Genomic DNA, 278,300 nt, shown 5'->3' with positions numbered 1-278,300 from the left:
ATGGTAATAATCCTGGATTTAATGAACCTTTTGAATTGTAAGCCCGACTGAAATATTTCTAGGATCACAGTTTCCAGAGCTGTGCTTCATGGGAAGAAAGGAGGGCAGGTGATGTTTGTATGATTTTTTTCCCTCATCACCTCCCTCATCTTCTTAATCGATATTTACTTGCCTCAGTAGACCTGGCTTGTATGTGAGAAATAAAGAGAAGCCCCTACCCAAGCTATCATTTTTTCTTTTCTGCTGGTAGATCTTTTGTTCACTGAGTCTTTCCCAGGTTTTTATTTAAAAAAAAACAAAACAACAACATCTGGAGTCTTTCCTTTTTTTTTCTTTCTATTGGTAATTTCTGCCAGGTTTTCATTTTGACACTTCCTGTTACTTTTCTTTGATTTCCGTTCTCTATTTTTGATTTATGATCCTTGTCTCTGGTGAGCCAGTGAACAGAAACTGGAACCCAAGTGCATCCTGTTCTGTATATCTTGTAATATTGTTACACAGTTGTTTTCCTGTAAGTCAGTGATTTATGCCTTAAGACTTCACTCCTTGTAAAATACACTGCAAACCAGATAAGTTAAAAATGCTCAAAACTCTCAGCCAAAATTTGTCAGAAAAGTACTGTGACTTTATGTAGCTGCAAGGAAATTTTTATCTGTGGTTGCAATTTCCAGATTCCGTGTGTCTCAAGGGTGATTTAGTCATAAAAACCATGTCAACACCGGATAATCAGACTGTGGGTAATTAAACCTGTGTTATCTGTGCATCAGCTGCATAGTATGCCTGTGCTCATCATGTTGAATCAGGTGTAGGTTACAGCACACATCTGCTCTTACTGCAGTTGCTGCACGTTGGTTAACTACCCCAGAGCATCTGGATCAGCTCCTGTGGGCTGTAATGCGTGAGCATTTTTGGGAACCTAGGAAGCTCTGGCCTGGTGAAAGCAGCTCTCACAAGCTCTCAGGTTCCCATGCTATCCTCCAGATAACTTTCTCAAAATGGATGCCAGGACAGACCCTTAGCTCTTGTTCTGTGCTTGGCAAGAGCTTTTGGAAGCTGAAATGAAGCACAGAAGGCAATTTTGGCATTCTTTGTAGCACAGTGAGGAGGTTGAATGGTAACACACGGCTCCTGTAGCTCTTTTTGTGGCTCCCTCAGAGCAGCTGTGGAAATGCTGCATTTGACTCACCTGGTGAGGGGTCTTTTCCCAGGCTGAACCACAACTTCCATGGCAGTTGCCTGCTCTGCTGACAGGTGCAGTGACTAATGGACCTACCAAGCTGAGGGCCTCCAAGACACACATTCTTTACCATCTCAAATCCAGAAAATGAGGTTGCAGAGGAGATGGTGATTACTCTGTGGGATGAAGTGAGGTGGGACTGGGGCCAGATTGTTGTGTGTTTGTTAAAGATGTTCAGGGCAATCTGTTTAGCAGCCTGTAGGTAATGGGAGAAGTTACCTGGCAGAAAGGCAGCTGGGGTTGCTGAAACAAATCTGGGAAAATAATTGACAGGGTGTTAGACTGCTTGATGGAGATAGAAGCCTTGGGGGATCATGGCATATGCAGACAAAGAGCTGTCAAATTCAGCATGACATTTTTCTTTCAGTGCTCTAAATCTGGAAGAGCCAGATATGTCAAACCTGATGGATTCTCATGTCCATGTGAGGTAGGTAGTAGGAACAGAGCCCGGGGGAGTAAACCACCAAAGGCCAATTTCTGAAGCACTAAGACTGAGAAAAGCAGAAGAGCAATTGCATTAAGTTTTCCAAGAAATCAACATACAGAAAATCCCAACCCAAAATCCCATGCTTCTAAATGATATTCACAGAGGTCAGCAATGTAAACAGCACCCACAAATTACCTTGTGCAAATTCAACTCAGCTGTACTACAGTTCTTTGCACCACTGGTCTCATCAAATTCCTTCAAGAGCAAGTAAAATTTTCTGGAGTAATGAGAACTTAGAAAGGATAGGGGATATGGCCTGAAACCATTTTGTGCCAGCTTTGAAAGTCAGAGCCAGTTTGACATTGGTCAAAAGAATGAGTTCAAGGTAGTTTGCAAAGTAGGTGGAATGACAAAAGACAAAGCACAGTTTTTATTTATTGCATTGGGTCTCTTCTTAAAGAAATTCAGTTTTTTCTACAGTAGCAATATGCCTGCACAGGATGATTTTTAAAAGCATTTTTAGACACTCTGAGTGTAACATCTACCAGCATCAGCTTGCTTGATCCATTCTAGTTGTCTTTTCATCATGGGCTTACAGCAGTGCTGCTATTCTGACTAGCTAAGTCCAGTTCTTAAGAAATAAAATCAAAAAGACATTCAGGACACAACAAGAGTAAAGCAGAGAATGAAAAAGCAGTCTGAAAGAAGAGAGTAACTCAAATTTTATTATCCAAATATGTGAGGATTTTCTGCAACTTTCCAGAAAGGATGGTGCAATTCAGTATTTCATTTCATCTCAAGATCAAATAAGTAGCCAGGATGAGAAAGCTGTTTCAGCTCAGTCCTTCTCTCAGCATCCTGTTCTTAGCCCAGAAACTGTGTTTTTTTATAGAAGACCAAAATGATTGTGGTGGATGGGAGAGCTCAAGCACCTCAAAATCCGTGTCCATCAAAGCTCGCTCACATCACTTCTCTTCTGGCTTTGCTCTCTTTTTTCATATTAGGTAATATTAAAGGCTTTTTTTTTTTTTTGTCTCTAACAAAAGAATGAAATAAAAACAAACTTGGACAGGCAAAACCTGAGTTATCTAGAGCTTTATTACTCAGAAATGACTTTAAATGCCACCTCAGGAGTGAGCCCCTTCTACCCATGGAGACATCCCAGTTTTTTGACTGTGGCTCTAGTGATGAATCCTATGTGCCTACAGTTGTAATTATTTATAAATATCATATTTCTCAAACTCTTACCTGGGTTGTATCAGGTGTCATCCAAGAAAGCTTTGACCCAGAGGCAAAGCCAATTGCTCAGAATGAATAGGGTTGTGTGGGAAAGACGGGTCATCCACATCAAAGTCTGTTACTGTTCCTCAGCACTGAAAAAAATCCACTGTGCATGCAGAGAAAAACAGTAAATCTGCAATTAAAAATGCACTTTTCAGATGGGCAGCTGCTTAATGTAGTGATTTTTGATTTTTTTTTTTTTAAGATGCATGTGGAAGTAGTTTTGGTACAGCCCAGCAGGGATTAAAGGGTTAAAAATAGATAATTTATTTTCATGTAGAACAGTGTGTCTTACAGGAATCAATTGCATCCAGGTTTTCTGAATATTTTTGCAATGCAATAATTCTTTTAAATTAGTTGGCAAATACATGAAGGGGGTTCCAAATGAAGGCACAAAAATTTATGAAATTGGTTGAGAACTGTAACCAGTTGTTTTTGTTTTTCAAAGAGAAGCAGATGAAAATGAGCATTAGTACATAGTAGTTGGAGGAATGTCTTAAAAAAGAATTAATTGTAGTTTCCCTTAGTCCTTTTAGGGCTTTCACTGAGCTACTGTATTTTGAGGCATTAATTATTTGTATTCATAAGAGTTAATTATTGAAAAAAATAGATGTAATTTGTATTGGCGTCTTTAAGAACTTTTATGCCAATAGGCGGCACACAATGGCCCAACTTCTAAAATGGCAACCCCAAACTACAGATTTCTGTGTCCCCTGAAGTCTCCTCACACCTGATGCTGGGGCAGAGGAGGTTTATGGGGTGTTGCAGGTGTCCAGCAGCACCCAGTGGGACACACACTGGAGCCTGAGGAAACAACTTCAGTGGAAGCTGCTCTTGGAGCAGTGTGACAGCACCCTGTGTCAAAAGCTGTGGAGGCCAATCCTTCCTATGCAAAGCTCTGGAGTCGTTCCATGCTGGAGAAGGAAGGGTAAGAAAGGTAAGCTCAGAGATCCTGATCCTGCCATTCTGTGTTAATTTGCGGCGGGAATAAAAAAAAATGTCTAAACTTTCCTTTTTTAGGTTAGAAGACATGTAGAAGAATAGTTTTACTCCTTTTTGGATTATCCAACAAAAGCAGCAATATCCAGAAAAGAGCAATTCCTTCTTTGCCTGAAGGCCTGTTTGTGGTGTTCTAGGCAACCACCCCCTTTTTGTGGTGCAGCACGCTGGTGTGAGGCCAGAGCTCACTGGTTTTACGAGGTGTGGTTGTGCAAGGCTTTGCGTGTGTGCAAATACACAACATGCAAGGTAAGGGCCTTCCTAATGAACAGACTTTCAAATCTCTGCTTCCCTTAGGGCAAATAATTCTTTTGATTGCCTGAGCAGCAGAAGAGGCTTCAACATCTTTAAGATCATAGGAACATAGAGTGGTTTGGGTTGGAAGGGACCTTAAAGATTGCCTAGCTCCAACCCCCCTGCCATGGGCAAGGACACCTCCCAAGAGACCAGGTTGCTCAAAGCCCTATCCAGCCTGGCTCCCACCATGAGTTCATACCCTGTGTCCTCATCATTGGTGTGGAATGGTTCATGGTTTGACAGCTTCCCTGTAGAAGTGTAAAGACCACGGCAGAGGGAATGGCTACATCTATTCACAGAATTTACAGAATCACAAGGTTGGAAGAGACCTTAAAGATCATTGAGTCCAATCCAGCCCCAACTCCTCAACTAAACCATGGCACCAAGTGCCACATCCAGGGAGGGTGACTCCACAGCCTCCCTGGGCAGACCATTCCAGAACTTTGTCACTCTTTCTGTGAAAAACTTTCTATGCTGTATATGTATTTTAAATTCTGCTTTGATCCTATTCTGAGTAAATCTTGACCTTTATTTTGAAACCCTATTTTTTAATTCAGATTTCCTTCTGTAAAAGACCATCAAAAGCTGAAAGATTACTGTCCCACAGTACAAGAGGAGGGATGCTGTTAGGTTTGCCAAACAACTATCACAAATATGCAGGAAATACAACATAAATTCATTTTTCTTCAAATGTTTTCTGCAGTCAAGATTCCAGGCTATTAGATTAACTCCAGGGACTATAAAACAATAACTTGAACTACAAGTCCCAGGACAGTAGCCAGGTTTCATGTGGTCTTCAGGGATGGGAACAAATAAACCCCACCAAAAATAATAACTTCCTTTCACCATTGAACATAGCGAACTCCACATGTCAGCTGGATTTCAGAGTCTATTAAGCAGTAAGAGAGGTCAATTCTTCTATCTAGAAGGTCATGAAATTGATGACCATTAAAACTTGATTCTTATCCAAATCCATTTGTAAAATTAATTTGCATACTTTCAAGGACATAAATTACTCTATAGGGACCTAGACTTGGAGGAAAACGTACGTTTCCTCCTTTCAGTCCTCAAAATGCTAAGACCACTGAGTATTGAAAAATATTAAAAGCTTCAGCCAATCTCCTGACTGAAGCTTGAGTCTACTTCTCAAACAGGAGCCAAACAGGGTTTCTGATGTTATAGACAGGATATACCTTTATTCCATACCATCGAATTGTATGAAAACCTAAAAGATTGTCCTTTGAACTTTGACTTCTGTCATTAAAATTTTCTTTGGTGTAACACCTGTCTTCTTTCACAGCCTGCTGTAGGCATACTTCTATTAACTGAGCCTTCTGCTGTATGTACCTATATTTTTTGTCATGATAAATTTTTTTCAAGTGGAAAATACTATGGAAAAGAATGAAAAGCAGATACTTTTTCTTAGCCTTTAGACATCCAGGTATTTTTTCCTAAATATGAAGCAATATATCTTACAGGAGACTCCATAGGGTATGGGTTTTCCAATAAGTTAAGATAGTCATTAAAATAAAAAACAAATATTTTAGTAAGTGTTCTGTTTCCACTTTCAGTTCCTGAAAAAGACTTGGATAAATTGGCAGGGCATTTTTCTTCCCCAAGTCTCTTTTGTGCTCCAGCATGCACTCAGAATTAGTTCCTTTCCTCTAAAGAATAAAACCATCAATCTCTATGTCCTGCCACTTCAAATTCAAGCTGAATACTGAAGAGAAAAAAAAATAGTGATTGGCAGAGCTTGGAGAGGGAGCCAGGAGTGCCAGCTCATCCAGCAGAAAATTTCATGTGAAACTATTCCTAGTCCAAGAAAACCAGACCAAAACTCTCACTTTAACATCCATCATTGATGGAAACAAAAGCTGTCATGTATCTGAGTATGTTCCAACTTAATGAAGGGACAAGGAAAAAAAGAGGAACCCCCAGCTGTGACAGCACATATGAACAACATCTCTTCATGAGGGAAATAAAGCACCAAATTAAAATTTATGGCTTCCCAGTAGCATTACATACCCTGGGAACAGTGAATGTTTTGTTCCTTCCCAAAATGACAAGTGTTAAGATCATAAAATCAAACTCAACTGGAGTAGCAAATTGATTCTAGACAATCTAGTTCTTGCAGGCTATGTCATGCCGAGTGGAGTTGATTTTTGGTTGCCTAGGGTAGCAAAATATTAGGAATAACAGTATTTAGTGGCTGTTCCTCATGAGCATGCCTCCAAGAGGGGAGGAGGTGTGTTCATGTGTTACTGTGCTTAGCACAGCAGAAACCCTAGAACTGAGTCAGTCCTTAGTGTTGCCTTTCTAGCCAACTTTCCAAACAGCAATGAACTAATAGCATTTCCAAAGGTTAACATTTCTGTAACTTTGCCAAATGGTAGGGTCATGCCCTGTTTTTCTGCTTAATACAACTTCCCTCACTTTTTTTCTCATGACCTTTTCCCCACTATTTGCCACCATCCATTTTGGCCCTTTCCCATATTGCTACAGACCTCTAACATACTTCAATATTTGTGTTTTGCTCTGTCTGCAAGGAAGGGCTGCAGAGCTGCTCTAGCAGTAACTACTCTGCCTAAGCTGTAGCTGCTAACCATGCAACAAACAAGGCAAGGCTTTTCACAAGTATGGTGGTTTAATCTTTTTCCCTTGGATGTTATACACTATTTCTGATACAGCTGATGTGATTTCTCTGAGGCCCTAAAGAGATTTTGGCTTCTGTGCCTCTGTGCCATCTCCTGTCACAATAAAGCTGTTCAGTAGCACAAAATGCACTGAGGACAGATCAGGTATTTACTAAGTAGAGATGCCACTTTTAACAAAAAAAAAAAAAAAACCAAAATAACAAAACAAACAAACAAAAAAGACAGAAGACATGATCCCTGCACAAAGATGTCACTCTTCTGTGAAGGACTCAGAAGAGATTGCCAATATTTACTGTACCCTTGTGTGGTTTGTTGGGCTCTATTATTCCCCAGTTCTCAAAGAAACTGATCTTCAGAACTAAATCCACTGTGACCATATTGTCTAGTTAGATGTCCAACTTGTTTGCATTTTTTAGAGCAAGGTGCATTTTTGTAGCCCAACAGCCTCTGCAGGTGGCACAGCAGAACTCACACAGTGAGCAGGGGATGGCCCACAAGCTTTATCCAGACTCTCATCTGCAGCCAGCAAACAGCTAAACATGCAGGGCTGAGGCTTACAGAGGAGACCTCTACTAACAGTTTTGTCATAGCAAGAGCTCACCCTGGGCAAGGGCTTTGTCCTCTCCAGACCCTTGGCTATCTCACACTGTTTATTTCATGACATGATGGTCCTGCACGTGGTGTTTGCTGCACAGAAATGTACCAGGTGCAGGATTAATGAGTGACTGAGACAGTAACACCCAATCTCACATGCTCCTTAGGTGACATCCAAATTCCTGTAACTATCCAATTAACAACAGAAATTTCCTCCAGGACCCTGGCCCTGTGTTGCATTCCATGGACATACTTCCATAGCAAATGTATGCCAGTACTGCCTGAAACTGCCTTCTGCTTGAAGTCCTGCTTGGACTGTTGGGGAAGGCAGGGAAAGGTCTGAGTAGTTTTTTCAATGAGGAGAGGGGTTTTTTCCTCCACTTCTTGCTCATGCAGTAATGACTGAACTTTACTTCCTTTATTCTTGTGAATAAAATGTTTCAAAATACATAATCCCACCAAATTGCAGGCAACTGAAACACTAGAAAATCTGGAATCAGGAGGTGGCAGCTTCTTCAGGTTAGGGATTGAAAGTGAGGTTTCAACCTAAGCCTTTTCACCATGCTGGTCTCTGTTCTCACCCTAGGTTTTAATGTAAATCATTGCCTAAATCAGTTGCACGAAGCCAACATGAAGTGATGCAATAGGAGAAGGATATGTTGGCAAAGAAAAGGGTATTTTGGCTATCCCAATGGTAGGGTTGTCCACAGAAAATGCAGGAGAGGCAAAGTAATAGTACAGCATGATCATCTATAGATGCTAATGGGTGGAGGGATCAAAAGGGAGAAACAAACTGAGAGGCTCAAGGTGCTGGGTGTGGTGTGAGGAGGGACTGTGACACAGCTGGCAGAGGATGTGCCTCCAAGACCAGGGGGATGTGTCAGAGGAAGGAGGTCCCTGCCCAGCTCCTCCAGGGCCATCCCAGCTGACCTGCTGGCCCCAATCCCACCTGGTGATGCTCCCAGCTCAGCCCCCCTGCCCCTCTCTGCGCATCAGCTCCTCACCAAGGACAACAATCTTCCAGTTGCTTTTCAAACTCAGACTTGGGACTTGTATTTTAGCTTGAAGATAAACATTTTGAAAGCTGTCTTCTTTTCTCACAGTGCCGGCACAAGTTGTTTTTATTATCTTAGGAAAGCTTTTCTTGCCCAGGCCAATTTGTTCACTGTTTGTCTTGTGGAGCTGGCCTATAAACCAGCTTTTAGGGATTTATTTTATGACATTATCAAGAAAGCAATCTTTGAAAAAAACTAAATCACTTACAACAACACATTTTTCTTCTTTGCAAATGGCTTCATAGAAGCCAAATTATCCAAGCTGACCACCCAAACCTACTGGGCAATGCTTACTCCAGATGAAAATGTTTAAGTTTAGTAATGTTTTAATCCTAAAATGTTTTAAGTGATGATTTAGGCAAGAAAAGAAAGTTCTTCCTGTAGGGGAGAAACAAGACTGTTGCTCAGAATTGCAAGTTTTGGAGTCAGCAAAGCATGGTAAATGCAGGGATATATAAGTCCTGCTCTTTGATAGACTTGTGTTGTTTTACAAACACACACACACACACAAGCATGTACTCTTATTTAAAGAAAGAAAGCAATGGGCAGACAGAAAAGCAGAGAACATTCAACCCCCACATTTTATGACTGTTTTTTTCTGTACAGACTGAACCATGTGAGTGTTGATTGTTGACTTTTTTAAGAGATTACTTTTGAAAATTTTGACATTTACAATAAATGTGCTACTCATTTAGATTAATTCCGTTATCTTGAACTGTAACAAATATTTAATTTTCTTTTTTTTTCTCTGACATGTTTCTGTGTAATCCTTTTTTGACCTATTGCCAGTATTTTTCAGATGACTGTAATTTTACTGCTTTCCTACAGACAAAGGAAAAAGGCATGTCTTTCCCAAGTGCTCCTCAAAAAGTAAAGCAGGACTGTTGTAAGTAGAGAGGACTTCAATATTTACATTTTATCACTATTTGAAAGGAAATTTGATGGAGGAGAGAGTTCTGCTTTTAGTCAGAACATCCTTAAATGTCTCATTTCTGAAGCACCTCTTCTGCACTAAGAAAATGCTGCCAGACTCTTAAAATACTACTCCTCAATCCAGAAAATTAAAGAAACCCATCAGAAATCTGGCTCTTTTCAGGGATCCATACATTTACTGTCATTATCATCTAGAGCCCCCCACCCTTTTTCCTTGAGATAGTCTTACATTTGTGACTGCTGATGCAACTGCCCTTAAAATCTCCACTCCCTCTCAGTTCCTGCATGTTTTGATCATCACTGATGATCACAGTCAGAAAGTATAAGGCATTGACTGTATCAGCTCTGATTTTATATTCCACACCATGGGAATACCCAGGAGAACCTTGATCTCAGACTGTCCACAAATGCTTACAGCACACCAGCATGGGTTGTACTTGCACTGAGTTTAAACATTTCCTTCCCTAGGACAACAATTATACTGCTATTTCCCATTCTGTTGTAAGTTAAAGCTGTGAATAACAATAGAGAGGTCTAACCACCCCCCTGCTGTCCAAGCAATCCTTGACCAACCTGGCAGCTTTAGGGAACAATGCAATTCTGCTCTCAGATGTTCTTGTGTCCCTGCCCTGGGAGAGCATTTCTCCACCTCTGCTCTGGGGACTACTCCTTTCTGCAAGACTTCAGAGAATGGTTTCTGAGATAATTCTAAAACAAAGCAACTCCCCACTACCTCCCCCATCCCAAAACTGCCCAAACTCTCACACCATGCTGTCACTACTTTCAAAGGGCAGCCTAATCTTCAGTTGGTTATTCATGAAAATTGCTACATTAAGATTGCTCAAACAGTCTGCAGCTTAATCCTCAAAAAAGCTAGTGGAACTTTGGATTAAGGAGCATGGGTAAACATTTCTTTGGAAGAGTCTGTCCACTATTTCATTTATTTGTGAAGACACAAAATACCTGCCTAATGTGTTGTCTGTACTCTTTAGAGTCAATGACAGATTGCAGTATCAGGCTTCCATCTTCCACCAGGTGCTTAATACTCATGAATGAAGCATACTAGATGCTACTGCTACTACTAATAAAACCAGCAGTTTAATATTAATTTACTGCACTCTTTTTGTCTAGTGGATGCCACCTCAGATGTTGCTGAAGCCCTTCCTACCACTGTTGCAGTAGGCCAGGTTGGCCTTTCCGACATAAATATCACATCTGGAATATCTCAGCTACCATGTAGCCTCCAGTCAAATGCAAGTCTTCTGCTTTCCTCACAGCTCCCCTTTAAAGAGAAGAGGTGGTTGTTGCTATGGACAGAAGTTCACATTACAGCTTTGTGGCTGCAGAAAGCCAAGACTGCACCTAACAGCTCCATCAGCCTGTGAAATTGCTGTGCTGCTCCCAGTTAGTCTAGTCTGAGCACACTGTGGTGGATTTTGAATAAGGGGTAGGGTGAAAGAGAAGAGGGAGAGAAAGAGACTAAAGTGAGGGAGAGGAAAGAAGGAAAAGAGGGAGGGAATGAGGGTTGTCCAGGGTCCTGGGGGTGCCTTTTTATAGACAATATTTTCCCGCCATGAACCTAAATTTATTGCATTTAATGCAAATTAGTTATTGTGAGCAATCTGTTCTTTCTGACCTTTTTGGAAATGAGCCAGAGTGCTCTGGGGGGCAGATGTGTTCTTGATCCACTTCTACTGGATCTACCTTTGGTTGACAGTCCATGCCTACTTCTCAGTCTCATTCTCTTGCTTGCACTCCACTGTGCTGTGCTTGTTTCCAAGAGCCAGAACAAGAGCATTTGTCCCAGCAGAGTGCTGCCCTTCCTCTGTATGGCACCCTTGTCCAGACACATCCTGTTTTTTCTCACAGGCATGGTTATTACCAACAATCCTTGGCTGGCTCCATAACTATCTGGCTATCAGTGTTTGAGACATACAGATTGGCCCCTTATCTTCTAGCTTCCACAGCTGCCTTTTATCTAAGTGAATTATTTGCACTGCAGACACACCCAGCTGCCTCTGAGCACTCAAAAACGCTGCATATGAGGCTGGCCCAGAAGGATTCAGGACAGCACTGTAAGCAGAAGATGTCAAACACAAATGTGTGCAGAGGACTCAAACTGGTGCCCTGACTGCTGACAGCTCTGGTGCGTCTTTCATCACCAGGGACACAGCACTACCCCAAAGCCCTGCTGTGAAAGGCAAATGGAGGGCATGGGGAAGAGGCAACAGGGAGTTGTTGCTCCAGAAAGGAGGAGGCCAGGTTTTAGAGCTTAAGATAGATAGATAGATAGATAGATAGATAGATAGATAGATAGATAGATAGATAGATAGATAGATAGATAGATAGACAGACAGACAGACAGATAGATAGATAGATAGATAGATAGATAGATAGATAGATAGATAGATAGATACTTATTAGATACTTAATCTGATTTCAATTTTTTGGAAAAGAGAACCGGAAGACTGCCCTACCCACAAGCAGTGAGGGATTCAGGAGAGTCTCTTACCTGTACTAGGACACAATATTTTGTAACTGCAGGCCCATGCAAGAGTCTGAATGCCTCTCAGTAACCCCCCAGCTAACCCCAGCAGTTTGGTTATTAGGTATTAAACAGCTGGAGTTAAACACAGGGGCCCTGGTATCTGCTGTGGCTTCTGCACTCTGTGAGCACCAACATTTGCTGAAACAGAGTTAGGGCCATTCCTGTAATTTTTTTGGACTCTATTCTTGTAGTTCGATGTTGAGATAACCAGTGCTTTAGTGAAGTGAATGTTGCACATTTTACCCTGTTCCATGCAGCCCAGCTGCCACCTCACTCTGCCAGTGGCTTGGTGGTTTAAAGCCACCATTTAGCATAACAAAATGAATTAACATAGGCTTGAGTTTTGGCCAGATAAACATGATGCATTTTTAAGGTATGATTTTGTTTTGGCCAATGGTTAATGACATGTTTAAAAATGTGATATTATTTTGCACTAGAAAACGTTTTTATGCATCATAAACAACTAATTTAACTGAGTTTTAATTATATTTACTGCATGCTGCACAACTTTGGTTCTAAGAAAGAAATAATAAAAAGGTGCACTCTGAACACTGAGAGGCATGGAACCTGGCACTCTAACAACCACATGACAGGGAGAGTAAAATTAAATGTTAATCAGTGCCACCTAAGTATGCAGTTAACCACACATACCCATGAACATTTTTTTCTCCAATAACACATATATCAAGAAGAAAAATGTCCTAGTCTTGGGCACAGCTGGCAGCACTGCTTTGTTCTCTGCTGTAAAGATCACATTTTGAGCTGATCATAAAAGTGCCAAATTTTTCCCATCTGAGAGGAAATTTTTCATATGAGGACTTTACCTCAGGGTGCTACTGATGGTTGTTTATAGTCAATGAATTTAAGAGTATGGTTTAAGTTCAGTGAAGGAGGTAGTGAAAACTGTTTGTTTCTTAGCAAAACAACAGCACTGGATTTAATTTCTTTTTAAAACAGAAGGAAAGAAGCATCTTGTCCTGATGGCAATATGAAGTGCTGCCACAGCACCCTCCAGACTGTTGCAGCAGAGTCAAGGCTGAGCAGAAGTGCTCTTTTCCCAATAGTCTGGCTCTTCCAGTTCCTGAAGACACTGCTAATAGTCTCCAGCTCAGACTGGGAAAGGATTTCAACTTGTACTTTTTATATTAATGTTTTGACCACTAAGAGGTACCTGGAGCAGTGAGGACCCTGACCTCACTTAGGCCATAGAAAGCCATTTGTTTTGTAAAGTGCTGCATCCTTTGAAGCTGTGCCCACCTCTTGGGCCCAGGGCAGCAGGGCACCCTGCCCATGCAGCTGGTGGATGGGTGATGCATCCTTCATCTGCTTTGAGCAGTAGCCAAGGTGAGCAGAGGTTTCCCTTCATGGACAGTGATGGTCATGAGAGGATGCTCAGCATGTGCAGTGTAATGGTGCTGGCAGAGCTCTGCAGCATGATGGCAAGCAGCTTGGGGGAAATGCCATTTTTTACTCAGCATATTCTTTGCAAAATTACAGTTTGTCTGTGCTATAAGTGTTTAGGAAATGTGTCTGGGAAGTACATGTGAGGGATGCTTCTGGAATTAAAGTGAGTACTTGTTTGACATAAGTGGGAAACATGAAAGGCTCAGCTCAGTCAAACGTGCAGCATCAGACCTTGGATCAGGGAGGAAGGGCTGATGTTCTGGTTGCTCCTTGACAAAATTACCCCAAGACTTCTCTCCTTTCCCTGCCCTTTCATGGGTGCCCTTTTGGGCTCCCAGCTGAAGACTTTGCTGACTGCAGCTGGAGATTGAGGAAACGCAATAGGCAGGAAAGTAAGAGTCTATTTATCCCTGGCAAAGCCTGCCTTTTTCTAGTTTCGATGGAAAAGAAGACGAAAGTCTACGGAGCACTTGAGTGAACAACAAATGGCACAAGAACAAATGCAGTGAAAGGGAATGCCAAGGTTGTCATCCCATCAGCAGTTTGGATGGGTTTCCTGCTCGGAGCAGCACGGGGGAGGCTGTGGGCCCTGGTGCAGGAAGCAGGTGGTTTGCTTTACCCAGAGCCATGCGTAATGGCCAGCGAGCTGCGCCGCACGCCAGCCAAGCTACAGCAGATGGGCTGCAGTTTGCTCCTCTCAAGGATATTTTTCATGTTATGTGTGGAAAAGAGCAGTAACCCTTGTTTGTTATATGAGGCCTTGTAGGATTTTATTTGGAAGAAAGCCATTTTTGAGATTAAAAAAAAAGCCATTAAAAATGTGAGTCACTGTAATCACTTTTAAAGTGCTCTGACAGGGCCTTTTGCAAAGACTTCACTATTAAAGGACACTTTTTTTAAATGAAAAACTCTACCACAAATTATCTCAGGCTAATTGAGGTGATATTAGGGATCTTTTCATTTGAAAATTCAAAGAAAAACCACCCCAAACACCTCAGAGCACTGGATCCAAGCTATTTGCTGTGTAAAGCTGCCAGCAAAATAGCTGCATCTGTTCTGTGGCTTAACATGACATCTTGGGCTGTAAAAGCACTACAATATTCCCTCCACTGCAAAGGTATTTCAACTCCTATATCCCCCAAAGGGCTGGGGGACACTCATTCCTTGTTCAGAGGAGGCAGGACCTGAAGCACAGGGTCCACCCAGGAGCTGGACCCTGTGGGGTGCCCTGGGAACCTCAGTGTGGGGAGATCCACAGCCTGAGTAAATTAATGGCTGATCACCTGAATGGTGATCCAAAGATGCCAGGGCTGGTATGCACATCCCACTACTCTTTGGGGTTTGGACGTCCCAGTCAGCATTGCCAGATGCTTGTGTCCTCTTGGAGGGAAGATGCCCAAAATGCTGCTTTCAGAACACAGGCTCACTGTGAGGCTGTGAGCAGTGAGGGACAGAGAGAGCAGAAACCTTTTTGTCATATATTAGCATCTGTCAAATATCAGCATCTTTTCTCTCTGGTGCACCCTCACCATCCTTGAGAAGAGACCAGCTGACCTGGGCAGGGTCTCCCCACATTGAGGCACTCCTCCCAGTGTGGTATTTACTTACCACACCTCAAACAGTCACTGAATTAGTCACCCTCCTCCCACATCTGGACTGAGCTCTCAAATCTCTCAGGTGAAGAAAGGGCAGCTCTGTGATGTTGCTTGTTACCACTGCCAGGTACCACCATACCTGTGTCAGACCCTGGGCCAGGGTCTGACACAGGTATGGTGGTACCTGGCAGATCTTTCAAAGCCTCTTGCTGTGCTGGACTTCCTGGAGACCTCTGGGCAGGGGCACCTACTCTTTGGACCACCACCAAACTCAGCAATGAGGCAGAAATCAAATCACTGAAAAGAAGTGAGGCGGCTGCATCTCTGGGCATGCAAAACAGCCAACAATAAATTACAGTGTCAAAACAAAGCATAGGCACCTCCCTGGAGAGGTGGCAGGGCTGCAGCTGTGGGAAGTGGGGAAGCCAGGCATCCAACCATGGCATGCTGGGTCTCATCCTGTTCTGTGCTACTTCTTCAGTGCTGCTATGATCTGATTTTTACTTTGTGTTTGGCCAAATGCAGACACTGGAAAAATGGAGAGAAAGCAGAGAACAACCACAGAAAATAATTTGAGGGCTGACAGAAATATCTGATGGTGAGAGACTTAGAAGGCTTGTCTCTAGCTTAGTGAAAAATCCATCATACTGTATTTTGCTAGAGGGACTTACCGAGTGCTTTAAACCACTGGCAAAAGGCAAATAGCTGCAAGCTAAACAAGTTAAAATAGACATAAGGCAGAGTTTAAAAGCAAACAATGACTCATCACTAGTAAAAATTACTAATGGCATTGGTGGTTCCTCTACTTTGACTAGTAGGAGAGGATGGGCTGTTTTCTTCTGTAGATGGGTCAAAGGGTTCACACAAGTGCTTGGAGGAGGTTGCCTGACTTGAACTGTAAAGGAGGCCAGGCCAGATGACATAAAGCTGCCTTCTTATATCAACAACCTTTGTTATTTCCAGTGCTGAATCAAGTCCTTCATCCACGCACCCGGAATCCCAGCAGCATCGTCGGGACGTGCTGTTTGTTCACTGTTAAATATTGTCAGCAAAAATAAACACATGGGTAACTGCAATGCTTGGTCATAGTAAATGATATTCCTCAGCCCTTTTGCATTGTAAAGCACAGAACAGCAGTTCTTGAAAAATCAATAGAAGGTCCAGTAGTTGTTGTATTCTATTGCTGTACAAGGTGTTACCAGCCACGACCTTCAGTGACAGGTAAAAGCTCCCTAATTGGCAGCCTCTGTGCCATGCAAGCATTCTCTCCTACTCTTGGCTGAGGGCATTGGAGAGCATTAAACAGCATAAGGCTCTGCACCTGGTACACATGCTATTGAAACTCAAGAAAAACTTTAATTTTTTTTTTTCAAATGGAGAGAAAACTCCTGATCTTGTGCTCATGTTGCTCTGGATTTATGCCCACAAGCTATCAGATGGAAGACAAATGACAGTGCTGTTATTTCAAGCAGTTTAATGATTCTGGCAAAAGACCTGGCAGCAGACTCCAAAGATTTCATCTAGGCAAGGCAATGCCTATTCCAAGAGTGGAAATCTTCAACTGGAGAGCTGGCAAGTGCATGTTTGTGCTGGAGGCTTAAATCAATCATTTCTATTTTTCCCAAAGTGATTTAGCAAAGTACAGAAATTGGCTCCTTCATCAATGGCCACAGGCCACCTTTCACATTTAAGGTATTAGTGCCATGGACTAGAGTGATATATTGACTCCATGTAAAGCAGTCAGTGTTAGCACCACCTGTTTAATCATTCCTTTACAGTAGCTGTAGTTTGAAAACTGTCAACAAGTGCCCTGTTGACACTGTCAAAAAGGAGCCCAGGAGACCACTGTACATTACTGGTCCCCTGGAGTAATTGCTCTGTGTTCATGCAAAACTTTCCTGCCACCACAACACATTTCTAAGTCTGCTGCCCAACAGCATCCCTCTCATTGCTACCTTGGGAACTGACAGATTCATCTGGGACTGATGCCTGAGTCCATTAGCAAGCAAAATACTGTTGGAGATTTGTACTATGAAATGCACTTTGAAAGTCTTGGACAAGCTTTAGGGGCCTAACTGCAAAACTGGGATTTAGATTAAATAAAAAACCTACTCAGCAGCCACCTAATCCTTTACTTAGGTCTGGAGATTCTTGAGATTCTGTGGATACCAAAACTGTCCATGCTTACTCTGTGGTAAGCAGGAAGCAAAGGGAATGCAATCTAAGACTGCAGGTTTACACAACTTCCTTGCTGAGCACTCTCTAGAAACACTTCCCAGGTGATGGGAATATTCTGGCAGTACTGTATCTTCTCATCTGAGCAATCCTGTGTTGTATGGACATCACACAGTCTAATTTCCCTAAAGGGAAGACCCAACAAGAGCTCTGCATGAAAGACAGTACATGCCCAAGAGGCATTGATATGATGCTCAAGGCATCCCATTTAGCATGTCTCAAAAATATGTTTATGTGCAGCCTCAGGGGCCAGATTGGCTACATGTGCTCTGAACAGATTTAGCACATGGCAAGAGGACAAGGATCCTTCCTACATGGTCAGGAGTGCTTAATATGTAGTGATGTATTTGCCAGTGCTGCCTCCTTTTATGTCATAACTAAATAGTTACATCAGCCAGGTGCTCGGGTGGTGCCTGTACAAATTCCCCAGCTTCAAAAGGCTGAAGCATCTCCCATCTGCCAAGGGAATTTTGTATTTCCTCCCTGCTTCTCTAGGCAGAGAACAATCATCCTTCACTCCTAAACTGGTGGGAAATAGATAAAAAAGCAAAACCCAAACTAAAACCACAACAAAATTATATGAAATCACTATTTATTCACTGATGTCCCTGACTCTATCCCAGAACCCAAAAACTCAGGATTTCTCAAACTCCTGAGAATGGAGACCACTAAACATTTCTCTGTATTTTGCTCCTGAAATGGCCTTGGTTTGTAAATCTTCCAGCTTGGCTCTCCAGTAATAATTATGGTCCTTAGCCTCTATCTCCTTTCAGCTAGTTGCTAACACAGTCCAGCTGATTTCTGCAGAAGGAATGAACAAACAAATTTGAACGAGAAAAATGTCAAGCCTCAGAGGACACTAACAAAAGGGCACACTGACAGACAGGTCAGTCTAATCATCTGCACCCCAGTGTCAAAAAAAGGGAGATTTTTCTCTGCAAGCAACCATTGATCCTGCATAAAGAGGCCTGGAAGGAGATATTGCATGGCTGAGAACAGTTTGAGTATAGAAGACCTTTCAGTCCATCCTTCCAGCATTGTTTACACACCTTATTGCAAACAGTCACTGAAAATAAAAAAAATAACCCTCAGAATCCTTTATAGTCAGACACGTGTCCGGGCTTTTAGCTGACCTTGGGACACTGCTGGTTGCCACAAGCTGCTATCCTAGCCCCACCTGGGGCCATTCATCACTCCATATACACAAGCCAATGAGTCTGGCACTTAAGAGACTTTCAGGAAGCTCTTAGCTGCTTTTGGGGCATGGTGATATAAGAAGAGTGATCTTAGCAGAATGCTTGGCATATAGAGAATCTCCTCAGAAAGAGAGAAATAATATTATGGCTCCCCCGAAGCAAGAGAGGTCTCACTCCCTCTCCCCCTTTTCACATCTGTCCCATCACATGTTCCAGTCTGGTTGGGTCAGCTCAGAGAGCCACCCCAGCAAGGAGAAGGGTGCAGATGCTTTCTACAGGATGGGTGAGCTGAACTGGCCCCAGGAAGCCACAGGACCTCACAGCTGGGAAAAAGAGGATGAGCCTTTTGGCAGTGCTGATCCATTCAAGCAGCTTGCCAGGTGCATGAAACCACAGATTCAAAGCACAGAAACTCAACCCTTATAAAGTTTGTCCTCTTTCCTTTGGTTTTAGGTGACCAGTGCCCTTTCATGCAAAATGTGAGTCTGCCAAAAGCTGGGCTGGAGTGAGTAGCAGGCAACCAGCCTACCAGGTGAACACCAGGCCTCTCCCAGGGGCAAACAGACAAATCCAGTCCAAACTTAGTTTATTGTTTGCCAGCTGAAACTGTTGGTAAATGAATCCTGATATTTTACAGTAAAAATTAAACAGTCTTGCTCTGCTCCAGAGCTCCCATTTCCAGGCCCCTGGCCAGTTAATACTTCATCTCTTGCTGCAGCATGACCAGCAGTGGAACAAGCACTAAATGACTCCTGCTGGTCCTGGTCTGTCACAAATCCCAAGCTGGAGCCTGAGGCACCACGTGAGACACTTCCTGCCTACCACACCTTCTCCTGGTTTGATTTCTGCAGATCCCATGGAGAATCTGTTCAGGAAAATTCAGACTGCAGGCACAAGTTTTGCAGCTTATCTGGCCCACATTTTTGATGTCAGGAAAAGCACTGCAAGAAAAGAACTCGTTATTAAGGAGAAGGGCCCCAGAGATGTTGTTTTATTCCAGTGCAAAGGCTTTTCTTTTAGCAGGCATTTGTCTGTGGTGTTTGCAACCTAAGTATGGCAAGCAGAATCTGAAAATAACATTGGTTAGAAACTGATTCTTGAAACAAGTCATGTCCGTTTCTTGGCAGAGCAGTAACGAATTCTCATAACTGAGTTTTTCCAATCCTGTAATACATTAATTAGTTGGAATATGTTAACATCTCAAGGTTCATATCAAATCACAACTTTCAATTGCACATAATTTCTACCAGTGTTTTGGTCCACAAATTATTTTGAAATACACTAGAGATAAAATAAAACACTTTAACTCTTAAAATTTTTTAATAAACCCATAGGAAGAAAAAAAAACATTGTTCGAGAAGAAATCCAGTAATTTAAAATAAATAACTTTTGCCCCAGATTTTTACATTTGATTTATTGCTTTAAAGAGAAAATCCTACACCTGGTAACCTCTATTACCTCCTGCAGCCCTCCTGAGCCATGAAAACAGATTTCAGAAAGATGCCCAAGGCCATTAATTTAAAAAAAAGCAACAATACCAAATCCTTTCACCCATTTGTTTCCCAGGTCACAGAATGAAAACCTGTAGGCCTCTTATTTCTATCTTTAGCACATACTCTCACTTGAGACTTAGAAAGCAGCTTAAATTTGACTTGCAAAAGAAAGACAGGCATGTCCTTACTCCCTGGAGAAAGCATGTAAAAGTCATGTGCTTTTTTTATTTTAATCTTTAGAAACTTGAACTCAAGATGCTAGGCAGGAAAGGAAGGCCAAGCCAAGCAGGTGGTACCATAAGGTGCAGACACAGAGTCTTGTCCTGTGTCAGCTGGAAAAGCCCCATATTGAAAAACAGCTTCACAAGTCCCCAAGTGCCATAGTTCCTGGGACACTGCTGCACACGAAATACTGCAGCTCTGTGTGTGCTTTGCAGCATTTGGAATGAAACTGCCTTATGGATCTTCAGTTTAAAATTAAATAAACAATTACTTGGGGAAAAAAAATAGACCTGAAACAAAGTACACGCAGTCTACGGCCCCTACCCATTACTGCCCCTACCCATAACTGCAGCTTAATTCAATCCTATAACAAGACATGAACATTTTTCAAGAGCACTTTCATTTGTTTATGCAGGGGATGTGACCAAAACCCCTGTGCTGGCTGAGGTGGATCAATGGTACCACGCAGGGATAAGTGCACCCATGAGGAATTCCTTGAAGAAGCTTTTTTGATGGGACACTGGGACAGAGAGACACCAAGATGTTCCAAATCTGAACACAAAGCCTGTACTGTCATTGTTCCCATCACTGCTGGCTTTTCAAATCAGTGTGGAGACACAACCATTTAATGAAGAGAAAATTGCACAATTATGTTGACTCTTTGTGGTCCTGGTTTTTTACAGCCTTTCCTCATGCAGAATTACCAGTGGTAACGGGAGTTGCCCTACTTTTTTAGAGGTATTTTTCCAAGACATACCAAGAGAGGGAGCCTGGCTACCCCACTTCCTCTGAAGAACCATGCATTTTCTTCGCTAAAACCTTCTTGTGCTGAAAACAAAAGCTAAAACTCAGGCCAGACTATATTAAAAGATCATAGAGCCCAGCCCAGTGCAGCCCAGTGCACAGGACTCCTCTGGGAGGATGTAAAATGTCAAGTACAGTACCCTAATCCTGCCTGGGCTGGGCACCTCAAATGTGTCCCTGTGCCCATGTGCCCGTGTTCATGGCAAACACTATCCTCCCACTGCTCACAAAAGTACTGATTTCCTTGGAGGGTAAGAGAATTTATCTGATGGTAGGAGATAATCAGGATTGTTCTACACCCAATACAAAATTATTTTTGTTTTTTAGTAGACACAATTCTGTTTGTGTCTACTGCATATATACTTACAGTTTTGACTCCTGAACAGGAAGGAAAGGGTTTAAAAGGGATTATATATATAACAGAATACTTGGAAGTCACTTACAAAAATTCTAATTTCTCACATTTGTCTTTAAACATTTACACAGATCTGAGGAGTACCAAAGGGGAATTTTTATAATCCTGTTCTGTGCTCATTGCATTTAAAAGCAATTAAAACTCTAAAAATGTCCTCAAGAGGCATTGATACTAGGAGAATATTCCATTTCATTAATGGTGATTTGGTTTTTGTTAAGGCTTCCTTTATCTTTAGGACACATTTGGTACAATCATGGGATAAATTAATTAGGATTAAATAATACTATGTCTCATCAACATACAGGACTTCAATGTACACTTGAATATGTTCAATAAAAAGGTGCTACTGATCCTTGTTCCAGTGGTGTTCCTCCTGTTAACTGGCATGTAAAGTGCTTTCTTCTTTCAGCTTTGACTTTTCACCAAGTCATCTTCCTTATTCAGTGTGCCATAGCATGAACAATGAGAATCTGGTTGTATTTTGCCTGTCAGATTTTCTCCTAAGGAAATGTGGTGAGAGAAGGAAAAACAACAACTTTGTGAAGAATTTTAATAAAACAAATTCCCCACCAATCCATCATTTAAACATTCTTTGCTCCACTAATCATTGTTTTCATTTGACTGGTTGTAACAATAGCTTGGAAAAATCCTGAAAAATTCTTTGAAAAATCTGTTGGGAACAGGAATAGAAATCAAGTGAACAGTATATTTATTAAATATGACTAGAGCATATTTGTGACTCAATTCTCCTAGGTCATCCCATTATCTGAAACCTCATTTAAACAGAGACAGAAAAAAAGCCCTACTTACCAGGAATATGTCCACAGTCAATAAAAGGGATTTGTAAATGCTCCTCTTTTTTATTTCTTGCAATTATAATCACACCAAGGAAAGACAGGAGACACCTGCAAAATAACAGTGGCATAGTATCATTAGAAACAGTTCACTGTATCTGAGATGAGAATTTCTTTCCATGTTTCTTTTTCAAGGACTTCCAAACCCAAGTCGCTGAGTTTATAAAGAAACGCTTCTTCCTGCCAGCTCTGTAAATTTATTTTGGGCTTCTTTCAGTCTAGTTTTGCCTCCTGAAGCTTTATTATCAGTTCCAAAGACTCCACAGCCAAAATTACACTTCCAGCAATATTTACCTAATCAGATGCCTGTGGGTGTGAGACCTCAACATTTGAATCCCTGAGCAAATCTTCCCAGAGCATCCAAGTTAGCGCTCTAGCATGTGCAGTTTCATTAACAACTCAGTCTGGCTGCGGACAGTCAACATCTCTGTTGTTTTTCTTGTTTGATTGCATGTCTCAGGGGCAGGCTGTGAGCCAGGAGCTGTGAAAAACTGCTATGGCTGGACACATCTTCTCTCTGCTGTGTGTTGGACACACAACCCCTAACTCCTCGCTGCCAAATACATGGTTGCTCTTTTCCATTTTTTGTGTCCTTTCCAGCAGTCAGACAAGATAGTGGCTGTGTGCACCTACTCCAGCCCAACTGCAGAAGATGAAGATGTTTGTAGCTATCAGCCCCATTTATTTGGCAGCACTGTGTGCAAGACACCTCCAGCAGTTCTAGGAGATCTTTTAAACATTTTGTGCCCATTATTATAACAGTCACCTTTCCCAAAAGTTTTTGTGGTGCTGATACCCAGGTTTCTGCTCTCACAACACCTAGGCCATTCTTCAAAAATACATTTAGCATGCTCTGAATTTTTCTGCAGGCACACTGTGTCTTTCTTGATATAGGCAGATAGAGTTAGAGAGAGTTATTACAGTACTGCCTTGTAGGCAAGCAGCTCATATAATTGCCCATGCCTAGGGGCAGGAAAAAACAGCCAGACACACCAGGGGAAGGTAACATAGGAGGAGATGTCTCACAGCTGTAAAAGCACCCCCTGTAATTTGATATTTGGTGGAGAGCAGTAACTTCTTCCTGCTGAAGGAACAGATGATGCTGGTTTTTCATTCCATCATGAGATTAGTAGTTCACAAGTGTCTCACATTTTTACATATTTGGATTCAAAGCCAGGCCTCCAAACTCCCAAAGCACAGACATCAATCTTTTCTTTAATGTTTTTTTTTATCCTACTATAATGGCTATTCCATAATACTTTAATAACAAGGCGGTTTCTGCTTACTGAGAAAAGAAGAGATTGCAGAAGGCAAAGCTGTTTCAGTACAAACCTTAGTGCAGATTTTAGGCTGATACACTCACCCGAACAGAAACATGAACACGCTCAGTAAAGCTGCACTTTGGAATTCCCGATAAAATATGACCCCTGGAATGTGACAGAAACAAGAATTGCAGATCTTGACTGGCTTCCAAGTGATATGAATTACAGCTGGGAGGGTCAGGAGAAGTGTCATGCTTAAACGGAGCAAAAAAAATCCCAAATAAGGTATTAATACACATTGTGATGGGTTCACTTTGTGTCCTATATTCCATAAGCTAGGCTTTCTCAAGATACTGCATAGGACTGGAGAAGATTTAGTCAATCAGGCTGGAACACATGCTGGGTTAGTAATTGCACAGATGCATGTATCTTTTGCATTGTCAGCAACAATTTCTGTGCAGGTCAAACTCGAGGTCTTACTCACAAGCAGTGACATACCAATACAGCTGAGAGGTTCTTCATGGACTTCGTTAAGCTACTCCAGCAGAGCATGTGGACATCTTAACTCCAATTGGGAACAGATTTTCAATAACTAGCTGTGTCCCTGAGGTTTACTCCAAGTGAAGGGCTCCAGCAGCCAAGTTTGCCAAATCTTTCTGGCTGAAGGGATCGCTAGCTCTTTCTGCTCGCCCCGCTTCCAGGAATTAGTACCTCTGTAGTGGAGGTGACAGAACCAGATGTGTATCTGGATCTCAGCTGCCCCTATTAACAGCCAAGTATATTAGCTTAAAACCACTGATGAGCAGAGCTTTGCTTAGAAATGCCAGTGGGACCCAGTGCAGCTGCAGTGTGACTGTGTCTTCAAAGGCTGTAACTAGGGATGGGGGAATCATGACAGCGGGTACCTTCTACAAGCACCCCAGCAAGATTCAGCAGAGGTTGCTTTTCTAAGCCCTACACTGGTTTAACTAACCTGGTGCAAATGCATGTGTATCCACTCTCAAAGCTATTAAGCCATTCCTGAATAGGTACTTGATCTTATAAGGAGGCACCTGGCCAAATTCCCCATATGGTCACAGGAACACAACCCCCTTTTGGCACAAGTTTCTTCTCGGTCACAAAGTGTAGGTCTCTTCTAACACAGGTGTTGAGGCAATCTGTGCGTGAAGCTAACTCCCCTTCTCATTAATGGCAGCTCTGCATGAGAAACTCCTGCACAGCAATGACAGGAAAGCCCCCAGCGTGTGTTAAAATGAGTCATAAATGTTCTAACAACATGATCATTTTGGCTCATTGCTGATACAGCATCTTAGTTGTCCTCCCAGCTCATGTTCTTGCACTGCACACCATTTCCAAGATTTGCAGTCCCTCTTTAACAATGCTGAGTTCAAAGTTCTCACCCAGAATAAAATGTTAAATGCTTAAAAAGTTTTTGTAGTCATTTTATTTCCTTCACTTAACCCAGAATTCCACCTTCTGAAACAGAATATACGCTAACTACTATGAAGCACAGCTGGTTGTCATTTGAGTAGTTTGCCAGGCTGTTAAAATTACTCTACCAGTTCGTATAGGGAGAGACTGGTGTGCACATGGTAAATGCATTTACTGGATGTCAGTATGAGGCTAGGATAAATGCAGGTACTTCTAGTAAGCCAGCAAGGTACAGTGAATCACACATAATCTATTTTGGAAAGGTTAGAATTTGATTATTTTTATAGAATTATAGAATGATTTGGGTTGGGATGAACCTTAAAAGATGATCCAGCTCTAACACTCTAAACACCTATGACTTAGGAAAAAATTATTTCTGTGAGGATAAATATGACGGGTTTGGGTTTCTATTCACAGGGTTCCTGTTCTTGAAAACCTGATGTTTAAAAAATCTTTCTGTAGAGGAAGAAGGTCAGAAACAAACCTGAAATGATGGCACTGGTGGTGAAGAACACAAAATTAATGGGGACAACTGCTGTTGCTTCATACAGATGCATTGCTTGATTCAAGAACCTGAAAGATAAGCATTATTGTATCTCATGCCTACAGGAGATCCCTTGCATTTTAAGTCAGGTTAGGCCACTTCTTGTCAGTTTAACAATAAGTGTGACCATTTCTTACCACAATAGCAAGTAGCCCTGGACAGCATACACATACTGAATTTACTTTCTGGTTTTGACTCTGCAGAGTAAAAATGAATAGGTGAAAGCAATAAGGTTGGCATGGATTCTTCTAGCCACAGGCTTTCAATGGACATATTTTTGAAGCATTGCTGGAAAAATTTTTTCTGCCACAGATAAGGGAGGAATGCTGGGGTATTATTGCTTATGATCTGCATTGGTTCTTGGAAGCAGTGCTGCCTGCAAGCAGCCAGGGACAAGTTGCTCTACTTCAAACAGGTTGTGTAAGGGTACATTGGCATCATGGACATGAACATGTGAGTTCTTGTAGGAACTGTTTCACTTTGCTGAAGTCCACATTGCTGCTACTGCTCACTCCAGCTTGACAGAAACACCTATTTGTATGTTTATCCATGCAATCACACCCAGAAACACTCTGTCCTGCAGGGAAAGTCCAGGAAGGTGGCTTCAAGCCCCTTGGGTTGGAAACTCTCTGCCCTGCTCTTCGGAAAAGCAACATGACCTCTCACCAGAACCATGAGCAAGAGTGTGCAGGACCACAGGAGCATGCATTGCACAGAGACCTGCAGGACTGAGACACTGGCCAGGGAGCAGCCTGCACAGTCTGCAAAAAGGCAAAGTCATTAACCCACTTGTACAGAGACCACAGCTATCACCATTCACCCATAGAGTGATGAATCATGAGCTGACATCGTGGATGCACCTGTAGATATTCTGCTATGTGAATGGTCATTTCAGAGAGAAAAATCAGGAGTCTGCAGACTATATTCAAGCCTGTAAAAAGAACCACACTTGAACATTTCTCTGGTGCAATATATGCGCACAGTAAAAATCCAAGCTTGGATCTGTTTTAGCCATTAAAATAATTGCGTGGTTATTTTAGCAACTGTTGAACAGTCTCCATGGTGCTTTAAAAATAAAGAAATCCTACATATCCACAGGATAGTCAGGATTTTGAAGTCATTGAAAACACCTCATTATTTTCTCCCATTTGCAACAAACTTGGTCACAGGGACTAAATCAGTGATAGCAAGGCCCGGTGTTGGATCCAGGAGATTGTTGGAGCACAGGCTGTTCTCAGCTAATGAATGACAGTCATATAAAATAAGAGAGCAAACAAATAAAATGAAAAATTTAGACTGACAGCACTGTCCCTGTTAGAAAATCCAAAAGAGTAGAGAGAAAGGGATGCTGAGCCCAGGGAATGAAATGGGCATGTTTCACTTCTGCTTTAATTTTGGCCAGCAAAAGAAAGAAAGAAAAAAAAAAAAAGATGGAGAGGTTAATTCAGCAGCTTCTTATTTACCAAGCTCTTATTTCCTATTGTAAATGCCCTGAGCTGTTCTCCCAGAGAAGACAAGCTGGATGTAAATCACTTTATAATCAGTTACCAGGGAGTTCCTGAGTCAGCCATGGAGAGTCAGTGCATAATAATGCATGGACTTTCTGATTCCACATGGGAATGGTATGTTCTGCCATGAAAAAGTTGGGCTGGCTTTTCTACTGGAAAATAATCATGCAAGGAACTACTCAGGCTCACACTGGAACAGTCTAGATGAGATTACTGAAGGCTGCTATCAGCACCAGAAGCAGAGGGACAGGCAGAAAGGGAACAGCCTCTGTTCAGCTGCAAGACACATCTTACTGTGCTGCCACCCCCAGCAATCTGCACAGGCAGCATAAACCAATCACTTCACAGAGCAGGGGCCTGCAGGGGGATCTTGAAAGGTACAGTCAGGCAGGATAGCAAAGTGCAACATGCAGATTTAACAGAGGCAGGGAGAAAGTTGGGGTACACTCCCTTCTCCAGTCTGACTAGGGCCATAAAGCTGGGGAACAGACATGGATAATGAGGATAATCATGCTTATTTGATTATTCAGCAATAAAGATTTCTAAAAGTAACCCCCAAACGACTACATAAGCATAAATTTCACTTAGTGTGTTAAGACCTGTGCCAAAACTAGACAAGTAAATTTGGGAAGACCTTGTTGAAGGTGATAATGAGAGGAGGTGGTGTCCATAACAATCAATTACAAACTAAGAAATAAAGTTTAAATAAACAATTCAACCAGCTGGAGGCAATTTTTGCATCTGTCAGGGTTCTGCCAAAATTTGTTGTCTTAATTTGCAACTTGTATCTGGAATCATTATCAGTACCAAATAAAACTGTCATATAAAACATGAAGGTTAGTAGGTAAATAGAGTCTCACTTACTTGATTTGGAAAGCACAAGAAGTTGCCATTAAAACACTCATGATATAGAAAATGGAGTAGGTTAGCTGCATTTCCCCCTTCACAGAAAGTGCTATCATGCTGGACACAGCCTTAACAGCAATGACAGTCAGGGATGCTGGAAGGGAAGGGAAGAGATTAGCAGGGCAGGACTCAGATTAGTACTTCAGTGCATCACTGAGGGAGGACAAGGATCCAGGTCAGAGCCACAGGACTGATCACTTAAAATAAGACTGAGGAAGGACTTGGGCACCTAAAACAAGTGTATGATTTGATAAATGCTTGCTAAGCTACTGGCTAAGCTCAGTGGCCTTAGATCTAAGTACACTTTGTGTTTTGCCTTTAAGTCTTTTTAGCTCACTGAACTCCCAGTTGAAGGTGGTACAACAGCCTCCACATCTTCCACACATACTTTATTTAGCTCCACATAGTTTATGTAGCTAATTTGGAGCCCATATTACAGTATTCAGGAGACATCTGAGAGGTCTGGCTATCTGTTCAAAGCTGTTAGGATGCCTCTTTATAGCAGCCTGCATGTGTCACTGGGAGCCTCAAATAACTCATCATCCTCAGGATTTCTCCTCTGAAACAGGAGCTGGACAAAGTTGACTTCTGGGAACACATCCCAAAGCACCTAACTCCCCCCATGCATTACATATATGAAGAGCAGACAAACAACACAGGGGTCTGCACTTCATTTCAAGAGCCAGGCTCTTGAGACCATTTACTGGATTTATCCCACAGAAAGAGTATTTCAGCAGTGTATTGTCAATCCATTTAATCACTATCATTGTATCACCACAAACAAATTTCAGACAGCAAGCAATGGGTTTTATACATGTCAGCAGTTCAGAGAGGTTTTGCAAGAGAAATCATTCAGAAAAGGGGCTGAGAGTTTAGCTAAGAGTTACTTTAGATTTCCTTTTGGAGCTCTTGGTTTGTGGAAGCTAACCCAAGAAGTCTGAGATTCCTGCAAATAAAATGTAACAAATTCAAAAAACCCTGAAAAATTCAAGAGTCAGGCTGCAGAGATGACCTTTGAAGAAAGGTAATTAATTGTCAGGAGCAGCATCCCCCAGCTGAGATCCAGTTCCACCCTGGTGCAGAGCTGAGGAGTGTTGGATTTCAGTGGTCTGATTCATCCTCCTGTAACATTCAGATTGGCAAGAAGACCTGTGCTGTGCAAAAGGTTCAGGCCAAAGGTTGGGAGAAAAGGAGGGGGAAGAAGAATGAATGCAGGTTTGAGGGTTTGATTGCAAGCATTTTTCTTATAGAAAGTCCAAAAGTTCAGAGGGAGTTTAAGAGTTGCATACATCCTGTGATGATCCTGTTCACCACCATGAAATTCACTGTTTTCATGACAACCTTTCCCCCCAGCACTTCACTTCTCTCTCTGTAATGGAAACAGGTGAAGTGCTTTAACAAACACAGCTGTAAAACTGAGCAGAGGTCAAACACTGGCCTGCAGTAGTGCAAATGCTGTGATACAAAGTCAAGAAATACACTCAAGCCCCAACAAGACATCAACATAAAACTGAGATTTGAACTCTAACATGGGAAAGTAATTATTTTAAAAGAACATTTACAGGAAAAAAATTAGTATTTTGAATTGTCATGCTAAGGGTAAAGATTGCTAATTTTTTTTTTTCTGATGAAAGACCAGTTTCCACACCTTAAAATATTAACAAGACAGAAATGAAAGCACCAGGAGGTTTCGTTGGTTGGTTGGTTTCTATTCTTTGAGAAGTGAAATTATCTTTTTCGTTAAAGTAACTCCCAAACAAGTTTCAAACCCAGGAGTTGTTTTCTCTGTCAGAATGATCTCCCCTCAAAGCTAGTGTGACAAATGATGTCACTTTCCAGCTGAAATCCCACTATAATCTGAAATGTTTTCCCCAAACTTATGATAACTGAGTGTATACATGAGGTAAAATGATTCTCACCAAATGAATTTGCAGAATTGTACTAAGCAAAACTTCATCAGATTTTGTGATCACCACTGTATTTTCTTGATGGTGAAAGTAGCTTGCATATGCAGTGAAACACAAGGCTGCCCTCTCTGTAAAGAAACCTTTCCACATTTAATTTACATCATGGAGTATGAACACTCCACCAGGACTGTATCACCTTCCATGAGCACTCACCCCCTCAGCAGGCAGGACCTTGCAAGGGCAGTGCCTGTGTCACACAGCTGGCAGCAAAGTAATGGACAATTTTTCAGTCTCTCCATCACTTCACTCAGCAGAAAGGTCAGAGACCAACCAGAGTGGTCCAAGTGTAGATTTGTGGGGACTGCCAGGCTCCAGGACAGCTGCAGGAACCAGAGTCAGATGCAGTTCTGAGTCTCATGCTCAAGGGAAATGTCAGTATTTCAGAAGGTCCCGTGAGCCAGGATTTGCTTGTTTGTGTCTTTTTTAACAGAGCAGAAACAATGACACATTTTCCTCAGGTTGCATAAGCTCGCAAAAACTTCAGCAGCCCCCAGCTGAAAATGTATTTTTGGTTGGTTGCAGGCAGAGCAGCAGACTCTGCAGTTGGTGCCTGCCAGGGCACAGGTTTGCAGCCCTGCTGCCGCTCTGCGTGTCCCTCGTGTCCCTTTGCCACCAGGGCTGGCAGGACACAGGGCAGAGGCAGCAGGGCTGGCCAGACCCACTGCCCAGCTCCCCCAGGGCGTGCTCGGGGCAGCATCATGGTGGGCCAGCCCACAACTGCAGCAGTGATGTGGAGGAACACATCTGGAAATCTTCAGGCTTCCAGTTATGCAGGAGGAGGAGCTGGACCCAGTCCAGGACTGGCTGGACCTTTGCTCAGGAGTGCACAGTGCTCCACACTCCTCACAGCCATGCTGGGAGCTGCAGAGCAGCTCAGGAGAGCTTTGCCAAAGCTCCAAGGCTCTGTGCTAGGAGCTGGTGGATAGCCACACTCATCTGTGCTGGGAGCTGGGGATAGCCACACTCATCTGTGCCAGGAGCTGGGGATAGCCACACTCATCTGTGCCAGGAGCTGGGGATAGCCACACTCATCTGTGCTAGGAGCTGGTGGATAGCTACACTCATCTGTGCTAGGAGCTGGTGGATAGCCACTCTCAGCTGTGCTAGGAGCTGGGGATAGCCACACTCATCTGTGCTAGGAGCTGGGGATAGCTACACTCATCTGTGCTAGGAGCTGGTGGATAGCTACACTCATCTGTGCTAGGAGCTGGGGATAGCCACACTCATCTGTGCTAGGAGCTGGGGGTAGCCACACTCATCTCTGCTAGGAGCTGGGGGTAGCCACACTCATCTGTGCTAGGAGCTGGGGGTAGCCACACTCATCTCTGCTAGGAGCTGGGGGTAGCCACACTCATCTGTGCTAGGAGCTGGGGATAGCCACACTCAGCTGTGCCTGGAGCTGGGGATAGCCACACTCAGCTGTGCCTGGAGCTGGGGATAGCCACACTCATCTTTGCCTGGAGCTGGAGATAGCCACACTCACACTTCCCTCCTCCAAACCAACAGCAGTTAGACCTAAGCCTCTGGGGGCTCTTCCATCTCTGCCTCATGCAGGGAGCAAGGAAATCCTGCAATGCTTCTGCAGAGCTACAGATCCTAATACTCCTAGGGGCTGGGAAACCAACATAGGAAGACTGTCCCCAAAAAGTTGTTCTGGAAGTCTGAGTTTTTAGCTGAGTAAGAAACCACTCAGGGTTTTTACCCTGAAGGAATGGAGTTAATAAATCTGTGAGGGTTTTTACATTCAGTTAAATCCAAATTTTGTACCTGGCAAACTTTAGTGAAATTCTATTTTATCAAAAACCCTCATGGTCATCTCCATTAGAAATGCAAGTCTTTGCAGACTGCAAGTCTTTGCACGCACTGAAATCAGAGAAAAAATAATTTGACTTCAATGGCACCTTTCACTTCAGCCAAAGACTTGTGTCCCATGAGGGTTTCATGGAGAAATGACAAGACAAGGACAGGAGAATTTGTCACATGGAGAGGTGAAAATTCTAGATATAACCCTACAAGCATAGGAGATTTAGAGATGAACTCCTGACATGTCTCAAAATGGATTCAAGTTTAACTTTATCGAAAGATGCCAATAAAATTATCTCCTCTGTTTTCCCTGGTTATTGATTGTGGTGACAATGATAGAAAACAAACTTCAGTAGTCCACTGGGTTCTTGTTCTTCTTCAGGAAAGGTTGTAAAATATGAAATGTTGCATATGCAAATAGTCATAGATAATTAGAAGTTGTAGTACAGTCACAGCATATCACTGCACTTGTTTACAGAGCACTTAGAAGGTCTTCAGCTGCTCTGTTTTAGAGAACTGATTTTCACAGCCTGCTCTCCAAAGCAAAGTTTTGAGTAGTTCACTTTCCCAGGATATAAAAAACCTAAAGTTTTATTTAAAACAAGTTTCAGAATATCATTACACATAGCATATTAATATGAGGGTATCTGTGAAAAGAAATAGTCCCAGCAATAAGCGTAGAAACCATGTTTAAAAATCAGCTTTTCTCTTCAGAAAGAGACCACAGTAAAAATCATGTGAAATCATTTCAATGACTCTTCTTCAAGCACACTGCTTTGAATCTTAAGTGTCTGGAGAGATGGAGTGACAAGGAATTATCAAGTAACAGACAGGAACATTAAAGTGAATAATATGTTCTTACCCAGTAGAGCTACCATCATTAACAAAACCATGATGTGTTTCACAGCCTTTCTTTTGTAAAAATAGAGGAGAATGCAGAATATTAGAATTTCTAAAATCTGAAAATAAAAGAAAAGAAAGTTAGAGCTGTGAAACTATGTAACGAATGCTTCATTCAAAGTCTTTGAGATGTCACACTCATTTGTGCTGCTCTGTATGTTCAAAGCAAAGAATGCCTTTATAAAATATCTTCTGCTAAAAAAACCAATTGACAGTTCCCTGAGCTATCAAACAACTGTTGTCATTTATCTTTCCTGCTATAGCAAAAGTTAAACTTTGAGCATTTTTTGTATCTTCAGTTTTTTGTTACCTCAGTCCAACTCCCTGGTAGTTGCAGGTAGTGGCAGGTAGTGCCAAGCAGCACCAGCTTTGACTGAACCAAGTCATCACAGCTGGCTCTGTCCATCACCCTTCTCTTGGTCCTCATCATTTCATCATCTCTTCTCTTGCTAAAGCTACAATAAAGCTCCACTGTCATCTCCTCCTGCTTAAAAGCAAACCAACCCACCAAGAAGACACATCTGAAAGGAAACAGCCAAGCAAAATGATCAAAAGGACACTGGAGTCCCTGATGACAGCTCTGGAAAGGGTGCACAGGTCTGTGTGCATGGCCACCCCTACCTCCTGGGGAAACCCCAAGAGCAGCCATGGTGTAGGGCCAGAGATGGCAGTCCCGTGGCCAAACCCAGGGAGATAAATGATGTTTGCTTTTCAGGGCTGCTGTTTAAGTTTACTCAGCTCTGTCAAGTCTCACATGCTAAGCTGGAAATCCAAACAATTAGTTCTCAGTGCTGCCCAGCAGCCTAACTATTCTTCTGTGGTTCTCTGCCACTTGGTGACCGACCTACAGGTCATCTTTAATCAGAAGACAAGGGAGAGTCTGTGACAATTAAGTTACACTGCAAGCAGAGTCCATGGCTCCTAACAGGGGCTCACACAGCTGGGTGCCCCAGCTGCTGATTAAAATTGTTTTCTGAGAACTACCCAAAACAGACCTTAGGTTCATCCCTGATAGTGTGATGTGGTAGTGATAAATATGCAGTCCAGGAATGGGAAGGACATAGATTATATCAGCTTCACATACTCTGTTTAGAGGAAATGAAGGAACTTTACCTGCTTACAATCATCTTTGTTATTGCAACTAATCTCTACTGAGGTCTCCTCAAGCCCACATTTCATCAACATTTTTTAATAATCATGTTTTCCATGTTTCTAAGCTCTACCAGAAGGCAACAAAACAAAATACCATGTTGGCTGCCTCAAATGCTTTTCTGGCATATAGAGGATGGTCTTCTAGGCACTTCAAAAGAAAAGCAGAAGTGTTTTGAACATGATTTTGCAGAGATTAAATATTAACAACCCAATTCTTACTATGCTTCTGTTTAGGGAAACCTAAGAGCTTCATCTATGATTTATGCCTTCTGTAGAGATTCCAAGTGCACATAAGCAAAAGAGAAAAAAACAAGCTAGGGTAGTCATTCTTGCTCAGACATAATTATGCTACTGCAGAGTCTCAGAAGGTGACTCAAAGTTGTCTTGTGGGAATTAGAGGCTACTTCTGCAGAATATACCAGTGGAGTGCCACATGGGGATGGTTTACCACCCACAGAGAGCATTTGGTACCATTGGAGCTTTGTATTTCTCAGCAGACCACACTTTGGGGCTACTTTTAGAAAGATCATTGGACTGTGTTATACTTCTGTACTGTCTCCTCATTGTATATTTAGACTGGAAATTCTGCAGCTTCTGCTGCACTTTTTTATATCTCAACAGCCAACCTGTGCTAGGCATTTTACAACCAATTTTGAAGAGCTTGTTCCCTGCCCAAAGAGGATGTTTACAGCAGGGTTTGCTTGATCTTCCAGGAGCATACCAGGGTAATCAGGCTGATATCTCAGTCTCTTGTGGAGCCTTTTGCTTGTCCCCTTTCTTTGGTCAGAGGAAGCTCAACACAGATGAATGCACGGAACAGAAGGAACACATAAAGTTTTAAACATTATTGAGTCAAGATTTGCTGTGTATTTGCTCTGTTCTTCCCTACAATCTATGCTATACATGCAGATTTAGATGCTGGCTGAGGTAGGGAAAAGAAATAAAAGAGAAACAAAGTTCAGAGGTTTCTGAACCTACTATCTCCTCACAATGTCTCCTAAGAAGAATATAGCACAGTCTTCCTACACATTCAATTGTATTCTTGAAAACTTGTCCTGAAATTAAGTTCAAAAAGTCCTCAGGTGGGGAAAAGCCCTCTTCCAGGAACCTGTTGTTTTCAAGAAAATGTGAATGGTATATCACACAGAAATTTCTGGTGTCACTCAGTGTAGATAGGGAGTTTTCTCTCTCCACCATTTCTACATAAACGGGTGAATCAACAATTTAAAATCAGTCTCTAAAATGTCAGGCTACTTTATCATCTGTAAGTGGAACTGCATGGTAGAGGGTGATATTCAGTAGAAAAGAAAGAGCATTGATATCCCTATTTTGAATCTCCTCCTCTTACTCTGCTGATTGCATGGACTTCTTGAAGCTCTAGTAGATGCTGAAGCTATCCTTACCGAGTACCCCAAAACTCTTGGGTATTGCCTTCAAAAGCCTCTCTACTGCCTGATTAAAAGTACATGTTGTGAGTTATACAGCATGAATATTAATTTTTTGCACTGAGCTGAATCAGCATCTTCCAGGATCTTTTAAAGGGCACAAAAAATTGAAAGAGAGTTTAAAATGCACAGCAAATTAAAAGAGAGAATCAATGTGTTTTATGGTAGCATGTGATTTGTGCTTAATCAGTAGTTAATGGATAGTTAGATGCATGTAAAGTCTGCAAGTTGGCTAAAAGATTAAGGTCAAACTGCCTACTCAGTGGCTTCCTAACTGAGATTCCTACTAAGAAAAGCCTGGGCACTAAGACTCTAACTTGAATGGTCCTTATTCTGGGAAATAGTAACTGCTTCTGAAGCTCCTATATTGCATTTTTACATTCAGCTGGAGGAAAACATTTTCAGCTTTCCAGAGAAAAGAGGGACAGAAATGCATCCTATTCACTCTGGTCTTGTTCCTGATGGTAATTAAATACATCAAAGTAGATATATGGTGTTTGAAGTTTGTTGAAAGATACTTTAACCAAAATGGTATTTTTGTATTTGAATTCTATCTCATTTCAGATTAACCTAAGTGGCAGTGAAGTAGGGCATCCCTTCATATCTCAGCTCCATACAAAACTCCTTTCAGCCATACTTAACAACATGGGAATAAAACAGAGTAATATGAAAGACAAAACGTAGAACCAAGAATATAGATAGCCTAATTTTTAAAAGCACAATTCCACCACATTCCAGAAAAGCCCTGAAACTTATATGTACAGGCAGACAAGGTGGCATGAACACATATACAGGAAATTTAAACAGTACCAATATTCAGGTTTTCCCTGAAGTTCCCCAAATATCAAAATCTTTCCACTCTTGTTAATCCTGCACAATTGTGACTTTCCCCTGACATGAAGTTAAAAGTTATCTTTTGTTGCTGCATGTTTTCAGTTTGGATTCAGTAGGATGATGAGGGACTTTCTCTCCTTTGAAAGTCACACAATTTATCTTCAGGAGCAGTTTTTCTACCACTAATTCATATTGCTATAAAAAGCCCAGTAACTCCAGTTTTTCTGAGTAAGGGAGTAGCATGAACCAGATACTCACTGAATATACCAAAAAAGGCCAGCTCACTAAGTAATTCTGCACTTGTCTTGCTGTGAGCTCTTGCGGTACATTTGGAGCAAATGTGACCAACAGATATATCCCTGTTATTGTCAGCGTTCCTCCTTTAAAGAAAAGGACACGTTACTTTGGCAACACAGTGCTTGGTAATCATGGTTATACTTGACTTCCATCTGATTAGGAAATAGTTTCTAGAAGAAAATTTAAGTAAATTTAAACAGATCTATACTTAGTCAATTGGATTGCCTTGCATTTGTGGTCTTATCTAATCTAATTTTTACTAAAGGCTCAAAGAATTTTGGAAATGTGAAAAAAAGTTGTCAGTAAAGCCATGTGAATTAGGGTTCCAACTCAACAATGCAATTTCAAGTGTATCACAAAGGAGAATTAATCCTTTGTATTTCCCCAAGGCACAAAGTTCATCACACAAACTTAGCCTAAACTGAAAGGACAAGTTTCCTACTAGTGCAGTCAGCTAGATGACTAACCAGTGTAAATAAACATGACTGTGCCAGTCACTGTGGCCACAGAGATCTGCACAAGCCACCAACCTGCCCTTGAAGCATCAGATGCAACACACATGTGCCACTCCAGTGCTCAAGTGAAGCTGTCATAGGGCCAAGATTCTGGCTGCTCCCTGTTGCATTTGCAGATCTATGAACTGTTTTATAAAAGGATGATTTGCAATAGACTGTTCAGCCACTAGGCTGCCAGGGCCCCATTTCAAGGTCGAACTTGCATTATTATGCTTTTAATAAAAATCTGCAAGTTCTGCCTTGTGGACATCTGCCTGTGACAAACACAGATGTTCACTGAAGTATCAAGATAGAAGTGAGATAATCCTAAGACCATAAACTGTATTGGATTAAGGAAGATATTAGCTAATCAATTTTTTTTCAAGTAATCTTTAAAATTCTTGGTAAACCTATAAATCGGTAAGGAATGCAGGGCTCAGGAATACAAAACAAAGCACATCCGGAGGGTTTTGTTGGCACTGCTATCTCAAACAGCTCCCTTGGAAAAGCAGAACTGTGTTATATTTATGTGCTTGCAAAACCATCACCATATTTCCCATCATACAGCTCATTCTTATGGAATGTAGCAACATTGTTAAATCCATCTTGCAAAGTCAAACTCACAGAAATAAAATAAATCAGCTGAACACCAGTTAAAGCAACACACAGTGCTTAAGGCCATAAGGGAAACATGATCAGTGAAGGGAGGGGGGATTTTGAATTTAGCAGCTGAGCTGGCAAACTTGGATTCCAAACCTAAATAAATCGTATATAGTATTCCTGGAACGATACTGAACAGATCTCTCCAACACATTCATGAGAACAGCTGTCCTCACTACAGTTTGGACAATCAAGCCTAGATTTTAGGAACCCACAGAAATATCAGGTGCCCTGCATCAGGTGCACTGTCCCAGTTGAGGTGGCTTGGTGTAGAGCCCAAACCCTGAAACCTCTTTTCTCTCACTATCGCTGCCTTCAAGGGAGCAGTCTTGATATGCAAAAAAATCTTGGACACAGGCAAAAAGTTGACAGATTTTAACAGTGAAGACCACATTTCCCAGCTGAACACTTGAGAATATGATTATTTGTTTTTTGAAGTGATAAAACTAAAACCAAAGGGAAGTTATCACTTTAAATTGAGCTTGAATTTTTGTGCAATAGCTATGCAGTAGGAAAAAATATCTTATATTTGAATAAGTAACTCAATAACTTCCTTGATTTTATTAATTCTGTGTTGAACTCATAAAGATAATACTAAAGACAACCTCAGAGGCAAAACTAGAAAATGAAAATAAATTTGAGCAATAAGGGCACATAAGGAATGAGTTATGGTTGTAAGAGGATTTGGGAATACAGTCTTTTCCTCATGCATTGAAGATTCTCTTCCTTTTTATCACTTTTTCCCAATTTTGAAAGTATCTGCCTTGAAACACTTGCTTGGGAAGTGGGAGTGTGAAGGTGGGGGGCTGTGTGAGAGTTACAGCTTGCTAAGCATATGGCAGCACACATGTCTAAATTAGCAAATGCTTACTTACCCAATATATCAGCAGTCTTCATGGTCTTCTTTAGGAAAAAGACAGAAATAAATGCACTACCTAGAATAGATATATAAAGACTTTTCTATATATACATATATTTGTTAGAATATCAAGTGCTATAGCAAAAACCTGCCTTGGGACAAATTTAAATATATCTCATGGGCATTGTTGTTGCACCATACCATGATATAAACAGCCAGCAGTCCATTCCTGCAAGCCACCAAAACTCACTTTCTGTAAGATTTCAGATGTATCCAGCAGGCTCTTACGTGGTTGAAAAGATGCAATGCCCTTCTTATTTCCCACACAGGGACACTGCTTAAACTGGTCTGATTCAGTCATATGTGGAAATGTCAGGAAAACTGGGCACTGATCAACCTTACTGTTTCACTGCCCATTTGGCTACCAAGTGTACTGTATGGACTTGCTCAAGGCAAATTGCATCATAGAGCAATAAAATTCTGCTTCTTTAGTCTTCAATGTATTAGAAGCTTATAAGCAAAGTAACAGCAGTACAATTGAGAAGAGGAAAGCCACTGCAAGAACTTAGTTCACTTAGTATGAACTAAGTGATCACGATGGCTGCAGACAGAGAGGGAGAAAACCCCACACATGTATTGGAGCACTCTCCATGGTCTTTCACAGTGACTTGCACTGAGGAAGGAGAAAACTGTGAGTCCTAGAAATGATTTCTTGTTTTCTGAGAAACACTTTCTCTCTTTTCTCCTAGTCCTGCCTCCTCAGGATGGGCAGCAGTGGGGGATGAGCAGCAGCAGTGGTTAGGGCACGTTTTGTGGTTAGCAGCTCAGTGTGGACATGTGCTGGAGAGGAAAGAAGGGCTTTGAACTTAGGTGGATGAGACTGGGGAGACATGGCTCTATCCCAGCATACAACATCTACCTCTAAAAAGAAGAAAAAGAGGCTGGATAAAAGAGATGAGTAAAGTCCTCTGTGAGAGGTGCATCAGCAATGTTAGATTCATTCAGAAACCTCAAAGGAAGGCTGCTCAGGAGGAACAGTGAAGGAACACATTTAAAAATTCATGGAATGCTGCTACTACTGTCTACTTCTCTACAGCTTGGTTTATTCTTGAAATAACAGTTCAACATTTTTACAACTATCTTTGCCTCTTTATCTCTATTGTTCTCATGGAAAACTTAATTCGTGGTTAGCTAGTAGATGTACTCTAGAAAAATCTAGAGAGGTTCATACCAAGAGGTAAACAGAGAACTGGAATTCAGCATCAGGCCTCTGTTTTCCAGTCAGCAGAAAATCAGAGAGAGCAGAAGTCATAAAATTAAACTGTAGCAAGAGTGATGGGGATCTGTGCACACAGAATAAGCACAATAAAAGGATCTTCAACTGAAAATGCCTCACTGAAATTAGGTTGCCTGATATGGTTTTCTTTATTCAATTTTACAGGGATGACTTTGCTGGAGTGAAGACACTGATGGTATCCAGGCAACACTGGCAATAGAAGAGCTACCTAGGTTTAGAAAAAAGGGACAAAAACTGGTAAAGAAGCAGCAGCATCCAAGATAGTGCAGGAATTAATTACTGCTCTCTCTCCCTGCTCTCACAGCTTTTACAAATCCCACCTCAAACCACTCACCTAGATAGTCTCTGTCACAGCAAAGAGCTGCTGCTTAAAGCACAGATACCTCAGTGATTTTTTTGCTGTTCTTTTTGTTTGTTTGTTTGTTTTGAGTACTCCATGTCTGGACTCTCTGCCTTCAGCAGAGGTCTAGTAAATGCAATTCCACTGTTGGCATCCAATTTGGGGTAAGATGAGTTATGCCCAAATGTCAGCTTACAGGGATCACAGCCTCTGAGGCTGGCAGTGGGCACAAGGAGTTGCTGGAATGCAGCCAGGTAATGAAACTTGTCCCTCTGCTTTAATAATGCATTCAAATGCAGCAAGCCCTGTCTCCAGAGATAGCTGGTACCGCACCAGAGATCATGAGCTTAACAGAATCTATGTATAATTAATACTCTATGAGGTAGAGCAATATGTAGAGGAATCTAAAAATAGGAGAGGGTTTAAGAACACATATTAGACCATCTGGGAGTAGAGAAAAAGCTGCAGCAGGAAGGGAGGCACAACACCAAGGTGAATGAGACCCAGGAGATACTCTGAACACACAACACAGCTGTCTCTGGGGTAAGCTGCCAATGCTCCAGTTGCACTCAAGTGAAGAAGAAAAGGAAATGGGGTAAATAAAAGAGAATAAGCAGAGAACAGTTGCACAGACCTGATGAGATGCTAGAAGACATACATGACTGATCAGAAGCCTCACAAACTCTGGCTGTTACCTCCAGAACTAAACTTTAGGTAAGTTATGGTAGCATGGCCAAGAGACTGTGATATTTTAATTTGACTTTTGTTAGTTTTCTGGGGCCTAAGCTCCCAGGTTTGACCTGGGGATAGTCTTCCACATATATATCCTTCGAGGTAGGCTTGAATCAGATTAAAGCAAAGAATCCCAGAGCTGACTGTCTTGTTGCAGATGGGTCAAGAAGGAGGAGTACAAAAGGAGCCCCGGGAATGCAGGCTGGTGTTTGCCAGTTTTGCCTTCTGCTGGCTTTGCAGCCTTTTCTGGCTGGCAGGACAAATGACAGACATCAAAGTGCTCCCCAGGAGGCCAGTGAGAAATCCACAGCCCTCCCAGCTGCTCTGCTCCTCCTCCTGAGCTCCTTTGTGCTCCCACTCACAACCCTGGGTGCACTCAGTAGCTCAGGACATGAATTCCTCCCAAAGAGGCAGTTTAAGGCCAACACACACTCTCTGCTCTCCTCTCTGCAGGGTGGCCTCCAAGCTGATCCTGCTTTGAGCAGGAGCTTGGGTTAGGCACTTCCTGGGGTTCCTTCCAACCTGAGTTCTCCTAGGACTTGTGGACTCTTTGCAAGAGAGCAAGTGGGCATCCAGAGGCTAATAACCAGGCCTACCAGATATATGAATATAAGCCCTTACTGTATCCCAAATCCAGTTCTTAAATGCAGACCTACTGAAACTCCCCAGACTCTCTTCTCCTTTCCTACCCTCCCTCAGACCACATGTGAGGTGTCTTGCATCTTCCCACCTCTCCTCCTCTCTACCAGTGATGTTCTACCCCCACACTTTCCTCCTAGCCCACTTCCCCTTGATTTCACCCCATCACCACAGTGTAACTTTAATTCCCTACCACTCAGCCCAAATTTTTCCTTTCCCATGTCAGAGTTCTTTTGCTCTTCCTTCACAGAAACTGTGCTTCCTCCTCCTCCATCACATTATACTGATGTGAGAAATAAATTATTGAACATTTTGTTTAAGTCTGTGAGTGAAGAGACTGGGGAACTTGGGCAATTGCTGTGCTGCAAAGTATGAATACATCTTTGCAATGTTTTTTCTTTTTTGTTGTTTGCTTTCTTTTTTAAAAAAGAAACATAGAGACTGAGATCTGTGTCAAAGTGAGGAATAGTTTTCTTCTTGTTGTTTTTTCTTTGTTTTTTTTTTTTTTTTTAATTGGTTAGCAATAAAATACAACAATACAGAAACCCAGACAAAAGAATCGTGTCAAAGCTGGCAGTAGCTTGGGAACAAAACAAGCAATTTATCATTGTTCTGAAGCCTTGCTGGTTTTGAACCACTGGCTTTGGGAATGCAACACATGGACAGCCTCAGGCCTGGATTATCAGCCTTCAAGACATCAAAGCAAAGCCTGGTCATCTGAGAAGACTTGTGTACTTTCAGGTGAATTAGAATAATTTTTTAGCTTTTTCACTAGTTATTAAGGTAAAACTTCCAAAAGTAGGCAGAGATCCAGCTCCCATTCCCAGTGACAATGGTAGCCTGCTACATGAAGAGAAGGGCAGAAAATCTGTGAGATGATCTGTTAAGGATTAAAATCAGAGAACCAGCACATCCTAAGGTAATCCTTGAGTTTGTTTTATGCCTTGAATGCATGCTTGTATTAATATCCATAATTTGAGAAATAAATAGGTACTGTAAAATGCTTGTATCTATACAAGAAAGCCTTTCTTAATGCTCATGAAACTCAACTGGAAAATATGATTTGACACTACATCAAAATCATCATGATAAATAAAAACTGTTGGTTGGAAAAGGGGGGAAAGGGTTTGTTCAGGAACTTAATTGTTATCTAAAAATCTTCATCTTCTTACGCATCAGCATAAACCAGGCTGGTTTACATTGATTATTGAATGAATATATTAATTATATATTGAATGATTGTATATTCACATATATTGAATAAATGTGTATTCATTGCAGCATGTGAACTTCAGTGTAAATTGAAAAAAATGATTAAAAAATTGAGGTTTTTTATGATATGCAATTAAGTGACTTGAGAAAGGGCTGTAATGGTGCTACACATAGCTCAGTCAGCTGCTCATTCTCTTAGGAGAGTGATCATTCACAATTATCTCCATATGTAGGTTTTCTCCAGCACAAATAGAAATAAAGAGCAGTGTGATGTGTGGGTTCTGCCACTAGCAGACAATGAATGGTGAGAATCCAGCTCACAAAATAACTCCTGTGTTTCCTAGACATGAAAGCTGCAGTTATGATTGGGTTGTGTTTGTTCTTTAAGAAAGGGATAATACACAACAGAAATAAAAGATAGAAAACACACCCTGATTCATGGTATGTATTCTATGTATTTTGTCCAATCCAGCCATAAAAAACTCAAGTGTGTGTGCATGATTTATTTTTCCTATGCAAAACTATTTCACTATAATTGACTATTGAGCTGTTTTCCTAATAGTCAAGCCATTTATGAATATGATCTTTTTACCTCTTGTTGTTACTGTCTAATTCTACACTAAATAGTTTTTGTAACAACTGTTCATAACAGTTATATACATATATAACTGTTTATAACAGCTAATAACAATATTATTATATTCTTTCTTTTCCTCTTTTCAATTCCCAGATGAGCTTTATGCACTATTAAAAAGATTAGTGCTCTCCTTATAAATGCAAAGACTGCTTGCACTACTGTCTTCTCCAACAGTTTTCAAAAAAAATCACAAAATTTCGTATTTGCTTTAAATGTTAATTCTCTTAAGCTTAACAGATTCAGTCAGGCAAAGGCATTTAAATTCACCCATGCAGAAGAACACTTCACCAGTGGTCTGGATGGAATACCAAGAGAAGAGAACTAGATACAATTCAAAGATTATTGCACCTCTCTCAGTTTGTACAACAATATTTCACTTTGAGACCAAGCACTTTGTATTATGCAACCTAAGGGTGTGCTTCCATCTAATCAAGCAGTTTAAGTTCACCCAGTTGATTTTGCCCTAAATCATTTGAGCAGTGCTCAAGTTATGAGGATGCAGTTGCTGGCAGTCACATTCCAAGATGTGACCTCAGAATATGCTTTTTATGAACAGACCCTCAGCCTGTCTTCCAAGCTGAAGTGGTTCAGGACCCTCCCAGTACTGAGAACTTGAAGATGCTTCAATCCATCCCCAAACAGAAGCTATTGTGGTCTGCCCAGAGTCAGGAAAATCTGGAGAGACAATGAGTTACATAGTGCAATTCATTGCTGCAGCTCAAATGACACCTGGGAACAAATTCATCACATCTAACTGACTTCTAAAACCCATTCTTAGTTTATATGATGGAGATTAATGCTCCACTGAATACAAAGAAAGACATTACAGATACCTCTTGACAGCTGTCTTGCACACTGAACCTGTAACATTTCTAACATGATCAAAGATTAGTACTGGAAAAGTGGTGAACAAAACATGAAACATTTTTCCCCATCTGAGAAACTGCTCAAAAGAGAGACCATTAAAGTGAGCTTAATTCTGGAACCTGGATTATAGGACATACACATTGCAGAGAGAAGGAAAAACTCTGAATATCCTTTTTCTTGCTTTTTCTAGACAAGTACAAATCAAGTATTTTAAAGAAGAGTTTAGTGAATGTTTCCTAGATATCATTAGTAACAGAGTCCTCAGAATTCCAAGTTCTTGGGCCACAAAGATGTTACATTACAGTGAGTGGGAAAAATCCATTTCTACAAGAGTATCTGAGAATCTTCCCAAACTATCTCTTTCCTAGGACTGAAGCTCTCATTGCTGTTTACAAGGAGCATATAAAAATGCAAAGGGATCTTAACAATGTCAGCCTGGGTGGAGCAAGTGTAAAACAACTCCCCACAGAACGGTGAACACTGCAGAAGAAATGGTCTCCAATGCCAATGACTTTTCCTCACCTTTCCCATCCCCAAGTCATTTCTGCAGGCAAAAGCAAGATGATGAGCTAAAAACCACTGCAACCTAAAATTACCCAAGCTACGTGAAAAACATGAGTTTTACTTTTTAAGTATAGAAAGTTTCTTAATGATCACATCAAACATATATTACTCCTCCACTTTTAAATTAAAAATTTACTAATTTCTCCTCTTGAAGAAAACAACTGCTGTCTTCTCAAACTATTTAAAACCCTGAACAGATGTAGAGCTTGCATCATTGCAACCACACACAGAAATACTTCCACTGTGTAAGAAGAAAAATATATTTTTTTTCTATCTCAATTCTAAAAAAATATATATTTAAATCTCTTGGCACCATGCCAATTCATGATCTTTGGTGCTCTATTCTTTTTAAAATATGACACTGGAACAATCCAGCTCAATAGAACGAGGCACAAAGTTTTCAGTATTTAATTGATACCGGGTTAAGTGCAAAATCCAGTTGGATGTAGTTAAATGTGGTGGCAGAGCATAATAGATGTTGGCTCCATCTATTTTAAGATGCTTCCCGTCTCAGAAGTCTGGAGATATATGATGGGTACAGCCCAAATCCATTCTGGGCAGAGACTCCAGTCTGCCTTCTCCTCCTCCAAACCCTGGTTTCCAAGCAAAGGAAACCCCCTGCAAACCCAGAGACCTGCAGAGAATCCCCTGGATGCCTGGACATACTGCAAAGGACATTTCTCCTCAGCACACCATATGTCCTGCATTTCCAATGGCACTGAGAGTCAGCCCTTACCATATGGGACATGTTGACACTGAATTTGGGAACAAAATGCTTCTCAGAAGGTTGGACTTGGGGTTCAGGTATGCACTTGGAGTTTGTTATTAAGTACTTTAATTTGTTCATTTAAAAATAATTAATTTATGAAAGACATTCAACAATACCTCAAAAAAAACTGTGAGGTAGACTCTACAAAGGCCACTCCCACCACTTAAAAGTGGTCACAACTTAATGAGAAAACTATTTCTTGATCTTTTAAACTGGAAAACCTGCTGCCTAAACTACCCTTGGCCCAGTTGCTAGCAGATGATGCACACATGACTTGGGCAGTTCGTCATTGCCCTAAATGATGAACTCTTTTAAAATTGAAAGGATGCTCTCTCTCTCTGGCTTTAATTTCAGAAGACAGGAAAGTATCTTGTAGTAGGAAGTGTTACTGGGAAGTTATTGCTGTAATTGGCTGTCTGCACGATTTTTGCTTGCTCTTCTTTAAGGGAGTGTTTGCTAGACTAAATAAAATTTCAGATATTTCTATTGTTTGGGCTGTGAAATGGACACTGCCAGCTGATTTATGGGAATGGAATATAAGATATTAAAGTGCTTTCTAGAATCTTACAGAATAAGCGTTCTGGGACAGTTTAAAAAAATAAAATGGGTGAGAATTTTGGTAAGACATAACAGTTAGGAAAATAGTTTCTTGGTATTTATTGTAAGTGAGGGAAGTGTAGAATGAAGGAATCACCAGATGCAACACTTCTTCACTTTTTGCAAAAGCAAAGAAGGAATCAGCTCGGATAAAAATCAACCCTAAATGTGATCTCACCTTTTTCAGTTTAATAAATATTGGGATTTTTCTTCCTACTCACTGCTTTTTGCTCTTTCTTTCTAATTTTCTATAATTTTATTCAGCTTGGACAACAAATGAGATCAGCCAACGTTCTTTGATGTTCAGAGAAGTTCTGACAATGCCTACAATTGTTACAGATAACTACTGCCACCAAAATCACACTGGGATACATCATATTAAGTTACACTTTCATCTCAGGTAATATGTCATTCCTTTCTTTGAGAACTCTTTCCTACTATGATGAACTAACATGGCTTTATATCTGAAATTCTGCAATAGAATTTAGCATTGAAGGTTGCAGTAAATTGCCTGCAGTTTCCTTTTCCCTCTCTCTCTCTGCTAAATTGCACCTACATATTGTGAGCTGCTTCATTCCCCTACAGCTAAGCAGTCCACTGGGAAGGTATTTCATCTTTTCTACCTTCCCATGGAGAGTCACTCACTGCAGTGTCACTTCCAAGCATGTAACTGGTAGCTGGAGACCATGCAATGTAATCACTTGCCAATAGCAAGTAAATGAGCATATCCAGAACTGTTGAGATCTCTCAGTCCTGGATGATTCAGCTGTGGATGTGAAGTGACCAGGTTAAGGGATGTAGCTGCACCCTCTATTCCTGTTTTTACAGCTTCTGTGCAATATTGCCCTGTCTACCCTGCTTTACACTAGCACAACATAAGGACATTTTCAAATGTGTGTTACTTTGTCAAAGAAACAGACATCTCATACCTGAGCACCTTAGTAACAAAAACCCCTACATGAAGTAAAGAGTGAGACCCTGTCACTTCAGCTAAAGTCCAATTAATCTGTACATAAAGGAACAAATGAACATGTTTAATAATGTCCATAAATGTACTAAACATTTCTGGAAATTTCTAGGCCCTTTTTGTCACACACTGAAGAGTGTCAAGCAAGTTTGCCCACATCAACATGAATCATGGTGAACAGGCAGCAGAAACTACTTGGTGTGATGGTAACACAGAAAATGTGCTGTAGGTACTCAGGATCAGAGCACAGCTCTGAGCACGCAGCAGGATGCCAGTTCCCCTCTTTGGGAGCTTGCAGAACTGGCAACCCTTACAGCACTGGGCAGGAGCTAGCAGAGCACAATGACACAAAAGACAAAACCATGGAAAAAGAAATATATTAGAAGAGTCTTTGATTTAATTAGACAGTTTTTGTCAAACTGTCAGCTCATGTAATTATATGAATAATTTCTTTTCAAACCATGACATTAACGTTTTCCTCTTGTGTTCCTGCTGCAGTTTCTGTGGTATCATTCCTCTAGCCAGAAGCAAGCGGCTAGAGTGAAGCACATACCTGAGCAAGAAATGGCAAATGGTCTCACCTATAACAGAAACAGATCCCAGTGGAGCCACCAGAGCGATGGGGGCGAGGGCATAGGCTGTGAAAGTGCCCAGCTCTGCCAGCCCCAGGAGGGCAATGCCACAGCACCACAGCTTGCTCCTGTAGCACGGCTTCGGCTCTGCCTGGCAAACCAGCCGGAGGTGAGCGCATTTCTAGAAAAGGAATTATCAGGAACAGGCATGAAGAGAAAAACTTCCATTGTGTTCTTATGTCTGACAAAAGTGGCATAATTAGGGGGCTGTCAACTTCAAGTTCCAGGTGCATCAAGGTTTTCTTTTTAAACGTGACTTTGAGCTTGTTGCTGCAGAGCTTTGTGTTAACTCGGTGCTGCTTCAGATGCGCTTTCTTAGCCGTGGTGGAAAGGGCTGAAAAATTAGGCCTCTGAATAAACCTGAAAAATGCTAAGTGAATACTAGCTAGTGCTTCCTAGGTATCACTGCACACATCTGCTCCTGTCTCAAAGCAAAGCTCAGCAGTTGTGCTCTGAATCTGGAAACACTCAAAGGCAGGAGACAGGGCAGAATCAGAACTGTGGCAACAAACTGGGACAGCAGGAACAGACAACAGGGTGTTCCTGTCTGTGAAACCTATCCTCACCACAAATATACTTTCAAAATGAAAAAGGTGGCACTTAGTCACACCTTCTGTAGGGAGGACTCTAAATTAATTAAATAGAATTTATGATTTGGCTACAGTCTCCTGTTTGACCTTAGAAGGAGATCAGAAGTAAAACATTATTTTCTAAAGAAAAAACAGTTGGCACAGGTATAACATATACTCAAGTAATACTTCATCAACACTTCCTGTTACATGACGAAGGTATCATTGGCACAAGTTGTAATTGTTTTTTCTCTGGCTGTACAGCAAGAACATGTATATAGCAAGACAATTTGTCTTTGATCACACTGATCCTCTGAAACAGAGTCCACGCAGTCTCCATCAAGAAAGTGTCATAACTGGGAATGATGCAATGTTTACCAAATTAATTCTGCAGATTATACTTTCCTTTTTCAAATTACTCTCCACCCTTTTTGCACATGGATCAAAAAAGGTGGAAATCAAATGATACAGTTATTACAGTACAAATGGTGGTAAAAGAATTTTTTTTTTCTCCATCACTTGATATTTGATTTTAGAAGTCTCCCTGCAGAGCCCGGAGAGGATGTAAAGGATTTTCCTCATACTCCCATCCTTCTCTGTAGGCTACTTGACAGAGCATGGGACAAAGAGCAATGTCTGTAATAGCCCATAGTCTTCGTCAGTGCTCTTGTTGAGAAGATGTAGCACATTGTTGCAGCTTTGTGCTGTGTAACATATTCAGGGGATGAAATTCTAGGAGAAAGTTTAGCCTTCCAAGAAGAAAAAGAGCAAAAGGAAATCAAATTTGTGCCACCCATCCAAAATGGATTTTCCATTTTTATAAACAAAGAAACAAAAAAAAACCAATAAAGATACAAAATAAATTAATAGTAAACAATACTAAATTATTATTCAAGAATCCGAGTTTCTGCCAAAATTAAATAGACAAATTCTTAACTGAATCCTGAGGGGTATTTTCACCCCAGATTCTTGTAGGATTAACTTTTGAAGACACAGTGAGATTGAAAAGGTGTGCAGCAAACACAGGAAGGTGAGCTCAGCAACTCCCCTACAGCCTTCTTTCCCCAGATGTCTGTCTTCTTTGCACAGTGATGTGTGCAAATGGTATTTAGGTGGAGGCTGTTTATAACTCAGCTGAAATTGCAAATGATGAGCTGTTCTTTAATAGACAACCTGCTAGACGGAAGAAAAACAGGATAATGGTCTACATGGTCAGAAAGGGACAGAACAAAAAAATTTGGCCTGTCCAGTTAATAGGATGTGAAAAGAAATGTTGAGATCTAGGGAAAGTCGTTATTCATATTTAGAAGATATTGTTACTAAATGGAGAAAAACCCAATTTAAAGGATAAAAATAATCAGTTTAATTTTTCTGTCATATGGCAATGAGAACCATTGGGTTTCCCTAATCAACATTTAAAAAGATGATCGTTCAAATCCAGTAAGGGCTGTTATGATTACAAGTCAATGGAAGTGTGCTTGTATGCCTTGGTACATCCCCTTGCAAAGCATCTACTTTGGCACCCAGTACCCTCAGCAGACAAAAGATATGAACTCTGAACAACCTCATTATTATGGCCAGACTTAATTTCCACTTCACCTTCACTTTTCTTCACTTCACCTTTACCTTTCCACTTCAACTTCAGAGGTTTTCCTAGAGCCTGTCCTAGCACTGTCACCACCTGTAGGTTGGAATTCCTGTTGGAAAGGCAGCAGTCATCTCAACTTGCCTACCTCCTCTGGCTAAACAGGTTTCTTTCTGTGGGATTCTCTAGCTAATGATGTTTAAATAGAAAGCAATCACTGAAGAACTGTGGTGGTTTGACAGGAAATATATTTTCTGGGATGCTGTGGTCAGGCCAATGGGTGCTCAGATTTTAATATTGGCACCTAATGTGGCCATTGGGACATTGGATGCGCCTCTGAGAACACGGGGTTAAAGCAGGGCTCTCCCCTGGGAGGCTCTCTTGGGTTCCGGTCAGGGAAAGGTTCAGAGCTGCCCTGCCCGGCTGCGGGCTGGGCGGGGCAGGGGCAGCCATGCAGCCGGGTGAGGTAGGCCCAGGGGCAGCCATGGGGCCGGGTGAGGTAGGCCCAGGGGCAGCCATGGGGCCGGGTGAGGTAGGCCGGGCCCTGGACAGAAGGGAGGGGAAGGCCCCTGCAGGATGGAAGGGTGGAGGAGCACTGAGAGGCATCGGGCAGCCACCCCCTCCCTCCAGGAGAGACAGAGAGAGAGCCTGTGCCTGTGCTTGTGCCACCTTGAAATTTAATAGTGGCCGGCCAAGAAGGAGAAGGGAGGGCGGCGAGAAGGTGCCTGGCTTGGCAGCCATGGGAGTTCTGGACAGACAGAGCCTCAGATTTTTAACCCTTTTCTTGGATGATGGAAACATTACAAATGCTAATCCTCCTGGAGCTGAATGAGAAGAGAGATAGAGATAAGAGGAAATGGGGCATGAGAGAAATAGAGAAGAACTCAGGTGGAAGAGATGATGGAGTAGCTTATGCTGGACTCTTTGTGTGTAGCCATGGACAGAGCCATGTTTCCTTGTGATACAGGGACTGCATTCTAGGGGGAGGCAATGCCTCAGGACCAAGAGGGTTCGGTGTGGGTACCCCTCGGCCCCAGGGGGTGAAAAATATGGGGGGGACAGATGTCCCAAAGTTGAGACAGTGCCTTTTTGGAGTGGGACAAAGCATCCTTAAAAGTCGACCCTAGAAGCAGCTCTGGTCTGTGTTCAGTGGTGAGAGCGCTGGACATGAAAGGAAGAGGTCACCATTGGCACAAGAAGGACTCCTCCTCTTGATGAACTGAGGATTGAGTGTTCTGAGGGGTGGTGCCTGGACCTGAGAGTCGATGATTTGGGGGATGTATTGGGAATTTGGTGGAGAGGAGGAGGAGATGTATTTGTGAAGTTTTAATTTTCCTTGTGTGTTTCTTTTTTTTTTTTCCCTTTCACTTGTAGTTTAGTTAACAATTTTTTTTTTCCTAAGTGGGAGCCTGCTTTGCTTATTCCTGATCGCATCTCACAGCAGAAACCAGGGAGAGGGTATTCTCATAGGGGCACTGGCATTGTGCCAGTGTCAAACCATGACAAGAACCTTCTAGCTTTAATAAATCGGGTTACTATGAACAGAAACTTTCATATTCCACAACTTTCTGTTTCATTCTTTACAGAAAAAGCAAGAAGTAGCTTTATATGAGACCAGCACAACTTCTAAAATACTAGCTAGCAAAAATACTTCTTCTGAACAATTTACACAACAATGTCTTCTGTGCTTTAACAACTTCTGTTAGAAGACCTCAAAATGCAACTAAGCCGACAAGATACAGACTATAATGAAAAATGTAACTTTCTACTGAGTATGTATTCTAATTATTAAAACAGAAAGTATTTTATAATTGACATCCTACAATGTTTTACCACAGTTGTAAGGACAACACCTTCCTTTACTTTTATGATTTAAATAGTGTTTACTCAGATTATTTTATCTTAATTGCAGAAGAAGAACTAAATTGGCCAAAGTTGTTTTGGGGTCCAATATTGTAAAAACCTGTATGTCTGTATGCATTTATGGAACAAGTCCTGAAGGAGGTGACTCAGAAAGGTGCCCTCCTTGATCTGCTGCCTGTCAGCTCTCATGAGTGACACGGTGACTGGTGCCGTCTTGGCCACAGAGACCACGAAATAATCAAGCTTAAAATCCTTGTTGACAGGAGGAAAAGTACAGCAAAACCTCAGCTCTGGACATGAGGAGAGCAGACTTCAGGCTGTTCAGGGACCTAGTTAGAAAAGTCCCCTGGGATAGGTTTCAGTAGTGCTGGGGTCTGCCAGTGCTGGTCACTTTTTAAACATCACCTCCTAAGGGCACAGGAGCAGCAATTCCCCAGTGTCAGAAGTCAAGCAGAAGACTAGTTTGGTGAACAGGGATCTTCTTTTGGATCTAAGGCAAAAAAGGAAGGTGTGTGCCCTGTGGAAGCAAGGTCAGGTGACCTGGAAGAATAAGAGATGCAGCTTGCCACTTTAGGGAAAAACTTCTTGTGGCCAAAGCTCAACTTGAAGACAGACAGAAATGTGGAGGACAATAAAAATAGATTTTTCAGATATTTAATAGCAAAAGGCAGCATAGAAATAATATCAGCCTGTTACAGGATGTGGATGGGCACCTCACAAACAGGGACATGGACAAGGCAGAGGTGTTTAATGCATCCTTTGCCTCTGTCTTCAACACAGATGATGGACCAAGGGGGTCTCAGTGCTCTGAGCTGGAGGACCATGGCTATGAGAATGATCAAATTCCAGGTGGTTCTGAACTTGTACTGCTCCAGCTGGATCCCTACAAATCTATAGGGCCTGATGGGATTAATCCAAGAATCCTCAAAGAACTAGCTGATGTCATTGCAAAATCTCTCTTGATTTTGATCTCTCAGCTGACTGGAAGGTGGTGAACATTGTCCCAGTTTTCAAGAAGGGCAAGAAGGAGAACCCTGAAAAATTCCTGTCAGTCAGACAGGAATCAGAAATGAGACCTGTCAGTCTCAATTAAGTGCCACTAAAATATTGGAAAAGTTTATTTTGGGAGGTATTGAGAAACACCTTGACATCAACACAGTCATTGGTCACAGCCAGCACAGCTTCATGAGGAGAAAGTTCTGCTTATCAAACCTGACTTCCTTCTGTAACAGGGTAACCCACCTCACTGATCTAGGAAAGCCAGTTAATGTAATCTTTTTGGACTTCAGCAAAACTTTTGATACTGTCTCTTATAGTACACTTCCTTAATCCCAGGTTCAGTGGGACCACAAGTGACTCACAACTGGTGTTTCTTTCTGGCACATTGAAAGGAGGAGGACTTATGAATATTTCTTCTATTCCTGTATGACAATCACAGGACAGAACAGGCTGAGAGCTCCCAACAACTCCCATCTCCCAGCAATTATAGCAGGGCACTAGATTATAGTTAATGAAAGAGAGAAGGTTTAATAAATGCTACAAAAGTTGCACTTTGAACTTCATCAAAACCAAATGCGATGTAAGTACTTGCTAAACATAAACAACTCTGAATAAAGAGAAACCATATCATACCTGTATATTCAAAGAGACACTGATGAGAAAATTTGAAGCAGCAGCAAGTAAAACTCCAAACAGCTGAGTCTGCAAATCACAAGGCAAAGAAATACAAAAATACTTATTAGTTTAAGAAGAACAATATAATGGTGGTTTTCTGATAGCACATTATGGCCCAATCAAAACCAAATTATTGTACTTCTCAGTCACTGAGTTCATGCTGCAGTGAGTAAAGTGGTAAGGAATACCTCTGCATAGTTGACTAGGGCTTAAGTAATAAACAAGTGGGAATGGAAAGGCATGCTGGTTTTGCTGTCCTTCAGTAGAAAACCTTCTTAAATCTCATGAAAGACAAAACTACACAGTTGAAAACCACAAAGAGGGTTTTTCCCCCAAAAAAGGACCTAGTTTTCCTACATTATCCAGAAGGAAAACCATCAGCAATCAAACCATTCCTACCAGAACACAATTATCTTACATGTTAACATATCCACTATTTGACAGGGCAGCCAGGAACGTAGGTATCCTGAAAGTGTCTTTAATGTATTGTGTTACTTCATTAAAAAATTTCCTAATCAGACTGTCTAAATTTCACTAAGATTTGCAAGCTTTCTATGAAGCCAAGAAATTAAAAACACTCAAGCAGGATTCATTATTTTGGAAAGAAGTTGTTTAAAGATGCCATTTCAGCAAGGTCAAACAACATGTACTTGACAGAGCTTCCTGTCCACTGTCAAAATGTTCCAACACATTGCAAGCCATCCTAAGTGTATTAAAAACCCATTCAAGGTCACTTCTATAGTGCTGTGAGGATCCCCATTAGCTGGTAGAGAAGACAAACATAACCATCAGTTTTTATAAACAAGGTCATGGTAATATAACCCAGCATAACAACTGTTTCCAGGCTGTAAAGCAGCATCCAACTCTGTGCTTACAGCCTCATGTTTCATGATACTTACCCAAAAGGTCCCTGGGCAGCTCTGAACAGGCAGCCCCAGAGACTGCTACCCTTCAACATTTATAAAGAGCAACATGATCTTCCAAAAGCACTTGGAGGGGGAATTGTTGTTGTGGTTAGATAGTTCCCAGACTAAGCAAAAGCATCCCCAAAAGTGTGAAGAAACAACAGCCTTATTACAAATCAAATATAATATTTAAGCCAAGCAGCAGAACCCAACTGTTTCCAGCCCCTCTGTTTCTGTAGTGGCTTGGAGCTGGCAGGAGAAGCCGACAACAGAACTGCTCTGAGAGAAGTGCTTGGCTGCCTGCCAGGTGTCACCAAGACATGACTGATGGGTCCAAAGGGATTCAGGGACAAGAAAGCAGCAAGGCAGTGCTGCTAACTATTACAGCATCAGTGCCATAGCTTGCATACAAGAAGCATCCAGTGAGAAGCATTACTCAAGATTTTAGCCCATAGCCTCTGATGCGTGGCCACTGGAGGTCCTTCCCCTCTTGCATCCTCTCCCTAGGATCCTCCAGTGGGATCCAGCAGCATGTTCTGGGCTCTTACACACACACTGTGTTCTTCATGCTCTGGGAACACCCCTCCCTGGAGCCTGGGACACCTCAGCACAGAGGTCCCTGCAGAGATCAGCACCCACTGTTACAGGGACACACAGCCTCCTTCCACTCTGGGGAAATGCTGCCACATGGACACCACCCTCTGCAGAAGCACAGGGGATGGGTTTTCCTTCCTTATGCCTTAATGCTGTAGCATCAGATCCTGAGCACTGATCTTGCCCAAAGTTTGACCACTTCATCCTGCCCACACAGCAGCTTCAAAAAACAGCAACTAAATCAAAACTGTTTTCTTGCTACCGAAGATTTGTACTTTTTAAATGACAACATGCTCCCTTGTGAGGAGGTGGAGAAGTGGCCTTGTCAGCCTTGTCATGAAGTGTTTAAGAAAAAGGAGACAGAAGGGAATAGAAAACAGAATCTGCCCCCTCATTTACCCCATCATTTTACTGCACTTACATTAGTAATTGTAACAAATCCCCACTACTCCCAGCTGAGAACTCAGTCTCTCTGTGGCTCTTGTTGTTCCAGAGGCTGATCCTATCGTTATGGCTGCATCTCTGGATGCAACCCCTTGCAGCTCCTTCCTCCCAGTATTCAGCTGGGGGTCACAAACCTTGCACAGGACTCAGTAGGCAACCAACACACCACAGAGAAAACACCATTGATGTGAAGCCAGACCACAAGAGGGTCTCCATCCAGCTCTTGAATGCAGCTGGTGAGCAGAGGATGAGGTCATGTGTTCCATTGGTCATCTAAAATAATGTGCTAAATCAGATCCATGTGTGGGTACTGATGATGACCTGAGTGTGTGCCTCTAGAGGCTGTGAATCAAATCTCCAGCAGTGGGTTTTCCAATGCCCTGCATCCTGGGTGTCCTCCCCAGAACAGCAACTGCTTTTGCACCACAGTGGTTGCTTCACCAGGTACCAGTGAGCTTGGCTCAGATATCACTGTGGGACGCGTAAGATTTCTATCACAATGACCTGCCTGTGTCTGAACAGAAACAATCTTACAAAGGTCAATTCTCTTCTTGGAAAAACACAGAATGATTTGGGTTGGAAGGGATCTTAAATATAATTTAATTCCAACCTCTCTGCCACGGGCAAGGACACCTTCTACCATGCTGGTCAAAGCCCCATCCAGCCTTGAACATTTCCAGGAATGGAGCATCCACAATTTCTCTGTGCAAACTGTTCCAGTGCCTCACCACCTCATTGTGAAAAGCTTCTTCCTTGTATCTAGTCTAAATCTACCAACTTTCAGCTTAAAATCCTTATCCTGTGACACTCCTCTGTGCCTAACTTAAGCAACCTCCTGGTCTGCACCCAAGGAAAAGCAGTGCACGTGTACAGGCAGCAGGCTGGGTTCAAACCTCACCCCCATGGCTCAGGTCACCTTATGGCAATGACCACATGTTTCACCTGAGCGTTGCTGTTGGCATATATACTGCAGTGCCTGCTCCAGGCTGACAGGGGCTCCTGAGCTCTGCTCAGCATGGGGATAGCACCATGCTTCCAAAGGCAGGGCTGGACACACCCCTGAAGATTGAGAGCAGAGCACAATGCCCTAAGGAGGTCAAACATCACATGGATCCATTCAGGGAGATGAGATGAAAGCACAGCAACACCCTGCAGCTACAGCATGGCAAAACTGTCTCATGTGGGTTCATACCCACATGTGCTTATATTAAATTAAAAAATGCGGGGAAATGCAGTAAAGAGGAAAATTACATTGCAAACATCTCAAATCAGAGTGAATCAAATCAGCAGGCAATTTTTAATGAACCAGGGTTACCACATACAGCAGCACTCAGAGGAGAAAAAGCATATCTCAGGCTAGGAAAACCATTCATGAAAGACAACCTGCAACTGAAGACAGATCACAAAATTGCTGTACTGCCCTGAAAGCCACCAGAGCCCTTCTGTTCCCATCTTATCATGTGAAAGGCTTCATTATTTGTGCAGTGTCTGCCATTTAATGTCCTTCAGAGGCTAAAGGACTGGTGGAACAGCCAGTTTAATAAGTAATAAACATGATATTCTCTGAGTTTCCAGTTGTGATATCCAGTTGTGATATCATCCACAGCACTGCAGAGCTTCCCACACATAAGTCTCAAGACAAACCTCAGTTGGGGAATTCAGTTGCAGACACAACTTCAGAGCCATGGTACTGCTTCAGTCAACTAAGGACTTCTACAGGAAAGAGCTTTAAATATTCAAAACTGTTGGCATAAAATGTAAGTTTCTTCATCACTGAAACATCTGTCTGAGCATACAGGCCACTTTGTCAGACCCCAGATTTCAAACTGTTGACATATTCTTCCAGTGCTTCCAAATGCATGAGGCTTGTCAGAGAAACAACCTTAAGTTTTCCAGAAAGTAAAAAACAATACAGAAATTTATTTTACTTCACTTTAATATGTTTTGGAACAAGCCATTAAAGCCACCTACCCACTTTGAAGTCCTTCCTAGATAGCCCCTGAGCACACAGACCATGGACTGAGATTGTGGATCTGCCAGCATTTTACTTGGTAGCAAAGAGGCTTGAGGAATGCTTTCCTCGGGCCTGCTGCTCCCTCACTGCCCTGCTCGAGTTCCTGAAATAATGCATCTGTCACAATCCGTCCTTACGAACGGGTGTCGTGGTGGTTCGTAGGGGTGACCTCAGGGTGCAAAAGAACCGGCACGGTACAAGGGGGTTTGCAGTAATAATCAAAACAAATGCACCTTTATTGAATGACCACAGCAAAATGCGATAGAGGGATTAAGGGAGAGAAAAAGATAGAGAAAGAGAGAGAAGAGAGAGAGAGAGAGGGATATAGCTACCAACAGAGAGACAAAGTCCTTTGGTCCAGTCCAGTCGAGGATCCGCCTGTTACGCTGGGAGATCCCAAAATCTCTAGCTAACTCAGAGGTTTTTATTATTGAAAATTGTGAGGCGGGGGGAAACAGATGTACTAGGGAATAGCTGTAACAGGTAGTCTATGTTCTCAGCAGTAAATGAGAGCCACTGTTTTCTTGGTCCAGTGGTCACAACCTGCAGGCAAACATCTCGGTTTGGCCAGCTTGCCTCCCCCACACACCTCCCCCGGGCTGAGGGTTTCAGTCCCAGTCCTTGGAAGGAGGAGAGGGGCCTTTTCACACAGGAGTTTCATGTCTCAGTCCTTGATGGAAAGGCTTCTTACATCTCAGTCTGTCTGTCACGGTGGTTGTAAAACAGGTGAGGGTCTTCTGTGGGAGACCACCTGAACTCAGGAGAAGTCCAGCCAAGCCGAGAGGTGGGACCAAAGCTATTGTTGCAAAAAGGGCACAGGTGCCCCTTCTTCTTCTCAGTGTAGCATACAGCAAACACACCTGTGAAAACAAGTAACTTAACCCTGTGCTTTCAGGTCTCAGGGCCTTCGGCGTGTGACTTTCTCCTTTAGAGCCAGAGATTCTAGACAGAGGAGTCTTCTCTTCAGTGGTCCCCAAATGACGATCGTGAGGCAGATGAGGGAAAATTCAGACAGACTCTCACACCATCCAAAACATACCCCATTACCATTATGTTCTTTATCAGCCACATGCCAATGTTTAACACTAAAGGAGGGTCAAAATTCACAATTCACAGCAAGGGTTTTAAACTGGTGACCCTGTGCAATTTGTCAGGAGTGACACTCCCCTGTACAGGGGGTGCTGGGGTAAATGAGCTCAAGAAATGGCAAATTTGCCTCAAGCAAGGCACCGTCAGCACTCCCTGGCATTCCCATCCCAGCCACGTGAGACTCCTGCACAAGCTGAGGTGTGGGGGAGGGAGGGTTGAACCATCAGCCAGGAGAAATCCATTTGTCACGTGGAGTGGCAGCACTATTTTGCTATTCCAAATAAGTGAGCAGCAGTGTGGCACTGGCTGGGTATGGTCCTGCTCCCAGCGCTCAGGCAGGATCTGATGCTTGTTTACCAGAGAACCTTTTCACATCATTCTGACAGTATTTTAAAGTGACATTTTACATGCAAAGTCTCTATTTATTGTCAAAGTAAAATAAGGGGTTTATGGCAAATGAAAGCCAGGCTGAAATCTTTGGCAATAATTCCACTAAGTTTATCACTTGCAGACTAAAATCTGCATTGGAGACTCAGTTATATGGTGAAATGCAATTTATCCATATTACATGTGTGTTTTCCTTCCTAGAGCACATTAAACTGCAGTTGCCAGGTCTGTGAAATGAAAACTTAGAAAAAGGAACATAATTTGCATTGACTAAAAGGTATATGCCATTATTTATGGAAACTTGCTATGCCTATAAATTGAACTGATGAGCAGAAAAAACCCCAAACACTTTAAATGTCTGTTGCCTGCTCACTCATCAAGGCTAGTTAAAGTGTTGCTCCTTTTTTATTGTTGATTCCTCTACGTATTTGTGATCTAAAGGTGTTCCCAACAAATTTAATGGTGTGTACTGTTTCAAAAGCTATGCACCATTTCCAATAACTGGGATTTTGTCAGACCTCAATGGATCTTATTAAAAAAAAGAAGAGAAAGGGGTGGAACATGTTCTAAACTTCCAATTATGAGTTAACTCTGAAGCAAGAGGAATTCAGAGTCCTTAACAAAAACCATATTTTTCAAAGAGCTACCATGTGGAATTGGGAGAGGCTTATCATTTAGCTATTATTATTCACAGAGCTCTGGCTGTACTCAGTACTTCACAGATGTATAAATAAAACAAGGCCCTTGTTCCAATGGTTTTCATAGTGCAATTCATATACTCAGATATCAGTTAAGGTCCATATGAAGTACTGAAGGACAGCTGAAATAAGAGTAAAAGGGCAATTACCAGTGTGGGAACCTGAAATGAAAACGCATTTGATTTTTTCATTGTGACATAAAAGAAAAGGGGCATTGTTCAACATTTGAGAAGGAGAGAGTTAAAACATTTGGCATCATCATTGTTAGGAATAGAGAGAGGAGACTTGGTAACTACATTACCTCACAAATTTAAAATTTATCTTTTTTCAGGAAAGTAACAAATTGCAAAGGCTGGAATGAGAGCATGGTAAGTTATGAAAAGGTGGGGGAACTTCAGAGGATACAGCAGCTGCAGAAATGGGACTCTTTTATTTATCTCTGGGTTTTAATCTCTTTCCTGAGATCCTAATTATATTCATCACTCTGATTATTTTAATTCATATACATAGCAGGTAGCAAACCAAGGTGGAGAATATGAACTGCGAAATAAAGTAACTAAAGTAACTTTTTATGTGCTTACTAAAGTTATATACAAACATATCCACCCACTGTATTGTTAACAAGCCTAGAATCATGGAGTTATTTAAGTTGAAAAAGACCTGTAAGATAATTCAGTCCAGCCATTAACCCAGTGCTGCCAAGTCCATCACCTAAACCCCTAAGCACCACATCTACATGTCTTTTAAGCACCTTCAGGGATGGTGACTCAACCTCCTTCCTGGGCAGACTGTTCCAGTGTTTCAGAACCTTTTCTGGGAAGAAATTTTTCCTATTGTACTATTCAAACCTTCCCTGACACAACCTGAGGCCATTTCTTCTTGTTTTATCACTTGTTACTAGGGAGACAAGAATCACCCACCTCACCACAACCTACTTTCAGGTACTTCTAAGAGACCACTATGAGTAGCAATTTTTTTTTCCTTTTTGAAGAGTTAAAACTAAACCTGTCACTTCTACATTACAATTTCTTATTCTCAGGAATGAAATCTTAAAACTAGAAATAAATGGGAGAATGGAGAAGGGGCAGAATAGATTTTTACACTGTTTCCACGAGCAGCCTGTGATACTTTGGGACATTTTAGTTCCTAGGATATTTTGCTGCATAATCAAAGACCATTTCATGTTCTTAATAATGCCTGCTAGATTGAAAATATAAACCCCTCCCATGACTGTATAAAAACATCAATCATAGCTGAAAACATCTTAATACAAGATTTTCTCAAGTACCATCACATATCATCTCCATGGCAACTACAGAAATTAAATACCAGGAAAAGCAAGAATAGGATTGTAAACTTTTGCCAGTTTCCAGGTGACACAGGAGAAACAGGGAGGCCAACTAGCACTGCCTGACCAGCTTCTCCCCCAAAATGGCCAGTTGGCTTGGGGATATGCTTCTATTGCTGCCTAGGAGCAGGCTTTCTGGATATCCCTGTCTGACCCAGGCTAATTCCTGGTCTACAAGGTAAGGTCCAAGCCTAGGAATATGAATCCCCAGAAGCTACAGTCTGGCTCACATTGAGAGGCTGTGCTGTTCCTACCACATGCTTAATGTGGCTCCATGGACCCCTAAACTGAGAGCTAAGGAGGTGACACAAGGCTTATGGCAAGCTGGAGGCAAGCTCAAAAGGGAGCTACCTGAACAATGAGTAAACAGAGCTGTTCAGTGTCACAGCAGGCAGGGCAAGGCACAAGGAGTACTCTCAGAGAGATGTCTCACTCTGCATGCACACACAAACCTTGCTTGTACACACAAATGGGCCTCCAAGCCAAGCGCAGAGAGCTCGTTCCCTCCTGTTATTGTAGTACAAGTCTTGCTAAAGTACAAATGAGCTATTTCTGACTCCACCTCAATCAGAAACAGAAAACCCTGAGAGAAATGTAACCAGCTTAATACATTATTTAGCAAATCCTCAAAAGAATTTTTATGTAAGAATCTCCCTTTACCAGTTGAGAGGAATGGCATGCCTCTTCCAACATGCACCTCTCCAGCATCCCTTTCAAACAAAGGCAGGCTTGTCTCCCATCCTAACTCAAATAATCTTCTGTTAGCTGCAACTAACCCTTCCTTTGATCTTCACAGAAAATGCTTCTCCATGTCACAACCTGAGTGCACATGCTCAGTTATTGAAACACAGTCACCCATGTCAGACAGGGGTAAACACAGGCAGGAAATCACGATGCTCCCAAGCCAGTGGCACTTCAGAAATATTCTAACAGGAATAACAACAGGGCAGGGAAAAAAGAAAAGACTTGAATGAAGTTGGATCCATCTGTTAAAAGAATTACTTGATTTTATGTCAGGGGAAGGAGCTGCCCTTCCAGTCTGCTGTTCCTGCAGAGGAGGGTTGCTCTTGCTTTCCTTCCTGCACCTCTTGCACTTGGCTCTCCTAGTTTGATTTCCAGAGTGTTAATCATTTACAGATAGTTCCTAATGCAAAAAAAATGAGTGGACTCCAGAAGGCAGAACCTTCTGCTTAGCAGCATTATTCATTTAAATATAAACAACTGCTAGATTATCAGCGGTGACCTAAAACAAGAGGTCCTGCACTGCCTGAAATATTCACACGTATATAGATGGGTGCATACACATAAACACACAGCTGGATGCTTTTCATTTGCAGATACTTATGATAAAAAACTGTAAGATGAAAATCTTGGAATGAAAAAATAAACTCGAAAGAAATGGCCTCACATGCAAGTTTCTTGCAAGGGCCTGAGATATAGGTAGCAGGCTCATGTTTGCTCCACTGTCTCCCTGTGACACATTGCAGTTGTACATTTTGACATTTTACTGCAAACCAGTTTACTGGCAGTTTACAGGTTTAAAATATAAAAAGTATTATTAGCATTTTGTAACTCATAGTGAATGCTGACATAAAGAGTAGGTGTTTAGTTCACAAAAATCCAAAGCATATAGTTCATATCTGCCTTCTGCAAGAGGAAACTAAGACCAGTGTAGCTGAATGATCCCTTCTATGTACCTTTAACACCTTTTTATATACTCTGTTGTACTTACAGAGATAACAAGGTGGTGATGCTTTTCCCCTAGTTTTGAGCATTGTTGGTGTTTCAGCAACTGTATCTTATGTGGATTCTCCAATATATAACTTGTTGTCTCTTTTCTCTGCTATTTTAGCATTAGTATAGGATTTAATGATTATAGAGCTTCTTCTTGACAGGGATTACTATGGAAATGGGGTGAGGAAGATAAATTCCTTTTCAGGAATTGAAGAGATGAAGGAGAACTGAGTATCCTTTTCATGAGCCAGATGCTATTATCTCTCACATGCATGCTTTTTAAACCATGCACTGCTCTTCAGTTTGTCCTGGCAGCCTCAGATGTGTGGTTATCACAGCAGCCAGCAGCTCAGCCTCACACAGCTGGAGCCACTCTTCCAGCAAGATGGGGGAGAAAATTGGAAGAGTAAAAGTGCAAAAACTTGTGGGTTGAGATAGAGACAGTTTAATAAATAAAGCAAATGCTGCATGAGAAGCAAAGCAATGTCAGGAATTCATTCACTGCTTCCCATTGGTGTATAAGTGTTTAACCATTCCTACAGAAGCAAGGCTCTATCTTGAGTAATGGTTACCTAGGAGCACCAATGCCAAATGTCCCCTTTTTCCCTTCTTCCCCCTGCTTTATATGCTGAGGACAACCCCATATGGTATGGAATACTCCTTTGGTAACTTGGGGTCAACTGTCCCAGCTGTGTCCCCTTTCCTGCTTCTTGTGTCCCCTTCCCCTTCCTGCTTCCCAGCCTACACATTGATGGGGCAGTATGAGGAACAAAGCCCACCTCAATGCTGTGCCAGCACTGCTCAGCAGTAACTAAACATCCTGATTGCTAGCAGTACTTTCTCATCATAACTCCAAAACACAGACCACACAAATTACTATGAAGAACATTAACTCTGGTGAAAAAAAGTACAATAGTCAAGAGATGGAGCTAGAGACTTGATCAGGTGAAAGCTGCTGTTATTTGTTTGACAGAAGCTTCTGCAGACAGAGGAGCTTTGCTCTTGGTCATCTTGACATGATGACTGAGTCATTGCTGCATGATAACACAAACACAATGAAAACGTTCATGGTGCTTTAGTCACTGCTGAGAGCAAAAGACTGTTACTGAAAGAGAAACAAAGGAAAGAAAATAATGTGATAAGAAGTCAATAAATAAAAGAACCTTGAGACAATTACAAAGCAGAAAAAATCCCCAAACCCACAACAATACCCCCAATAAAAATGGAAAAGAAACATTAAGAAATAGTAGGTTAGAATCATAAAGCAAAGTAAATGGAGTCACGATCTATTTACTCCCAAGCTGGAGCCCAAAAAATTAAACTAGGCTTTAACTGAGAGTTAACTGTGTGGGTACAAGTCTGTTATGCACACAAACCCCATATTTTGGTTGTTTTTCACAGGAACATATTTACAGTGGAGATACCCTTGGCTGTTGAAGAAAAGGCCTTCAAGTACAATCTGTATCAGCTGGCAACATTACTTTGTTTCCATTAGGATGACAGTCAAATCATCGAACATGTTAGCTAGGACTCTAGTGGAGGTTTCAGCTCCCATGAGGCTGATTTGGTTCTAGGGAATTAAATGGCAGCAAGAGGTAGACTTGTCCACAGAGGGACATGCACTTCTATGTTACTACCTCACCTCACCACCATGAAGTCCTGTCCAAGGAGCCAGTATGTGCTTTGCTCTGAGTCATTGTTTTCGTGTGTGGAGGGACTTCCTCCAAACCTTGCACTTCACCATAGACCTCTACATTACAGGTGGTTCTGCAAACCACAGCAGGATACAAAGGAAATATAGCCAGAGAGTGGCTGTGTGCCTCATCCAAGAGTTTAACAACTCTGTGACTTCTCACTATCATAGCTCCATAACCTCTCTTCATTTCCCCATTATGGGCAAAACAGTTCATATCACCAAATGGGGCCAAAGTTTCTAGCCTAGATGATGTAAATCAGCCATGAACGTCATCGAGGAGAGTGGAGCTCTACCAGTATAACCTCAGTCCAAGCAGCACACACCTGTTCAGTTTGATGGTCACTATTTACTTTTGAGCACACTGCAAATATCCCTTCCTTAAGAGCTCTGCTCCAGGCCTGGTGTTGATTCGCACGCCACCTGGCTGTTCTTTGAAGCTGCTGGCTGCTTGTTTCAAAGTTCGTATTAGTCAAAGCATGGGAAGCATATCTCCCCACTGCTCACATTAGTGAATGCCATTTTTCTGGGACAATCCATGGTGACATTATAAACATGAGCATAACAGTTTATACATGTCACCAAAACTCCAAATGAAATAATCACAGTCTTCAGTTGCCAGGTTAGTAAAAGGTCCCCACCTCCCTTATCACTGAAGTGCACAGTTATTGTTTGTTCATCTTTCTAAAGCCTTTTTTGGGTTTTTTTGATTCCTTCAAAGAGGACTTAATCAGATATGGCAGACTATTGGAGACAAGCAAGGATAAGATTCAGACATATTTGTTATCAATGCCCAAAGCAGACTTCAAGACCATAGTAAAAGGATCATACTTAAGCTCTGAAGAGCAATGCAGTCTTTGGATCACAAAATCGTAAGGGGCTGGTGTTACAGGTGAGATTTTACACGAAAGACAACTTTTATTTTAAAAATTATATCCATGAGTATTTTCCTGTCAATTTACCCAGACAAATTCCCTCATCAAGGAGTCAAATGAATGCTAAGGCAAATGGAGCACCAGAAGCACAGATTCAAGGCGGGAGCAACATTACTCCTTTGTGTGACAGCAATGTCCCAGATCCAAACAGCAACCTCGTGAAATCTCAGGAACAGACAGGTGTTGCATGAGCAGCCAGACTCTCACCCTACATCACTTTGCAACTCACAGACATGCTGTGAGACTCGAAAATCAACACAGTGGCCACAGCCAACTTAACTGAAAGTCATTACTTGTAGACTAGCCTAGAAGATGGCGACAGGAAGGGCAAAGCACTACACTGAGCCAGGCACGTCCAAAGGAGTGTAGGGATTCAGATTCAGGCCATGCCTGCTCTTTCCCACTCAATGCTGACTAAGGGAAGGGAAGGACTTGCCCTGCTCTGCTGGCTCCACAGTTTAAGCCCTCTAGTCAGTGCTAAGCTGGATATCAGACACAGCCTGCACTATGCACCCCATTTTTCTTCAACATTCCATTTTGAAGCAGTCTGAAGCAAAACTAAATTCTGCACTAGGTAGGATCTGTATAATTAATGACTCAAGTTTCTTTTCATTTGTCTTCTGCACCCCACTTTCTGACAAATGACAATTGTATTGTAATGTTCCTTAGTGCCTAGAAATTTCCTAATTAACATTATCACGCCTCTTAAAACAGATTAGTGTAATTACAAAGCTCCTGTTTAACTTGCAGTCACCTCAGTCATCAGTAAAAAAAAAAGAAAAAAATCAAATGCAAATGTTCTTTAATGTCCTCAGAAAAAAATTAAAACTCATTTTACCATAGCATTTGCTGGGAAGGGAAGCATGGAGAACAGTCAGAGATTTGTGAAAAATAGCCCAATGTGAATCAGAAAACAGACACTCAGACAAGCTGTAGCTGGTGCTTAGCATGGCCCCAGCTCTGCCAGAGCATTCATTTCCAATGTCCTGCATAAGGTGTCCAGGAAGAGCTACCAAGACTTCTTCAAAATGAATTGTGAGCCATCGGCCTAAATAAAAGGGTTTTGCTCACCAGTTTCTGTTGTCTGTCAGGCAAGGAAACACTCCTGCAAGCAGCTCTGCCAGCAATGCTGAAGAGAAGAAAATGTCCAGAATAGATGGACTGTGAGCTCTCCCACCATCAGCATTTGCTTTGAGTGTGTGTGCCCCAAGCTCAGGATGTGGAGCTGGGTTGGCTTGCTGCTCTCTGCTGCCCAGCACCACGCTGGGCTTAGCAGGAAACTGCCACAGGCACATGGCTCTTTCCAGGCTTTGTAGGGGGAACCCAAGCAGGATACTAGAGGCCTGCCAATAGCACACACTAGGAAATTCTGCTCTGGGACCCTAAGAAGTGCCTGGTGGAAACCAGATAAGCAGGTGACTCCTCAAGCAGGCTGATAAAACTCCATACTGCCTCCGGTCTTTGGGCTACACCCCCATTGTCCCAGACCTGCTGCCCCATGTCCAGCCTCCTCTATATTCATAGGAATTCATGGTTTGCTCCCACTCTGCTTGCAGTGGTTGATAGAAAAAAACCCTATACTTCCCTATGGAATTTGATAACTGGGATGATACAGACATGCTTATAGTGTTGTGGAAAAGGACAGGCAAGGGGTAATGCTTTCCCATATTTATTTCCCTTACCTTTGAGTCATGAGCAAGTTCCCCAACAGCAGCTGATCTCCCTTTTTAAGCTGGAGGCTGCAGTCTATAAGCTGTGTGCTCATTTCCCATCAGAGATGTGATCTTTGCATCTGCAGCTGATGTTCAGCACAGCAGAACAGATGTATGAGGTTAAAAAAAGATATGGGCAATATTTTCTAACCAGTGTTCAATTTTGCCCTCTTGTGTCAGCTTCTTGGTCACACTAAAGCTAATCAGAACACAACCCTCAGCAGATCAGACCTGTAGCTCTGGCAGAGCCTGAGAGCTTGTGTGCAAGCTAGCCCAGTTGAGAGTCCTGCATTTATGAGCTAAAGCCACAAATTGTTTTCTAGCAGAAACTAGTTAAATGGGCATAAAACCATGGAAAGTTGCTGGATTCTTGACAGCAGAACAACACTGGAAAATCGTGCAATGCTTCTTGCTTCTAGCTGCAGTGGGCAGAAACTGAAATATAGGAGATTCCATCTGAACATAGGAAGAACTGTTTTACTGTGAGGCTGACAGAGCACTGAAACAGGCTGCCCAGAGAGGTTGTAGAGTCTCCTTCTCTGGAATGACTCAAAAGCCTTCTGGACACTATTCTGAGTAATGTGCTCTAGTGGGCCCTGCTTGAGCAGGGAGGTTGAACCAGATATCTCCAACCTTAGCCATTCTGTGATTCCTTCCAACCTTACCCATTCTATGATCATGTGCTTCATTATAAGATTTAAGTTTTGAATTCCCATATAAGAGATTAAAAAAGTTGCATTTGAAAGGCTGAAGAAAGTCCTCTTCCTAAGTTTTGATTTATTAGGGCTGAAAATAACATACATTTCTGTAATACCTAAGAAATTGTATGCATTTTCTCCCAAACACATTTCCCAATAAGATAAAGGAAACTGAAACTGCATGAACTCTGAAATCTCACAGGCAAAGGACAACAGGATGACATGGAGTCAGTGTTTTGATACTCTTGTTTGCTTTCAGTGAAGGGTTTTAGAATAAAGAGCTGAAGGGATGGTGTTGAACAGGAAAAACTTCACTGCAGTCTTCACAGATGAGTACACCAGCAGAAAGCCGGGTGAGGACATTTGTCTCTACTTTCCCCATGCTCAGGGACTGGTTTACTGATTAACCTGTAAAAGGTAACATCTGTAGTGCATGAGGGAGCAGACTGGAGACTGAGGTATCCTACAGAGACAGAAAAAATAACATAAAAAACCCCAGGAGGGTTTGCCTTCAACTTCAACAGACTTTCTCTTCCTTCCTGGAGAGGAAAGATGTCCTGATTGAAACCCACCTGTGCTGTGGCTATGCTGTCCTCTGACTCCCACCCACATTTCCTATGGACACCTTGACTTGCTTAGAGCTTTTCCTAATTGAAAGCCATGGTTGGAAATGCCATTGCTTAAGTATTTAAAATGTCCTGGTGATTGTTTGTAGGGATTTACCGTGACAATATTTTTCTCTGATGATGGTGCCAGCTGAAGAGACCCTCACTGTTTCTGGGGTGCTTCCTGAGCCAAGGCAAATGGAGAGAAAATCTTTCTCTCCATGGAGACAGCTTCCTGCCTTCCTGCCTTGGGTCCCTCATAGCACAGGTGAAGCAGTCCCCATGGCATCAGAAGTACCAGCAGGCACTGGAAAAAATGGGACCACCTTGCTGAGGCTCAGTGGCACTAGACATCAAGCCCTGAGTTGAAGCACTGAAGATGTTTCTCTTGAACAGAATGAGATAAAAACCTCAATTGTGGCATTCCACACAAAATCTAGATTTCATCTATATGATAGAAGGCAGAGTATAAAAACCTCTACAAGAATCTGCTTAATCTGTGGGATTTCTTCTCACACCTGCTAGCAGCCACCACCGCTGACAGATGAGACCCCGCAAGGCATCAGGCACACACTCACCACCTGGCAGGCTCTGATGGACTCTGAGGGGACAAGAGGCCACAGGTCCATCTGAAGGAACTGTCAGCATTGTCAACCCCTAAATACAGAGCAGAAATTATTTATTCCTACAACCCACAACATAAGACAATCTTTCAAGGTGGCTGTCTGGGCAGCCAGTAATAACTCAGAGTCTATGAAGTGACAGGCAAAGAAGGAAAAAGAAGCAGAAGTGAAATAAATTTCTATCTCTGGCTCAGCTTCTGCACTTGAATAACTACACACAGAGTCTACACACAACAGACATGTGAAATGCTGAGTTAGAGAAGAGTTCTTATGGGGCTCTGAGTAACATGGTCGAGTGTAAGCTGTTCCTGCCCATGGCAGGGGGTTGGAACTAGCCAGCCTGCAAGGTCCCTTCTAACCCAAACTATACTATGATTCTATTTTATCTGAGCTCTCAGTGACTGTTCTCATCCAGATGTTTTCACCTACTCTGATAATACAAAGTCAAACCAAGATCAGCACCGTAGATAATAATCGCAACTAATCCTGCAAATTGTTTTTATCCATAAACAACAATATTGTAAATAAGTAAAAACCTATGAGAAGTCCTGAGGGAAATAAAAATGTATTACACTGAGGCAATTACATATACTTTCTATTAAGCAGACAAAGCCCACATGTTGTGGCTTCCTACACTCATTGCTCCAGCACACACAAAAATATTACGATATTAGTTTGCAGGAAATACTTCAGGTAACTAAGTACATATTTCATCAGATTTTACTGCCCCATTAAACACACTCATGTCCCATAACACACCCTGCCTATACAGGGAGGGCTGTGGGAGCATGGCCTGGGTTTTGCTGATTTCAGAGATGCAGCTCCTCAGGCAGTATCAGCCAAGCTATATCAGCTATGCTGATGGCAAGGAGAAATCCTACCTCCACTGCTCTTGCCCATGGCCATGTGTGCCCCCTTCCACCCTTATGCCAACAGCTAGCATACAATCAGCCTGATCAGGGACCTCTTGGGAGAATAATCCCAATTAAATCAAAAGACAAAGAAACTAATTCCAACACAAAGCAGCATTATACTACACAGTCACATGGACACAGCCACTTAAAGTTTTCCAGGGAGCTGAGTGTTTACAGACATCACTGAAGGCCTAGTCCAGTGCCATGGATTTCCCTAAAGAATATATCCGATCTGCTGCTCCTGGGTGGATGTGTCTGATGCCCATGTGGCACTAGGCAACCACAACTGGCAGCTGTGCCAAGCCCCTCATGTCTATGGCTCTTGAAAGGGGATCTCACTCTTTCACCTCCTCATGGGGTTGAAGGGGCTGAAAAATACTCTCCCAAAAGTAATTCACCTCAGCTGTCTTGGGCTGCTCCCAGCCAGATCAGAGCCAGTGCAGTTATGGTCTCCTGTAGAGGGAGAAAACAAAGAGCTCCCTTTCAAACCAACAGGACAAAATTACCTCAAGAAAAGGGGAAGGGAAAGAGCCCCTGTGCAAAGACCTGAAAATGGGATGGTCCACTGAATCACAGGATAGCCACGAATGGGAGGAGGGAATTGTTTCTGAGGCTTCCAAAAATGTAAAATGTGAAAAAGGGGGTGGACAGAAGAATGTAACTGTTGGAAAAATTAGGGCTGGCATCAACATATGACCCATAGCTACCCATAACTGCTCCAGAGCTACAACTAAAGTAAATAAAAGAACAGAATATCAGTCTCACCCACAGACACCCAAGCAGCTCTAAAATACTATTAAGGTCTACCCAGAAAGCGACCACGTTTAAAAAACAGCCATAGTCATGCAACAACCCCAAGGAGTACAGGAGCAGGACTGGGAGGTTTTCCAAGCAAACAGAAACCCCCCACTTTGACATGCAGGTGGGTATCCCCATGCCAAGGGAATTCCTGTTGCTGCCATCTTCTTGGCAGGTGGGCAAGCTCACAGCCTTGGGACCCCAATTCACAAACCCACAGTAAAACCATTGGCTCCACATTCTTATCTCCCAGTAAGAGACCTCAGCTCTGGTCCTGAGAAGCACTGCCACCAGCCATCAGCCAGGAGTCCTGCTGCTCCAGGGACCTGTGCACAGGAATTCTCAGTTTTCCTTTGCTCTGAAAAATGCACCCTGCCAAATGGATATCCACCCAGCAGCAACTGCAGAATCCAGAGGGGACAGTTTCTGGAACCTTCTTCAGGCTATCACCTGCTACTGGGCTGCTCCTAGAAAAAGGGACCAGCTAGTTGCAAGCCTTTTATGCACAATTTATGTCAATACTTTCCATCATGACAAAGTGGTTTGCCTCTTATGTAGAGAAAGTCAAGAATGCTGGGTATCCTTCCATGCCTTCTAAACAAAAAGCAGAGAAAAGGTAAAGGGTTTAAGCAACCTCCAATTAATTTTTATTGGTAGCAGATGCTTCAAATTGCTAGCTCTTAGGGGCCGCTTCAGTCTCTCTTTTGCAGTTGCCTAAATCCATTGACAGCAGTGACAGAAACACAGATGACAAAAACCAGTGCTGCTCTAGCAGAGAACAGAACAGCTCTGCCCAGTTCCTGCTCAGAAAGGACTGCTTGGAGAGGGAGCCAGGGCGGCACAGGCTGAACTATGGGGTGAGGAGGGAGCAGAGCCAGCAGCAAACAGGCGCTGGAATGGGTCTCTTCAGAGGACCCAGGAGAGAAGCTGAATTCAGTGCCCCTCTCCCCAAGCCCTGCTGCTGCTGGTGCTGCACGCTGGCACTTACCTTGTGTGTGCTGTACCAGGGCCCAGACAGGGGCCCGCTCCCAGATCCTGCTCCCCCAAAGGATTCATTCCAAGGTGCCTGGGATGATGTCCATGGCCCTCCCCTCGGGCCCCAGCCACTGGCCATGCCGTGCAATGTCACACCAGTGGGGAGGGGTGGCCCTGAGGAGAGGTGAACAGGACGTGGCACTCTCCTCCTGATGTGAGAAAGGCTCCTCACATCCTCTCTGCATGCAGATGTGTGCAGATTGCTGGTGTGCACCAGGACACCCTTAGCTGGAGTAGTTGGAGCACAGGAGAGGAAGGGGACCTTGACAGAAGGTTTTGCTGCTCCTTCCCAGGACATTCAGGTGCCTTTTTTTTGGTCTCTGACTTCCCCAATGCCCCACCCTCCTCTGAAGAGGCAGCCTGGGAATTTAACTCCTTCAAATCACTGCCTAAACCTAATGGTTAAGTATTAATTCCTCACTGCTAGATTGCAAAACTTAGAAGTTGTTGTTCCCAAAGGCAGATAGTCACTTACATAAATTCTTACTTATGTCCTGTATTTTTCTCTTCTAATTATTCCTGAATAGTTTCTTTTCAGAGACTTCAGTCAATGTGTTAATTCTCAGTCTGTGGCTTTATTCATTCATTCTTTTAGTTTTGATTTGATCATTTGTTTCTTCTGGGGAAAACAATGACTAAACAAGCTCATTAAAGTGAGTGTAAAGCAGGCAAGGTACGAGCCTGGCAGAATTACATAGGAGACAGAAGTAGGCCTCTCCAGAGAAGCATAGAAAGAAATACTAAGACACCACATCTTCAGGCTGTTGACAATACAACTGCATGCAATCCAGAGAGCTCATCCTGTACCTTGGAGGAACCGACTTGCATTAATTCATTCCTTTGCTTAGCTGGGTTTGAAACCCAAAGTCTTGACAATTATTTCAGCAGACAAGGGTCAGTGGGCAATTATTCTGCTCCCTGCTATATTGGTTTTCTCCTACTCTTAAGAAGAACTGGCATTGATTTCTTAGTCCCAGTAGTGCTACCATCAGCAAGCTGCATTGAGAGAGGACAAGTCAGCATGCAGGATAGCAGGCTGGGAGCTGAGCTTCCAGCAGGCAAGGAGATACGATCCCTAATAGAAATGAGCAGCAGCAAAGCTGACTGCCAGTATGATTAATTAGGTCAAAAATAGAAGAAACACACAATTACAGGAAAGAAACTGTAGCTAAATTGATACTTTCCAACTTGAACGCATAATATCTTAGCCACAAGGATTTATTTGAATCCGGACAGAAGGGGATTTAGAAAAGCCAGAAGTGGCAAGGTAATTCTTCAGTTAGATGATGGTATAACACCCCAAAATACAAAATCTTGTCTTATAGCAATAAATGTTTTGTTCATGCATGTGGCCTAACTTGAAATACCAGTTTCTGTGATCACAGCTCGATTGAGTCCTTTGTAAATATTGGAATTAGCTGCAGCCATGTATATATAGGTATGATGGAAAAAAACAGCTCCAGTATTTCATGGCTGTGTAAATTGCTGCAGATTATTTTTACAGTGTTGTGTAATTATTCTCTGCAGTCTAAGCTTACATTATAGAAAAAAATTCTAGGCAATCTTGGTTATGACTGCAAAATAACCAGTGCAGTGAAACTGGAGTGTAAACTGCTACAATGATATTTGCCCTGTCTAGAGAGAGTTGAAACAATAGCCCAGAGGGAAGTGTGAAAGGACCCATTCTTCTAACTGCAGTGCCAAACTAGAAGTCTGCTGACAATTTAAGTGTCAACATCAGCTACTTCAAGGCAAATCATTTGAGCAGAAACACCAGGCTAATGCTCTTATTTGTCATGCTCAATTTGCACTTGTTGTATAGCAGATCCTGGGATGAAGAGGAAAAGCAGCAGCGATTGTCAAAGGTTGCTGAGCTGAGGAAAGTTCTCCCATTCCTCACCCTTCTTCACACATTCACCTCTGCCCCAGCTCAAAATAGGGAGCAAAGAGGTTGATGCTCGGCCAGGCTGGAGAAATTGTCTTTGGTAGCCAAAAGACACAGTGGTCCCTATCAGCCTGCCAATGACTTTTTCAGTATGGTTCTCTGTTGCCAAAAATGCCCAGATTGGTAGGAGATTGAAAAAGAGTGTAAGGGGAGTGGGAGGAGAGGAGCAGCCCAAAATATCTCCTGGGGACAGTTGCTGTTGTTTTGCTTCATTCTTGTTGGTTCACTGCCTAAAATACAAATATGACTGTGGTTTTCTCTTGCATAAGAAAGCTATTGGAACAGGTTTTCTGTAATGCTGTCTACATGGAGCCCTTGTTGAAATGCTTTTAAAGTTGATCTAACAGTGACAGATCATTCTTCCACAGTTGGTTCCAGACATACCAACTCAGTCTAAACATGCCAGGGGCTCCTATGGCAACCTTTATTTATTGAAGATCTCTGATTGTCTTGCATATAAAACCATTATTCAGTTATTCTGATTAATTTAACTTTACATTGTAAACCAGCCCTATTAAAATATTGAAGAATATTTTTAAAACTATTTCTGCTCAGTTACTACCCTCCATTAGGAAAAACAACTAACTGTGTGCCAAAGTCCCTATATTTGTGCATTTCTATTTTCAGGCTAAAAGTGATGCTGAGGTGTTTGGCATAAAGGTATTAAGTCCTTAGGACTGGATCCTGAAATATCCTGAGGAAATGTCCCATGAAGTGGAAGCAGAAGATGGGATCTGCAAGATGTTTTAACTGAGAACATTACTCCCAGTTTTCAGTGGCACACAGCTGTGCTGGAAGTTTGTTCCCAAAGTCAAGTTCCATTTGAGGGCCCTTCAAATCAGGGGTGTCTTCTGCCAGCTGGGCCAGCAGGATAGACTACAGCCACTTCAAAAACATGGAAATATATGGCATTTTCAGTGGGTACTACAACACATTAGCAAGGTCACTTCACTGGGGATATGTGCAGAACACACCATGTACAAATCTCTGTCTGTGTATCTTTGGTTGTTGTATTTGTTGTACTGTGCAGTAGCTCAAAAAACTACCTCAAGAAAAGTATCTTCAGAAAGGTGACCTGACTGTCTGTTTTTACACATGGGCAAAGGCAGTAGATGAGCAGATTTGTGTCTCTGTGGTGGCTGACCACATCAGTATCAGGACAGGACTGTTTCTCCCTGTGAGCAGCACCTCACTCCCTTGGAGTAGCACACAGCACAAGGCAGCACCTGTGAAGATGGAGTAGACACTTCTTGAGTTGATTTGCTGAGAAATCTCAAGGCTGGTTAAAGAGAGTAAGCTGCAGGTGTCAGTGTTTGACCCCTCTCATTCTATTGCCTGACATTTTTGGGTAGAAGAGAAGGGACTTCACAGCCTGGGAGATTACATCCACCTTCGCTTGTGCATCCCATCAAGTTTTTAACATCTTGGGATATTTCTGAGCAATGGAGATGCAAGAGACTGTTTTGAGTGTTCATTTCATGGATTCCCTCACTTGCATGCTGCATGGGCCAAGCATCAGTTGCTGTTAACAACGGATAATGTTCCTCTGTTTGGTCATGAGGATTTGGAGACTGTAATGGATGCTTTGTCAGCTTCAGGTTCAGATGATGTGGGACAGTGCCTGATCTGTGTGTGTCCCTGAACTCTGGCTTGTATGACATTGGGACCTCATAAACCAACAGAATAGGCAGGTTCCTAACCCTGGTTGCTTTAGCCTCTGGAAGTCGTCCATGAGGAGCTTGACCTGGTGCCCCTGCATTTGGGATATTCAATGCACTTGGGTGTCTGAAGAGGAAAGAATAGGGCTTTTCATGTGTGTTTGCCCATTCCCCATCACTTCTCTGAGCTTACACTTTGCCATTTTAGATGAGCCACACTCTCAGCTGAGGAGTCCCTGTCCTTGACTACTCGGCTCTGGCCAGTTACTGAGATTTCCTGGGACAGAAAATTAAAGAGTCAATGGTTTCTTTCTCTGCCAAATGGTTTCCTTCTCCCTTTGTCCAGGGTATTTAGGCGTTCCTGTGAGGATAGAGCCCTGGGTGATGGGAAGTTCAGTGTTGGGACAGATGGTTCCAGCAGGATGGTGCAGGAGAGAGTTGAAGACCTTGCTTTTACCCAGCTGCTAGTGCCAGATGAGTGCCAAAATGCTGAGCTTGAGCAGGATGATCAGACGTGTTTCTGAGTTAAATGTCTACAAGCAGGCTTTTGCTGGTCAATGTGTAAGGCTGTACCTGTGGGCTGGAGATCTGCCTGGAGTGGGTTGCAGGCAGGGAGTACTGTGTAATGGACAGTGCAGGACAATTCGTGGAAGATGTGTACCAACAGTCAGTTGATTTTTATAAGCAGCTTTCATCTCCCTTCCCCCAGCATCTTTACAAGACCATGGTGCAAGTGTGTACTACTTCATATGCTAGCAATTACAGTCCGTTGGAAAGTTGCTTTCCATCTTGAAGTCTACAAATGTACAAAAAAATAAAAGTTCTGGAATCAAGATGTATGTTACAGACCTTGGAGAAGGCTTTTGTCCTTCCTTTCTGCGTGGTGGATCAGTGAGAGATTTGTAGACTTTGGATGTTTTCATTTTTGCCTTCTAGACCCTACCAATTTAGGCTTAATCCTGATCCTTTTAAAATCAATGTCAAAGTTCCCACTGACTTCAAAAGAGACAGCCTCAGCTTTCAAATACTTTAAAGAATAATTTTAAGCAAACAAACCCAAAATGGACAAGAACTACATTTTCTCTCTCTATTAGGCATGCAACTTATTTTCTCTAATGTAAATGTTACCTGGAGAACTAAGCAGTGATGTGGTTTTTATTATTTCTTTAGGAGGCTACAGTACCCAAAGTATATTCCATACATACTTCTTCATTTAGGAGCCAAACATAGCTATGTAAAGTGAGCAGCTTGTTTACAGTAGGCTCTTATGTCTTGCTATCAAATTAGTGGCAAATCAGGATTGTAGTAAACAGAGGTCAAAGATCAAACACACAATTTCACATAAAATTCCAGACCATGTACACAAAATTTAAAATGCAAAATCTTCAAATCATAAGACCATCAACTGCTCTTAAAACTAATCAAAAGCAGGATAAGGACTGAAGGAAATGAAATTTAAACATGATTTTAATCCAACTTTTAATGGAACAGCTACATCATGGGTATCTTTTAACTATGACAGCTGATTCCATGCTACTTATTGCATAGCCTGAAACAAGGTTTTGCTAAATCCCTCTGGATATTCATACACACTGTTTTGTTTCTTTCTTTCCAATTTGAAATAAGGATAAAATAAATTTCAGAAGTGTTACCACCTAAGATTTTACAGTGGTTCTCTTCCTGCTAAAACCCATGGTAGTTTTGCATCACTTTCTTTTTAGTGCATTGTTTCTCTGTGTTCAGAAGAAGGAATGACAAGATGCCATGTTCTCCATTTTGTGACTGCATTTGAGCACAGTCAGGTGCCTTGGCTGATGGTCCCTGGGCTGATGGTCCCTTCCTTATCTGGAGGTCAGTGCTCACATACACGTCCCACAAGAGTTCCAGGACATGCCAATCCCATACTAATGTGTTACAGTAAACCCCAGTCTGATGTGGTCTGGGAGGAATGCTTCTCTGCAGCCAGCTAAGGGAAAGTAAGGATGCTGACTCCTTAAAACTGAAACATATTTGTTTAATGAAGATTTTGTTGCTGAATGCCACCAGATGTCAGCATACACTATATGATTAAAAGCAAGTGTCTAAGACCTCTGAGAAGTGAGCAGTTACAAAAATGCCTTTTGCCTCATGGAAATGATGAACCAGATCAGCTTTGCTGGGGCAAGAATTATGGCAGGGATTAGCTGGAAGAAATTGCCTGTGAGGTTTTGCTCAAATATCTGCTTACTTCTTCCGCCCTTGGAACGTGCCCATCTGCTCTGCCTTCAATCCTTCTCCCCATCCAGAGGTCTGTGAGAGGCCTGATTTGGTCCTGTCCTCAACATAGAGCTTCATGGGGTTTCTTAGCATGGACCCAAAGGACCCAAAGACCTGCATCTTCCTCCAATCCAGGACAAGAGGGGAGAGGGGAATTTGCTGAGGATCCAGAATCCTGCTTTTCATATATGTAGTTATGGAAGATACACCCCTACCCCAAATACTGCAGCAGTATCTGCTCTAGCTATGAATGAACATGAGAACTCACCAAGGAGTTGCGCACAGAGTGTGTTTTTCGATGACTTAGGGAAAAAAATGAACAGCGGGAAAATTGTGATGCAATTTTTTAATTCTCTGACATACTCCTTCCCACTCTGGAAAATGCCAGAAGGCCAAAGCTGTTCTTTGGATGACCCAGTTTAATATCTGCTCAAATTTTCTACTTTAATATAGGTTTAATTATCTGAGGGTTGCATTTTTTCCTATTGAAATCAATGGCACAGCTCTTCAGAGTAAGGTAACCTGCTGCAAGGCTTCTTCCCTGCTTCTTATTACCTTGTGTCCTATGGCAGGACCTGTACTACAACCAAACATGCCCAATCCACACCCTGATGGATTGATGATTTAAGTTCTGTACACACATACACACATCTTGTGTGTATGTCTTCCTCTTCCTCCAGTCATATGCACCATTTAAAACAGCTAAAGCAACAAGGCCCCTTCAAAACAGCTTTCCCTCATGAGCATGTACAGAGCTGAAACCTTTATTCCTAAGTTCTGCCCTAGGTCTGCCATTGTCCACACACATCCCAAGAAGTCACAAAACACTGGTCTATCAGAAAGTCCAAATAAGAAAGTCAGAACCCAAGGGACAGCTGAGCAAAATGACATTCCTTTGGTGAGTCAAAAAGCCATACATCTGAGTTTCCCAAAACATGTCCTCTTTTTCTGTCTTGGAGTCTCAATTTAGTTTTGAGGATTTTACTGTATTTGGCTGACTTTCTGGGTGTACAGCAGCTTTATTTGAAGGTCCAGTACAACAGCTCCAAGTGCACTGGCACCCCTCCAGACTTCACAGCCGTGACTACTGTGCTGCAGCAGATAAATTCTGCTGGAGGCACGTGCTGTTGTCACCACACACCAACAGAGCAGATCCGATGCTTTGAGGCAACTTCAGAGGTTGCACATTCATAGAGAAGACACAAAAAGCACAGCGCTTCTGGACACTATCAACGCCATTGCCTGCTTGCTGTTCAGCTGCTTTGCTCCAGCTCAGCAAATGTGGTGTTTCCCAGGAGCACCAGATGTCCACACCAGAGGCACGTGTATGCAGATGGTCTGTGTAGCAAGCTCACTGCACGTGTGAATGCAGTAACATCACTGAAACTCATGCAATCGAAGGGCAAAAATCCATCAGCTCTTTCAGTTTGATCCATGGCATGAGCTGGATCAGTCTGAGGATGGTCCTGCTTCAATAGAGTCTCAAAAGAAGGGCATGTCCTGCCTATGTCTTATGTAAGTGGCCTGGCAGTAAGGGTAGGGGACAAGTAGTCGAGAGACTGCCTGGGGAGTGCCTGACTGCCTGTTTAACCTGGCTCTATCCATGGTTTAGGAAATCCCCCCTCTTTGGAGGGAATAAGGCAGGCACCTTGTTTCAAATCCCTGGAATATCCTTAAACAGGATTTGGGTGCCTACGTGCCTTTGAAGAGCTGACCTGTGCCTCAGAAACCTTATTCCACTGAATAGCCCACTGACTTCAGAGGAAGGAAACTGCATATTATAAAATCTGTATTCCAAAACCACACTGAAACCAGCCCTGGAGCCAGATACTTTATGTATTACAGCCTTGACAACACTTACATATGGTGGCAGTGAACTGAAACAGAGTATGATAAGGTCTGATCTGGATTGAATCTGTTTTAAAAAATAGTGATTTAAAAATAAAAATTATGGTATTTTGGTAAATCCATAAAATCCCTGCAATATTAAACATAAAAACTAAAATAACCTGAGGCAACCTCCGGGATAACTGGACTGAGAACACACTGGTTTCTTCCCTCCAAGAAATAAATTGTTAACATGAATATCACATATGTCTGTGAGTGTGCTGGAAGCAGGGGAAGAGCTGAACTATGTTTAATAACCAGTCAATTGATATCACAAACCTTGTATATGCACAATATTCCTTGTTAAAATATTTGAAAAATTGGAAACAAGCTTTCTTCACATTACGAAGGACAAAACCCTTTTATGCCTCTGCATTTTAAATTAAGATCCAATAAGTTTATTTCCATAAGAGTTCTGTTTTCATAAATGAACTATTTTGTGTTCTAAGGACAGATAAGATATTCTGATTATAAACTAGCTTTTATAAATACCAAAGTCCCCCATTTTTTTTTTTTGCTGTAACTACAGCAATACTCACTGTAGTGTTTTGGAAATGCTGCTTTCATCCTTGTAAAACCATTCAAGCAAGAAAAGGACATACAGATCTTCAGAGATGGAGATAACATTTGCAATTATTTGGAGAGAACAACAGTAAATAATAATAAATCAAGAACATGGTGATAGACTTCTTTTGCAGGGAACATCTTCAATGAGGTACATTGACACAGATGTTTCCTGAAAGAGCAAGTAGAGATCCCTGAAGCATTTGCTGCAGAAGTGCAGATGTTTGCTTTGGTGAGGAATACTATCACCCTAGAAAGTAAACAGGATTTTGCAAGGGTATGTCCTGGGGGTGTATTACATTTTCTTCAGGCAAATGATGGATTTTAAGTACTTCATTGAAGAGGAACCTTACATTGTTAGTGGAGAAAAATACTTTTGACTGTGGTGTGGGTTATTTTTTAGACACAGACCATTTTGTTAGAATATGTATTCAAGAAAATAGAATAGAAATAATATATATATATATATAAAATACCTCCATCATGGACGTTTCATGAGTTTTAACTTTCTTTGGAGTAAGTATTTTCTTGCCAGAAATTTGGTTCCTTGTCTAGAGTCTGCAGAACATTCCTTTCTGTATTTATTATATTTTTTACGATATTATTATAATTTTAAGATTAATAGATTTTTTTAACCTTCGGCTGAATGACACTGTCCCTTTTTCAACTTAGAACATAAGGAACTGATCTTTCATTTGAAAATATATTTTTTATAATTAAAAAGCCATTGGTGATGCAGAGTTTACAGACTGTTTATGATCGTTTTGAACATGATGGAAAGAAAAATAAGAGCAGTTGAAATTGAAATCAAGCTATACCAGACAAGGAAACATATTATATAAGGAAAAGATTTAAATGATTTCAATGAAGAGTGGCTTATGTGTGTAGCACATGGAGAGGTTTTGGTGCTGCAGATCCTCCAATTCCTCATCCAGTCTTTGCACATGTGGAATAAATGGATTCCACCCAAATCTTGAGCCTGCAAGGTTTTCCTTTGCCCTGTAATATAATCTGCTAAGTGGAATAGGTTTTGTGAGTTTCTCTCAAAGGTTGGTGATCAAATCCCAGAAGAACATGTGGGTGGGGAGAGACCATTTTCAGTCCATAGTAGAACAGGCTTTTCCAACTATTAGTAGAGTTTCATGCAGAAACCTACTCATCTCTTTATAAATCAAATGCAGCAATTCCTGTTATTTTAATAAGCACAACATGGAGTGTGCACAGATATCTCCACTTATTGCCATGGTTATATAGATCAGCTTTGTATCCACTGGTTTGCTAGCTCAGGACATGCTAACAGCAATGCATGACAGAAACCGTGGAGATTGCCTTTATAAATAGCTCAAATCCACACAGGAACTGTAAGCCAGAGGGAGTTCGTGGCTTTGACATTTTGAGGAGGTTTTATTTTTTCCTTTTTTCCTAGAGGGTGATTTTAATTCTCTGAGAAATAGTATTTTGGAGTTTGCAGTGTATAACAGGCTTTCCATAACTCTCTACATTGAATGCAAGCTGTGTTTGTCATTTCTGTAAAGTCTTGTCTCAGCCCCTTGTCTTTTCTATTTTTATGCTATGTCAGGATGAATCGTTTGCATATATACATCCCCCTTTTCCCCTCTATCCTGGGATATAGGATTGGCAAAGTAGAGATTATGCCCTTAAGCCTGAACATGGCTTCTGAGCCATCCTTTATAAATTACAGCATTATATGTAATCCCATCATTCTGGGATAGCATTTTTATTTAGCCTTGAGGTTGCTAATTTTGTAACTCCAAGTGTAGACAAAGACTACTGAAGAGAAGAAGAAAAAACCAATTCTAATTGCTAGTGAAAAGTTTTGCACGGTTAGACAAGAAAACCCAGTAGGCAGGCAGGCACCAAGGCAGTGTCACAAGTCCTATTTTCCTAGTCAAAATATGGGTGTACATCCCTGGTGGCAAGAGGGAAGGGGATGTGGGGCACACTGTCGTTCAGCCGGCACGGCTGCATGGCAGGTTCTGCTGCAGCCTGCTGGGGAGGCTGCCTGGGGTGCTGCAGGGTGCAAGGATGGGGGTCGGGCACAGCCTGCTGGGTGGGATCTGACTGGATCTGTAGCGCTGCACAATCCTTCAGGTCTAAGTGGTCTAAAATAACCTTGAGCTATTTTTGTCTTGCGTGTCCTCAGATGCAGATTTCCTACCATTAGCACTCATAGCAGTGGTAAAGCTGCTCGTAAAATGGAATTTTTTTTTTTGTAATCATGTTTTTTGTTTGTTTTTAAAATCAAACCTAATAAAAAGCAGAACTCAGTCTCAGGTTTCCAAATTAACATTTAAACACTGGCCAGGAAAGCACATCTTCCTTCAAAAAAGAGAGAGAATAACGAAGAAAAGTAAATATGTAATTTGAAAAATGCCAAAGGAAAATATATTTGCCAGTCATTTTAGCTTTTGTAGATGACCCATCAGCCTCAGGTATGGGTTGCAAGTGTTCCCTGTGTGTGGTTTTAAATATCATGTTGCAAGTATCAAGCTTTTGCAATAAATTGGTTCAATGCCAGTTGATGAATTATATGTTATCTGAAGTTGTAACTCCCATATTTTCCAGAAAGAAAGGGGCACTTGGTGTTTGCTATTGTTAAAAATTTGCATTCTGGCAACACCGATTGAGACTCCACTGTACAAACATGGCAAAATGATAATTATTTTCCCTAATAATGATTTTCACATGAAGCCCAAGAGCAACTTCTCTTTGCTCTGAGCAGTTTAATTCAGTGATCCAAGGCATTGAAAGCAGCTACTTCAGAATCATGTGAGCTCTCTGAGTGCAGTCTCATCATAAGCAGTTTTTTTGTTTAGGATTCCCCATGTGTAGCACACTGTCTTGTGATGCATGCTTATTTTCCAGGACATGCTGATGCTGCTGAATTGTCAGAGAGAAATTCCTTCCTTTGCAAACGTAGTGTTGTCTTTGAAGTGGTTGAGTCTGTGCTGCTTCTCAGTAAAATTGTGTGTGATAATCACCACAAGAGAATTGAAAGGGAGGTGTTTTTAAACTAAGTACAGAAAGCTCCCAAAGAGATGGCTCAAGTATTGTAGCCCTACAAGACCTAAACTCTTACTCACAGTTTATGCTTCCTCTTTATTCAGTGGAGATTAATCATAGACAAAAACTTTGAATTTACTAGAGGTTTCATAGGCAAAGTTTTTTAGAAGAGGGGTGATTTTGCTTGTTTTGAGACTGTTAAAAAAGAAAGCATGATCTACTTTTTATAGGCTGTTAAAGTCAAAAGCAAAACCACCAACCAAACAAAAAGCTTGTTGGCACTTACAGGCAGCAAGCAGAGCATGCCTGCACGATGTTACTGGAATGATGCTGAGGCTGGGGCTCAGTCCTGTCCTGGCTGCAGCTGAGTCACCCCCTGCCCAAGGAGCCGCAAACAACACCAAGGTCAGCCCAGCCTGATGATGCTTGGCCTCCCCACAGCTGCCTGCCAGGTCTTGTTTATGGCAGGAAGTGACACTGTGGTAGTAGTCACCAGGAGTCTCCAGCAACATGTTCTAACATGATGTAATTTCCCAGTGAAAACTATCCCACTGATGCCTCTTTCCAGTTTCAAGACCAACAAACAACATTCATGTTGGGCTCAGTCCTAAGTGTTGCAAGAGTGTCCAAAGATGCCAGTGCAAGGAAGGTGCAAGCTCTTTTCTCATGTGCTTCAAATTCTATTTGATGCAACTGTGAAATGCCAGGTGAAACTTCACATCTGTTCTGCATCTGCATTAATTATGGCAGCTTTAAATGGATTCCATTAAGCCAGTGCACTTGTCACATTCAAGGTTGCAGCCTGCCTTTCTGGGGGCAGCTGTGGTTGCTGCCCTCCCCTCTGTAAGCACCCAAGGGGACATAAGCATCCCTGTCCTTCCAAGCAGGCAAACCCAAATCCTACTGTATGACTTAAGACAGTTAAAATTGCTGGCCTGAGCCAATCCCCAGGTCAGGCTCCAAAGCACATCTACCTGCATCCCCAGGAGCAAGCCACAGGTATGGAGGACGTGAGCAGGTGCTGCTTCTTTTCCATCAACACAGCTGATCCTAAATAGGATGTCTGTCCCTGCAGAGGATGGGAATTCACACTAAATACCCTCCAAGGGTGAGCAAAGCAAGGGAGAGCAGGGATCTTAGCTGCAACCTTCACCTAGGTAGTGAAGGCACTTACACATGTTACTTTATGATTTATAAGGTGTACACCAACACATACTGACATTCCCCCAACTCTTTAGCTTAGCTGGCCAGTGTGCTTAATGATTTCCCACAAGCAAAAGCAGGTACTTCAAAATCACAATATCTCAGCTTTACAAAAAATTGAACATTTACATGTGACAAAGAATCATCTAAGGACAGTATGGTGGGGGACAGAGAAGCCAAAGCAGGGGAGCATGGAAGGAACATGGAAAATCACCTAGATGTACTCAGCATCTTGCCATGTGGGTGCATTCTGCAGGAGGAAAAAGATATTACGGTAACAACAATAATAATACTTTGAAATAAGTATGGTGCAAGGTTAAAGCAAGAACTGACCTCACCCTGTCCACAGGGAGAATAAGAGATTATCTGATCTGCTTGGTCTCATTTGTAATTTTTTTTTTCCCTTACATAAAATTTAATTGACTACAACTGATTCAGACCTGAACAAATAAAAGCCAAAGTTGTTGCAATTACTTACTCCTCAAAAGAAAAACGAGAATCTAGAGTTAAGGTCTTGGTTTAGGATTTTTTCTCTCTCCTAGGTAATTGATAGGAAGCCCACATTTTGTGTCAGAACAATAGCACAGTAATATGACAATAAATATTTGTAGAACTGAGCCTTTTCATAAACCCCTTCCAAGCTAGGTGGCTCGCTGAACACATTCTCAGCACATAAGAGATTAATTTAGCCTTCCTTTTTCTTTTAGAGTTGGCAAGCAAAGGCACCACAGCCTGAAGTCCATACCTCTAGAGACAGCATGGTCTTGGAACACAACCATGATATTAGCTGAAGAATTTAGGAAACATACATTCCATAGCATTTGATACCACAACTCCTGCATTTGGACTTCTTACACTTTGCAGCTAGGAGGGGCAATATATTTGTGTTTATGGTGGAAACACAGAAAACCTGGACTCAGAAAGGGGTGCTGTAAGAAAGGCTGGTGGTTGTATTTCAGCACTCTCCTACCCACAACTGCAAGTAAAATGCATCTCCTTTATACCTTATATGAATTCAGCGTCTCTTTGCCAGGCTGCAAGCATTGCTGCAGCCCTGTGGGCCTTGCCTGATGCCCTGAGCTCGCTCCCTGCAGTGCTCAGTGGCAGCAGGGAAAGCCAGGTGCAGGTATCCCCATCACCTGCAGTGCTGCTCTGCAGGGCTGTGGGCTCCAGAGCCTCAGGTGATGTTTCCCCCTCCAATCCACTTTGATACTTCAGAGCTGACAGCAATGATCTCTCTTCAGCTGGTATCAGCAGGAGAGAAGGTAAATACACACAGAGTGAAAATCACTCACCTGCAAAATCTTAAGTGCTTGAATTAGATTTAAATACCTCTGCAGAGGAAAGAGTTTCCTCTGCAAATAGTGTCTCTCTTCAGGCAGCAAATACTGGTTTGACACCATCACATCTGACCACACAGCCACAGCTCACTTAGATCAGCCAGTCATATTGCCATGAACTTGCTTCTCTCTAGAGGCACTTAACAGTCTTTACAGGACTAATGTTGTAATCAAACCCAGAGAAATTAATAGAAGGTAAAATATTTTCTCTATTTTGTCATAAAAGCATAATGACAAGGAAAAAATGTGCCACTGCTTGCAATATAGCTGGATTCAATACTGAGATTCTTTTAGGGCTTGATGGAAGCTTTTATTTTAATCTAACAGCATCCTTGGAAAAGTGGGTGTTATTTGCTAAGTGGCTTTAAGTGGTATATTAATATTGAGATCTTTGTCTTGTTTGCAGAATTACCACAAACTTCTTATAGGTTGCAAAGGAGACAGTAGCAACTCATGTGTCCCACTGATCTCTCGAAATTCATCTGTGTGCCTGCAGAAACATCATTAAAAATGCATGGTGCTGGAGGCTGCAGTGCCCAGGAACAAGCATGCACACCAAAGCCAGCAAAAGCTGCCTCTGAGTTAAGCCAGTGAATTGTATTTATTTTCTTTTATTGCTTACTCATTTACTAAGAGAGAGAACATTTGTCACTTGCTCAGTTTTTCCAGCGCTGCACCGTCTCTCCCTCTCTCTGCCGGTCTGTGTAGGACATACACGCTATCTCCTACACCCACTGAACTCCCAAGGTCTCTGAAATGCCTACGCCCTGCACAGCCACGAGAATGTTTTGGGGGTTTTTTTTAAACTCTAGCAGATGCAGAGCCCCACCACACCAAGTGGGAGAGGCAGAGGACACCCAGTCCCCGGGGAGTGGAGGAAGCTGTAGGCAGTGCATCCTGCTCTGCAGAGAAAGCCTCCCGTGTCTCCCTCCTGCTGTTCTAAAAGCTGAGTTTGCCTTGATCTGTGGAAGGATATTTAAAATGCTGACACTATAAACAAGTCTGAGGGAGTCAAGATCAATAACACCACTAAAAGGAAGCTTCATCTCTTCATTCTTGCTGGGCAGCAGAGCAGCAAAGGTGAGAGCAGCAGCTGCTCCCTCCTCGCTGCTCAGGCAGAGGACAGGTGCCTGTCCCCTCCCCAGGGATGGCCTGTCCTGCAGCAGCTCCTTCCAGGTCCCCTGCCCAGATCTCCTTCCCCACCAGGGTACCCCTGGCCTGCTGCTCTCCTTTTGATCTTATGTTGGGATGACTGCAAAGCTGGCATTCAACAAAGATTTCTTGTGGTGGCCATCATGCCTCCCCACCAGGAGACAAAATCTCTCTTCAGAGACAAACCTCGTGCACACTCAGAGCCATGGAAGGTCTGGGTCTCATGGATCTGTTCCCACTGCTTTCTCAGCAAGTCTCAGTGTTCTCCATGATGGGACCTCATATATTTATATTTACTTATGGCCCTACATTGTTTCATTTCCTGCTAGCTTCTCACTAACAGCCTGCTTTGATTTAACTCCATGCAAGCAGGATATTATCAGCCAGGAAAATCGAGAGGATCATGATATTGAGATACTGATATTTATGAAGCAAACAAAAGGCATATATTTTTCCTCATTCTTTTCTCCTAGGTTTTCCAAATGCACCTTAACTTATAGCAGTAGTACAGTAAGGAAGAGTCTCAACATAAGGGAAGAACAAAGCCAGCCTACTGCCCCTTTCCAGTCTTTTAGGAAATGGCAGTGTGAGAACTTCTGTGATCTTTCCTGGAGGTGAAAAGTTAAGGCTTAAGTCTTAGAGGAGTGCCCATTTATTACCTGATACTCTCAATGCCCACAGGATTTACAAAAATTGAACTGCAATTTTGATTCCTTCCTGCTTCAAAAATTGCCTTATTTTGGAAAGAGGCATTCCTGCATTTATTTTGTCTTTATGTGATGGATTTTTCCCATCCTGAGTCTAGGACTTTGTGCTTGTCCTTATTGAATTTCACCTAATTGCTTTCAGACCATTTCTTAAATTTATCAAGATCATTTTAAATTCCTCTCCTGCCCCCCACAAAAGCTGCCAATGTGGTGGTCATGTGTGAATTTCACAAGTATGTTTGGCCTTCCATCATTCAAGTCATTATGAAAATGCAGGATGGTCCCAAGCTTAGGACAGATTTCTATGAAGCCTCCTGTTTGTCAGGAAGTTATTAAGAACTGATTTCTGAGTACCTTTTTAATTACATTTTCCAAGTATTTGTGCACCCTTCCCAGTTTCAGCTAGGACAGACTGCTAAGTTTCTGCATGAGAACATTAGAAAAATGTAAAAAATATTACTAAAGTTGAGACACATCACATCTACTTCCCCTTTTCCGTGATGTAGATTTCTTTTCAAAGAGGGATATACATTACTTTAACATGATCTGTTCTTGACAATTCCATGCTCCTGTTTCTTATGATATTTTTTCTCTAGGTGCTCCTAAATATGTGCATTTATTTGAATAACTTTAAATCATTGCAAAGCTCTCTAAGTTGTAAATTTCCAGACCCTCTCTCCACCTCTCACCCTTTTTAAGGGCAGGTATTTTTATCTCTCTCAGCTCTGTCATATTGTCACCATTTGGATGTGACAATTTGGATGTCACAATGTAAATTGCTCCTGGTTATTGTTTGCTTTTGATAATTCTTTTTGTCTTCCAAGTTTTATTAAACTGTCCTGCATGAAATATCTAACTTATCACAATAAACCTCATACACATCCCCCCTGCTTTGTTCTAACACACTGTCCCCTTGTTACTATTAAAAGCACTGTGCATCCTTTTAAAATTTTGCATTTTTGTCTTTTTGGTAGGATTTCTTCACCTTCTACATTATCTTCATTCACTGCAACCTTTTTGGTTTGTTTGGATATTTTTTCAGCTCTTGCAGTTGGCAACAGCTTTGGACCCTTCAGGTTTTTCCATAGTTCCCTTATTCTTATGGTTGCAGTTTCTATTCAGCTCCATAGCATGCTCCTGTTTCTCCTTTTGTGATTTCCAGATGAAGATGAGGTCTTAACACTCCTCCTGAGGGTAAGGAGGAGTAACCACAATTACTGAGGGTAAGGCACAGTAAACTCAATTAAAAAATTCAGCTGAATGGGGGGAGGATGGTGCTCTGAAGGATGGTCTGGCACTGCCCAGGAGTGAATCTATGTGTATTTGAACAGGTATGGCAAAGGAGTTGGGACAAAACCAGTTTGTAGGCCCAATAATATGTTTTAAAAGTAAAGTTGCATTTCAAGGTTCCCCCAGTGACCAGGCAGATGTGCAAGATGCTCCATAGCAATTTTTCCCATTGCCCTCATCAGGACAATGAAATGCTTTGCAGGCTGCATCAGGGAACTGATCCAGTAGATACAAAAACATATTTTAGCAGAGGCTTTTCTTTGTATTTCTTGCTGATGTGGTCCAGAAGCAAACGACACAAAACATGGAGCCAGTGGCACAGAGGCAGTGGTGGCACAGCTGGAGGCAGAGAACAGCAGAAACCTCTTAAATCCCCTGCCTGGTGGGACAGGCACTCCACCTGGCTCCCAAGGGGAGACCAACTTGCAGATCTGGAGAAAGCACCAGTGAAATACCATGTAGAGCAGAACTGGTCAGGAATTTTTACTTAACTTATTTTTCCCCACGAAAAATCTACATTGTAAACTTTTGGCCAGAAACTTTCTTTTTTTGATGTTTTGTAACTAATTGAAATAGGATCGTTCATGGGGTTTTGGTTCAAAACCAGCTTTTTTCAATTGTAAATTAATTTATAAATTTAAAAATATGATAGCAACATCAGAGCTATTTCTAGATTATTATTCTGGCTGTGTAGATTAACAGAACTCTGTGGATTAATGGCTGCACCCTGAAAAAGAGAAGTGTGGTGCCTTTAGGATGGAATTTCTGTCTTCTTCCTTTCTCAAACACTAAATATTTATGCTTTTTGAGGAGGAAATGTAGGATAGGCAGGACTGATTGCTGTGAGCCACAAAATATGCCAGGGTAAGCTGGATCAGAGTTCAGGAGCTAAACTTGACTTTTCTGGGCAGCGCCCTGATGAAATGGAAAACCTTCTGCTCTTCAGTGACTTTAAGATGAGCAGTAATAAAAGCTTTAGCTTCAGGCAAAGCTGCCTAAACTTGCCACAGCAAAGAGGGGGACACAAACAAGAATTGATTAGCTGAGGGGAGTGACCAGTCAGTCAGTGATTTATCCTTGTAAAAAGAGGAATATAGACACACAACTATTCTGCTTAACAGCATGCTAGATAGAGATAGGGAAGCTTTGCATGTGTCCTCAGCAGCATCCAATGGCTCAGTTAACTCCTGAGATATGTGACAGAGAAGTTATGGCAGGCTTTGGCCCTGCTGGAATGGGATAAATTTTAAGAAGTATAAAAGTCAAACAAGTTGCTGGTAGTTAAGATATGTTCCCAGGATGTAATCATGGAAAATTCCTTTCAAGAGCTGGTGTTTAGACCTCAGAAAATGCACAGCAAATTGCATTGTGATTTATTTGTCGGTGTCTTTATAGGCTGGGCGTTACTTTACCCCACAGCTGGAGTCAATTTTTAATATTTAAAAGTGGAAAGAAAGCAAAACCTAAACACATACAGATCTGTCTGGTTTAGATTGTGCTTTTCCCAAACATTACTGTTTAGAATTGAACCCTGAATAGATTTCTGCAGAGGCCAGCTGGCAACAGAGAATTAAAATAACTGGGACTGGGTAGACCATATAGAAAGACCTCCTAAACTGCCGTTAGCTGATCTGGTATTCATAGTCACTGCAGAAATAAGTCTAATCTTTCCCTTTTCCTAATAAAGGACATGAGGTTCTATCTTTTTTCTTTTACCTTCATCTCTTTCTCACTCTTTTTGTCTTTCTCTTTTCCTGTCTCTTTCCTTCCCTCTTTCTTTCACTATTCCATTGCAAAGTGCTGTACCGAGTAGGTGTGGTACAGTGCATTCTTTAAATACAGCAGTTGTTGGTTACCATGAGAGCCTGTTGAAGAAACAGATAAATAGACTGAGAGAGACGATGATTTACATCACTCTTGAACCACACACATGCAAAGGAATTAACGGAGAAATAGATGACAAGAAATTTTCTGGTGCCCATCAGCTTTTACTCAGCTAATGAAGAAACAGCTGGAGTCAGAAACAGATCTTATTTCAAAGCCCATACTGTACCTACACTGGAAAATTCAGTGTCCTGTAGTTCATGCTCAAGCTTTGTTAGAAAGTTGTGCCTATCTTGCTGCAGCATTAAATGAACTGACAGGCCAGTGCTTAAAGCATAGCTCCAAGGACGAGGATTTGGGAATTTTATTGCATGGTCTGCCAGCAAAGTGCCAGGTGATTTCAAAGCTTAGCACAAAAGTGAGTTACCATCATATGCAGATAATCATGGAATGACTAAGTCCCAGTAAGTGCCTGTACATGTGTTTATAACCTCAAAGGCTGCCACCAAAGACCAGGAAACAGCTCCACTTGGTCCACAAAGACAGTTAAGCTGGATCTGCTGTGGGCTGAGAGCAGAAGCACAGACACAGCTCTGCTGATGCACGTGAATTACCATCTCCTGTATCTAAGTGCTGGGAAAAATCACTTTGCTTCTTCATCTGTCAACTACAAACTGCAATGGCATTGCCTGACTCACAAATGTACTGCTGCCATAGGCCTGGGTGAGGGCTCAGAGGCATTTGGAAATTTTTAGTTGCTGTATTATTACTGTGGATCTACTATACAAAAAACCAAAATTCATTAAGGCTATTCCCAACCTCCCTCGTTTCTCTTAGGGAGAGTTATCTGTGGAAGAGGCCACAGCTTCCAGATTCTCAGAGCCTCTCTGTAGCAGAGTACACATGGAAACAAGACCATCCCAGCATGGCAAATCAGACGTCATGCACAATTTCAGTCTCCAAGTTGCTGGTGAGTGGCCCTGGCACCCCTGCAGAGAGCCATGGATATGTTTACCAACAAAAGGGCTCTGTAATATGCAACATATGGAGATAGAAAAAACAACTCTAATTGGGAAAGGCACAATCTCATTTGGTAACATTGTTGTACCTCTTAATAGTATTTTATTTATTCTCTCTTCCCTACTGAGTCATGGTGGATGCCAAAAGCCAGGACCACCAAGCAAATCTGGCTCCTTCCCCAAAATATGCCTTGCCTGAGCAGATTCACTCTGTGAAGGATTGCAGGGAGATGTTCTCCTTCAAAGATTTTTATATGATTGGAAGGGATGTTGTGAGATAGGCAAAGAATGCTTCCAGCTGAGAAAGGTTTTAGTTTCCTGCCTGTCTAGTCCAGAGCAAGAAACTTTTTGGCTGTCTTTGTGAAGCTGATGTCTGCAAACCACAAGGCATTTAGTTCAAACCTCAGCTGTGAAAATGTGCACAAAAGGAGCATTTTATTCAGCAGATGGGGGACATCTCTGTTTGAGGAAGGCAGCTAATTCAGGGTCTGGCCAGCAGCTGGCAGTCCTGGCAAATGATATATATTTTAAAATATCAATTCGTGGGATTTGACATCCCCATCATGAATTTTCACATCCCTTCTTTGAAGATCAGTGCAATTACGAAAGGTTTGCATTACAAACCTTTGAGGATGAGAAAGAATCCTCAGACCAACTCCTTGCTCTTAGGGGCATCTGGTCTGGACTGGTGAGGCTCTATCATGATGGGAATAGTTTATCTCTTAAAAATCTGTGGGAAGTGAGAAAGGTAGTACAGATTGCTGTAGTGGCTAATAGGAAACACCAGTGAGGAGGGCTCATTCCTCCATATCCTAGATTCTATGTGCATTCTTTGACAGGAAACACCTTACTCGCTCTGGAGGCTACCCTAGTCATAGAAAATGTGCCAAGGAGTATTCCTGACAGAACTATACTTCATGGGAAAATCTTTTGTTTCTACTCCTGCAAAGTTCCTGTTTGAAAAGTCTCTTATTCATTCAAGCTTTCACCAAATTAAACAAGCAAATCCCTGCCTGGATTCTGGGCAGTCTACACAAAAGCAGGGCCCCTCTCTTGGGTCTGTGATGCTGGGCCAGCCCAGAGAGCCGGGTCTGCCACGGGCTCTTGGCAGCTGGGATTTCTGCTTGGAGGCAGGGTCCAGCTGGGGCTTCTGCTTAGAGGCAGGGTGCAGCTGGGATTTCTGCTTGGAGGCAGGGTCCAGCTGGGATTTCTGCTTGGAGGCAGGGTGCAGCTGGGATTTCTGCTTGGAGGCAGGGTGCAGCTGGGATTTCTGCTTGGAGGCAGGGTGCAGCTGGGGCTTCTGCTTAGAGGCAGGGTGGCTGTGCAGCGAGTGGTGCTGGCAGCCAGCCTTGGCCTGCAGGACAGAGAGGGGGGTGCCAGGCAGCACATCCTGAGCCTGGACACCCAGGGACTCCAAAAAGGGAGAAGCTTGCAAGTTCTGCCTCAGAGAGGGTCTTGGCTCCCTGTGTCCAGGCAAGGATGCTGGCATTCCACAGAGCCTCAGGTGGAGCTGCCCAATTCCCAGCTGCATAGCCAGGACCTGGGAGGACTGAGACAAGCCCCAGTGATTCTGTCTACACAGGAAGATAGGAAGGTGGGACTATTGCAGCTCCTGAAAGTAACCAGGAAAGGCAAGAAAAAAGTTTTTGGGCCAATTTGTTCCAAGACAGTGTTTTACAATTTTTTTTCCTCTGATTTTCTAGGTTTGGATTGCTTCTAGTGACACAACAAAACTCACATGCTAAAATGACTCGCAGTACTAAAATGAGGAATTTATTCCAAACTAAAGAGGCCACCTAAGAGAGATCATCCCCTTCCCTGGCATACACACAGACTTCTTATGAACTGCATCCCAGTGATATTTGCATGAGTTACGTGCTTGACTACCGAAAAGGAAATTAATAGACTTGGACTGGAGCTACTTTTTTGTGAGAATGACACAAATATTGCCAAATTATTCCAAAATTTTCACATCCATGCAGTAGTTCTCAAAATTGAAGAAATGAAAAAAAACCCACTTTGTGGTGTGCAATGAGAGCACAGGAGATGGAAAAGTATACAACAAACAAGGAAAAATATATAAAAAATTAATTCAGGCATAAATATAAAGGATTCTGTCTCTCTCAGGCCCCAACCCATTTGATTCACAGTGTGTGTGTGCCAACTCTTTTCATGTGCACTCTTTCAACCCTTTTTTTCTCTCTAGGGCAAGGGCAACACAGATGTAGAGCCTAAGAATAGGAGGATACCTTTACACCATGCAGCTGAGTCTTGTGTGACACACAAAATCTCAGGAGCTGATCTCTGCATCATGTCTCAAACTTTTTGTTGAACATGTGCCTATGGAGACTTAACAACATAAACACCTCCCTAAATAAATTGCTCCAAAGTTAAATGCTCCCCAGTATCACAAATGTGTCTGCATGCGTTTTCCTTGTTAGATATGTTTTTAAAATGGTGTGCCAAAGGAAAATATTTAAGGTAAGTTATCAAGTTTTGCTCAAGATTTAGATATAGCAATGTTATCACCTCTATGGTGTCTGAGAAGTTTTGACTTGGATACATTTCTGTAGAGAAAATATCAGAAAAATAAATATGGAACAGTTTTTTACTCTTGACGAAGAGCACAAGCAAAGGAGCTCGAAATGGATTTTGTAAGAACCTGAGTGGAGGCTCAGGGTCACTTTCCCCTCAGCTGTAAATAGTTGCCATGTGGTATAGGTGAGCCTTCCCAAAAAGCAGAAGACACCTCTATATAAGAGGCAGGGTCCCTGAAAATATGTCCTCATCAACAGAATGATTCAACAATGTGCAGGGACAGGGCACTTCCAACAGCAGCAAAGAAATCAGCCTTCCTATTCCTGGCAAAATATGACTGAAGCACTTGGTGCTCTTGCTGAGTATGAAGCAAAGAGCATGAACCTTTAGAAACATCCTTTTGCTTTTCTGTGTCTGTTTTATGACACGAGTAAGGGGATGCCTAAAGGGTCTTAGCAACACTTTTATATTCCCTTTCAACAGTTTATTTTTAAATAGGGCCAAACAAGTGGTTGTCCATGTTTCAGTTATCAGGATTGGAAGCTATAAAGCACTGCAGCGCTTAAATTCCTGGATGAAATCTTGGCTGCACTTATTCATTGAGGCTTTTTCTATTTACTTCAACAGGGTGAGAACTGCACAGCTCTTACTTGCCTGAAACCACAGAGAGAGACTATCTGCACAGTTGGCTGCAGGAGGCTTTCACTGAGCTATTTCATGGGATTTGGGGATTGCTGCCTCATGAAAGGGATTCTTCATGGTTTCTCACTTGGTAGATCTGTGCTGTGTTTAAATTCTGCCATCAGATATGCAGGAATAAACTCCAAAGGGTGAGGTGTGAACATCTACCTCAGGGCAGAAAATGCTTCTTTTGATAAAAAAATTCCACATGTTGTGTGGGAACTCCTGGACTTGTTGGACACCCCCAAGCTGTGTCCTTCTTCTGTATTTGGGCAAAGAGCTGCCTACAGATGATTACTGCACCCTCCCACACCCCAGCAATACCTCCACAAAAGAGGTGTAGGCAGACCCTGCTGTGTCCAGGTACCTGGGGTGAATAATAAGGGACTGTGTCTGAGTCACATCACACAGCCTGGCCACCACTGCCTGTGGAGATGACTGGTGATGCTCCACTGCAGGGCTTCTTTTTGCTATTCTTTATTTAATGCTAACCCAATCTATGGGGCACATATATTCCAGGGACACTGCCTGTGAATGTAAATAGGATCTGCAAAGTGAGAGTTCCACTTTTCTGCATAGTGCTCCATTTTTTGAATTTATTGTCTTGCTGAATTACCAGTCATTGACAGTGATTAAGAGCACCCAACTTATATATATCAGATGCTCCAACAATACATCTCAAAATGTTTCACAAGGCAACAAGAATCTTTTTTATTTCTATAGCCCCTGGAATTTCCACATTTCCAATTTAGCTCACGGCTTTATATGATCTGATACAATTCAGGAGAAAAAGACAAAGAGAGAGGTCTTTGGCTGCTGCTGTAACCTAAGAGGACATCTGTGCTGTAACACACAGATGGAGAACCTGCAAGGAAGAGTTTGTGCAGCCAGGTCAGTGAAGAGAGAGCCAGCAGCTGTGTGGGCCCAGCCCCACACTCATGCACAGCTGCACTGAAACCGGCCTTGTCTTTGAGTAGGTGTAGAAAAAACTAAATTTCACCTACCTCCTTATGGCAGTGGGGGAGCCACAGAGGGTGATTCATAGGACCTAAATAAGGCAGTAAGCAGGCAGCTGCCTGGAGCTAGTCAATAGGAACATCAAGCACAGAAACACAAATGGAATTTAGCCCCAGTTGTCTAATATAAAAGATCTGCCAGGGACCAACTCACTGCTTGGGTGGTTCTTCTGATGGTAGTTTGTGGTTTCAGTTATTACTTTCAACAAAGGAATGAGGATAATAAAGATTTCTGAGTCTAATTTAATCTTGGGAGGCTTGTAAAAGTTATATTCTGTACCAGCTTTGTGTTAGGCACAATCCAGTGGCTTTTATTTGCCTTTATACCCTTGACTTCTGAAATATGCACAGTACATAGAGATAGCAGATTCTACAAAAAAAATACAAGGATGAAATTCACATTTATTCATTTATTCTGTGCTAAAACACCATATCAAAGGCCTGTCAGAAGAAAGTTTCTTGAAAACAAATCACCTCAGACAGAGCTGGATCAAAATTTTACTTTGCATTTAGAGTCAGACACTGAATCTAAAAAAAAGGAAGAAAAAAAATCTGTACTCACATGACTAGCAAATAGGCCAGAACATTTTTTAGATAAATTATGCTCTTCTGTCAGCTATTGTGAAATGAGGAAAACCTACGCATGCTTGTAAATAGATCCCACTTAGATGGAAGGAGATCTCTAAATGCACTGTGACTCATACAGCATAAAGATGCAAGGATGGGTTGTACACTGCACAGGGCTGGAGTTTCTTTCAGCATTATATATTCACAGACATGTAGTTATACAGTGTTACAGAGGAGCATTGATAAGAGCCCTGAGGAAGGAGAGTGGCTGTTTACTGGGTGGATTTTGAGGAACAGAGACCCAATCATCATTTTACTTTCCTTCTCAGTAACTACTAATCAATCTGATAATTATTAACAAAATATTTTTAAAGCTCTGGATGGTCTAAATTTACAAAATAAGGAAGGAATATACATGGCCATCCTCAGAACACCATACTGCATATGAATCTGTTCACCAATATAATATAGGACAGCTTTTCTTCTTCTGCTTCCTTATAGTTATGAATACTCAGAAATGAATTGCTTATAGGCTTAAGTGCATGCTAAGTGCTTTGCCCAGCTGCTGCTCTTCTTAAGTGCTTTGCTCCATCTCAAGTTGACTTTGAGCTCAATTACTCATCTGTCTTCCCCATGATTTTGGCATTTAATCTCACAGTCAATGTCTACATGGCTCTGAAGGGGGATGGACTCAGCAGCCCCTGCATTCTGTATCACCTGGCTGCTACAGTGACCACTGGCCAGCCACTTCTGTTGGCTGCTGACCATGTGGATGTGTTTGGACTTGTATTCCAACATCTCCCAGAGCATTTGTGTGGCTTGAACCTCTGATCATGTCAAAAAGTGTAGGAGTAGGGGTGGCTGGCACAACCCTGCCGGATGGGAGTACCGATACTGCTGTTACAAGACAGTAGAAATGTAGTCCCAGATCTTTATTTGAAGCTTGTTTGAGCTGGGAGACAGGAATTATTCATGACCTTCTGAGCATTTAGAGTATCAAATGAGTTCCACTTGTCAAATCCAAATATAACACTGATATATTTTATACATTTTTCACATTATTCCACAGTAATGAGAACTATAAACATGCTTTTTTAAGAACTGAAATATGAGATTTTTGGAACATGAATTTCTGGCAAATTTGGTAAGGAAGTTGCCTGGAGCACTGAATTTGGCCAATGAGTATATCTGCAGGCTTTTGAACCAGAATGGGGCAGCATCAGCAAAGATTACAGGGAGAAACAAAGAACTTTGCACACTTCTATCCTGGGAATCTGCTTCCAGATCCATCCATTGATCAGCACATGCTTGAATGCTTCCTGTAACTGGGCTCCAAAGCAACACAAATCATTTGCTCCAAGGGAGGGAAGAAACTCCTGAGACCTCTGCAGCCTGAATTTTGAGCATCAAATGCTAACACCATTAATTCCTTCCAACCGAGTTAGCAAAGCCAGAGCTATGCAAACCCTTGTGCATGAGCAGCTCACACTGAACTCATTTCAGAATGCTGGGGCAAGTCTACTTGGAGGCCAGTAGTATTCACCAGGCAAGTCAGGCAGTGCCAATTATTCTCCATGCTGTGAATCAGAACACAGTCCTTATGTTACAGATTTCATGATCACAGCCCATGCTTGAAAAGGCTTAGAAATGCAAGGCACTGCTTACAGCCTCTGGCTCTGTGCAGGGTTTTGGTATGTGAAGAACACCTATTTTCATTGGAAGAGACTTGCCAGCAGCAACTGACAAATTCTGGCCCCCCTTAATTTTGTTTGTGTAAGGAAAATTTTAAATCTATTCTTTGACTTGGAAAATAACTGAGCATGAGTTTTTAATTCATCTTGCCCTTCAAGGAGACAAATTAATGAAGCCTGGTAATACGTTAGTCCAACTGCCTCTTTTCTCTTATTGACAAAAACATATTTACATAAAAAGAGGTTAAAAAATGTTGTCTGCCCATTCAGCTGGTGCTTGCATTTCTTGAGTTACGAGGTGCATACATTGTGAGCCTGGAGGGATGCAGAATTCTGAGTGCATTTCAGTGCCTTCCACTCATTTTGCCATTGAGATATTTGCTGACAACCTAAAAGGGTGGAGGCACCTCTGCAGTTCTCTTTGGAAGCTTTTATGGTTTATTTTGTGTTTGTGTTGTATTCCAGGCGCACAGCTGTAATTTTTCTACTGTTCTTTTGATATTATTACAGGCAGTGAGTTCATTTCCTTACCCAAACTGGTTGTGGCCTGTTTGTAGCCATCCCCTATGCTCACCACATTTCAGTGCCTGAAGAGGCAACCCACAGTCTGCATCTCTGTGCCTCCTGAGTGGAAAAAGGGAACACTCACCCAACAGCCCTACTTGCCCCGGTCACAGACAAGTGTCCTCTCTGGCCCCTGCAGGACTGTGCTGCCCAGGGACCATAGAGGTGGGCAGCAGAGATCCCACAATGTCCCTGCAGGGCAGGCAGGGCCAGCAGCAGCTGCCACAGGGAGATCTGGCACAGCCACTAGCTGGGGACACAAGTCACTTGTGTTTCCCCCAGGCCAGACATACCACTCATGGCCCATTGCTGGTGGAAAGGGCTGCTGCCTCTGCCCAAGCCCATCCAGCAGGAGCAGCTCAGAGCCAGGGAAGCTGGCAAGGAGTCTCTGTCCTCTTTCACACCAGACCATGTCACCCAGCTCGTGTTCCCAGACCTTTGCTGCGATTTCCGAGCCCCAAGGTCTGCGCGAGCTCCTCATGTGTCACCACTCGTGCGCTGGGGCCAGCTCGAGGAGGAGCTGGGTTTGGCTCCAGCCAGGGCCGCAGCTGAGGCAGCCACACCCTGGCCTGCACCCAGCTGGCATGGAGCTGCTCCCCCAGTGTCCATAAGCACAGATCTGGCTGAGAGCCAGCATGCTCATACAGCCAGCCTGCTCTCTTACCTGGGCTGCTAGGAATGCCCGTGACAAGGTAGGTCACTCACCCAGGTTCCCCTGTTGCTTGCCATTTGGATTCTTGCCCCAGCATTTGACACACCCAAGGCTGTCCAACACTCAGGAGATATACTGGAAAAATAGAAGTAATTTAATTAGTTTAAGTTGGAGAATTTAAACAGATCAATCAAGGCCTTCACTGTCACTTTGTTTCTCCGTTGTCTGAGGCTGTGTGGGCTTCATATTCTGAGTCCTTTCTCTACTGTCCTTCCTTTTAAAGAAAGCCTAAGATTCTCACTCATACTTTCTTCTGCAGCTTTTAAAAAACCCAAAAACAGTAAACAAATTTAATGAGATTTGTGTTAAAATCAGTGTTGGCAGCACTGTCTCATTTGTTGAATTTTTCCATGACATGGAGTAACTTTGCTAACCCAGAATATGGAGAAAGATGTAGTTTATTCACAGAAGCACAGCCTGGTCACTAACTGCCCTTTATTCCAAGCTTTTATTATATTGTTAGATAAATTCCCTTGGTTGTCATATGGATGAGAAAAATGAACCTTTGCTTCATGGGTGCATAACTTCTTTGAGCAGATAAGCCACTAAGACCCATTGACATCATCCTGTCATAACCCCTCCAAACCTCTCCCACAGTCCTCACATCACATTTATAGTTGAGGAAAAGCTCTAAGCACCAGAGTGCCTCTGCACAGAGCTGAGCTCTCAGAAGAGCTACCACATTGATTTATACATATATATATATATATATCCTGTATTTTCAACAGGAGGGTATCACATCCTCTAGAGAAGACAGCATTCAATGCTGAATATTCACTGTCAGCAACAGTACTTTTAAACTTTCTGTGAGGGGGAATTTTTTTTTAATTCCTCAGACTTTTCCTCGAGAAAGATAAATGAACTTGGTGTAAAATTTCCATATTTTAATAGCATCCATTTTATGTTCAGGCTCAGGACTTAGAATAATCAAGTTAGTTTCATTTTTGTTTATTGCTCATTTCTGCTCAATTTCCTCTCACTGCCTTTCCCACAGTAACCTAGCATGGCAGGGCTCACTCTGGCTGCAGATTCTACAGGAAAATGGTTAAATTGAGTTAAAATTTGTTTCACTAAAAATACACTCACAGTTCATACAAACCTATTTATTGATCCTCTTTTCAAATAGCTTTACCTGTGACCTAACTGAACTAGACTACAACCCTCGAAGCTTTAGATGATTTAGATTTTCCCAGATATTGCTTACTGTCTGTTTCTAATTCATATGTGTGTTTCTGATCTATGACAACTGGCTGTTTTATTTTTAATATCATGGCTGCACATGAGCAATAAAGGGTGGCACTTCTTCAGAAACCCACAAACTAGCAATAAATTTCTTCAGTTACAAAGGAAAAGAGCAGAGCCTTGCTGGCAAGGAGAAATCATCAAATCTGGGGGACAAAATTCAAAGTGAAGAAAAGGGTCTTCACATGGTTTGCAACACACATGCAAATATTTTTTGGCCACTCAAAAGCTTTTTGCATTTACCAGCCAAGTGCTACACAGCAAATTCCAGTTCCAGTGGTGCTAACAGAATAAGTCCAGCACTCCAAAGGTAGCCTAAAACTGGCTTAATGCAGCTGATTGCCTTCTGTGGTGGCATGACTGGCTGGGTAGATGAGGGGAGAGCAGTGGGTGTTGTCTTCCTCACCATCATCAGGCCTTTGGCACTGCCTGCCATAACCCCCTCCTAGGCAAGCTCAGGAGCATGTGCTGGGTGGGCAGAGGAGGTGGCTGGGCACTGCCTGGAGAGCAGAGCTCAGAGGCTGTGCTCAGACACAGAGCCTGGCTGGAGGCTGCAGCTCAGGGTGCTCCTGGGGGTCAGTGCTGGGCCCAGCCTGTTCGCCTCACTCACCATGACCTGGATGAAGGCACAGAGTGTCCCCTCAGCAGGTTTGCTGGTGGTTCCATAGTGGGAGGAGTGGCTGGTACCCCAGAGCCTTGTGCTGCTGTTCAGTGGCACCTGGACAGGCTGGAGAGAAGTTCAGGAAAGGCAAGTGCAGAGTCCTGCCCTGGGGAGGGATAAACAGGAAGGAATAAGCCCATGCACCAGCACAGACTGGGGCTGAGCTGCTGGAAACAGCTCTGTGGAGAAGGACAAGTGGGTCCTGTGGACAACAAAGTGTCCATGAGCCAGAAGTGTGTGTGCCTTGTGGCCAGCCTGGGGTGGTAGCAGGAGCGTGGCCAGCAGGTCAAGGGAGGTGATCCTGCCCCTCTACTCAGCCCTGGTGGGGCCACATCTGGAGAGCTGGGTCCAGTTCTGAACTCTCCAGTTCAAGAAATACAAGGAACTCCTGGAGCAGGTCCAGTGGAGGGCTGTGAAGAGATGGCTGGGAGGGGACCTTATCATTGCATCCAAGTATCTTAAGGGCAGGTATTAAGAGGATGGGGACAGATTCTTTTCAGCGGTGCCCAGTGACAGAACAAGGCACAGGCACAATATGAAATGCCAGTTGTTCTGTCTAAATATGAGACAAAATATCATCACTGTGATAATACACTGTTCTAGGTAAGGGAGACAGAGGACACAGAGAACAGGCTGCCCAGAGAGGTTGTGGAGTCACCCTCTCTGGAGATATCCAAAACTTACCTGAAGTCAATCCAGTGCAGCCTGCTTTGGCTAAAGATGTTTTAAAAGGGAAGTTGGACTAGATGATCTCCAGAGAGCCTTCCAACAGCAACCATAGGTTACTTCCAACCCAAACCATTCTGTGATTGCAGAAGAACAGAGAAGGTCACATGGAGAGCTATGAAAATCTGCCTAAGTCTCTCTGGCTCTTAGGGAAGTAGAGGGCATTTCACAGGGAAAACTCTTTCACAAAAGGCAACCACAGATGAGAAAGTATTGTCCTGGGGCTAAACAGGTACCCAGAGGACAGCACAAGACTGTAAACCCCCATTGTGTGACCTTTTCCCAACTGAAGAGATGGTAAATAGCAGTGCCCTGCACAGTGGCACCGTGCCTGCCCAAGTGGAGCGAGACAAGCAGCTGGAGCACGATGGTGGCTGCAGCTGCTCTGGGGTGGGCTCTGGAGGGGGAAGCTGAGCCTCAGCAGATTCTGGGAGCTGCTGACCATAAGCTCATGGCTAGGACCCCACCACCAAGACACACACTGAGCAGTTATTCTCTCTACAGAGTGGGGGGACATTACATTTTAAATTTCTAGCTCTGATCAAGGTTTATTCAGCAAGGTTGCAACTATATGAGAGTAAAGAGCAGTTCTATTCCAACAATCCCACTTTTTTTTTTATCACATCTTGTCTGTAAAGGCAAAGTGTATTATAAATAATACACTTCAACTTTGGCAAGTTATTAGATCTAATGTTACACAATGCTCTGATGGTAGTGTTAGAAAATATCAATAAAGTGAAGACTAAGCTGCTGAGCAACCAACACATCACAGTGACATTGATTATCAAATCAGGCTGGCTTTATTAAGGCTCTGTCAGGCCGAGTGCTGAGTCTGGCACTGTTTGATATCTCCACTGGTGATCTGGAAGCATAAAATCATTGCTAATAAGATATTTGGTAACAGAAAAGTAAATAGTTGTGTGGGCTGGAAGTTATGCAAGACTGAGACTGTGCTCATTCTGTCTAAACACTCCTTAATACATTGTACACTGCTAAACAAGGAATGGAGACCAAATCTTTGAAGAGAGGAGGTATCCTAGTCTGGGGTGGGTGACTCAGAATTTCTCTCAGTAAAGAAATACCTTACCAGAAATTCCCTGCGCAATATTGAAGAGGAATTGATGGTGAGCAAAACTAACTGAAGTCTGACACAGAGTGTGGGCACCAAAACCACAATACTGTGTATCATCAACATTCTTTTTCTCAAGTTTTTTTGAAGGCTTCAGGAAAACTGAAGAGGATGCAAAGAAACATGAAAATATTGAAGGGCCAGGGAAAATGCTTAAAGTTGAGAGACTTAAAGAGATCAGCCTGATTTAAAAGAAAGAAAGAAAGAACTATTTTACAGGCATGTTAATGAAAGAAAATACACAGTCTGAAGGGGCACTTCTCATAGAAAAAAGCATAACAAGAACCATGAAGAGGAGATGAAGCCAAATGAATTCACACTGGAAATAAAGCACAGAGTCTTAGCAGTGAGAACAATTAACCAGTGGAAGCAAAAAAACTGGAAAGGAAGGATTTTCCATAATTTCTTCCTAATGTCCCCTGTTCAAGTCTGAATTTGCTTTTCTGCATGCTAAATTTTCATTTATAAAAAAAGCAGTTGGACTCAGACTCAGTGGGAAGTAATTGAAAATCTGGAGACAGACAAGAGGTCAGGCTCTACTGGCAGCCCCTTCCAGGCTTAGAAATCCCCTATGAACTGAGATGCTGTTCCCTATGAACAGCATCTATGAACTGAGCTGCTAAAAACTTTGTCTCAGCTCCTAACAAGTGTAATAAGAAGAGAGATGTTCTTGGAATGGATAACTTTAAGGGTTTTTTTCGTCAGTAATACATATCACTTAATGGAATCTAAAATGAGGTGACAGATACCAACAAAAACATTACTGATTGAAATTGTTCAGATGTTTGTTATAAGCCTCTGCTGTTATATTTCTTTGTTTGTACATTTGCCAAAGGATTTCTTGGCATGCAAGAAGAGATTTTGTGCCTTTTTGTAAGAATGGGAAGAAAGCAGTGTTTTTATGTAGATGATGCAGACCATATTGATTGCAGTAGTCAATTTACTAGAGAAGCAAGTCCAAAATGCATGCCATGTAGTTGCTTAGGGATTATAGTCAGTTGTAATTTTTCTGCTAATTAAAGTTACTGTAGAAATAACAATATTTCCATGTTGATTTTATTTCAAGAGCAATGAGATTGCATGTCTAGTGCACAGCTTTATTTGACAGAGAAGCTTGCATCTGTATTATATCACTGACAGCTAGAGCATTTGCATGCAGAATACTAGGGAAAGGTCATGATTACCTAGAGAAACATAAATGTGTATGCACTTACTGGCTTATTTGACTTGGAAGCTTATGCCTGGATATAGATGAGGAGTGTGTTGCCATAGGTAGGAATTTTTCTCAGAGAGGATTGTAATCAATTTGTAATTTTTAAAGAGAAGTATGAATGTATAGGCAATCTACAATTCTTGCCTTCAGCTGGCTTGCTGGTCTGTGTTGCATTATTTAAGCAGCAGCTGCCTGTGAAGATGCTGCTGATTCTGAAAGAGCAGGTTTTATGTCAACAGATTGAATAATAATACTGTGTTCAAGACTCTGCTTCCCACTCTGATCAGTCTGAATTCTTCAGGAAAAGAACATGTTCTTGTGTGTAGATACCATCTATGTCTCTCTTCTTTCAGAGGATAATAAAAAACATTTTCCCAAAGCTGGCTTCATCAGAAAATGTAGCAGCAATTGCACTGTAAGTCTCAAGCTCCAGAGAGGGGAAAAGTTCACCTCCCCTGGTAAAGCTCAGCACGCCTCTGAAATCATCCAGGCTCTCTGCTCTAACTGCCTTTCTCTCCCCCACATCACAAAAATAGCCTTTGAGTTCAAAATGATCACATACTCATCTTACATAAAATGTACAGGTTCCCAGAGAAGCTTGTGTCCTATTTGCTGAGGCATTTACAGAATTATTTCAATGCTTGCACATGATGGAAAAAAATCAGCACTTGTGTTAGAACTAATGCAGAGGCTCATAATGATGAGAAACATAACATTAGAAATAATGATGGGAATTGCACTTTTACTGATGGACCGTTGAAAATACAAGTGAGCAAATGAAACCTAGTTGCAAAAGGAAGCTGGAGTTCCAGGTGTTATGCCTATATTGCCTAGTAAGCCTGGGCTTTCTTTGCTAGCCAGCCTGAGTTTCTGGTGTTGGATGTCCTGCAGGTCCACCTGCTCCCACTTTGCCTTCTGGAGTTAACCGAGTAGTTGTGCATTACCAACATCGAGGTGCAACTGCTCAGCTGGGGCAAGTGGCCACATGAGCACAGGATTTGCCACTGAATCAGTCTTCCAGCCTAGTGCCTTGCTTTAGGCATGACAGGGTTTCTCTGGCAAATATGTTCCTGGAGAGCACTCGTGCCTGCGGCACTGCTGGTCATGAGGCTGTGGGAGGGTGCAGGAATCCCTTCACTGGAGCAGTCTTCTTCTCTGCCTGGTCTGGGTGGACTGCCAGGCTTAACTCTCAGGAAAATGCTCTGAAGAACCTTCCCCCATCAGAGGATTCCCTGTCTTCTTTCAGACCTTGTTTTTATTCACACATATCTGTTTAAAACCAACTCTAAATCAGAAGTCATGTCAGCTTCCTGTCTCAAAAGAACTGAGATGTCCTGGGAGGTGGCAGTGCTAGTGCACTCACTGCATCTCAATGAGAGCCAGGCAGTGTGAGCCAGGCTGCTTGGGAATCACATTTTGTCCTCTGACACAGCCAGGACCCATGTACTCAAGTCTTTTAGAGAGCCCAGCCCCAGAATGAAGTCTCCTTGTTGGCTTTTCTGGAGACCAGGTGATTTTCCAGCTTCAATCCACACCCAATACCTTTGAGAGGCAGTTGATTAGTCACAGAGAGGGAATAAACACTACTTATTATGTTGAAAAATCATCTTTTCCCCTATATTGTCAAAAGAAAGAGGTTCCCAAGAACCAAATAGGAAATGTGATTTGCATTAAATGCAACCTATTAGTCCTCTTTAATTTAACTAGGAAAGACAGTATCCTGCTTTCAATGTTTCACTGTGGTTCAGATATTTATCCCAGTAAATCATAGCAGGGGGCTATTTAATCAGCAGAAACCAAGCTCAGAGTTTGCAAACAGACCTTAAAATAAAAAACATAGAAGTGGGTTAGACTGAGCAGGCAGCTTGGCATTCCTTAACACAGAGGCAATTTGTTTTCATAACTTCTGTAGCTACAGCCTCTCACCCCTCAGCAAATAAGCACCAATCAACCTGCAGGGAATCATTAGCTTAAAACAATTGCCAGCAGATTTCTTTCAGGTCTCAGGAGTGCTGAGAATTGCAAAGCTTATCATTATCATGCAGCATTCACTGCATCTTTAACCTTTCCAAAGGCAGCAGCAGAAAGCAACAGAGAGCCTTTCAAAAATCTTTTAATAGCTGCTTCCTCTGTATGTGTTTATAGTGACCATTGCTGTTGCAAAAAGCTTTCTAAAGTACTCCAGCCCTCCCTGGAGCAAAGGCTGGCTGGTGCTGGGCATTGTAATAGCAGCACATTGTTTCACAGGTGCAAAGTCATTCTAAAACCTTTCCTTTTCCTCCCTCTGGAGACCAGAGCTGGCTATAACTCTCCACATCAGCAGGCCAAGCCTGGTGTCATTCCTGCAGGTGTGGTTTCAGCACAGTGCAGGGGGATGGGAATGTGGGGCTGGGAATTGCACTGGCAGCTTGCTAAAGCTGAGTCTCTGCACTAGGGACTCTCTCATTAGAATCACCATGCTGGCTGAAGAGTAGCATTTTAATGACATTTGCAGATGTCACTCAAACCATGGGTGGCTTTACTCATTTAAACAGGGCATTTTGGCTACATGGCTTAGTGCACTTGATGCTCTGTGCCTTCCAAAGTGTGGTCCCTGAGAACATTTTTCCCTGGTGAACAGAAAAGTCCAAACCCTCCCTAGCAGCTGAGACTACTTAGTAAAACTGAGGATCAGGGACAGCAGGGACTAGTTAGTGGATTCTAATCTTCTGCTGTACTCTGGCTTCAAACTGAGTTGGAGAAGCTTAATACCATTTAATGCTTTAACTCCTAAAGAATTCACTAGAAGACAGAGCCCTCCACCCACCCCCTTACCTTAATATGCTTATTCATATCATGTGCTTATGTAGAGAGTAAAGCTGAAAATCTGCTCCCTAAAAGTAATGGAAATGTGATTTTTACACATTGTTATTCCCATGTAATTCAAGAACCAGGATCTCTGTGCAACATTTATTCTACCTGTGCCAAAAAGCATAAATTCCTGGTCTCATAATTCCTCAGCTGATGGATCTGCAGATACAGCTTTTTTGGCACATGCTTTTTTTACACAGGACTGACAAAATCACCAGTAACCTTCATTCACAAAAGCAGTATCTTCAGACTGTAGGCCTTGTAATTTGAAGCATCCTTACAGAAAGTCTGTGGTTCTACAAAGAGACTTCTGTTAAGGCCAAGAGATCCAGTTCTCATTTGTGATAATCAATACCTCCATCATTACAGTTGATGCCTTGAGAGGCTACCTAGAACAGAGGCTAGACAGTGTTAAAAGAATAAAGTAGATATTTATTTAAAGGCCTTCAAAGGATTCACCTTGGGCAGTACAAGAGCCTGGCCCAGGCTACACCAAGATGGACACCAGGTTATGAGTTTTCACACTTTTATAAGTTTTGGTCCATTTACATGTTGGGGTTAATTGTCCAATTATGGCTTCAGGTTGTAAGTCCCATCCTCCCAGTTTGCTCTCCTCAATTTGCTGTTGTTTTTTAGGCCTGAAGCTGCAACAGTGCCCTTGGTTCTCAGGCTGGAAAAGGGTTGTTTTGTCTAACTAAACTGTGAGGAGAATTGCTAGCACTTTATATGAAGTTCAGGGTTATATACTAATGTAGTACAGAATCTGGATAATATGAAAGTTTAAACTTAAGGCATCACAGTGACACCTGTGAACAAAGCAACAGGAGGTCTATGATCTCTCTGCTACACAACTCAGGCAACAGAAAACAACCCACCCATGCATTCAGTGGTGCAATGCAAGGTATGAAAATGCTCTTTTCATTCATTTCCATGCATGTTCATCCCAGCAGCTTCCTTGCCCAACATTCCCAAACAGCGTGTCACAAGGTGACCAGTCCACTGCCTGTCCTCATGCAGTTGCAGGGAAAGAGACACAGAGCCTGATGCACTAGACCTGTTCACTGCTAACCTGACTTCCCAGCCATAGAGCAGTGGCAGAGGGTGAAAGGGTTAAAGTTTGCTTCTGTCTGAGCAACTTTTAAAATAATATCCTGGTCCCAACCATGCAGACATAAGGAAACTGTTCAGCTGTTTGTGGGTTAAGTGGAACACACTGTGCTGGAATTTAGACAGGCCCTCCTAGTTTCAGCCAGAAGCACCCAGACAGTTGCTGGCTTTGTGAAAATACTGCAGAGCTGACTTCCACATCTCAGCCTGTTTTGTAGATATGACTAGTGGACATCAAGTTTTTGGGGAGGGCCCAAGAGACCACCCTTCTGTCTTGGTCAGTACAGATCAATCAGTAACTAAATCTGGTTTTTTATGAGTTTTTCATCCATACACTCCTTCACACTTTCCTGCTATTTTTTCTGTATTTTATTTCTAAAACATGATCTGTACCATGGAATTCTGCTTTAGGTTTGTTAAGTTTTTTTTACAGAGAAACAGAGCCCCTAACCCAAATCTTCTGGGGGGCTGTCACGAGGGCACAAGCAGCCCTAAGGGTCAGGGGTAGCACCCAGGAAGGTGAGTCGATGGAAAGTATCTTCAGAGGACCATCCAGCTGAGGCTGGGACTTATGGGATAATTAGAAGGACCACAGGTGGGAAAAGGGATGGACCATGGTTGTTTTGGAGAAATAAGCATGACTGCAGACAGGGATAAGCATGACTGCAGACAGGGATAAGGAGCTGGTTGCATGCAAACCTGTTGCTGGTCAGGATATTGTTGGGTGATGCCCTGCACCTGAGCAGCACAGTCTTTCTTGTCTTCCTATTAACCTCCATCTCTGTTTACCTGAAGGGGGAGGGACTCTTTTCCGTATACATGGGTGTGCATTGACATCTAAGTGCCAGCAATTAGATTTGAACCACAAGTTACAAAGGCTCCTGTGCCTGGGGTGCCAACAACCCCAGCAAGTGAGGGAGTGTCCACACAACAATGTGTCATTGCTGGCTGTTGTCAGGCTGGACAAGCCAGCAGAAGGAAGTGGCCTGGAAGCCAAGTACCCAAGGGGCCATAAGCCTGGGCTGGATACATGCATATCTGTGAGGCCTGGAGTAACTGGCTACTGGCTATTGGAGGCACCAGGAGATCCAGGACAACTCTTGAAGAGACCATGGGCTCTCAGAGTCATGTGTGTGCAAGTACACATGTGTGTGTGCAAGTGTCTGGGCAGGAGGCAGCTGGAGACAAGAGGGTGCAAGGGTGAGTTGCTGGGTAGGCTTGGTGTCTGCCCTTCCTGGGGATCTGTGGTATGCACAGGGGACTGGGGGGGACATGTGTGTGTCTGTGAGGGATGGACATGCTCCTGACCCTGGCCTACACTCTGCATATAAAACATCACCTGAGTAAGTAAATCGAAAAGCACCAGAGACTCTTCCTAGGAACTGAACTCAATCATAGTAAGAATAATCCTCATCGTGCCCTGAGTCTGTGCCAACAAACACTCCTAAACAGTTTGAAGGCATGCTTTGGGATGTAGCTCAAGGTTAAGTTTGCGTGCAGTCATCCTTTTTTGGAAGATAAGCAAACCTAAGGCCTCTCCTCTGCCAGCTAATTTCAGTGCCCAAAATTTAGCCTGCACACATTTAATTTAATGACAGAGCTGTAGGCACAGAGCCACTGAGCATGGTGCCCCTGCACTAAAAACTTCTGGGTATCACCCTGCCTGAACTGTGGTCACTGGCCCTTGTCCCTACCCAGCTCAATGCAGGATCAAACATTTGGTTACACCACAGCACTCCAATAGGCATTGGCTCACACTTCTGCTCCCACTGAATCCCTCCATTCATTCCCCGGGTCTGGAAGGTTACACTTTTTCCTATACTACCCATCAGTTTTTCTTACTCAAGATCCATAAACACCCATGTACCCTGCTCACCTTGGAACTGCAAATCCTGTCTTTTCAAGTCCTCTACCCAGTAAACACTTGCAGCAAGTAGCCCATTAATGGGCTGAGCTAACACTGATCAGGTTGATCATGACTGTTATATTAGTTCTTTGAGCTGAAAGGCTTGAACTCTGCCCCAAGATAAGGAGCAAGAAGAGACTAGCAGGAAAGTAAGTTGTATTTCTTGTGGAAAGACAAGATACTTTTAACTTGCTTTTTCTCAGGTCTGATGTACTTCAGAAAAATGAACAGAAACACCAACCTGTGGAGTGGAAAGGCTACACAGTGTTCCTCTTCACAATGCCACATCAGGCTTCAGTGATGCTCAGCCCCATCATGTGCCTGTTTCTCCTGAAAGATCTCAGTGATTCCCCTCAGTGTCTTCTCTGCCCCAATGTGTACCACTGAGCCACAGCTGTGGGGTGCCAACCATAGGTGATGGGGTGCAGAGGCTCCTCTTATCCAATCCTGCCTTCAGAGAACAGGGTGCTGCAGCCACACAACAGGTCCTCTGTAGGCTCTGCTGGAGAGGACATCTTCACCATGTGAAGCTCCCTCCTGCCTCCACCCTTCTAGATCTGTCATAATTAGTTTCTCAGAATTTTTCAATGGCAGTCTCTTTACTCCTGCTATAAATTTGAGTTGTTCCCTAGCAGATGGATTAAGTATTTGCTAGTAGGAGGTAGGTAAGAGTCAGCATTGCACAACAACCAGCTGGCCATCGTGACCCATATTTTACATTGTTAAGGGACTGGATTAATAAAAACAACAGGATGAATAAAATCAGCTAGTAAAGAGCACAGGGAAATGTCACTGCTTGTGTAAAAGGGAGCATGTCTCCCATCCCAAGTGATTGTGCTTTTTCTTAGGACTAGCATGAAAATCATTCCAGAGAGTCAGCAAAGGCTAAACCTTGCCAAACAAACATGGTCACTCCTCTTTTACTGACTTACAAAACCAGCTGATAAAGAGAATGAAGAAGCAGCCTACAGCCAGTCCAGAGAAAGCCTCAGTTACAAAATTACTTGAAAAATGAATGTAAGTTGGCTGGGAAATGAGCAGTGTCACAGAGATTGAACACAGGCTGTAAGTCCATAAACAAAGAGGAACAAAAGATAAACATGAACATAGAGAGCTGATGGGAGAATATCTGGGGCATGGATTGGGTGTGGGGAGGGGAGGAAAGGAGGACTAGAAATCTGCCCTAAGTCTGTTTTTATTTAATGTCTATTATGATCTGGAAGGAAGCAATAAACACCACATTCATTCAATTTATATTTGATGTAACAACTCCTATGAGTTAGAGAGGTGTTGTGTAAACTAATGGGGACAGACACAAACATAAAGAAAGTAAGACAGGCTGGAAATAACAAAACAACAGCCAAGTGGATGGGCACAAAGCAGTAGTCTGCAGGAGGAGGGTCAACCTCAAATGCAGACATGGAACTAGAGAAATGTGCTTAAAGAAGGGAGGCAGAAGGTCCTAATAACAGCAGAGACCAACAAACTGTGATCTTGTGGAGCAGACTCATCCCAAAGGAAGCAACGGGGTAAGTATCTGGACCTATTGATTTATGAGGAATTAAGTCAATGAGACGAGTTTGGCTGTACACAGCTGAGCAGGGAGCAGAGTGTGCTCAGGCGTTCGTGTTGAGACAATCTGCTGGAGGTGAGGAAATACCCTGGGGATGTCTATATATTTTGACAGTGTAAACATCACAAAGGAGGAGAAGGACTGATTTATGGGCTGAGGATGAGCAAGGGTCAAAAACAAGCTAAAAGAAATAGAGGCTGATTCACGGTCAGGGTGAGGCGTACTGCCCTGTGAAACAGCTACCTGAGGAGCGGTCTGACATTTCTTTCTCTGAATCCCTTAAAAGTAGATTGCACACAAACATATGAGAAAATAGTTTCCAGGAAACAGGTTTTTGTATTTGAGAGGAGAGACTGAATGGATGTAGAGGGCAATGGCAGCCTGGGTTTGTCTGCTAATGGGTCTTGTCTGTTGTAAAATCCTAAGTGAGCCTCTCTCTCTCTCCTAAACTGCCCTCACAGTAAAACTGCCTGTGAAGAAAAAAAACAAAACTAAACATAAAGCCAGGGGATAGCTGAAGCAAAAACAAGAGAAGAGAGAGGCCACAGAACTAAAGTGAATGGCCTGTCAGCAGGGAAAAAGATTCAGATCAGGGGCCCTAATACTTCACATCTTAGTGGCTGGATTATTCCACAGGTAAAAGAGAAACCTGAGCCCTCTGCTCCTTTCATCAGACTGAAGTTGAGCCCACACCTTCCAGCTGCCCAAAGACTGCCCTAACCACATAGCCTGGGAGAGGCTACCAAGGTTACCAATCCTCCCATCCCAGTCTCTTCCCCAGGAGTCAGGAGGATGCTCAGAGAATCAAAAAAAAACATTCAGCAGAAGAAAAGGGTAGGGTGGCAATGTGGACTGTGAACTTTAAAGCTGACTGCTCAGCACAATATGGATTTGGATGGCCCTGGAGGCAGGACTAGAAGCTAATGATTAAGAGGAACTTGGCTGGTAGACATGCAGATGGCTCAGGAATTTAGGCAACATGAGGCTTAAGAAGAAAGAGCAAGGAATTTTGAGGTGTAGTATTGGTTCCAGTGTAAGTTAATCTAGCACTAATTTCTTACAGGTTCATTGTTTTAAGATGTTAAGCCTCTCTCCTGTGCCAGATGAATGTCCAGAATATACTGGAAAATCAACCTTAATTTAGATAATTCTGTTCCCCAGAGAAGTAGCTACAATGCATTATCAAATGATATCTCATGCTTTGGGCTGAAGGGGAGAAAAAAAGAAATCTATTGAAAAACATGTTTCAAGCATGTGACACCATGACTTGGCTTCCCAGCTGTCTGAAGAAGATAAGGACAAAAGTGAAAGCGAGGAGCATTTTAATAAATCACTGGTGAGGGAAACATTAGACTTGTCAGTAAGCTGTATTTCTTTACCTAGGTATTAGTCAGTGTTTTTGAAAAATCTCAGAAGCGTATAAATAATTTTTTTAAACAAACAAAACCAATTACTCCTTACTACAGAAAGCTGTGAAGACACCTAAACTTCAGATCCTTCTGAGAAGGGAGAACTCTCACCATACAGAATCATAAAAGGTATTCAAACATGAGGTATTTCCACTTTGATTCTCTTTATTATACAGGCAGTTCATGAGTGAAATAGCCATTTCCAATTTTAATGCAAAGAATGGTTGGACAATATCTTCAGTAGGCAGGAGGTAAGTGCCAGGGTCATGCTTTCCATAGATGGCTCCTGGAGGCATCGAATCACACAATAGCTGAGGCTGACAAGCACCCCTGGAGGTCATCTAATCAGTCCCCTGCCCAAATCAGGGTCATGGGATGATGATCCTCTACCAGAGTCTGAGACCTCACAACCTCTCTGGGCAGCTTGTAAAGGAAAGTCCTGCCCCATCTTCTTTACATTCCCTCCCTCAGGTATTTATACACGTGGATAAGGCTCCACGTCCAGGCTGAGCCACAGCTCTCACAGGCTGGTCTTGTATGTCACTGCTTGAGTCCCTCAGACATCTCAATGGCCCTTCACTGGACCAGCTCCATAATGTCCAAATCTCTCTGTACGGGGACCCAGCAGTTCAGACAAACCTCACCAGTGCTTAGCTGAAGGGAAGGATCACCTTCCTCCTCCTCAGCCCGCTGGCAATGCTCTGCCTGGTGCAGCCCCAGCAGCTGTTGGCCTCTGTGCAGGGGCAGAGCTGGCCCAGGGCCACCCTCCCATCCAGCAGCCCCCCAGGGCCATTGCCCTCCCCTGCAGCTGCTCTGCAGGTGGCACCAGCCCCCAGCCCATCCTGCTGCAGCCCACAGGTCTGGCACCAGGTTTAATCTCTTTGGAAATAAAGGGATCCTCTCAGTTCTGCACCCTTTGCATGTGTGCTGTGGGACAGTCCCACTGAAGAACATTTCTCTCTCGGCCCTGAGGACTGGGCAAGCAAAGAGGAGATTTCAGCTCCCCTTTGGAGGAAAGACTTTTTAATGGTAAGGAAAGTAAAGTGATGGAAAATCATGCACTCGTGAAAATTCTGTCACTGGAACTTAAACAAGTATCTAACAGGAAAATATTAGGCCTAGTTGATCCTGCTTTCAGGCAGAGGAGTGAATTTAATGAACTGTCAAGGCCTTTGCCATGGTTTTCTACTGCATCGCTACACAAAAATAATGGCATTGATATTTGAAAAATCTTACCCTCTTATTCTAGGAATGGCACCTATCATCTCACACACTGTGAGACACAGATACTTATTCCAAAAAAGGCATTTTATGGTCTTCTCCTCTGCAGGATCATGGTGTTCTACAAACACTGACAAATTATCTTCCCAGTATTCCTGAAGTTGAGAAGAAAGTATTCTTCCATGTTTACTCATGGTCATTGAGTTAAAATTCACAAAAGAAACCACAGACTCTAGCTTCTCATTTGAGATGCTCAAGAACAGATTTTTTTCAGCATCTAAAGTATATCTTCAAATTTCCCATAATCGTGAGTTTTCTGCATATCCCATATCAGATTCCAGTTGTCAGGGTTTCCAGAAAATCAGTTACCATCTGTGAAAAGTTGTTAAGTGACTAGCCCAGCATTACATTTGGAATGAGGTGAAGTAGAATAACAACAAAATCCATAATAGCAACAAAATCCAATACCAAGAGAGCACTCAGTTTCCCAAACCACACTACAATCCTTTCCTATTTTGAAGTCCTTGGCCATCACCCTCCAAATTCCACAGCTTCTGCAATAAGGTAACCATGATTCATCCCACAGCAGGTCCATCCTCTGCAGTGAGAGGAAAAAAAAAAAAAAGGCAAAGAAACCACTAATTTGTGGTCATGCAATTAGAAATTGGAAGATAATGTACACAGTGGACCTGAATTATTGCAGTTTTAGTTCTGGCATTCCTTAGCCTTGCTTGGCAATTATTATGGTCTTTTCTGAGTTGGCCTTTTTTTTTTGGTTTTTTTTTTTTTGGTTTTTTGTTTTTTTTTTGTTTTTTTATCATTTCAAGGAGTTTCTTAAGCTTTTACAAAAGCAAACTGGAAAGACAAATTCTTCACATGGAACCAGCTGCTCCACAGCTGGGTAAACAGCAGAGCTGGAACTTTCATATCCTCATCACAGTTCAGCGGGTGAGAGGAGAGACAGGAGCAGTATAACTGCTGATACTGATACTCTGTTATCCTCACATGGTGTTAGCAGTTGCACGTCTTCAGACATGACTCGTGCATTCCACAGGAAAAACATGGCACCTCTTTCCTTGAAAAAGGTAGTCCTCAGACAAATCTCCTGTTCTTACTCCAGCTTTCATCCCTCAGGTTTACTTCATTTTATGGGTATACCAGCATATTGGCTTTCCTCCAGATATAAAAAACCCAAAGCAATGGTCTCCGTAGATGTTAGGGCCAAATAACCCATAGTGGATTTGTAACTAGACAGGAAAGCTAAGTACCCTCTTTTTGTATCAGAGACATCATTCCTGTGCTGCTCTTCTGAATCTAAAATAAGACTGAAAGCATAGATCTCCATTCTGACCTTCTACAGGTTTTATATACTTCTAATAACCCTAAAGAGTTAATTTCAAATAAGTAACGGCACTATTATACTTTTTTTTTTAATTTATTTAAAAATGACTGTTTTCCCATGTTAAAAATTCACAAATGTTGTAATACATATCTGTACATAAAGGCCCAACTCATTTCTTCTTTTTGGCAGTGTAAATCTCTTACCACAATCAAAGTCAACACAGAAGCACCAATAAAGCAATTAGATCTGAAGTACCTCTGGTTGTTTAATAACTTTAGACCTGTACATCAATGGGTCTCAGTCTTCTGGCTCTAAATAGCTAGATAACTAGAAGAAGTCTTATGCATTTCCCTGCAGAAGAAAAGAAGCTAAGATTGGAAATATTGCATTTGGGATGTAGAAGCAAGAATCACGGGACCAATCAAGCAAAATAAATGATATTATTATTAGCATCATTTAGAAGCTATGTGAAAGATGACAAGTTGAAAGGATGTGTTTAAACATGCCAAGCATGTTTGAGATATCTCAGGAGAATTTTATCCTCAGATACAAACTGATTAGCTTTGTTATTTAGGGCTAGCTGGCCTACAGAGCAATTCAGTACACTCGAAGGCCAGAAGAAAGTATCAAATGAAAAAAAGACAAGTTTTCATCTATTGCTACTTTCAGCTCCAGTGACATATGTCATAAATCCATGTAACATCAGATGTTGACAGTTTCTTTGTTTCTAGTGAGACTTCCTTAGACTAGTATCATCCCTAAATGAGACTATTCTGAGGAAAGCTTTCAGCAAAGACCAGGGTTGATGTAGCCCATGAAGCAGCAGCAACATGCAAGGGGATCAAAATCTGATGCCCTGATCCAGTTCAGTGCTATGGCAGAAACACCAGCCCTTGAATGGGAGCTAATGAAGCACATCTAATTGGTATTTGAATCACATCTCTGCCTCTTTTTACACCCTCAGCTGAGAAACTGAAATGCTCTACCTGCCACTATAAATTCTCCGGAAAATCTGCACTAATACTTAGGATTTCTTTATTTCATGTGATGAATGGTTGAGGCTGGTGAGTACCTCTGGGGAGCCTCCAGTCAATCCCCTGCCCAAACCAGGGTCATGTTGCCTGTGATTAAGTTCAATCAGGTTTTGAATATCTCCACAACCTCTCTGGGCAGCCTGTGGCAACACTTGACCATCCTTGCATTACATATTTTCTTTTCTTATATTTTAGTAACTTTCCTGTGTTTCAGTTTTTTCCTACTTTCTCTAGTCCTGTCACCAAGCACCACTGTAAGATTCTGGCTGCATCTTTTATTCATCTCTTTACCCAGTCAGCTGTTTTATGCGCAATACCCTGGAGCCTTCTCTTTTCCAGACTGAGCAGCCCAAGTTCTCACAACTTCTCATATGCCAGATGCTCCAGTCCCCTAAACATCTCAATGGCCCTTCACTGGAGTCACCTGAGATACATCTACATCTCTTGCACTGGGAAGCCCAGACCTAGCAGACTGCAGTTCTTTGGAAGTCAGAAGATTCTTATTCTGCATCTATATGTACAGAAAATCAGAACTTTCCACTCTGGGAAATAATTTGCCACTTCCATGTATTTATTCTTTAACTCTTTCACAGGTAGAGCGTTGGAAGTTTTTCCAAAAAATACCTGATGAGGTCTATTGCCTTGGAAAAGAGAAGGCCAAAGCCACATACCTGCCAGCTGCTCATAGCTATTCTGAAGTTAGCTTTAGCATGCAGCCACAGCAGTGTGGTCAAAGTGGCACATGGCTCAGTAGAGAACATCAATTCAAGCACAGTTTGGGGAATGTCCAAATGTTGCCAACTTACGGTGAAGTCCAGCCTGGCCTGTCTCATACTATCATTATCCATGAGAACCAGGGAACAGCTAGTGTGAGACTGCCTCTCTGCACAGTACTTGCATGTTAATTGGGCTATGTGAGCAACTCCTCCTTGTCTTCTTTCTCCTTGGGATGACCTGTGTTCTTGGGCCAGCCTCCAGGAAATCCCTGTGTCCTGAACAGAGAAACCTCACCACTGCCGTCCCTTCATCTTTGCCAGGTCGTGTCTCTGATACAAATCCACCCTGAATCTATAATCAACATAAAAGATACACAAAATTACTTTATTTAGTGATATTGGATCTGTAGATAAGAGTTTTCCTGGCTTAGTTGTTTGCCTTGTATTGCAACAAGACTACCTATCTAGAGAGTGTTTCTGTTACTAAAGGCATCACTGAGGAATGTTTAATTCTTAGCAGAACTCCAGTTCTTGTTTTACACAGTCCAGATGATATAAATAAATAAACCATGAAACATTCAGGGAAGGCAAATCACCAGTCCATCAAAATACCTGATAAATTAGTTCAACAGACTGGACTACAGACATGTTCAGTGATTCATCATCACAAAGAGTAAATAAATTCCGATTAAGCAAAACTTGATTGAATCATGCTGAAGTTTGGCACTTAACAAAATAGATCAGTCTGAAGTCTTACTTTAGGAACACATAATCTCTTAAGATTTATGAGTGTTATTGCTGACCACATATGTTTCTATGTTCCTGTTTGCTATGTTGAGAAATGGATACTCTGAGTGTACAAAGGTTTGCCTGCTATTACATATTTTAATCTCCAAGAAACTCTTCTCCTTATTCGCCTTTTTAGGGTACAGAACAAACTTTTGCAATAGTAAACCTCCTGATTTCCTCCTCTGCCCCAGTAAAATTTCCCATTTCTTCCAGGTTGTTTTCCATTCCATCTGACCATTCAATTCGTTTTGCTAAAACAAATGTTGTGATATAGCCAAAATGCAAGAGCTGAACTAGGGCACTCAGAGTCACTGCATTAAAAGAGCTGAGAACTCTTTCCAATAGCTGGAACAATTTTCACACACTGATCATTGTATTAATCTGTTGGTATCTGTAGATTAGGAACAACACATGCCTATGGATATCTTTTAAGCAACAAATTAAGCTACCCACTTTTTAGCAATAATTATCTTTGTTTAATGTTTATACTATGGCAATATCCAAGGTCACTGTCAGGGTGGAGATCCAGATGTGGTCTCCTCTGAGAATGGGAAGGTAAAGTCCTTTACAAAGCAAATTGAAAAATTATAACCACTTGAATGTCTGATGTCAAGTTCTCCTCTGGCGTAATACTAAAGCCCTCAAATATCTCTGCATTTGAGAATTTCTTTGTGCTATAAATATTGGCTAGGGATAGAGTTGGTATTATTAACCTTATTATACTAAGAGGTCTAATATGCAGAACAAGTTCCAGACTAACAGTGGTGAGTACTCTGCGTTCAGCCTTGGATGGCTATCATACTTTCCAGAACACTTAAAACAACAAATGGTGATGATTTTCCAGCCAACATCATGGATAGTGGGTCAACACTGTCAAAAGTTGATATTTATAATCTGAGTGTTATCACACAAGCAGCAAAATCTCATGTCCTTATCCAAGCAACTGCATGTATTTTCATCTGGAAACACTGATCTTCATCCATGCCCTTCATCCAGGTTTTACTAAAGGAAGTAGCACTCTGTTTGGAGGGCCCAAACATCAACATCCCAAGATGTCACCCTTAGAGCTAGAACATGACTGAATTTTAAGTATGTTCAGTACAAGTCAAAGTATGCTCTACACAAATAGCCTCTATTGCTATAGGAAAAATAAACAAAAAACACCAAAAAACCCAAACAAAACAAACAACAACAACAAAAAAACACCCAAAAAAAAACAAACCACACAACTGAAAAAAACACCCCCCCAAAAAACCCCCACAAAACCAAACAAACCACAGGAAGATTCATTTTGTATAAAAGTCTTGTCCTAAATTCTAAGTATTAGTGGTTACCATATAAGCAGTGCTGCAGTTCTTACACACGTATATGTGGATGCCAACACACAAATTTTATTTTTCCTATTATGACCATACCCTGAAATAAGCCTGTCTGTTGTTTCTTGTGAATTACAGAAGTAATATTCGCTGAAGCAAACCTGCCTTTGTTGATGCCTATGCTCCAGCCCATCTGTAGGTCAGGAGGAACACTTTACAAGACAGCTTCTCCTGTCTGCTGGGGCTTGTTCAAACAGATGTTCTCTGACTACTCGTGTAGTATCTGTGGTGCTAAATTTAAATTTTAAACCCATTTAAATTAACCCAAACAATACTGCAAAGGGAGAGCCCAGTTGCATTTCCCCCACTACACCTGGGAAAAGACTGGCTGAAGTACATTTTATCATTGTTTTGTCTTAGCAACTGCAGAAAAACAATCTGCAGAGCAGGTATCTATGGCAAGCACTCTCCAGAAAATACTTGTTCAAGATGACTTACAAAAGCAATGTCACTTGACAGGGGGTTGCAGGAAATGAGAATGGGAAAACAAGGGACAGTGAAGCAGACCAGAAGAAAAGAAAAGAAACAGCCAGTGTGCCAGTGGCAAAGGCACTGCTGCTTCTCAAGCAGCTCTTATACCCAGGCACAGCAGCAATACATCTGCTCTACTTGTGGCAGATTGTGTGAGTCACAAATAGGATTTCACAGCCAGCAGCAAAGTTGTGAGCCATAAAACCCACTCCCTTCAATTACAGTGATCACCTCCCAGGGATATTGTAAGACCTGATCAACTGATATTTACAGAGTACTTTGAGATCCTGAGATAAAAGTCACTATAAAAGGCTACAGATTTTTCATAACGTTCACAGACCACCTGCTCAGACCAGAAGCATTCACTTTTAACATTACTTGAGCCAGCTACCAATCTGATATCTCCACAGGAATTTCCTAAAACAGATGTGGCTGTCACATTTAATCTCTCTTTTACTAGGAACTCTAAAAAAAGAAACTCCTGGAAAAGGAAATAAAACAAACTGCATTAAAACTGATGGTGAGAAGAAGGCCCATAATTCTGTTCCCACAGCTCATGGATTCTCCATCTGTACCTTTCAGAAAGCTGCCATAGTGACTAACTCTGTGAGCTTCACAAATTAGACCTGACCTAGATTCAGTGAAGTCTTTGATCTGCAGCTGGTAAGTGTAATATTCTGACTGCAGTGACTTTCAGAATTGTTCCACAAAGCAGCAGCTTCAAAAGAAAAACAAATAAAACAAAATTCAGGTTTTCCTCACAACATGCTGGCCCTCACTTGACTGTTTACCAAATGAATCAGTCAGCAAACCAAATGGTGAAGTTTAAACTACTGCTGTTTTCTCATAGTTCTATAGTATATGCTCTTGAAAAAAAATACTTCATTATTTCCTCTCACTCTTTATTATAGGAATAACAAACTCCAGGAGACTGAAGAAAAGCATGATTCTGGGAACCAGAGGGGGGTTATAATTAAGCATATTGTTAAGTGCTTTCTTGAATAGAGGTTAAAAATTTGATGTTTAAAATCATGTTAGCTAAGGATAAAACAGTTCAGAGGCTTTTTTTATAAACTGATCTGAACCATATGAAACTCTTCAGAGCATGGATCTGGACTGGCATCCCTTCAGAATAAGGTTTCCCATGATGTTTTGGACTTTCTGCATTGTGTATAGAAACTGAGCACAGATGTCTCAACACGTTTCAGAAATTTTAAAACCTTTTGTTCCACGATAGCAATGGGAACAGTGGGAAACATTAATTACAGTCTTATTTGGTGATTCTTTTTTTTTTTTTTAATTGGCTTGTTCTTGCTTTAAATATGATCCAAAAATATCATAGTGAATCAAATCCAAAGGAAATAGTTTATCCTTTATCCAATAGTGAGAGGCCTCTTTATAACCAGAATTTTTTTGGAAGCATATAAGAATGTACACAGTCTCAATCAGATACTTAGGTAGGCAAGCCTGACCTTTAGGATAAATTACAGACCAAACTGCTTTTGAGATACATTTCAAGCAAAGTATTGCCATGGCAAAGTTACAGTAAGTGACTCCAAGATAGACTGGTACTGCAAATAATTTGTTCATATTTATAAAGAAGTGGAGGGCACCCATTCTAAACAATGGGACATAAGCATTATGCAGATTATGAGAAAGTTTTTAAATTCTTTTTTTTTGCTGTGTATGCAGCTGTTAAAGAATATAAGGTTAAGGCTGATTGTTTTTCACTAAACAGAATTTTAAAAACCCAAACCACTACCTCAATCCCAGTAGGGCTCGGTGCAGCACAAATCTTTCTCTTTGAGCTGTTACCAAAAAAAAAAAAAAAAAAAAAAAAAAAAAAAAAAAAAAAAAGGGGTGGGGGGGGAAAGAAAAAAAAAGGTAAGGTGCTGGAGGCAATAACAGTACAGAAATATATTTTGTTGGCAGTATATGATGGCCATATATCTTCCAGATAGTGTGCTACAAGCATCTCAAGGGGAGATTGATTTACCTTTATCTCAGCTGGCAAACTCTGCACATGGTGGTTTTTAATCACAGTGCCTGCTTTGGGAAGCTTCAGGAAGCCATTTAAGTGTGATGTGCTTTCACTTGCTCCTTTTTGGTGATGCTAGGCTGCATATAAATGGATATGCCTGTACTGCCACTTTGGGACCACTCCTTTTCAGACCCACACTGCTATTTCCTTAGGCACCCAGGATCCTTAAGTTTCTTTGCACTTCAGAGGCAAACACTGCTCCTCTCTTGATGAAGCAACCAGCATGAATAAAGCAGATACTGAAGAATTGTGAACACCAGAGCCCTCAGGGCAACAACTAAATCTTTTACAAGTAGCACAAAGATAAAACAAAGGATCTGATATTGGGTGGCTTCATAAAAACAGACAATGGTAATATTTCATATTTTAGAAGCTGAGACCTTGTTTTAGAAGCCAGGAAACAGTAGCTTCTGAAGCTGTGCTCAGCTGCACAGATATTGGGATGCAGGAGGCTGGAGCCCCTGATGGTCCTCTGTGGTCAGAACTGGGTCTTAATTAAGTCAGCTCTCCAAAATCTTTCCAGTTAAATCTCTATGGCCTTATCTGAAGCTCCAATAAAGCTTTCTCTCAAGCCAGAATATGGCAATAGAGACCAGATATTGTATCATCAAGCTATTGTGTCATTGTTTGGGCAGTCAGGGAGGCATGGCAGTGGCAACTCACACATGGAAAGCAAAAAGCACATCTTCTGCCCTCTGCCTGTAGAAACAACCTTTTGGAGGTGCAGAGAATGCTGCCTTCCATTTCCTTTGCTTCTTTGTTTTATCTCACTCATTGATCTAGCTGGGCATTAAGGTTTTCAGTTGCAAAATAAATAATTTGGACAGATGAAGAGTAAGATTCTCTTACGCTCCTCTAATTTGTTTTAAGGTTAGTAAAGATGCTTATGATTCCAAGCTCTACCTGGCCCCCTGCAGACTGGCCTCACACTCTGTGGATGTGCTGGCCATGAAATGATCAGTCTGCCCTTGCCAATCTCCCTAGTGATGAGGCTGGGCAGCAAAAGGCAAGGGCAGTGTGGCAGGTGTCATGCCTAGGTATGTGCTGTATGGGGTGACTAAATGGATGAAAAGATTTGGACACCCAGCAGAAACTCATCTAAGGAGTTCGGGTGGAGAGTCAATGGATTAAGAATTTGTGTTTGGCAGCAGAAGCAATCTCTTCTGGCTGTTACCAACACAATTTCAATGTTGTTCCTATTTATTTGAAAAACACAGGATTAGCTAAGAATCTCCTAGCACCAAACTCCCCCAAAAACGTGAGGAAGAAGGAAGGAGATAATACTGATCCACATGTAAGGCAATGGTAACAACATTGGAGCTGGCCCAGCATTGCAACACCTGGCCTGGAGGTTACAAACCTGTGTAAAGTATGGCATGGCCCTTTGCTGCTCAGTGCTGACAGTGAGAGCAGTCTGTGAGGCTGGGTCACCCAGCTCGAGAGGCTACCTGCATGCTGGGTTCATAATCAAAATCAGTTTTCCTCCCACACTGAAATAGCTGTAATCTAGGAGGGGCTTTCTCATACTCATGCTTTCTTTGAATACTGTGTTTCCAAGTAAGAACTTGGATCCAAGTTCCAAATAAGTACGTTCGAAAAGCGAGCGAAATAACCTTCCAGTGCTCCATGTCAGCTGACTGGCATAGCAGAACTAGGCGTTTTAGTCACATTTGAGAACTAATAGCCATAACCTGCATCCAAGCAAGATCCTCTTTCTCCCCACCTCCATTCAGACAAATATTTAAAAGGCCATGCCCATTGCTGTCTGCAACACATGCCACTGTGAAAGTGACCATTGCACAGCATTTGGTCATTTTAACATCCAAAAATGCAGCTCTAATATCCTTTCTTTCCCACTGCTCATTGCTACTGGCAATGCTTACTGCTGCAGCTCAGCTGGAGTCTAGGGGTCTGTAGGTATGGCTCATCTCATCCATCTCAGACATCAGTTTTCAGTAGGGGACAGAAGGTTGAAATTCTACAGCCTATCTAAAAGAAAGCCACAATTATCTAATAATATCTTTTTTTTTTCCCTTGCATTCCATGATTCTGGGATGTAGTGCCTTAATTAAGGAAGACAATGCTCCCCACTGGGCTTGCAAAAGCAAATATTGCCACATGTCCCTCATTCAAGAATCAGGTGGAGCAGACAGAAGTGACTAAGGAGGTCAACTCACAACAAAAGGCAGAATACCACAGTCATCACAGTAAAACTCCAATGCTCATGCAGTCACTGCACCACAAAATATCAGTATTTGCCACTCTGTTGAGGTGCTGTCAGACAAAAAGAAATGTTTCATTCATGTTCAGTACATGGTTCAGTTTCTTCAGCTGACAGATGGTCTCTCTGTGGTCCACTGAGTTCCACTGTGTCACAGTCAAGGTCTGTTTTCAGACATGGCTATCACTGCCTTGTGAACTTAGAGCTTAGTAAAGTGACTCTCCTCCCTCCCCCATTTTATACTGCAAATGCCACAGAGCTTGTGCAAAGCCTTTGCCTCCTAAGAAAAGCAGGCATGTCAGTCAGGGCACTTACAGGGAAGCAGATTCATAAACAAATGACACTTCTTTTCTGCCAGTGGTTATGAGGGTTTGAGGATGATGAAAAAAGCAGGGACAATCTCAGCTTTTGTTAGACTTCCAGTGAGAAAGGGCTGGCCACAGACTGACAGGAACCAAGCACCGTGAGGGTGGCTACCTAGCTGACATGGGGGAGGTAAGAACAAAGTTTGTTTGGAAGGATCCCTCTTCTGCAATATTCTCTCTCAAATTTCTGTCAAATTGAGGCTGTACTCAGATTATTTGGATAAATATCCAGAAATGGATGTAGTCTTTATGAATTTGTTTAAATACATTTTCAACTTCATTCTTATACACTTGGCGATGCTCTGCAACAGTCCTTTTCTAGTATCTACTGAGCATGATATGCAAAGCTATTTTTACTTCTTTTAAATACTGTGGCCGGTATTTACTCACTGGCCACAGTTAACAGTTGTGACAATAGAAATGCCCACACAGAAGGGTCTCAGCCATCTTTGGAAAGAAAAACAGGTCTTACCTATTGATCTTAAACTAACACATTAAGACTCCGGGATTTTCCAATCTGTCTGGAACAAAAGGAAATAGTCAACAAGAATGTACATTTGAATCTGGCCCTGGGGACAGAGGGAAACCTTTCAGTAAATATGAAGTTCAGACTAAAGTTCTACCTTCAGTGTAATAGATGGTAGTGTCCTCAAGTTCAAAGTGAATCCACCATATCCACCATGCCAATAAAACTACTGACTTTGGTCCCATAACTTCCTTTAGACCCTATTGAGTATTTCATTAACACTTGTAGATTTAGTAGTTTTGGAGCAATTCCATTTCTTCCAAAGGTGACAATGCATCTCAGATGCAGTGTCGTGCCTGCAGGACAGAGTGCCACATGTCCCCAGCAGTGTTGGCTCACTGCAGTGGTGGCAGGGCAGCCAACAGGGACCGGGCAGGGGATGTTGTCTGAGGACATGGCTCCTCAGGCAGCAGCTTCCTACACTGAGTCAGTCAGGAGGATGGCAATAATTTCCACATTCCCTCACAGTTCAGGTCAGCACAAACCCCATGCAGGGTGTATTGTCAAACACTGCAGTTGCTGTGTCTCCCCAGCCCTGAAGGGCACCTGTACCACGCCGTGTTTTCACGCAGCACTGGCACCTTCTCATATTCCTTAAATAACATGGTACCACGTGTACCAATTAAACAAGTCCTGTCTCTCTTTTTGACACTCTCAGTCAGAAACTATAACCACCAAACCCAAAGTTAGTTTAGTTTTTGTAACATTGCCCTAGGGTAATATGAATCACTCATTCATCTCCCCACTCCAACAGGCAATTCTTTCACATTTCCTTATGCTCCCAGCCCAGCTCCACCTCAGCACTGGTCTTGCATTCTCTACAGTCCAAGAAATGTCCACAAAACACTGTAAACAAAGTGTTGTTTTGTATTTATTTGGTGTATTACCAGTGCATCCCAAAATGTGCTCTTATCTGACACATCACAAGCTCATTTTGTGCAAAAATGACATACCTGATTTCTTTTGACATATCTTTTGCCTCAGATTACACCAGTTTTTTACAGCAATTTTTTCTGTATTTACTGCTGGGAAAGGCAAAAATATTAGGTCAGTAACAGTAACTCTTATATGTCCATGGAGCAGAGTGTGACCTTTGCAAAAAAAGAAAAAAAAAATCAGATGGATTTTGGATTACTAATTTGGGTGCTGGAATCATTTTAGCCTTATTAGCAAAATGCTTGGACTGAGTCTATTAGCCCTAATTACAGGAGCAGTTATATGAGACCAGTGAGAGCTGTATCCCTATGTGTTTTTTAATGAGAAAATGCAACTTAGAAAAGTGACCAGCAATTTTTCCAAGATCAGAGATTGATAAATGAGTAATGAGACTGCCTATAACCTTTTTTCTCAGCCAAGTGACTTAGAAAGTGAGAACAATCCATAAAAGCTTGGAAATCCTCCAAATATATCTCCACTTAGTTTATTCTAAAGCAGCATTAGGGAAAAAATCTTTAATTTAAGTATAAGAGACAAAAGTAATTTATATTTTTACAAGTTTGCTGAGGATGTTTCAATATATTTAAAGCCCCCACCAGCCACCCAGGATAGCAGAGCTGTTGGAAAAGCATGGACATCGCTTGAATGCACTTCCAGCAGCAGCTCACTATTCTTTGTAATGTTACTGAGGAATGTGAGTTATTTTTGTTCTCCTAAGAGTGAGTGGGAAATTACAATAGAGAAGTTTCGTGATTTATCCAAGCCCTGGGGAACATGGTGGGGCATCCAACTCAAAAATTTTGACGTGGTGGTTTCTCAGTCCTGTGTCCTGCTACCCCTTGCCCCAGGCATTAAAAGCCAGTATAATTAGAGCTCCCCAATGAGTAGCTCGCCAGCAGAGCTCTGAGAGGAGGCGGCTCTCACGAACGACCACAACAGCTACAGTGCCACTGGGATGCAGGAGAGCTGTCTCTCTGGACATGAAACACCGCTGGCACAGGCAAAAGGACAGGTGCCACTACATTTGCAAAGCCTCCTCCCTGCTACGTGCAGTCTCTGTCTCCTCCGTGCCACTCCCCAGCAGGGGAAGAGCTGGAGGGACCGGGCTGAGAGGCGCAGCACTTTCCCTGGCCAGGAGAGCAGCCTGGTGTCCGTAATTCCGTGTGGATTCAGCGTCCCCTGGGATGTCACCAGACACGCAGTGACGCATGCTGGGACACAGAGCCCTGACCCAGGGCATCTGTAGGAAAGGGAGGCAGGAGCCACTCACCAGCAGCAGAGCAAAGCAAAAACACACACCACCCGAGAAAAGGAGAGCAGAGAGACCATCTGTAGCATCCCTGAAGCACGGATCGTCGGAAGCATCTCCGGGGGGCTGAGGACGCTGTGGGTCCCCGCACACCGCCTTGGGAGTATCCCAGGAGGTGTGGAATGTGGCCACACAATGCACCAGCCTTGGTGGGATATGGTGGGGTGCCCACGACACCCCAGGTAGGAAAGCTGAGCAGGCTTTTGGAGACCTGCCAGTGGCCTACACCAGGACTTATTTGCCCCATTTCATGTCTGTACTCAGTTTCCTAGGCTCTTAAAGGGCTGACCATTAATACTGGGGGTTCCTTGTAAATGAGGTTTACCTGTGGCTGGGCTTGGACGTTATAACCTCTCTTCCTCACCGAGGCTTTGAGGAACAAGCTGAAGGTGATGCATAGGGCTGGAGTGCTCAGGGCTCTGACAGGGCTGGGGGGAAGCAAGAGAGGAGTCTTCATCCCCCTGCACACCCTCGCCCTACAAAGCACTGACAGCAGTGCATCTCTGGGAGCCGGACTTCAGATGCGTGGGGTCACAAGGCAGCTGGCAGGAGACGATGTGGATTATCCCGGCACAAAGCACCTGTCTCGGAGCATCTGTGCTCTGCTCAGCCGGCCCTGCTCAGGGCGGGGTCAGGTGCGCAGGGATTGCCACGATCAGGCTTCCCCCCGAGAAACTCGGCCTCACCCCGGGATCAGCAACAGAGGGGAGATTTCTTCCCTAGTCGCCTGCAGCGTGGGCAGGGACACTGCCATCGCTGACTATGTAGCTGGACACTACTGCATGTGCGAGCACGAAAAGTGCACCCACCAAGAGCAGCAGCAGCGCAAGGTCAGCCCTCCCACCCCCGCCGCTCGAGTTGCCGCCGCTCACGACTTCCCCCCCCGAAATGGCTGAAGGGCTGTGTGCGGGGGTCGGGGGCTCCCAGCAGGCGACTGAGGGGGTGGCGAGCGGCTGCAACACGCAGCTCCGCTCCCCTCACACCGAATTGCTCTGACTTTTGGTGTCCCCGTCTTTCCTGTTGTCAGTCTCGGCAGGGACCCTGCTCAGGCGCCACAGCGAGGACCCGCCGGTGCCATGGGCGGGCGGGATAGCGGCGCCCGCTCCCCCGGGCCCTTCCCGGCAGGGTGAGGGGGAGAGGGGCAGGGGCGGGCGACGCCCCTCGGCAGAAGGTCCGCGGGTGCTCGGAGCCACTGCGGCCGTGGGTGGGCGTCCCCCGTCTCCCCTCGGGAGGTTGTGCCGCTCGGAGCCGGCGTGAAGCAGGATCGCGGCGGGGAGGAAACCCGAGTTTGCGGCGCCGCTGCCGCCGGTGCGCGGGGGCAAAAGCGAGCGGAGGCACCTCCGGCACACCGGCTCCGCCGGGCCGCCCCTCCGCAGCCCTGGTGGCCACCCACCCGGCCCGATCGCTGCCGGCGGGGTCGGGCCGGGGGTAGGTGGGAGCGGCGGGGGCGGGCGGCAGCCGCGGGGGTCGTCGCCATGACGAGCGGGCGTGCCGCCGCCTCCCGCCGCTGAGCGGGGCGGCCGCTGTCCCTTCAGCACCGCGCGGCCGGCGGGGCCGTCCTGCCCTGCCCTGCCCTGCCCTGCCCGGCACCGGCATTCCCCCGCTCCGGCATCCCCCGGCAGCAGCACCTCTCCGGCACCGGCATCCCCCGGCACCGGCATCCCCCGGCTCCGGCATTCCCCGGCAGCAGCACCCCACCGGCACCGGCTTCCCCCGGCACCGGCAGCCCCGGCAGCGAGGCGAGCCCTGGCGGCCCCCGCGGGCGGCGGCGATGGCGGGCGGGGGCCGGGGGCAGCAGGGCGCGCCGGCGGGGCGCCGCGGCCGCTGAGGCAGCAGGTAGGGCGGGCGCGCAGAGCCGCGGGGCCGGGCCGGGCGGGGCGGGCTCCCCGCGGGCAGGAGCGGAGCTCCGGCCCCTGAGGCGCGGCGTGGGACGGGACCCCGGGCTGCGGCGGGGGCTCCTCGTGTGGCGGGGCCGGGAGGGAATGAAAGGTCCGCGCGGCCCCGGTGGCACAAAGGCCGTGAGTAACGGGGGCTTGGTGGGAGCAACAGCCGCAGCCCAGGTGAAGGGCGAGGGGAGGGACAGGAGCCTGCCGCGGGAACAAAGGAGCCTCCCTCCAGGTCTTCATGGGGTGTGGGAGAAAAGAAAAGAGGGAAAAGGGGAGAAACAGGGGCAGAGGGAGAAAAAGGGAGGGAAAGTGAGTGAACAGAGAGAAAAGGGGGGAGAAGGAAAGGAGAGAAGGAGAGAGAGAGAGAGAGAGAAAAGAAAGAAGAGAAAAAGAAAAGAAAGAAAATGAAACATCAATAGGTGAACATGCTGTAGATTTGTTCATTTTGCCAACTTTCTGTGTAATTGTATCCTAGGTTTTCATTCCCTACCCACCTTTGGAAGGAGCTCACTATGACAGGGCAGAGTCTGAGGACATTATCTGAAGCGAATTTTGAAGACAATGAGATCAGCATCAACGTTGGAGGCTTTAAGAAAAAGATGAGATCCAACACATTATTAAGGTTCCCTGAGACCAGGCTGGGCAAATTGTTGAGCTGCCATTCAAAGGAGTCAATACTGGAGCTTTGTGATGACTATGATGACACCAAGAATGAATTTTATTTTGACAGGAATCCCGAGCTCTTTCCTTATGTGCTACATTTTTATAACACTGGCAAGCTCCATGTGATGGGTGAACTCTGTGTCTTTTCTTTCAGCCAGGAGATTGAATACTGGGGAATCAATGAATTCTTTATAGACTCCTGCTGCAGTTATAGCTACCATGGGAGGAAAATGGAGCCAGACCAAGAGAAATGGGAGGAACAAAGTGACCAGGAAAGTACGACATCTTCTTTTGATGAGATTTTGGCATTCTACAATGATGCCTCTAAATTTGACAAACAGCCCTTTGGAAACATCAGGAGGCAGCTCTGGCTTGCTTTGGATAATCCTGGGTACTCGGTTTTAAGCCGTATCTTCAGTGTCCTTTCCATAGTGGTGGTGTTGGGCTCCATTGTGACCATGTGCCTGAACAGCCTCCCAGACTTCCAGATTGTTGACAGCAACGGGAACACCGAGGAAGACCCTCGCTTTGAAATCGTGGAACATTTTGGTATTGCATGGTTCACTTTTGAACTGGTGGCAAGATTTGCAGTAGCTCCTGACTTTTTAAAATTTTTCAAGCATGCCCTGAATTTGATTGACCTAATGTCTATCCTTCCATTTTATATTACATTAATTGTCAACTTGGTGGTGGAAAGTAGTCCAACTTTAGCAAATTTAGGCAGAGTTGCACAAGTCCTGAGACTCATGAGGATTTTCCGCATATTAAAGCTTGCTAGACACTCCACAGGTCTCAGGTCTCTTGGAGCCACTCTGAAGTACAGCTACAGAGAGGTGGGGCTTCTTTTACTCTACCTCTCTGTTGGCATCTCCATTTTCTCAGTAGTGGCTTACACCATTGAGAAAGAAGACAATGAGGGGTTAGCCACCATCCCTGCTTGTTGGTGGTGGGCTACTGTTAGCATGACCACAGTTGGCTACGGGGACGTGGTGCCAGGGAGCACTGCTGGAAAGCTGACGGCATCTGCATGCATCCTAGCTGGTATCCTAGTGGTAGTGCTTCCCATTACACTGATCTTTAATAAATTCTCCCACTTCTATAGGCGTCAGAAGCAGTTAGAGAGTGCCATGAGAAGCTGTGATTTTGGTGATGGCATGAAAGAAGTTCCATCTGTCAACTTAAGGGACTACTATGCTTATAAAGTTAAATCCCTTATGGCCAGTCTGACCAATATGAGCAGGAGTACCCCCAGTGAGCTGAGCCTGAATGATTCACTGCATTAGTGTACAAGTCTGACAGCAATTTGCATGAGAGTTATCAAGAGCTGTGTTTATAAATGTTTTCCTATTTGTCTTTTTTTTTTCCTAGAAGATAGTGTTGCTGACACTGCACTTTGCACTTGAGAAACTAAAGACATTTCTATTACAAGTTAACAGTTTGCACATTTTCATCCTGTTGCATAAGGGTACTAAATGCTGACTTTTCCATACAAATGTTACCACTTTCATGCCATTACTACTAGTGGTATAGTGATGATCTGTTGCTTTGTGCATTTTCTCATATGAGCAGAGAAATGAATGTACCCAAGTGGAATAAAAATTCTCAGCTGTGACATGAGTAATGAAAAAATCACCTATCACCTATACTGGTGTCTGTACTAGTATAAGACTTCCCATGCATTTTACAACAGTTTGAAACAGCCACCTGTGAGTCACTGACACGGGAACACTTCTACCTATAGCACTGACCAGTAATTCTGATCATCACTTGCCTGAAAACACCTCTGAGTTTGCTTATTCTTGAGTATGTGTGTTAAAATCTGTGTGTTCTTGTTCTAAAATGTTATGTATAATAATATTTTTCAGAATCTTCTGGGCATAGACCTTCCTCTGTTTCCAAGATTAGATCAATACTGAGCCCTCTAAAAAAGGCCACCCCTCATTTTCAGATAGCTACATATTCAAAGACTACATTTCCACAAGTGAGTCTAGGAATGGAGGCGCATCTAGAGCTCCAGAATCCCATTTCCAGAAGGGATCTGCTCACAGCTTGGTCCCAGTGCAGCTGCAAATGTGTTGTATCAGTGCATCAAAAAGGTTTTGAGATTAGACACATGAAGATGTGGGCTTTAAACAATTAGAAGCACCAATGAAAAACTTGGATTTGATTAATGAAGTGAAATATTCCCACATGAACAGTACAGGCAGCATTTTAGGAACTGACATTCATATACTGCAAAAAGACTAATTATAAAGATGCCATATGTGATGCTGAGATATAAAATCTAATTTTATCGATAAAGCTTGAAAGCAGGTGTTGATGACAGACAATTCCATTAAAATTTCTGCCAAGGAATCTCTAAGCAAAAAACCATTTTCACTCAGAAAGAAACTCTCAATTTACAGCTAAGGGAGAGTATAAGGGCCTAAGAAGGGAACAGATAAAGAGCTTAATACTGCACTATCTGTGGGTAGATCCTCCTACCCACTTCTGTGATGTAGTCAATTTTAATCCTTTCAAGGGCTGGCATGTACTTGTTTAAAAAAACAAAACAAAACACAAGAGAACAGATCATATGCGGTTTCAAGAGTAATAATGAATCTGCATAGAGCTGGTTTTTGAGTGCTCAGTCTCCTCCCTTACGCAATTGTACGGAGATCAAACACTTGTAGTCAACAGGCAGAAGCCACTGCTGCCCTCTTTTTACATCTGTGCTAGAAAACAAACTACTGGCACTCAGTGGGCAGAACAGCATTTCTCTTCAGATCCTACTGCTTTTCCATACCATTCATTACATATAATGTTCCAATTAATTTTTTTGTTAGTTTTACTTGTGAAGACTAGAGAGGTGCAGAAATTAAATTCAATCTAGTTAGAAGAAAAAATACTAAAGCTGAAATTGTCTTTTTGGAAGACTGTGTTTTTAAACCATGACAAAGGGTGGCTCAACCAACAAAATAAGGCAAATATGGTATGAATAGGTAATTGCCTCATTAAGGCTATTAGAGGTTGCAGCTTGGTCTGGATCCTTTGATGCCCTATCAGCTCCACTTAAAAAACAGAAAGCTGAGGATCACATTTCTGTTTGCCCAGTGATCTGTGACAGAATACACAGTGTGAAATAACTTACTCTCCCCCCCACCACCATTTCTGTTGGACACCCTCCCCTCACATCAGTAGCTGATTTAGGCCATGAAGTGTGAGGGGAAAAGGTCATTTCCAACCTTACCAATTTTCAACACAGCCTGCACAAGTTATAAGTCAGTTGGCAAGCCATTGCTTGCTATCCCTGAGACTGAAAGTGTCATACACGTGGTCCTGAAGTTAGACCTAGATAACCTGAATTTGGTGACCAAACTTGAAACATTTTGCTAAGGTTTACACTTCTGCATAGGGCCGGTTCAATTCCATTTATGCAGACTCCCAGGCATAAATTCAGCATTGCTGTCCCTGATTCATACTGCGCATGTGTGAGCTATGACACACCCACACCCAGCCACCTGGCACACGGAGCAGCGCGAGGTCACCCCTTGAACTGAAACACGAAGAAAGAAACAAGGGGAGGAAGAGGTGGGCATGGGCAGCACATACCCTCCAGTCGGGTTACATGCTGCAAGGGTTGCAAATTCTCTCACTGATGCAAAGGACACTGCAAACTCTGTTGGGTGGGGCCTTTGGAGACCTCAGCTCCAAGCAGTGGTTTTACCTGAGTTTCATAAACAGTAGATTTACAGAGCTGAAAACCAGAGACTTTGAGAGCAGTTATTTGGTGAGACCTGTAGACTTGCCAAAGAGCCACAAATTCCCTCAGCTGTTGCTTGTTAAACATTGCAAAGGTTGGATTTAACTTTGCAACACATCATTTCAATAACCTATAGCTTATCTTATGTTCTAGATTTATTATTATTTGTAGGGCTGATGTTCCATCATTTCTGCAAATATTGACTGGAACATGTTCAAATTGCATTTCACTAAAGAAAATGAAATACCCAAGGAATTCCAACTTTTATTGTACTGGTTGAAAGGAATTTTCATTATTGCATTTTTATATAAGTGCTTTTGATCAAAGACACTAAATAAATAAAGTACTGAAATTTAAGATGTTCTTATTATCATGGCAATTACTTTACACAGTGCACAGGAATTCCTTTCATAAACTTAACTGACCCCATGTTAAAAGTAGTCACATTTTTGCTCCCCCCTCCTCCTGAAGACCATTCCAGAGCTGTGCTGCTCTCCAAGGCTTGCACAACTTTTAGCACAATTTTATTAATGGCTGCTTTATACCAGTATTTTTTTTTCTTTTGCCAACACTGTTCTTTAGCTTAAAAATTTCATTTTCCTCTTAGTGTATTTATAGACAGCAACCATATGGCCTTACATATGTATTTTCACAGGTTTATACCTCTCAAGCTTCCTTTTAGTTTTCTTTTTGCAAGTCCTGTTCTCCTGGCCACGCGAGGGGATGTAGCCCTTTTTTTGCATTACTCCTGCTTGGATTTATTATGTTTGAGCATTGGACAGTACTGTACAGCAGTTTTAATATTTGCTTATGACTAACAGAATTTTTTACTGAGCAGAATAATGATTTAAGAAACATTGCTGTCTTAGCTGCCCCCAAAATATCTAGGTAAGGAAGAACAGGGCACATCTTTCCTGCCATTTTATGAAGTAATGTCTATTCTAGGGCTCAGTGCAGTAAGTGCTGCAAAAACTTATCTCTCATTAAATAAAAGCTACAGGAAAATGTTTACATTACACTTTGAACAAAAGATGCAATCTCTCCAAAGCTTCACAGGGGAGAAGAGACTTTTTGCACAGTCAGTACTTTTGCCAGACTTCCTCACTCACTGCTGTGTGAGAGCAGGGCATCTGCACTGCCACACACCACTGGGTCAGGACTGAAGGATGAGAGGACTAACTGACCACTTTCTCCAGAGTTGGTCAGGAATCTGCTCAGGATGGATGTGCAGTTTACTGAAGAACATTGCAGGAGCCTGTGCTCCTCCTGCCTGTGACAGTCACCTTTGTGGCACCAGTGAAAATGCCTACTCCCTTTCATCTGAGAGTTTTGTATCTTTTAAATGAGAATTGTGGTAATATTTCAAATGGGGTAACTTGCTTTATTGCAAGGAATAAACTGTTAGAGAATCTGGATTTCTAGCACAAATCTAGGGTATTATAAGAGTCAGAGATGCCCTTGAGAAGCAAAATGTTACATTATGTTCCTGAGATGTAAAATCTATATATAGATTGTGATTAAGCTTTTTATGTATGTTCAGATTTTGTATTATTGCCTGGTTTATTACTCATTTGCTTTCATCAGTTGCTAATTCTCTCTTTCCCTGCAGACTTTCCATTTTGAAAACAGACTGGTTTTTCCTCCCATGTTATATAGAGCATGGGCTACTTCACACTGCAAACTTAAAACCAAAAAACTTTGCATTTAGTTTTCCAAATTTAATACCTCTAGTATTTGTACCTTTTTGTATAGAACTTTACAAGACTGCAAGGAACTACTGTATCTGGTGCTCTTTGTACTGTGTGTCTTGTCCCAGTAGTGTGTAATGCACTAAATAACTCAGTTTTGTGCCACAAAATGGAAATTAAATGCATAAAAAATTATCTTTTACCAGAGATCTAGAACTGATTTAAGTTTCAGGACATTCTGAGTAAATATTATAATCAGAGAAGCCTGAGCCTCGTTGTGCAGATAAGTTTTTTTAAACATGCACATCAGGCTCAATTTCTATTCTTAGAAATGCTCTTAATTGGTGGTTGTGGTGGGGAACCCACATTTTTCAGTTGAACAAACAGTACAAGCTTCTTGTTCTCCACCTGACAGATTAGGGACTAAACAACATACCACCAGCATTTGTAGGCACTAAATCAACTTGACACGACCTTTCATCTCTTCCAAAATAACCCCCATCCCTAGAGGCCCCAGCTGTGCACATATAAGCAGCAGAAAGCCCCTGGAGTAACTGCTCCTGCTGTGCTGGTTATCCATTTCCTCCCACAATACTCCTGACTTTAATCTACCTTTGATGGTGCTTTCAAACAACATTCAACCCAAGGCACCAGTCATATCCCTTGGTGAGGTGTTGTGCCAGAACTGTTCTTTTCTCATTATGTTATTCTTATTTTCTTTTCCAATTTATGCACCTGGCTTCCCATTAAGTTACATCAGAAATTAATTTGATCTCCTGTAACTAACTTTCAAGTTGCACACTATTCAGACAGGATAAAAGAATGTTCCCATCTGATTTCTGAAGCATTTTTTACTGATTCTGCCTTTTTACTGAAAAAAAAATCGCTTCTCATCTGAGAATAATTTACGGGGTTAAAAATAGAGCAATGGGTAATACATTATTCAAAGCAACAGTTCTACAGAGCAATCATTGAAGCTGCTAAGAAACATAACTCTCATTAAAAATTGTGGATCTCTTCACCCCTCAGATATAAAATTATGAGTTGTCAAGTGGAGGAAGCAACCTCCAAACAGTCTAGAAAGTGTTTCCCAAGATCACATGACACTGCTGGCAAAGGTCTGGCTCTGGAATTTATTTGCCCTGCTGGAAATGAGGATGGAGAACCATCTCGCAGGTGTTGGGACTCACGCTGACCTCCCACTGCAGAAATTTGTTTGCCTGACATCGCCTCACCCTTTACACACAACCCTAAATCATGTAAGTCCTCACTTGGATAAACACATGAATTTGCCATAAGAGGCAGTGGCACAAATCCAGCATTTCAGCTTCACAGAAGTGCAAAGAAACATCAGCACCTCCCACTCTTGCTTTTTTTCTTTAAGGGTACTAATGGGCTCTGGCTTCTCACAAATCCCTGTTCAGATATAAACAGGGCTAAGTTTTTCAGGAATTGGACAGAGTGCTATAAATCTGACAATTCCTTCTATAGATCTAAAGCAGCCTAAGAGCTGTCCATTTTCAGATGCACGGTCCAACATCTGCTTGTGGATGTGCAGATGTTCTGTGTGGTGCAAAAGTCTGTATAGCTTTGAGCAGACAATTCCACTGATGACGCTGTTGACTTTCAAAGAAAACTCTTCATCTTACTTGGAAGATGAGTGGTACTCACATAGCAGCTCAGTTTCCTTGCCAGCAGCTGCTGTGCTGCCCATCCCAAGCCCTGTACCTCCTGCTTCACCCTCTCTGTCTGCCACAGCCTGATGTGGCTATTCCTGCAGCCTCCATGACATATGAGAAAAAGTGATGTGCTGGGGTTATAACACAGCAAAATGGGGGTTTGGAGTTCCTGAATTAGGAAAATCATCCCCACTAACTTTCAGTAGAAATTATCCTTTCAAATTACTATGCTGTTTTTGAAATTCATGTTCCATCCCATTCTAGGAAATGTTCTGAATACTGACTGACACCCTACCATAGCCCCCTTAAGGAACATCCATTTGATTACCATTAGGTAAATTCTAATTTATTTCCATTGTATCAGTGCCTAGGCATGTCAGACTATGAGCTAGCACCTCCCTGTGTTAGGTTTTCCAAGTATGGCAGAAGAGAAAATTGTGGTTAACTTTTGGGAAAAATCTACTCTCTACATTATTTCATTCTTCTTTCCATACCAAGGTACACCTTCCTACTGCCACAGTTAGCATGATCATTTTTTAACATTTTGATCCCTTCCTATTATTGAAGGAAGAAGCCTTGGATGCATTTTTCTTTGGCGAGCTGGTTCTCAGCATTCCCTGTGGGAGCATGCTCTGAAGAAGACAGCTGAAAGCAGGGAAGAGGTGATGCCACTTGCAAGCACCTTCCAGGAGAGGGGCTTATCCCCATCCTACTCCCCTTATGTGTCTCCCCCTCTCTTGCAGGGTCATCAGAGAGGCAAGGCAGGCCCCACAACAGGGACATCTCAGCCAGCCAAAGTCAGGATGCAGCTCCTTCTCCAATCCTTCCTTCCTCAGCCTGGCAAGTGAACTACCAGGTCTGGCAGTTGATTTTTGCAAGGGACATCTCAGCTGCAGTACTGGAAATGCTTTATAATTAGAGGGAAATTTTGCTTATGCTTTTGATGGCAAAAATGCTTGGGCCTTCCTTATACATTGGTGAGGGCAGCCCCACTCCTGGCTCTCAAATTCCCCAAACTGGAACTGTACTGGTGCTCTCTCCAGTGCTACCAGTGCACTGCTGGAGAACACAAAGGATTCTGCCTCATGTGAGGCAGAGTAACACAGCACTGGCCCATCCACCAGTACACAAAAATACAAATATGCTTCCTCACACTCAGCAGGAGCCCCAGAGCACCAAAACAATTTAACATGCTGGGAAAGGAACAGAGGTGACAGGTGCATTTGATTTCCTTGGGAATCCCTTTAGATTCAGAGAAAGGTCAGTCTATACATACCAAGAATACAGAAGAAAAAGTCTTTGCTAGACAGTTAATGATACCTGAAATAAAACACCTGACAATTTTCCATCCTGAGAAAGCAGTATTATAAATGCATCTTTTCATCTTGCCAGAGAAGATGAGAAGAAAGCCGTAGGGAATGAAAAGTTAGTCTGTTTCAGTTCTGGGCTTTTAAAATAAAGCATTAATACAATGCAGCCCAGAAAAGAACAAACCTGAAGGGAAAACAAAGCTGCAACTGAACAGTGTTTCAATTCTTTCCTTGCAAAATGCACAGGGCAGTCATGTCTTGCATGGTCTCATTTAGAGATCTGGACCAAAAGTCAGAGGCCCCCCTTCCAAAAGTTTCAACTTCAAATTTCTAAGCACAGCCAGGGGTGTTAGACATATCCTCACCTGGGTCAGCAGCATGGCACTCCAAACATGAGGTTGGCAGCTTGACAATACTGGGGAGGTAAGGCCATGCAGGTTCTGTCACTTGCTGTGATGAGGGAACACAGCAGCTGCCCATTCAGCCCTCGATCCACTGATCAGGACAGAAGCTGGAAGACAGCTCAGAAATGCAGCACTAGTTCTTCTAAAACAGCCTGAATGGTTACTCCTCATTCGAGAGCAAAGAGCTGAACTAAACAGTTCACATTAGTCAAACACTGTGCAAATAAGACTTTATCCTACTCTAGCTGAAAGATAGGACCAAACTGTTGAGGTTTTTGTGGAGGCAGTAACTGAAGACAAGTGCTATGAGATGTATAAACTTATGTCAGTTGATGGACTGAATAAATCAACACTAACTACACTTAAAAGGCTTCAAAATTATACCTATTCTTGGAATAAATTTGCATTAAAATTTGGGATGCAGGACTACTGTATTGCTGGTCCTATAATCCTAGAGATCCTCAATTCCTTACTTTAATAATTACATATTTGGGGGCTGTTTAAACATCTGCTTGTCAACAAAATTATAATTACATTAACTAGGAGAAACAGGCCTCTTGGGTTTGTTGAATCTAATAGAACACTGTTGCTATTGATTTTATCCACATTACATTGTGGAATGTAAACAGCCTCAAAAACAAATCTATTTTTATAAAAGCTGAGCAATCAGTGGTGGATGTGTTTCCTTAGCAGGAGAGGAACCCACATACCTATAGTGGGTTACCAAATTGCTTTTGGTGGTTTTAGAGTTTCTAATGGAATGAGAGACTCTTAGAATGAGTCAGAGAAATATTTCAGTTGTATTTATTGAAAATTTATTGAAATACTGAACCAGTACTCATCACATCAGAGAATTCTGTAAACTTTCTGAGGTAAATCGGATTTGGACTAAGCAATTGTATGTGCATATAAATTGGTGCAGTGCAGAACATTAATACAATCACCCCATTATCTTCTGAACAGTCTCAAGTCCATTTTCTGTAAAGATCAACTAACAGGAAAAGCAACACAAAATTTCTTCTGGATTTCAGGAAAAGTTATTTTATTAATTATACTTACAAGTGAAGCATTTGACTTGTTTCTGCATTTTTAATACAAAACACTTTGAAAAATTCTAGTCTTCTTTCAGCAGGAAAAATTGGTATATGACAAATAAATACGACTTACCTAGACTGAAATAACAGCTGCACTTTTAAAAGAATCTCATGCTTTTGGATATGGTTGCTATGAAAAATGGTACTACTACTTACTCCTTCCTCAAATAATCTCTGACCTCCATAATCTCTGGACTATGACACCTGTTTTCATGTGCGATGAGAGATCAAAAGGACACCTCTTGCTGTTAAGCCCATACACCCCACTGTACTGCAATAAAAATGAAATATCAATTGATGCATCACACAAGAGGTTTAGTGTCATATAAATCAACTCAAAAGCTTTTGGTATCCCTCTTTGATGTATTTGCTGCAAGGCTCTTTTTAACAGCAACCATGCAGGCCTTGGGAGCCAGGAGGAGTGCAAAGCAGCAGAAAGATCTGAATAGGGGAAAAGAAATAGTGCTAGAAACATCTGAGGGCCACAGCCACCTTCTCATGCATCAATCCTTCCAGTGACACCGAGGGAATGAAAGGAGGAATGCGGGGGTAGGGTGCTTGTTTCTGGGCACACCTGTATGCAGCAAAGGAACAGCTGTGAGAATTATCCTGGTCAGCTCCAAATATTGTCCAGAGGAGCAAAACAGGACTGGGAGGGCTGAGCTTTTCTCTGGGAGAAGCTAGGGAGAGATACTGCAATATCTGTCCTCAGAAGAAATATCCACAAGGAGAGAAAACCAGTTTTTAGTAAACAACATGTGGCTTAATTAATTTGACAGAGGAAAATATAAGCAGGTACATTAGCATGTAGCCATGTATATTTACAAATTTCATTTCTGTAGCTGTGATACCTAAAGAAAAAATTTTTAAGGATGCTGGGGTTTGCAGTGCCATGGTAAATGGTGAATGCCATTAATGTTTCCCCCCATTGTGACAGACAGAAAATCTGTATTTGAGCCCAGAATCAGATTACAGTTTAATTCCTTCCAGTTCTTCTTGCTGCCTGGGCAGCTCCCTACTTAGTGCCCAGTTTATCCCCTCTGAATTTTCTGTGGCCTTTAGAAAGGCCTGTTTGCACCAAACAAGTACCAGCATCAGGCAATTTGCCAACAGCACATGAAAAATTCCTGCTCCCACCATCACTTGTGGCAAAGCTAAAGCCAGCACCCACAGTAGGAACTTGGGAGGCTGAGGAATAGTGCTGATGCACTAAGAAAGGTCCTGGCACAGGGCATGGAGAGGTTGTTAGCTGAACTCTTCCACTGCACTGAGATCACTTCCTAAATAGTTTTTGTACATCAATAAAAAATGGACACAAGGAACTTTATCTTTCCCAAGGGTCATGGGCCATGCTGCAGTCCAGCCAACCAAGTAAAGCAGCATCAAAAGCTGTTTGCCACCACAGCATGGCCTTGTCCCTGAGGTAACAGCTGGCTCCTCCAAGGCTTCCCAGACCACAGGCCTTGATTTGAGCTCAGTGCTGCCCTGCTGGGGACCAACAGCTTCCAGTGTCACACTGCTCTCTGAGCAGAGCGGGGCTCCCTGCCCTGTGTTGGTTCCTGGCACTCTGCAGGAGCCCCAGTGCCTGCAGCACAGCCCGGCAGGGAGGGGAGCAGGGGGACAGCAGCGGCTTCCAGCAGGGCACAACACTTACAGGACATCCTGAGCAGGGGCACAGCTCATCCAGCCCTCCAATAAAACCATCTCCATCCATGTCTGCCCAGAGCTCGAGCATGCAAAGTCTCTCCATGCACAGACAAACGTTTGCCATCAGAAGCCTCTGTAACCCCAAAGAAAGGAGGAGAAAACACCCCCACTTTGGTGACTTTGATTAGGTTCTTTTTAATTTTTATTTACTTGGCACTGTTATGGTATGTTTCCATTTATATAAAGCTTAAAAAAAATTAAAACTTCTATCTTTAAAGTAGAAACAGGATGAATAAAGCATGAACATCGAAGACAATAAACATCAATGGAAGAAAATCAGATGTGAAATATCAACACAGAACAGTAAATTGTACAGATGACTACCTGATTTGCTTTTTTCAGCCAACACATTTTTCCTCACATCCACAGTTAGCCTCATAAGCCACCTGGCCAGCTGCAGATGCCATATTCTTTTTCTTCTCTCCCCAAAGAAAACTTTTAAAAATTGTTTCTTTCTTCCTGTTTCTGTGACAAATACTACTCTTCGCCAATGCAGACGACTCTCTGAAGGCCTAGTGAAATGAAGTGTGAATCTGTCCTGAGGACTGTGTAGCAAATAATGGAAAAAAATATAAAGCATCTGTTGGCCTGGGACTAACAATTATTCTGAAAGATTTGCTCAGAATCTGAACATCCCATCCTTTCAAAGAAAGGAAAAACAGGACAGCTGAGACTTCAGTGATCTCTGAATAGAAAAAGAGAATAAAAGCTCTTGCTGACATTTGCATGTGCCCACTATGTCCAAAGGACACTTGGCTCAGGGGATGCTCCTAAAAAGTAATGCCCACATTCATTTTCCTGAGCAGGAGGAAGAGAAGGAGGAAAATATGGGGAATTTTCACATATGCTTTAAAAACGCTAACAAATTAAACCAAATCAAAATGGATTAGAGCACACCATGTAAAAGATAGGCCCTTTCAAGAATGAATGCACTGAACAAAGAGGAGAAACGCATTTTGTGAAAAAGTATTTCACAAATGCAACTTAATAACTTCACACTAAGCCATCAATGTAATTAGGCTTTCTCCAAAAAGCTTAAGCTATTAATTGGCTTATTAATATCCATTTGGCACAACACAATCATGAGAAACAACATGGGCTATGCAGGATGTGTCCAAGGCTTTCATTGTCAATAGTGGGCATAACACTGCTGCATCACAGCCTGGCATGGAAATATCCCACAGCAAATTTCCCAGCCAGCTGCATGACACAGCCTCAAATTGCACCAGGGCAGGTCTTAATTTGGCATTGGGAAAAAATTCTTCACTGAAAAGATTGTCAGGCACTGGAACAGGCTGCCCAGGGAAGTGGTGGTGTCACTATCCCTGGAGGTATTGAAGACACGTGGATGCTGCACTTAGGGCCATGGTTTAGTGTGGGGTTTGCAGTGCTGGGTTAACACTGGACTCGATAATCTTAGATCTATTTCAAGCTAAACTATTTAACATGTATCACTGCCTTTGGAAACACAGAAAGAAATGTCACTGTAAGCTGGACTCCAATTTAAGAATTTTCAGGTATTTAAGAATGCAAAGAAATAAAGACTTTCTTACTTCATGAGATCTTTCTGATGAGCTTTATAACCAGGTATACACTTAAGAAAAAGTAACCCTCATCATACCACACTGATAGAGCCATATGCAGAGCAAGTGCTTCACAGAAGTTGTACAGTACACATTCTGCTTGGAAGCACCAGTGCCTTTCCGTGGTGAGTCAGGCTATCCCATGTACCTGGGCAGGCATCCACTCACCATGAGCCATATTTATATCTGAAAATTGAACACACTGAATGGAGAAGCAGCCCAAAGCCACTGTGCATGCTCATCAAAATACACTGTGCAATGCAGACAAGCTATTTTTTCTGGTAAATAAGTAGTAAATAATTACAATATCCAATAAATGTCAGATTAATTCAGATTAGCAGCAATTTTTGTGACTTCAAACATACCGTGGTTCACTAAGGAGCATCAGTCATGAGTTCCTTTTACTGAAATGTATTTGTGGGCAAGTTATTAAGAGAATAATTTTAAAAAATCAGAAGAAACAGGCAATGGAATTATACTCCAGACATTAAATGCAGCCACTTTTCTACTCAAGTCTATCCATTGCCTACTGGTTTTCTAGTATCATGAGAACAACAAAGGAACAACTCACACCCCTTATGTCCACTAGCACCTCCAAGTTTAAGAAGACAGCCAAGATATTTGGGTGATGCTCAGCTGTCTCAGGATTAGGCCTTCAGCAACATCAGATTGCAGAGAGAAGACTTCCACAGAGTACTGAGGATTTCTGGCCTGATCCATTTCCATGGGATCCTCAGACTTCTAATTCTTGCAGCACTGTTGTGATCTGGAAAAATCCTTTCCAGAGCTGACTTTGAGAGACATGGGTTTCTGTGCTCACAGTGTTACAGAAAGGAAACAAAACATGAGGAATGACTACGGAAATGAACATTAATGATTATTATTAAGATCATTTTGCTTCAGTTAGAATGAACAAGTCAACAATTATACAGGAAAAATTAGCTTTTATTAAAAATGTTTAGTAATAAGCAATGATTTTCCAAAATTGTTTTAACTTACTAAACCTAAACATACAAAGTCAGAAACAAACAAGAAACTGCTTGGTTAAAATCTTATTGAAGGTTAACTTGTCAGTAGTTCTATTAGATTTCCTGCAAGCCTTGCTTTTAAAATATCTTATTTATTGTTCTATTGGGTTTCTTTTACAGAGATGCTCATCCTCCAGTAGAGATGTGTAGTCAACAACATGGATGATTTGATTCATTTATATAAACAGAGGAAAGAAAAAATGAGTTGCGTCCATCTCTGAGTACAATGTCGATGCTTGCAGAGGATTCAGAGGTCCATATGCCGGCTGCTGAAGCCCAAGGCAGCTCTTACACTGACTGCAGTTTGCACCATACCAGAACGGCACCATACCAATTTCATATTAATTTATGAAAGTATTCTTTGGTCACAAACATCCTGTACCTACCCAGTTTACAGTGCATCAGATGCTACTTTTCACCCTTTTCAGTAGCTTGTTTTATTTGTTTTATTCATTCCATTCAGATTTTCCTCATACATGTATATTCCATTTCTGTGTGCGTGCATGTGCACAAAGTCTGAGTTGTTTCTATGTAGACACATCAGGATAGAAAAAGAGGATGTCATTTACCTTCTGATAGCTATCAGATGTCAGACTGCAACAGCTCTAGTCTAAAATAGCCTTTTATTGGAGTCCCCACAGGATACACAGTTCATCTTTAGGGTACCACATTACTGAAGTTTTCAAAATACACAAAATAAGAAATTTGTGATCCTTTTATATTATTGCCTATTAGACTGTAAAGCCACATCACTCAAACTCAAAGTCTTATTTTTGGTGTGAAAAGTTTAAGATTGAGTAAGGGAAAATCTAGCTGCTGAGACTGCAAGTAGAGTGTCTAGACAATGATACTTTGCTTAAAAGGCACACCAAGAAAAGGCAAGCTAGGTTCCTCTCCTGATGGTTTAAACCTGTTCTATATTTTCTCTTTTATATATATAGATATGAATATATATGTGTGTATATCTACACAAATCAATGTATGAACACACACCTTTGAGCTTTTGAGAACAGAAAGTTCAAGAAGTAGAAATTACTTTAAATAAATAAGAACCATAGTAATGGGGGAAGTTGGTGCTGTTATTTTTTTCCTGCATTATGATTATAATCTAATGACACAGTGATATGTTTATACCATTTTTTACTTTACATCATTTAGTTGTATAAATGTGAGGCATAGGACTACCAGGTGCATTTTATCTTGCCTAAAGTAATTTTTATGGATCTTCTGTGTTCTTACATTTTCACAAGGAATGGTCACTGCTCTAAGAAGTATGAAGAGAGTTGAGGATAAGGACGTTCTAATAATCACAATTAAGATTTATTTGCCTCTAGGGTTTACATGTCAGAGCGTGGTGTGCATGCAAACACACAGAGAATGACAAGGACAGCGACGGCTGTATACGGCTCAAACCCAAGTACTGGTACCAGCATGGCTGCAGAATGTTGATCCTCTAAGAACTTTTTGTTTCCATTGGCATAAGCTTTGTGACATAATGCATCATTTCCAAAATTGGCACTATTCCATCTAAATGGTCCACATATGTTGACAATTAATGTTAAGAGGTATGAGATGATTACTAACTTCCAGAAAACGTTTAACAGAAGATGCCCATACAGTAGTCACCATTAAAAGTTTAAGAGCCGAAGGCTGAATGTAAAGATCTTTTCAGCTGTATTGTTTAAAGAAGTATGACTACCACAGTGAAGTTATTTACATACAAGGCAATGATAGTAAAGATTTCAATACAGAACACAGCAGATTGTTTAGAGAGTGGATCACATTTTCTGCGAAGTCTGAAATATATCTTACAACGTTGTAAATTCTACCAATAGATATTCCACAACATAAACCAGACAAGAACTTATAAAAAGCTATTAAGAGCTTGGTCCTGCATTTCTGAGTCCCCAAAATCTACCAACAGAAGACTATAGGAATTTTGAATGTTTAGTAACTGCAGGACAAACCCCAGAAAACTATTAAATGTTGCTTCTTTTCTGTACTTATTAAATATAAGTATTCAATTTATTTTCTTTGGTTTTTAAATTACTATCCCTTTGTAGCTACAATATGAAAACAAACAAACCCCAAAGCACTAATAATTCCCCTCTCCCCTCAAAACAGTGATTAAAAAAACCCAAATTAAACAAAAAACATATCCAGAAAGTGTAGCTGTTACTTCATTATAAAACTACCGTGCAAAATAGAGGTTTATACTGGTCAGAATTGCAATAGCAATTGGAAGTTTACACTTAAGGAGTGACTGTAAGTATTGCTTCTCCTGAATAACAAAAATTAAAACTGATTAGGCACTTGTTTTCTTGTTTAATGACAGCTCACTTAGTGTGCGTACAAATGACAGAAATCCTCTCTCAAAGAATGCTCTGTAGTGTAACAACTGTACTGTACAACAGTCCCTGATTCAGGAGAGCAGAAAAACATGTGCCTATTACTTACTTTATTCCTAAATTTTACTGCTATGAATGGACTGGATACATGTTCAAGTGCTGTCCTGAATCAGGATATGTGTTGAATTTGGAGTTTTAAAAGATACTACAGTGGTGAGCAGCTTTTCATTATACTACAATAGCAAGTTTATCTAATTTGACTCTGCTCTCCACAGTATTATTCTAATACTTCCCAACAGAAAACAGGCATAAAATAAATAAGATAACCAAAGATTACATAATAAATATGCTACTATGTGGGAGAAAAATACATTGTAATATAAGGCTCGGTAGTGTTGCACAATCAAGAAAACATTCCAGGTGCTCCAAAACACAACTCCCCATGTACAACACCAAGTTACCACTACCCACCTGAAAAAGATTGGGAAGTAACAGATTAAACTTCTATTACATTAAACATCTGAAAATGCAAACAAGTGGTAAAGTGTTTTGCTGCCTTTGCAGAACACCATATGAATATTCATGACTGCTGCAATTGTCACTGCTGATGAAGGAAAATTTAACAGATTGGATTTTTGAAAACTCTCATAATCAAATTCCTTCTGGCTTAGAAAGCTACCAGTGTCCACACTGACTCCTAGTATTATGTTTGAAAGGAAAACAAACTCAGAAATTTTGCTGCCTCCGTTTCTTTGCATCCATTGCATCTAGGATAGGTTGCCTCTTTGCAGTGTACCTCTGACGAAGCTCCTCAATTTCTCGTTCCATCATAGGGTCCAAAGCCTTTAGTCTCATCTGTAATTCTTCTAAACTCAGATTTTTTAACTGCAAAACAACAAAAACAATTCCACAAAAAATATTAGAAACTGTTTTCAACAAAAAAGAAAATCATTGCCTTTCATAAACCTTTAATTTACAGCTGCAGGGTTTTTACACACTTGGAGCATATGTATACATATGGATATAACTGTTGATAAAGCCAAAAGCCTTACTGTGCTCCACAGTAAATAACAGCCTATGAAAGCAAACACACATAGTACATTTAATAGAAAATAAAAAAAAACCCTTAGCAAACCTTGCAAATAAATCACAAATAAATACAAGACTGGAGTTTAACTCATTAGGCTGAAAAAAGCATGCCACAGAATACAAACATATATATATACACTTCATATATATAACTTATATTGCATAATCAAGTACTTCTTATTGAACTTCATATAGAAGCCTGAAAAATACACTGCTGCTGTAAGTAATATTCTTGAGAGATATTTAGGAGTACTTTCTGATAAGAAGGACAAGGCATCTTCCTCAACAGACTGCTGTTAGAACTACTCAAAACAAATAACAGTGTTTTAAGTAATACATTAAATAATTTCCTGAATTCATGGGAGTTACCTTTGACCAAGTTATTTTCTCTCAAAAATATTTTCTCAGAATGTTTAACAGTCCATTACATTGCACTCATTTCAAGTGAGTGATCATACAACACATAAATGACTTCACTGCCTTACTTGCTGCTGCCAGCAAAGGCTGGAGTCTTGTCAGATACTGGGGCATGTTGGGCACTATATAAATATATAAATATATAAATATAATATGCTCCACCTGCTATTGCATGGAATCATCTGCATTTAAAATGTGTTCTTTGTCTGGCCTATGTGTTTTTTTCCTGATGTAATTCAGTGCCATTCTACATTTTTCTTTTGTTAGAATTGCCCATGTGCCATTCAGTCACATTATTCACCAGCGTGAAAACAGTCAGCAAATTTAAAATAGCACATATAATTTCCTCTTACAAAAGGGATAATCTTTATTTTGTTTGCAAATGATCTGACATTGCAAACAAGCAAACAAGCACAGTACCTAACTCATGAGTAAAAAAACCCAAACTTTTCTGAATCAACTACCAATGAGTCAATGCTTCATTCATGAATCTAGGGCAGGCTTCTATCAACACAATCTGATCTGTTTTCCCTGAGGAATTAACTGCTACTTTTGATCTTTATTTTTATCAGCAATTGAGGCACATAAATTAGCAACACATACTGCTTGCTACGTAGAGTTCAAACCCCAGCATTATGACTTCCACTAACAGACTACACTGCACATAGTAAACAAATAATTTAAAGTCATAATAAAGAGAGTGGGCATATCAGAAATGCGTAACAGAGCATATGGAAAAGATGCACATTCTCATGCAACATCATTTTAACCATAAGGTTCCTAATGAAGAGGGGATTAAACCCCACATGTCAAAATATCTTTGAGGACTAAAGATCCCAAGATCTTTATGAGCCTTCAGATGTGCTCAGCAATGTTGGTCTTACAGAATCACAGAATACGCCAAGCTGGAAGGGACCCACAAGGATCATCAATGTCCAATTCCTGGCCCTGCACAGAATAGCCCCAAGAGTCCCATATCAGGTGCCTGGGAACATTGTTCAAGTGGTTCTTTAACTCAGGCTCAGTACTGTGATCACTTCCCTGGGAAGCCCTTCCAGTGCCCAACCACCCTCTGGGTGAAGAACCTTTTGAAATGTCCAACCTAAACCTCCCCTGACACAACTTCAGGCCATTCCCTCGAGTCTGTCACTGGGCACCACAAAGAAGAGATTAGTGCCTGTTCCTCCTCTTTCACTCATGAGGAAGTTGTAGATGGCAATGAGATCTCCCCTCAGTGTCCTCCAGGCTGAACAGACTAAGTGACTTCAGATGTTCTTCATATGGCTTCCCCTCCAGACCCTTCACCACCTTCTTTGCTGCCCTCCTTATGACACTTTGTTTGCCCTTCCTTGCTTTCTTCCAAAGACTCTTCTTCTCCTTATGAAGGAAAGAGTTGCCTCCCAACGCATCAAATATCATCCATTTTATTGCACTCCTCCCATTTAACATATAAAAAAAGATAGGGGAAAGGAATTCCTCACTCACCAAGAATTTTGCAGAAGAACACCTTTCCATTTTCAGAGGAAGAAAAGATTAAAACCCTGCACTATTCTATTTAATTTTTAGCTCACTGATATATGTAACTAGCATATGATGCACTTTTCCATGAAGATATTCTCTTAGAGGAGTTAAGTGTCAGAGACTTTAAGTATAATGGGAAGAGATGTCAGTGCCAACTCCACTGCTTAACTGATCCCAACAGAGCACAGATGAAAGGAGCAATAAACCCACGTGTGACAGAAATAATGTATTTAGCACGTGTGACAGGAATAATGCATTTGGAGCTCCACAGACCAGCAAATGCCTAAGGCAGACACTGAATAATCTTGTGTGCGTGTTTTGTGAGAACTGCCAGTGATGAAGTCCCTACCCACTCTTGGCCAGTCTGGACAGCCACTTATTCACTCTCAGTCACCACTGTAGACATCAAGCTTAAACGACACAGAATAGACTCCAACTGATGTAATTACATAATTATTCTGCTCTGAAAAACATTTTTTCATAAATTAGCAGAGAAGAATGTGGTGGGTGAGTTTTTATTTAAATTTCAATCAAGAAACTGAGCCAGAAAACAGAATTAACTACTCTTTAAAGATCACAGACAGCTGGGATGAATATTAAAATACAAAGAAAATTAGTTTTTTAAGCCAGAGACCAAGAAACTTTCAGAATTATCTCAGACATGTCTCCCAGGAGATCCAGATAGCCACAGTACTCATCTATATGAACAGCTGATACTCAGGACATTTAAAGGAAGGAAGTGGGAGAAAACAGAAGAGTTAGGAAGGTCTCACCTATCTGGCATCAAATGAGAAAACCACTTATTCAGCCATAGCTCAGTCTGGGAAATTATGTGTGTGTGTCTGTGCACATACGTTTCCTTGACAAATTAAAAAATATATTTCTTTGACTTCTGTCTGTGCTATAGGTATTACCTCAAAACCCTAAAAGCCTGCAATAATCCAAACACTGAATGCAACAGCAAATATATCAAATAATATGTGTAGAAATATCTCAAACAAGATATTTCATTACTCCTATGTAATTTATTGCCCTGCATGAATAAATATTTTGGTTCAAATTCTTAAAGCAATAGAGCTCAGCATTCATTCACTTCCACTTGCAAACAGTTTCCAATTTAAACTGCCATAAATAATTCACCAAGTAGCTTGTAGCAGTAACTACTGGGGCTACTGGCATTAATGGGAGGGAGAGGGAAGCAGTCAGTAGCACAAGCTACAGGAATTCTGAAAGGATTTAAATATTTCAGTAGCTTTTTAAAAGCTGTTAACTGTAACAAATTGTTACAATTACAATTGTAATCAGGATAGCATTTGTGTGACAATAACAGATAATTCCATTTCTGCCACTCCACGTAATGGACTGAATCATGTCCTTTCAGAGATCCAACACCCACAACCACACAAGAGACAGTAATTAGTGTCATGAAGGGCCACTTCCAAGACAGAGGTCTTAATGGAGTTTCTGGTAGCAGCATTTGCCTTCACTGGGACCCTTTATTTCACCAGATAATCACATTTGGGATTTGGGAAAGCAATAGTCCAAACTCCAACTTACAATGCCACACACAGACACAGCCTTTTAGAGTGAGTACACTTACCTAGTTTTCTAGAAGAAAGATTAGGTGTACAATGATAAAACTTTTCTCCTTAAAGATGTATTTGTTAACCTACTCATTAAAGAGAGATACAATGCATAAGGGAAGCAAATCAAACAAGGAAGTCAAACCACACCAGAGCCAGATGACATTAAATAATTTCTCCTCAAAGCTAATATATTCTCAAGACACAGTCACAGGCAAAGAAGCCTCACTGAAATTCTCTGCTTTGTTACGGCAAGGGAAATCAACTTTGCCTATGAAGAGACCAGACAACAGTCATCCTTATGGGACAAAAGCTCCCAGTGCTGCAAGCTGAGTGCCAGCAGCTCCTGCCTCCACCTTCTCCTCTCCCTGATCCGGGGGGAAATCCTGGTGGAAGGCAAACTTTCAGGAAGGAGTTCCATCGACCCAAGTTCCCAAGTGGCTGAAGTATCTTCCACCAGTACCAACCTAAGATGGGACAAATACAATAAAAGCATAACTAACCTTCTAACTGAACTACAATTTTCAGTTATTATCTTTGGAAAAGGCAACTCAGCCACACACTTGGGAGACCAGTAAGTCTGGAAACATAGTACACTTTATCTCAAACTTCCAGCAAATAGGACACTAATAATTTAATTCCTTCTTGCTCATTTTTCAACTTATTTGTAATAGGTTAGAGGCTTTTCCAGGAAAGGCCACATGTAGATGTTAAAAAGGAGCAGAACAGATAAGGAATCATTAGCAAGCTTTTTTTAATGTGACTGTCCTCATTACACTGGGATACAGTAAAAATCCAAAAGTTGAGGCAGCTCCAGGCATGAAGTGTTCCAGTTGCCATCAGAGCACAGGTCAGAGCTACAAGTGCTCCACAGACAGGCATGCTGCCCTTGTGGGAAGGTGGCAGGAGCCACTGCTGATCACTCCAGGAGTTTAAAATAATCCAGCATGATCATGCAAGGTTTGCTGAATACAAATTAGCATGTCATCAGAAGAACACTTCTTGTTTTAGTGGGCTGACCCTGTCTGGATGCCAGGAACTCACAAAAGCTGCTCTGTCACTCCCACACCTGGACAGGAGAGAGAAAATGTAACAAAGATTCACGAGCTGAGATAAGGTCTGGGAGAGACCACTCACCAAATTCTATCATGGGCCAAATAGAACTGAATCAGGGATGCTAATTAAATTTACTTATAACAAAATCAGAGCAGGATAACAAGAAGTCAATTGGACTTCTGTTAAAACATCTTTCCTCAGTTAATCAGACTATAGAAACACCTTCCCTCCACCCCTCCCTCCTTCCCAGCTGTATGTCCTTCCCCCACCAGTGGAGGGAGACAGGGAATGGACGTTTTGATCAGTATATCTCATGTTGCTTCTGCTGCTGCTCAGGGAGAGGTGTCCTTCTGCTGCTCCAGTGTGGGGTCCCTCCCACGGGAGACAGTCCTTCATAACTTCCCCCATGTGAGTCCATCCCATGGGCATCAGTCTGCACAAACTGCTGCAATGTGAGTCACTCTTCCACAAGGTGTAGGCCTTCCAGGACAGGCTTCTCCAGCATGGGTCACACACAGGATCACAAGTCCTAGCAGGAAACCTGCTCCAGCATGGGCTCCTTTCTCCACAGGTCTGGAGGTCTCCATCAGGAGCCAGCTCCAGCACAGGCCTCCCACAGATTCACAGATCCCTTTCCAACATCCCCGTGCTCTCCACAGGGTGCAGGTGGATCTCTGTATTGCCATCTACCTCTGTGAACTGCAGGGGCACAGTTGCCTCACCAGAGGCTGCAGGGGAACCTCAGCTCCAGCGCCTGGAGCTGGAATCTCCTCCCTCACTTCTTCTCCCATGACTTTGGTGTCTGCAGAGTTGTTGCTCCCACACAATCTTACTCTGCTCCTCTCTGGCCACAATTACCACTGGCAATACCTTTACTTTCCTTCTTAAATATGTTATCACAGAGATGTTACCACCATTCCTGACTGGCTCGGCCTTGGCCAGCAGCAGGTCCAGAGCTGGCTGCCACTGGCTCTGCTGGATATGGGGGAAGCTTCTGGCAGCTTCTCACAGAAGCCACCCAGCTACCAAAACCTGGCCACACAAACACAATACACCTATGCCAAATACATTCTTACTCTGGTCATTACTGGTTTCAGGTGACTGTTTTTTTTATGTGTCCTCAGTGAGACACAAGGAACTTTTCTCTCACATAGTGATGTACTCACCTCCCAGAACCAAACTTCTGCAAGGGAAGTGCAACAAGTTTTACTTTTTTTGTCTTTTGGTCTAACTTCTTGCATCCCATATGGGCTAGGTTTATTTGGATCACTATTTTCAGCAAACCAAAGAATAATTACTTGCAATCAATACTACTGCCTGCAGGAGGACCCACACTGTATATTACATATTTTTTTACAATCCTTGTCAAAATTCTGGCCAAAAGGGGCACTTGGAAAATAGGTGTGCATTCCTGTCTACAGACCTGAGTTCTGAGCAATAAGCTCAGAAGGAAGGACATAAAGTACAATCAAAAATGGACTCTCAGAAGTGGTGAAGTCAAAGAGTACAATGTAAGTCCTGACTACTGGATCCCACACGTGTCCAGCATAGGAGCCAGACAGATGGACCAAGTATCTGAGATACTTGGTGGTGCCTGCAGTCCATGGATTAAAGTGAGGGGGTCTGGAACTCCATAGGCACACTTGGCCAACTCATATCTGTAGCCAGCCAAACTTTTCAGGGGGTGGAAGCCAAAGTTGTGGTGGATGTAGAACACTATAATCTTAATCCATTCTGGACAGCAAGAGAAGTAAATAAAACCTCTATGCCAATCATGTTTTCAATATGATAAAAGTAGATTCCATTATTAATTCCATAATGCATGAGTTACCATTGCAAACCTCCAGTCTATCAAAGTAAATTATGAAATACTGCTATTAAGCTTGTGCACCAAAAACAAGCAAATGCATTTTCAGGGTTTAAATTTTTAAGAAAACAGATATACTTGAAAAAACAAATTCTTCCTAGCAACTGCTTAAATGAGTCTTACATGCAACATGCCTATTAGGGGCCTTTGATTAAAAAATATGGATTATTAATACTATATTCTGAGTCATCTATTTTCCCATCTGCTAGCAATTCCTACAGTATGATCAACAGAATGGCTAACAACAATTATTGCATCAATGGCAATTGCAAAAGGGGGTTGTCCACAGCACCTTCTAAGATTTAACCAGTGCATATCTTGGATTTTCTTGTGTGTTATCTTCTGTTAAGATAACAGAAACTTTTCTGTCCAGCTATTCACTTCCCTCTGTCAAGTAGAGTTTTCTTTTCTCTAGTGGAATGAGCTCCACTTCAAACTCCTTTTTTTTACTGGTATAAAAAGTTAAACTTGGGTCAGAATCCAAAAGGTACAAGGTAGGCATTTCTGCCCAATTTATCTCTGCTACAAATTCACATCCAAAATCTGTGAATCTCAATAGTGAAAACATTGTCACACACTTGTGTGCAAGGAAATACTCCCCAGCTACTGCTGTCTGTTCAGCTGCTTCCAGGCAGCAACAGGAGGAGAACTGCTTTATGTCTGCTTACACAGCAAATCCTGCTGACCCTGCCTAAGCAGTGCCAGGTGAGGATGAGCTGTCTCAGGCACCCACTGGCCACACAGCAGAGCTCTGACTTGTTGCCATCCCCACCCCTGCTGTCACTGCAAATCAGTCTTGAGAAAAACTGGGATGGGGAATGGAATGAGGGCATTTATTTCAGGGTGTCTGAAGAGCAAGAATGCTTGTGGCAATGCACAAAGTTATACAAATATAAAAAGGAAATTATTTACTGTAACAATTTATAGGAGAGAAGGACTGACAACTGTCCAAAGCCAAAGTCCATTCCACAGGACTGCAGTAACCTTAAGCATCTTGGGGCGTAAAATAAGCACCCTAAGCATCCTCCTAACTGCACATATAAGAGAAAATTAAAGATAGAGAAGGTAATGTATTTTTAAAATGTTTTTCTAGGGATAAAATTGTATTTAACTTCTCCATTATTAATTCCTATTTTCACTAGTAGAATTCTCTCTGCTCTAACATTAAAGCTGAACGTAATTTTAGCAACACAAAGCTAAATCTTAGTCAGTACCATCAATATTTTTCAGCTCTAGGAGACTTTTATCAGCTTCATAGAAAGTGACATTTCAATAGAAATCACCACTAGGAACAAAACAAACTTTTCTGCAGCATTAGTTCATACTGTCATCTGCATGCTTTTTTGAATAGCACTCAGGGCTCTCCTTTGAGCACTTTAAATACTGCCAGTACTAAAATTCAAAAATTATGAGCTGAGTCATCTATTTTCATTAAATTATCCTTAAAAATAGATTCCTAAAATAAGATGTTTTTAAGAGAAGGGAAGTGTCTTTTTATTTTCCCATTAATTTCTAAGTGATCAGGATGCAGATAAAATCTAAATATTTCTGCAATTAAAAAGGTTAAAAAGCTCAGGGGGAAAAAAATCTAGTAGTCAAAAACTTCAATGAGCAATCCTGATTATTGGAACTGAAATCTAAGGAAAAGCACAGCTTATCATGAACAGCAGTGTAAAATTAGCAATAACGTCTACTGCAATATTACCCAGTTCCAGACAAAACAGTAAGGCAGTGTGCATTGATGCTTTATCATATCCTAAGCATTTCAAATATAGTTTATATCAGTTTTACCTACTATAGCATGTGGTGTTCTTGGAGCTATTTAGGCATATAGTTCTCACTAATAGAAATAGAGCACCATGAAAGAGTCTGAACATGGGAAAATAAACTGAAGCAATGTATCTCAAAAACTGTAGCCAGTAAACATCCATTATAAGTATCTTCAAGGTCAAATCCTTAGTATCTCATAGAAAATGTAAAAAATAAATGTGTCTCTCTTTCCCATGCCATTTACAAAGGGTGTGTTGTTACACTACATGCTAGGGTCTACTGACGCATGACACTTTAATTTGCTATCACCTTCTCTTTAGAATTTCATCATCCATCACAGACATTTTAAAAACTACTTTTAGAGTATCACAGGCAAAAATTCACAGTTTGGAATCCCTTAGAGAAAATCTTGGTGGCTTTTTATATCCTGTGATTTTCTATACCAGGAATCTCAAGTTTAATTGTACAGTTTGTCCTGAAGAATACTACAAATGTTTACAGAAGCTCCCAACAGAGTAAATAAGCTAAAGATGAGGAAAAACACTCCATCTGGATACTCACCATGCTGTTTAAACTTCTTACAAATATATCCACACAGTGTTGATGGCAAAGTAGCTACTACACCTGATCTAAAACTATGCAGGATTCCCCCCCCAGCCCCTTCAGCTTTTGCAAAAAAAAAACAAAAAAAAAAACAAAAAAAAAAAAAAAAAAAAAAAACAAAACACCTAAAATAACACCCAAAACATCCTTTCAAATGTTACCAAGCAAGGATATAAAGGTTTAAAAGGAGGAGGGACTCTTTATTTAAAGCTCTTAGCATAGCAAGTAAGTAGCATCAAAAAGTTAAAAGCATTTTATCTTTATTAATCTATAGCTCTCCAGGGCAAGTGCTTCTAAATAATCCTTCATCCTGAGCTCAGCCATCAGCAGGTATCTTACAGTGCCCTTGAAATATCACATTTCAGCTACTGCAGCTGTCATTCAGCTTCATAAACCCAAATGTTGCCCTCATATCCAAAAGCTTTTGCATGTTAAGCCACTGCCTCCCTGACATCTGATTCTTCCATAAAAAGAGCATTAAAAAATATTCAGAAAAGAACAGTATTTTATTTTTGTAAAATTCTACTCGTCTACACATATGTGCATGCTGTATTAAGAACAAAGATATAAGCTATTAGGGATGAGAAACACTTGAAAAACCCCATTTGTTGAAGACACCAAAACATTGCAAAAATAAATTAAAAAATGAAAGATGCTCCTAGTTTTGCTAAAGTATTTTGTAAATACAAAAATATAGTGAAAAGTAAAGACATAAGTAACTTGAAGTAAAAGCCCTGAGGTTAAAAAAAGCTATATTAAAAATCTAAAAATCATTGAATACATAATGATGTATTTTAAAGCTATTTTTCCTCACTAGTCCATTTAAGATTATTTGTAAAAGAGAAAGAAAAATGGAAATTCATTTAATAGTGAGTTTTGACACACAATGCATGCACAGCAATAACCCTCAGACTGAGAAAAGCATTTAACCTGAAGAGCAATGTAAGAGGCTAAAAGAATTTTAAACATCAAACCTTAAGTGTCCTACTGAGGGATAATACATGAGAATCCCAATCTTCTGAGAAGCATAAAAGGTTGACAATCAAAACTAAACCAACAAAATTAAATATTCCTAACAGGAAAAGTCTGTTGGAAGAGACACTCAACCCCCAAACCCAAAACGTGCACACGAATTTGTATCTTATTTGCTGGGAAACCTTGACTTAGCTATACTCTTTATAAGGAAAAAAATTCAGTTTAGTTTAGAACAGCTAATTCAGAAAGGACCAAGGAATAACAAATTATCTAAAATAAATGTAAAAATGATAGACATATTGTTTGCTGGGGTTTATTTCATGCAGAAAGGTTTCTGGAAGTCATCCTATAGTCCAAAAACTCAGGGCAATTTATGAGCAACAAATGCCAGGTTCATTAATCACTGGAAGAAGGAAGAAAATACAGCAAAGGCAGCAAAAAACTCCAAAGAAAACTGAGGCATCAGTTGAAAGAGGCCTGCAAAACCTCAGAAATTGTGGAATCTGAACTTGCAGCAACTCAAAAAAGACTGGGCTAAGCAGAAAGATTTAACTGAGCTGTTAATCTCTGTTAGCAGGGAGGAGAACCCTGCCTCAGGAAGGCCTGCAGGTTACCTTGGGAGAGGGATTGGAGGAGGATGACAGCCAAGCACATCAAGCATGCTTAAACACCAACACAGAGCCCATGGATGCTGCACATAGGTTCTGACTGCAGTGAACTGCAAGGGTAGAATCAATCCCCCAGCCTGTAGCATCTTTGCCAGACAGCACCAAGCTTTCTTTTCTGTACAACTTAAAAGATCAAAGAGAAGCACTGTTGGCTTTTAAAGAATGTGTTGAGACACATTTCCTCAAAAGTTCTTTATTCCTTCCTTAAACATTTTCTGGAAATCCTTTTTCCCCTGCCAGAACTACTTGACTACTATTTAATTTGGTGTGGTTCACAGTATTTAGCTTGATGTGGTTCACAGTTCTCCTAAAAGATGTGGGTGCCCAGTAGCAGCATCTGGCCCATGGCATACCCAAAGATGAATGGTACTGTTCCACTCCTGCATGGCATTCAGCAGCTTCCTGAATCACAGGGGATGGAGATCTCATTTGCAGACAGAAGTTTTAGTGTTATGAAAATTGATTTACATTGTTCAGGCTTAAGAACTGAGCAGATTTTAAAAAATCTCTTTACACCAAAACAATAGTTTATTAACTGTTTCCAATGCTGCCTTCCACTGAAGTCCTATCTATAAATCATACCAATCAGGCACTACAGAGTTTCAGCTGGTTCATTAAGGTGGATTTGGTTTTTCTTTTGTCAAAATGCACCAGCCCCATACTTGGAAAACACATAATAAATAAACACTATCAATGAACCTGATGAAATCCACTGCATGATGGGCTAAATCTAGCAGACATCTACTGGTTTGCTTTTAATCCAGACTAAATTAAATCTAAAATAAGTGAACAAATACAGAAAGGGATAATCTATGAATAACACCACTTAGCTAGCAGCTTTTAAATAATATACAGGATCTCTTTTTTTACAAACATGTAGTAGACCACTCTATTGCAAATAATATACAAAAAAAATATCCCAAAAATACAGAACATGATAATCACTGATAATCTATCATGTCAGCACACATTAATCAAGAGTTCCATGTACCTACATACAACTAAAAGCAATGCTAAATTAAAAAAAACAGACCACTCATCTTAATGAACAAGAAATCCAGGGAATCCAGACACTGAACAGTACACTTAACCATAATCTAAATCTAGTCTCTAAAACACAATCCACCTTTGTGAGAAGTGTGATGCTCATTCTCTATGAATTTAGAAACTACAGTTATTCACTAAGATTCAACGATTCAGTGGCATATTCATTTACTGAGTCCAGAACTGCCAAAATCATGCGCCAAAGAAATATTTTATTATCAAACATTTTGTCTGTGACTCAAACATCAGTGTGATCAAGCCAACAATTAGCACAGCTCTTTCTTACCTTCACAGAACTCTCTCCTAGGAAGATCCAGAGAATATTTATCTATTTGCCTTCTCACAGACAACAGAGCAACACTAGTTTATTCAATTGGGTTTTTCATAATCTGCAGATAGAGTTTTGACTCACTACTTAAGGCTAACAGGTACTGTACAAGCTTTTGTGCCAATGCTGTTCTTGAATCCCCATTCAAATTTAGAAGGCTCACCACTCCCCTCCTGCACCTCTGGAGTGAATGATGACGATGACATAGCCCAAACTCAGGAATGGTACGAGCTCTGCAAACCCTCATCATGTGAAACACATCTCAGCTGAATCTTTCTGGCCTCTCTGCTGGTATTCCAACCCATCTCTGGAATGATTATCTAGGGTTCAATTAAGGGCTCCATTTTCTAGACTTAAAAATCCATTTTCTTTTTCCATAAAGAGAAAGAAAATAATCATAAAATCTTATCCATTGCAAAGTATATCAACATTGAAAACGCTGGTAATGTTCAAGTGCAGAACATTGGTAAACTTCTAGTGTCTGTAGCTTCTAGTTTAGAAACCTCTCAAGAAAAACTGTTGGGAATTCAATCCAGGTTTTAGAATTGATTTTGTGTTTACAGATTGGAAACTGAAGTAGAAGCAAAGGCATCACCTATATTATTTCCAAACTTAACTATCAGGGCAGGAAATAATGTGAACTCCCATGCAGCACATTCCTAGACCACACAAAAAGCATAAGAAAAATGTGAGCTAGAAAAATGCATTCCTCCAATGCAAGGTGTCAGTACTCAAACAAAATCCATGCTCAATGCAGTCAGTTGCTATACAATTCACAGGCTCAGCTCTAAATAAAAGTATGATTAAAAGCCAAAAAGTGTATTTCAGTGTGCAGTGCCTTGTAAAAGCAGTTCAGTAGCTTTGACCATCTTCATAGCAGTGCCTTTCCAAAATAAAAGATGAAAATACAAACTCTGAGGTTATTTAATGCCCTCAAAATTTAGTTAGAATACATCACTGGGGTTTCTGCTTACAGAACATCTATTCCTCAGTTTGAATAGTATCCTGCATTCAGAGATACAACACTGAAGACAGACAAAGTACAAATTTATAGGACTGGTCATGTATTTAGAGTCATTGTTCAGCCTGTAAGAATAAAAAGAGGGTGAATAACTCCCTTATCACCGACAGATCTGATGGATATGCATGAGCTTCAACAGATGCAAGAAATGTAAGTGTCAAAAGACTGCCTATCTGTCCTGGACTTTAAATATTAATTTAACAATGCACATGGGTTATTTCTTGTTCCAGTTATTGCACAAGTCTGGACATGAACACTAGGATTTACTGTGAAAAAAACCCTACCCTCAGAAAGAAGTAAATGTACAGCATACATCATGGAATTGATACAAAAGAAATTCATCTTATGTGCCAGTAGGATGCAGGAATGCGAAAGGAAGGAATCATGAGTATCTTTACAACTTCTACATCCCATCACAAAGATATTTTAAAACCTGACATTAACATATAGCAGAAATGCTAAGAGCCTCAAAAATGTAATTATTTAAAGAATCCCCAGTACTAGTATCATCTCCCCTTGTCACCCAAAGAGAGAGATGTGTTTTCATTTGAAACTCAAATTATTTTCTGGGTGCATTCTATCAGTGACAGAGAAGTTGCTTTTGGCATTAAGCCACCATCTTCTGAAAAGCAGCCATGGTTTTGAATACAAACTGCCTTGTTGAACTACACCACATATTGAGTAGTGGACCCACTAACCAATTATTTCTTCTTGAAGAAACACAATGCCAGCTCAGGTCTGATGGAGGAAAAATGATACTTTTTCTGTTTAATGTCTAAAAAACTTGCATTCTTACAGTCTGAAATCAGAGTGCAATCCAAGTCTAGATGTCCCAACATCCTATCACCACAGAAATTCTGTTAGTAATTTAAGAATGCTATAGACATGAAGAAAGCAATGTCTTGTTGGGTTTTTTGACATCACTGAAAAGATAAGGTTTTCATTATAATAGTCCTAACTTCATCTCACACACACACCTACGTGCATGAAGTTGAAAGTACAAATACTGTATAAACTATGAGAATTGACAATGCTGTAAAATCAAATACATTAGAGAAAATGTAAAAAAATAATTTGTTGCAATGAATGTCAAATTCACCAAAGGCTCCATTAAAAGACACAAAATGCAAATAATGACTTCACAATATTTTTTAAAATCCAAAACCTAGGAAGAGGTATTTTAAAATAGCAACATTACAAAGTTGCATACAAAAAAATTTGTGGACCTGGCCCATCAGTTAATTTTGTAAAAGAAGTAACTGTGCTTCCATTTTCATTACTGATTCTGACTTTATATTCCATTTGCAGAAGTTTTAGATTCTTGCCCATTTCAATTTCAAACCATATTCCTCTTTCCTCCATCAGTATCTCTTACTGATTTACATACAGTCTAAGAGAAAGATCTTGTTCTCTTGATTTTTAACATTAATGTCTCCAAATATCTTCCATTCTGGGAGTGTATTTATGTCATTTGATGGTCTGTATTACACAAGGAATCCTAGTAATTATGAACTAAATGCCTACCAATCTGGTTGGTGATGATGTTGTTGGAATGCCAGTCACGATTACCAGATCCTGGCCATTAGAATAATAATAGCAAAGGAGTATTTTCAGCAATTTAACAGTTTCTCCTACTTCAACAAATGTATTCTATTTATACTTCCCTAAGTAGAACCACAGTGCATAATAAGTTGCCTAGAAGCAGCCACATTGCAAAACTACAAGGCTGATTAATTTATCACATTAATTTGCTTTATTATGCTGAAAATATTTCACCTCTTTCTCACCAATATATCATACAACATTTTGAAAGCAATATAATTTGAAAATTAACAGATTTATTTTTAATGTTGCCATAACAACCATAGCAAATTGTGTAAGAAAATACCAAGCAATAAAGGATGAAATGCCATAGAAACAGATAAGAATAGAACAAGTTGTGTCAGTTCTAGCCTTAAGGAAAATTTTAGGCACAGAAAAGCTCATGGACAGAATTATGAAAAGGTGGAGAAACAGAAAAGGGCAGTTAATGTTGGAAAATTAAAAATTAGTTGTATGGCATAGCGCCAGCGTCCTCCAACAGAGATTACATGCAGATTAGTTGAAACCTCTAAGAAAACTAAAGCACATTAGATAAAAATTCAGCACAGATTATGACAGAAACTTGTTTTACTTTTTGAGGATTTTTTAACCTTCTGCTTATAACAATACTGCTGCAGTGTTGCACAATATAAATAATCAAAAGCCCTCAAAACCTGAATACAGTAATAGCTAAATTGCTGCCAGTTTTACATGGTTTTCTAAAATTCCCTCCAGCAGAAGGAATTAACAATTGACTTAGGAAGTTATGAAGGAATTCAAATGTAGGACCTATTTTCCTGTAGGTCAACCCACGACTGCACTGAATAATGAATGTAAACATGAGATGATATCATTTCATCTCTGCTTCTCACCTTTCCAACGACCTTTCAGAGAAAACATCCTGGAGCCTGAATTTTGTTTAACATGGAAGTCATACAGGCTGGATAATATGACGTTCCTACCTATGAGCAAAACATCTTTAACGCATTTATTTCTCCTAAAATAAAAATGTTATACAGATATCTCTGTATCACAGCTAAAGTCAACACACAGAGCAGTCAAATGCAAAGTTTTGTGTACAGGAGAAGAAATTATATATTTACAGCTCTTTGTTTGAAGAATTAATAAAGCCAAAATCAAACCTTCCTCCAGTGAAACTTCATTTTGGATGGAGTACTGCCTTGTACTGAGAGCATAATCAAGGAAAACCACTTTCTTATTACACCTCTCTTGTTTCAAAGAAGGACAAAAAAGCAGATGGCATCAAAATGGAGCCCAAAGATGGTATATTTAAATCTGATACAGCAAACATATGGAAACCATTATATAAGGAAGGGAATTGTTGCATAAAATGTTCAGGTGAGAGGCACTTAATGAAAGACAAGAATCTTGGGAGTAGCATAAAAAAGGATAGAGACTGAAGAAAAAGCTTCATTCTACACAAAATCTGATCGAATCACAGGAGATAGCCAAAGGGCCAGTCCTGCTGTGTGAAACCCTCAGGCTACCTTACATGACAATCTACCAATTCTGCAACTGTAGGGTGAGCTGGGAGAGGGAGGAGGACAGGGGGGAGTTGGACATTTTTTGAGCATGACAAATTGACTCAGCTTGATTGATACATGGAAATAACAGAAATGAGCCAGTGTGCCCTTCTGTCATGCCTCAGTCTTTTCCTAGCTCCCATCTCCTGGGTATGCCACCCCTCTATCCCTGGCTCCAAGCTACTGAGGCCACATTCAACCTTTCAGCATGGCAAAGACAACAGCTGACTAGGGGCTTCAGGCTACAACCCATCCTCCAGCACAGGTAACCATTCTGGATCCCTCTTCCCAACAGGCAAGTTAGTAGTAGTAGTATTGAAACTTAGAGCAAATTAACTTCCTTTGAAACCTCCACCTTTGCTGGAGGTCAAATTTGGTCAATATGACTCAAAAGTTATCAGGATAAACAGCACAATAATAGAAGTTTCCTCAAGAAACGGATGAAAAAATATTATACAGCTAGATAGCACAAAAATAATCTTTGTACTGGGTGATTAAAAATTTGAAACACCAGTATGATTAAATTATTAGCAGAAGGCACATAGCAAGACTAAGTATCCCATTTTGGTAAGTATAGGTTGGGGGAGAGATCACAAAAATATATGAAAGATGACTGGGCTTTTATGACAAAGTGAATAAAATTGATTTTATACAGTACAACTTCTAAATCATATAAAGTATTTCCCCCAAAGCTCTGGAACAGGATTAGTTGTTTCCTTAAATTCGGTCTGTGTGCAAAACTGTAAACAAGTCATTTAAATGCAAGAGTGGGGGATTCTCTAGGGCTGGGGTCAACCAATACAGCAGCTTTTCTCTTCCTGGTATTCACAGCACCTTAGAAGAAACACAGAGATGGTGTATCCTCAGCACATTTTAGGATTCACAGTATATCTGACAGCAAAATAACAATACCAATACCTATACCAAAAAATGGCACCACATCTGAAAACCCAACAAGTGAAAATGTAGTACCAGCAAGCAAAGCTTTTGTACCAGTTATTTCTTGTAGACTTAGAAAATGAAATTGTAAACTTTTTTCTTACTTCACAATATTCTTTAAATGCCAAACACCTACAATCATCAGTCATTTTCAGTGGACCACACAATAAACGCTTTTGAAAACCTTTTTATAACATCATCTTACAATGCAACCTATTGCAATAGTTTCTTGTGCTCCTGTTTTTCTTCCCCGTTCCAATAGAACAAGAGCTGAGTATCATATTAATTTATTCTCTATATAAATTTTATCTTCTCACATTTATAAGAGAATATGAATTAGGCCCAATTGTGGATGTAGATGGTGACCTACTCAAGTGCTGAAGTTATACAACAATGAATTTTAAAGCACAATCTAACTTATCAATTGTTTTTCTAAAAAGCCCTCACACTCTTGAAGAGAAAGAAATAGCATCTTTGGAATAAAGGTTTCAGGTGTCACCTATTTGAATCCTTATGTTGCTTCAGTGTTACTACTGACATTCTGACTTGTTCAACTAACTGCTCAGGCAACCCTGGTTTAATTTGGAAGCATTCAAAATCTTCTCTCTCAGAAAAGCCTCCAGCAACTTGGCATCACACCTTCTCACCATTGTGCAAAAGCATTGCTTTATCAAAACTACAATAAATTTAAAAGCAGTATACAAACAGCAGAGTCCACAACTGTTGTGATAGCACTGATGAATATGTGACAACCCTAATACTTCAAAAATGTTTTAATTAAAATGTTTCAGTGAAGCAATTGCTATTTTTACTTTTTACAATAGATTTTGATTATCATTAAAAACAACACAACTAATTAAAATAAAAGCTTAAGTAACATTCACAGTCCTATGAGGAGATATTTCACCAGGAAGTGAATCCTTATTAGTAAATTTTCTGTCCAGTGAACTGAAAGGCATCTGCAGACCTATGGAATATAAAACACAGGGGAAAAGAAATCTGCAGGTATTGCAAAGTAAGTTACCACAGAGCCTACTAAAAAGTCTCCAAACACGGAGATTCTGCAGCACCACTAGGAAAACCTACCTTACCCCAGAAATAATTGACACTTTTGAGTGATGAGGACTACACCATTCATCCAGTTTTACTTCATGTTATCCAGCATGTAACACTGAGGTCAGAAGGTGTTACTAAAACGAGCAGCTACGATTGATTATTGCCCACCTGAACTGGAAACCAAAGGCAGTGGGGAAAGGGAGGCTCTCACCCACTGGCACCCAGCACAGTACATGGTCCAGGACCACACAATGACTTATCACAGTGCTTATCCTGTAAGGCAGATGTCTTTTCCAAAAGCAAAGTTTGAAGTGTAGCCCAACTGTATTTAGATTCCCTGTATCACATCCTCATGACATTTGTGCTAATTTAAATGATTCAACTAATTCCAGGGGGCTGCTTTGAAAATTTAGAAATTAGAACAAGTCTTACATGGCTATGGTAAGTGACAAAGCTCTGACTGAACACGGCTCAGCTTAACCTTTAAATATGTATACTCTAAAAGTAAGATATGACTTCTTAACAGAAGCCTCCCACAGACTAAAAGTAGAAGCCCTTCTATACTTTAAATGTGAAGTTGCCTGGTATAACCACTCTAGAAGGAAGAAATAGAAAGGAAATTTTGGTACAGAACAGTCAGGAAATACTCAATTAATGATTCCTATAGATAAGAACTTGTAAAGCACCAGTGTCAGCATGAGCCTATCATTTACCAAAATCAGTCTTAAGACATTTAACAAACTCTTGGCATGTCTCCTGTAGATTTCCCTAAACTGATACAAGTTTTGCTGTCTTTACAGCAAAATTCTCTTGCCTGCTTTACAGGTAGACATGGTTGCTATTAAGAAAGGTAGTAAAAATAACAATTTTTAGTCTGTATTTTTGTCCTTAAAAATCAACATATGCTTTTTTAATGTATAAATGTAGCAAACAGTCAATAGCAACCACCACAGCAAGGAGAAAAACTCAAAGAATACATCAAGCATATAAGACATTACTCAAACATAAAAAAGATATTCCATGTTCATGAATGCTTCAAATATGACAATTCTACTTAAATTTCCTGAAAGGTTAGTTGTGATCATGGACTGTCTGGCAATAGGTATCATGTGCTTAGGTGAGTATAAGGTGAAACAAAGCATGAAGTTTGATGGCATAATCAGACAAAAAAATACAATTACTCCTGAAAAAACCCATATGGATAAGACAGGCAGCTTTCACTTAAATACCTGACACCTACTCAATTGTCAACCACCTGCATACAAAGTTCTTTGAAGCTTTAAAATACCATTTTACTTTCTTTCCTTCTTTCTTAAGAACAAAATATTCTTCAAGCTATTTCCCATTGTATCAAGCACAAACATGCTTTCATTTAACTTCAAAAATGAATAGGTCTTATTTTAATCTTTCATCTTTGCTCATTTGAAGAAACTTGTACTGTTGATAATAGGAAACAAACCAGATCTTACTTAAATTATGATTTAGGCTATATGTTTGTATCTTCTCAGGAACACTGCATTCCAGCTATGTGGGGTTTTCTTGGGGGGGGTGGCGGTGTTTGTTTTTCTTTCTTTTTTTTCTTTTGTTTTGTTTTTGGGGGTTTTTTGTTGGTTTTTTGTTTTTTGTTTTGTTTTGGTTTTGTTTATTTGCTTGCTTTGGGGGTGTATTTAAATGTTTTCAAAGCAGTCAATCCTGCAAAAGCAGTCGGCAGGATCACCGGACTCCTGACGCAGTAGGTTTATTCATCAGGCACTCATTTTGATTTTTAGCTGAAAAACTCCAGTCTTCATTCCACAAATCATGGTTTGGGAATAGAGGATTCCCATGGCTCTGACACCAACAGCCACATTTGCAAAAGGGACTGCATATTCCCGGCTCCAGACCATGCCAGAGCCCCGCTGGATGCCAGGGGGATGTCTGGAGGGGATGGACACGTGCAGGGTGGCCGTGAACGTCAGGTCCCCCTGGCCCGGGCTGCAGGTACCACCCACCACAGCCAGAGCCACATGGCATTCCACCACCTTTGCTGCCTTTTTGGGAGACACTTCACCACTGACAGCCTAGAGCACTTGCTTTATTTTCTAAATTAACTGAAGGATTATCATGTAATAAGAATGCAGTGCAATTGTTTGGCAGCAGGTTCCAAGAAATGAATACTTTTGTGGATCCAAGGTTGTCAGGACAAACTGCAAAAATAATGAACTCATTTAAAGTAGAAAATAAGATTAAGGAACAAAATCACAGACAATAGGAATCAGGATTGATTATGTAGCTGTAAGCATGGAAAATGCAAATCCATGAAAAGAAATAAGGGTATCTTTAGAAAAATAAGCAGCCATCTAGACATGAAAGTAATGCCAAACATTATCACATTCCCACAGCTACAACTAAACCAGCCCAGCAACACCATGGTACTCCTTCTTCCTCATCTGAGAATTTAACAAGCTTAAGTTCTAGAAGAGATAATGGAATATGGACCAAAGATTAAGAATTATCCCCTCATGCTAAGTCACAGTTTCCAGGCTTGCTGAAATTCTGGTCCTACCTCTAAAGAAAAACAAATGGTAAAAGGAATTGTCCAGCTATTCTGTGTAAGTATTTTGAATTTCCTCCCTCAGGAAACAAGGTATAAGCATGAAGCTCAGTAACTTGCTTCTTGAGTTATACATGGCTGAGTGCTTCTTGCATATACATGGCTGGCTTCTCTTCTAAGACACTTCTCAGTCCCTAGTCACTTTTAAACAGAGTGAATATACTGATACTCTCACTGAAAAGCATTTTCAGCGGCTTTTCTTCAGACACTGTAGCCTGAAGAAAACACGGAACAAACAATCTATTTCTTTTAATTTTAACTGCATCGTAGTATTCAAAATAACAAAGTATAGATATTCTTTGTTTCACCTGAATTCAGTGAGGTAAACTTGTGATATTCCAAATTATGATATTTATAGCATGAACCAAATTTTCTTTAAAAAAAAACAAAACACTAAAACAAAACACAACCAAACAACACAAAACAACAACAGGGGAAAAACCAACCCACTCCCCAAGTAACCAAACCAAAACAACAAGAAGAAAAATAATCCCCAAAAGAAAATAACCCAAAAAACGGAACTCCCCGTAAACAGCCACAAAATCCCCAAGAGCCAAACACCTATCACTTCTGTAAGAACTAGCCTAAATAGCTTTGGGCTATTTCAATTTTTGTATGACAAATCTAAGGGATTTCATTTGCATATAGGAAACTAAAGAAACATACTTTATTTCTTTTCAACTCTTCCCAAAAATATACATGGTACGAAAAAAAACCCACTTCCATATCTTGGGAGATGGAAGACCACAGAAGTCTCCCTGGATAAACCAAATTCCAAATTCCTCTGCCCTGGGCTGGTCAGAGCCATAGTTCAAATCCACTCCAGCCCCCATAGAGGGGCCTCAGGGGAGGTCAGAGGTCCAGAAGCAATGAATATCATTATGAATTTTGCTTCCATTAAGGTTTGATTACCGTGTACAGCGGAGCAAATTTGCCACTGTTGTACTACACTAAGTATTTACAGTGCAAGAAATTCAACTCACTAATAAAAAAGTAGTCATTCCCTTTCAGCTATTTTTTGTGATACTTTGAACAAGTTGCTCAGTACTGTGCCTGTCAGTGGAAGTTCACCCTAATAACAGACTGCTCCATAGGCTCTCCTACTATCCCTTTTTTCTTTTTTAAATCTATGCCATAAAATTATACATCATATATATTTTATTTCCATTCAAATTCAACACTATGCATGGGAATACATTTCTATGCTACAGGTACTTTAGTAAAAATCTGTGAGCAGTTTAATTTAAAAGCCATGGACAGCAACCTAAAGGAATTTTTGACCATGCAAAATGTTTTATAAACAGTTCCATGTGCGCTGTTCTTCTGGAGTCTCACTAGAGACGAATAATGACCTTGTATTTGGTTCTTATTTACTCTGAATTAGCCAAACCTCCTGGTTTTAATTACATACTTAATACACCTGGCATGGTCTAATTACAGAAAACAAAACATCATTTAAACAAAGGGTGACCTTGAACTTAGTCTATCAAAATAATGGTTAACTTTAAGTTTTCAGTTTTTAACGAACTGCCAAGACATGCAATAGTGATTTTCCAAATGTGATCATACACCTTTAGAGCAACAGACTTACTGCCTTAGGAAACATCTGTACACACCCTTTAGGGCTTTCCTCATTATTAATGCAAATCCCTCTTAGATTTCAATAGTGCTATAAACAGTTCTATAGGTAAACACCAAGTCTGCACTACTGATAAGTTTAATGTGTTAGACTACACCAGATCTAGATTTGCCAAGCAACAGCTTGAAGGAGCTGAAGCTGAACTACTTTTAGTGCTTTTGTATGAGTATTGCATCTATGAACAAAGGGAACACAATGCAATAGCCATGACAACATGCCACAAAAGAGGCAACAAAGGGTTCTAATACCAGAAACTTAGTTAAATACATTGGGGATTCTACTGTTGCAATGTGGTTACTTATCTGCTTGAAACTGAATATTTGCTTTAATTCCCTTTTCAGCTGTGTTGAAGAGTTTCAGTGACAGATTGGTTTTAGAACAATGTTTCAATATAATAATGAATTCACACATCTGATAATGTTTTTTAATTCTACTTGTGATCAAGTAATGCTAAGAAGCATATTTATTAAAGCATCTGGAATTTAAAGTCAACAGAATGTAATGCCTACTCAAAATTCAGTAAGGCCTAAAATTTCTGTAATATAACCAGATCATGTATCATTTTATATTGATTCTTCTTACAGCCCTTAAGCTTCCCACCTAAACTTGTCAGTGCAGCAAATGTGAAGTGGATTTGAGGTAAATTATGTGAAAAACAATATTAAGGAAGGACAGGAATTAGAATCTGAGCATGCTCAACAAAGATCTCCCAAACTAATGGCTAGTACACAAAGAGCTGGCATTTAAAGATGTACTCATGGAATATTGGTCTACGTTCCATACTGCTGACCACAGCATACTTTCAAAACAGAATACTCCAGCACATAAAGGCAGAGAAGTTGGTTATTAGAGATTTTGACAATGTTTCAGCATAGGAACACTTTACTGTCACTGCTGACACTGCCAATGTTTTGTAAATAGATGACAAAGTTAGTGTTTTGCATGAATGTTAGGTCTGAATAGGTAGTATTTTTTGAAAACAATAATTCTTCACCAATTAATAGTTTCAACTAATTCATATAAAAGTATCCTATATAGATAAGCAAATATATTCAGGGTTGCCATGAATGTTGACAAACATCCATCACTTAATTTACTTGGCTGGCAAACTAGTAATAATAATGACTGTCTAAAGGAGAAAAGCATCCTAAACTTTTAATACCTCACTGACAGAATTCAATAAATCTATTAAGATAAATTAAAAAGTAAGAAAAGATTTTACAACATAAACCATGTATGTAATAGACTGTGATTAAATAATTATATATATATCACTAATTATTTAACTGAAATGCAATACCGTCCAAACAAGACTCCATTGCCTGACACAGACACATTGCAAACTGCCCAGGAAGGGACATGAGCTAAATGAGGTTTGTCACTAAGTAATACATCTTCGAAAATGAAGATTCGAGATACATGGGAGTGAGAAGAATTTATACTTCACATGAAACCTGATGGCAGGACTCCTGTGTCTTATTCCAGCTCTGCTATGAACTCACTGTGAAATCACTCACTTTCTGTTTCTCTGTCATCATTCTCCTGACAACAGCATTTATTATTTTTTTTCCCATTACTATATTATAATTAAGGAATAATACTTGAATAAATACTCAGATCTGAATCCTTCTCACTGTGCTCTCTCAACCAAAAGGTCTCTGTCAGTGCAATTATGTTGTTTTAGCTCTATCAGAAAATCCTGTTTTCACAACATAGGCTATATGCCAAACACACAAACATGGCACCCGCTAACATACTACAAAATTAACGTCATAAATTCAAACAGTATTTCATTCTCTTCAGATCTAGCATGGCTATGCTGCTTTGAAACGGAAATAATCCTGTCCATCAAACAATGTTAGTGACATAAACAACCTGGAGTAAACAGGCATGTTACATTAGCAGAGAGGAATAAAATCAACACCAGCAGTTAAAAAGGTAAACTGGAAAAAAGCCTTGAGACTATGCAGGGCAAAATACTCTATAGCTGAGTTCTAACAAACTCTGAAATTAATGGACACAAGTAATTAAAATACAGTTTAACTACAAATTGAAAACCATGATTGTTTCTCCTGAAGATTATTTCCCTAAATAGCAAAATAAAAATAAAAATCACCATTTCACAAGCATGATACAAGAAATTTAAAATAAATTTTTTGTTCAATTAAATCTGATCCAAAAACTTGACATTATTTAGTCTCTGAATTGTTCAAAGCACATAGTTAATTATACTTCAAACGACAGGCACAATATAGTTGTCAAAAATATTGCAAGAAAGGGAAATCTATAGTGAAAATAAGAATACAATCCTAAAAATGAGTGCAAATTCATCCCTATTACCTTTTCTTCCTTTATACTGGAACCAAAAGATGAACTTAAAATTTTCAAACTCTGTTTCGTTAAGGTGGCATTCATACTTATAGAAGTGAACTTAATTAACCTATCTCAAGATGTATAGTAGTAGATACTCTCTTCTCTAAAGCCCTTAATACCAGAAATATGATCTCAATATAGTCCAAGGCAAAAATCACTCACTATAAAAAAGCATTCCTACAAACCACCAAATTACATGAATGACACACTGAGACTGAAGATAATGGGTCCATCTCTGCTTTCTACAATACATAAGTATTTTAATAATCCTGGCAGCATCCCTAAGGATAAATTCCTTGCTGTCTGCCAGTGGCTAACCTCTTCCTTCTGGGAGACCAGTAATTTATTTACATGGTATCTACAAACAGCTTACACATGAAACAACAGAGGGGTTTTTTTTGGTTGGTTTTCATTTGGCAGTATTTTGTCTTTGTGTCAAAAAAAAAAAAAGACTCAGCTCAAAAACCTTTTTCTGAGTCTGTCTAGAGTCTGTTCAACTGTAGGGAGAAAAAGTAGCTCTTTCAAGAAGATGACACACAGCCCAGCTAATCTCTCCTGGCTGCTGTCAAGGCATTTATAAGGGTTTTTACAAGGTTTTACAAGGGTTTCTTGTGCTATGGTTCCAGAGCCAGGGACGACTTGTCACAGTTTGAAATTAATGTTCTGCTGAGAGATGTCCTGCACCAGGGAGCCAGCTATTCCCACCTGTGAACACTCCTGATGCACGTACAGAATCAACATATGGGGAACCAATCATAATCTTTACTGCTACTGATCACTTGGTTGTCTTTCAGGGATCTTTAAAGTAGACACAAATACCAAATCTTTTTAATAATTCCTGGGGTGGGTATTTAAACACTCATATATGTATTGTTCTAGTTGTACAGTATTCTTCTCCCTAAGGCAGACATGTAAGGGAAGATTTAGTAACCTATATAACTTGAGTAAGTTATTCTTCCTTGGAGGAGTAGGAATTGTTGAAGATTGTTCAAGGAGCTATGCATAAAATCATAAAATTTTAAACTGAAGATAAAAAAATATTATTTAGCTGACAGATCTATAAAACTGTGACACAGCCCCCCCAAGGAAAGTAATGGAAGTACCTTCGACATGTTAAGCTAATCTGGAAAAAGTACCTGGTAGCACACTTACTTTAGCAGGGATACAGAAAAGGTCATTGAGTAAGGAATGAAGGAATTAAAGAATTTTAATCTCTTTTTTTTCAGATTAATAATAGTTTAGACAAGAACTACCTCACTAAATAAAAACAATAGAGTAAAAGATAAGAAAAGAAACTACTGGAATCAATATTTAGTTGCTAATTTACAACCTCCCACATGTATTCAAATTACCACGTGAACACATCCCAAGTACAAGGAGATCAAAAACCACTGAAAGAATAAAACATTTTTTCTCATTTTGGATATTATATTGGATATTACCAGTAGACTTGTGTGGTTTTGTGCTTAATGCTTTCTTTATGTAATGTCTCATTTAAAACATAAAGTGAAACTCCAGTTAATCTGAAATAAAAATTTTGAAAGACTACAAAAAATCATGATAGTCTACATAGATCATCTTTTATATCTTTCGCAAGAAAACTGTCTATTTATGATATTTTTGGACTTCTCTGTTTTTAATTTGAAGGAAAAAAATAACATGTACAATTCTTCCCCAACAACTCAATGAGTCAATTTTTCTAGATTGTTCTGGAAAACTCCAAAGAGATAAGGTCAGAAAACAATAATCCTCAAGCAGCAATGTATTTAGATACACGTCTTTGGAAAAACTTTGCCTGCCCACAAATTAGCACCAGGAGCAAGTTTTCCTCAAATGCAAGGTGTTTTCCTGTAGCCACGATATTTTCTGAAAAATCCCTTTCTTCAGGATTTTTCTCCTGAGAAGCTGAGAAGCCTCAGAGGAAAAGAAAAACAATAATTATCTCCTGATGTGAAATGCAACAGGTGCTTCTTTGATCAGTCCATGTTGGTTGTTTCTAATTAATGGCCAATCACAGTCAGCTGGCTCGGACTCTCTGAGAGTCAAGAGCTTTTGTTATCATTCTTTTCTATTCCTTGCTTGCCTTCTGATGAAATCCTTTCTTCTATTCCTTTACTATAGTTTTAGTATATAATTTTTCTTTTAATATAATATATGTCATAAAATAATAAATCAGTCTTCTGAAACATGGAGTCAACATTCTCATCTCTTCCCATGTCAGGGCTGCCTGCAAACTTCCACATTTTCCCAGTAACCCTGTCTACTCACAGTTTAGTGGCAGGTGCACACTACTCTTTGAGACTCTGCAGATTTTTCCTGCAAGATAACTGAAGATAGACTCTTGACTAAAGAAGTGTTATTATAGACACAATTTGTACATCACAACATAAATAACATGGGCAAGCCACTTAAGGCTTTGCTGAATTAGAGGTAGAAACCTCATACTAGCAAAGAAAGAGGGATGAGAGAGTCAAGGAGTGTCATTAGGTATTCTTAGAGGGGCAAAGCCAGAGATAAACCTTACAGATATGAGAAAACTTAAACAGTTGATAGGTACAAATTATTGGCTAGAAAATCTTCAGAGTCCATACTGAAAAACATGCTAAATCACAGTTGACAGGGATTCATTTAATACAAATTATTTGATCATTCATTCATTAACTGGTACCACACAGTGTTGTGCTTATCATTTCTAGTGAATGAAAAGGTGGAATGAAGAGACAAAGTGAATCTGTTTGTATACCACCAAGAGGAAACAAAAGTCAAGAAAAAAAACATTTAAAACAAGGGTTGCAAATGCTCCCATTAGTCTTACACAGAAAAGTGCAGAACAGGTTTTGACTCTGTATTTGACTTAGAGAGTTATCAGGTGACTGGGATTTGACACCAGAATTCCAACAGAAACAAAGCAGCCTCTCAAAAAAAACTCCAACCACCTTCTACTCAACTTGAAGAGCAATCTGCTTTCTAGCCTTTCTTTTTTTCATACTGTATGGCAATCCAAAGAATTTTAGTTTTAATCAAAATACTAATAGCTGCTGAAATAAGAGAATGTAAATGTCTTCCATAGTGATATTAATGTGTAAATGTGTAACTCAATATATTACACCAACTATTTACCTCCACAACTCTGCATCTCTAATGTGGTTACAATTAGATTGTATTGCCATGGAGAATAACTGCAGTCCGAGCTTTCCTCTAATTTTGATTGCTGCTGAAGTTTCTCCATTCATCTTTGTCCCAGAATGCCTTGCTCCTGAACAGAAACCCCAGTTCTTCTAAATGCCCAAATAGAAAATCAAAACCATAAACCTGGCAGTAAGAGAACAAGCATTATAGTTTCCAGTGTTACTAGAAGACTTGCAGCCTCATGGTGGTTTTATTATTTTCATTTTCTTGCAATTGTGTGTGAAATTAATAATCCCAAAACTTAACTGAGTGGTTGCTATGCTAAGAACCACACATTTAGATGTAGGATTCCTCAAATGGAAGTTTTTTTCTGAATTTACATTTTTTCTCTTTTAATTATTATTATTTCATTCCACTAGTGGATGAATGCAAAAGTATCCTTCCTGAAATTTGCTGTTTAATTCTCAAAGGGCCTTTTTTCTTTTTTTTTAAATAATAATATACAGCACCACCCAAAATAAGCTACTGAGCAGTAACCAGAATGTCCTTGAAATGTGATGCTCTATACACAAACCTAGAAAGATTGGGGTTTTTTGGTCTTTGAAATACTCATGACATGCTATGTCATGCTGTGGAGGTTGCATATGTGAGGTACCAACTGGTAAATGTGTGCCCTTCGTTCCTCACATCTAGAATACCCAGCAACTTTTAATGAGACCTCATATGGAGTTAGGAATATACACATGAATGCAATTTCCTGAAGAAGTTCCATTCCAAGCTGAACACACTGGTTTTGACTGATGAGGATATGAAGAACATTAAGGAAAGCAGTACTTAAGAACCACTGGAGCTGCACCATGCACAGAAGCCCCCGTTGATAGTTCCATGCTTACAAAAAAGCAAAAGCACTTATGGAATTTATAGGGACAAATCTGCAATTCTCAGGAATTGACATATTTCTCATCTCAAAGCACACTTGTGCTCATGTAGATGTACATGAATCACACCTCTGGTCCTCCTGCAGTAGATCCTGACCCAGTATGCTACCACATTATCTCTTGCAGGGAAATCACCACACACAGAGGCATTTTTGCCATCTCTTTGAAAAGCTGAACAATCTTTCTAAAATTTCTTGTCCCCATTAAAAAAATCCTGGTATCTCAGATGTGTGACTTTAGTAAGAACACAGGCAGGGTGATTTCCTGGCTTCAGTCACACATTGGAGGAATCACATAAAATGCAAACTTACACAGTTTTTTCCAACATAAAGAAAGCCAGTATGACTCAAGATATATTTTCCTAAGTATGTGGCAATCACTAGAAAATATTATTTGAACTCAAAGAATTAAAAAATTGAAGAAGTGGTCACACAGCCATGAGCTTAGAGGGATGATCCATAAGGGGATGTAAAGGTAACATTAAAGTCTCAGTAAAATGCTGGTTCATTAGATTCATAGAGTTCATAGAACTCTTATTATATATTTTCCTATTGGGAAATTTTGCTGAAGAATACAATGAACTTGTTCCAGGAACAAGGTGTACCCCTAAAGAGTGCCCAAAGAAAAACTGCTTTTTTTGTTTTCAAAAAATTATTCTGACCAAGGGGAAGGAGACCTCCCCTTTAAAACATAGAGTACAAAGCTGGCCACCACCCACAGAAATTGCTTCACTTGGCTGTGGCTGTACATCTAGTGAACTTCTGAGCACTTTTTGATATGGCTGTTCTCAGAGGACCAGTGTAGGATCAGAAGACCTTCCACAATCTGGAGTAACACTTAAGGCATTAGGCAATGAAAGTCCCATGATAAGTCCGAAAACCCAAAATTAGCTGCTATCATGGAGAAGAGATTGTAGAATAAAAACTGCCTTCACAAAGCTTGGGATAACTTAGGTCTTTTGAATACTGTAACTTTCTAAGGATCACCAATAATCAACCCCAAAATTAGCTCAGCTGGTTAGAGCATGGTGCTAATAATGCCAAGGTTGCAAGTGTGATCCCCATATGGCCATACACTTAAGAGTTGGACTCAATGTGGGTTCCTTCCAACTTGGAATATCTTGTAAATCTGTAAGTAAAGTTGCAGGAAAGAGATGAGTAAAATGACTGTGACTAGCGGATTAAAGAAGTATCTAAATAGGACCCTGCAGATAAACCAGACCACAATGAAAAATATTCATTCACCTAATAAAAAATATTTCCTCTTCATTATCAGGGAAAAAATGGGCCCATTTAAGCATCTCAAGTCCCACAAAACTGGCTTGAGTATCTTTCTGAAGCCTGTTTACTCAAAATTCTCCAGTCCCCACTACTCAATATTATGAGGCTTAGTCAATATGAGTCTTATACAGATATATAATTCCACATATAGTCACCTTTTCTGCAGAGCATAAAGATCTCATGCCTCCTTTTTTGTTCACAGAAATTATTGCCCTGATATGTTCTTGGCATTCTTGACATACAGAGGCTTAGACTCTTCCTACGACTCAAGTACAACACTGGAGAACGTGGTAAGATGGGCCAGGTGGGACCAATTGCTTCAACCACAACTGCCCTTTGGGTGTATCTGAACAAAGCATGCCTGTCTCATGAACATCACCAGCTGTAAGACTGAGACATTCACCAGTGTACCTACTTGCCAAGCACCTAGCTGTTGCAAAATACCAAGAAAGCTCCAAGCCAGCTCTGACAATCACAATTCTGAAGACAGCAAGTCACTCCAGTGAAGAGCCAAGAAAGGCATTCAGGCCACCCTGCAGCCCTTGTACTGCAGACAAGACCTTACTCTAAGAAGTTCCAGAGAAAGCTGACAACTTTAATGAGTAGGAATTTGGAAGCAGTACTTCTGTACATGTGTCATGGGGCAATTTAAGGACAGTTGCAAAAAAAGAAATGAAAAAGCAGCTAGACTGATTCTCTGTATCTGGCATGTGTGAGCAGTTATGTAGAAACTCACTGAAGTGATCTTAACTGTAGGACAGATGGTATTTGTGCTTTAGATCACTGAGGGGGAACCAGACCTGGCACTCTTTCCAATAAAGCGAGCATCTGCAATGGCACTTCTTAGTTACTGAGCTGTGACTGCATGACAGAAGTGCTGTATCAGGAAAAGAGAGAGAAGACCTGACACAGATCATGAAAACTTATTCTTATGTCAGAGATGAAGATGAGCTTCTAGCTATAGAAGACTCCTCTAATGAGTCTTAGCTGGTGAGGTGGGTTAAGTCTTGCTAACAGGCAAATGCCCACCCAAATGCTCACTCTGTCCCTTTTCTTATGAGACATGGGGGAGAAAATAGGATGAGAAAGCTTGTGTCTCAAAATAAAGATAGGGAGATTGCTTACCATTTATCACTGCAGGCAAAACATATTTGACATGGAGTAAATTTATTGCCAATATAAATAGATTTGTGTAGTGAGAGCCAACCAACAACAGAAAACCACTGAAGCAACACCTGGTCTCTTTCCCTTCCCAAGCTTGACTCACTCCTTCATTACAGACTCTGCTACTCATAGCTACTATTCACCCATCAGCACAGAAGGATGGAAGGTGAACAGTTATAGTCAGTCAGCAAAAATTCCTTGTTGCCACTCCTTCCCTCCTCATAGTTCTCATAGAATCGCAGAATGATTTCTGCTAGAAGAGATCTTTAAAGAACATCTGTAATACAACCCCCTTGCCATAGGAAAGGGCATCTCCTACTAGATCAGGCTGCTCAAAGCCCCATCCAATATTTGAACACTTCCATGAAAGGAGCATCCACAAGTTCTCTGTGCAATCTGTTCCAGTGTCTCAGCAAACTTATAAAAAAATCTTTCCATTTGAAAATGCACTTGCAGCTCACTGAATCAGTTTAAAGTTATTGCACCTTGTCTTCCACTACAGGCCCTGGTAAAAAGTCTCTCTCCATCGTTTTTTAGAACTCCACCATAGATATTAAAAGGCCACAGTATGTCTTCCCCACAGCTTTCTCTTCTCCAGACTGAACAACCTCAACTCTTGCAGCCTTTTCTCTCTCTGATCATTTTTGTGTCCATCCTCTGGACCCAGTCCAACAAATCCACATCTTTGTTGCATTGAGGATTCCAAGGCTGGATGCAGCACTTCAGGTGAGGACTCATGAGAGCTGTCTAGAGGGGAAGAATCACCTCCCTGAACTTGCTGCCTGTGCTTTTTTATGCAGCTACAAATGTCTGTCTGAGCCACAAATGCAATATTCATAGAATCATTCAATGGTTTGGGTTCAAAGGGACATTTAAAGACCACATAACCCAACTCCCTTTTAAAAAAGCATTTTATGGCTACTTCCACTTTCATGGAAGCAGAAATAATTGATACATGATTTCACTTCTTACTTATCAGTCCCTAGTCTCACATCAGCATGCATTGTAACACACCTACTGGGCAACTCCATCACATGTGCACTATTACACAAACGCCAGGCTGGACTCTCTGCCACAACGACTGCTGGTCAAAGCCATTTGTGTCTTGTTCAGAGTAAAGCATTTGCTCATATTAATCCCACCTCATGACCAGCAGAAAGACTAAGGTGATCCTCCTTGTTTTGTTGTATTCCCTGTTGCCTCCATCCAGGCTCCCAGTAATCTATTCCTCCTTTTGATTTCCTCTCTCTGCCAGTCAGCATAACTGATCTGGGTATCAGTAGTCAATAATTCAGTGCTTAGACCTAATTGATGTTGTGTAATGAAAGGCTTTTGTGTGTGCATGGAATAAGTGTTGCTTTTCTCCCTCCTTTTCCTTTATAAATTGATATGAAATTACATTCTGTGATTCTATATCTAAAATTGTGAAAGAATGTTAAGTCAAATACTTGAAACACCTTAGGGAAGAACATCTTACGATTCCTTAGGCAACCTTAATTTTGCTTTTTTTCCTAATTATTGCACTGTAACACATTCTTTAATTACATGACTATGGGTTAAAACTTAGCTAAATAATGAGCCCAAAAGGGGTCAAGTGATCATAAATGTATCGCTCCTTAACTTTTGACCTTAACTTTTGACCATTTGATTTTGGCATCTGAACACGGTTTTTTAACTCGTTTTTGCATTTAGTGAGATTAGTTGAGAACCCTTCACAAATACTACTTTTTCCCACATAAACAACAAACTAAAGATCACAGATGAACATTCTCCTTCATATTTGGTATTATAATCTGCTTGTTAGAGGTGAAGGAAGACTTTCAATCCATGGCTCAACAAGAACAAGTCCAAAATAATGCCGATAGATTTGGGGAATAAAACAAAAAGCAGCGACCAAGAGTATTCTACTCTGTCATAGCTCCCTCTCAGTAAGGCAAAGGCTCCAGTATTATTCTTAACTAAGGTGCTTTGCTGGGGTCCCAACTCCTCCTGTGAATTTGAAGAGCAGTAAAAACAAGGTCTTCCTCTTGAAATTTATGCTTGGCAAGAACGTACTTTTTTTTTAGACATTGGTCACATTACAACCACTCTTCTAACTCCGTAACATGAAAATGCCCTAAATTGAAAATTATATCACACCTCTACTAACCAAACCTTTCTGTTATTATACTATATGGCTGTCCATCTTCTAAGTGACAGTTCTCACAAGCAGCACAGTACACTCTGGATGCCAGGCAAAGTTCACTGCACTAATTTTAAATTTAAAACTGTAAAATAGTGTCTTGAACTGGCCATGTGCAAAATCCTCTCACCACCACGTTATAATAGCAACAGCCAGCAGTAGAGGAATTTCAGATAGCAATTCACAGATTAGAACTGTCAGGTAATTTTTCAATTAATGTGTCTCAGCTCTGGAATTAATTTCTCCTTAACCTATACCTAATTTCTCCTTAACCTTAACCTATGGTCTAACAGATTATGTTTGCTGACTTCCATAATATGGGATATGAAACTGCAGAAGAAAATTACCATTGTATTTGGTGACAGGACAGTATGAAGACCACAATGTACTATCGCTCTTTGGAAGTGTTCTATTTTGGGAAGCAGCAATGAGATGTGCAAAGGAAGAAATTAACTGAAATCAAGCTAAATTAATTAACTGCTCAGCAGGGTTTGGAAAATATGTTTTCTAACGCATCTGTGCTAATTCTAGGGTAGCACAGGAATCTGTAAAAAAGGTGGGTGCAGGGAGCACACTTTGATGCTGGAAGCAATCCAGCCGCTCCACGCACACTGACTGCCGAACCTCTGAAACTTCACAGCGCTCATCCTCAGTGAGCTGCTGTTGCCATAGCAACAGCTCTTTAAAACATGGAAAACAGGTCAGGTAGTTTCAAACTAACCACTATTTCCAATGTCACTATTTTCCTCTGTAGTTTTGAACTAGCCCACCTCTGAGATAATCACTGGGCTGTTGCTATAGAGTCATCAACCCACAGAGAGAAGAAAACAAGGCTCTTGAGTTTCACAGGGATGCGTAAGTAACATGGAGTTTGGCCTCCCTCCACCTACTGCTCTCCCTAAATCCCTTAGAAATCCCCTCCAGAGGTATCAGCTCTTTTCCATCTCCTTTTCTCTGCAAATATTCTTTACTCTGAAAACTGTTTGGGACTTAAGATCTTTAGTTTTCTTTTTTTACATAAAAATGCACTGCAAAATTTTAGATTTAAATCCTGTTAACCGCTGAGTGTAAGTGAAAGATGAATTATTTGGCCGTAACATCATCCCTTCAAAAGGCCATAACAGTACTTTTCAAAACTTTATGTAAGGAAGAACAATCACTGCAAACGAGGCCTTTAAATCCCATGACAAGAAAGAGAGGTCAAGACAAGTCATTGAGACAACAAATGAAACAGCTGAGCACGCACACATCAAGCATGCACTATACAACCAGCACACTCCTGCCAATTCCCTCTCTGTTTCTCTAAAGTAGCACTGAAGGTGGACTGCACACAGTTGCTCACATCTTGCCAAATTTTAAGCCACAGAAAAAATATAAAAGGACAAGCCTTAGTTTCATTTTTTAATTTCATGTCTTTGTTATGTGAACCTGCTTGAATGTAGGTGTACTTACACAGGTCTCTTCATCTTGCCTCATAGTCATATTTTAATAGTTAATGGAAACTCTTTAGACAAAAATAGTGATTAAATTTACAACTTTGCAAAAGCAAAACAAAAAGCCCATTTCATCCTATACACAGATATCACAAGCATCATGGAAATACCATATTTCTATCTCTATGAACATTATCAGCACAACAGTTTGCATCTTTAAGTGGTTCTCCATCTCTGTAGAATACAGGTTCTTTTTGTGTGTGGATGGCATTTAGAACCGAGGACTATAATTAATGGCAATCTTAAAGTAACCCAAATGAAAGCCTCCACTTCCATTCACACTTCAAGTAATTCTCCATGCCAAAAAGCACAATCTCCAAAGAGGACACAACAAAATAAAAGAGGCTGTCATTTCAGAACAAGTCATTTTTAGTAACAGAACTTCTTGCATCTAGGTAACTTTTTAGGGTAATTTGAAAGTTTGGTCTGTGTCTGTGAAGAACACTTTTTCCTCCATTCTTACTTGAAAGTATAATATTGAAATATAAAAAACAACTACATATACTGGACTGTATTGACACCAAGAGGGAAAAAAAATTAAACGTTTTTAGAAGGTTGCACCAAATTCACATCTACAAGCACTACAGCATGGTCATACAGCATCATATGGTCAAGGCTGCACAGGTTACAAAGTTCCTGCTACTCAGCTGCCGACCTAACCTTGCCCGTCACCCTAGTCTGCTGCAATGCAAAGGAAGTTACATTTTTCAAAATGGTTTAAGATAACTTGTTTTAGTTCTCACTATGGCACACTAAAAATTGTCATGGAAATGAAGTCAGAGTGCTCAGCTGAGCATCAAGCAGCTTCTTGAAATAGCTATAGCCATGCTACCGTACCTTAAGAGCTGTCCTACTGAACAATTTTGTCCTGGAACATTTATGTCAACAAATCAGATTATCTGATTACCATTCTTATATCAGTACAATTCCTAATGTCAAACACAAATGTAAGTAATACCATGATCATTAGACAGAGGCCAGAAAAGTGTTAATTCTTCAAGTGTTTCTTTCTTAGGAATGGGGTGAATTTGCCCTAAACTAAGGAATGCTAAGAAAAACAGTCTAAGTTGTCAAATTTCTAACCCAAAATCTAAATGCAGTTTCACATTTAGGCACACAAATTAAAGTAGTTTCTTTAACAGCCTGAGCAGTGAAACTTAAGATTGACATCAGTAGGAGTTTTGCCACTGACTTTAGCAAGTATGAGATTAAGTCTTTGTGAAGAGTTTGCCAATAACCACAGCTTTGTATACGGGGCTTGCATAGCTTTATTTTTAAATTTTTACTCATGCAAAAATATAAAGTAGGTATAAAAACTTGTCAAATTTATTTTTTTGCTTTGTTGGATTTGTCATGTGTGTGGGTGTACCCTCCACACACCAGAGGATATCACATAGGGAGTTTTTTACCTTTTTAAGTACTGGTGCTGTCCATGAGGCACATGTCTGCCCAGGCACAAACAAACTATGTCTGCCCAGGCACAACAGTGAATGAAAAAAAAAGTCAAGTCTCCAAACAGTTTGATTACAAATTTACAATGCACACATCTTACCTTTTTCACCAAAAATAAAATTACTAGTTCACAGCAATGCTGCAACTCCCAATAAACAATAGTAAATGTGGATTATAATGCATCTTTATTCAAATTCTACAAGATATTTGCAAACTAAAACCACACAGATTTTTTTCTGTTCCTCATAAAGCACAATAGTATTAAATGTCAGCCATTTACTTTCCAGCATTTTGTTTACGAAATATTGTTAATATCTATGCTTAATATAGAGTCTACACATGGTATTTACTGGCTGCTGATCAAAACACAAGGCACAGAAATCTAATACAAGCATTGTGATTATTCAGAGTCAGCCACACAGTCACTAAGCTCATCCAATTTTTTTTTTCTGTTAAATTGCTAGAATCTTATATGACGAAGATCCCATTTGAGTCCAAAAAAAAGGGATGGGGGCCGGCACAAAAACCCCTAAACTGATGAAAACGTCCCCTTCTTTACCAAACCTCATGATGAAGAAATCCTCTTTGAAAATAAGAAGCTACAAAAATTAACTTAAAACAATCTTCCAGTCACCCACTCTCCTGAGACAGGTTTTATTTTTAGTCCTTTTCATTAGCATTAATTATCATAGCAAAGAGCAGAAGAGCAGATTTTGTTTCCCAGTGGTAAATTTGCATGATACTGACATAGAGATGATTTCAAAGAATTCTACAGAAAGCCTGAGCTGGAACAAGCACTCCTTGGTGTGAACATTCAGTGTGGAGATCAGACATTATGCACAAAGATGTGGCACACTGAATCACGGAACACGAAAAGCTCCTTGGATTAAATACCCTCCCTGTTTCGGGTTTTTTAACTGTAAGGGAAAACAGAATAGAGACTTGAATCTGAACTGGTTTGATGGACAAAAAAGGAGCATTTAAAACTTGTCCAGCCACAACTGCCTTTTTACAAGTTTCTCAAAACTATGTATATTACTGAGCTATTACACAATGATCCTAAAGAAGTATATTAGTACAGACAACTGGTTACTAAGGTAACAAGATGTTACTTTAAACCAGCAGCACTGTCCAGCTCATCAGCTTCACTCATGTCTTTCCTTTGTTCTTTTTAAGCTATGCACAAATTACAGACTTGCTATATAACCAAATATACATACTAGAGCTGTGCCTCAGTTTCTCAACTCATCTTCCTCATTCAAGCTAATGAGGTGAAAAAGAAGGCATTATGATGATGGAAGCATTTGAACTCTTTGGTGTGTAGTAGATTCATTCTTAACTCTATACAAAGAATTTGAAAGTTGGCTGAAAATTAAGTTTTGAAAGGTTTTCTCACTAGAAACTATTTGTAAGTAAAAAACAACTGCACACTGAAATTTTTTGATGCGATAAAATAAGATGGCAGGGATCCTGTAAAGTTTTGGGAGGGAAAACCTGGTTAAGTCTTACTGACTGAATCTTGGCTGAAATTTTCCAGAGGAAGACTCATGTTTGGAAATAACAGTTGACTGCTAATGGCAAAATAGATTAAGGTTACTCAAGCTCTAGCTCCTCCAAAACACTGACGCTCCTAACAAACAAATTAAATATGTCACTATCTGTGAGAGCTCAAGCTTGTAAAACATAAATGTTCTCAACATCTTTTATGATTACAAACACCAGGCATTAGCAGTAGTTGAAAAAGCCAGAGGAAATAAGGCCATCGGAAACATTTACAGGAGCGGGTCACCTATAACAACCCTCTGCTCCAAGTGGGATTAACTCCACCAAAACAGTTCCTGATGTGTTTATATAACCAGGTCTTCAACACTTACAACAATGGCAACTTCTGCAACCCTCCAATGCAGTCTGCTGTTGTACATAGTTATCCATTCTTCCTATATCCAACTTCAAATAAATTGCTGCAATTCAAGCCTGACCGCTTGCCTTGTCTTCAGAGTGTATGTCAATGATAAATAAAAGCCTTTTGTTCTGCTTAACATGCAAGAATGCAAAAAGCTTTTTGTTCTAGAAGGGTGTTTCCTGTGCTCTTTTAAGATACAAAAATTTCTATAATCTTTGTCAGACAGCACAATTCCCTTTCCAAAGCTGCTGAAGTATAGCACTGGCGCTTTGTTACATATGACTCAGTAGTCAGAGTAGCAGCCTTATAATAGTCCTACAATTTAAGATAAACAGAAAGTATTGATCCTATATACAGCCTAAAAAATTACTGGGATTGATTTTCAATTATTTACTTACATACTAATAGAAGAAGGAATATATTCAAAAAGAAAGGATGCTGTATTCAATACCAGCTGGAGAAACACTCTGCTCAGGCATTGTATTTCCCCTTCTCTGCATGAAAAATAATTCTACTTTCATGGTGAGAATATACAAACAGAATTGAGTTAAAACTGTAAGTATTTGACTTATAGAGTTTTTTTAAAAGTGTAATAAGTTGCTCTGTTATCTTTGCCTATAAAATCTCAGCAACCAATACTACACTTCTGGTTTACATGTCAGGCTGGCAAAAACTCCCTTCCTGAACAGCAGCATGATAAACCTAACAAACCACGACATGCAAACTATCCTCTGTAGATTCCTAATACAAATACCTCTTCCACTGACTTACCGACACACATAATTTTCATTTTTTTGTAAATAATCACCCAAGACACAAGAAGTTTCTCTAACAGCCACCTACTTTAAAAGGTACAGAAAATCTCCACTGCTGAGGTTCACAGTGTCCTCACAAAATGACCTAGATAAAGCATGTAATTTTCGTTAAATTCATTTTACAGTCTCTCCCCTTTTAGCCATGCCTGAACTGAGAGGAATGAAATTCTGTGTGGAAACTATCAGCACCAATAATATCTTTATCTCATGGGTGTATGGCCCATGCAAACACAGAAACCTAAGTTTCATATTTGCTAAGTTAAGAAAATATTCTTCCTGTCAGCATCTGAATATGCTTCATGATATTCAACAACTAATTAAAAACAAAGCAAAAAGAATCTACATTAGTACTTCATTTAAAATTTTCAAATCTTTGAAGAGAATCAGAAATTACTGAAAATAGATTAAATATGTTAATTCCCATTAATCAGAAAAAGAACTGTTCCAAATAAACTCATTCACTGCTTAAATAAAGTCAGCATAAATCCAGCCAAGATTTTGGACAAAGATGTATTTCCAATGAAGTTATCTCAGCTTAGCTTTATTAGTGAAGTTTTAATTTAATTCTAGATAGTCTTCAATCACTTTATGCTATTTAATTTTTACAGAATCAATTGCAACATTTTACATTTGTAAATGTTAACTGAAGTCTCAGTATCTGCAGTACTACTATTCCAAAATTATTATATTCTAATGTATTTGTTCCTTTTGAAACCCAGGGAAATATTCTGCCTACAGTAACAGATGGCTTTTTATTTTTTTTTGTTGCTATTCCAGAATCTTTAAGTCACCCAAAATGCATCTACTTAAACATGATGCTGCAGTTATTATGCAAAGCATGATCTACATGTTCACTGTTTAATATTTAACAATCTGGATACCATTCCTGTTTGGAAATAATTCTACTAGAGACAGAAATCATTACCCTAGCATTGCTATAATAAACAGATTTGCCTTTTTACATTTTATTGTCTCATAACTAAAAGTAAATTACTCATTTAAAATGAAATAACATATTTAATTAGTGCAAATGAAGTTTAGCAACTCATTCTGACTAATGTAAATTCAGAGGTTATCATCAATTAGGTTCATGTGAATCCTTTGTTAATATCATGTCCCACTCTAACACACATTACTAAGGGGCAGAAGGATTTACAGGGTAATTTTAAATCTTAATGAGATCCAAAATGCCATGATACAGTAAAAATATAAACAGCAGGTTATTTCACAGCATGTACACATTGCACATCCATCACAAGCTAAGGTTTATCTGAGTATCCCCACATAACAAAAATGTTAAAAGTTCACCTTTTCTTGGTGAAAACTAATTTCTATTATAAGTGTTATACAACATAAAATCTTCAACTGAGAAAGACAATAAAAAAAATTAACCAAGCTGCTTTAACGGCACCCTGCAGTTATACTACTCATTTAATACACAGCTCTCTCCAGCATGTACCTATTTCATGGGAAACATTCCCCATGGAAAGAACAAAGCTATCATAACAGCAACATGGCCACAGGAATACAAAATACCTACAAAAACCAGCTGTTTTTAAAAGGACTCGCCAGTCAGATGGGTGAAACAAAAACATTTGCTCTCATTCTGATCCAAACTGCTGACTTCTGAGCTAGAACTAAAAGTCAACAGTTAAGCTTCCTCATGAAAAAGCTGCTTATACCCTGCACTATTAACACTCCTAGGAATCTCATAGCCACACATTACAGAGCTTTACTGCCTTTTTACTTATTCAATGAGATTATGCCACTATTCCTCACAATGAGTACTCTGTTGTTGATTACACTTACTGGCATCAAGGTTTGCCGTGCATAAAGCATCACTTAACCCCAAGTAAAACTGACAGAATTAAGATTTAAAATACTGCTTTAATTATGCCACCTGCCACGTCTCTTAAAAAGAATTAAAATGTGTAAGAGAACTGCCTATAGATTGGTAAAATTCATTGAAAGCAAAATTCCACAATGATCCTCAGTGTGAGATACACATTAACAATTTAATATAAAAGCTGAAGTTTGAATAAACATTAGTTGAGTTTTTTTGAAAGAGCTGTATAACAAATCAGAGCTTCAACAGCTGCACTTCAAAGGCTGAAGTAGAAGAAGCAAAACAAAACATTACAAGTACTTCCCCAGATACACATTTCCCTAATATTCACTGATATCAAAGGCCCATACTTTTAGGTTTGAGAATTAATCATGAGACATCAAAAACAGACAGTAGAATAACAGAAAACAAATATTAAAACCAGCAATTCTATACAAATTCCTACTCAAAGAAAATAAAATAATCAAAAGTGCTTGAACTTGAATGTTTTTGTTTGGTCATTGTTTCTTTTTAAAAAGTAAGAAGAAACATAGTAGAAAAATTCCAAACATGAGAAACAATAACAGTACAAATTTGGAATAATGTAATATTAAAGGTGAGTATACAGTAACTGAATTCAGTCTAGGTAAAGTTAGTTGCAATATACCCTGATTCAATGCAATGTTTCTCGAAGGTCTGAAGTGACAATTTTTTCTTGTCAATTCCTGGAACATGACATCAGTAACCAGCACAGTCTGATCACAGAACTGAAGGCCCACAGGACCAAAAGTCAGAGACAGACCTTAAATTCCCATATGGAATCAGTGAAAAAGAATTAAGATCAGCTTTTAAATTTCAAAACATATGTACTTCAGTAGGGGAAAAAACCAAACTATAAATACCTACTTATAGAACAAATAATGCTGCTAAAATTTACTTTATTTTAAAGCTCAGATTGATTACCAAGCATGTTATTCTCTTGGAAAAGTCTTCTAGTTATATTTGTGTTGGCAACTAGTTTTTAAAACATTTACATCAGGGCAGAAAACTATGCTCACACCAAGCCTTTCAAACCAGCCCTAGCGCTCAGTTCATTTGCCTTATTTTATATATTTGTTTATCCACATTATGAGAACAGTTTCCTGTATCATTTATTTACATTATCTAAAAACATCAGCAAGTATGTAAGATTAACAGCTCTACACACATTACATGTATTTATACATTTCAACAAATAACTGTTTTATCAGACAGTACGATAGACTAAGAACAGGATAAAATATCACTGTGACCTAAAGCAAATATACTATTTGACCATAGGAATTAGTTCCAATTCTTCATGTTTCACCTTAAAATATACAGAAATAAGCAAACTAATTAGTTGCAGGGATTTATCAAGTTTGTTTTCACTTCCTTTTCCCTTCTCTTTCCCACCTCAATGCATTTCTTTTTCCTACTTTATGCTTGAACAGACATATACATTAATGAATTTGTAGGGTTTTCCATCCCATACACTTAAATGTTTCTTCTTAGCACGACCCTGTCATTCACCCTGGCTCACAAGTGAAGTGCTCACTGGCTGCCAGAACTGCCATGGTGTGTTTGGTTTACAAGGGTAAGAAATAAATATCATTCTGCAAATGAGTTTGGTGACTTCTGGCTTACACAGCATCCCTGCTCTTCTACACAGGAAGTGGGAGTACTATTAGAATATACTAGTATTAAGTTGTATTTTGATCATTTATATTTCAGTATACTTCTTTAAATAAAATTATGACTGTCATCATTTACAGTTTGGATATCTTTTTAGATCCCATTAAGGCTAATTTCAAACAAAACAGCACGGAATTATTTAGTTCAAAAAGTTTCCATCATTTATCCCTTTGATGACTCATTTAAAGACTTCATGTCAGCAACTGAAAACATTCATGTTGATCTCACAAAGAACAGACAATATATTATCCATGCTGCACACTGATTTATCCTTTGAGAAAGTCTCTTGCAGGCCACTTGCCAATACTGCCACTCACTGTCTAAAACATAAACAGAAGTGCTTCTAGAACATATAAGTAAATAATAATTGCCAGTGGTTCAAATCAGCAGGCAGTTAAAACCCATATCCTGTGCAACATCAGCTGGTACCAGATGCTTTAGAGAAATGTATTTTTGAGTGGACTACTCTGAAGCAGTACATCCACTACTGAAGCATCTTCTTAAACTTTTTCTTAGGATGGTTTATCTCTTCTTCATGTTTAAAACAAAATACCATCACCCACACAGAGATCATACAAATAGTTACTCACTTTTAAAAAAATCCTATTTGGTTTTCAATCAGAATAATTTTGTAGCAACAAGCCTCACAGCACTGCCTTTCCAGGAGGCCAAGGACAAACTGCACATCACATAAATTCCAACAGACTCAGGAACAAACTGCCCAGGTAAGTTGTGGATGCTGCATTATTGGAAGTTTTCAAGGTTACAGCTTTAAACAGCTAGTGAAAGATGACCATGTCCACAGCAAGAAAGCTGGACTAGATGACCTCTAAAGGTCCCTTCCTTTAGAGAGAACCATTCTAGGATTCTCAAGTCTGTACCTGCCAGTCTACCACCACTGGGAAGGTTTGCATATAAAACTCAGCAGTTCAGTTTCTGAAGATCAGAACTGCTTGGGTTTTGTTCTAGGACAAATTGCTATTTCAAGAAGGCAACTTCATTGTACAAGCAATGTCAACAAATTCCACATGATTATCCACGTATGAGTTATCAATGAGTAGGTACTAACAGACTTGTCATCTTAGCATTTACAAAAAGAATAATTTTTGCCTGCATTTCTTCACAAGTAATGGAAAAGACAGGATGAATTTAAAATTGTTCTAAAGGCAACTTTATTGCCACTATAATAACCCCACTGAAACAATGGCCAGTTATTTTCCAGTGAATAGTGCAACTATTTTGTTAGTCAATCATCAGGATGCTAATTGCTGCATTTGATAGGAGAAAAAATAAAACAAACTAAAAAAAATCCACCCAAACCAAAATCCAACTAAATCAAAACTCTCCAGCAGCAACAGCTTGTACTATGCTATTTAACTGGCTTTACCTCAATAGTTTAAATTTAAGAGTCAGCTTTAAGTAGAAATGCAGCAAGTGAAAACTGGAAAGAAAATTCCCCACCTACAGCTGTTACCTAAAATTAAACACAACATTTCTCTTGAAATCTCAAGTGTGCTTCAAAAAGGCACCATGTGATCATATTTAGCTACCGCACTGTAGTTACAAACATTTCATCCACAACAGATAAACAAAGACTTCATTGAAACATGTTAAAAAATAAGCCAAGGTGAAAACCAGGTATAATTACTTACATAATTATATATTTCATTTTAAGTGCAACCTATAACTTAGGAACTCTTTCTTTTTGATCTTGTTATAATTTGTGACATAGGCAAAATGAAATAAACTACAAATATTTTGGAGGGTAAAAACTCCAACCTAAAATAGATGAACTTGTGTTAGGTAGAATAATTCTATGTAAAGAGATGTGTGCTATTGGAATGGTACCAAGAAGATGACTTGTGCAAAACAGTAGGTGGTCTTAAACATCTCCAAGGGGATTGATTAAATGGCTCCAATCCAGTTTAAAATGCTTATCATTTTACGAGATAGTCAGCAAATATGACAACAATATTCCATGTCTATAGCAATTCTATTTTTTCTTAACAGTATTGGGTCAAATTTTAAAGTTGTGATACCACATGAATTTTAAGGAACCAAAACCATTTTTTTGAAAAGTAATTACAAGTAATTACAAGTAATTACAAAAAGTAATTACACCACTCCTCATTGAAAAGCCTGTGTTCATCAGGTGTACTTACTTCAACAACCAGGATGAGGCAAGCAACAAAGATTAGATATCTGGGCATTATTCTTGAGAGTTTATTTATTTTCTTTGTATTAATATAGTTATAGAAAGGTATTAACTATTTTTGGCACATATAAAATAAACTGCACACAAGAGAAGGTACTTACGAAATCAAAGTCTCCATCTTGGGGGACTTTCCAGTTATCAGGGAAAACGTTTTTGGATATGTGGAAAGGTTCATGCATGTTCTGATTACAGTTTTCAGGGCTTTTATTCTTGGAATCTTGTTTATCAAAGTAGTCCATGAAAGAAGGTCTTTGAACTTGTGGTGAAGTAGCATTTCCTTAGTTGAAAGAAAACAGACAAAAAAGGTTAAAAACTATTCAAAGATTAAAGTATTAATGCACTATAGACTAAACTTCACTAATTAATTTTCCTGGGGTTTGCAGAAACTAATACAGTCATCTGTATGTGATGCAAGCATCTGTTTGTCCCCTGAGGATCTCTGGCATAAAAGCTCATAGTCAAAGTATGATATTTTTGAAGCAAGATATAATGTGGAGAAATGTTCAAGACATTTCAGTGTTGCACACACAAATAACAGGAGAAGTCACTTCATGCAGTATTAATTTGTTGTTATAGAGGCTGAATAACATGAGGTGCTAAGCATCCCTCTGGGTGCTGAATCCCCCAACTCCGAGGCCTGGTCCACAGGCACTTGTAGAAAAGGAACAGAGTTTCACTAAAGGTGGGATTTAATAATTATTTAGAAAAAGAACTTGCAAAATACAGCTACATAAATTGTGTCTAGATGCTGCCTAATTTATTTCATTACCAATTAATATTCTCAGAAAATTACAGGATCACCCTCTACAAATGGCTGCAAAGTACCCTGTCCCCATATCCTGGGGGAGTTTTTGTCATCATCAAACAGCTGCAAAAGCTTTATGAAGCAGACAGGGATCAGCATGAACTCCTGCTCTTTTACCCTTTTCACAAAACTAAAGGTAAAAAAATAAAATTTTCAGTCCTAAATTATTGAAATTTGTTTTCATTTGTGGGATTTCAAAGCAAATTCATTACTAAATAGCATAATAAATAAACATTAACTGTCACCTCAGAGACCATATTCTGCATAGCATTGATACATTAAATGTGTCATGTCACTTCCTGGAAGTGTAACACATTTGACATGAAGATATATAAAATACATTTCCACAAATGAAATATGACACAGGACAAATAACTAAGACTGGGGAGTGGGGGGGACCTAACACCAAATCAGACAAAACTATACATTTAAATTACAAGCATAACAAATTAATAGGAATTTTTATTTCATATATTTATTTTTACAAGTGAAAAGGAAAACTGAAATTATATTTTGAGCTTGTGTTTTACATGGTTACTAGGACTTGCTAATCTCCTTATCTGGCTTTACACTTGTTTTTATTCATTCACTAAGTGGGTTTTTTCCTCTCTTCCACTTCTTATTTCATCATCTCTTTCCATCTCCTCTGTCTAAAGATTTTCTAATTCATTCTAATTTTGCTGCATGGCTAACAGCAGCCTGTTTTTTCATTAATGTTTATTTTTGTACTGCCATCTTTTTGCAGAATCATCAAGGCCAGAAGAGACATTCAAGATCATCTAGTCCAACCACTGACCTAGAAACACCACAACCATGGTGCCACAACCCCAAGTGCCACATCCAGACACTTCTTGACACTGCCAGGCATTCCAGAGATGTTGCCCCCACCACCTCCCTGGGCAGCCCATTCCAATGCTTACTTGCTTTTCCTGTAAAAAAAAAAAATTCAAATATCTAATCTGAATCTCCCCTGGCAAAACCTAAGGCCATTTTCTCTCACTCTTTTGCTTGAGACATGGCACAAGAGACCAACCCCCAGCTGGCTACAACCTCCTCTCAGGTCGTTGTCGACAGCAATAAGGTCACCCCTGAGTCTCCCTTTCTCCAGGCTAAACAACCCCAGCTCCTCAAAGGACTTGTGCTCCAGACCCTTCACCAGCTCCACTGCCCTTCTCTGGGCACACTCCAACACCACAATGTCCTTCTTCAAATGAGGGACACAAAACTGACCACAGGATTCAAGGTGTGGCCTCCCCAGGGCTCAGTAGAGGGGGACAATCACTGCCCTGGACCTACTGGCCACACTATTCTTGATAGAAGCCAAGACTGCATGTTGATTTATTGCTTCTTTTCTTTCTGCTACTCTGAAATTTTTCTGTTCCAGTAAGATTTCTTCTGGCATTTTTTAATGTGTGCTTCTATACGATCATGCTCTAAGCTTTAGTGATTTTGACTTTAGCTGCTTCCTTCAACTCCAAAATGATTCCTTCAGTCAATCTGTTATTTCCATACACACCTTCTTTTCCTCACATTTTTAGCTAACTTTTCTCCCAGTTTTTGCCACATTTTTTCATGTATTTTTTTCTAATCCCAGATCTCTACTCACCATATTTTAATTAGTAACAACTAATAATTCAGTGAACTAAACTCCAGGTTAAATTTAACTGACCAGACAGCAGACACCTCTTCTCTAGAATCTCCCAAGTTTGCCCCCACTAAACTCAAGATCACTTGAAGCTCATTCCTCTGGGACTGAGGAAGGGATGAGAAGTAAACAGCAGGGATGCCAAATAACTACAGCACATAGTCATAGAATGGGTTGAGTTGGAAAGGACCTTTAAAAACCATCTAATTCCAACTCCCTTTCCAAGGGCAGGGATGCCTTCCACTAGATCAAGCTTCTCAAAGTCCCATCCAACCTGGCCTTGAACACTTCCAGGGATGGGGCATCCACAGCTTCTCTGGGCAACTTGTTCCAACATTTTAACACCCTTGTAGCAGATAATTTCTTCTCAATACCCACTCTAAACCTGCTCTCTCTCAGTTTAAAGCCATTATGCCTTGTCCTGTCACTACAGGCCATTGTTAGAAGTCCCCCTCCAGCTCTCCTGTAGGCTCCCTGTTAAGTACTGCAAGGTCCTACAAATTCTCCCCGGGAACTCATGCAGAGAATGAGTCTTCTCTTCTCCAGGCTGAACAGCCACAACTGTCTCAGCCAGTTTTCATATCAGAGGTGCTCCACCCCTCTGATCATTGTCATGGTCCTCCCCTGGATTTGCTCCAACAGCTCCATGTCCTTCTTGTTTTGGGGGTCCTAGGGCTGAACACAGTATTACAGGAGGAGTCTCATGAGAGCTGAGTAGGGCAGGAGAAAAATGGAAGAATCTAAATTTTAAAAAACCACACATTTAGAAAACAGATCCAAGAGAAGATAGTAGCATGAAGGAGGTAGAATTAAAAACAGAAATACATTGCACTTTCTTAGTACAAACTGTTCATTACTTAGTGATTACTGCCCAAAACCCCTGAAAATGTTTGTACCAAAAAAGATAGGACACCACATTGCTGGCCTTTCACAACCAATTTTTTCTTGTGTTGAGATGGCTGTACTTAAGTTTCATCCCTGAGACATAGTTATAAACAAAAAGATTGCCAGTGTCTCTGTGCAAAACTCCAAGTACCAAAATGTTTGCCCATTACAGGTAAGGAAATCTCCATTCTCTCACATATAAGGCAATACTAAAGATTTTCCAAGCACTGCTCAGAATTTTTAAAACTATTCTGCTTGTCATTTTTAAAACTATTATAAATAATCTTCCTTACACATGTAATAGAAGACTACCTACACACAGAAAACAAACCAACCCCTCTGAATTCCTTGCTACCAAATGCATATTATGGAAATTGGGTCAACAGGACTGAAATTACTCCAAGGTAAGCAAAGAAAATTTATTTTTTTACTTTGAGAGTGTCTTTTATGTTTTGCTAAGTAAGAATTTAGACCTCACTTCTGGTTTTAACTGAGCATACAGTCAGTTAGCCCAATTAAAACAGCAAGAGCTGCTTACCTTCACTGCAAATACAAAAAGTCACACAGAAAACCAGAAATGTGACTGCAAAATGATGAGACCAGAGGTATTTCAAGCTTTTTTTTTTTGTTTCTTCCTCCAATGTAAAAAACCCCGGAGAATTTATTTAGAGATTAATTTTTAAGGTTTTGTTTTATTTTTATAAATAAATAAATGAAAAAAGAGACACTGTTTCAATCTCTAGCTAACCTAACAGGTTCAGTTAGTGTTTCATAGGAATGGGTTGACATCTACCAGTTTAAAGGCCATGTGAAAGTTGATGTCTCTTTTCTATTTACATTAGAAAACACTCAGGATCTTTATGCCAGAGCAAACTGATAAAGATTGCACCTTTCTTTTTTCTCCCCAAAATAAGATCATTTTGAAAGTACTTTTTTAAACTTTCATGAATAACAGAGTAATGTTATCGTCTCAAACATCTTTCAAAAACCAAGAAAATTGGAAGTATAATATGAGAAGATTCCCTTAAGGACAATTAATTCACTAATCTATTCAGTAAGTTACATTTGCCACAAAAAATCTGCAGCACAGTCAGTATCACTCCACACTTCCACTGAAAGCTTATTGTGCAATAGCCTGTTCCATTCTAGAAGGATTTGGATTTTTCAGTTCTCCTAAATATTTGCTTTTCAATAAGCAATGATCATGTTTAAAAATGTTTTTCACCATTCCAATATTTAAGAATATCTGTCTTCTACCATCCCTACAACTTGCCTACTGCAAAGACAGCTTGGGAAAAAAGGCCATGACAAACAACAGTCAGAAACTGCTGGCAAGCCATAAAACACAGAGAGCACCACTGGTGCTGAAAACACTCTACCTCAGCAATACCCCGATAGGAACACAGCCAATAGGGATGTCCCCAAATAGTTATGCAAGCACATTTCTTCCAAAAAGTATCCTGAATAAAATGGATGAGGTAACAACACAACACCAACTCTATGACACTGTTTCAAAAACATATCACAAATAAAACAAATAATTCTCAACACACATTTCAAAATAAAGAGGAATGCACACTCCACTCTAATGATTTGGCAAAATTCCACTGATGTCATCTACCATGAAAAATTATTTTGCAGTGAAGCATTTCCTACAGAAAAGTATTATATTATTATCAAATTGATTTTAAACCAGTTTAAAAGTTCTGCTGTTTATAAGTTCTGCCATTAGTTAACAAGAAAGGTCAGCAGATGAGGGTGACCATCGCCTACAGAAAGGAGACTCCCACTACAATTTCCTGGGAGGGCACAGGTGCTGGTATTTTGTTTGTTTGGTATTTTGGAGTGGGGGGTTTACAATGTCCAGTAGAAAGTATATAAGTCTTTCTCTCACTCTGTGACTACCAGGACACTGGACCTCTTTGCAGCTGCATATCTATGGAGGAAAGCTTTCTTCCTTTTGCCAAAAGCCATGAGCTTGCACAGCCTTCTACATCCATCTGCCACTCAACTGAGGAACATTTTCAGCTGCTTGGTGAAGTTAGGGATCTGGCTCTCCTGTCTGAAGTGCTTCTGTGAACATCTTGTCATTATCTTTTATTCCCTCAAAATACACTGCTCTGTCACTATTAAGAGTCAGAAGCTGTAAAGCAATCAGCTTTTCAGCCTTCTTTAGACCTGTACATACCTATATGCTCTCACCCCTGCTGCAAAGGCTACCAGAGCTTATACAACATCATACTCTACTCAAGTTTTGTATTCTGTACATTCCTACCACTACTCTCTCCCCTCACAAGGTGCCCTGCAACACAGTGGCAGTAATTCTGGGAAATGGGAGGCAGAAGCCTAGAATGTCAATTTGACCTCAGTCTCCAGGCAAATGCATCTAACAGTGAACTACCACATGAAAAGCTGCACAGCCACCTCCTTCAGCCATATTTTTAGCAGGAATTGTGACTGTATTTTATGAGTGGGAAAGTTCTGCTGCTAACACTCACCCATTAAGCAACCACCTGAAAGAATTAGAGGTCAGGCTACTGGGAACCACAGGGAAGCAGCAGTAGAAACTGTATCAGGTACTTAGGCCAGAGCAGCTGGGATTCTACCACAGGACAGATCTAAGAAATGTTTCACTTCTGAGAGCTGTGTAACAAAGTGGTTACTGAGCTCACAGGTTTTGTATCACAGTGACTTAGACACCCAAGCCTTCATTCAGCATCGGGCTTCATCCAGTCTTTTGTCTGTTGTATGATACACCTATTTACCAGAAGTAGTTGCAACTGGCATCTAAATGGAAAATCCACATAATTGTCAACTAGTTCAACTAGCTTCAAGTTGAAGCTTTCAGAGACTTTTCGAAGGACTATGAACCCAAGTTACAATTTTTAATGAGGAAAAGTATCTAGCACAAAACATTTCTTTGCTTCTTGAGAATAAGACTTGTAAAACTGGTTTAATAATTTTTGTGATTTTTCACCCTCACTCCCTGGAAAAAAGAAAAAAATATTCAATGATACGACTATTATAATAATGGAATATTCTGAGTTGGACAGGACTCATCAGGATCATAGACTCCAACTCCTGGCCCTGAATAGGACACCCCAAGAATCACACCATGTGCCCGAGAGCATTGCTCAAACACTTCCCATCAATCCATTCCAGCCAAATTACACTTTATTTCTGGTTTTAGCAAAACAAAGAAAATCCACATTAAACTAGCATTCTGCAACAGCTCTCAAAAGCAGAATTGACAACAATATTATTTAAAAAGAAAAATTCCCATTTTAAAAATATACTACTACTAGTGACATAAATGAACAACTTTATTACCAGTCACAGAAAATGGCTTGAGAACCAATACAGACCTGTAAACATCTATCAGCTCTATACATATACACCTATATAGTACACCTATATATGGCACCAAGCAAACCATCTTACTGGGGGCACAGTAAACATGCCTGACTGAAAATACATCTGTGAAGTGTAAATACCTAGGCAACAGCAACACTGAAACCAGCCCATAATTGAGTTTCCTTACAAAACTCCTACTGAAATTAAGACATAAGCTGTTATAAAGCATGTTTCACCAGCTTTTGCTTGTCAGCTGAAACACCAGCTGAAGTACGAGTTTTGAAGCACCAGTCCAGAGCTATCCAAGCATACACCTCGTATCACAGAGGAGACTGACTTACAATATCAAACAGTCTCTTACCCTGGATGCTGAAATCACTAAAAATAATGAATAAACCAATTAATGAATTCTTCTATCAACATGTAGATTCCACAGCATGGTGCATGTCCCACTGTAATCAAAAATACCATTATATTTAATAAGACAGGAGAGTAAGTGCTGGAACCAAACCTGTTGCCTGACAGCTGAATGATAAAACCATCACTTGCCTCAGGCTATCTCCAGTTTGCCAACTTTGCTGGAGTTATGCTGCTCAAAACAGTCATCTGGTGGCAGGGAGGGGGGAAGCACAGGGAAGGAAACCTTCTGTCCCAAAGATTATATTCTTATGTTTGATTAGAAGGAAGAATGCATTTAAGAATTATACTGACTAAACCTAAAATGTTCATGTCTTATAGGGCAAAAAGTAATAAAACAAAGCCTGATTACTTTTCTACATGCTAGCTGTCAAATGCCACCTCATGACTTCTCTGTCCTTGTCTTTTAATACATTAGTTACCAACCACAAACTATCTCTTAAGTTCCACCAAAGACTGAAGCAACAGTTAGAAATCCACAATAAACCCAAACTGCAGCAAGAGACAACTTCTTTTCCAGCCTAATGCAGATAGCCAATATAAATTCAACAGGGCAAAAAAGAGAAGCAGGGGCATGTTAGTGAAAAAAGAGAAAAGAGAACGACGACAGGTATGGTATTGTTGGTGCACCAGAAAGCCCTAACACTAAGCCTTGCTGAAGAACCACAAGGGGAATGTGAGGAAGCTGGTCTGAACACCAGTCTCTCCACTGACATATGAAAAGGCTTCTACACAAAAACAAGTAAAACCCAGGCAACCGAACAAAAGAGGTAATATTTCCATCATTCTCATCTCTCCTCTACTCTACATTAAACCTCCTAAAGTAAAGTTCCTCCCAACTCTCCTATGTTCTTCATTTTCTTTCCTGCATCCAGGTACGTACCACAGAGTCTCTGTTCAGAGCATGCACAGGCATACCAAGCAAGACAGGATAAATGTTGTTTATTACTAGACTGTATAATGTATGTTGGGGCAGAAGGACAGGCCTCTTTTTGTTCCAAATCCCAATTTTATCTGGGCACAATTCCCTATTTGTGAAAAAAATATGGTTTTAGTTATCTTCTGTCATGGCTCCCAGAGGCCTCTAAGCATGGGTACTTATAAATAAAAACATATTATTGTTTCTTATTTTGTCCTTGAGCGGGGAAACAAAAGGCAGAAGGAAACAAAACATGAAACTAAACGCAACAGCAATTAAATGAGAAGTTTGTCATAAATATTTTGTGTCTCTAGGAAGGAAATGAAATCTCTCTTCCCTAGTTCACAAAGTTTATTTCTCCAACCTTCTTGCTTGCAATGTTCTGTTATTCAGCAGTATCAAAGAGCATTTTTAAGATACTAATTTTGATTTACTATAACCAAATCACGCAAACATCCAGAAAGTGCCTACTTTGCCTCTAAAGGTACATTGGAAAAAGCAACTAATCTCCAAAATCTCCTGTCTTTGTCGAGTACAAAGAAACACAAAATCTGTGTCTGCCTTTCAGGGACATAAAGGATTTTTATGTTCCTTCCTGGCGACATTTCTTTAGGAAACTTGCTATTGCTCCTGTTTCAGCCAACAGCACAACAATCAAAGAACCAGAGGACCAGCTACAGTGGACATGATTTATATTCATCTTTAGCTGAGAGATGTGGAGGTCCCATTCTTGAATTATTTCTAGTTTTTAATGTAAAAAATGCAAATAATGGGTGCCTAATGCAAAATACAAGAAATTTCAGCAAGTAAGTGGTGAAACCAAACCTGTGGCCTGACAGCTGAATGATTAAAACATCACTTGTCATGAAGCAAACTACCTCCAGTTTGCTGGATTTGCTTTGCTGCAGTTACAGGGCTCAAGACAGTCATCTACAGGACAGGATGGAAGGGAAGGAGAATAATCCCAAGATTATTCTTGTTTGAGAAGAAAAAAGAATGGGATTAAGACATATACTGATCAAATGTGAAGATGTAGAAAGGCAACTCTCTAACTACAGATTGTAACTGGAATCAATTAAAAATTGAAAATAACAGTACATTTTAAAAGCAATGTCCCCAGCAGACAAATAAAACACAGATTAAGAGATTGCAATGCAAACCCAATGCCACCCTTCTGATCTGTTTGGCCTAGCAACAGGAATTTCCTCTCAGCATATATAAAAACCGCATGGGTAGTGTGGTGCAATTTGGTAAACTACTTTCACAAAACTTACTTATAAAGACTGATTTGTCAAGCTGCATAGAAACTGCACTAAAGCCTAATTCATAATACTTCCACCCTAAAAATTAATTCTAAATTTTTTCATACTATCTTTCCCCATTTATTTTATCACACAGCTGAGAACTCTAAAGGAAAAACAAAATAAAACCCAAAACAAACCACAAAAAAGCCAAACAAGCAACATCTAAAAAACCCCTTTTTCCTTCCAACTTCCTGTACACACAAAAAAGTTTCTGCTTTGCACTTCCAAATAATCTTGAGCAAATTACATCAGGTAATCTTGAGCAAATTACATCTACATTCAAACACAAATGCAGCTTTGTATTTGCTAGGAAACACTACAAACTTATTTATTTGGCACTGAATTCCACTCTTGAGCTATCAGCTCTCTATATTACACACACATAACTTCCCACAGCCTCCCCTCCCTGCAACTGTCTGGAGTTAAATATTACATTGTGCCTCATGAAATCAGGCAGCTACAGCCTGAGTTAGAGTCATCTGTTGATGCTGCCTAATCATGCAAATAATTCTATTAAAATTCATGGACCTCTATCTGCAGTAGTCTTCAGCCAAACAATGAGCATATCAGCTAGTAAGTATGTAAATTAACTATTTTTAAAATGTGTATTTATAGATATTTCAGTATAAGTTATATTTTTATACATTAAACATGCACATTTCTTTTTCTCCTTTTTACATATTCCCTCACATGCTGCCAAAATCAATTAGAACTTTTTAGTTAGGTTTCAATAATCTTTTGATTGTTGCCTTAAATCAACCATTGTTGAATTACATTCCAAAAAACGTCCAAATAATAATTTGCTTAAAAAATACAGATCTGCTAAGTGATCATGAGTTACAAAACGATTTTGCAGCAAAATATATTACTGATTGCTGACCCCAAAGAGAGTCATGATACATTCCCAGGACCACTGACATTGAAACAGCAGCCCCTCACATAATCACACCAGTTTAGCTCCAAGAAACTGGTCCAGCTGTATGTGGGACAGGAGACAAAGAGACAAGCAGTACAATTCACAGAAGGACAATTTGAGAGTCCTCTAGAGAATCTTAGCAAAGCACCAAAACCAGGCTTCTGCTTTGAATCTCCCACTGTAGTCAACTTTCTCTCTACAAATTACAGAGTGCTTAGAGACACATAAACCCCTCTCCCCCTGTTTTAACCACAGAATTTGACTCTTTAAAGCCTTTCATGATACAACACTGTCATGCAGCATGAGAAAACACATTATTAGAAGAAAGCAAATTAACAACATACGTTTCATGGTCCCATCTTCCTCTTCATCATCATCACTGTTGATTACCATGGTCCCCAAGTCTGATTCTAACATGGTGCTGTTGTGCTCAATCATTGTCTGAGCACCCTCACTCATTGTGCTGGTGGCTCTCATGGTACCAGCGCTCTCTGAATTGGTCTTCACCATGGTGTGAGAGTCCAACTCATCTTCATCCTATGGGGAAACGTTTGCCAGGACAGAGCAGATCAGTAAAACAAAACAAAGGTAAGATGCAATCACTTATTGATTAGTATTTTATCTTTTTGTGACCTAGTTGTACTGCTGGACTCCAGGCTTAAAACTTTAAAAGAAATCACAAAATAAAAAAAAATCTTCCATATAAACAAAAACACAAACTCTTCTCTCTCTCACAGATGCATAGCAGGGTAAGTTTAACATGGCCCACACATTCACTTTGCATTAGCATTCAGGTCTGAGTTATCTTTGTGATTTTCACGACCCACTTTATCTCTCTGAGTTCCAAAAATCACTAACACAATTTAGAGAAAGAGATTTTGCTGTTTTGCAAGGGACTGTCAGCAAAGGGTGTTGACCACCCTTAACTTAGGATCGTGCCCAGCATCTGACATTACGTACAGAGCCCAGATGATAGGTTCATGCTCAATTTAGCTATTAAACAATCTCCAACAGAATTTTTGAAGTCCCTCTCAGAAACAAAAAATCAACTTGACTTACTTCAAGTGTTTACTGCCATTTTAAAATCTTTGTTACAAATGTGAGTAAATAACTTGTTAATACCACACATAAAAATAGTCCTTGAGCACATACTTACCCACTAAGTGTGGGGGAGATAACATCAAGGAGATAGAAAGTAATATTTTGAATTGGTAAACAGTGATGTGTCAGGAATTTGAAACAGAGCACTAATGGCAATCCAGTTAATGAAACATGAAATTCATATGGAATATCAATATTTGAAAACACTAATGGGAAATCCCACTGGTTTCCAAAATCTGATTTTGATTATACACACAACATCACAGAATTTCAGGAGTAATGTGATGGACTGTGACTATACACATTTTCTATTTGAATAAAATCTATTACTCAAGGTAAAAAAAAATTATTCTCATTTGTTGATTAAATGTAAGCAATAATACTCATCGCTATGAAGTTACTCTATGTCAAATTGTTGTACTTTAAGTACAATTGCTACTTTCATGAGTTCTATAACCATATATGCATCCATTTCCTCTATTGTGTCAAAATTTCATTAGAGTTCCTTGATAAATGAATTTTATCCCTGATTAACAAAATATTTTAGCTACACAGTTTGGAAGACTATTACATAACCCTTGGTTTTTTGGTTTTGTTTTTTTTTTTTTACTTTACCCCTTACAAATAACATGTTGTTGCTACATAGGATCACAGAATTCTTTAGTTTGGAAAAGACCTCTAAAATCATCAATCTGTTAATCTGGCACTGCCAAGTCCACCACTAAATCATGACCCTAAATGTCACATCTACAAGACTTCTAAATACATTCAGGCTAATATGTAACATTAAAACAAGTCTTCACCCACTAACAAATTTCCCCTTTTTCCTAAATCTTGGCATTGCTTTATAGATTTTAAATGTTAAACTATGAAGTAACTAAGTGCAGGGGCTGGGAAGAACAGAGTCAGAATGCCAGAAGAACTAAAGCCCAGACTCAAACCCCTGCAAGGTCTGGCACTTTCTGTTTCTCACTGAACTCACTCCCTGGCATGGCAGACAATTTGCCTCTCGCACAGACACATGAGCTGCATGCCCTGAGTGCCTGTTTCACTAAGGCCTGGTCTAGGTAGATATAGAAAATTGAGTGCAGTAATACCAGCTCCTGAAAATTATTCTATTATATCTCAACTAAGAGACACAATATCAGATTTAATTTTGATAGTCCGGCTAACAGCATACCATAATGAAGCCAGGATAGAGACTAAACAGATTTAAAGAAAACTTCCAAATATCAAAAGAATAATTATTTTCCATATTATAATTTACAAAAATACTTGAATTCTTCATTTGCATTCTTTCTGGGTTTGTTGGTTTGTTTTTTTTCGTTGCATTCTATTTAGCACCCTACCCTTAAAAAAATTGTGATAATCCCAAAGATACAGACAGCTTAGAGCTACAGCACTAGGCAACTGTGACAGTGAAAAAATGAGAATATTTTGGTACTGCTCCTCCTGGTGGCAGCTTCAATCTTCTTTACTATCTACCACCAAATGTTACTGTTAACCCCGGTATTTTCTATGAATTGCATTTTCCCACTTCTAAATAGGGTACTCAGAAAAAAAAGTAGTTTTGCATCGTATTTTAAAAGTGCCAGAACAGTTAACCTACAAGTGTTTCTTTCCGTACTGCAGTACAACATAAAATTGACTCACAACATACTGGTGTTTCGCCTATTAATCACTACAAATGTGGCATCTCTCACATAAAAATCCCTGAGTTTAAGGCACAGTTACATCTGATTTACAGACCAGGCTGACTAATATTAATATCCATATTAATATGCACTTGCAGTGCATATGGCCTTAAATTTACCTAAGCTGAAATAAGAAATTAAACAAACACTTTCCTGGAGCTCAAAACTTTTATTGTACAATTAATGGGAAAAGGTGATGGCTAACAATATCAACAACTATGAAATGGAGTCCTAAATTACCATTTTCATAACTTCTGCTTAATTGAAAAAATATCTTTTATTTCTTCAGTCAAATCAACTACCTGGACTTGGCCCAAAGAATAGCATTTCATTTTCCAGTCTGACTGCCAAAAGCCTTTGTCTTAGTATTGTCTCTCAGCAAAGAAAACAGTTATCTTTTAGCCCCTAGGAGAATAAGGATCACAAAAGCCCACCTTAGTACTAGAAGAACAGTTGTCATAAAAAGGGAAGTACACAATTTTGATGAATAGTGTTTTCCTTATATCAGGAATGATGTACTGAGACAGAACAATATCAAACTTCTCGTGGCCTGTGCACAGCCCAGAATATGTAATTTTGGAGCTAACACAGATTGCTTCCAGAACTGTCATTCCAGTATTTCTCACAAATATTAGATTCTGCTAATATGGCAGTAGACTACACTGGTTCTGAAAATGTAACTTAATAAAAATATGCAGTGGATCCAAGTTATGGATGTGCACATTTACATGAGAGATGAAAGTGATTTCTTCATACAAATTCTGATTCGTGCTTTGCGGTACATAAATATTGGTGTAGAATTTGTGATCTGTTGTTAAAAAGGTAAACACACTGATTAAATAAAAACAAACACAATCGCAATTTTAAGCAGGAAGAAAAAGAGAAGTATTAAAGCTGAAGTGTCATGTTCTCATACTGTTTATGAAAACAGATACAAGAATCAAACAATAAAAACAACTAACTCTGGAGATAAACTGTCTGCTGCTCTCCTGTGTACAAGTAATAAGCAACCAAATTTGTATTTGGAAGGGGTTTCAATTACACCACTGTACAGCAACAGAAGGTGAGGCACAAGGAAGAATCTCTTGAAATGCTACAGAATAACAACAGACTACAGAAACTCTGAATAACATCATAATGTAAAGTACAAGTAAAGTACCAGCAAAAACCTGCAATCCTATGAGACTAACTGTCCAGATCTCCTTATTTACCACAATGATGTTATTAACAAAATCAACCCTTAGAGCATAAAAATGCAATCACAGAGGTTTGATTATCAGGATAGAAAATTCAAAAAGACTTCAGCAGAAACCACACCCAAGACTCCATTATATACTTGTAAAATAAAAGACCTCATCACACAAGAAGTTTTCTCGGAGAAGTTGGCCTTGCAGACCATACCAGAGTCTACATCAGTACAGAAGTGAATGAGCCGAGGTGATAAAGATTAAAGGATTTTTCTGTTGCCTTTTAAACATCAGTAGGGATGAAGACTGATAAAAAACTAAACAAGAGAAGCAAATACAGCAGCAGCTACTGCTAAAATCTCTCTGCCTGTGGTTTGGCATGTTAAAAGAACACTAGAGGGCAGCAAAGACGGCCAACTCGGCTGCAAGGTATTAAAGGAAGATTTATTTACATGCTGGCAAAATTTAGTATCCTGTAAAATAATTTCATTTACTATTAACACCTCATCATCACCTTTGAAAAATGTAGCTGTAGTCACAGCTATCTTTTTTTAAATCACTGCAGTAGCTACATAAACACACAATTTAGTTTGGTCAAGCACAAGGATTTTGTAATAGCTCCTAACGTACAAAGCCAAACTTCAACCTGTGTATATGATTAATACTGAGCACACAAAGATTAGACCCATTAGTAAAACAGGTAAAAACTTAACTTTCAGCACACAGTCAAATCCACATTCAACAGACATCTGTCACAAAACAGCACTTAAGCACATTTTCTACCTACAGGTAATGAAGCCTTGCTGCATGCTTGTACCTCCCCAGGTTTATTCTTCCTATAACCAGTTTCTGGCTCCACACTGCTGTGGGTTTTAACAATATGCTGTATTTCTAACTTCAGGACACCTAAAGGATTGCAATCAAATCTAATTAACACATATGTCAAGTGTTCTTTGGCATGAAGAAAAAATGGCAGGGAAAGAGAAAGTTTTAACACTTTCATGTAAAATGACATGTATATATAGACAAATATAGCTACAACATATACATGCCAACGCATGAAAGAAGCATGAAAGCAAATGTAAAAACCTTCAGAAAAGTAAAGCACAGTGTATCAGATTTAAAATACAAAATAACTCATCTGATTCACTAGTTCCTTTACAACAACACTAAAAATATTGTAAAAATATAAAGGAATAATTACAGCAATTATTTCTTAGAGTCTCAAAATACAGATGACATATTTTCATAATTAATATAGGATTAACAAAATAACCCTTTGTCTGAATGAATAAATAATTCTACATATAGGAACAATTGATTATTGACAGTTGGCTTTGGGGTTGATAATTGTCAACCATCAAGTACCCAAGAAGAAAAAAGGGATCACTGAAGTAGTAATTCCTTGATTTAATATTCTTAAAGACTTCAACTTTTCTCACATCATAGCAACATTAAAATGTAAAAGAAAAGATACAGAGAGCTGCTTGTTAGCTCACTTCTTTAAAGGTCCACACAAACAAATATTTAGACATGTTTTCTGTAAGCTGCCAGGCAACGAGTTACTTTACATTCCCATAATATAGCTGCCCAGCCCCAGCATCCACTTCACATCACACTTCCAAAAATGCATGAGAAGAGATTGGTCACGTCTCATAATGCCTAAACTAACATTTAAACTTTGATATTGGGATTAACCTTCTGTAGAACACAACACTTACGGTTTTTGCTTAATTAAAAAAAGCTGTACAACTACCTCAGCACCTATCAAAACATGTCAGTTTGTCACAAGGCATTCTCATCACATGAGCAGCTCTCATAACAGGCATAAAATCAATTCTGAGCACGCTATTTATAATGATATATCTCTCAGGAAGGATACAGACATGAAGACTGTATTCAGCCTGGATAGCTATCTACAGGTCTATAATACAAAGTTTTGAACAGTAAAAAATATTTACAGTACAATTTACAACTTCTCATGCTATAAAATGTTCACAGACGGTGGTGAAAAAAAAAAAATTTTTACGGGGAAAGTGACTCTTCCTCACTTGAAGGACAACTGAATTGATCCTGAAAATTAAGCACATAATTGTGAAAACTTTGCATCCGATTATTTCTTCAAATCCACACAATCCATACTACTTCCAGTTAGGTAAGTCACTTTTAACTTGAGTGCCTATTACTATACAATAAGTGACTTTAAGAAGGTATTAAAGCACAAAAATGTATTCAAATGTAACTGTTAGGGTTAAACATGTTTCCTAACATAAGAAACTTCACAGTCAGAACACTTTACACCTTCTTGATGGGTCTCAAATCATGTACTAGGGAGTAACAAGCTGAACTCCTCACAATTTACATAGGAAATTCCTGGGGGGTTAGATCAATAAATTCAAGCCCCTGACAGGTTAACTGAAACCATTCTTTTTCAATAGTATATGGACTCAATTCACTGCCCATGAGAGAACTTTAACCTCAATAGACTCTACTTACACCAATATTTGCTCTTGCTTTTAGATGTTGTTAAATACATATTTCTCAAAGTTCCAGTCTGTTTCTACAGGGAGGCTTTTACAGTAGTATGATTGGGAAAAAAATCCATTTTTGAGGTGTTATTTTTCAAAACTGAAGTGCCAAGTGGCTATTACTTTGCAACTGAACAGCGACTCCAATTCTAGACACAGTCTAAAACCATTTATACATATTAAAATATGAAGAAATACATTTATTACTTACTGTCACTACTACTACATAAGGTAACACATAAGGGACTGTCGTTAGCTCCTTCTAGGACTGTTGCCATCACTGCAGACTTATCAAGACCTGTATTATCATCTGAACTATAGGATCATGTAGTCATGTAAACCACATACAGGCAGCCCTGGATTTCTTATGGGATTCTGTGAAACTGATACATAAGGAAGAGACATGTGCAAGGGTTATTTATCTTTATCCCTCCCTGAATGCTGGACTGCTGACTCCATCCACTACCAAACTGTATACCAACTATACCGAACTGGCACTTGTATTATCTGCCTTCCCTTTCCAAAAGCAAAATCATAAACACTCTGAAGTGCAGAAAGAATTGGTTTTCTCTTCTTCTGGCAGTTCCATAAACAAGTTCCAAATTAAATGAAAGACACAACCTTTGAGCTTATTGTCAAATTATACATTATTTTGAAGTGAAGTGTGGGGTTGGGGGATTGATTGTTTCTTTTTCTAAAATGACAAACACAAATACTGTAATGCTTTCATTTTATTCTTCCAGATTTTTATCCTGGTTTCCTCTAATAATTGGTGGGTCTATTGATTAACCTCTGCCTGGTATGCTTACAAAACTAAAATCAGAATACCACTTACTGCAGGCTTCACTTACAGCTAACATGTTCAGGAGTTTTATACTATGCAGTACATGAGCAACATGCATTCAAGAAACATCTTACAGAGAATGTCTTTAATTGAAAAGAAAATGGTAACAGCTTCAAAGAATCACAGAATGTTTGGGATTGGAAAGGACATTAAAGACCATCTAGTACCAACTCCCCTACCACGGGCAGGGACACCTTCACCTAGATCAGACTGCTCCCATCCAACCTGACCTACAACACTTTATGAATAGGGCATCCACAGCTTCTCTGAGCAACCTGTTCTAGTGTGTAACACACCCTCTCCACAAAGAACTCCTCCTAATATCTAACCTCAATCTACTTTCCTTCAGATAAAAGCCATCACCCCTATAGTACATGCCCTTGAAAAATGTCCTTCAGCTTTCTTGTAGGCCCCCTAGGCACTGGTACAAGTTTATGTTGCCATTTCCTAGTTTGGATGAGTTCGCCTTTCTGGCTGATCAGAACCTTTGGTGACAGCAACTGTAGAAGATTCTGGGTTATCTCTCAAATGAAACTGGAATTTCTTACAATGATGTAAGAAATGCACTGCACTGAAACTGCTGGAAGACATAGGAAGTCTGTATTATAACCAAACAACTATTATAACCAAACCAGAACAAAATTTGTTCTGCATTGTAACACACAAAATATATTCATGGGTCACTCCAAAAACTGTTTTTGTCAACAAGGAAATCCCTCCTCACTTCACCATCAATATTCTTCATTTCAAACACTTGTATGCTCACTTTTTCTATTAAAGTCAAGTATTTCAAAACTTTTTTCACTCACGGCTTACTAAGCAACACAAAATTATTAGATACATTTACTGATTGCAAAAGTCACATTTACTACCAAATACCACCAGTTTTAATAACTGTTAAATATTTCATCCTAACTACAAATCTTGTCACAGATTATTTTCTTAAACCATAAAACTGTGGGAAAATTTAGGGAATTAAAAAAATCTCAATAGCATAAAAAATACACAAAATTATTTTTTATAGTAGGTATAAAAATCTTCTTTTACTTGATCTTTTTACAATGGGAAACTTGAAAATGTTTAACTCTTCAATATAAACTTAACAGCAAAAACACCTGGACATCCTCTTGTCCATTATAAGATATTCTTGCATGTCTCTTAAGAGGCCTTGTAAAAATCATTTGGTGCTAATTATTAATATTAGTTAAACAATTACAGCCTGGAAGTCAGCATCCGCAGTGAAAAATAAAAAGAAGTACGCAACATCATATAACAAAAGATGATAAAAGCATTCTGAAAGAACATATTGCTGAAGTTTTTACCAGACTCTATCATCCTTCTCTTTTTGTCATCTTAAAATCTCATCTACTGATCCCTCCACTGAAGGTAAATACTACAAAGCTTCATTTTCCAATTTCTCTCTTTCTGTCTTTCACTGTGCTGAAGTCATGCTCTTCTTTCTGTTTTTCTACTACCTTTCTTTTCTGAACTAGCTAGTCTCATTCACAAGCCCACTTTCATGGCTTTCTCCAATTCTGTCACTATTTAGTACTGAGAAGTCAGCTCTGCCTCAAATTTGCCTCTTCCCTTTCTCACCTGTGAAGTTTTCAAACCTTTACTCTTTTCTCACATCCTGTGCAACTACAGGCAGGGCTGCCTCTAGTCCTCTGTAAGGCTGGCCTTTGGAGCTCCTCTACATCATGATCACAAAAAAAATTGAGCAAGGTATGCAAATGCTGAGCTGCCAACTGCTCTGACCTTCTGCCTTATATTGAAGAGCAATTTCTTCAAGCAGAGGTTGACCTCTGGCTCTTGGTTAGTTGTTGCTCATGCACTGCTATACGATTCATAGCCCCTAAAATTCTATTAGCGTAAACTAAAAAATGACTTAGCATTTCTATATATTACAACAGCACTCATTTTTAAGAGCAAACCAACCTTTTAACAATAGTGGCTAATTAGACAAATTAGGCACTGCATTAGACGAAGCTGCCAGGAGGTGCAGAGTAGTGAGTGATCCTTCCCTTCTGCTCCACACTGCTGACACCACACCTGGAGTGCTGGGACCACTTCTGGGCTCCTCAGTATGAGAGACATGGACACACCAGAGAGAGTTAACAAAGGGCCACAAAGATGATCAAGGGACTGGAGCATCTCTCCCAGGAGGAGAGACTGAGAGTTGGAACTGCTCAACCTCGAGAACACAAAGCTCTAGGGGACCTCATCAGTATGTGTAAATATCTGAAGGGAAGGTGCAAAGATGATGAAGTCAGGCTCTTTTCAAGTGGTGCCCAGTGATAGGAGGAGAGGCAATGGCCATATAATGAAAAGAAATTTTCCTGTGAACATCAGGAAACATTCTTTGTACCATGAGGGTGATGGAGCATTGGCACAAGCTACACAGGGAGGTTGTGGAGTTTCCTTCCTTGAGATATTCAAAATTTGTCTGGACATGGTCCCAGGCAGCCAAACCTCAGTGGCCCTACTTATGCAAGGGGGACTGGACAAGATGACCTCTGCAGGTACCTGCCAACCTCAACCACTCTGTGATTCTGTTTTCTCAGCCCTGTAAACCAAAGATAGTCCTGTTACTTTCAGATTTGAGGCACTTATCTTCTGTACTTAGTGACCAGCAGACTCTTGCTGTCTTTTTTACTATAACTTTTACTGTAACTTGTTCCCTTATAGCACCACAAAAGCTCATGGCAGAATTCCCAGCGACTACAATGGTAATGGTAGATTGCTGCCTCAATCCTGGATTTGAGGTTCTCTCACACTGAACACTAAATTGGGAGAAGTATGAAAGGAAGGAGTCTGGGGGGCTGGCAGAGTGGGGAGTGCAGTGTTAGGTTCTGACTTCTGTACCATGCAAGAACCATGAGGAGTTGCTAAATGGCGCCTCAGTTGAGGTGAACCAAACTTGTGTTACACCCTTCCATGCAGGAGAGGGAGAGGGAGGTATACACCACATCCTTAGCTGGCATAGACTGTGCCCAGCAATGTGATCTGAACCTCAGACTAAGTAATCAGATGTAATCAGACTTAATTTTGGGTTAATGCAAAAGACATCAACATTGCCCAAATAAGGACGATTAAAATAAGATTTTCCTTCCAGTTCAGAAGGAAATAGCACAGATGAAAGCAAGCTAGTAAAGATATCAGATTTTTATGTCAGTAATAAATCAGTAATCTTCAACTATTCAATAAGTCACAAACATCAATTCTGCATGTCAAGTCACACAGAGGAAAATTTCCTAACATAACAAAAATAATCTCAGCCTTCCCTGCCTGTTTATTACTGAGTAAGTAAATACAATTCAGAGTAAACTACCTTTATAAAAATAAGTTATCAATATTCTTAGAACACACTCTTTGAACAGAAGAAAATGCAACCAACCATACTGATTATTGGATATATATAAGATTGCACAGAATCTGCTTGAAAAGTATTCCTATAGATCATCACATATAGTGCTATGTGATGATCTATAGATCATCACATAGCACTCTGTAACAAGGATTCTACCATTTGCTATAGGACAAACTGCATTTACTGCACTGCTCTTTTCTGTTTGCTCAAAGCTGTAACATTCCAGTCTCCATCTTCTCTTTGTGCCCTTTTTGAATGACCATATACTGTATGTATGGTAGTACACTTCTTTGAAGCACATTCTGCTGCACTGCACAAGACTAACCTGAAATAAATTATGTAGGGAAGAATAATAGTGTCAGGAACACAGACTTATTCTGAACACTGCCAAACAATTCTAAATGCAACCTACTTATCACACAACCTGCTTCTCTCCTCAAACATATGCTGACAATGTCACCTGCAGAATGAAGTGCTGTCACCAGTTTCATGTTACTAGGTTCAAACCACACTGCAATCACTGCTTACTGAGTGTCATCATTAATTATTCTGTGCATTAGGCTTAAACAAAAAACCAAAACACCAAGCAAAGTGCTCTGAACTAAAAACTAAACCACTTGTCTAGAAGTCCACCTGTGAAAGTAGAACCTTAAACAATTTTGAGGGTTTTAATATTAGTCTGAATAGCTGAAGTTGACATGGTTTCTTTTCCCACTTCCTAAAAAAGCTTTTTACTAAGACATTTCATGGAATAGTGCTGAAAGCTGGCTTATACAGCCTAATTCATAATTAAAGAGTGGCATACTCAAAATTCATAGGCTTAAAACTACACAGAAAACTGATAAAAAAAGTATTTGAACACAACTACAGGAAGTAGGGGAAAACCAGCAACTTATCTGTAAAGTATAGGTGATTATAGGAAAAATGGGTACACACCGAATTTTCTTCCTCCTCTTCTAGCTCTCTCTGCTGCTCCTCGTGTCGCTTTGCCTTTATCTCCATTGCTTCGGTGATCAGGTCCCTTAAAATTGAAACTGGCTTAGCATTCTTAATAAATGTATGCTAGGGGGAAAAAAATCATTGAAATATGTAATATCATTAAAGCAGTTGTGCTTCAGATTTAATTACAAGTCCTACTCAACACCACAGATTTCAGTGATAAACAGTATCATGCATTACACAGTAACCAAAATCTACACCTACACAATATACACAGTATAGTATCTTTCAGCCCCTTAGTAACTAAAATTTTACTTTAACTATTTTTAATAACTTCAAGCCTTGGGAAATGTAATCACTTAATAACTGTTTCATGATTGAGGATACAATTTTCCAAAGAAATCATGCAGAAAATTGTAAATAGAGTGGTGATGATCTGACATAGAAAACCAAACTTTTTCAGATATTCAGTTTCATAATTTAATTAATCTTAACAAATTGAGAGCATAAATTAATGGCTCTAACCAGAGCATCTGTGGCTGCTTACTTCAACAAACCTATACTTTAAATGTCATAAAATATTTCTTGATCTATGATGCTGAAAAGTGGAACAAGTAAAAAACCCCTAACTTTTAGCAGGAAGTTTAATTTTTAATTCAAGGTCAATTAAAACATTACTTCTTAATTTAAGACAATATTTATTATACCATTTGCACATTTTGCTGCCTATAAACACCTGCTGTTAGAAAAAATCTGATTTTTGCATCATTATATGCAAATACAATTTAGGCAAAAGACAACTAAGCACCTCATAAAAATATAAATATTTAAAAACTGTTCCATGAAGAACAGAATTGATGAAGCCTCATGCACTACATCTATTATCTATCTTCTCCCTTGATATATTAATTCAATTACTCTCTTTTTCATTCCAGGACTTCTGCTCAGAAGCAGTACTTTCATTTCTACTCAAACGTTTTCACAGCATCTCCAGCTCCATCACATACGCTCCAATTCCAGCTGAGGAAAAGGACAACACTGACTCCTGATGAACAAACACAGTACCTGGTTTTCTGGTCAGTTAGCATGGGAAAGAAACTGTACACTGAAGCTTTTTTTGTTTGTTTCTACTTACTTGCCCACATTAATGCAAGTCTCTTCTATCCAGCTGTCTGTATTCAGCTAACCATACAAACTTCACATCCTGAAGGTCTCAAGTACTGGTTCATACATCACACAGACACTTATAACTTTCAATTTTTACTTACCTTGTGGTCTACATTTTTGTATTTTTCAATGTATAAAATTAAATATTCATAGCACAACCTACCAATTTCATGGCATGATCTACCAGTTTGACAGATTTATTACCAAAAAGTATTTTGCAAAATTTTTGTTCTCTTTGTAGTGGAGTTCACTGGAACTTAAAATTTAACAGCTGCTATTGCTAGCTCAACACAGAATATATCTAGTAGGAGAGTAATACAGGAAGTGAGAGCCTGGCATGCCCTGCCTTGCTCCAAAGGTCTACACTGCCAACTGTGGCTCACACAGGCAAGTGCCCACTTGGCTGAACTCAGCCCAGGAACAAACTCATGATACTGCATCAGACCTTTCTAGGACACAGAGCCACCTGCCTGCTCAATCTGACATGACCAGAAGGAAGGACTGAATATATCCCATGCATGGTCCACACAAAGGGGTAACCTGGGCTCACTTCTGTTACTAAACACTTGTCTAAATCCTGAGATCTACCGAGGGTCTCAAATCACAAAGCAAGGATCCAATATTAATTGCAAGAACTAGCCATAAACTATTTAATGATTAATTTTAGAAGCAGCAAGAAGAGAAATAAAATGGGGGCAGAGATACAGGAGCTCTGTAAAAGTGAAAAAGAAATAAGGCATAATAATAGTTAAAATAAGATTTTCACTTACAAATTTTCACAACATTTTGTGTTTGAGGGAAAAAAACAAAAACCAAACATAAAATGTGCTTTTCCTCAGTAACTTAAGTACTGACCTGTAGCAGCTGGGTTGCTGTAGCTCTTTGTTCAGGATTTTTCACTAAGCATTTCTTCACAAAATCTGTGAATTCATCAGACCAGAGCTCTGGCTTCCGGAAGGTTGGAGGGGGATTAGTAGGAATCATAAAAATAGCCTAGATAAAAATCAAACAATAGCAAGTCTAAACAAAACACATCACCACAGCAGCTGAAGCCAAGCTAAAAAAAAGAAATTGCTTTATCCACCTTTCTTATCAGGCTAAGAATCTAGAAGACAAATTTTAAGTATGCAAGGATTTCTACTCAGATCAAGATTCAGAAAGTAAATCCATCTGCTACTAATATAACTACTTCCCATTAGATTTTCTCTATTTAAACTGCATCCCATTGAGCACAAGACTCCTTATTTAATCTACTGCTGTACATTAATCTGAAGAGATGATTGTATTATTTCAAAAATTCTTAGCAGAAATTACAGCACTGCTTGTTTAAACACACATATAAAATTGCTGTGAACAGTCAAGTTCACCTTCTCCTCCCTTAAGCGAACTTAGTTTTATTTGAGAATTGCTTCGGAAATTTGGGAGGAATGCTATTTCCTTTTGCACTCATCATTCATCAGACAGAGCTTTAAAACTTGCTTGGCCAAGTAAGATTTAGATACACATGCTAAAAGACCTAAGGTAACACTAAAAGATGACAAAAAAAATAATCAAGTAACAAGTCTTACAGTATTGAAAACTTACACAGAATTGAAAATGCACCATTTTACCTATATAACAAAAATTTCTTCTGTTGAGAACCATATGCAGACAGATTTTTCAACTGGGAAAAAATATTCATCCTATATTTTAAAAAAGTTTTTCCTACTCTAAGATTATATCTATTGTGCCATTTTTTATATGATTATTTCCAGGTTTTCCTCTAAAAATACACACTTGCAGCAGGGGGAAAAACAGCCATACAACTCTAACAGACTACTGCAAAATAATGAAAATTTTTGAACTTTTGTATGTAATAAATGCATCCAATATCATCACTTAAGACTTACACATGATAGCAACAGACTATTCAGAACTAGGTCTATTGACAAGAACAGGCTATTATTGTCTTCTAAACCCAGGTTCAATTCAACCACATTTTCCAAACTCACAGGGAGTGAAAGTTCTTCATTTGTTTTTCTATGAGCATAGGCAGAAATACAAACCCAGAAAAGGGGGAAAAACTGATTCTACACACTTTTAATATACTAGAAGCACTAGAAGCTTCAGCCTGTGTCTGAAACATAGGCAGAAGGTAGAGAGAACTTAATGAGATTCTATCCATAACTTCTAAAGAAGTCTGACTGGCCTTGAAAGTTGGTTGAACTCAATCAAACCCTCATTAGAAAATTCTTCTCATATTCTGAAAGAAAGTGGAATCCATGCAAAATGATGTAAAAACTGTTTACTACCATTTTAATGAAAAATTAGTTCAGTACTGAATAGTTACTAAACATCTACAAAATTTGCCATTTTGTTTAATAAAATTGTATGCTACAACAGCAGCTTTATATTTTCAGTGGGCAGCCATGCCAAACAAGTATATAGACTGAGGTAGGAAACGTGGCACTCAGTAACTGGCCTTATCTAATTCACTTGTGATGCAAGATTAATTGTCAGTACACGTGAAGTACTTCTGGCAAAAAGCAGTGGCTAACAAATTCAGCAGTTTCTGTCCTTGAAATTAATGATCTCTTCTGAACTTTGAACTGATGACTTTTGATCTTATCTTCAGCTACTCTTAACAGCAAAATCTGCAGTAGCTATTGAAAACACACAGCTATAAAAGAAGGCTACCAACTTCTGTTGATGTGGTGTCAAAATGGGTACCTCCTCTTTGATCATAAACATTGACCTCTCCCCCCACAGGTAAGCAATCATAAGTTACAGAGTCCTACTCAGCTCCACAGCTCTAGGAAAAATGTTTGCCTTGGCCAATTATTTTCATCAAATACACAGCAGTTAAGAACCACGACAAAGAACTGACTTCTTTGTCATTCACAAAGGACAATGAGAAGAAAGAGGAAATTAGTGAATCATTTTTTATGCCAGGCAACAAAAGCCACAAAAGGAGATATTCAAGTGTTAGGAGTTCTAAATCCACAGGTATGCTTTGTATGCTCATTGAAAACACCTACTTCAGAAATCTGTATATCTATGTAATGCCTAAACTGTAGGCTTTTTTAAATCCTACTAGGCCACATGAGCTGTATTAGCTGAAGAGAAAAATCAGATGCATTTTTGTAATACAAGAAACCATACAGAAACTACTTATTGTTCAGTCCAACTTGGTAATTATGCCATGCACTTGCTAGTGCGTGCTAGCTCCCTCCAGCTCTCATCACTCCATTCTATTAACCAACCTAAAATTCTGGGTTTCAATTCCATCTTCCCTCTCTACTACCTAATTTTGGCCTGCCTATTTCTCAGCAGAAAAGTTAAGTTCCTTTCCTCTTTCAAAACAGTCTACGATTTAGCTTTCACTACCTTGTTTCCTTTCAAGAGGCTCGCAAAGCAATTACTGGAGAATTATAAAGCTAGTCCCAAATCTCCAGGAACGAAAATAAAACACTTATCTGACAGGAACTTATTCCTCATTTTTGCTTCCACTTCTTGTCCAAAAGGTAATTTCTATCCTAAAATAACTATATATTATTTTAAAGCAAAACTAAGCTATTTCAATCACTCTGGGTGTCAATGGAAGCAGGAAAAACTTGGGGTTTTTTCAAGTTTCTTTCATCTTACCTTAGATTTCTCCAGTCCCTGTGTTTTCCCAAACTATTACTTGTAGTATTATTTTACCTCCACTCCACTTGTAATTTTCTCAGAAGTTTCCCAGAGCTATTTGTTTTAGTGTAGCTCTCACACTGGGGCTGAGGACAGTCTCATACAACCAGCGTTAGACAAATGCTGCTAAAAAGAAACACCAAATATAAGCTACTATCCACCCAACTACATGGGCTGAACTGGCAGTTCCAACTGCAGGAAATGTTAGGAGGAAATTGTTTAACAGATGGGGCAGGTTCTGACATACTTATAAAAGAGCTGAGGCTGATTCTTTTCTCTCTCCCACCCTCACCATCACCTTCCACATTGCCTTAAATTTCTAAGACAGAAGGACAAATCTTACACAATTAACATAGCAAATATACAACCAAAGAATTAGATTGTATGACTCAGTCTTCAGTTTTAACCATTCAATCATCTTTAAAAAGAGAAAGAAATCTCTAAAGATGCAAGAAGGATCACCTTAATCTGTGTTTGTCTTCAATTATTGTGTATAATATAGAATCAATTTCAAATTTGTCCTGAACTGGTCCCTCCCCCTCTCAACCTTGAGCCCAATTCTACTTTGAATCATCTTTCACACATTGGTAAGAGACAAATCCTTCACCTTGCAGTGAAACCAAAATTCAAGGCAGATTATAATACATGTATGATAAAAGATGGGGGGAAGAAAAAATCATCCAGGGCAGCTTTTGGGGCCACTTCTGAATTGGGCACTGGACAATCCAACAGTTTCTACCATACCTGTTCCCAGGTAGCACTTCCATGCTCAATCACCAGCAGTTACAACTAAGTTGAATGAATACCAGACTGAGAACCAGGTCTTAAATGAGAGCAGAAATGCACAAGTCAGCCCAGGATTTTCTTTTTATTATTCTTAAAGGGCCTAGTACTTTAAATTAAGTCCAGGTTGAAAACAGGGGCTTTTTTAGTATGAAGGTTCCTTTACAGACAATTTTATTGGCGTGAAAATATAATTATGGTGATGATGATGAATTAGGAAACGCCAAAAGAAAAATGAGATGCTCATGTACCCCACATGGAAATTCCTAATCAGAAAATCCTTGCAGCTCATTCTTCTAGTCAGTCAGAGTAATATATCTGTATTTCACACAGTCCACTAACACATTAAGTGATCAACAGCAATTTTGTAGCAGTACCATGTCTTCTGGCTTTTAGTTCCCTGAATAACTTATCTCTTATTATTTAGATGAAATAAGTTGCTTGTAATAAAAAGCGGAAAATCTCCCCAGTATCATAAATGCTACTGAAGAGGACAACAAAGATTTCTATATTGTGGTGATTTTATAATTTTCATGCTGTGAAGCTTCATTGCTAGTATCTACAGAGAAAAACTTTTTTATAAATAGGATAAGGATACATAACATCAGTTTGTGACTTCATTGTTTTTGGAAGCACAATTATACTACTTAGTTCAGCAATAGGAAACAAACACCAAAGCACATTTAAACTCTGTAACACTTCAGAGTACAAAAACCTATTTAAATCCGGCAGAGTTAAATATTGATTACTGCAAAATTTTAATAACTTTGGAAACAAAGAATCACCTGAAAGACATTTTTCTCTTCTTTGTGAGGCACATCATAGAACCTCCGTCCTTTGTTGAACAGCTTTCAAAAAGACAACTAAAACACCATTGATTGAGTTGCACAACTCATCAGCTGTCTAAGAATGAAACATCAGCATGGAGAATGTGAAATACTAGCAGGATTCTAAACTGGATTTTCTTTGCTGAGCATGTTTTCTTGGTGTGGCTTTTTGGGAGGTTTTCTCTTTGTTTTGGTTTTATTCATTCAGAACTACAATATTGCAACACAGTGAAAAATAAAAGTTACTGGAACAACATCTCATGTGTTTAAAGTCAAGAAGGTCGGTTCATAATCTGCTTCATAGTAGATAATAGATTTATTTGTTAGAAGCATCCTAAAAATCACTGCTTCCTCCTCCATCTGCAAACACAGATGATGATGAAGATTATCTAGTGTACTCACACCTTTTGTGCAGAACTACAAACAAGTCTGGTTCCATCAAACATCTATTGCATCCCTGATCCAAGGAGATTCTTACTAGAATTATCAATACAGGATTAAATGCAGAAAGGGATAAGTGAAGCTTTAGTTCGGGCAAGTTCTGGACAAACAATAAATGACAAAACTTTTCATCCTAATAAGGGGAAATATGTGTGACATTTAACATGCAATCTACTGTGCTTACTTTTACAGCTTTTAGTAATGGCCACTGATTAAACCATGTACACAATACTACATAAGTTAAAATTACATTTAAATGACTTTATTATAAAATTACATGTATTAACACTAGGAGCACTTGAAAAATAAAATAAAACACCATAGGAAAAAAAAAAAACCAAACTGAATAAAACAAACCCCAACTTTTAACAGCCATTCACTATCATAAGCTTCTCTCTGGAATAATGACCTTCCGATGATCAAATCAAAGTATGATTCACTTAAGATGTAAAGTAATAAAGTAATAAACAGAGAGAAAAGATACATAATGGGAAGACTATTCTCACAATTAACAGCAAAGATGGGTTACTGAAAGATAAGCTGTGTTAAGCTTGACTGCATTGACTGCATATTTATTATTGCTAGTAAGCTCATAACATACTGACAGCATTACAACAGGTCAAGAATGTAAAGATACAGATCTGAAACATTTTGCAATAGTAAGTGCAATTGCAAATGTATTGAAAAGAATCAACCCTTGCCTCGTTAGCACCGTCACGCAACAGAACGGTGCCTTCAGATTCACCTCTGACTTTACTCTTCCTACTGAGGGGGGAATTGGACTAATGAACCCTATGGGCCCCTTCCAAATTGACATATTCTTTGATGCCAAAAAATTGCTTTCAATTTCAAAAGAATATTACAGATCATTTGTTATGTGACAACAGCTTGAACAAGTTAGCATTCTATGGCCACAAGTTCCTTCAGTTTGGGGTCTTTCATAACTGGTTTTAAACACGCTTACTTACAAAACTGATTTTTAAGTCCCATCACATTTCCTGACTTCTACCATATCCTCCAGTGATATATTTAAAGGACAGAATTTCTTGTACTGGCTGCTATGTAATTATCAAGACAAAGAGTAAGTTCCCCCTGCTAACTCAGCTAAAAGGATCATGGTATCTGCATATATGCCTGTTCATTATCAAACCATTTTATCAGATGAGTAACAAAAATATTTATTACCACCAATCTGCTCCCAGAACTATCACCTCAGCATGCTGACTTAGTGCCAGTTGATTAATTTACGAGTTTATCTATTTCTTTTTTTCATTTTTCAAAGCTTTTTGAACTCTTACACCCATCACTTGTATTATCCAAAGATATCTGAAAGCTACTCAACAAAAAAAAAGGAGTTGTATGCAAAGAAAGAACTGTGTTTATCTGCACTGACCTCCTTATGTTTGTTTCTTTCTTCTCCCCCTCCCTTCAAGCCCAGCAGACCTATCAGTATTTCTCCAGGTTTTATTCAAATATATTTAAATAATATTTGAGGAACTCTTCATTACTTTTGCCTGTTGTTTTTTACTATTATCTTGTCCCAGATTTCCATTTTCTATTCTGAAATGAATGTTTCAGTTTTTATGTCCAATTCAGTAGGGTTATTTTGATTTCCTGAGCTCAGCTCTTCAACAGAAAATGTTCCTGAATTCTGCCATTCAATTGAATGTTGTCCTTTTAGTTTAGGGATGTAACCTTCAAGTTCCCATCTCATCTGCAAGGTGCAAGTCATTGGTGTCAGTGACATTTCAAAAGAAAGAAGACACAGTCAGCAACCTGCTCCTCAAAATTCTTCCCTCCTTCAATTTAGATCCTTGAAAGCAGAGCAACAAATGCCTTTTCGAGGTCCGTAGAAATGAAAAACAAAGCATGGAAAAATCTGCAATTGTGTGGAGGTTTCTGAATCCTTCTTTGGTTTCACTGGGGTTTTTTGGTTTTTTCCGTGTTTTTTTCTTTTTGGAGTGAGGGGGGCAAGTGTTTTAGATAAGTGAAATTTTTCAAGTGAAAACAAAAATAATTTCAGGCTACTCAAGATTTTGTGTTTACACTACCCAGTCAGCTACCAGTTTTGAATTTTTATTGACATCTACAGGTATTTTCAGAAGAAAATACCTAATTGCAAATAACCCCTTATAGGTACTAAAAAGTGTAAGTATTAAACATTTTATTGACAGGTTATACTGAAAGTTCACATCCACAATAATTAAAAGCCTACACATTTTTAGTATTCTTGGACATAAAAAAAAATTTGAACCCTGATGACTTAAAAAAATCCAAGCACTAGTGCAAAAAAAGACAGTGAAAGTCAGCAAATCTTACAAAAAAACAGAAGTTTCAAATAGCTGAAAGGAACTGCAGCATTCAGACACCATCTAGGACAGTATTTCTAATAATTTCATTCAGCAAAAGGAAAACCTAAATGAGCTGAAATTTATTTCATTATTCTTATTCTGAAAAGTACCTTCAATTTCAGCACTGGGTGATCAAGATTCATTTTATCAGAGAGAGAAAGAAAAGAAGGGTGTACTGCATGTATGTATATGTGGGGGTTTTAAGGGTTTTTTTGAGGGGAGGAAGTGTTTGTGAATAGGGGGGTTGAGATAGGAAAAAAAAAGATATTAAACTACCTTTAGTTTAGAAAGAAGTATCTGTTGTAGTGGTTTAAACTTCTAATTGATTTTTTACTTAACACAGACTTGCAAAAACAAGTATTTTTAAATACTGCTGTATAGGAGGAAATTTCCTTTTGATAGTGACGAGCAACACCTTCTCTTTGTGAGGAAATCAAAATCACTGTAACAGAGATATGGGGCCACTTCAGGCCACTGCCCAATTCAATTCAAACCCTCAGACTTCAACACTTAAAGTGTCTCTCAGACTAAATCCTGCATTATGGCATATCCTTGCTCAAGAGCTAGGCACCTCACAGCCTAAAGGACAACATCTCCCAGCCACACAGGTGGCCAGGAATCAAAAGAGATGTCTTTGTGAATGTTGGTACCTCTCAGCCAGAAGCATCCTGCTATCCCATAATCACCGCTATCACTCCCATCACAGAATACATGAGATCAAGAACATGAACTTGAAACTGAACAACTTTTTTCAGAACTGAACTACTTTCTTATCAGTTACAGAACAAGGAAATGGTTCAGAAAGTGCACACGGTATAACAGAATCCAGGGAATACTCTGGTGATTAATTTAGTCTTCTTTCACCATAGTTTGTTTTACTCCTGATTCAGTACTATCTTGAAAATTCATACGCATTATGCCTAGAAGGTTCCAAGTTTTTACCCGAATATGAAACTTACTTTCCCGCCAAGAAAACTTCGATGATAGACCTTACTTTAGTAAAAAAATATTTTGTCTTCTTCCCACACTATTTTCTGCAGTTTCTGAGAAAACGAGGCAATGATTACATCCAGAGACATACTAACATTTAATGAGACAGGAAGTGGAAAAACTGCATTTGCAATTATATTTACTAGTAGAGGAATCAAGAAGTGAGTAACTTATATTTGTGAGAAAAAGCTGCAGCAAACTCACAGGACTTTAAATGTGAAATCTCTGACATAACCACACATAGTAGTAATGAAAGAAGGCATTCAAGAACTATGTGGCAGTTCTCCTTTATTTGGGGTATGTTAGACCTCCAGCAGCACTTTTGTGCTCAGTTTCAGGCATCGAACTTTCAGAGATGTGAACCGACCTCAGATGGTTTGAAATCGAGTAACTACAATGCTTAGATATTTAAAAAAGCACACTGGGAAAGAAAAGACTGAATGAATTAGGATTGCTCAGTCTAAAGAGGAGGATACAGTGAGAGATATGGTAACAGTCCCCAAGATGTTAAATGCCACTTCAAAGAGGGACAAAGTCTATAAAGAACCGAAGAGGAGCTAATGAGTTTAAATTTTAACAAGGAATATTCAAGTTACATGGTAGGAAAGTTGCCAATAAACTACCCAAGAAGTTCCAGAACTTGGTGTTTTATTCTACAAAAAAATATAAACAAACACAGTTTCAGAACTTCATTATCAAAATCATGTGTTTTGAAGATAATTTTCAGCACCACCACCTTCCCATTTGCCATTTGCTCATATAAAATTAAGTTTAAAAATAAAGTATTTTAAAAAAGGGCGGGGGGGGATTATCATGTTTGGTCAGCCCAGGTACAGAAACAGAATGACCATGTTATGTTTAACACAAGAAACATGAAACACAAAGGAACAATGCCTTTCAACAGTGTTTGCTGCTTCCTACTTCACCTTTTACAATAACAGATGAACAGGTGACAGCAAAAGCTGACCACCAGCACAAAGCAAAACAATTCATTCACCTGCAATATGCAAACTAAGAACTAAAATTAAACTGACAGATTACAAAATTCCAGACATTAAATGCCAACATCCTACAGACATAATGAAAACAACTAATTAATTACAGATTTTGTAGTCTATGAAAGAGTAATTGAGTTCTTACATCTTAAAGCACAGTCTACATTCATCAGAAGAATGAAAACCCCTCCTGTTTCTGCTACAGTGACTCTCAAGGTACTGAGAGAATACAAGACTCAATGGTGTTGCTTTCCCATCTACCAGGTACATACAAAAAACAGTGCTACTGTCCTTGCATTGCTAGTGCTTCCAGTATTCTCCCTACTAGTTTCAAATAAATGTCATTTATATTGTAAAGCCTTAAATTTCATTGCTAGATTAGTGTAATAGCCACATTCTTTCCTGTAAGGAAATGTAGTTACTACAGTAAAACTATTTTTGCTATTCCACAGGCCATGATGCAGTGGAAGGCATTACAAAGTAAAATCTGGACATGGGAGTGTCCAAATGAAAAGAGAAGTACAACCAAGGCATAGTATTACTTTCATAATTACACTGATCTTACATTTGAAAAAACTAACACTCTTAAACCAAACTGAGTAGTACAAGATCATAGTCAGAGTTAAGATTAACATATAGTGCCAGAGCTGATACTTCAGTTCTTCAAGGCACTGTGTTAGCTTGGTATGTGTAAGCACTGCTCTCTGGTACAGGGTGTGAAAAATATAAACTGCATCATGGAATTCAGAAGTCTATTCAAAAGCCATGGAATTCCTACCAAATGACAGAGATAAAGCAATATACCAAATTCTGGACATGCTAGGTAAATCAGTTTTTAAAAAAATCTCTGAAACAGCACTGTGTCTGAGGAAACTGGAATTGTTAACAATTGCTCATGATTTAAAAAGTGATATGATAAACATCCTCAGGAATATTCTTCCAAAACCAGAAAATGTTCTAAAGAGAAAATGTACACACAAGATTCAGATGCCATGTATCTTTTTTAAGAGACAGTAAAAAGTAAAATGAACTGTGAGCCAAAGTTAACTCTGTATCTTCAGTTTTATTTATCAAACTGAAAAATCTCTCCAACTTTCTCTTTTCCTGTATGAGACCAAAACTATGAGATGTTCTGTTTGTATTACAATTATACTAATTCAATGCAGGTCACTTGCACTTTACTGAATCCAGATGACATTTAGTAAGCTAAACACAGGCCAATTGGCTTTTTTTTTTTTTTAAGGTGGGGGCTGGTTGCCGCTGGGTAGGTCACACAGTGGCTACAGAACACAATTGCTTGAATTACATTTTGACTTACATCAAACACAAAACTGAAGCTAAAAACTACCATTTTTTTTCTGCATGCCTTCTAGATTTCCCATATTGAAATGTACTAATTTAAAAGTCACCTCTTTCCACCCTGAGGTGATAGATGCGAACAGATTCAAAGTTTTTGTTTTTCCTGCTTTCTCTACTTAGTTTAAAAATATACATTTTTAATAGTCTAAGTAGTACAAACAATTTAGTTTCCACTTTATTTTTAATATCCCCAGTGGCTAACTAACCTTTTCAAGCCTGCTCATTTGAACATACCACAGTAAAAAAGAAAAACATAGCACCCTAGATTTACTGAGTACTAAAAATAAGCCTCTTCTATTTCTGCAACATCTGTATTCTCCAATCAACCCAAACTGCCATGTAATTAGCCATACAATAACTTTTACTGATAATGAAGAGAAACTAGTTCCAGAGGAGTAGGAAAACCATCAAGCTTATCTCCAAGAAAGAAATAAACAATATGTCTTTCTTAATGCTTTAGTTGTGATCAAGGGCTGATTCTCTTTTGACAAAAACACTAGCTATAAAACAGTAGTTAAGATCTATGCTATTAAATAAAAAACCAGTTTAGACTTAGTGCACCTGACTGCAAATCAGTTAGTGATATTCTTTCTAATCATGTCTGCTGGACCTTGGCATCTTTTCTTTCCCCCAGAAGTTATCCACCTCTCAAGCCCTATTATCAATTGCTAAAATAAAATGTAATGCATATTATAAAGTAGTAGCCTCATTATTTGTGTATTCTGTAACACCCTGAATTATACAAATTAATTATTATTTGTATCATCTCAAGGTTTTGTATCCACCTCTTATTCCTACCAATACGATCTGCTACACTTTCAACAAAGTTCACCCAACAGAGGAAAACAAAGCACAACACAACAGATTAATTAAATTGCATTACGCTAATGGCATCCAATGCTAATTAGGCGTCCACTAGACTTGGTCATCTCTCACTCTACAGGATATCAAGGACACAGAAGAGAAAAATTCTTCATAATTAAGAAAAAAAAATCAGAGCATAAGATATTTTGGAAGCCAGAAACATACAGACACTGAGAGAAAAGATCTGCAACAATGTGAACTGGCCTTCCCTCTATTTTTCTTTGCTTAAACCAAATTATAAACAAACCTGAAGAAAGATGAAAAGAATAGCAAGTATCTACAGTCAAGAGGCCTACATTATTTAGCCTGGAATATTTTTAACAATTTCATAAGTGTTGGGGTTGGGTAGAAGGCCTCTGTTTTACTGCCCTGTCCAAACACTTACTGATCATATTTTCATTTTTTGTTCCACCTCAAGGCATGTATCATAGCTTTTCTACAATGACTGACACTGCAGAGAAAAAAAACAAGTGAAAGCAAAGCCCTGTTACTACAGGTACACACAGAAATCACATTCCTTCACAAACTGTTTAGGAACAAAAATCTATAGCCTATATTGCTGAAAAAATTACAGGTTAGCAATTTGGCTGTTGCAATCACTCAAGTATGCAAACAATATAGCAATAGTTGAAGCACTGACCAGAAATGCTGATATTGTATAAATGGGCCATATCATACCCTTAATTTCTAACAGCTTGTCCCCAGTTTATCCAAAATACCTCAGGGCAGACAGGGGAAAGGATTTCTGAATGCAAGGGTTCTTCAAGACACAGCAGCCATATACAGTTACATGTAGATGGCCTTTCCTCTCCACACACGATACGTTAGCAATCATACTCCTGGTTCCACCAGCAATATGATAACTATTCACTGAGTAAACTGCATAGTTCACATGAAGCATCCCAAAAAGCATCTTCAAGATTCATCTTGCTTGAACAGCCTTTGAATAGCAGGATACTTTACAACATATATATGCAACTACCAAGTGAAGGCTTTGTAGATCTGAGAAACGTACACTTTGAAAATGGTGAAGAACTTGCATCTCTCTTGCTCTAATTGTATGTATTCATTCCACTCAAGCAGCTTCACAGAAATTCCTCTATCCAGCCTAAGAGTATCTAGAAAGCTCCCTTAGAGCAGAGACAATAGAGGCAAGAAATATTCCCAAGCAAAGTAGGAAACTAAAGCATGAATGACATCTATGTTACCTGAGGGACACATGGAATTTGAAAGGAGTATCAGCTGGTAGACTCCCAGCATAAAAAAATAATAAGCTAATCCCTATAAAAGTCCACACAGAGTCACAAAGGTTATCAAACTCCTCCATTCCTCCTCAGATCCAAGGTCAACAAATAAGGAAGACTCTATTAAAAGGTGCAGATTGAAGGAAATTACTATGGATACAAGGATTTCTGAGGGACACCACAGTCACAGAGTGGTTGATACTGGAAGGGACCTCTGGAGGTCATCTTGTTCAATCCTCCTGACCAAGCAGGACCACTCAGAGGCAGATGCCAAGGACTATGTCCAGACAGCTTTTGAGTACCTAAAGTATGCTCCAGAACACTTCCTAGCTGAACAGGGCTCCTAGCACTCAAATAGAGAGGGACTGAGTTAGCAGTTCCTCATGGCAGCTAAAACACGGAGAGGTAACACAAGTGATAAAAATCCTAAAGGAAAAGCTTGACATGAAACAGGAAGAATCATTATTTCCTGTGGATTTCCAAGGCAAACAGACCTCCTTTGGAAGTCCCCTATCTCAAAGGGTAAGTTTTGAAGCATTGTTCCAGACTCAAGTTTTCCTGAAAAGTGTCAAAAACTATTCCTGACAAATATTACACTCTTGAGCTTAAGGAACAAAGACCTTCACAGAGACTTGAACTTCACTTGACTTCTTTCTTTCTCAGGAGACTGATCCTCATCTGGGAAAAAACAATCCCTCTCACAATATCACTCCTCTTGGTCATCTGTACATACAGTGTCCTCAGACCACAGAGGAGCTCCTATGTCTAAAGTTTCTGATGTGGATGATGAGAGGTAGATGTCCTCACTGTTAGAACAGGACAAAGACTGAAGCTATACCAGGCAACCAGAGTCTCAGATAAATTCTCAAAGTCACCTATAAGCTAGCACAGGGTGAATGCAAATTCCAGACATACAGCCCACTCATCCAGGCCAAAGCAATATGCTAGTATAAAACAGGGCCATCATACAACTCTGCATGAAGAATGCCATGTATTTCAGGAACACTCTTTCCTCTATCATTGTATTTAGAGCTTATGTCTGGTCTCTGCACCCCTACATATTTAGCTGAACACCAGATCGCACAGTGCACCCAAACTTATTTCAAATCAGAAATGAGAGCCATTGATTTGGAAGACAGCAAGAGCTGGAAAGCTGCTGAAGGCTATTGGTTCAAACTTCAGGCAGAGAAAGGCTGGGCACACTGCTTGAAGACACAGCACTCAACCTGAAAGCACCTGAATGCAAGTCACAAAGCAAAGTTTCCCTAGAACAGACAGCAACACCAGAAAGTGCAGAGGGTGGTATCTTAATCACTCCTCCTGAAGTTTCTCTTGGCTACTTAAGGAACTATGGGGGGTGATGGACTGAAACAATGACTCAAAAGCAGCACAGCACACTCTAAAGGACCTTTCCTGTGGCAGAGCCCCAGCACTGCATAACCAAGACCACCACCAAGTCCCAGGTCTAGTGAATTATTTTCTTTGTCCAAAAATGGATATACCCACTGAAGAAGGAACTTGGCCTTCATAAGTTAAGGGGAACATAAAAGCATAACTAGGAATGGCATAAAGACAATTAAACAAGCCACCCAACCAAAATAAAGAGCACTCACTTTGTAGAAATTATTCACTTACTTTAAACAAGCCTTTATTTAAAGCAGTAGCAAACTCCACAGTCAAGTCAAAGTCACCTGACATACAAAAGGAAAGGGAGATGGGAGATTGTTCCACCTTTTCTTTACACAGAAAAATAGAGGGACTATGAACATACCTGTTACAGACTGCTGGGCTATGTAATCCCTATGTTAGATTAACACAGGTAATGATTTAGAAGACAACAATATAAAGAGAAAAGTCAAGTGCTTGAGCTGAAATTCAAGCACACATTAAACTAAGAAGCTGATCTTAAAAACAGCAACAAAAGTTTTAGATAGGATAAATACAGGATAAATTCCTTCAGAAATTCAAAGCCTGTAATCACATCTTTCATAAAAAAAAACTGCTAGACTGAAAGTTTTCATGGGAATCTGCCTAGCAGTACAGATAAATACAGGATGATTTACCAGGTTCTCTGCCTAATTCCACTCCAAATGACCTATGTGATGTCCAATTGATCCAGAAAATGCATAAGAAGACTCATTTTCTACACAGTAGTTAAGCATTGCTTGGACATCCACTCTTGGCAGTAAAACTGAGGGTGTCTTGGTTTAGTATCACATACAGCTTTAAGTCCACTGGAGCTCTTAGGTATAAACATTTTGTGAAGGACTGTATAAAAATCAACAGTTTGCACTTATATGATCACCAAGGAGACATCTGCAAGCTGCTGAACAAACAATGCCTTCCAAGTGTTATTAAACATGGACACTAAAAAATAATTAAACAAATACTCATTTTCTGCATGACTGAAAAGAGTCATTTTTAACAGGGCATTATTTGCAAATATATAGAATGAAAGAACTCCTCTGTGTTTGTGTGCCTGTGTATCTATACAGAGTTCTCTGAGAGATAAATCAATATGTAAATATGTATTCCTGCATATAAAAAACTAAGCTCTTTCTTTATAGATATTGAGATATGTTTATGGATTTTATATATACACATATATTCCTCTCAAAGAACTAACTCCATAGATAAAGATATTTAAAAAAAACAACCCAGTAACAATAAAAATTTATTTTCTTCATCTTCATTCAATGGAAGCAGGTTTCCACAAGTCTGGAAATAGCTTGCAATCATGGGGAAAAATACAAAGAATAAAATGCTCATTTTTGTCTGAAAATACTAAAGTTCCTGATCCCCTTCTAGATGCAAGTTTTTAACACCTACTGCTCTGCCTCTGAGAAAGATTTGCCTTTATTTCCCTAGCAAGGCTGTTAGTACTGGAGATGAAGCATAACTCTAGGTTACATGAGCACAAGGTACAGCAGTTAAGGAATGGTGAATTCTCAAAACACATCAGTCACATCCATTAGCTACTCACATGCACACCCTGAACTCACTGGTTTTTCTCTTTAAGAAGCTGGTGTGCAGAGACAACAAAATACAGGTGAAACGACTACTACAGAAAAATCTGAAAGCAGAGGCTCCCCCAGTGAAGGGATTGCCATGGCTGGGTTCTGATTTTCTCTGTGAAACAGAACTCCAATCTCTCAAGGAGGCTTCGCCAAGCTTCACTCCTGCGGCTTGACTTACCTTTTCTCTGCTTGCATGCTGGAGAGCTGCCCTTTGCCTGACCAAAGCACTGGGGACATGAAAGGAGGTGGAAGAGATGAAAATTCATGTGGAAATTGGGAAAAGAAAGAATATTCCTGAGCACATCTTGCCTGACCTAAACAATCCAGACTAAGTATCAAAATTTGGCTTTAACTTATGGTAGGGGACCAGCCAACCATTACTCGGGCTCTAAACAGGGCCACTTAAAACCTTCAGTTTCTAAAACAGATCCTTATACCTGCCAAATGGCAAAAAAATTTTTAAGAACCACTGTTTATATATTAAAAACACCAATTAAAAATAAAAAAATCCAACCACACATACTTAAACTGTCTGTAACAAGAAGTCAACTTCATTTTTTAGTGAATACTCAATCAATTTCTTTAGTTAAATTATAAATACACTTAATGATAAATTTAAGAAGAGAAAACATATAACTTAACTCCTAAATTTGCCAGAGGTTCTGTAAAGAACAGCATCCAAAACCAACACAGCTTACCTTTGCATATCACCCCACCAGCATTAGCTTTCTCTGCCATTTGGACTTAACACCCCATACATTCAAATGACTCCCTCAGTGAAAGAAAAGCCATCTTTGGTTGACCATCATTGGAATGGTTATTTGAAACTGGTAATCACACAATTCTTTCAATTCTTATCATATTACCAGTATTTTATGGGAAACAGATGTTAGCAGCACAACTTAGTAAGAATTACTGAACAACTTTTCTTCCAATTTCATAACAAATTAGGCAATGCTTAGTTGATGCATCTGAAAAAAGTTACAGAATTGCAAGCCCTAAGGCACAGGGCTGGTGTCATAATTTAAACCATCACCATCTGAAATGCAAAGGCATTAGAAACATAATGTTTTACTCTGTTAAACAAATTTCCCTTACAGATGAATTTGTTAATAAATTCTGAAGCCTCAATAGCAACCAAAAGCTCCCATTTCAACATCAAAAATCTAGTAGAGTTCTTACAAACATAATACTAAAATTCCCCAGATGTTTATAAATAAGTAGTGAAATACAAATAAATAATTAAATTCTTTTTTTTAACTAAAGCCCATCTTGGCCATTGCAATTATGAAATTATGATAGAGCTTTTGATTCCTATCATGAAAGCAAAACAAAGCTAGAGAAGGGAATAATGCAGAAGTCAAATCATCCTGTGTGTACACTACAGTAGCAGAGCCTAGGTAACAATTCTCAAATTTAAACACAAAGCAAGATATTTTCAGTGTCTTTTTTTAGCTCCTGATGTGCTGTCTTGGCCCCTAGTAATTCAGTTTACTGCCTTTAAAGTCCCTCTGAGAGGCTATTTTTATAAATATAACTGTCAAAGGAAACCAATAAAGGTGGAGCCTTTTGTCAACTGCTGCAATTCTGGAGTGTGAAAGTTAGTTATTTTAGCAACATGCATCAAGAGCATCTTTTGATCAAAGTTGTGTTGCACAAGGCAAAAAAAAGGTCCTGTGTCAATGCCAGGTTTGGCAGTTTCCTTCTACTCACTATGTGTCTTCTCATAACTGTCATTAATTAAATGCCTAACAAATGTAATTATGATGTTCAGGATACACCTTCTTCTTTTGTTAACATTAAAGGTCAATTTTACAGAAAAAAAGTTCCCTTCAGGTGTGAAAGAAAGCTGAGCCAATGTTTTTGTTTTCTCAATACAGGTAAGGAGTTAAGGTAGCATCCCAACTAGACTATTAAAAAGCAGTAGGAAAAGAACATGGTCAGTGCATGAAACAATACCTGGAAGACATATATGACTTAATGGCTTAAGAAAATGAACATTATACCTACTGACTTAATCTATAAGTACTAAGGGGTCAAGAACAAACTCTTATATTATGGGCATGTTAGTCTAGTTGATTTTTATCAAAGTTCTTTCCAGACAACACTAAAGCAGCTTTAGGAATCATAATGCTAGATCAGAAACACCGCAGAAGATTACACTTATCCACTTCTCCTGCAGTAAGTAACTTTAAAAAAAAACAACTAATAGGTTAAATTTTGCATCAGCTAACTTAATGCTGAACTGAACCTTAATCTAACCAGAACATGCACAAAGTCAACAAGCCAGCAGCAGAAATCCTGCAGCATATGCTTTAGCCCCTTGGTGAAATGCACTTCTGTGTCCACACTCAGTCCAGGCGCTGTGAATGAATTCTGTAGTAAAGGTTATGAATTACAGCCTGAAACAGAAGGCATCTTCCACACAGAGAGAGGTAAACATGGAAACAAGCTCAGAGGCCAGGTACATGACTTTGGGTACAGAGGCATGGCAGGGCAGTGCACTGCTCCTGAGCTGGAGCCACATCACAGTCCTGCCCTCAGCCAGCACGGCAGTCGGAGAGAGCACCCCCCAACTTTTCAACACCCATCCAGACAGACAGACAGACATATCCTCTGGCTTTTAGCCTGTCCTACTGCTCACCCAGGCCTACAGCAGTAAGACCTTTCTCAAGCACCATCAGCTTACCATAACATTTCCAGTTTAAAAAGAACCTTCCAGCTACTGCACACTCCACATATTTTCACACCAGGAAGTGGCAATGCAACCAGTTGCTCCACAGTCACAATTTATACATGACAATTCACACGACTGCTAGAAGGATCAAGTTCTAAGAAACTTTGTGCCAATTTCTCTAAATAATTTAATTACTCTGACTGTTTAACAACAGCATGTTTTACAAATTAGGAACTTGCATATGCTCATTTTCACCACAAGAATCAAATGCTAGCTACTTCTAAACATCAAAAAACACAGCTTGCACAAATTAGTCATATTACTCAGAGAAACAAACAAAAAGCAAGACATTTACAGTATGCACACAGTTGCTCCAGAGACACTCCTGGAGAAAACTGAAAGGGGGACAGTACAGGCAAAGTTCACTTGTGTCTGGATGTACCTGCCCAGTGTAGAAGGGCCCTGTGTCCCAGGTTAGAGTTCATGATTATTACATTTCTTAAGGAACATCCCACTTGAAACAGATGACTGTTTAAACACATGCAAGTCAGCTTGCCAACAAATCCTGTGCTGGCTGATGCTACCTGTTTTACATTTTCATAGCATGAGGAAAGGAGCAGCAGCAGAGAAAATACTGGGCTGCCATCTCTAATGCCTCCAGTCCCAGCAGCAGGACACTGGGAAGTACTGCACCACAGGTACCCATGAACTCCATCAGAGGTACTCTCTTTTCTGGGAACAGATTACTTCATTATCTTCCAAAATTATTCTAAGTTTCTGGGGGAGAGTGGAAAATGTAAGACATCTTAAAGTTCTCAGACTGTCCAGTGTTCCTGTAACTATTACTAAAAATCTGAATTGCTCCACCAGAACAACAACTTTTTCCTTATTTAATTGTCAATAGTATAGCACAGAGCTCAGAGGAGGAGCTCCTCACAGCAGATAAGGCTTCTGTCAGTAGATTTTTTAGGCAAGTAGGTAATGATAAGCAGTATTTGGAAGAATTATGTCCATGTTTGTGTTTCTGAAACACAAACTGATAATGTATTAAGATTTGTAACATTTGGAACACCACATATGTAATTTTAATAAGGTGAATTCTCAGACATAGTAAAGAAGCACAGACAAAAGCAGAATCTGGAGGTAACACTCATGTTGCTTTTGTTTCCTGTGGGACTGCAAATGACAACTTACATCTGGAAGAAAACCCTGGATCCACAGAGTTTAAAAGCAGACAAATTGTGTTATCTAAAAACTATGAATTTTTGCTCTACTTTTCTACAGGTAGTTATTACAGCTTTCAAACACACTTTTTGAGACAGTGTATCAAAAATACTTCCTGTATTTCAGTACATTTTAAAAACAGCAGAACAATAAAAACTGGCATTAGTACAGAAAATTCTAATTTAAAAAAAATCACAAATTGTATACCCAAATAATTTGAGTTAGTTTGTAAAGTACTGACTGTGTATTAAAACTTTGTCTAAGTATTTAGTAAGTAAAATCAAAGGCTGAGCCAGGCTGATTTCATTCTTCTCTAAAACCAGGGTGGTCTACAGGCAATTTTTGATACCACTGGTGTTGCCAGGGAAACAAAATGAAAACAGGTGCCATCAAATACAAATTAAAGATTTACTTCTATTTTAAACCACCTTAAAACAAAGTTTCCATAAACTTAACTGATACTACTGCAAACTTGACAATACTTTACAACAAGAAAAGGATTATAAGTAGTCTTTAGACCATCAAGTTTTAACTGAAGCAAATTTAGACTGATTGGCAACCCTTCCTTTTAAATAAATAAATTTCTTCATTAAATATGCATCATCCTCTTTAAAAATTACCTAGTGTACATTTTAAGGCAATATAATACCATGACAGAAACAGGGTACATGCAGTCTTAATAAGCTTTCTTTATTCCAAATTTTATCCACCTCCCAACCTAAGCAATTTTTTAGATTCTTTATGAAGTAAACAACCAGTATAGGCTCAAAGCATATAAAAATCTTCTGGTAAGCAGCAACAGAAGCTTAATATTTTCCTCCTAATTTGATTGTGGTTTTCCCCCACATATTAAAAAAAAAAAATTAAATATCACTTTAACTAAAACCCAAGTAAATACACTTCTGCTTTTAAAACTTGTAATAATGAGCTAAGAATTTGACAATACAGTAGTCAAGTCTCTAAAGCACTTCATCCAGGTCAAATAGCTATACTGACAGAAAACATATTTTAAAAAAGTGAACATACAATTCACTTCAATAAATAAATAAATATTAATTCAAGTTTCAAGACATTCATTTTAAGAATGTCTTAAAATTGTTTACCGAGTTCTTTTTTGGCTTAAAAAGACATTAGTTGTATACAAAAAATTCAAACAGACATTTCAATTAAAAGCAATATACAGATTCCCTCCTCCTTAATGAAGCTAATTGCCAGACTGCATAAAAATTAACCTTGTATATTTAGTGCTAACCCTAGAACTTGAAAGATAATAGTAAAAAGAAATGGAAGTATATTTGTAGCTAATATGTATAGCTCTTGACTTAAAAGTGGTATACTTGACAATATCCTGGAAGATATTACAGAATTGCTAATAAAATTAATTCTCCTAAATCTGTGCATAAACACCTTGCTGAACTATTTTCCACATCCATAGTGCAGGTTAAACAGAAACTGAATAAATTCAGCATACAATGACATGTACAAATAATGGAAAGTTGTTTTTTTTAAATAACAATGGCTGTAAAGCTCATTAATAGAAAAGCTTTGTTATGATAAAATTGTCATTTTAGATTTAATGACTGTGGATGATTGCCTATTCCAAATAAAATTTTATTGAGATCTTCAAGTTTCAAACCAATTTTGCTTTGCACTCTGATCTATGTTTACAATATTACTAACATCACAAATTAGCAAATCTATAGCAATTAAAAAACTTCTGAATAAGCCTTTTGGTAGAAGGTTGTCAGCTTGTTTGCTTTTAACATTTGCCCAGGAGAAAGCAGCCAGCTCAGCCACAGTGGGTACTGTTATCCTGTGCCATGCTACGTCTGCCGAACGCATTCTGGGCTTTACCCTCATTAACAGTTCTACCAAATAACCTTTAACAATGTTTACAGGCATAGGGCTTGAGCCAGTGCTCACTCAAGTCATAAAGCATATTTTCATTAATTTCATGGCTTCATTCCACCTCTGTTTACTGTTCCAATATCTTAGAAAAATAATTTTTCCAGGTCCAACATTTACCACCGAAGCATCTTGTAAATAAACAGGTAGCATCATGGTATGTGTCCTTTATTCAGATTAGCACTACTAAGGATCTGAATCACTCACAGAAGATGCACAGCATTACATGAAACTAACCAAGATCAAACTCCCTTTACAGTTATTTTTAGTTAAAAGTTTCGAGTTAACTCACTTGTGTGTAATTGTGAAATTACTGTACTGATCCTCCACTTACTTTGAAAGTGATTAATCAAAGTCAGAGAAAACCAACCATCAACTGAAGCATGTCTCAAATTTCCTATTCAGGGGAAAGTCTAAAAAGATGCACTAATTTAATTTAATTAAATCCTCATTTAGAAGCATGCAATAAATGTTTCCCATTTAATTCAAGTTAAACTCCAGTTCGAGTACAAATTTCAAATATTTTCTGCTTCTGCTACTTTATTACACATGACAGATTAACATTTCCTTTTTGCACATATGCACCAGCAAACCCAACATAATTTAAAAATGCAAGGAATTTATATTTTTAACAGTAATAAACATTAATTCTACTTCAAAAAATTCTAGTGACATAAAGAAAATTCTGGTGATGTGAAGGAGTGACAACTCATTCTCTAAGCTACAATCAAACATGTATGCTAGATTCTGCAACTACTCTTTAATTGCACTTTAATTATATAGTTTAATTGCACTATATAAACTTGCAGTTTACATAGTTTTAATTGCACTTTATTTATATAGCTTTGTTACATGAACTTTCAAGCCATCTCCTCACTGAAAAGAAAAGCAAGATAGAGAGATGCAAGAAAAAAGGAGGGTAAATAATAAAGGCAGGAAGACAACAATTACACACATCAGATTGTAGACTGTTTGAAAAGCTTTAATGTGAACACGAATAGGATGCTATCATCCTCCAGTTTAATCACTGAGCACACCTCAAGTAATCTAGTGTTTTCACTGCAAATCAATGCTAATGCCTTATCATTAAAGAGTTCAATAAACCAGAGAGATCTATCAATCCTTTGTTTGGGAAGCCATGTGGCAGAACCTCTTTGAAAAGTTCCTTGGCCTATTAGGAAGAAAAATTTTACTATCTTTGAAGTTTTGCCAGAGAACAAATGGTATTTTTTCCTATCTTGCTTTCACAGTGGTATTATGAATCTTTCTTTCACATAAAATGGGCTGATGTTAAACATACAGTCCCTTTGCATAGCAAGCTGTCCAGTCTTGGAAACTGGAAGCTGCCACGCTGGCACATCATTCCCTAGGAGGCTAAATACTCATCACTGAGTCTGGTAAAGTCAAGCAATGAACTGTTGATTGCAATTTAAGGAAATAAATAAAATATCACATGCTATATTTCATATGTTTTGCAACCAGATACTTCTAAACTTGTCTTCAGTATCTGAGGAGAATTCACACATCATTTCTTTTCAGTCCATTTATATATTTTGACTAAGCCATACCATAGGAATTTTCATTAAAATTCTATGCTGGGCACACTGAAAAACTGAAAGAAATTGTATTTCTGTATCACAAGAAACTAGACTATACCCCTAAAGCACTTCCCTGGGTTGACTTCCTCACTCATAAGAATTTTTCCCCTTCACCTCTACAGCAAGGCCATAGGAGGGCTGATCACAAACAAATAAGCAAATTAAATCCTTTGGAAATTCACTGCCTGCATTAATCCTGCAGGCATTACACATTAAAAAAGAACTTATGTTCAAAGGGTACTATGTCTGTAGCTATGACTAGCATTTCCATGAAAAATAAGAGCTTAAGGAAGAAAGCACTTGAAATCACCTTACCTATATGAGTGAACACCAAACATATTTTAACTAAAATTATAAATCGTACTTTGAGTTTGGAGACCCATACACACTTTGAAATTAAAAAGAATTTTAAAAATCTACAGAGCAGGATCTCTGCACCTCCAAGATCAACTTGCCCAAGAGCCACAAGTGAAACTTTGACAGAAAATTATTTTTCTGTGGGACCACAATTTGCCCTTTATTTAGTTTTCAATTCACTACTAAAAATAACTCAACCACAACGAAAAGTAATGTCAAGTTGAAAAAAGTACCTAAAAACTCTTCTTTCTATCTAGTAAAAATGTCATTACTGTAATAGTTAACAGTTGCCTTAATTGTATTCCAGAAAATTTAGAAATCAATCTCCTCACATTAAGGCATATACAACAATGCATCAAAAACATGCATGCACCTAATTAAAGAATAATAGTTAATGAAATAAGTTATCAAGTCCAATTGTTGTTACAATTATAGCAATTCTCCTGGTGATCAGTAGATCTATTATCTAGATATTAAGACTCCAGCGAACTCTATGCAAATATTTCACTTAGGTAGCACCTCAGGTATTTGCTCACAAAAAATGGAAACATGCACAGATATGCAAGTTCAAATGTACACAACCACTCACTTTATTCTGCCCAACATTTATCATCTTATTCCAGATGAGTTGAAAGGAGTCAAATCATGAACAGGACATGTTGAAAGGAGTCAAATCATGAACAGGGCATCAGGATCTGGTCTGCACCTCAGCCTTTACTTACCACACCATCAGCAGTTCAGGCAAAGAGGTCTGTTCACACACTATAAAAATTGACCATTCATTTAAAATAAGTAAATACATTTATTTTGACAAGTAAATTAAGTGAATACACTTACTTTGACAAATAAAATAAATCTTGAATAAAAAAGCATTTAGTGCCTTTTTTTTTAATGTATTGCTTCATCTGTTTTGGTTTTTGATTCATACAAAAATTCCTGCACAGCACTTATTCATATTTTGATCAGAGCAGGTGGATAGATTGTTTACTAATTTGAATTAGCAGCATATTTAATTAAAATTTAAAGCTTTCCTTTGTTAAGAACTCTTAAGTACGTCAACTTCCTTAGAGTTAAGTCCTGAAAAGTTGTTGAACAAAAACTGAAAACTACCAAAGATACAGATCAACACTGGTATTAGCAGAGCTGCAATTGATCAGAACCACATACTACTACTACTACTACTACTACTACTACTACTACTACTACTACTACTCACTCCAGGCAAAAATGTTCCATATGCCATTAGAATATGTATTGTATTTCTCATGGTGATTTATGTGGAAAGCAATTCCTTTAAAACCGTTTTTTTTTCCTCAGTCTGTACAGAGAACGTACTTTATCTTCTGTTAGACAAATACAGTCTGGTGTAAACAATGCTTATGGGTTTTTTTCTTTAATAAAGTTGTAACACCTATTTGAAACTTTGGCTACAAACAGTACCAGAGGCAAATGTATTATGAATCAAAACTTGACTTCAGCTGCATGCAAATTGAAGACCACTGTAAGTTTCCCTCCAAGAAGTTCTGCTGTATCACAGCAATAGCATTTAAAGATGGAAGAACAGAATGAGCTGGAGAAGGAGGAAGGCTTTGTGGGGGAACACTCAGCCATGAAAGGTCTAGAATTCTGTCTAATTTTATCAATATGCCCAACCAGAAAAAGCCTCAAAGGACAATTAGGACAGCTACAAAAATACCAGTTTGTCCCTTAGGACAAGCATTTTTAAGGGTCAACTTCAGAAAAGCTCTGCAGTTTCCTTTAATAATTACTAAGTTTTAATCATAATAAATTTACAGATGGCCAGCTGAGACTCTGGTTTTGCAACTACTTAAATCAACTTGGCTGATGCCCAAAAATAGATGACCTATTTCTTCTACCAGTACCACCCACACATTTTTGTCCCCACCTAGTTGGAGTACCCTGTTAACAATATCATTGAAAGCTACTTCTTGTTACTTGGTTAGTTTTCTGATCCAGCTTATCATGTGACCACCTAAACACTCATTCCAGCAGAAATGGATGTTGGAAATGCATGGAAACAGGCAGGAATACCACCCCTCTGCACCCACTGCCTGCATTTAGGTCTGTATAAAGCAAATACAAAAATGCCATTTAAAGCCTAGAGAGGGCCAAAGGTCTTACAACAGCTCTTCGAAAACAGAACACATGCTCCTCCAATTCCTCCACTGTCACAGCCCTATCACATCAGTGCCTTGGGGTCCCCACAGCAAACACACAGTAAGGTGTTTCTTGCACCTTAAAACAGCACAGCTCACTGTCATTCTTCCACAAGATTGTGAAGAGTAGTAAAATAATGAACAATAATGTACAATCAAATATCCATATTTTAAACTCTTTAAATATTAGCTCACTCTATCTTGATACATCAGGCAAGAAGACATCAAGTTACAAATTAACAGCATCTCATAGAAAGTTCTGAAAAGGTAAAGGACTTTTAGAAGTTAATTCAAAGTCTTTTGCAAAGATAAGCAAAAGCACTAAAAAAAGAAAACCATATAGTTTTACAAACCTAGTCTAATTTAAAAGCAGTAATGCTGAGATAAGATAGGTGAACTCCTAAAAAAATAACAGAAATGAGATAACACCACATGTTGGAGAGAATAAATGCAAGAGTGACTGTACAGAAAGACAGAAGTTGTTTTTTTTTTTTCCTTTCCTCAATTTCTGGCACAAAAGGCATATAGAAAAGTGTCTTCTTAATGGCTGAAAAACTGGTCCCAATTTGACTGCCATGCTCCACACGACACCTCTTTTTTCTTAGAGCCCTACAGAGCAACAATTCTCACTTCAATCTCCAGTTTTAATGCAATATGTCGAGAATAAAAAAACGGGAAATTGTAGTTTGTTATAAGATACATCAGGAATAAAAGGTTATTACAAACAGATTAGTCCAGGGTGGAAATGACACAGGCTAAGCAGGAGGCATGGATAATCTGGGTAAGTGCCATGGAAAAATAAATATCATGATTGAACTTAAGGCAAATGGAAGCAGTTCAAATTGGCTTCCTCCAATTCACTGCAGAACATGTGATGCCCACATGTCCATTTCCAACAAACTTCACCATAAAGAAACAGAGACCAATACTGTGAAGTGTTGAAAAACACATCTAGCACCAGCTTCTTCCATGCCACAGCAATGTGAATTACTTCAGCTGCCTGATAAGCATGAAAGAAAAGCATTTGGGCTTTTTTAGTCTTTTTATTTCCTTGTCTTTTGTAAGAGAGCTACCAGCATTTATTTGAAGCACACCAACCTGTCAGTAACTGTTCACCTTGCAAAGAAGAGGAAATTTTATAAAACACACACATTGCCATTTTACAGTTGTTCTAAAAGGCTCAAAAGCAGCAGCTCCCCTCAGCCCACTTCCTCTGTCCACTACATGCTCCTACAACTTCTCTGGCCCAGTTCTAGGAGGTTTCTATCACATTAACTTTTCAGAACATCAGCTGCTTTATCCAACTCAATGTGAGGCCACAATAACATTAGTGTTTGCTTAACAGAAAGGTCAAGAACCCTGGCTACAGACAGGATGCCTCTAACAGCAGCAGCCCACACTTAAATTGATCATAAAAATCTCAGCCTTGCAGGAATAACTGATCGCATCACTGCATGAATATGAGGAAAAATTTTAGTAAGGGTGGCCTAGAGAAAGATCTCAAAAAGAGCCATGCTTAAGTTTAAAGACCAGCTTTATGGCAAAGTGTTATTAAAGCCAACCAGCAGCAGAAGGATCATATGAATACTATGCAGCTTAAAGGATGTTCCACCAAAAAAATTCTTACATTAAAATTTGAAATCATGGTTTGTTTAGCAAAGACAGAGGATATTTCACAAGCATGTTAACGCTTTTTAGAAAAAGAGCAAAATCACAACTGTTACACTAAAACAGCCCATTCTCTGTGCTCTCGTCACAGATTAAAAATAACAAATTTAGAAATACTAAGGATAGATATCACATGCAGAGGAGTGACTGAACAAAACAGTTAATGGTTTGAATTAAGTTTTGTCTGGGGTAGGACATACATATTTTATCACGACAGGACAGCATATATGCTGCAGTAAATGGGGACATGGGAATTCAGCTGTTAGAACATCACTGCAGTTTCAGAGGAAGAGACTGAGTCTTGACCTAGAACCACAATGAAGTCCCCTTTAATTAGCTCCACTATAAATTGCTAACTGCTCATCACAGCCAAGCAATCAAAGGCAGATGCAGACACTGTTAGCCACATTAACCCTGGGTGCTGCACAGTCTGCTGCAATCAACATGCTTGTAGTCCTGCTAGATGGGTTAAATTATTTAGGTTTGAATGATTTTTTTTATCAGCAAATTCCTTGCTATTTCTAGCAGCTGTATTACCCTGTTTTAAGGCAACCTTGAGGACATCTCTATTTCTCCCTCCATTACAACTACCTGAAAATACTCCTCCTTCTAAAAAAACATAGAAAATACACAGAGGTTTCACTTTTCATCATTAGCAAAAGCAGAAAAGGACTCTGACATCGAGTATTGAGACAGCCCATAATTCTTAGGTGAATAAAGCATTAAAACTACTGAGCTGGCAATTGCTCTTGACCTTTGAGCCTCAAACCAAGTGTGACAACTACAGCTCCTGTTGAACTCAAGTTTGCAGCAGGAAGAAGCGAAATAAATCTTAAGCTGTGCCAAGGGAAATATAGGTTGGATAGCAGGAAAAAGTTTTTTACAGAAAGAGTGATAAAGTACTGGAATGGCCAGCCCAGGGAGCTGGTGGAGTCACCATCCCTGGATGTGTTTAAAGAAAGACTGGATGTGGCACTCAGTGCCATGGTTCAGTTCAGGTGTTAGGGCTTGGGTAGGACTTGATGATCTTGAAGGTCTCTTCCAAGCTTGTGAGAAATAGCATGGATGACACTTACAGTCAAATACACCATGAGAGAAATGCTTAACCAGAAAAAACCTGCTTCTTCTTCCCCCAACCACCTGAAATTCCATTTTGCACCCCCCACTACTTCTTTCCCATCTGAAACTAGTACAAATCTTTGGAGAAGTCAGAGTGTGGTTAAGCAGAGGAAGCTATGCTTGTTTGCATGGAATCTGCTATTTCCTCTCTGCCAAAACACTTGTTTAAAGAAGTCATGTAATATTTCTATTAAACTGTAAATACAGTTGACAAGGAAATGGCCTACTGGCAGTGCATTACCTTTGTGGCAGTGCCAACCAGCCTACAGCAAAATAGTGTGCATGGTAATTTCACTATGCATTCCCAGGCAACAAAATTGTGCCTTACATAAATACCACAGAACTCCAGCAACATCTAGGAAAAGCAATGAAAATTTGCCCAAGCTTTCATGCTTGCCTGTATCAATTCTGTATCATAACTAAAACAAAGCATCTACATATGGCCAAAAGTCCTGTGAAGCTGTATCATATGACACCAGAAAAACTATTGCAACTTAAATCTGTGTATTTCTTGTTAACCACTGTAACAACTCACTAATAAAAATTAAGAAAAACAGAAGGTATCAAATATACGAAAGAGTACTAACTACATACAAGCCCTTAAAAACCACAATGTAATTTAAACGTAATTCATTAACAAGAACACATGCTGTATGTAATCCAGAATTGTGTTAGATTACATTGGCCTTTGATAGCATTCACTTGATTGCAAGAATTAAACAGATCCACAAGCATTCAAACATAATGACCTTTGATTTATAAGCAGCTATTGTCATGCACATAAAAATCCTCTCTGATAATGTAGTCTTCACCTTTCAATAACTGGTGCAACTACATACAGTGATGTTACTCAGATGTAATTAAGGAGTTTTTGTTAGAAGTATAACCAAAAATCCCAGTATGATCAAGTGTAGTTAATTTGTCATCATTCTTCAAAATATTTTTACAGGTTATTTCACCTTAAATTCCCATCAAAATCCAGCTTCAGAGATACTTATTTTGTTCTCAGCTTTCACCTGAGTATTTTTAGTTTGAATTGTAATTTTAAAACAGTTAATTACATGAAGAAAAATATGCTGCAGGAAAACGACTAAACTTTGCTTCCAAAATTATGTAATGGTTCTAAATGAAAATCACTCACTAGCTTTAACAGAAATTTCAGGAAACATCTCTCCTCCAAAGAGCACACACAACCAAAAATCAAGAACCTAGCAAACAAAAACAGCACTAAATACACTCGAATTCAGATGTGCATCACCTTACAGTAATTGCATATGAACAGTACCTTCTCTTTCTATAGTGATGATTTCTTTCTGTTAAGATTCTGATACATGAGGCACCAGCAAAAGAAAACTGAATAAAATAATTTAATATGCACTACAATTTTGCGGCAAAATTTCCAAGATTCTTCTGGAGTAAGGTATGCTTTAAGCAACATAAAGTGCCTTCTTAATTCAAAATGGGTTTTAAACAATTTAAGAATGGAGCATCAGTGCAATCAGCATAGCTGTTCTATAGCTTATTACAAAAGCAGCATTATAACAGCAGCACGACTAACAGTGTCAAGTTATCCCTAGATAAACATTGATCCCCATTAGCTTCTCTAAGTAATTCCTTTGTAACTGCTACTCCTCATAAAGCAACTAATTCTATTTACATTTTATTTTGCAAAAAGTAAACTCATTCATTAAGAGACCTTAGGAGTCACTAATAAATAAAAGCTGTCAGGTGTAAGTAATAATAATAATATTAGCACTACTCCCATAGGACAGTTCTGAATTCTTCTTTAGGTCATCTTTATTTCAAAACTGCCTTTCAAAAGCAGACTGAGTCTTGGTGATGCAAATCTCCAAGTGCAGTATGAAACAGATTCTATATATTACCTCAAAGCCAATTAAGAGCATCCTGATGCAGCTCCCTCTCAAGTGGAGATACAGAAAAAAAACCTTACAGAAATGTGTTAAAACACAGGCAAACTGGAGTCAAGAGGAAGCAATACAGAAAGTAAAAATTGTTAGTATTAAAATCTCTATTCATAAACTTACAGCTTTATGATTCCAGTATTAGGGGGTTTTGAATGTTTTGTGGGTTTGAGGGTTGTTTTTTTTAATACAAAAATAAAAAATGCCACCAACACACTTACCCTCATTGGGTGAATATCAGCATATGGAGGCTTTCCTTCAGCCATTTCTATTGAAGTTATACCAAGGGACCAGATGTCTGCCACACAGTTATAGCCAATCTCTTGTATGACTTCAGGAGCCATCCAAAATGGAGTTCCTATAACAGTATTACGTTTTGCCATTGTATCCTGTAATTATATTATTTATGACATTAAACCAGGGATGCTTATTTTCAGATTACTTTTATATCAATTCTATATTTCAAGTTAAATTATCCACCCAAAGGTCAAATGGTAGTGACTTCCAATTAAGACCAAACAGATTCAGCCCATCAGCCTACAGAGGCCACAGAGGTGACAATCAACCTCATACTAAAATTTAAAGAGATCATCAGGCACTTGATGCACTGGGCTATAAAAACAAACAACTAGAAACTAAATAGCCCTGCAGCATGTTAAATACTCACCATGATAAAGAATGTTAGTTCTGCCACTACCACTAGTGGCAGTGAGACCGCTCAGACACAAAATTCAAGGCAGAGGACAAAGGTGAAAGAACAAGGTTAGGAGCACTATAGCATTTTAAAATTATCTTCCCACAGTTACTTACTGTTAACTGGCCAGCCACACCAAAATCAGCTAATTTTGCATGTCCCTCAGTGTTAAGAAGGATGTTTCCAGCTTTTATATCTCTATGTATTTTTCTCATAAAGTGCAAGTATTCAAGTCCTTTAAGAGTAGATTTCAAAATAGTTGCAATTTCATCTTCTGTTAGCTGCAAGAAAACATAAAACCACTTTCAGGTATACACATAGGGTCCATATATTTGACTTATTTAAATCATGATCATTTCGTAGTGATTATTGTAAGGAGCACAATGCTTGACTTTATTTTTTTAGCAGCCCAGAAAAACTTCCATTTTAAAGCTAAAAAAACCCCGAATAAAAAATAAATTATTAAATGCCAACTATAGAGAAAAAAAGGTGTTGTGTAGACTTGGCAGGCCAAAATGCTTCTCTTAATTCTAATATAGTGCAGAGTCACATGCCATTACAAATGCTACAATAAATTGCAAGTCAACTGGCAAAAAGATGACAGACGTTTCTTTATGAAAGAAAACACAACAGAGTGAAAAAAACTGAGACATATTTTGTTTTATTGCTTCATAAATAACACCAACTCTTGAGTAAGTCATCAGCTAGCAGTTGTTTATTTTCATCACTTTCGATCAACAAAATAGGAACACAAGCTCCTGAACAAGCATTATCAGAGAAACAGCAAGAGTCTCTTCTTCAGGTACCAGACCCCCTTGAGAACACTTCTTCATCAACATTTGTTCTCAAATAAAAGCACAAACATGCACATAAAACTCATTCCATGTGATGCAACTGCTCAAGGAAATACAAAGAAATTATCCATACAACTGAAATGCCAATTAATTACGCTACACTGATGCTTCAATAGAAGAACTAAAATGAACTTCACACATTCTCAGAAATGCAAGAAACTGGAAAAGTGAAGATGAATACTCTGATTTGGCTGCAATTCTGGGTTGTGTTTTTCCCCTCTTTCCTCTACTTTTCCAATCCTACACAGAAAATAAATTAAGCACTAGCAATTCCTTCCAGTTTCAGTTCAGAAAGTGTTGGTAGACATCCACACCTCCCTCCAAAAAGCAACCATCACCAAAAGCCCGTAAGAAACAAAAAACCCACTTGTGATCACTCTAAGCCAAAAGAATGAAAGAACAAAAAGGAAAAAAAAATATTAGTCAGCAAGATTATCTGCACCTGAGCTGCTCACAAGTTTTAATTATTTAATAACCAGAAGCACTTCCCTGTTGCAGCTTCTATCCAGTCTCACAAAACCTAGGTGTGGAGCCCAAGGGCACAGTTGCACATTTATTTAAACAGCAGTCCCAAGCTCCAGTCCCTCCTTTCCCTGCAACCTACTGCAGTAATTCACAGTATCTCAGCCCTCCTTCCACTGAACAATTGTAACAGACAGATCCTAGTTGAAAACAAATCTGTCTGCCTAAATTATTTTTCCAACAAAACGGTTCCTGGATTCAACTCATGGCATAGTAAAGAAGGACAAAGCAAAGTAGCTGCTGCTCAAATTGGCATTGCTTTCAAAAAAGTGCATGTGTTGATATACCCCAAGAGTTCCAGAGACTTTTATAAACCTTTTCCTATGCAAGCAGAGGATGAAATTGATGGTGGTGTATTAGCTCCAAGCCAAGCACTTACCGCCTCTGCTGTGCATTATGCATTCCTTGCCCACCATTTATCTCTGAGATCTTTCACTGCTTCTATTCAGCAGCACACGGCTCAAAGCCTTCACTTGTGCTACTTTATGCTGACTGCTATGCTGCTTCAAAGGACTGCATGCCAGAAGAACTGAAAACCCTGTTACACACAGTTCAAATAACACAACTTTCCTGGCATTGTGCCATGGGAGTAAAACAATTTACCTGATCTGGAGTCAAGCAAGAAGGGACTTCAAATCAACTGTAAGATAAACTTAAGTATGGTCAAAAAGATATTTGGAGAAAGAGACAATCCTCATTATGTGAGCTAAAAATTCTATGGTGAATCACTAAAACTGTAATTATCTGCAGACTCACACTTCAGGCAATTTAAACCCTGGCTATTGAACACTGTATCTCGAATGGTTTAAGACATGATGAGTGTAACACTTTCTGCCCAAACTTTACCAAATCCACCCAATTTCAGAAACAATCCAATGTCCTGAATCTCCAAAGCCTTCCATGCAGCTAATCCTGAACATGCAATAGAAAATGACCCTTAGCACTGACAAATGTATAGCAAGATAAGCATACAACTTCCCTCCCACTTTCATCTAGAAACAAGTATTATGAAAAATGGTGCTTAGAGGACATGGCAGAGATCGCTCTTCAATATGTTGTGCTTCTAAGGAGGTAAACACCTAGTTTTAGTTCTTGAAAAATTAACCACATGAAGATCTTTGGATCATCAGCTCAAGATGGAGAAGTGGTTTTGTAGTTGCGTGACAAAGTCCAGCTCTCAAAAGGAGAGGCTAATGGAAGACTGGAACCAAAAGCTGGCAAATAAGCTATGGAGTGAGAATCCAGCAAACCAAAAGAGAATCCTGGAGTACTGCAACCTGATGCACTATCTGGGGATCCTCAGCAAAGTAAAGCTCTACCATGGCTAAATATTACAGAAGAACAAAGTATTTACACATCCAAATACACAAAGTGGTCAAAAAAGCCCAGAGAAGTGAATACCACCTCTAAGAAGTAGGCAGAGAGCACAAGTCATGTTTATCACAAACAGCAGTAACAGGAAAGCACAGGAAAAAAGAATGAAGAACAGATTTATGATGTTCCAAGACACATCAATTCCAGCTCAAGACATCCTAGATTTATCCACTTGTGCTTCATATAATCATCATATATATAACATGATGCAGTCACTAAAATCACTCCTGCTTATACTGTAGCTGAACATGGCCAAGTATGTACACAATAATACTTAGACAAAATGTTTGGCTTTAATACCTACTATTATTTAGAAGGATGCAATGAATTTCCAGCCTTACACAAGAAGCAAAGAAAGTACACTCAACCTTCCCTAGACAAAATTACCTTTTCAGAAAATAATGCACTGCCATATTGAACATTACCATGCAATCATCAGAAAAAAAAAAGTATTTAAAAAAAAGATTTCAAAATCATTAATTTCATTATTTTTGTGCCATTTAAACTTTTTACAGAACCCATACCATCTATGGATAACAGTGAAAGCATATAAATTACAAAGTTCTCCACATGTATACTTTTAAATCCAGAAAAACTTTTTAACTATGCAGTATTGCATCTGAGCTATACTGCACAGTTAAATGCAGTACATAATTTCTTCCCTTATTGGATGCACTGAACATTGTTTTAAAAGTTCCATTATGTTGTTCCTGTAGACCACAACATCTTGTGCAGAGGTTTTTGCACACACTAATGGTATTAAAGTATTTTGTACACTGGCTGCCAAAAAGCAAATGGTATCCTGGGCTGCATGAGATAACGTTGCCAGGAGGTGCAGGAAGCTGAGTGATCCTTCCCTTCTGCTCCACACTGCTGACACCACACCTGGAGTGCTGGGTCCACTTCTGGACTTCTCAGTATGAGAGACATGGACACACCAGAGAGAGTTAACAAAGGGCCACAAAGATGATCAAGGGACTGGAGCATCTCTCCCAGGAGGAGAGACTGAGACTGCGACCATTCAGCCTGGAGAAGATCAAGCTCATGGGGAATTTTTTAAATTTATGGGAATAACTGAAGGGAAGGTGCAAAGAGGATGAAGTCAGGCTCTTTTCAGTGGTGCCCAATGACAGGAACAGAGGCAATGGACACACTCTCAAACACAGGAGGTTCCCTCTAAACAGCAGGAAACTTTTTACTGTGAGTGTGACTAAGCACTGGAACAGGTTACCCAGGGAATTGTGGAGTCTCCCTCCTTGAAAACCATGCAGAAATGGCCCTGGGCAGCCAACTCTAGATGGCCTTTCTTTAACAGGCTGGTTGGGCCAGGTGACCTCCAGAGGTCCATTCTAACATCAACCATTCCATGATTCTGTATTAGTAGAATTTACAACTCCATACAACAAAATTAGGTGCATTTTACATCAATTTGAATAAATCATGGGTGGTTTGTTTTAGCTGACTTGTCTATATTTAAAGTTTGAATATCATCCCAAAATAAACAAATTCTAAAATATATCACTACTAAAGAATAAGTAAGTTAGTTATCTGTCTGAACAACAAAAGGCAAGGGTGTGTTCCTAAGGAGGTAAAATCACTAGCTTTAGTTCTTGAAAAATTAGTGGCTGAGGTCCCTGCTGACTGAAAGCTAGGCAGTGTTATTCCAGTTTACAAAAAGGGCATGAGGGAAGACCCAGGAATCTATGTATATGTTAGTCTAATCTCAGTTTCAACAAAACTGATGGAGACCATCATACTAGGTACTACTGAAAGGCTTCAAAAGAACAATGAGATCATGAGGCACTGTCAACATGGGTTCACAGAGAGAAATCCTGTCTAATTTGATACCTTTCTATGATGAGGTCACCCATCCACTGGTTTTTAGTTAAGTAAGGCTTACTTACCTCATGGCATCCTTCTGCAAGATGAGCAGACACACAGTGAGCTGGAGGCTGAAGGGCAGGGCTCAAAGGGTTGTAGTGAATGGAGCTACATCTGGCTGGTGACCTGTCACCAGTGATGTACCCTCAATTCTAGGGCTAATTTTGTTCACTACTTTTATCAATAATCTGGATGCAGGAATTGAATGCACCATTAGTAAAGTTTGCTGAGGATACCAAAGTGGGAGATGCTGTTTGAACGAAAAGTCTTGCAGAGGGATTTGGACAGAATGGAGCACTGGGCAATGATGAACAGAATGAAACTGAACAAGCTTGAATGACAGATTCTACATCTGGGATGGGTAACACAGGGACAAGCATAAATTGGGAGAGTAATGGCTCAAGAGCAGCCCTGCAGGAAGGGATCTGTGTGTGCCGGTCAGCAGCAGGCTCAGCAAGAGCCAGCAATGCACCCTGGCAGCCCAGAGGACAAACCCCTTCCTGGGGTGCATCAAACTCAGCATCCCCAGCTGGTGACAGAGGTGACTGCCCTGCTGTACAGCCTTGGTGCAGCCTCTCCTTGAGCTCTGTGTGCTGCTCTGGGCCCCACAGCTGAAGAATGAGGGTGAAGGATGAGAATGTGTCCAGAGGAGGGGAAATAATGATTTTTTTTTTAACATGATAAAAAATAACATACAGTTCTTCTTTAGAGCATAGAGACTACCTGACACACAAACTAATGCAAACCTGATGGAATTTGTGGAAATAAACGGAGGACACTTTTATAGCCTACCAATTGCTGGAAGTAACAAGGGACCAAAGTACATAAAAACAGATCCAAAGCTCCTACAACTATTCATTTATTCACAAAACCACAAATAAACTCTTAAAATCCACATCAAAATGCTTCCTAATTATGTCTCTTCCCTTCTTTAAATCAGAATCTGTCCTCATAAGCATGGTTAGAAGTCGCTCTCTAGGTAGTGTCATGTCTGTGTCCCTACAAGCAACTTTCAACATACAAACACTAAGTACAGAACCAGACCATTACATGCTTTGTCATAGCACACAACTTGCCATCTACTCAATACCCAGTACTCTCTAGTTCTAGAAGTAGTTTGATATTGACATACATGCAATGCCATTGATAATCACCACACAGAACAATTAAAAGAAACAAAAACTATTTCATATTAATATAAAACTATGTTCCAGTCAATGCTGCTATCCTGATCTAGATGTATGGTTCTGACACTATTCTATTCCTGATCAATCTGTATAGGCAGTATTTTTCCTAAACAAGTTGGTCAATTTTATTCTGAGATTTTCCATGCACAGCATCATTCTTCCATCAGCACAGCTCTATACCTTGCACCTTAGTATAATCTCCCAGTCACAATCTTTCTGCTTCATTTTTGATTTCTGTTCACATCAAGATCCTCACTTAAACCCTTGTGGAACACTTATCTCTTTGGTATCTTAGGCTAGTTCTAATCCTGTATGCTGTCCCTTTGACAGGTTGGTGCTACCCTCTAAATAAGAGTCAGCCATGGAAAGCTTCTAATCCTTCACCATCAAAACCACAGGCAGATTATATATTAAAAAGAATGTGAATGATAAAGGTGAACAACTCTACAGCCTACATAAAATACATTAGACATGAGGACAATCTTAAAAATCAAAATCTGGAGCAAAGCAGCAAATTCTAGTGTTCCACATCTATTAGGAGACTATAACAGACATCTAATTCACATATTTATATCTAACTGGCTATGGATGCCACACACAAGGGAGAATGAGGGTTTATCCAGTCCATCACACACCACCTAATCCATGCAGCTGTTGGGACAACTCATCCACAGGTTCTCTTGCACACATTCTCCTTCCTGAGGCCCCTCTAAAGGGGTCTGGGTCAGCTGAATTGTTTTAACTGACTAAGTCCATTCCCAGCTGCTCTTTTTACACTAATACATGCACATTAAATCTGATGCTTCCAGGAAGTATCAGATTACTGCATCTAAACACTCTGATTAGATTGAACACATTGGGTAGATCCACTCTCATGGCAAATAAAGGAGCCATTCTTCCACCAGAAGCTATGAAGCTCAAACATTTCACATCCTATCGTCATCACACACCTCTCTCCTGTTCTTCATTTACACAAAGACAAGGCCAGACTAAGAAAAAACCTGAAATTCAGGAGAGAAGGGCAAATAAACTGGGAAGAAGAGATGACAGTTCCCACAATACCCTTCCCATTTCTAGTATTTGACATCTCACTTAGGAAGTAGGCAGAAATCTTCAGAGAGAAAAAGAGTTGTTACAGTTCTAGCCTGAAGAAGTTGCCACTACCTGTTACAAACTACACTGTCCTGAAATTGCTTTCCCTGAGCCTCCCTTTCAGGACAGTTAGACCCTTTTTTGAGCAGATGTATATGCTATGAGTAAATATAGTGCTCTTCAAACAAAACCACAGCCTCTGTCTTGGAGTAAAGTACCAAATCATGGCATTACTTAGGACAACAAGGTTTGGTCTAAATCTGCCAGATAATCTTCACTTAATCCTATACTATCTAAGGAGACACCTCAATATTACAGTAATGGACAGAGTAAGAACTCACTGCCATAAGACCCAAGCTGCAAATAAAATCATACAGAAAATATGCTGCAATAAATATAACTACAAACATTCACTGTACAGGTGATGATCAGTGTTAGTATTTTTAAGATTTGTTTTTCATAATCCCAGTAACATAAATTTAATAGTATTTCATGACTATAATATGCAGGAGACCTCATCTTCTCTTTCCTTTAAATTAGCATTTTTGTACTGGATTATTAAAGGTAGTGCTAACACCTCAGTCTTCTATGTGTAGTTTGAAAATTACTACAGCCTAGCAGCAGCATAAAATTACCTAAAACATACCTAGTGGCTCATAGGAAAAACTATTACAGGAAATCTCATGCTTAACATTAGCTAACATTAATACATAGACACAGGCAGATCAAGAACTGATCAGAATATGAAAGTCAGACTCTTCAGCCCTTCATTACCTAGTCCCAGCTTCCTAGAAGATATCTATGAAGTACTGAGCCAGATGTTGAGCACAACCTTAGAAGTAAAGCAGAAAAGTACAGAACCCTTTTAGCACTGCACTAAGTGCAGATTTTAACTATGACTCAGTAGCACATGATTTGGCATGTCTACACAGAGCTGTGATCAGCACCAATGTAGTTAATTTGGTTGTGCAAAGTCTTCTTCTGACAAGAATGAGGTCAAGAACTGCACTGGGAGCCCTTAACACAGGTCTGCTAAAACAATACAACTGTATGCCTTTCTAACAGGAAGCACCTATCTAAGTTGCCACTGTTTAAAATCAACTTTACCATCATAGGGAACACATCTGCTAACAGCTCACTTGGCTCACAAGCTACACACCTGCTCATACCATCCCCACTGGGTCTGACAGCATCACCAAGAGAGACCTTGCACAATCTTATAAGCCAACAAAGAACTGGCTGAGCATAAAGGGCAACCTCCTAGAAGTATGAAAACAGTCTTTCCTGGCAGGCGAGGTAAGTAAATACAGCAGAAGGCCATCTTGAACAAAGAGAGATGAGAACTCATAACTGAGCTGAAGCACAGAAAATAAGGCATGCAAAGCACAAAAACAGATTACTAAAGATAAATAAAGAAGCACTGCCTGGATAGTAAAGAGCTGAATTACAAAGGCCAAGAATAGGGTGGACTTGCATCTGGAGAGCAAAACAGGAGACAGGAAGAGGAGGGAGGAAGAGGAGGGAGGGAGGAAGAGGAGGGAGGAAGAGGAGGGAGGAAGAGGAGGGAGGGAGGGAGGGAGGGACTTTGTGTTGAGTGGTCACTCTGTTAACAAGCTATGCAGAAATCTCCCAAACATGTTCCTTGCATCAGTCTTTAGCAGGGTTTCTTGTCTCTGCCTAGTAGCAAAATGGAACAAGTTAGGAATTACTCTAGTAAATTGGACAAATACAAGTCCATGAGAACAGATAAGATACATCCAAAGGTGCCAAGAAGCTGGCTAATGTCAACTGAAGGCTACCTCTTATCAACTTTAAAAGATTACAGCAATGAGGGTGTCCCTTACAACACCATCATCTTCAAAATGGGCAAAAAGAAGGACCTGAGCAACTACAGGCTGATCAGCTCATTCTCAGACCCCAAGGTATTATGGGGTAAATCCACACAGAAGCTAATTTTGTTTGTGTTTTTAGACACAAACAATAAAAAAGTGACTGGGAACAGCCAGCCAAGTTAACCAGAAGGAAATGATGCTAAATTAACCTGGTCACTTTCTTATGAGGGTGAAGAGAAAGCTGAGGATGTCATTTTGTCTGACTTTACCAAGGCTGTTGGCAGCCTCCAATCTATGTTTTTAACTAAATCTGGGGAATCATGGAGAAGATGTAGAGGAACAACCAGCTGGACTGCCAGGCTCAGCAGTGGTTCAACATGTAACCAAGAGCCAGCTCTAAGCAATATTCTCAGAGACTGATCATAGGGTGAATACTCCCAACATCTTGATCAAGAACCTGAACAATGAGGAGGAACACACCCCATCGTGGTTTGTGGATGACATGAAACAAGGTGGAAACAGCCAATACACTACAGACAGGGCAGGGCTGCCATGTAGAGGGATCTCAACAAGCTGGAAGAATTAGCTTGACAACAAATACAGTAGTTCAACAACGGCAGAGTCCCACACCAGGAGAGAACCACCCCATGCCATGAGCAGTAGGGACTGAGAATCCACGTGGCAGGGAACATTCCTCCAGGAAAGGTTCTGGGTGGCCCCAGAAGACAAGCTGAACATCAGTCAGCAACATCAGCAATACACCCTAAACATAGACTGGCCTTCATTAGGAAAGCACAGTCAAGTCAAGTAAAAATCCCCCTCTATTTAGCATTTGTGAACACAAATCTGGAGCACAGTACCCTGTTCCAGGCTGCAATAAAAGAAAGGCTGACATATTGGAGAGTCCAGCTAGAACTGGACTAGAGGAGCTAGAACAAACCAAAACAATCCTCACTGAGCATACAAGAAGAAATAAAAGTTCTCGGGGCTAGAGAAAGAGACTGTTGAGTCTCACACTTTTCAGATTGTTAAAACTGATCTGAACAAGGCCCTAAATACCAACTGGACTTCCTTTCTTGGAAAAGTAGATTCACCTAGCTGACTTCCAGAGGTCTCTTTCAAATTAAAATTATCACTTATTCCAAATCAGTGGCACACTGTTCACCTCTTTCCTTGCCACCTCTAAAACAGACATCCAAATTGACAACAGTAGCCTTTCTTTTACCTGCAGTTTTTTGACATTTCATCTGCTTCCTCACCACAATAATATATAGCAATAAACCCACCTAAACTTTAAAGACTCTTTTATTGTAAAATAAAATACACATGGAAGACCATAATGAAACTTGGCTCAACTCCTTGAATGGAGACAAATTTTATTGCCCAAATTACAACTTCATATGCAGAGAGGTTGACTCAAACTGGAAATACATTAAAAATTCAGCTGATATTTCTGTCTATCCAACGCAAACAATGATGGGGTTCTTTTGAGAGGAAAGAGCAGTGTGGGAAGGCAATAAGGTTAAACTTCCACTCCTTACTACAACAGGAATAAGATTATGTGTGTTTTGTGATGCAAGTTATATACAGGGTACCAGTAGATGACTGATGAAACATTCATTTAAACAGCTACCTTTTATTGCAAGATTTTATTATAAATTTCTTCATATTCTATGTTTACACAGTCATTTCATTGTCTGAGCAACTTAAAACTGGCACTAACTGAAAATTATTTACAAGATGGGAAAAAAGCTGCTGCTTGCACTGAATAATTCTAACAATTTTTTATTTGAAAAATTATTTGAGTGACTGACTTCAAACCACAGATGCAACTTCTGCTATTCTCCCAGAAGTTCCACAGATTTTCTGAAACATGGGTGAAGAAGCAAAGGAGATCTGTTGATGGTGCAACTAACCAGACTGTTCAGATCAGAAAAAATATTAAAATCCTACCTCCTCCTCAACATACCATAGCATTGCTCATCTTTTAGCAGTGACCTGACAGCAAAGAGATCAGTAGCAAATATAAACATTGTGAAACCCAGGAAATACAACCATTAGAACTGAAGTAGTATTGTAAACTTTCTTCCAAGAAGTACATTTTTTAAAAGGAAGGTAATTATATGATGCTGAGCATTTTAGTATTACATGGCTAGTTTTAAGACAGCCCATAAAATGAACTGCAACATTTTATGCACCTGTAGGAAATCATAGAAATATAGAAATCATCCAGGAATCAAATTCTTCTTAGAACTGACTGGTAGATGTTCATGGCACGAGTTAATAACAGTATTTCTTTTAATGGAAAGAGGAAGGTCAGATAAAGTTTGGGGAGAGATAATTCTGTCTTCAGAGCAATTGTTATAGCATTTTACAAAGAAACACAGGACTTCAGAGGATGTATAATTTAATAGCATACTAGTCCTCACAGAGTGAGCATGATCTGCTAACACTGTAGAAAAAGGGGAAGAGAGGACAGTTAGTGTATCCCAAAGCACATTTACCAGAGGATGCTGCATAGCCAATCTTTGTTTTGAAACTTCCCCATTTGCATGTAATACATACATAGTTATTTTGGAAATGGATGAATACCAGTGTAGCTCAAGTTTCTTTTTCTTTCATAAAAATTAGCCAACACATAACTTGCATCTTATTTCTGGCATACAAAGATTTTTCAGCTCAGGGAAAAAAATAATTTTCTTGAGCAAACTTCCAAGCAGATAAACACAGTTTAATGCAACACTGAAAGAATGATCTATCATTCTGAGAGTCAGACAGTACAATCCATTTTTAAGGAACTTACAATGCTACTCTAAAGAACTAAGGAAAAATAATTCCCAGCATTTATATAGCAGTCAATCATTCAGAGCCATAGTAAGGATTTTATTAGACAAGCACTGAATAATCTCAGCATTGCATTGCAGAAGCTAGTATAAGCTAACCTGCTTTGTAAGGCTAAACACAGAACAAGGCAACCAGGACATTTGTGATCAAGTTCTTTCCTCCTTTTCCTCAACCTGCAAAGTAGTTTAAGAATGTTGGCCTAAAGCTCAGTCTCTGAAGAGTAACACAGCTGATTAGCCCATTGAGTCAATTCATCACCTGAAAGGCCCAGAACATGGTCAGCAGCACAGCCAGGACTTGTCCATGGACATCAAGATGAGATAAGCAAGTGAGCCAGTGCAGAAGGAATTTCAACCTTTGTGTATGGACTGTCTAGGTATTAATTAATCCATGTGGGTTCAACTGAGGAAGTGATACTGTGATAGATGCTACTTAGAATGTACAAGAGGTACTAGGCCCTAGACAGCTGCTTTACAGCTAATAATCACATGAACTTTAGTGAAGCAAAGGCCTACAAATTGGAAATATTTTAACTGTGAAATTACTGAGAAACATGACTGCTTAACACTGCAAAACAACATCCTTATGAGCAAAATGCCTTTAGTCCAGATAACAAAAGATTTACCCTGGAGCCCCATGGTAACATACAGAGAAAGAAAATCCAGCAGGACAGCATCCAGGGATTTGGATACACTATTCACTCGAATTAGTGGAGCTTAAACACACAGAAAAAAGTAATTAGCTAAGAAAACATGGCAGAAGCTAATCATTAGGAGTACATGAGGCATTACATATGTAAAAAGTGGCATGTAAAGGAAATAATTTTAGATACAAAATGAACAATCTCTGGGCCCAACTGCACAGCGATCCACTCCTACACTCGTGACTTAAAATACTGACCCAAGTAAGACAGGTTTGTCTGATAACCCTACAATATAGCCACTACCTGGTATGTTTCAGTCAGCTGAATTTGGTCCCCAAAGAGTCAGGATTAGAATGACTTAGTAATCATGATCAGTGGATGGCCAAATGCACCCTCAATAATTATTAGAGACACAAGGATGGTTGTGTGTAAATACTCTCCCCTATGTTAAGGGCAGCTGGTGAGTGTTGCTTCACACTGTAATTATCTCATCTATTGACACTGAAAGTCAGTCTCTGACACGCTCTTCCTTCCCTTTCCACAGTGCTCATTCCTTGCATCAGATGAAGCCACTGCGCTGCCACAGTGAGTCCAGAGTTAGCTCATGAGGGTGGGGAGGACAGAAGAGAGAGGAAGTTTCCCCATTATATCATCATGCTTATCGAAGATCACCCTGCAGCCACAGACAATCGCTGCATCTGAGGCATGGAAAAGGCAGGAGGAACACACCAATCAGGTTGGAGGACAGCAGCAGAACTGCCCTTCCTGGCAGCAGCCCACAGTCTGAATGCATAAGATACATGTACCTCCCAAACCAGTCTCTGAGAAAAGCAGACAAAACTAGATCTAAGCTTTGCTGCCCAGGACTGATGAACACCACACCCTGGATGAGCGAACAAGCACCATCCAGGATTTGCTGAAGTGCTGCTAATCTGCCTGGCACATTAGAAGACTCCAGCAGAATTGCGGGGCTCCATTTAACTTCAAATTAATAGCTCAGGCCTCTTGGACATGAACCTGCTCTTGCTAAGCTGAAAACTTCTCCATATGAATGGGCTCCAAACAGTCACTAAAAATTACCCTAACTTTGGATTCTGTTTCCCTCAGTTTTCTTTCCACTAGAACAATGGAAAAAAGCCCAGTGTTGCTCGCTTTCTAGACAAACACAATTTTTGAAAAACAGAAACCACTAAAACAGAAGATAATTAATAAATTCTTAGTTTTAGAGACAAGCAACAAAGGCAAACATGTATTAACGTTTCCTCTCCAAACAGGAGAAGAAATCCACCTTCTCCTATGACCTGACTTAATAATCATCCTAAAATAACTTAGGTTGGAAGAGATCTTTAAGATCAAGTCCAAATGATAATCCTAATGGCCATTGCACTAAAGGGTTCTTACTTCAACTTTCTTTATTTCTTTTCCTTAAATATGAGAAGTAGGAAATAAACTTTTCCTTGGCCCAACCACAGTCTTCATTTGACAATTTAAGAAAGTTACAGAATACATAACTCTATGTGTCTGACTATATTCAGTAAATATTCTGCTAAAATAAGAAACAACTCTCTCCTTGTTTGCAAGTAAATATCTTTATTTTCTTATTACAAAACTATTTCTTATTTCCATTTAATGAATGAATAAATAAATAAATAAAATGTAAGGTCATCAACAGAATGTTCAAGTACTTTAAGCAGCCTCATTCTAGTAATAGTCACAAGCTTCCCACCACACAGTCTGAGTGATCAGGCCACTGTTCCACAAAGAGCAAGAGCATTCAAACACATCCAAAACCTCTGCCTAAACATTCCAAAACTTGCAAGACAGAGGCATAGCAAGGGAGAAATCAAGGAGTTTGCTTTGCTTATTATTTTTTTTTATAGGCACTAGAACATTCCCTATTCTACACTAGAATGAAAATTCTGTCCAGCCTGGTAACCTTCCTGAATATAAGTACATGCCAAGTAAACTGTCATAGTTCTCTGCTGTGTCTTCCCAGAGATCTGAAGCACATGGACTTCCTGCTCCAGTCATTACCCATTTGAGTGCACAGTCATTTTTTCCTGGTCTTATTTAGCTGCCTTTTGAAAATCAACTCTCAGCACCTACACAAACTTCTGCAACTATACAGTGACCCTCATCATCATGTGCAAAGAAAAAATTTTTGCTTTGCATCTACTGTGACAAGTGAGCTCTTGTTTTGTAATAAACAGTAAGATACCCATATTTTACTTTCTTGGTGCTACACCTGGTTTTCAAAACCTTTCACCATGTTTCTCCCTCCAGGTACCTCTTCTCATCACAGAAATATTCAAATGCATCTGGCTATCTGCTTCTAGAGAAATAGTCTTTACTTCTGATCACCCTTGTTACCTTCTTTAACTTCCATAGTTTTGTTGTGTCCTTGATACCACTGTAACCTCTGACAAGCACTTTACTTATTCAACTATTTCTGAAAGTTAAGCTCAAGCACTCATGAACCTCAATATAAAGGCTTTGCCTTCCTCACCAAGCCAAATTTATTTCTTCACATTTAGTTGTGCTTATTTTCTCAGTACCACAAAACCTTGCAAGTCTTTGCCAGTTTCCACTGCTAGGAATACAACCTCTGTCACCAGTATTTCTACCCTCTTTGTGAAACAGGACAGCACAGATCCATTTCGTAGGCCAAAACACCCTCTTTCTTATATTTGAAACAATCACCCACCTGTGACAGAACTTCCCACTTACTCCAGATTACAGCTGTATTTGCTTGAAGAGCCTCTGGTGTGGAAGTCTGTCCATAAACCTTTCAGCACATCCAACCAACTTTACATCAGCCAGCATTAAATGTGTCCTTACTAACTCCTTCCCAGAACTCTACTAGCCATGCACTCCATGACTTGCCTTTAAAAAAGCTTTATCATTGGTATCCATGCATTTACTGATTATTCTGTGTCTTAAAACAGAATTCATGCTATTTAATCATATGGACCTTAACAGCAGTAGAAGACATAGTTTGTCTGATCATCAGTATGCATTTGCTCCTAGACTCCAATATCCCTTCCCCTCAAATCTTTAATTCATCTACTATGTCAATATCCTACAACAGATCTAAGAAAAACTAGATAGCCCAGTTTTATATAAGTACACACACACATTCATTTGGACACCTTTTTTAAAATAAAAATGCAAGCACTTTCTATCAATGCACAAACAAGTTTGCTCCTTTTTTTCTTTTCTTAAATTCTGTTTTAAATGGATTATGGTTTGTTTTGGTTTTTTAAATTCTCGAGTAGCTTGTGCCATTTCTTACAAGAGCTACTGATCCTTGGATAACATACAACAGCAAGAACACCAATTTTGAAGATTGCAGAACTCCAGCAATCTCACGTTGGTTTTGTCTTTTCCCCATCACTTCAACATCACAGCAGCCCCAATACAATCCACCTTCTCCAAAGGGGCTCCCTTTAGTCTCGACATCACCACAACTTCCTGATAAACCTGATTCTATTTTCTTTTATGTCTTGTTTTCTAAACATTGCTTTTCTCTCCTTTACTTTCCCCCTCTGCTCCCAAGTAAGGTGCAAGGAACATCTCAAGAGTGTTTACAAAATGTGAAGCCCAGCAAGTAGTGTCACCTCAGGGTACCTACTGGTAAAAAGAATACCTCATGTTACAGCTTATTACTGAAAACAATGGACTCAAAGGAATTCAAGGCTGCTTGACACCTACAACAAAACACTTTTCAGAGAAGCTGTTTCTTCATGAGAACTAACAATACCTGCTTCCTACAGGCTTCCTCTATATTATTGCTGTTATAAGTCCATGAAGACACTTCCATACAACCCTCATTTTGGTTTTCTCTCACATTCCTTAGTTGGCATCTTTTCCCCTCTCATTCCTTGAGTAATACCAGTTATTTCTCATGCTCCCTAACCACTGAGTGAGAGCAAGACAGTTATACACCTGTTTCCAAACTATGCAGCTACTAAGTGGCTGCTGACAGACTGTAAGGTGGAAGGGGTAGGGAAAGAAGCCACAATTTTGCCTTCTACAAAGCAGTAACTTTTTAAGAAATTCCCAAGATCTTTGTATTTCAAAATGTACTTGCTTCTGCTGGTGACCAGCCCAGAGAGGAATGCACAATGACAGTCAAACTGCATGAGCTTTTTTCCTGGGAAGCAAGGCACAGATAGGCCCCTTGGCATCAGCCAAGATCTTGTCTTGTAACTCCAGCTTTTATTCTGGCTTCCAAACTTAATTCACAAGTTGATTTTATGAACTGCTATCTATATTTTTTAAAAAAACAACTCACCGTTTTATTACGCAGTCTAATTATGTCCGAAACAGAGCCAGCTCCACAGTATTCCATAACGATCCATAGATCTGTGTTCTTAAAGTAGCTGCCATAGTACTTGACAACATAAGGACTAAATGGAAAAAAAAAAGGTTAAATAGATGAATTCTTAGTAGAAGACAAAAAAAAAAAATCACCAGCACACCTGTTGTTAAAAATTGTTTGACATAGCTAAAGAGAAAATGCAACCAAATACATTTTAAATTTGTAACTAGCTTAACTAATGCCCTTTTAGAGTAAATTATGATTACTTAATAAAATGATAAAGGCACTACTATGTATGTAAGTTTACCACAATCTTCAAATACAGACCAAGTTTTCCCAAACATCAGTCATCTGATAAAAAGCTTTGTTTTTCCCTCCTCTAAGACCTCTCTTGAATGCTTCTCTTCTTAGAAAGACTGCCTTGTTTTCTTCTCTCCAGAGCAAAATCACATGGAAACTCAACCATGTTTTCCCAGTTTTGCAAGAATGAATTTATTTCAAGGACAGAACTAGACTTTCTTATTAAAGAGAATCTAGTGCTGGTTTGAAGCCTGCTGGATTTGCAAATGCTTTTCATACTCAAGCATCTCATGAGAAGTGATAGTATTGTCACAAACAGAAGGTACTGCTTTGCTACTCATGAGTTTGTCACTTAACATAATGCTTCCTTGGAGTCACTTGCACAAGAAAGACAGAAAGAGATGTGGTAACCATATAAAGAATCATCCTTCAGAAGTTATTAGATGGTGTATTTAGGGAAATACAAGACTGAAGGTTTGGGGTGGGGTTTTTGGCAGGAACTGAAACAAAGAAGGCTACAGCTCGATTGTCATCTATCACCCACAAAGTCAGGAAGTGAGATACTGAGATATCAGACAGTGGTTTCTCATCAGAACACCTACATTATGGGGTAGAATCAAACACCATTTTGTTTTTACAAAAAGACAGGTCAACACTATCAAAAACTATTTCATTTAAGAGCAACTGTTAGCACTAAATGAATTTACCTTTTCAGAAGGAAAGGTGGGTCAGTCTCCTCCTAACTAGTCCAAATGTCCACCATTTACAAGCATGACACATTGATCTTGCTCCTTATAAATTCATGAAGTAAGGAAGGCTGTATTACTTCTAAAGAAAACCCACTGATTTTTGTGACCATCTCTTACCAGATTTACACTATGCCAGGATTCCCAGCAACAATTGGGTGTTATTATCAATCAGGACAAGATGATCTTTTCAAAACATCAAGTGCTGCAAAATCTCAAAACACTGTTCATATTTGCCTAAAGACTGACACTAATAAGTTTGATTTTGAAGTTGTAGCCCAAAACTCCATAGACAACAGAAATAGCAAAGTAATTTCTGCATCCTTGCATTAAGGCTTCCTCTTTTACAAGACCCGCAATCATAAAATCTGTGAACAAGTGTAAGGTAACAATCCACCAGCACTTTCACAAGACTGCTCACAGTTTGAAAGGGATGCTCTCACAGGGAAATGGCAGCCAAGAAAATATTCTTCTGGAAGTTAACTGCTAGCCATTCATCTTCTGCTAGAAACATCTTTATCAATCTTCTGAAACAGGCAGACAGAATTTCACAAAGCCCAAGACATTTAAAGGAAACAGTAACCTTTGGCCTTCAGAGTGCAAGTAAAATGAAGCAAGGACGGAGAATTCTAAGCAGAGGCCAGTATTTCTTCTTTCAACAGTTTTTGCTATGTACACTATTTGTACTTCCTTCAATCCAAAGTAAGGAGAGAAGGAGATCGACAAAGTGGTTCCTTTAATTAAAAAAGTCTATGTTGGACAATTTACTTTCCATGAAAAAGTTGGCAGCTGCTTATATTTCAGCTATTTTCACAAGTAGAAATACATTTTCACATAGACTCTTAGAAAGGGAGTAGAAATGTCATACCTACCTGTCACATTGTTGCATTATAGAGATTTCTTTAATTATTTCTTGAAGATCTGACTCCACAGGGACCTGTTTAATTGCTACAACTTGTCCAGATTCTTTGTGTATTGCTTTAAACACGCTACCATAAGACCTAAAAACGAGACAATTTTTTTAAAAAACAAGGCAAACTTCTCCTGATTTCCATTATGCACAAAAAGCCACAGAAGCCATATGTTCATGCAGAAGTGTGAGCATTTTTCAGGCTGCAAAAAGATCAGTTCTACCAAGACCTCAGGAAAGACAGAAGAATGCTTTGTCAAGACAGCAGAAATTTTTGTCAAGATTTAAGAGTTTCTAATTCCATTACAGGTGCAAGTACATTTGCTGTGTTAACAAACAACAGACATCAAAAATGCATAAATATATAATGGAAAGTGTAGAAATCTACCAATGCATGCATTTGCTTTAGTAGTAAAACTTGTCTGTAGAGGCATTTACAGTGACTCTCTCTGTAACTCAATATTCCAACATATGCTTTATGTATTGTTTCCCTCTGATCCTATGCCCCTGTAAATAGCTGTACTTACCCTTCACCAAGCTTCTCCAGAACATCAAAGACTTCTTCAGGCTGCTTAGTTAAACTATCTTCACTTAGCTTTTTCAGTTTGCTAAAAGAAAGACGAAAGTTATTTATTTTTGGGGGGGGGGAGAAAGAACTCCAGCAAATTTTCACACAAGCAAGCAGACAGAATAAATTATTACAAAGAAAAATATATTCCAATGAAAATAAAATACTTAATGTGTAACAGCAATCAAATTTTAATTCATCTTATATGATAGTTGGTTAAGTTATGACATTTTTTGTCACTATCACTTTCCCATTAATGTTTGCTCAATTCAACACAGCATGGGACCAATTCACTCTTCAAACTACTTCCTTTGCTGAAATAGAAACAGACAAAGAATGCAGGAAAGTTTACCTTCCCTCAAAAAACAGCATGCAAACACATGCCCCATACTGCTTAGGGGATGCCACACTGTTCTCTATTTATAAACCAATCCTTCACCCACATGAAGTACTCAGTTTCTAAATTGTCATCAGCCACTGAATGACGTCATTAAAAGCAGAATTCTGAAGTCAAGATGATTCTGGGAGTATATGGGAGCACTTCCCAGGTAGCAGCAGAAGACTGAAATTCCAAAAGCTGAGTACTGTAAGAGCTGTTGGGGCAGCTTCTCTTGCATCTCAGTAAATGCACACAGGGACAGGATGCAACAAAATATCTAATTACATAACACCACCGTATTGGCCCTTAGTTCTCTCTCATACAATCTCAAATCACTCAGTAACACCCTATGATTTCTTCCAGCACTTTGAACTCCCTTTTACCACCATTTGTTAGCCTTTACAAGCAGTCCTAGCCTTTCCCTGGTCTCTAGCATTCCCAGCTCTCCAGGCCTCCAGACTCCTGGCAAATCTCAAAACACAACTCAGCTGCAAGCTTGCACTAGAGCTAACAGTGAACACAGCACAGGAAAATATAACCACACACACATTGCACCAGGGATGGGGGGCTGCAACATGTAAATCCTTCACCGTAAAGTTCTAGGGAATTCTGCTGCAAGACTGAAGTAACAAGTTGACTCTACGTGACAGCCTTCTTCTAATAAAGTAGAAGATGAGCTGAAGAAAAGCTGGTGCTGTAGTGTTAAATATAGCCAATGTATTCCATATGCAGGAGGAGGAAAAGGGGAATGAAAAAAAGGAAACTTTGAAGAACAGCAGATCATTAAGAACTTATGGAAAGTAAGTTATCCCACAACACTTTCTAGAAACAAATATGGAAGAGGGGAAGGAAGAAGGGCATGGACAGAAAAGATTGACAAGTCTTAATAGTGGAAGAACAGTGATCTGAAAAAAAAAAACCCCTTCATATTAGGAGATGCAATTCTGTGATAGACAAAATCAATAAAAATTAATGTGAGTGACCAATGAGGGAACTCATGAGTCAAAATAGATTTGTAATTGCCAACCATTCTTTGTAAAAGCAAAGAATTTAAAGTAATTGTAAAAGCACACAAGTCATATGGATTGGTGTTAAACAAGGGTGCACACATTTATACATCAAGGAACAATTTCACAGATGTAGTAATCACATGAACACAAAAAGCATCCACAATCAGTAAGAAAAGGTGGACTAACTACAATAAAGACCATGCAGTTTGCTACAGAAAACAGTCAAGAAGCTGGAAAGCCTGTGTGTTTAGGGAAAATAAAACTCTTCACAGCAAAGGAAAGGCACAACTCATCAACATGGAGAAAAACAGCAAAAAAATTCAAATGAAAACGACTAAATAATGTCTGCAAAACTGCCCTACAAGAACAAAACTGTCTTCTTTTTCACTCTCTCTGCTGGCTAGACACTAGAAAGTGGAAAGACAGAACTTATACTTTGCAGAGAAGCATATATTTCATTACTGAAAAAGCATATGTTGAGATAAATCAAAGAGGAAAAAATATTTTGCTGGTAGGTATTAAAGTAATAAATCATTCATTTTGTTTCTTTGTTCCAAATTTTTTCCTCTCTGAACAGAATATATGCAGCCTTAAAGACTGCATTCAAGAATAACTCGCTGCCATCATCCCCTTCTTGCCACCAAAAAACCCCATGCACAGTATGTTTATAATATAAGCAGAGCCTTGAAAAATAAAAAGCATAACCTTTAGCTGAGTCTCTCAGTCAAAGAGCTGTGTAACAAAAGATGTACTAAACAGAAAAGCAGAGGGCCTGAACTTTTTAGCAAGAAAAGAGAAAGTACACAGCACCCCTGACTGGAGATGCCCACAAAGAGAACACTTCCACCTGCTCATTAACACCTGCTAAAATGAGAAAGAAGAAAAAAAACGAAAAATGCATACCAAAAGGGTTCCAACAGCACCATTAATGGCAAAGCATTGTGAGTGTTTGAGAAGAGTTAGTGAAACAATCACTAACAGCCATAAACTGATCAAAACCAACATCACTGTCAAATAACCTTATCTGGAGTACTTGAGAAGCAACCAGGAGACAAAAAAAAATAAGCATTCTGTAGCTTTAAAATTATTTTCATATTATCCAACCCTGACACACGTTACAGTACCGAATCACACTTAACACTAAGGCAGCTTAATACAAAGCCTATTTCCAGTGAGAAAGGTACGTGGCCTCAGGAATGTCATCACCAAATACCCTGCTCAAAGCACCTCCCACTCCTTCACAAGCACTGTAACAGTTCAGATGCTGGGTCCGGTGTTCAAGTGGTAGCATCAACACCACAGGTCTTTGAACCATAGAAAAACCCTAATGACTCAGACATTCTAATGATTTCTGTTTCGGGATGTTTCAATAGAATATTCAGTTCCTGAACTCCAGAACACCACGCGACACATCCTGAAGGGCTGCAGTGAAGACAGCACTTATGAAAACTCTGGGAGAAACGAGGAAGAAGGTGGTGACTGGTGTAACTGGCTGCAAAGCACCAAGCGGCATACAAGAGGAGACCAGAAATAGTATCTTGTTGGTTAAAAGCAAGCAACAATCCTGGGACAGAGAAACACATCTAAGACTTCAGCATCAGCTCTTACTGGCAGGGGGAAGGGGGCAAGGTGAAGAGGGGGCAGGAGGCAAAAATGAAGAGACAAAGGGTACAGGAGCAATAGGAGAGAAGGACAGAATGTGTCTCACTCCTCTCTCCCTCATTGAGCCTCTACTTTCATAACACAAGCATTTAAAACAGAACAAATAAATCAGTAAATCCAGGCACTGCTTTACTCTGACCAAAGGATTCAAGTGCCATATGTGTGTGTGAGATATAGATCTCCATATATGAGAAAGTCCAAAGGAGATGCAAAGAAGTTGAGTATAAAACCTGGACAGAAAGTTCTTCTGGGTTATTTTTTTTCTCTAGAATCTAAAGTATGAGGTGGTGGTTATGAGCTATTTTAGAGGTCTTCCAGAAGGGAAGCTGTTCCTTAAATCAGAAGGACTAAGTAAACTACACTTCTGGGAAAGACCTGTGAAAATTATTTTCTTGTTCCAAGAAGGTTTGACTTTCCACATAACATCTAGTCACTTAACAAGGAAAATACATCCTAGCAGATAATTATACTTTTATAAATCCAGTTTATATGAGAAAACATTAGTTCCTAGTCTGACCAGAATCTTATTTGCCATTGAGTACATCAGCAAAATTCTAGCAAAGGAAAACCTAAGAGGCACTCAATCCCAGCATAAAGAAAAATCTGAACTGCAACATGAAAGAGCAAGAGATTTCCTCCCCAAAAATGAAAGAAAAAGTATGACTACAGTACTCCACAGTCATTTTATATAGATTTCACAAAATAAATTGGTGGTATGCTATAGAGGTAGGGATAAAAAAAGTCCCTGAAAGCTCAAAAATAAAAATAAAGCTGGAATAAAGAATAGAAAGCCATCAATTACTGTCATGAGTTACAAAAACCTGGACAGCCACTCCAAGAAACATGAATAAATGTGGTTTATTGTGCAGAAGCACTAGCACATTGAAACATTTAAAAAGAATGGCTGGGATCAATTATACTGATATATTAAAAGAGAAGGCAGCAGGAGAAATCACTGCAGTCATCTGAAGTAGAGGCAGCACGTGGAAGCCTTGAGACATTTGCTCTGCTTCACAGCACTCACACAAGGAGAAGCAAGATGAAGACAGTTAACACCATTGTGCTGTGTACTTACATTTAGCCTTCTGCCAATAAAGCCCAAACATTTTTGTCCCATCATTTTCAGGAGGAACTTGACAACTGCCAACATGTCCACCGACACAAACATTAAAAAACAATTTTTTCACAAACAGTTCATATTCTAAGAACAAGTTCTTCCTCTTCTCACAAAACCTGAAATGTTGTGCTTTTCAGTGAACATTAAACTCAAGTTTTTTAAGAAAGGACTGGAAAACCTTCATTAACACTCCCCATGCCTGTTAAGCAGCCTTTCATTTGGCAGCAGCATGCAGGAGATAGGCATGATTAAAAACTAAGTACTTGAGAAAATTCTGTCTATAACTACTTTGTTTTTCCCTTGTATGTAACCTGTATCCTCACATGTGAGCTTGCCAACGATATAGAAAAACTAAACAATAACAACAACAAAAATTACAACACTAAGAGGCAAATTTCCTAACTATTTCAAGAGCGAATCTTTCTAGTGAGAGAAAAAAACTATAGAGCACATCTAAAGTACAGTTAAAGATTCAAGATGCAAGAAAACACTGTGTCAACTACTGCACAAATTGTTCAGCATAAAATCAGAACATCTACTCTAAATTATTTCTAAAATAGAAAGTATTCTGAAAAGAACTCTTCCTTAAAAGTCTTTTGTAACTGTTGCAGTGCAGTGCAGCGTTAGTCAAGGGAAAAAACTGAATTATTTTGACAGCACCTCCATTGAAAAGTCAAAATGGCCTAGAATGTCATTTGGGCATCATCATTGCTGCTTTCTGGGCTGTATTACAGATTTATGCAACAGACAATTGCATTGTGTCCTTCTCTACAAGGAAGTGGAGATAAAAGTGCCCTATACCTGTAAGGCAACACTGGGATTCTAGGACATCCCTGCAGCTTTTTAGTGTACATATGAAATTCTTGCTACCTGTAAACAGATGCACCACAGATACGATACCAAGAGATCCCTCTCAGTAACCGCTCCTGGGAACAACAGGCACCAAAGTAAAGAATTCTGGTGTTCACATCTGTTTTGCCAAGTAAACATGGTCCATTTCACACCACTACCGCCTCTAAGGACAGCACCAAAAACTCAGTCCACAAAAAATAATCTGCATCTCTTCTGGACTTGCAGAAAAAGGGGGTAGCCTAGAATAAAGTTGGGAATACCAACAATTGGGAAACTGTACAAAACTGCCAATAAAGCAGATATTACGCACAGCCATAAAAAATTTGCTTCTAATCTTAAGAAATAACATGAGTTAATATCTTGCAAAAAACTGAGTACAGATTTTCCCTTCCACTAAAGAAACAAATCTGAGTTCTCATCACAAATTTCCAGAAATAAGCTTAAAAACCCATGTGGAATATAAAAACATGACAGAGTTTAGACATTCCCAAATCTAGTTCTTTCTGACCTAATCCAAAGATCTAAAAATCTCTTAGTTTCAGTTATGCCAGCCACACACCTCCAGCTAGGCAATAAAGTTACAGCAAATGCCACATCCACCCCAAAACATTTGGCAGGTTATGCTAACTTCACAGTTTATTTTCTGTCCTGTGATACCACCAGTTCCCAAGGTTTCCACTGCTGCTGGTGACATTGATTACTCCCCAGACATTTCCATTTCTTTTCCTAAATTTTTGCTGGTGCCTCTCCTACTTCCTTTACTTGAGCCATGCAGCACTTGTCAGCCTGAAAGAACAGTGTAGGCCTGTCCCTTCTTACCCCAGTGCCTGCTAAAACCACCCTAGATAGTAACTACAAACCAATCCATTTTCAAAGTTTTCCACAGTAGGTACTGTCACTTGATGTGTTATTGGAGAAGTCATCAGATGTTTAAGACTACATTCTTTTTAAGTCCTATCATCCTGCTTTTAAAGAATTTTTTCTGAATGGGGAATGTACAGGTCTTAAAGATGAATGCAAAAACTGATATCCTTTATCACAAATTTATATTGTGTAGTCCCTAGACTTTTTCATTATCAGGAAGTAAAACTAAAATCAGAGCTCAAAGACAGTAAATACGTATGTCAACCAAATAATTACATTCTGTACACTACACAACTACAGTCTGTGTATTGTACAACTATATCTCATTCCAATAGAAATATATGATTAAACTTAAATTTAACACAAAGCAAAATTGTTTTATGCACTAAGAAGTCAAATGATAAATTATTTTTAAAAACGAGCACAGTAATTAATATAACCTGATAGCCTATATATTTGAGAAAATACATCTACTGTGGGAATATGCCTGGGTTTTGCCTCTTCCCACTCCCTGATTTGCAACTGCAACTATGCAACGCCCACCCCCACAAGCATCCGTCCCTCCAGCAGCAGAGCACAAGGACACTTTCCAACGTGAAAAGAGAACGACTCGTGTGCTCCTGCCACAGACCTGAAACATCGAGTGAGGGACCCTCAGGGCAGGGGACTCTGCTCGGCGACCAAGTTTCCCTCACTTCATGTTAAAATTGTTGTGAACTCAAGCAGCCCCCAAGGGTTCGCCTCCGTCGGGGCATTTACTGGAGGTTGTATTTCGGGGCATCCACCCTACAGAAGACTCTTCCCCACGTGACAGAGCCCTCCGGCCGCTAATCAAGGCTCAGCACCGTCCCTGTCCCACCGCCTCTTCAGACACCCGGGCACCGAGGCCTCATCCTGGCCGTGCCACCGCTCCCGGGCGGCGAAGGGGCCGCCGCGAAGGGTCCTTACCTCTTGGGCGCTGTCTGCTCCATGCCGTCGCCGCCGCGGCCCCCCGGGGCCGGTGACCGAGCCCCCGGGCCCCGCCGAACCCGCACAGCTCCGGAGCGACCTCACCGCTCCTCAACGCGGGGCCCACGCTCCCCAGGGCTGCACTCCGGCTGCCGCCACTACCGCTACCTCCGGCCGCGGCGGGGGCCCGCCCCTCCGCGCCGCTGATTGGCTACAGCCGTGGTACAGCCAGCGCTGATAGAGTGGTGTGGATGTCGCTCAGAGCGGCGGCTGCAAGAAAGCCCCGCCCACCGCGAGACAAGCGGGCGCTGCCGCGCCGGCGGCAGGGGAAGATCATGGAGGCCGCGGTGCTGCCGAGCTCCCGGCGTGCCCCGCGCGGCCACGGCCCGCGGGGCACGCCGGGAGTTGTAGTCCTCCCGCGGAACCCGCCCCGCCCGCGGGGCTTTCTTGTGAGCCGGGCCGTACGCACCGGCCCCCCCGCGGCACCGTTCCGCCCCCCCCCGCCTCGTCCACCGGCCGTGGTCGCTGCGCCATCGGGCAAGGGTAGCCCAGGGCAGCACCGCCGCCTAAGGGCGGCTCTTCCCCCGCGGCCACCCCGTGGCCTCGGGGCAGCGCTGCCGGGCGGGCGAGCCTTTCACCCGCGTGTGCGCGCCGGGCGAGGCAGCGGCGCTCAGCCCCTCCTCAGAAGGTCAAGGGCGTGTCGGCAGCCGGCTGCAGAGCAGGGCTGAGGGAATGCTTGGGGTCAGTCACGGCAGGACGGCCGAGCTGCTCCCCGCAGCCGCCTCGGGGCACGAGAAAGCTGCTGAGGTGAAAGGTGCCGGCTCTTGGGTGCGTGGTGCCAAAGCACACAAGGTACCCTGCGAAGCTGGGGAAGCTGTCACGTAATTATTCAAGCAGCAGGTCTCAGGCTCCAGAGCACCATGTGACAGCTGCAATTTCACCACCTTACAACTTCGACTTTCTGCTGTTTATGTGCTTGAATCTTATGGATCCAAGTAGATCCAGCCAAGTCAATACAAGAACAGCTTAAATGCTCAAGCCAATTTCTATATCCTTTCCTGACAGTAGGTTTATTTGCCTAACTAATGGAAGTTCAAGTTAGTAAAACACCTAGGCAAGTTCCATATAAACACTGAGATGCCCACGTTCCACTTCAAACTGATTTTAGATGTGCAAGTATTACACTCCCACTTCATAGAGAAATCTGCACTCCATACCTAATTTTGCCTCTTTGATGTGCATTAGCAAGGGAATTCAGAATGACTGCAGTCCTACTGTTGTGCAAGTCCTCTACTTTGTCTGAGTCAATCCAACCCAGTTGACTCACTGCAGTCGGGCCAAATGCACAATGGCAATATTGAATGAACCCACAAAACAAATCACACACCACCATATGACCTTTTAGGTTTCTTTGTTTTTCTGAGTCATGGAAAAACTGCAATGGAACATCTTCCTTTGCACAACAGATTAATGCAGAGCTCTTCCAAGCATCATCCCACAAGCCACTGTGGCTCACCAGCAGTGCTGCCAGATGTGTCCATAGCATAAACAGCAGCTTGTAGGATATGCCAAAAGAAAAACCAAAAACACCCAGGAAAAGGAGCCAGCAGATGCCTGAGATGGAGTATGGTATGAGTGCCTCAGAAAGTGGTGAGAAGGAATCCCACAAGATGTCTCATCTTCCAGTTCAAGGACAGCTGAGGTCAAGCAGATAGCAAATGCCATGTGGCCAGTGTCCAGCTTTGTTCTGCAGGGTATTTGGCTATAGCCACTGACCAATTATTATTTACAGTTCACCAATTTCACCTAATGAAGGGAAGTCTGACATCCCTATTTGGCTTTAATACTCCTGGAATGCAGAGGTTGTCTCCACATCCTTTAACGTAAATATTTAAGGCAGTATTTTGTCCAGGTTATTTCAGAGGAGACAGGTTTTGCTCCCACATCTCAAACCAAAGGTGCCACAGACTACACATTAAAGCAAGGAAAAGGATTCTTAAAAATAAAATACAGGTACTATATTATGTTTGTAACAGCAATACAAAGAAACAGAGCCAAGAAGTGCTCCCTCTCCCCCTTCACACATATATTTCATTTTCTGGAAGAACTTAGGCTAAACAGTCTAATCTGCCACTTATACCTTTCCCTTAAACAACAGTTGACAAGAACAAAAGAAAATTTTTCCAAGCAAAAATAGCACATTTAGAAATTTTCTTGTTTCATTTGAAACTATTTAATACCACAATCCCCACTTCAAAAAAATACCCTGACTCCTCAGTAACTGAGGAAGATGGAGCAGGACTGTCCTCCATCTATGCCACTGAAGAAAGAAAAGGGTGTAAAAAACTCAAGATGTCTGAAAGGGGAGAAGTTAGGTAGCCTGGCTTTATTATATAGTGGGGCAGACAGTGCCAAAAAAAAGTATGGACTAATTCCATGCCTCTCTCACAGAAATTTAAGTTGTATCTTGTGCAATTGCCAGAAAGCTTTCTAAGTACATTTAAACTGAAAATAAAACATCAGTGGGATAACACATATACCACGCTATTTTTCAAGACCACTTTATTCATCTCTTATAATTTCTAGTAGTATTTTTAGTCAATGACATTGGAATAAATAACACTCTCTCACCTTTCCCCTGTGACATGAATTTGAGAACCATGCTGTGAAATACAGCACTGATTTGGTATTCATTACAATACTGTACCTAGCCACTGGCAAAGAAGAAACTTTGAAAGGGAAAACAGATTCCCTCTGTTCTCCTACCTCATTCAGAGTTCCCACTTAAGAGAAGTCTAGATGTTCTGGAGGCATGAATATACTATGAGATTGCTGGTGTCTAGACAAGATGGAGATGAGGAAGTTGCAGACACTCTACATGAGTATTCCCATGATTTCTTCCAACAACAGGTCTAACACTAGAAGGCAGCTGAGTAAGAAAAGGCTTAATGTAGCCCAATCCTAAAAATGTAGGAGCAAACTAACTGAATTACTCTTTTTCTTCTGAAGTATTTTATCCATTTTACAGATTTATCTGCCTGAATTAGGACTCCTCTGCAGAACTGGCATCAACATCAAATACAATTCCTTAGACCAAAGAATGGATGAAGACCATACTTAGTTTTTGAGTACTATAATTATTTTATATTATAATACAGTTTTGTAAACAGATAATATATATTATAATTACTTATACTGAAATGAAATCAGGAATCATGATGGCATGGAAAACTATTAGGTGCTTATAAACACACACAAAAGAAGTTTCAAGGTCCTAAAAATATGAACAAAAAAAGTCCTAAGATATCAGTCCTGTCTCAGTTTTATATAGTTTGTAATAAAACTAAGAAGAATAAAAATTACTTGAGAAGCTCATGTCTGCATTTCTAACAGAATCTAATGTTGGGATTTAAATTACAAATATATACTTCAAAGTCATTCATAAACATCATGAAAATAAATTACCTATGTTATAGCAGGGACCTTATCTCATTCCTTTGATAGCAAATAAAAGCACATTTACTTCAGAAGGTATTCGATCAGGCTCATTTAAACAAAGTTCATTGTAATGAATACATGATGCTACTGTAAAACAGCGGAACTGATAAATAGTGTGTGTTTTCCAAGAGATACTCGTCATGAACACTCCCCAAAGAAAATACTCCTAGTCCTTCATCATGTCTGTGATGCTTTTCACAAGCCAGCTCTTTTTCCCATGTGCTTTCTACCCTTTCACCATGGTAGCTCCCATTTTTTTCATACAGACAGGGTCCTCTGTGCTCTCTCCCTTGATGTGGAATTATCATCCCACAGTAGTTCCATTCACCTTCTTAGCACACCAAAACCAACAAAATCCATACAGACCCCCAAGCACGCTCCCAGCTCGATTTTCCTTAAACCCTCCCCATCCCTGGTGTCTCTCATGCCTGGGCCCACTCTGGCATTTCCCCAGGGAGTTCCAAAGGGGCTATGTCTCCATTACACCTGCAGATTAGCTCACAGGAAAAGGCGTTTGGCTCACAGGAGAGGCTGCAGGCCAGTCCACAGTGTGGTCCCAAACCCATGTAAGGTCAGAATTTCCCTTATTTTTCCTTTGCCCTGTGGTAAACTGCCCCACAAGCAGGGCATTCTTTCTCCTTTACCCTTAAGTTTTGTAAAAATAGGAATTTACTGTAATTACAGACTTCCAACTTTTCATGAAACATGTTTAAGACTAGTAAGGTAAGTCACAAATGATTGTGAAGGGGAGAAAGACAGGGGATGGCAGGCAAGCACAAAGATGGAATGAATGCAGGAGCCTGCTTTCCGTGGAATCCAATTCATAAATTCAGTAGATAAATAGTCAACAAAACACATTTGCATCTCTCTCCCTGTGACTGCCTGATAGTGATCTGGTATGCCAAAAGTTAAGGAAAGGCCTTGAATGAAATAACAGCTTGTTTATACAAAAGATAAGGAAAACTGACTTCTGCCTGTATTTTCTTCCTAACTATCATGTCTAATGTGAAGTAACCTTGAAGACTTATCTAAGAATTTGTTATATACTTTCCTAACCTTGTCAGTCATAAAATAGTTATACATAAAATATAAAAGAACATCATATTTTCAAGTCTGGAATAAAATTTATACTTTTCTATAGTGAGTTTTTAAGTAAGAACAAGGCAGAGAGAGGGAGGGTCTCCTTTCCTGAACTACTCACAATTTAATGGTTAATTAATGTCACTAAAAGGAAAATTAATTTTTGCTGGTCCAACAAAAGAAAGAGGCAGAAAATAAAAAGTCAGTCAATATAAGTAAAGCAATATAGAGTCTGCTATCCATATCCAGTCTGTTAAAGTCAGCATGATTCACAAAATTCCTACTTAACGTTAAAAAGAGCCATAAAAAACTCATGAAATATTAGCTGCACTGCTGCAATTCCTCTCCTACCTAGTATACATTATTTTGATATCCAAAATATTATTACTGGACCTAAGGCCATTTGTTGATTAGGATAGGCTTTTACTGTTGACTAATCATTTAGCTCACAGTCTTGGTAACAGGCTATACATAGACTTACCATTTGCTATTTTTCCTATTATAGCGCACTATGGTAAAAATAAACCATGGATACAGAGTTGCTATTTACAGTTGACCACAGAAGATATTCTGGTCTGTACTACAGCTGCATTGATTGTGCTCATGGGATCTACAGATTGGCATTAATGTAAAAAAAAAATCACTTTGGTTTGTGAAACGATTACTGTTGTGGTAATAC

At 40.1% G+C, this 278,300-nt stretch overlaps 3 protein-coding genes and 1 long non-coding RNA gene across 7 annotated transcripts; 2 read left to right on the top strand and 2 right to left on the bottom strand.

Moving 5' to 3' along the window:
• Positions 1 to 21,794: 21,794 nt before the first annotated feature.
• On the bottom strand, positions 21,795 to 71,522 carry NIPAL2 (NIPA like domain containing 2). Its single transcript, XM_036406671.1, is given in 12 exon segments — positions 21,795 to 21,889; positions 22,200 to 22,294; positions 23,607 to 23,670; positions 25,421 to 25,509; positions 27,853 to 27,988; positions 32,527 to 32,623; positions 36,254 to 36,375; positions 38,322 to 38,381; positions 47,508 to 47,679; positions 53,208 to 53,276; positions 71,429 to 71,500; positions 71,502 to 71,522. Coding segments are annotated over 12 exon segments (1,092 nt in total).
• LOC129046762 (uncharacterized) lies at positions 45,141 to 47,875 on the top strand. Its single transcript, XR_008508517.1, has 3 exons — positions 45,141 to 45,397; positions 46,224 to 46,359; positions 47,425 to 47,875. It is a non-coding gene; the product is annotated as an uncharacterized LOC129046762 (long non-coding RNA).
• Positions 71,523 to 128,088: 56,566 nt separating the features above from the next.
• On the top strand, positions 128,089 to 135,457 carry KCNS2 (potassium voltage-gated channel modifier subfamily S member 2). Of its 4 annotated transcripts, none has more exons than XM_054515068.1 (2): positions 128,089 to 128,106; positions 129,638 to 135,457. In XM_054515068.1, the coding sequence occupies exon 2, from the start codon at positions 129,675 to 129,677 to the stop codon at positions 131,106 to 131,108; it is 1,434 nt and encodes a 477-aa protein (XP_054371043.1). In that variant the 5' UTR covers positions 128,089 to 128,106; positions 129,638 to 129,674; the 3' UTR covers positions 131,109 to 135,457. The 4 variants fall into 4 exon arrangements, with proteins under 4 accessions (XP_054371043.1, XP_036262160.2, XP_036262161.1 ...); XM_036406267.2 differs by lacking the exon at positions 128,089 to 128,106 and adding an exon at positions 128,238 to 128,402; XM_036406268.2 differs by lacking the exon at positions 128,089 to 128,106 and adding an exon at positions 128,353 to 129,112.
• An 8,499-nt stretch (positions 135,458 to 143,956) lies between these two features.
• On the bottom strand, positions 143,957 to 273,219 carry STK3 (serine/threonine kinase 3). Its single transcript, XM_036406489.2, has 11 exons — positions 273,044 to 273,219; positions 266,171 to 266,251; positions 265,606 to 265,734; positions 263,661 to 263,775; positions 247,254 to 247,418; positions 246,665 to 246,832; positions 216,115 to 216,252; positions 214,090 to 214,215; positions 202,774 to 202,966; positions 192,286 to 192,461; positions 143,957 to 147,293 (listed from the first exon to the last, which is right to left on the bottom strand). The coding sequence occupies exons 1-11, from the start codon at positions 273,064 to 273,066 to the stop codon at positions 147,135 to 147,137; spliced, it is 1,473 nt and encodes a 490-aa protein (XP_036262382.1). The 5' UTR covers positions 273,067 to 273,219; the 3' UTR covers positions 143,957 to 147,134.
• Positions 273,220 to 278,300: the final 5,081 nt, after the last annotated feature.

The sequence above is a fragment of the Molothrus ater genome, chromosome 1, assembly GCF_012460135.2.
Source record: "Molothrus ater isolate BHLD 08-10-18 breed brown headed cowbird chromosome 1, BPBGC_Mater_1.1, whole genome shotgun sequence".
Taxonomy (NCBI): Eukaryota; Metazoa; Chordata; class Aves; order Passeriformes; family Icteridae; genus Molothrus; species Molothrus ater.
Note: the sequence above shows the minus strand (reverse complement) of the source record. Positions and strands in the feature narration are given on the sequence as shown.

What these genes read in the sequence shown, in the direction of transcription:
- KCNS2 (XM_036406267.2), top strand. Translation starts at nt 128,353, where the DNA reads ATGGGCGGGCGGGATAGCGGCGCCCGCTCCCCCGGGCCCTTCCCGGCA. An exon ending in CCCGGGCCCTTCCCGGCAGG is followed by an intron (nt 128,403 to 129,637) that starts GTGAGGGGGAGA and finishes ATTGTATCCTAG; the next exon opens with GTTTTCATTCCCTACCCACC.
- STK3 (XM_036406489.2), bottom strand. Translation starts at nt 273,066, where the DNA reads ATGGAGCAGACAGCGCCCAAGAG. An exon ending in ATAATGCAACAATGTGACAG is followed by an intron (nt 263,776 to 265,605) that starts GTAGGTATGACA and finishes TTTTCCATTTAG; the next exon opens with TCCTTATGTTGTCAAGTACT. An exon ending in GTGTGGCTGGCCAGTTAACA is followed by an intron (nt 246,833 to 247,253) that starts GTAAGTAACTGT and finishes ATATAATTACAG; the next exon opens with GATACAATGGCAAAACGTAA.